At 33.8% G+C, this 267,273-nt stretch overlaps 23 protein-coding genes, 1 long non-coding RNA gene, 4 other non-coding genes and 1 pseudogene across 41 annotated transcripts; 13 read left to right on the top strand and 16 right to left on the bottom strand.

Annotated features, from left to right (window-relative positions):
* Positions 1–11,192: 11,192 nt before the first annotated feature.
* On the bottom strand, positions 11,193–22,334 carry LOC133679922 (uncharacterized). 3 transcript variants are annotated; one of them, XM_062102661.1, is made up of 22 exons: positions 22,114–22,334; positions 21,970–22,016; positions 21,821–21,884; positions 21,611–21,725; positions 21,452–21,519; positions 21,277–21,374; positions 20,836–21,007; positions 20,232–20,451; positions 19,713–19,839; positions 18,895–18,995; positions 18,712–18,804; positions 17,968–18,096; positions 17,670–17,803; positions 16,633–16,722; positions 16,436–16,509; positions 14,966–15,152; positions 14,784–14,855; positions 14,011–14,050; positions 13,335–13,612; positions 12,371–12,548; positions 12,051–12,268; positions 11,193–11,694 (listed from the first exon to the last, which is right to left on the bottom strand). In XM_062102661.1, the coding sequence occupies exons 1-22, from the start codon at positions 22,159–22,161 to the stop codon at positions 11,398–11,400; spliced, it is 2,850 nt and encodes a 949-aa protein (XP_061958645.1). In that variant the 5' UTR covers positions 22,162–22,334; the 3' UTR covers positions 11,193–11,397. The 3 variants fall into 3 exon arrangements, with proteins under 3 accessions (XP_061958645.1, XP_061958644.1, XP_061958643.1); XM_062102660.1 differs by having other exon boundaries at positions 18,895–19,001; positions 21,970–22,013; XM_062102659.1 differs by having other exon boundaries at positions 18,895–19,001; positions 22,114–22,333.
* An 8,316-nt stretch (positions 22,335–30,650) lies between these two features.
* On the top strand, positions 30,651–34,459 carry LOC133679383 (uncharacterized). The gene is made up of 3 exons (XM_062101965.1): positions 30,651–31,381; positions 31,778–32,855; positions 33,940–34,459. The coding sequence occupies exons 1-3, from the start codon at positions 30,924–30,926 to the stop codon at positions 34,228–34,230; spliced, it is 1,827 nt and encodes a 608-aa protein (XP_061957949.1). The 5' UTR covers positions 30,651–30,923; the 3' UTR covers positions 34,231–34,459.
* Positions 34,460–40,903: 6,444 nt separating this feature from the next.
* On the top strand, positions 40,904–47,384 carry LOC133680549 (ubiquitin-activating enzyme E1 1-like). 3 transcript variants are annotated; one of them, XM_062103559.1, is made up of 7 exons: positions 40,904–41,039; positions 41,228–41,595; positions 42,330–42,547; positions 43,669–44,463; positions 44,925–45,793; positions 45,881–46,313; positions 46,585–47,384. In XM_062103559.1, the coding sequence occupies exons 2-7, from the start codon at positions 41,253–41,255 to the stop codon at positions 47,179–47,181; spliced, it is 3,255 nt and encodes a 1,084-aa protein (XP_061959543.1). In that variant the 5' UTR covers positions 40,904–41,039; positions 41,228–41,252; the 3' UTR covers positions 47,182–47,384. The 3 variants fall into 3 exon arrangements, with proteins under 3 accessions (XP_061959543.1, XP_061959544.1, XP_061959545.1); XM_062103560.1 differs by having other exon boundaries at positions 40,950–41,120; XM_062103561.1 differs by lacking the exon at positions 40,904–41,039 and having other exon boundaries at positions 41,199–41,595.
* A 1,387-nt stretch (positions 47,385–48,771) lies between these two features.
* On the top strand, positions 48,772–55,454 carry LOC133680059 (ubiquitin-activating enzyme E1 1-like). The gene is made up of 7 exons (XM_062102861.1): positions 48,772–49,088; positions 49,268–49,641; positions 50,200–50,417; positions 51,764–52,558; positions 52,948–53,816; positions 53,895–54,327; positions 54,643–55,454. The coding sequence occupies exons 2-7, from the start codon at positions 49,281–49,283 to the stop codon at positions 55,237–55,239; spliced, it is 3,273 nt and encodes a 1,090-aa protein (XP_061958845.1). The 5' UTR covers positions 48,772–49,088; positions 49,268–49,280; the 3' UTR covers positions 55,240–55,454.
* Positions 55,455–64,804: 9,350 nt separating this feature from the next.
* LOC133679686 (uncharacterized protein At5g39865) lies at positions 64,805–66,118 on the bottom strand. Its single transcript, XM_062102359.1, has one exon. It carries the CDS (start codon positions 65,746–65,748, stop codon positions 65,005–65,007), a length of 744 nt encoding a protein of 247 aa, XP_061958343.1. The 5' UTR covers positions 65,749–66,118; the 3' UTR covers positions 64,805–65,004.
* A 3,904-nt stretch (positions 66,119–70,022) lies between these two features.
* On the top strand, positions 70,023–70,108 carry TRNAM-CAU (transfer RNA methionine (anticodon CAU)). Its single transcript is given in 2 exon segments — positions 70,023–70,060; positions 70,073–70,108. It is a non-coding gene; the product is annotated as a tRNA-Met (tRNA).
* Positions 70,109–71,798: 1,690 nt separating this feature from the next.
* On the top strand, positions 71,799–73,412 carry LOC133680157 (protein NODULATION SIGNALING PATHWAY 2-like). Its single transcript, XM_062102976.1, has one exon. It carries the CDS (start codon positions 71,799–71,801, stop codon positions 73,410–73,412), a length of 1,614 nt encoding a protein of 537 aa, XP_061958960.1.
* Positions 73,413–79,752: 6,340 nt separating this feature from the next.
* On the top strand, positions 79,753–85,089 carry LOC133680347 (probable inactive receptor-like protein kinase At3g56050). Its single transcript, XM_062103237.1, has 9 exons — positions 79,753–80,110; positions 80,232–80,370; positions 81,190–81,261; positions 81,339–81,482; positions 81,575–81,700; positions 82,560–83,140; positions 83,355–83,545; positions 83,625–83,757; positions 84,208–85,089. The coding sequence occupies exons 1-9, from the start codon at positions 79,996–79,998 to the stop codon at positions 84,804–84,806; spliced, it is 2,100 nt and encodes a 699-aa protein (XP_061959221.1). The 5' UTR covers positions 79,753–79,995; the 3' UTR covers positions 84,807–85,089.
* A 372-nt stretch (positions 85,090–85,461) lies between these two features.
* Positions 85,462–89,876, bottom strand: LOC133680346 (ethylene-overproduction protein 1-like). 2 transcript variants are annotated; one of them, XM_062103236.1, is made up of 5 exons: positions 89,553–89,876; positions 87,509–89,441; positions 86,732–87,023; positions 86,337–86,646; positions 85,462–86,160 (listed from the first exon to the last, which is right to left on the bottom strand). In XM_062103236.1, exons 2-5 carry the CDS (start codon positions 89,413–89,415, stop codon positions 85,931–85,933), a joined length of 2,739 nt encoding a protein of 912 aa, XP_061959220.1. In that variant the 5' UTR covers positions 89,416–89,441; positions 89,553–89,876; the 3' UTR covers positions 85,462–85,930. The 2 variants fall into 2 exon arrangements, with proteins under 2 accessions (XP_061959220.1, XP_061959219.1); XM_062103235.1 differs by having other exon boundaries at positions 87,509–89,876.
* Positions 89,877–93,605: 3,729 nt separating this feature from the next.
* Positions 93,606–97,780, bottom strand: LOC133680006 (pentatricopeptide repeat-containing protein At2g30100, chloroplastic). Of its 4 annotated transcripts, XR_009836262.1 has the most exons (5): positions 97,490–97,780; positions 96,470–97,274; positions 94,575–95,654; positions 94,378–94,443; positions 93,606–94,272 (listed from the first exon to the last, which is right to left on the bottom strand). XR_009836262.1 is itself a non-coding variant. In XM_062102781.1 (3 exons), exons 2-3 carry the CDS (start codon positions 97,196–97,198, stop codon positions 94,881–94,883), a joined length of 1,503 nt encoding a protein of 500 aa, XP_061958765.1. In that variant the 5' UTR covers positions 97,199–97,274; positions 97,490–97,780; the 3' UTR covers positions 94,561–94,880. The 4 variants fall into 4 exon arrangements, 2 of the variants coding, with proteins under 2 accessions (XP_061958765.1, XP_061958766.1); XR_009836261.1 differs by having other exon boundaries at positions 93,606–94,443; XM_062102781.1 differs by lacking the exons at positions 93,606–94,272; positions 94,378–94,443 and having other exon boundaries at positions 94,561–95,654.
* Positions 97,781–102,051: 4,271 nt separating this feature from the next.
* Positions 102,052–103,972, top strand: LOC133680588 (uncharacterized). The gene is made up of 5 exons (XM_062103606.1): positions 102,052–102,631; positions 102,760–102,836; positions 102,967–103,003; positions 103,126–103,234; positions 103,328–103,972. Exons 1-5 carry the CDS (start codon positions 102,388–102,390, stop codon positions 103,833–103,835), a joined length of 975 nt encoding a protein of 324 aa, XP_061959590.1. The 5' UTR covers positions 102,052–102,387; the 3' UTR covers positions 103,836–103,972.
* Positions 103,973–120,478: 16,506 nt separating this feature from the next.
* On the top strand, positions 120,479–123,371 carry LOC133679205 (farnesol kinase, chloroplastic-like). 2 transcript variants are annotated; one of them, XM_062101736.1, is made up of 7 exons: positions 120,965–121,104; positions 121,282–121,492; positions 121,783–121,850; positions 121,929–122,060; positions 122,458–122,573; positions 122,730–122,844; positions 122,949–123,371. In XM_062101736.1, the coding sequence occupies exons 2-7, from the start codon at positions 121,388–121,390 to the stop codon at positions 123,124–123,126; spliced, it is 714 nt and encodes a 237-aa protein (XP_061957720.1). In that variant the 5' UTR covers positions 120,965–121,104; positions 121,282–121,387; the 3' UTR covers positions 123,127–123,371. The 2 variants fall into 2 exon arrangements, with proteins under 2 accessions (XP_061957719.1, XP_061957720.1); XM_062101735.1 differs by lacking the exon at positions 121,282–121,492 and having other exon boundaries at positions 120,479–121,104.
* Positions 123,372–135,745: 12,374 nt separating this feature from the next.
* On the top strand, positions 135,746–137,788 carry LOC133679590 (SAGA-associated factor 11-like). The gene is made up of 4 exons (XM_062102233.1): positions 135,746–135,883; positions 136,119–136,189; positions 136,845–137,156; positions 137,404–137,788. The coding sequence occupies exons 2-4, from the start codon at positions 136,148–136,150 to the stop codon at positions 137,584–137,586; spliced, it is 537 nt and encodes a 178-aa protein (XP_061958217.1). The 5' UTR covers positions 135,746–135,883; positions 136,119–136,147; the 3' UTR covers positions 137,587–137,788.
* Positions 137,789–139,019: 1,231 nt separating this feature from the next.
* On the bottom strand, positions 139,020–141,592 carry LOC133679567 (BAG family molecular chaperone regulator 4-like). Of its 3 annotated transcripts, none has more exons than XM_062102204.1 (4): positions 141,259–141,591; positions 140,419–140,675; positions 140,183–140,242; positions 139,020–139,426 (listed from the first exon to the last, which is right to left on the bottom strand). In XM_062102204.1, exons 1-4 carry the CDS (start codon positions 141,452–141,454, stop codon positions 139,229–139,231), a joined length of 711 nt encoding a protein of 236 aa, XP_061958188.1. In that variant the 5' UTR covers positions 141,455–141,591; the 3' UTR covers positions 139,020–139,228. The 3 variants fall into 3 exon arrangements, with proteins under 3 accessions (XP_061958188.1, XP_061958187.1, XP_061958189.1); XM_062102203.1 differs by having other exon boundaries at positions 140,183–140,329; positions 141,259–141,586; XM_062102205.1 differs by lacking the exon at positions 140,183–140,242 and having other exon boundaries at positions 141,259–141,592.
* A 6,788-nt stretch (positions 141,593–148,380) lies between these two features.
* On the top strand, positions 148,381–150,795 carry LOC133679178 (probable N-acetyltransferase HLS1-like). Its single transcript, XM_062101693.1, has 2 exons — positions 148,381–148,750; positions 148,914–150,795. Exons 1-2 carry the CDS (start codon positions 148,577–148,579, stop codon positions 149,892–149,894), a joined length of 1,155 nt encoding a protein of 384 aa, XP_061957677.1. The 5' UTR covers positions 148,381–148,576; the 3' UTR covers positions 149,895–150,795.
* Positions 150,796–159,529: 8,734 nt separating this feature from the next.
* On the top strand, positions 159,530–161,911 carry LOC133679488 (zinc transporter 6, chloroplastic). Its single transcript, XM_062102093.1, has 2 exons — positions 159,530–160,531; positions 161,237–161,911. The coding sequence occupies exons 1-2, from the start codon at positions 159,839–159,841 to the stop codon at positions 161,549–161,551; spliced, it is 1,008 nt and encodes a 335-aa protein (XP_061958077.1). The 5' UTR covers positions 159,530–159,838; the 3' UTR covers positions 161,552–161,911.
* Positions 161,912–164,717: 2,806 nt separating this feature from the next.
* TRNAI-UAU (transfer RNA isoleucine (anticodon UAU)) lies at positions 164,718–164,791 on the top strand. Its single transcript has one exon. It is a non-coding gene; the product is annotated as a tRNA-Ile (tRNA).
* A 3,491-nt stretch (positions 164,792–168,282) lies between these two features.
* On the bottom strand, positions 168,283–169,584 carry LOC133679083 (RING-H2 finger protein ATL63-like). The gene has a single exon (XM_062101587.1). It carries the CDS (start codon positions 169,158–169,160, stop codon positions 168,387–168,389), a length of 774 nt encoding a protein of 257 aa, XP_061957571.1. The 5' UTR covers positions 169,161–169,584; the 3' UTR covers positions 168,283–168,386.
* Positions 169,585–170,475: 891 nt separating this feature from the next.
* On the bottom strand, positions 170,476–180,914 carry LOC133680060 (6-phosphofructo-2-kinase/fructose-2,6-bisphosphatase-like). 3 transcript variants are annotated; one of them, XM_062102862.1, is made up of 23 exons: positions 180,247–180,914; positions 180,091–180,154; positions 179,525–179,817; positions 178,379–178,576; positions 177,803–178,012; positions 177,597–177,692; positions 177,253–177,351; positions 177,147–177,176; positions 176,466–176,519; positions 175,683–175,736; positions 175,521–175,598; positions 174,835–174,932; positions 174,701–174,758; positions 174,526–174,600; positions 174,273–174,320; positions 173,782–173,879; positions 172,712–172,787; positions 171,796–171,858; positions 171,588–171,679; positions 171,320–171,388; positions 171,169–171,232; positions 171,009–171,074; positions 170,476–170,776 (listed from the first exon to the last, which is right to left on the bottom strand). In XM_062102862.1, exons 1-23 carry the CDS (start codon positions 180,433–180,435, stop codon positions 170,699–170,701), a joined length of 2,250 nt encoding a protein of 749 aa, XP_061958846.1. In that variant the 5' UTR covers positions 180,436–180,914; the 3' UTR covers positions 170,476–170,698. The 3 variants fall into 3 exon arrangements, with proteins under 3 accessions (XP_061958846.1, XP_061958847.1, XP_061958848.1); XM_062102863.1 differs by having other exon boundaries at positions 174,835–174,926; XM_062102864.1 differs by lacking the exon at positions 174,835–174,932 and having other exon boundaries at positions 175,477–175,598.
* Positions 180,915–183,627: 2,713 nt separating this feature from the next.
* On the top strand, positions 183,628–184,379 carry LOC133679827 (uncharacterized). Its single transcript, XR_009836216.1, has 2 exons — positions 183,628–183,966; positions 184,061–184,379. It is a non-coding gene; the product is annotated as an uncharacterized LOC133679827 (long non-coding RNA).
* A 1,938-nt stretch (positions 184,380–186,317) lies between these two features.
* On the bottom strand, positions 186,318–187,749 carry LOC133679367 (pyruvate decarboxylase 3-like; annotated as a pseudogene).
* A 2,856-nt stretch (positions 187,750–190,605) lies between these two features.
* On the bottom strand, positions 190,606–193,414 carry LOC133679684 (INCREASED PETAL GROWTH ANISOTROPY 1-like protein 1). The gene is made up of 5 exons (XM_062102356.1): positions 192,530–193,414; positions 192,132–192,448; positions 191,933–192,044; positions 191,174–191,305; positions 190,606–191,099 (listed from the first exon to the last, which is right to left on the bottom strand). Exons 1-5 carry the CDS (start codon positions 193,193–193,195, stop codon positions 191,019–191,021), a joined length of 1,308 nt encoding a protein of 435 aa, XP_061958340.1. The 5' UTR covers positions 193,196–193,414; the 3' UTR covers positions 190,606–191,018.
* Positions 193,415–198,566: 5,152 nt separating this feature from the next.
* On the bottom strand, positions 198,567–203,917 carry LOC133680608 (potassium transporter 1). The gene is made up of 9 exons (XM_062103635.1): positions 203,377–203,917; positions 202,406–202,649; positions 201,639–201,884; positions 201,080–201,130; positions 200,720–200,980; positions 200,571–200,623; positions 200,359–200,473; positions 200,025–200,279; positions 198,567–199,925 (listed from the first exon to the last, which is right to left on the bottom strand). The coding sequence occupies exons 1-9, from the start codon at positions 203,419–203,421 to the stop codon at positions 198,910–198,912; spliced, it is 2,286 nt and encodes a 761-aa protein (XP_061959619.1). The 5' UTR covers positions 203,422–203,917; the 3' UTR covers positions 198,567–198,909.
* Positions 203,918–209,154: 5,237 nt separating this feature from the next.
* Positions 209,155–212,066, bottom strand: LOC133680406 (ran-binding protein 1 homolog a-like). Its single transcript, XM_062103335.1, has 4 exons — positions 211,796–212,066; positions 211,548–211,699; positions 211,335–211,460; positions 209,155–209,804 (listed from the first exon to the last, which is right to left on the bottom strand). The coding sequence occupies exons 1-4, from the start codon at positions 211,948–211,950 to the stop codon at positions 209,581–209,583; spliced, it is 657 nt and encodes a 218-aa protein (XP_061959319.1). The 5' UTR covers positions 211,951–212,066; the 3' UTR covers positions 209,155–209,580.
* Positions 212,067–215,669: 3,603 nt separating this feature from the next.
* On the bottom strand, positions 215,670–226,987 carry LOC133680034 (clathrin heavy chain 1-like). The gene is made up of 30 exons (XM_062102821.1): positions 226,812–226,987; positions 226,495–226,699; positions 226,233–226,321; positions 226,063–226,141; positions 225,848–225,975; positions 224,655–224,753; positions 224,427–224,535; positions 224,149–224,228; positions 223,826–224,053; positions 223,667–223,732; positions 222,943–223,059; positions 222,629–222,826; positions 222,130–222,246; positions 221,921–221,980; positions 221,680–221,766; positions 221,483–221,566; positions 221,257–221,391; positions 221,096–221,158; positions 220,912–221,016; positions 220,727–220,839; positions 220,367–220,619; positions 220,116–220,252; positions 219,763–220,041; positions 218,671–219,673; positions 217,942–218,427; positions 217,651–217,821; positions 217,383–217,568; positions 216,811–216,933; positions 216,602–216,712; positions 215,670–216,242 (listed from the first exon to the last, which is right to left on the bottom strand). The coding sequence occupies exons 1-30, from the start codon at positions 226,854–226,856 to the stop codon at positions 216,090–216,092; spliced, it is 5,109 nt and encodes a 1,702-aa protein (XP_061958805.1). The 5' UTR covers positions 226,857–226,987; the 3' UTR covers positions 215,670–216,089.
* Positions 226,988–234,399: 7,412 nt separating this feature from the next.
* On the bottom strand, positions 234,400–236,060 carry LOC133679760 (mitogen-activated protein kinase kinase kinase 18-like). The gene has a single exon (XM_062102446.1). The coding sequence runs from the start codon at positions 235,954–235,956 to the stop codon at positions 234,466–234,468; it is 1,491 nt and encodes a 496-aa protein (XP_061958430.1). The 5' UTR covers positions 235,957–236,060; the 3' UTR covers positions 234,400–234,465.
* A 10,411-nt stretch (positions 236,061–246,471) lies between these two features.
* Positions 246,472–248,725, bottom strand: LOC133679623 (probable protein phosphatase 2C 25). The gene is made up of 4 exons (XM_062102278.1): positions 248,137–248,725; positions 247,368–247,706; positions 247,081–247,260; positions 246,472–246,996 (listed from the first exon to the last, which is right to left on the bottom strand). Exons 1-4 carry the CDS (start codon positions 248,602–248,604, stop codon positions 246,835–246,837), a joined length of 1,149 nt encoding a protein of 382 aa, XP_061958262.1. The 5' UTR covers positions 248,605–248,725; the 3' UTR covers positions 246,472–246,834.
* A 5,329-nt stretch (positions 248,726–254,054) lies between these two features.
* Positions 254,055–254,200, bottom strand: LOC133680695 (small nucleolar RNA snoR136). The gene has a single exon (XR_009836375.1). It is a non-coding gene; the product is annotated as a small nucleolar RNA snoR136 (small nucleolar RNA).
* Positions 254,201–254,291: 91 nt separating this feature from the next.
* Positions 254,292–254,377, bottom strand: LOC133680687 (small nucleolar RNA SNORD25). The gene has a single exon (XR_009836368.1). It is a non-coding gene; the product is annotated as a small nucleolar RNA SNORD25 (small nucleolar RNA).
* Between the last annotated feature and the right edge of the window lie 12,896 nt (positions 254,378–267,273).

Genomic DNA, 267,273 nt, shown 5'->3' with positions numbered 1-267,273 from the left:
TGACTTTTTATTTATCAAATATTCTTATCAAACGACCATTACAAAATATTTTAATAGAAAAATTAAAAAAAAACTATGATTTAAATAAAAAAACATAACATAATACAAATAGAATCCCAATAGTATTGAATATTCTAATTAATCTATCTCCTAATCAAATAGAACTAACATATCCTAAAAGATGCTAACAATTAAATAAAACAACAATGAAAATATAATATGTGTCTTATAGCCTCAAGGAAAATAATAATATAAATGGAAATATGTGTGTATGGTGTATGTATAAGTTATAACCCTTTGATGATGTTATACTAGTCTAATAGTCTTAATTTCTCTTACTTGTTCCCCGGATTTCTTCTTTGGCATCCTTATCTAAGGTCATGTTTATTTGCTAGAAAGTAAAGTAGTTTTTATAAAATGTGAATTCATTAAAAATAAATTATTTTTTGATATTTAATAGTATCATAAAAAATGAGTTGGAAAACACTTTTAAGTGTATGATAGAAATAGCAATCTAAACTCTAAAGTATATAGACCAAAACTATCAGATAATAAAAACTAAAAAAATCATAAATTATTTTAAATAAAATAAATAGCAATACAAAAATAAGAACCATATCTAATAGATAAAAAATTTCAACTTAGAAAATGATTAGATAATAATAAATAAAAATAAAAAAGAATAAAAATTAAAGTTGGTATAAAAATTAAATTAAATTAAATTTCAAGAAAAAAATTTAAAAAAATCAAAAAAAAAATATATATATATATAGCAATAAAAAAATTAACAATTAAATTTAATATAACTAATAAACAACAAGATTTTTTTTTAACTGCTCATTGAAAAGTGTTTTTCAAATAATGATCTTTATAATTTAAAAAATAACGTTTGCAATTTCAGCAACTCCTTTCTTTCCTTCTTTTCTTCCTTAATAATGCTTAAAAGCTCCATTATTCAATGATTGCAGTATCCTGTTCATGTAGATAGACAAATACCCTGCCCCACGAAATCGATTAAATGAAGGCATGGAATGGCCGGGAGGGCCTGGGCGTACCATATCTGTAATGCCTTGCTTTGTCTAATATAAATATATGCCGTGGTACTGATAGACATGACCTCTTGAAATGACCAAGTGTCTTCAGAAACCGAGGATTTATTATCTCCTAATAATCTCTGCCCCATCAACATATATAGAAACCCCACCGTGCTCTATTCCTTCTAGTTCTAGCTACAATGGTTTTCCTTGATAATTCTTTTTCTTCACATTTCTCGTTTGTGGACGTCACGGTGAAGATAGCTGCTATAGGGGAAGGGGGTGCCCATGTATTGGCGTGGGGTTCTTGCCATGCGTGCTTAGCACCTACTTTCTCTCCTCTCCTCTACTCTAGATGTTTTTGCTGAAAATATCCCAAGTTATTAGACCAGCAATCCGTTGTTTTCCTTCAAGTACTGTTTCTTTTTTTTTTTCCTCCTTTTTTCGTGGATTCGGACACTGATTGAGCAGGGTGGGGGTCCAAAAACATGAGAAGCAATAGCCTACGAAGCAATTACGCATAATTGGTCATAGATCTTCTGTGGACTATATGCTATGCAGCCGCTGGTCCTGACATCAGTTTTATAGCTTCATTGCTTTGCTAGGAAAATGAAAGTCAATTGCGTTACATAAACATTACACGTATCATGGTTCTTATATGCTTCCGCGTTATGTCAGAAAAATATTACAGTATGGGTCCACATGCAGTACGTAGTTTTTAACGAGACCCGCGCCTGATATTCAAGGTAGATAAACTCTAAAGTCTTAAACAGAATTATAGCCACTTCCATGCTTGAAACGAGATCTAGAGACCCAGCTAATAGATTATAAGAAGAAAAGGATTCTTGACCAGTATCTGAAACACGTGAGATTTAAAACATGATATCATCGGTTATTATGAGCCAATCTTGCGGGTCGTTTATTTGCAGAACGGTATAGGATTTCAGTAAGGACGACATCGTTCTTCAAGGAAATTTAATATGCTTAATCAGGCCTAAGCCCAGCAAAGTCCAAGTCTCAAAAGGGATCGAAAGGGCCTCGTAAAACCTCCTTTTTTTTTCTTCCCTGAACGAAGAACCTAATTAAACTCAAGATAAAGGGAAAATATCATTAAAAATAATGATGACATGGGAAGAATATATCAGCGTAGGCTCCTCGTAGTTATTTTACATAAAGGAGATAAGAATATAAATATATACAGGCAGATCCCAAAACCAAAAGGAAGAAATCTAGCATTTTCCGCATCCATTTATGTGGGCAAAAACCTTCCACAATGCCAGATCGATCACAGCATCTAACGCATATATATAGACGAAGTCATCTCACAATATTAGTAGGAGACAATTTGACTCATGACTGCTTAGGATCCTTAAACATGTTTCACAAGTTGAGATAATGGTCATTATAATATGATTCTGAGGTGTGATTCCATTTTCAATCAACTTGATTCAATACTTGTATAATAGGTGGGTCAGTGCATGATTCCCGTGATACGTTGCCCGGAATAAAATCGCTCATAATTTCATGCTCTCCGTGATTATATTCCAAATTTTGGTTTGATAGTGATATCTCTATGTTAGCCTTTTGTTTGTATTTTTATTTGGTTAGGATCTAGCTCAGCTCGAAGGCTGGGCTGGTCTCTGTAGCCAGGGGCATGATGGTGTCACATAGCTTTTTATTTTTTCTTTTGACATCATACAAACCTCCGTTAATAAAAGGATGGAAAATTCAAAAAAATAAATAAATTGTGAGCTAGCCTTCACAGCACCGTCAATGCTAAGGCACTATCTAGCCAAAAATTATTTTAATATTTAGGCGCTATTTAAAATGGTAGTGTTTTATAAAAATTATTATTTTTTATTTAATATTAATATTTATTTAGTTTTTGAATAATTTTAATGTGCTGATATTAAAAATAATTTTAAAAAAATAAAAAAAATATATATTATTTTAATGTATTTCCGCATAAAAAACACTATCTTCCCAAACAAACAGTAAAACTCCTAAATAAAATTCGTACCTAAGCTATAATAATAAAAATAAATTAAAGAGGCAAGAACATGGATCTAAAATCACTTACCGCAGAGGATGGCAAGTTAAAACTGAGAATCGGCTACACAAACCACAACATATCATTCAAAACTCCAAGGGGTTTAATTCAAGACTCCAAATCTATTTGCAATATGATGGCTGTAATGGAGCATGGCGCCTTGACCAATGCTCACATTCAAAATTAATAATCCAAGAAAATACATCATTAATGTTTATATATGGAAGATTAACTTAAAACTCTCAGAGTAGATCCAAATTACCATTTTTTTTTTCTCATCCTTTCAGACACTCCACGTCGAAGAGGGAGTCCGAAAAATCAAAGAGACATAATTGTACGACCTCTCTTACAATAAAAAATAAAATAAAATAAAAAACTACAAAATAATGCTGATCGAAGACTCCATATATCGTAATTAAAGAAAAGCATATTATTTTGTGGTTTATAATGAACCAGTGCGAGGTTGGACCGATTGAAACTGTACGTTACGTTCAAAGTTCGATATTTTTTTTTTTTTTTATTTACGTGGGGTGTCCGGGCCAGCTTGCGCGCACCACGACTATTCCCCACGGCCCACTGGACATCCTGCAAGCCCAGGGGCAGGTTAGGCACCGCGGGGGTGACAGGCGTGCACATAGAGGATCGAACCCGGGACGGGGGCGGAACAAGTCACACGGTTGACCACAGCAGCTAGGCCCTCAAGTGCGTTCAAAGTTCGATATTTAGTTTTAGCAGGGCTAGCATGGGATGAGTAATTTTATTTAAAAATAAATAAATTTTTTTGAGAAATAGTAAAATAATATAAATGTTAATCATTTTATTTTTCAAATGAAGAAAATATAATTAATATGGTATTTGATTGAAGAAATAGATACATTATTTTATAAATATCTATAGCTCAATATAACCCAACTTTCTTTCGTTTTATTTCATTTTGTTGTGTTAAAAGCTTCAAGCTCTTTTAATTTATTTATTTTTAATTTTTTTTATCCCATTAATTAAATTATATGTCAAATATGCGAGGCTTCTATCTCTATCTTCACTGCTCCAAATGTTAAAAAGTTCCCACATTCAACACTTTCAATATGACAGACAATTTGTTTGTTGTATAAACACCACCGTAAAAACGTTGCAAAGGCAAAGACAAATCGATAACTTTTGTTTTTTTGTAAAAAATTGTGAATTTTTTATTTTCAGAAGAAAGAAAAAAGAAAAGAAAGAAGAGGGTGACAGCTTAAACATTACATGGAAGAAACTGTTTATCTTTACGTTCCAGTCATGTTTTTTAAAAAAAGAATAGTTTTTTATTTTAAATTATTTTGATTTACTAATATTAAAAATGATTTTTTAAAGAATAAAAAATTTATATTATTTTAATATATTTTAAAATTAAAAAAAATAAACAGCACCTCAAAGTTACTGGCCGGGATGAGAGCAGCTCTTTTAACAGTGCAAATATTTACTGCAGAGGCTGTTAGAATCTTGGTACACCTTGCAAGAAGAGTGAGGTAAATATTGAATTTGTCATTTCTTTGGGGGAATCCCCTTTTCTTTATTGGCTGGTAGTGCTTTAAAAATGGTGGGGTTCCGTAGCGGTACTATATTATTATTGGCAGTGGGATTCCAAATGTCAGTGGAATTAAAGAAAAAAAGAGTTATATATATATATATATATTAGCGTGAGTGAGAGGGGAAGGGAAATGATGGGTTACTTGTGAATCTGATTTAAAGCCCTCACCAAAAAATTTCGAGCGACTCAACACAACATAACTACAAAAGGGAAAACGAGGACGGGTTCTTCTTTTCTTATCTTTTTTCCTGGTCTACTGCGTTACGTACGTGCCAGAGCCTTTCATGAGAGCTGTGCTGTACGTTGTACAATTATTAATTGGATCTTGCTTAAAAATTAAATTGACTTGCTCAAACATGGGATAAACTCAATAAAGTGAAGCCTATTTACCTCCATAAGTTGTCTTTAATTTTGTCGATTATTAGTTTGAGTACGAGACGCCCTGTTTCTGAGCTCGACTGACAAGAACCATCCGCGTGGTATGCCATGTTAGAGGCCTTGACGGGACAAGTGCAGATGTTTCAGAATATTGATGGATGGGGGCAGCAAAGCAGTCTACAGTAGATAATGCCGGTGCGAAAACGAGAGCACCGTTGTAAAAACGAGTTAAAGAAGTGATGTGCGGGGAAAGAAACGAAGGCAAAAGCTATGAAGTTTCAATCATTTGTATGAAAGTGCAGCAAACAGTGTGAGAAATAAGATGCTTGCCACCTAATTAAAGCACAAGTTGATAATCATTTTGCCACTCATTAAAGCAAGGAATCGAACTGCGTAAGGTTCAGGTCCTCCTTGAGCTGATCAGGATCTTGAAACCCTAATGGCCATAACACAAAATCAGTTGCAAATTAAAACCTAAGGAATTTCTTTAAAAGAAACGAGGTGTACTACCAGGAGTCTAACAGGGCTTTACTGCTCACCATTTTCAGGTATGATTTCGGTGCCATGTATGACCGTATCTAGAGACGTATTAGTTGGAGTAGATTTTTCTTTTTAATTAATCAAATCATTTCCGAATTATCCAAGTTTTTTTTTTTTTTTCCAAAACATATAGCTTCTCTGATGTGAATTAAGATATCGATGTACGTGGATGGTTGAACAAGAAGATGAGTTCTCTTGTTGAGAGCCGTGCGTGACAATGTACGTGACATATACAGAGAGTTGGAATCAGTGATGATCAAAATCATAGTACTTATTATACGCGCGTGTGTTAGCACGTGAGACTCATCATGGTCTTATTAGATGGTTGAAACATGTTAATTTCGTCAATCACGAGTAATTAATATTTTTCAATTTTAATATTGTTCATGACAAATCACCTTAGTTCACACTCCTAAAGCAATTAATTATTAACAGAAAGTAAGCATGGTGGGAAACCAATTTATCATTGTTTACTTTTTCATCCGCTCACAAATCATTCTCGATTGAATCATGGTGATTTTTTTAAATTTTTAGTTTAATTCTCCAACTTATTTTTTGCATAATTAAGTTCAAATTAACACCCAGTTGTTATTTTTAAGGAAATGGTTGGGCTGAAAAATAGGGATAAAAGTGAAAATAATACGTAAAATAAGTGTTAATAGATTTCATTTGATGAAAAGAATTTAATCTAGGTGTTTTTTCCTTCAACTTCCCGACGAGGCAGATCTAACAACGGGAAGAATTTAGGGTTCTTGGAGATTTCTAGTTCTTTGAGCTATTTTTTGAGTTTTTTAATACAATAATTAAGTTTATTAAGGTTTTCAGAATGTTTTTTAAATGTTTTAAGTCAAAAACATATTGAAAATAGTTTTTAATCAGAAAAAAATCAAATTCCTGATTTTTCAGTAATCCCTAATCATTGAATTCTGTATAAAGCAAGCAACACATCGCGGGCAATGACAAATCATCCACTCCTTTAAATAGGGGATCAAAATGAAAATAATGGTTAAAATAAGTGTTAATGAAATCCATTTGATAAAAAAAATACTTAGATGTTTTTTCATTCAACTTCTCAATGAAGCAGTTTTGACAGCGGGAAGAATTTAGGGTTCTTGAAGATTTCTAGTTCCAGTCATTTTTTGAGTTTTTTTAGTCATAAATTTTATTAAAGTTAGAAAAAAAAAAACCAAACCCTTTATTTTCGGTCATCCATGGTCATTGAATTTTGCATAAAACAAACAATACACCACCTGTTATTTAAAAAAAAATATATGGGATAAACAACGATAGGTCATCCATCCCTTTTTTAAAAAATAAAGACAGATCCTGGAGCGTTAACTAGACTGAAAAATAATAGCTTGTATATTATTTTCTTTACTTAAAAAAAAAAAAAAAAAAACCACCCAGCGATGATAGAACGCGGGTACAAAAATAGTTTGAAACTACCTGTCGTTGGTGGAAAAATTCCCAGATGGCAGCCCCTCCGTTTTTTTTTTATTATTATTATTACTCAACCCTCCTTTTCTCTCGTTCTCTCCTCCCATAATCGCCATTTTATTTTTTATTTTTGAATAATTTCACAACTCTTACTGGGTGCGCATACCTATTACTCCACCCGTAAATTAATCAATTTAAAAAGAGATAGAAACAGGAGAGAAAAAAAAACTTTATCCAAAAAAAGAAAAACTATTATTAGTGAAAGGGATGCTATGACCATCACCCTCTTTGGTTAATCAATATTTAACCTGGGGTTTACATCAGTGGTGAAAGCACTGCACAAGCTTGGATTGTCCAATTAAGATGCAGACAGATGTTAATCTATAATCAATGATTGAAGTAGGGGATAGATACAAGGTTTTTTTTTTTTTCCTTAGCCATTCTTGGATAGGCATCTCCTGTCTGGATCAATTGTCTGTCATCAATTCAAGTAAATACAGCTACAGCAAAGTGAAAGGTACCATCTTTTGACAGATATTGTAACCTGGAAGGACGCCATGCCTGCACCATTATCAACAGGGATCACACGATGGAAAAATAGAGACTGATTAACAACCAGTAGCTAGCCATCCAAACTTCCACAGGGATGATGGTGATATCATGGAGTCTTGCGCACTGCAATCTCGTCTCTTTACATTTTCTACAGTGTTTTTATTTAATTATCTTCTCTTGAGGGGGGGGGGGGGGCATCTAGCTAGTGCCTTCTTTTCATAATTTCTTATTGGAGCCGAATTCAAGACAAGAAGAGTCAATCCCCCAACCCCACAAGTTTATTTTTGTTGATTCTTTCACAGTGTTTTGACGAAAAATTGCGTTGCATACTAGGTGTTTTCATAGCTAGGCATGACCCACCACCATGGATTCTTTTTTAATCACTCATCACTACAGGGAGTCACAGCTAGAGCTAAGAAAATGAAACCTCTGTCGATGGAATATCCTTGGCCTTGACTCGAGTGCTAAATAAAACAATTATGAGACTAATGATAAGCGCATGTTAGCTGAGCTACTTGGCTTTTGTTAAAGGATCGTCCATTCGTAGTCTCTCGAATTTAAATGCGATTAAATTTCCATTCTTGTATTCTAGGAATCAAGCCAATTATTGACAATACACGTTTTATAGAGAACAGTGGAGTGAAGATGCTGCATATGGACTCAATTTCATCGTGCGATTAAAAAAAAAACAATAATTTGAAGTTTCTAATCTTGGGACTTGATATATATATATAAAAATTGAAAATTGAAAAAAAACACTATTTCTTGATTCATCATTGGAGGCAATACGATTTTGGTATTGTCTGGACTGTTGTTTTTTCTGTTACTTTTGAGTTTTGGTTTCATTCAAAATATTTGAAGGTTGATTTTCTTTAATGATCGTGTACGTTAACCAATCTTATACCCAGCATCCAATTGTCTGTCGAACAAAGCCATGAGACTGCTGAAGGCGAGAGATAATAGAGATCCAAAAGTATGCAGTAAGAAGAGAGAGATAAATGCAGATCTTAGCACTTCGCTAAAAGGGCCTCTTTCCTGATCCAGGCTTCCTTCTTCGGCTTCCTCTTCTGTCTCACTGTAGAAGGAATGATCCTCACTCACGTTATAATGCTCCCAATATCTCTCGCTCCTCGTTTTCTGCTTCATTTCAGCCCACCTGTATATCCTTACCCAGTTTTCAACTTCAGGTGCATTGTATTGGTTTTTGCTATATGACCTGCCAGTTTCTTCTTGAAACCTAAGTACTCGATCATACTTAGTCCTTGTCACTTCATTAGAGAGTATCTATTTAAGAAATGGTTTGTGAGAAGGTAAATATACAGTCTGGAAATGGAAATTAAAATAATACAATACCCATGAAACTAAAAAGAAAAGGAAAAAAGGAAAAGAATGTAACCACTACACTCGGTCAAGACCTTAAATCTCATCAACAGACACTCTTACTATTTCCAAGTGGACTTAGGGAAAATCGGTGATTAAAAGTCAGTTTTTCAATATTCTAATTTTTCCATACAACAAATCATCTCTAAGTTGCCTAGAATATTGCATGGATTTTGGGTGGGAGAGGTGGGATTTCGCTTGTTCTGTGTCTCCAATTTGCTAGCTGGGCATGTGGAAAGAGGAGCAGCAGCATGGTTGCTCTGGTAGTGGTAGCCATGTGGGTTGGTTCAAATCTTGCTAGGTTTGCTCCACTCCCGCAAGGTGCTCTTGTTACACTTCTGTACATGTCTATTAAGCTGCAAGCGGACCTAAATTGAAGCGTTCGCTGCTGGTTGACCATCAGCATTGCATCAATGATATTTGCTCCTCCGAAAATCCTTTTTATCCAGAAATGATTTGATATAACTTTTCATTTTTTATTAAAATGAAATTTTGACTTTGATGTGGTAATTAATATTTTCTTATTTAAATTAAAAACCATTTTTTAAGCAAATATATTAGATTCTTTTAATTAAAATCTAAAAACAACTTTAATCGATTTATACAAATTAAATCTAGATTTGTTAAGTGATTTAATCAATGTCTGATTAGAAACACCAATACTAGCTACACATTTATTAATTTTTTTTAATATATTATAGTTTATTGATTTTTTAATATATTTTTTATTAAGAATTATTTTTATAAAAATATTTGGCTGAACACATCCTGAACAAATAAATTCCCTTTTTATTTATTTTTAAACGGAATGAATGTCGTTACCAAATCATCAAAGTTGCGTCTTAATTTGAAGACTCCTTTTTATCCAAGACAAAAGCGTACGACGTTACCTGGTGCATGATAATATTTGTCGAAAGCGTTGCTGATACTTGTTATATGCGGGTTATCATGTCTGGAGCACACGCTTCTTCTTCTTCTTCTTCTTTTCCTTTTAATTATTATTATTATTATCTTAAATCAACCCTCCAACCATTCATGTGGATGTTTCTATCATGTCTTTTCTTTTTTTTCTCTTTTTATTTAACACACACACACACACACACACGATAGAATATCTAGTACTAATCCTTTAAGTTGCAATTCTATTTTTTAATTATTTTGACAAGAACATATTTTTTTTATAAGAAAATTTCTGCATGTTATTTTAATACATAATTATTCATAAAGTAATTGATAATATCATAAAATCTTCTTAAAAACAATAGCATAATTGGATAATTCCTCAAATATCATTTTAATAAATTAATTTTAAAAGAATTTTATTCTTATTTTTTTAAAATAAAAGAAAAACAAAATGTTCAAAGAAATTTAACAAAAAAGGCTAGGTCCATGTTTATGACTTTTTTTTTTCAAAGGTTAGGTGACGTGTTGTTCGTTTTTTTTTCATAAAAAAATAAAGTCTGCCTAGACTGACAGCATGTCTTTAACTAGTGTAATACTGATATTTAAATTCCAGAGGCTCCACACCTAATGTTGCAAAGAATTTGAATTTTGCAAGTTATTCAAGAAGACTCATGATGATCGCTACTTCGTTGTTACGAAAAAAATAATAGAGTGTGTCCGTTTAGGTGATTTAGTTACAGAAAAGAAATTAAATTTGATGGAAGCATGATAAATTGAAATTATGAAAGAAAAAACCGCAGAGGGTCTGTTAACTAGCTATGCTGACCAAAAAAGTCCTCAAACTTGGTACAAGGGTAATCTGGTTATTACATGGACAGAGACCAAGAGAGAGATCGACATCCAGATATTATTTCTAACGTTGTCTTAAAAAAATATTGCTCTGTAGAAATTAGAATGATGGATTGGACATCCAGTACAAGGCTTTGTTTTGTTTATTTCCGGATGGTACAGTTTTTCAAAGGATGGTTCTATTTTTCAAGTCCTTGATAGACTTCATAGGTATCTTGTCCAGCTATGGTATAATTTATCTTGAGTGCGTACACTTTAGCTTTTCCTCTCTCCTCTAAAATCCTCGAAATTTCTAGAGCGGAATTGAAGAAAAAGAAGCCAATTTGGTCCCGCCTTCCACTGTATGTGAAACCACCCTTGAAGTCATGAACCCAATCCTTTGATATCCGTGGATGCCATGCATCTCATAGGCCATGGCAGGCTCGGTGAAGGAAATTGTGAGGATATCCCGGCCTCCATTGCAAACTCCGACAAATACATATTTATGGAAATACAAGAATTCGAAACGGAAATCACACATGATACTCTGCTATTGCCACGGAAAGTCATTTCAAGGCAGCAATGCTTTGGTTGTCCTTGTGAATCCCTTCAAACATTAATTACAAACCCAGAAAGATCAGATATGGTCCACTGATAAAACTCAAAATAATGATGGATATTGAACCAATACAGGCAAGAATAATTATCATGTACAATATAATATGTCAATCACACGAGGTAACAGAGAGTGCTACACGAAGATCATTTGAGGTTCCGCATATATACATTCGATTTGTCTCTATTTCTCGTTGAAAACCTCTTGGATTGTGAGCTGCATAATGGTTGTTTCTCAAGCTATCACGCACTGAAAATATAATCTCCCTGACAATAGGTTCGTGACCATTTAGAAGATTACCCATGCTTAGCACTTTTCTCCATGACTGGTTAGCAGTGGGGGGGGTGAACATATTCGATACACACTGTCTCTCGCGTGTCATTACTTGATACTTGACGTCAAACTCCTAGGTGAAGACAACAGATCCATGTCATGTCAGTCCAAGTTAAAATAAAACTACTAGGTTCCCAAGGTTCTCGACCCCAATCAATAAATACAAGATAGTCACTAAAGACAATTTCAGTGGTGCCATTTAAAGTCTATCATGTGTAGTTATCCACTTCAAACCTATAAGACGGTCGGTATAGCTTGAGTCAATACAAAATCATTTTGAAGATGGCATTATCAATACTGCTGGATATTAAAATATCCTTTCATTTCAGTTTTAACTCATCACTTAATACAAATCCAGGGGCCAATACAGTCAGATTGATGTATTGCTATTAACAGGAAACAGCTTTCATGGCATGAAAGAAGTTTTACCTTTTCATCAACTTCTAGAGAACCCGGTGACCCTGTTCCCATTCTTGGAAGATAGAAGTTGTAGTAGTCGGTGAAAATTGTTTCAGAGAGGCGTGGAGCCTGCAAGAAAGTCCGATGAAGAGAAGATGCAAGAGTAAGCAACTTCTCAATGTGTTCAAAGATAACACAGAGGCGTCTTAGGTCTTCGATGGTCTCACTGTTGCCAGATACATGATTTGCTGCCATAAAAGACAAGATTTGCCAAGTTTATTGAACTCACTTGCGAAGAAGTTTAATAATAGCATGGCAAGATAAACAAGAAAAAGGAAGAAAGGATCTACTTTGCAAAGGCTTCAATGTGGAAGCCATAGTACGGTACAGTTGCTCCATTTTTGTTGTCATCTGCTTCAAGCCTCCAAAATTAGTCTGGTTTAGTGTGTCAGCTGACACTCTGAAGGTGGTACAAACCATCTGCTCAAGCAGTTGATGAGGCCGCAATGTCTCTAAGTAATGAAGGATCTATAGAATTCAAGTAATTGGTCAAAACAATAAAAGGAGCTAAGAGGGAAACTATAAAGACACGGGAATACATCCTGACCAAAATATATGATATCAATCAAAACATTTATCTTTAATTTTTTTCCCTAAAAGAACCACGAGAGGCCTATGAATTTGCAATCAGCTGTCTTATTTACTCTAAAAGGTAATGATCTTACATGTAAGTTGCCACTTTATTTACTAGCCAGTCAGGTTACTGTTTGCAATTAATGGAGCTAGTGGAGCGGATTATAGAGCTAATTAGACAAGAATTCAAAAAATCAAAGGTATGAATAGAAGACAGACCTGACCACAAATAGAATTTAGTCAAATTTCAAGTGAGTGGCTCTGAAGCTTCAGCCAAGAACGATGTGCACCGTTTTCATGTTACCCGTTGCATAGTCTCAAAAGGTTTGAACATAGGCATCACAACTTCTGATTTTGTTTAGCTAAATAACACAAGCTGGGGTTTCTAGAAGCTAAGAAATCAATAGAGATTTTGGGAGTAACAGTAACAAGTTCATAGCACAATCAGAATAGTAAGACATAAAGTTAAGGATGAATGCTTGTGGCGAACTGCACTCATCCTCCAAAAAACATCTACCAGTCCTTTAATTGCATAAAGTTTAATTTCCTTCATCTTTTCCGCACAAACATGATACCCACATACCAAACATAGCATAGCATAGCATGAAATAGAACTTAGACTTGTTGGTATTGGTTCAAGCTGCACTTAATGTGAAGATTGCAAATAAGAAATAACCTGACCTTCTCTCCTTCTCGAAAGGGGTCTATTAGGGGTTTCTGCTCGTACACTGGCAAAGCAGGAGTATCGTTCCAAATCTTTCGCCATAAATTCCCTTGCTCCGACATCCGTTGTGAAAGTCGGCCATGAGGTGGCCAATCATCCTTCAAGCCCTTTGTCACTGGACTTTTAGATGCTCCACTTTCCTTATTATCATCATTCTCCCAATCTCCCGGTGAATGCCACCGAATAAAATCTTCAAAAACAGAATCTGGATTTGCTGCTTTGAATGCTGACATGTCTAGTTCAAATTTTCAAAGATTGCAATATAAAATCTTAAGAAAGTGAAAGAAAACTGTGGTTGCATTTGAAAATGCACATTTGACGACAAATAAATACTTTTAAAGAAGAATACAGACTCAATCCACACAAGGGCATTTATCACATCATCGATGTGAGTGCAATATGCGATGAACAACATACGCTTATCTTCGATTATAATGTAAAGTATTGTTGCTTTCTATAATTTATTTATTTATTATAAAAAGCATTTAGTTTGTTATTGAAGCCCTCCCCTGATTAAAATTTTTTTGAAAGAATATTTTGGACATGATTACAAAAAGGCAACAATAATGAACTGGAAAACAAACTGACAATAACAAGGACTTGAAAAGGAAAAAATGGAAGCTTATTCCGTACCTGATGATAAGATATCTTTCTCCAACTGAGCAGAAAAGCTCTGGAATGAAATAGTATAAAGTTTACTCAGCTAATAAATTTATAAGTTTCTTTCACTAACACAAAATAAAATATTACACCCTCTTGATTAATACAGATAGAAAACTTTGAAAAAACTAATTTGCTTGTCAAATGTTAGATCCCAGAATCCACATTAGCATGATTTTTCAAGAGTAACAAGGGTACTCATTTTAAAATTCCATAGAGATTGTTTGAAATCATTTTAACTTGTTGATGCATATAACAACAAACTTACTCTTTTTTACTAAACAGAACTATGGTTTAGTATTTCATTTTTTTCTTTTATAATGCCGAACTAAGGGTAGTCCATACCCATGCTTTATTGAACAGATGAATTCCAACTAAGATCAGTTGTGTTTCCTGTTCTACCGTGATGAAGATGTTTAGTCCTATCAGGCACAAGACACACTATCAGACATTAAGACAAGCTTCTGTAAAGTTTTTGAGGCTTAGCAAATGAAAGTCAGCTGCCTGGTGCCAACGAAATCCTTCCAACTATAAAACTAGTTGAGAGCTTTTAAATTAGATCATCTCATTCACAAGTCACAGCTCCTCACAATTGATGTTGATAAACAGCATATGAATACAGCCATACTATGAAGTGGTGGGCCTACCCATCCCAACCAGGGGATAAACAACATATGAATACAGCCACGCTATAATCTAGTGACAAAGGAAAAAATGTTGCGGGTAAATAAATAATTTGAGCTTACAAAAGAACTCCCAAGTGCTTCAACAGCCTGCAGTCTTTCTTCATGCATGTCTTCTGTCATAAGTGGAGCATCCTATAACATTTAACAGACAAATATAAATAATTTTTATCCATTGAACTCTGTTGATAACAATCATGTGATAAGAATGTCAAATGGTCCAGATTCTAGGAGATAAAAAAAACCTGTGTGAAAGGGGCATGCATGCTCTTATAAGACTTCAGAAGCTTCATAGACCCCACAGCACCAGCTGAGCCCCTCCTGTTATGATCAGAAGATTTCAAATCAGTAGATAGACTGTCTCCGTGCTTCATGCTACGCCTTGCTGTCGTCGTCGTTCCACTCCCATGCAAACCATCCTCTGTCAAAGGGCTGCCACATGGATAGCAAAGTTATGTGCCAGGAATATGCATGGGATAAAATGAATTGTTATTGATGGTGAAAGGCCAAAGGTTGTAATGTTCGATACTGTATTTCTTCATATCAGAATGTAAATGCATTTCTAACAAAAAAAAGCTCTGCCCACTTCAAACTCCAAGTCCATCAGGAACCATTTCTATACTAACAACTTTGATCTCTAAAAATTTACTTCATGAACTTTTTAATAGCATGCAATATTTGCCAAAAACAAAAAACCCTAAACTTCAGAGGTTCTTTTAATGGAAAAGTAAGCATCCAAACTATTTTATGTACATAAACTAGCACATAACCACCAGCATAATGAGCCAACAACCATGTATTTATATATAATTTAAAAGAAGAAAAGGCAGAATACAAAGGACCAGATCATGGAAGGAAAAGAAATTGATGATGAAGAATGCCAAAATTCCAATACATAGTTATTTTTTATTATAACTGAAATATAATTACTGTATGTTCATCCATGAGATTCATAGGGGCTACTTTTCTCCTAACACACACACACACACACACCCAAAAAAAAAACACCAAAGACATGCAAACAACCTTGGCACAACAAGGAAGAAACTGAATTGAAATACACTGTCACATGAGTGTGATGCCCAAATTGGTTGTTAAAGGGAGGAAGCATAATTTTATATTTCACAAAAAAGCTAAGGCATAATCCTACCATTTCAAGCTTATGAGAGATTCATGTTTTAACTCCATGGGAAGAATGACAAAAATACACAACTAGATGAGCTTTAGCAAAACAATGTTGATTAAATGGGAAATTCCAAAAGTCAAGCACAAATTATTATTTTTTGGGCAACCTCAGAAAAGTCCCCTGCCTATAAACCAGCTCTAACTTAGGTTCCCGTGAATGTTTTTGCTCAATTGGTTCCCCAATGTATCAGAAATTATCAAGTAGGTCCCTCCATCCATATCCATTAATGTTTTATGTCAAAAATGCCTATTCATGAAGGAAAAAAAAAACATCATTTTTTAAGAGAACTTAGTGTTTTCTGTCAAGATTTACGATGTCTTTAGACAGGATTCGATTGAGGATTTTTTATTAAAAAAAAAATTGGATGGGGACTCTATTGAGAAACAGGTGATACGTTGGGGACTCATCAGAGTTTACCCCTTATTTTTTGAAAGGATAGAACTGATGAGTTGGGGAAAAACAATACAATACCCTCAAGCCCAGCCAATTTTACATAGAAAATAAAGGAGCTCTCACTTGCTTAGTTCACCTGTCTTGAATCCCATCAAATTCATCACCATGTTTTTGTTTATTGGTTGTCTTGTCCCCAACCGGACTATCTTCCTGCATAATCCATTGAAATAGCATTTAATGCCAAGAAGAAAAAACAAAACGCAATCACCTGAGTTCAACTCAGTAAGCAGCAGAAACACTAGAAAAGAACTTAACATAAAAACACCATGTCACCTCCATATGATCATAAGTATGCTCATTGCTGCCTACACAATCTTGGAAGTCTTCATTCATTTCACACTTCTTCTCAATGCATATAGCAAGCTGAGCAGCAAAAAGCAAAATGATATGACTGACTCTACATGTGCTATAAAATGAGCACATACAAAGTGCTTAGATGTTTTCAGATCCTTGTTGAATCTGAATAGTTTCATTTATAAATTGTATGTCATACCAGAATAGAGCGCTACAAATGACAATTGAAAAACATGGTTTATTTGATGATGAGTGTGTTGCTAGGCAGAGGCTGAAACCAGCATATGAATTGGGATTTAAAAAGATGAATTTTGGTGGCTTTTTGGCTGTGGGAAATGTTAAAATTAGGTTAAGGATTTCCAAGACAGCAAGCTAGTTTGGTGATTAGGAAGATCTTTGTGCTTTTTGGATTAGTGATTAGATTATGGCTTAAAATAAGTTGTTTGATAGTTTTTATGATGAAAATAAGGGGCTATTTGTGACAGTGACTGAGTTCCAGCAAGCAGTAGCAAATTTGAAAATCAGAAAATGGAGAAGAAAATGATTAAACAAAAAGGAAATAGAGAGATAAACCGAAGGCATCCATTCATAGGGATTGCTAAGCAATTTGGTATTCTTGACAAAAAGGAATGCAGGATTTTTTAATTATCAGATCTAAATCGAAGTAGAGTAGGCAAGGAATATCTCTTTATAAAAAGACCGACAAGTCCGAGAACTTCTCCTTCATTGAAAAAAAAAAAACAAGAACCCATCCCAATTCCTCCAAGACAGGTCAACATTTTCATGGTTTTTAATTACCAGATTTATTCATGATGCCAAGTAAGTTGCCTGAGTGCCAAATTAGTAAGTCATTTTACAAGGAAAATGATGGGTTTTGAGCAAGAAAACATCAACCTGGATATTTTAAAAAGAAAAGGAAAATACAGAGCACAGGTTTTTCAAAAGTTCCAACTCTCAAAAGCTAACACCAGGCAAACTCAGGCTGATAAGCTTTCTAATGTCAAACACATTATTACCATTTGCAGTTTCTGGTTAATCAAACAAGTGGATAGGTCAATAGAGCCATTGGCTTGTATTTTAGGTAGAGGTTGTGACTCTTCCCAACACCAACGAACTTCCCGAATAAACTCTATCCAAAGCACGGCAATAGCTGAAATACATAAAAGAATAAAAACCTAGTCATATAAGAGAAACAACAGGGATAAAAAAAAATTTTAAAAAAAAACCTCAATAAACTCATGTGTTGTGCAATTAGATAACTATATTCTTAATCTATATTACACAAAATACAGCATATGCCCTTTTTACACATACCGCGTATATTGCAGGTCCCCACCCATAGAGCATGTAAGCAAAACTGTGCAAAAAGGGATCCAAATGGTGCGCCTTTAATAGCTCGAGAAATCTTATGCTCACCTTTAGCAAATGCAGCGACTTGTGATCCTGATGGAGGAAAGATAACAGTTAGAAACCTTCAACAGAAATGGGTACTCAACAGTTTCCAATTGCATCTAAATCTTGTGTATTTTCCTTCAAATAGTGCCCCATTAATTTAACTTGTACCATTTCCAGCGATTCAATGACTTCTATTCTATGTTTTCTCATATTTCCTTCCATCTACAATACCAGGCTAATTTCAGCTACACTCAGCACTGGATAAACCGGGCCCATACTATCCAAAATGGGTCTAGACAGAGCAGCACTAACCATGCAGCTGTGACATGTTCATGAAAGAGTAGTGATATTTTGTAATCTTGTTAGCATTGGCACAATATTTTAAACACTAAAATGTGCCAGCAATTATGTCCAGTATGTTTTAAGCAAGTTAAAAGCTTCTTCCAGGCAGTTTGGCAATCTAGATAAACCAAGCACAAGAAATGAAGCTCAGACTTGTCTAGGCATGCTCTTATTGGATTCATGACTGATGCTAAACAACCAGTCAGCATATACAGTATTGAAGAAGTGAAATATCATTTAAATATAATAAAATTATGAATTAAAGAGAATAGAACCAGGCAGAACCACAACCCCCAGCAAAACCAAATACAAAATATGTACCCTCATGAAAAAGATCTTTGAACACACGATCAAGAACAGTTGGTGGCGGTACAATCATCGAGGACTTGAGATTATCAGACCCAGGGTTTTCAACTGCTTCAAACCAAAACCAAGAATAAGAGAAAAAGTTAACAAGCAACCAAGTTAAATTGACAGGACAGGACATTAGGAATCATTTCAAACCTGACACAAAATCCTCCATAAATTGGGCTTCAAATGACATATTTAGCGCATCAACCAAAAGGCGCAATTGGGAAGCAAAGCCAATTCTGTTTCCTTCTGAACTATCACTTCAAGGAATAAGAGTGTTTCAGATGTACAAAAATTTACCTAAGTTAAGATAACAATAAAAAGCAATGGAAGGCACCACGCGTAAAAAGACAATCTACCGGGATATGCAAAATATATTTTTAATATCAGAATTGGGTGAAAAGGAAAAACTAGTTTATTGATGGCAATATATTTTGGTTTCTTTGCTTTTATTTTGGCAACCCATACCACAAAGCACAGTGGAGAACAGTGAATGGGGGGAATCTTTATGTGGTAATTGGTAAAGCTCAGGATTAAGGTTGTGCAACTTATGAATTTGGAAATTTAGCACAAGGAATTTGGATTCTGATCTGAATTTATTTGACAAGGAAAAAGAAAAGAACCAAGAGTTTCAGGCAAGCAGGTTCAAGAAATCACTACTCACTCCTTGGTAGAAAGCCTCATTTTCTAAAGGGTAGAAAACAGAACAGCCATAAAATCTTATTAATTGCTTGAATTTAGAGTTAAAAAAGATATTAATAGAAGTTCATATCACCTTCATGATGACACCTCTAAGCAACTATGGCTATCAACTAAAGAAAAATCCCAGCAATGGACCCACGACATAGAAATAGTAAGAATAAGATTTTATGATTAATAGTATCACAAAATTAACAAAAATAATATTCTGAACATAATAATTTTCTAACCATAATCGCGTGTGAAGTGATTTATTGAAAGAAATTTCTCACAGATTTGGAGACAGAAATGGAAGAAACATCCACTTCTCAGCTTCATGAGGTGATGCATTTTCAAGTTCAGCCATTTCAAGAGAGCTTTCAACTGTCTTCTCAGACCAAGTGGCAGTCAATTCAAGTCCTGTGCCATTTAATGAAGCATCAAAAATAACAAAGCGAATCTTCAGAAAGAAAAGGTTTACAGTACAAACAAAGATGTGTTTTAATTAGCTCAAAAGAACTTCAGGTATGGTACCTGGATGCAAAGAAAAAAGAGAGATAAAGATGATAGACAAAATAGATAGTGTTGCATAGGTAGTTGAAATGAATTTCATTTTGGATATTTGAGCATGCATGGGACAAGCCAGGTAAAATGGTGAGCTTGTGCTTTGAAACTAGAAATATTTCTATCCAACATATTCCACTCTCTAAAAGTCCAATAGAATCAACCATGGAACAAGGACAGCAACCAGAACTATGAAATATTATTAATCGGCCATGGAACAAGGACAATAATCAGCCATAGAAGTTTACCTTGTACTGGGTCCTCAGCAGAATACCACTCACTCCATGGACAATCATCATCCCATTGAGATCTACTGCGGGTCTCACTACCATGATTGCCACCATATTCTTCTTTTTCAGTACCAAGACTTTGGAGATCATCATCATCATGGTGAATGGTTCTATACGTTGATGTCATTGTAAAATGAACTTTGTAAAGATGCATAGCAAAGTCCAGCGTAGAGTAGGCCTTCAACATCAGATAAAAACACAGTAACATTGAGAAGGACAAGAATCCACAAGTGAACATAAATGCCAAGCAAAAAGGGAGCTCAAGTGGGAACAAATTTAGGTGTGAATAAGTTTTTGAAGCAGATTCTGATCCAGAAATTACTTTCCTCTCTCGAGGCACTTGGCTGGAAATTACATCTTTTTCTTTAACAACTTAAAGAAGAGTAGTTTAACAACAAGAATGTGCGTAAAGAATACAGCAGGAAAATATATGAGCATGAATTATCTGACTATTCTGCAAAAAGGTAAAAAATGCAATAATTTCATAGGTTGGTGGAACAGTAAAGATAAGAGGATGTCCTATATAGATCATTATAAAGGATCAAATCTACAGGAGACTTACAAACTTTGAGACAAATAACTCGTATAACCCTTCCAAGTGCATGAGCCTTACAGGAACCTGGCTACCGATACGATCAGCCTCAAATCTTCTAGTAAAAACAGTTCCCATATTTTGAATTCCAATATAAGCCTTCCTAGAAGGATCATGAACTGGAACAAAAGCTGGCCACAAGCTGCATTTCCGAATACAAAACATTAGAAGCTGATTTGATGAGCTCACATTCTAAATTCTAAAGCAACAGAAATTAGTCATTAAGTTTCGGAAAGCCCTCGTGAAAACCTATTGAAATTTCAATTTTGTTTTAATAAGGAAACAAAACTGGTGCTACATCAACCCAAAAAACAAACAGGTTGTTATGCCTAATGAAATGTAGTGCTACTATGTAGGTCTATAAACCACCATGTTACACTAATATCTAGAATCTTTGGTTCAAAAACTCACCTGGAGCAATTTGTCAAAGCAATTGCAACTGCACTTAAGAGCTTAGAAGCCTCGGGTGAATCAAGAACCACACCACTGGCACTTTGAGGAGCAATAACCTGGTAATCCGGAAACACAATAGTCATGACTACAACAAAACTTCAAATAAACCCAAACAAAATGCATTTGCAAATACCAAAAAATCCTTCACTCCAAAGCATAACTGCAAATCATGCAATGTACTATCCCCGTCCGCAATTTTGCCTGCACCAACCAGAACTTAAATAAACACATAACACTCCTGCAATCTCTACAGCAATAATTAAACCTATGTAGAACAAAATTCTTCAAGTACCGCCGCTGCTGGTTTCAAAATAATACTCCATGTTATAGCTTTTCATCGCGTATTTCAACTCCATTTTAACCTTATATAACTTCTGCGAAAAATCCAACTTAACCGCACCCTTTTCCTACAGTCAAATAATCAACAAAACCCGTAATGGAGCCTATTTCCCATATCATTCATTCCCGGAAACTTATAACTGGTAAATTGATAAAAACTTACCAGTAAATTATTTGGACCATCGGCAAGCCACTGCCTACAAACTGCTTCTATTTCAGAAATAAACCTATAAATTAAAGAAACAATGGATAGATAAATAAAATGGATAAATAAGTTTGCTATTATAATAGCAAAAAATAAAAATAAAAAACCTTTCCCAGGAAGAGGCAAGCGTAAAATCATCAAATCTTTCGAGCTGCTGCATCCAGTGAGTGAAACACGATCAGTTCATATACCTTATAAATCTTGTGATAATTAATATATATGAATTTGAAAAATCGAAATGCTAATTAAACCTCATCGTCGTCTTCTCCAGATAAGTGCACTTTGCTCGTAGATGCCATTATAGATGAGTTAGGCAGAGATCGCTAAATGGAGAGATAGGTTGGTTGCAGTGGCAATGGAACTGATGGACTTGAGAATGGATTGTTAGTTAATCCAGATCTGGTTAGAAAAAGACGATCATGCAGGCTATTCTGCTTTACTTTACGTGTTCTCCTACCTTGGGAATTAGGACTTTTGTGTATTTTCAATTTTCTTTCACTTTCACCGCTCCCAAACACGCTCAATCTTATTATTATTATTATCTATAGAATCCATTTTACCATTTCATTTTCATCTGTCTTTGGATTATTAATTTTATGTAATTAATTATATAGACTTTTTTTGTAATTATTATTATCTATTAATTATAATTTTTTGATGCAGGTTAGGGGTGTTTTATACTTAATAATATTAGATCTAACATATATTTTTAATTATTATTATTATTATACTTTACTGTGAACTTTATAAATATCCTGTGAAATCTATTTCTCAAAAAAAAATCCTGGGCCAGGCGAAAAGAGCCCGAAATATCTGTTCGAGAGATTCTATTCATGGAATGAGGCCTGGGCTATTTGAAACCGGGAGCAAGGGGCCCGACCAGCAATGAATAACTTCGTTAGGCGGTATGTATAGAATAAAACATTCCGTACAAACTTTCCATTTCGTGTGCAACTATGAGCTATCATAACATCATAAACGATTCTCCGGTTTGTTTGGTAATAAAATATGATCACAACTGTGTTTTGTCATGATTGTAATTAAACAAAATGTTAAAAAATGTTTGGTTAAATATATATCATTATTTTCTATTAATTTTATTAAAAATTCTTTCTTGAAATCTTTATTATAAAAAAATATTATGGATATTTTTTCTTAAACTTATTTGTTTTAAATTATGACCCCTGTTTATTTTATAAAAAATAATATCTTAAAGATTACTTTCTAATTTTTTCCATGTTTATTTATTATTATAAAAATTAATTAATGAAAAATACTTTCTAATAAAAAAATATTTTTGTTTTGATAAAAGTAATTTTTTTAATTTTAAACGGAATATACTTTTTAAACTTTTAAAAAAATTCAAAATATTAAGTTATCTATTGTATCAATTTCTATTGTTATGTATTTTGATTTGAATTTTTTTTTTTTTATTTCTTCCCTTTAAATTTGATTTTCATATCAACTTTTATCCCTTTTCTTTTAATTATTTTTTTCTCTTGTTATTTTTTTAATTGAGATTTATATATATATATATATATATCATATTTAATCTTTATTTTTTTATTATTATTTATTTTATTTTATTTTAAATAATTTATAAAATTATTTTTTAATCTCATCATCTTAATTTTTTTGTAAGCTATATCTAGTCCTTATTTTTATAATTATTTATCTTATCCAACATAATTTATGAAATTGAAAAATATTTTCTTTAATTTTGTATTTTAAAATTTTATATCTATTATATTTGGTCTAAATTCTTGTAATAATTTTGAAAAGAAAAATAAAATATTTATAACTTATTTTTAAATTTATTTTTTATTGTATAGTCAAACACTTGAAGGTATTTTATAATTTATTTTTTATAAAGCTATTAAATATTTAAAAATAATTTAATTTTTAAAAATTTATTTTTTATAATATATATTCCTAAAAAAATATTTTAAAACAAAAACTATTACAATGACAAAGAAAAGCAAAGACTACGTGGGGCCTTCAAGAAATGCAAAGCAGCCACACCCATGTCATAAGTATCGTAGCTGGTGCTGTCCCCGACAGTTTTGCCAAGATAAATGGCCCCTGCATCACGTGATTTTTGCGTTGTGGGGTCACTTTTCCCGACCGCTAGATCAACGTTTGACCCCACTAATCTCGTCTAATCTAACACCCCTCTTGGTCCCACGTTTTCCACTCTTTATCGTTAAATGCTCAATCCTCACCGAGTTACAACGGTATGCTTGGGATTTAGTTGCTTGATAAAGGTATGTTTGGCTTATAGTTTTGGTTGTGGTTTAGTCCGAGGTGCCCATGGCTGTGGATGTGACTATATCGATGATTAAAGGAAGAATATTTGGTAAAAAGAGCAATTAAAAATATTTCAAAACTAGAAAGACTTCGGAGCTAGCTTTTCGGTTTCTAGTAATCAAACTAGTTTTTATTACTTGTGCTAAACAGCGAGCCATATTTTTTTTATAATCATAAAAAATATTAAAATAAATGAAGATAAATGATATATTTTTTAAAAGAATAAATATCAAGAAACTAAATTAATTTAGTTAAAATAAATTCTTTAAAAATAAGTTAAAACAAACAAAAGAACAAAATATAGAAAGACCTAAAAAAATTTTAAAATTAGTGAAAAATCATATATAAATAAAAAATAAAATGAAATTATGAAACTTAATATCCAATTAAATCTAATATCAAATTATGAAATTGAAAAATATAAGTCTTTTTAGAAAAAAAAATTAACTCGAGCAAATCTTTTAAGCCTGGGTAAACCCATCAAATTCACAACCCATTAAAATATAAATTTGAGTCAATTAAGAAGCTTGATTTAATGTTGAAAGATAAGGTAAATAAAAAATCAATTTAAAAAACTTTATGAGGTTAAAAATAGCATTAAGAAATAACGATGTTGAAATTTGAGATGTAAATACGATGAAAGATTATGAAATTATGAAAAGAAAAATGATTCTAAAAATCATCCAAAAAAAATAGCAACGAAAAAAATAATAATCGAATTTAAAATGAAAAAAAAATAATGGGAAATGAAATAATAAAAAAATTCAATTCTATAAACTAAATCAAGTAAAAAAAATGATGATTAAAATAACATGAATCAAATCTCAATGAGAAAAAAATGAAAAGTTGTTGTGAGATGTTGCAAGGATAAACATGAAAACCAAGAAAAAAAATAGAAAGAGAAGGAAAAACAAAAATTATTGTTGCCACATCGACAGGAATTGAGCCACACATAAAAGGTAACCTCCACTGTTATAATTTATAAATCAAAAAATGCTAAGAAAGTTGGTTTTTCTTTGTCATGAGCCACCACACGTGTCGTCTGAAAATAACAAGATAATTCATTATTGATGTATTTGTAGAACACGCAACTCTTTTTTTTTATTACTAGTTAATTAAATAAATGATCAAATCACCCCTGAAACCACATGATAATAGTAAAAAAATCAAAATGAAATGACTAATATAATCCTGGAGACAAGCCTATTATTTTTCTTATTCGGCAGTAAAGTAGCTACATTGCCGATGCCAAAGCAAATATCAAAAAACCTTTTCTTTTTAAAGGTAACCAGTAATTTAACTTTACCTAGAATTATAAAAAGACTAGGAAATCATCAAACAAATCTACAGCGACAGATGAATTTAGGTAAAATATTATTTTACCCTTAAAAATCAACTTTGTGTGATTTTCTATGAAGAGCAGGGATATCAATTCTCCGTCATAATCCACAATAATTAAAGGCACATCCACAGTGATTATTCCACAAGGCTTGGGTTCTGTTAATTTGCGTGAACCTTCAACTAACCTCTAGCTATCAAGCAGTTCGAGTAGCTTTTTAACTAGAAAAATCAACCCCCGCTAATGCCAAATAAATACTAAATAAGTTTACTGCTGGTATTAATAAAAAAAAAAACTAAAAAAAAGAGTAGTTTTTATTATTATACTTTCATGAAATGAATGATAAATTTTACAGTTTAATCTAATAAATTAAAAAAATAATTAATTTTATCATTTAATATTAAATTTATTAATAAAAATAAACAAGATACTCTTAAACAAATCTAAAAGACAAATAAATCAAAAAGAAATTCTATTTACTCTTGAAAAACAACATGGTGTGATTTTTTCTTGAATGGAAAATACATTAATTTACTGTTATACGTAGCTTTTTAACTTGAAAAATAGAGAAAAAAAAAGAAGGAAAAAAAGAGAGATGGGTTTTTTACTGTAATCCTTGTTCTAAAATACTATTCATTCATTCTAATTATACTGGTATTATGTTTTTTTCTTTTATTTATTAATTTTTTAAAATTCATTATTTAACGTAAGATTTATTTTATATCATGATATTCCATTCTCGTGACACAAATAGCAGATTTGACATGTTAACATAATTGACTTTTTTTTTTAAATTGATTAAAAATTATATCTCATTGTGTTGTTTTATTTGCTTTTTATTATGTTATTTAAGCTTCAGTACTTGAGAATAGTGTTTAACAAGTTGTTTGAGGTTATTTTTTATATTTTTTATATTTGTTTTTTTATAGTTTTATCATTCAACATTAAGTCAATTGAGAATTAAAATTGTTAATTTGTTTTAATCTACTTTATATGAAGATATACTGGTATCGTGATCAGGGTTATAGTCTTTGACTTCATTTTTTTAATTATATTATTAAGATGTTATTTTAGTCTCATAACCCAGGTCATGAATCCTTTAACTTAGAATTTGCTTTTTACCGAGTTATTCTCGTCTCATGACCTGTGTCACATGTTTAACAAGTTAACTCAGTCGACTCAATTTTTTTTTCTTTTTTTGATTTGATTGTTTTTTTTCTTCTTAATTTTATCACTTAACATTGTGCTTGATTGATAATCAAGTTTCGTGATTTATTATAACTTGTTTTTTATTAAATTATCTCGGTCTCATGGCTCGAAAATAATGTTTAATGGATTAACTTTGGGTGACTTTGTGCATTTTTTATCTTATTTTTTTAAATTATTTTTCTTACAAATCTCATCATTCAACATTGAATTATACGATTCAACATTGAATTATACGAGATTGACTACAAATCAAGCTTCATGTTTTTATTCTAACCAAAGTTGAATACCTAGCAAGCTAACTCGGGTCAAGTCAAGTTATTTTTTATTTTTTATATGAGGTTATGCTGGTCTCGTTATTTGGGTTATGGGTTTAACGAATTGATTAGTGTTATTTTTTTATATTTTTTTAGCAGCATCCCTCAACACTAGGTCTTATGATATTAGTTGTGGGTTTGACAGGTTAACTCAAGTTGTTTTTCCATGTCGTTTTTTTATTTTTATTTTTATTTTATCATTGAACATTTGGTTAACTAGGAATAAAGTTTCGTAATTTATTTTGAATTGTTTTATAAGAGGTTATTACAGTCTCATAACATGGATTGTGAATTTAACACGCTAACCCAGATTCACATGAGTCAATCAATTATATTGTTATATTAATATTAAAAAAAGTTACATTGAAATTTTTTTCAAGTTAAATTATATTTTTAAGAATTGTTTAAATTATTTTTATACCTGTAAAGTCAACTAAAACTACATCATATCCACTCCCCATGGTTTAGTTTTACATTTCCATTATAAAGAAAATATTAGCAACATCCTAACATTATTTTTACATTTTTTTTTTAAAATTAACATGACCTGCAGTGCCATGTTGGATAATGATCTTGTTATTATCTAAATTCCAATATAAATTAGATATTTTGATTTTTTGTTTTAACGAATATATCAATCATGGAGTATATTTAACGTTGACGCGTGAAAACTTAATTGTTAAAACAGAAAGAGTGCATTAAGTGCACTGTAGTAGATAAACGTGTGTCAATGCGTGTTTAGCATCTAGCATCTCTCATCCACAGTTACCAAACTCAAATGAGTGGCTAAAGTACAGCATGTCAGTATCTCGTATATGTTCACGGAGTTAATCTAGCATGTCGATATTCGATCCAATTAACTTGGTCATACCCAAGTAAATCTCATCAGATAAACTCTAGGAATTTTAAAAAAACTTTTTATTTAAAATAATATTATTTTATCTCCACCTTCTTAACTTTTTTATTTTAAAATGACATCTTTATGTTTAAAAAAACTTAGAAGACCATCGTTATGAAATAACCTTTAAATTGACTCGCTGTCTTACAGGTCAACTCAGCCAATCTCCAACTCAGGTCTGGATATAATAATTACGATCTCACCATCATAAATCACAGACGTATCAAATCAAAGGATCACGTCATGGTATTCATCATCCTCAATCATACCTGTTGTTTATCGCATTTTTGTGCTGCTTTTCTATTATTTAAAAGTAATATTTTTTTATTAGAAAATATATTAAAATAATATATATTTTTTATTTTTTAAAAATCATTTTTACATCAATACATTAAAAAAATTAATTTTAAATAAAAAATAATTTTTTTAAAAAATTATTTTTAACCACAAAAATAAATAAATAGGGCCGAAAACCGTGTGCTGCCTATCGTGGGTTCTTGATTTCTACTGCATCTGAAAGAGCATGGATAGAATAGTCTGTAGCCCATGGCGCCAAGTAGGCCCATGTTTGGCGCGGCGGGATTAGAACTCGTTTAGAAATGCAGTCCAACCCGTATTTTTTAAAAGTTATTTTTTTATTAAAAATTAATTAATTTTTATATGTTTTTTATTATCTTGATGTGCTGATTTAAAAAATATTTTTTTAAAAAAATAAAAAATATATTATTTTAATGTATTTCAGTACAAAAAATACTTTAAAAAATAACAACAACTACACTTCTAAACATGCTATAATAGTAATGTTTGGCCAAGTTGTAGATGTAGTTTTTAGTTGTCGCTATTGTAATTAGAAAAAAGTGTTCATTTCTTTGTACATGTTGAATAGCTTTCATGCTCAAGGAACCAAAAAACCTTTGTTATTTCAGGTTCTAACTTTCGGCTTTCAAACAATTCTGTTAATGACCTTTGGATTTTTTTTTCTATCCAAGCCCAGTTCAATTAAATTTTTTTTTCTTGGATATTAACCATCAAACACTAATACTTGAATTCGAAAGGTGAAAAAAAAAAAGATTTAATCGCCTTCTCTATCCTTTGGAATTAAAGTTACTGAAATGTCACCGGACACTTTCAGAGTTCAAAAAAGAAAATGGTCAGGTGCACCATTTTTTTCTCAAGTGGGCTCTTGAATAAAAGATAAAAACACGTTGTGATAAACTAGACTGTAGCTTCAATTCGATTATGTGTCCGTGGATTTCAATTTTGAGGCAGATAGACTCCAATTTCGCCTGGAAATATAAAAATAAAATACAGTCAATGAATAATGCAAAATTAAGGCATAATTTGTTTTTACTTACCAATAAAATTTAATTTCTTAGATTATTTTTTTTAAATTATTTTTATATATTAATATTAAAAATATTTGTAAATAAAAAATAATTTAAAAATAATCGTAATTACAATGCGAAAAGGAGCTCTGACACGGCACTCTCACGGTGATTGTTTTTTCCCCCTTCTTGATCCCTTGCATTTTTTCTTCACTGCAGTTTGGTCATTGCATTAAATTTCTTTTCATTCACGCCCTTTCAAATTATGTTTTCGTTCTTTTAGGTCTTGATGTCTATTTCTATTTTACGCTCCATTGCATTTTTCGCCTTGTCGTTATTAAATTAAGGATTTATCTTACAAAATACAATGCAAATTAGATGGCAAATTGACAGCCTTCAGATCCTCCCACGATACCCTGCTCACAATATTATCCACGCCTTTCTTTCCTTCTGGGTCCCTGATATTTTTTCTGCATTACAGTTTAGTCATCACGTTAAACTTCTTTTCAATTACACTTTTTTCAGAATTATATTTTACAGGCATAGGATAAGATTGGATCCAAATTTTGTTTACAACTGTTAATTTGCTGAATTCTGATGCAACACATGGGTGATTTTGGTGGTTTTTCTAGGGATTTTTTTTAACTACTGTAAAATGGAATTCTGAACTTCAAAAAGGAACCGAACAACACTTTATTGGATTCTTTCCCGAGAAGGTACAGGTGTTGAGGGTAGCCTGTTAAAATCCGATCAGAGGTTTTTTTTTTTATTTTAAAGAGATTTATCAGCACGTGCAATTTCACATACATGTGCTTGTCTGGAAGTGCATAATTTGTTATTACCGTTGTTGTTGTCTTGCTATAAAGAAGAGCCTTCAAGTGGAGAACTCTTGAATCATAGAAAAAACACTGATATCAACCAAACCACGGTTCATTCACAGGTGCATTATGTTATTGACATCTTTCTAAAAAAGAAAAGAAGTATTTTCAACCTTTTTCCTCGAGGATAGCTTCTCATGGGTCATGTACATTTATTTTATCATGGCAAAACTGTTGTATTTTAGTGTGTATTTTATTTTATATTGCGATGTTATGTATTTTTAATTTTTTTAATATATTTAAATAATTTTTTAAACCACATTCAAAACATAATTCCAGTTATAAATACTCTACTTGAAGCCTTGATTTTTTTTTAGTAAATTCATGATTTTTTTTTATAAAAAAAGAAATCACGTTAGTTTAAAACGACCACTTAATAATTTGTTAATTAAAACTATTGCAAGGATTTGATTGAGAATGGATTTGATATATACTGGGAACATAACTGATATTGCCTGTACAAGTCGAAGACTTTTTTCGAGGTCTGTCCGGAACTCGACTACAAAAAACACAACAAACTACAAAGTACAAACAGATCAAAGGCAATGCTAACAGACTGCGATCTGTCCTCATCATGCCCCCCCTCTCCCATTATTTATTACACTTCACCCTCCATGACAAACCACCCCCAACAGCTCAACTCCTCTTCATCCCTCCCTGCCAGTACTTTTAAACACGAAAAATAATAATACCGAGCTCGGAATCTGAACCAAAACATAGAACAACCCTTCGTTTTCTCCCTCAAACCTTAGCCACTCTGGTCTTGACCCAAGGCCCATCAACGAGAATCCATGGCAGGAGCACTAGAGTGCTGGTCAAGCAGAGCCAGCACAGACGAGGACATGGTTGAACAAGTCCTAATGAGAACACATGACAGATCAGAAGCCTCATCATCTTCAACAACGGAAGCAGCATCTCTACAACTATCTGATCAAAGCTCGAATCTTTCACCGAAAGACACTATTTCCTCATCTTCTGCAATGCAAAAAAAGCTTCAAAGATTGAGTCGAAATGTGTCCGAAGCCATTGCTTCACTTAAAAACTCATTGAATCTTGATTCACCACGTGACTCACAAGTGCAGCTAACGAGTTCTCAGCAGGGTAATTGTAGTGGTAATAAGAGTGAGAGATGTAGAAAGGTTGTGTGGGCCAGTGTTGTACGGAACCTTACCCAGTTGTATCCAGGGAGCCAGTTGCCTGAGAAGCTTGTGTCCAATATTAGAAAGCACTATGATTCTTTGCCACTCAGGTTTAATTTTTACTGGCGATCCAATCTTGCTTTACTTTATTGAATTTCTGCGACTGGGTTTTGTTTGATGGCCACGAAAATGGAGGAAAATTAGATAACGATGTAATTTTATTTTTTTTGGATTTACATTGCCTCCCTATTTAGCAAAAGATAGCGCACCATTTTATTTGCTTCTTTTTTTTTTTTTTTTTTTTTTGGGGGGGGTTGGGGGGGTCTACTAATAGAACGATAGCATCGATGTTAGAATTTGAGATTTACTCCACTATACCGAAAAAAGTTTTTAAAAAGCGTCTCGAAGAAAATTACCTTTTGTCTTCAAGGTTTCTGTTTACTTGTGTTATTTGCGTGATGTTGTCTTTTTCTTTCTTTCTGGTTAATTCTGGGTATTTTTGACAGTTATGCTCAGGCAGGGTTTGATATGAAAGAAGTGTTTATGCACATGAAGTTGATAGAGCAGGCACTAGTTGATGAGCAACCGGCAATAATGATACAAGAAGTGTCTGATGATGAGATACAGGGTGCTGTATACAAACTCACATTTGCTTGTAACTCTTCCATTTCGTGGCCCGTAATGTCTGGTGCTTTAGATAGTGCTTCCATTTGTTGCAAGAAGATACAGATCTTTGAAAAGAAGGGATTTACTCTTGGGGTTGTTCTTCTTTTAGTTCAAGCTGGACAAGCGAAATCATTTAAAGCTCGGATCGAGAATGCTTTAAAATCTTCTGTAAAGAAGTCCAAATCAACCGCAGTGAAGCTTCCATTTGGGCTTTGTGGGTGTCAAGAAGAGAATATTAGAGGAAACTTTGGTGAAATTGAAGAAGATCCCTGCGAACAAAATTTTAGGAATGGCATTGAGAATCCGAATTTGAAGATTCAGCTCGAGATGCCCTTACCCACTTCTTCGATAGTTGTAGCGGTTGATGAGTGGCAAACGATTAATTCTGGCGGGGATGAATTAGGGAAATGGCTTTTGAATTCTGATAATCTTGAATTTATTGATCAGATTGGACCAAGTTCCTTTAAGGGAGTTTATAAGGGCAAAAGGGTGGGAATTGAGAAGCTTAAAGGGTGTGATAAAGGGAATTCTTACGAGTTTGAGCTCCGAAAAGATCTGCTGGAATTAATGACTTGTGGTCACAAGAACATTCATCAATTTTATGGCATTTGTGTTGATGAAAATCATGGATTGTGTGTGGTGACCAAATTCATGGAAGGTGGATCTGTTAACGAGTTAATGCTAAAGAATAAAAAGCTTCAACCCAAGGAGATAATGAGAATTGCTACAGATGTAGCAGAAGGAATGAGGTTTATGAATGATCATGGTGTTTCATACAGAGACCTTAACACGCAACGAATTTTACTGGACCGGCACGGGAATGCTTGCCTAGGGGACATGGGCATAGTTACTGTTTGCAAGAGCATGGGTGAGGCAATGGAGTATGAAACAGACGGTTATCGTTGGCTAGCTCCAGAGGTTTGTTTTCTATCTTCCTTCGCTAGTTTCAAAATTCATGTCTCTGAAAGAAGTCAGTTCTGACCATAACTATCCATTCGATAAGCACTTGCCACGGCCACGAACCTAACCGTGATCAAAATTTATTGTGGTGACAGTGTTGCCAATTTGCCATAGTTCCAAGGTTCCATTATATGATTGCTTACGTGGACAATGAAACCAGTCTATCTTGTTCTTTAGTATGCATTTGAAAGGTTGTTTTGATTATCACAATTTTTAGCAAGTAATCACAATTCCATGTCGTCCACTAATCCCCCGTGGGATGTCCGCTTGTTGTCTTGCTCTGATGTTGGGATAGTTTAGTTTTTGAGGGATCATTGATGCATTTTGAGTTTGTTTGCATATTATAGATGCTGCATCCTTTATTGTGTAGCTGGGTTCCATCTCTTATTGCATACAGGTACTAACACATGAATACATTTTAATCTTTAATTTCCTAGCTATTACAAGGTACCGGAAATTTAACCAGGAGAATACTTGGTAGGAGTGTCTTTTCGTGAAAAACTATGTTATTACTGTAATCAAGGACATTGCTTAGACTCAATGTATGCGGGTGCTTTCTGGTTTCACTCAAATATGCTGAAAGAGACTTTAAATCACTCATCCCAGAATGATTGTTTGAGCATGCGCAACATGTCTTCATAATTGTTCTTGCTTTACATCCAAATACAACATTTGCCTTTGCATAACCACCCTTGTTTTCTCCATTAGGCAAATCATCTCAACCACTATAATATTTTTTTTTGGTCCACTTCTAGCAGAATGGTTTATTAGTGGAGCCCACTGATTTGATCTTTTAAACTTCAGGCATGATTGATGGTCCTTTTCAACCCCAAATTTGTAAGCCAATATGCGGGCACAAACTTTTTTCAAATCCATTTACCTATAGGAGCGATAGACATGTATTAAACTCGATGCAATTCTTGACATTAGCTTCAACCAGTCAAGTTCCTGCTGTTCAAATGCTATGGTCATTATGATACATAAACTTGCCTCCCTAAACAGGAAAGATGAACTGATCCCCTCCATTTCTGGTTGAAAACAGATCATTGCAGGTGATCCAGAGAATATCACCGAGACATGGATGAGCAATGCATATAGTTTCGGGATGGTGGTTTGGGAGATGGTGACTGGCGAGGCTGCTTATGCTGCATACTCACCTGTGCAGGCAGCAGTTGGTATAGCTGCTTGTGGCCTAAGACCAGAGATCCCCAAGGACTGCCTGCTAATCCTAAGATCTCTGATGACCAAGTGCTGGAACAATTCCCCATCAAAGCGCCCTCAGTTCTCTGAAATTCTATCAATTTTGCTCCTGCCTAGCAACCAATATCAATAGGTAAAAGTTCTTCCAGCCCCATGGAATGTGGTCGGATTATTACTGAATTGCGTGTAAAAAAGTTGTCCCTTGTCAAGTTATTATGTCCTATAATTGCATAATTGTAGATCTTGGAAGTTCACATAGCAGAAATGAAGGTATATTTCTTCTTGTAACTTATCGAATCAATCTCGCAAATCAAGGAAAAGAAGATGAAAAAGGTGCCTTGATTGGCCGATTGAGTTCTTTAGATTGTCTGCCATGGTGTTTATTTATTTCAAATCTCATCATGTTTGCAGCTTGAGTGATGGAAATATCAAAAATGTTTCTTTCTTTGCGTCTGTCGTCATGAATGACCAGGCATTCCACATTGGCTGCAAAAGGCGAGGATTATTAGATTAAAGAGAGAGGGTGGAAGAAAACAGAGGGAAACCAAGATTATATGCGGTCCTTTATGCCTACAAATTTTGAGTGATACAGGGAATTTGGGTATCCCAAGTTTTTTTTTTTACCGTGTTTAGCTTTTCAAGTGATGATTTGAAATATGTTAAAATAATATATTAAAAATTTTTAAATTTATTTTTAACATTAATATGATACATCAAAATAATTTAAAAACATTAAAAAAATTAATTTAAAAATATTCAAATTTTTAACTCCAATATCATTTTTGTGTCCAATAGAAAATGTGTTTTAGTTGAAAATAAATTAAAATAATGTTTTTTTAAGTTTATTTTTTATTTTAACATATTAAAATAATATATATAATACAGCTGTTGCGCAATTTCAAATATACCATCTCGGAATCATGGACTTGTGAGACTGAAAAGGGCATTTTAAGTCCTAACTTTTGACTCTAGACCTGTCTTGGTGAAGAATAAGATAATCGTTTTCAAGCTCTCTGGGTCCCAGCTTGAGGGGAACAGGTGGCTTGGACATAAACTAAGGACGTGCCGATCTGTCTGAAGTTGAAGGTCGCTGGGAGTTTGCGGTGATCCTCCTATAAAATCTCTAGTTCCATCATCAGGACCTGGTCATGTAATTTGAAGGAGGCACATGCATGGCATGTGCACCTGGCTACCCGGGTCAGAGAAATACTCCGAAGGACGGCGTTCTGTAGATCTAGCTTCGCATCAACTCTAGCTACCAGATTAATCAAATCATTAACTGGCAAGCATTTTTCTTTATTGGTAGTAAAAAAAAATCTTAATAAAATATACTATACAAATATTTTTTTAAAATACTAAAAAATATTAATTTAAAATAAATAAAAAAATAAAAAATGTTTTTTAAAAAATGCTTTTAAATACAAAAACTACCCTACCCTACAACACAGTAAACTTAGCAGTATTGTGTTTTTTTAGAGGAGTTGTTTGCTCATATAAAAAGTGTGTTAGTCCATTTTTTTTTACGGTTGAAAAATGTTTTTATATAAAAAAATCAATATTTTTTTGTTTTAAATTAATGTTTTTTTTTCTAAATTAATATTTTTGTATTTTTAAATTATTTTAATTTGTTGACATTAAATATTTTTAATTAATTAAAATAACCACGTAGCATAGCATCTAGGATCAAATCTCAGGGGACGCTGTGATGGGATGATCCTCGTTGAACCGAAAGAGAAGCCTATAAGCTGTCTGGCTGAAACAAGAGTCTAAACTTGCATTTTTAACCTTGTGAATGAATCATTGAGAGGAAGTCAAAGTATTTGGACTGCAGACCAGTTGTCAGATCTTGTCCGTCCACCATGCCTGGACCAGATCCAATGAAGGAATGCCAACATAAACTGAAGTAGCAAGTGAATTATGGTATTGGATAAGTGCCATGATATTATTTTCATGACATCATTGCATTAAAGGAATATGATTTGTCAGTGCGTATTGTATTAATAAAAAGAACATGAATATTTTTAGGCAAATGAACTTCGAATATGTTCTAGATGATTAAAGTTTTTCTCCTCTTGGCCACAGATGATTGGTGAGAAATTATGGGTCTCCAAAATCAAGGCTCCTTATCGTCCGGCGTGCCATCCACTTGTCTGTGCCTCCGGGAAGCAGGGGAGCTTACCGTACAATGTCATCATAATAATCTTCGTAAAGATACTGTGTGCATGACGCGCCAGCAGGTGCAATAATGGTACATTAACTTCCTCTCCCCTCCTGTCGCTAGTTCGCTAGTCACACTACTAGCCCGTGACAACTGACAAGCATGGATGCATTAGGCTGCTTCCTTGCTCTGTTGTTCATAGTATGCGGGGAAACATGCCCAGAAGTGGTTTCATGGCATCCCCCTCTTTGTTTGAGAGTTAAATTATAACTTGGTCCCTTTACTATACAAGAATTGATTAACTAGTCCTCGTAGCTTAAAAACTATATATTTAATCCCTGTATTATTAAATCCATTTGCTAATAACTGTTGTCCCTTTTATGTTCTTTTCCATTTTCTCTCGAGAAGAGAAAAAAACGAAAAGAGAACCTGGTAACATGGGAAAACTTGATGACAAGATAATGCATTTTTTTGATAAAAATAACTACTAGATTGAGGATGGCCCGTGTCAGTTAAGAGATTACTTGGTTATTTCTCATGCTGAAAATGTAATTTAATTGGTTTTGATAAAATTAAGTAATGATCAACTCTTTTGGCTAGTGAAAAATCTTAACTCGTCAAAATAAATAAAATAGAGATTTTGAGTTCCAAAGAAATGGCCGCTAGAGTGCAGAAGGACCCAATTAACAAGCCGTAGGCCGTTTCGTTAGCTTCTTAGTTTTTTGTGCTCAACAAGGCTTTAACATTCTTAACCCAGTTTATGTGCCTCGTCTCATATTTCAGGCCCATACGTTTAACACCGAAGCAAACCCATGGACCCGTGCAAAACCAGTTTTTTTTTTTAAAAAAAAAAACTGGACTCACCATGGGTAGTAGCAGGGACGATTCTTTTGAAGAGGATCAGTTTTTACTTATAAAAATAATTAAATTAAAATTTTAATAATTAAATTAAAATTTTGTAGGGTATAAAAAAACTAAAACCGGTTCAAATTAATCAGTTGCTGCTCGAGTTGTTATTTTATATTAAAAACCAAAATGACTAGTTTTAGTTCTGTTCAGTTCAGTTTTGATGCGATTTAGGTATTTTACATTAAAAATCTAAAAATATATTATTTTTAAAGGTTATTTTTGTTTACTTTCTAATGAGCTTGATTTTAATTTGATTTGATTGATTTATTTATTTTTGGTTTGGATTTTTAATTTTAAACTTATAAAATCAAAACCAAATTGAATTGAATATTTTTTAAAATATATTAACTGATTTAATCAGTTTTTTTAATTTTTTTTTAATTTTCTTAAGTTTCTCAAGTTTTTTATTTTTTTACTTACTAGCAGATGTTTGAAGCACGTCGTTTTCGATACTCACTGTAGATAGATGCCTTGGGCATGTTGGAGGCTTGGAGTAAAAGAAATGTTGGAGTCTTTTGAGATAGCTAGATAGTTTTTTTTTTTTTTTTTTTTTTTTGAGATAAAGGGTATCTTAGAATCAAATTACATCTTGATTGAGAATAAATAAAAACGCACTTTCACATTTACCTGGTGTATGTAAAAAAGATTAATAGATTCATTCAAATATGATTCTGAGTTTGAATCTATAAAATAAAACAGCATGTCTCATCAATCACTGCAACAACGATGTTTGGGAGCATTTCATGAAATAATAAATTATATTTTTTTAATTTTTTTATATATTTCTAAATTATTTTGATGTTTTGATATTAAAAATAAATATTAAAAAATAAAAAATATTACTTTAACGAAAAAAACTTTAAAAATAAATCACTATTTACATCAATTATTTAGAACCTGAATAGCCCGGTGAGCAGTAAGAAAAAGGGAATGGATGTTTAATCACTACTACGGATGCTGGGAATGCTTTGGAATCGAAGCTAATTTAAATAATTATAGAGGTGAAGATGGTGTGCTGCAACTTGTATGTGTATATATATATATATATATATATATATATATATATATGGAAGCACATCTCCACGATCACTTGCACTATAAAATAGACGTCCAAGGACCGATCACCAGATGATACATTGCTATAAAATGCGACGGTTTTTTTAGATCAAATGGTCTTGAATCAACATGCAGCATATAGCTGTTATTAAAACCCGTTTAGAGTTTAGAATTATAATTGTTTTTTAAAATATTTTTTATTTAAAAATATATTAAAATACTTTTTTTTATTTTTTAAAAATTATTTTTGATATTAGTACATTAAAATAATATGAAAATATCAAAAAAATATCAATTTAAAATAAAAAAATATTTTTTTTAAATTTTTTCAACAACACTTTTAAAACATAAAAATAAATAGAGTATAAAAAATCAAAAAATCGAAAAGTACAAACATGAAAAGGAAAGGGGATGTAGGGTGTGCGTGGAAGTAAGTTCTAAACCTATTAAAAAAAATATTTTGATATGTTAATATTAAAAAAATAAATTTTAAAAGATATTTTTAAAAGTTACTATTATTATATTTTTAAATACATTAAAAACAAAAAAAGAGGGGACGAGGATGAGCTCCTAGAAAAGATGGTTCCAGTACAGTGGTTCCGTTTAAAGGGAGAAGCTACCCTTTATTATTCCTTGCCCCTTTCTCTTGGTTTACTCTATTTAGTGTGGGTTGTTAATATTACAATGTATAGTGTATCTGTATTTAAGAATATATTTAAATATTGTTTTGTATTTTATAATTTTTTCATAACAAAAAATTAAAATGATAAAAAAAATTAAAATGTAACGAGATTTAAAAAACATTTCAAAAAAATCAATTGAAACATATTATCAAACAAGACCTTATTATTTTGTGTTGGATGCCTCTATCTAGTCCCAAGCCAAGGGCCCATTGTTGCAGAATAAAATAAAGATAAAAACAGAGAGACAAAAGATTCGGTTTGAAACGGAAGAGAAGATAAAATTCCATTTCCTATATTAAAATTCAACTCTGAACTCCTTAGTCCTTGCCAAAGAAGTAAACAATAAAAATAATCAACAGCTGCTAACCTGTGGCTTACCCAAAACTCCAAAGCCCTGATTGGGCTGTGTTTGCATTAAAGTTTGAGTCAATTTTGATTATTTTTTTAATTTTAAATTGTATTTTTTAATTTCAAAAATAATTTTTAAAAAATATTATATTAATAAATTTTTAATTAAAAAATATTTTGAAAAATAACATTAACCATACTCCCAAATAATTTTTAAAAATGTAATTTTTACTTCATGTCATTTTAATTGTAATATATTTTTTAATATTTGAGATATCATCTAATCATGAGTGTTAATTAAAATCAATCTTTATAAAATGATTTTAAAGCTGTATCTTCTATATTAATTTGGTGCCTTGATAAAAGTTTACTTTTTTTTTTTGTTATTATAAACTCCAAAATCTAAATTAAAAAAACCAAGAAAAAGTATAGACGCATTAAAGATAACCTTTTAAAATTACTGTGATTATTGACCCTCCTTGTCTACCTTCGAGATTGAAAGAAATTCGCGGACCTTGTCACCGACCGAAAGTCGTATGTGCCTTGCGTGGTGGCCGCGGTTGACACTATTTTGCATGGAACATTCTAGTAGCCACCAAGGTGGTTGAATTGTTGCATTCATTACAGGTAACTATTTTTTTTTTAAAAAAAAAAGCTGATATCATTTAAATCAATAAAATATACACGCAAGAAGCGTGTATTTTTTTCAGTTGACACAAAGTTTAATAGGCTTGGGTTATGTAATGAAAACATTTCTCTTTTTTTAAAAAAAATAAAATGAAAATAAAACCTTTTAATAAAAACTAAAATTTTAACCGGGTAACCCTCTAATACATGATCTAATAGTAAAATTTTAGGATTGAAGGATTTATTTTCCTTGTAGTTTCAAGTTCGAGTCGCGTGGTTGCTAATGAGATGATCACTAGAGGCTTATATAATAATTAATTTTAAGGGTATGAAATTAATTAATATGCGTGTAAACTTACTCAGAAACTAATATTAATAATCCGGGTAAACAAGATAGTTTTCTCGGCTGAGTTTAAAGAGAAAAACATGCTTCTTAGTTCTTGAAACTAGTTCTTGAAACTCTGAGATGTTACACAAGGCACAAGATTTCTATCCATTATTTGAATTAAAATTCACCAAAACGTGTCGAGGAGATTTTATAAATTTAATCACACTAGGTAATATTTTTTTTTATGAACATATGTCTGTGTTTATCAAGAATCCCAGCAATATAATTAAATCCAGCCATCTTAAAATTCGAATCAAACCAAATCTTTTCCTTTACTCACTACACGCTATTTTTATTATCAAATACATGCAAGTAAATTAAATATAATTAAATCAAACATGGTTATAAAATAAAATAAGAAAATCATGGATGTTAAACTCAATGTAGCACACCGGAATGACTTGGAAAATTCACAATTTAAAATCTCATTTAAATTAAATTTTAAATTAAAAAATATTATTTTAGTAAAATGCGGTTAATATATTTAGATTTACTGGTGATGTAATTAACAGAGATCAAATAATGTTTTTTCTAAAATGACATTAAATGTTTTCAGAAATATTGATGGGTGCCTTAGAACTGTTCTTCCAAAAAGATCCCTGGTCCCATCCCAGCCCAAAACTCTAAGCCCAAAATACCCCCCACCTCTCCTCCACTTCCATTTCTACAAAAACTTCTCCATTTTTCTCCACAAGCTACCAAAAACCAAACCCCAATCTTTTCTCCCTCCCTCCCCTCACACTCCATCCTTCCGTTGCTCACAGTGCTAAGCGGTACGTTTACTGCTCCTCTAATCAATCCCTTTCTCAACATTTTCGCATTCGAATCTTATCAGACCCTACCTAGGGTTTATGGTATTATTATTATTACTAGCACCGATCTTTATTTTTATCAAAAACAGTTTCTCTATTTTTTTTTTATTTTCCATTCTAACAATCTTGATTTTGATGGGTGTTCGTAGCTTGTTTGGTCGTTTGCTATACTTTATGCTTCCTAAAAAGCGACCTGTTGAAGCAGAAGAAGCACCAGATAACAGCATACCAGATTCATCTTCTTTCGAAAAGAAACGGGTCGATTGCGATTTGGAATCGACTGTGATTTGTAACAAAAAAAGCTGTGTTACTGGTAATTGCAGCAACACCGAAACCGAAACTAACAACCATTGTAAAGAGGAAAACTTGATCATGGCACCTGGTGATTCGAACCCGATGGAGATTGACGAGGATCTTCACAGTCGGCAGCTTGCTGTTTATGGAAGGGAGACAATGCGAAGGCTTTTCGGTTCAAATGTTCTCGTTTCCGGGATGCAGGGTCTTGGTGCTGAGATTGGTACAAATGATGAGATTTTTAACTCGTTTTTTTTTAATTGATACCACTTGGGTTTCCTGTTGTGAATTTTTGGATTTTACCGTGAATATATTGCAAAATCCGTCTCCTGTAAACAAAATAGGATTCTGCTTAATCTAACCACAGGCCTAAAAGGTAGCAAAATATGGCGCAGCAAATGAAATAGAGATGGTCAATAGAGATTCCTATGGATATGTGTAGTGGCTATAGCTGTATTTGATGTCCCCCTAGGATATAGATAGAGACTTTGCTCTCTAACTTAGTTTGGGTTCTTCACAAGTTCCAACATAAGAAATATAGGGTGCTTTAAATCATTCGAGACAACTAGGATTAACAAGATTTGATTTGTATATATCATGTGTTGAGTAACAAAGGAAACATAATGTGAAAATCGTGATCTGGAAAGGGAGCTTCCTCTGGCTATTTCTCTTCATAACTTTCCATTTTAGTCCTGTTTGGTGTTTTATCTCAATTTTACATAGAATCAATTGGAGTCATATCAGATGGATAGTCAATTTTTATTAACCTTGCTTTGGGCAGTTTGTATGATATTATTTTCACCGTGGGAGGGGTAATTATCTAAACCTATGGAAGCCATTACTTGAGTTGACATAGAGCTATTTAAGGAATGCTGTGGTCTTTAATATGGATTGTTCTTGTTCTTGTTGGAGTCAAGCCTTTTGACCCTTCTTTAATGTGTGGTTCTCTTCCTACAGCAAAAAACCTCATTCTCGCTGGTGTCAAGTCTGTGACATTGCACGATGAAGAAATAGTGGAGTTGTGGGATTTATCCAGCAACTTTGTCTTTTCAGAGAATGATGTTGGTAAGAACAGGGCCCTAGCATCTGTTCAGAAGTTGCAAGATCTCAACAATGCAGTCAGCATCTCAACCTTGACTACAGAATTGACAACAGAACAACTTTCTAAGTTCCAGGTACTTCCATGTCTCTCCACATTGATATAATTAGAAGAAAGCTTGTCCTCATATATGCGTTGTGACATCTTGACCAATTGGATAATCTTGATCAAAACCTGCCAGTTGCTTAGCAGGTAGCTATCAAGATTACTAGCAAATCTTTCTTTCACAAGGAAAAAATGTTATTACAAATGTATGTCTGAATATGCTACTAATTTTGAATGTTTGTGATTATATTAAATGAAATATCTGAGCAAATCCTTTGTGAATGACTGATTTGGTCAATGCTAGTTGATGTTTGCATTTTAATTAATGCTATTCTAGGTTTTGCCTGTAGTTCTTTTGTGCTACAAACATAACCCTATGAAAGTGAAAACATAGAAACAGTTTTTTTTTTGGTGTATGTGTGTGCGTTCGCATCATATTGTTGGGTGACCCACACAACAAGAAATGCCAATTCTTAATGATACCATTGTTTGGTTCAGTGAACTTCCAATATCTTCTGTCCACAAAGGCTCACAAGTGTAATTTTTGTTTACCTCAACCAATAAAATGAAACATAAAATTCATAACTGTTATATAAGATTGTCTCAACTCTCAAAAGCATTAAATGTCCAAAGAAACAATACTTTAAGGGGTGATCAAGAGGACACGAGTGAAGGTTTTGTACACTTTCTGGTACTAAGGATTGCATTCCCCCACCTTTCTGTTGCTTCAATAAAATTCTAAGATTATCTAAATGCTAAAGTGAAAGATTTAGATCTTCATGCAAATACGGGGAGAAAAACCATCTCAGGGCATTATATTCTCAGTGGGCCATCACTGTGTCCAGGGGCAGCAGTGGGCCCCTGGCCCCTCAAAATTTTCAAAATTCTTTATAGTCCCTGTGATTCAGTATATATTTCATACTGGTCCTATAATTTTCTAATTTGGCCCATTCAGAAAATATTGTTTTTTTATTCTTCAAAGTTTTATTGTGTCTAAGTTGCCCCCCTAACAATTCTAGTCATCCTCTGCCATTGACCGTGTCAATGATACTTCTTTCTCTGGTCTACTTGAATGCATTGCTTTTCTTGTTTTGCAAAATACATATGTATTTGCCTATGCTGTTTTATGCCACTTATTTTCTGGTGGTGCAGGCTGTTGTATTTACAGATCTCAATCTTGACAAAGCTATTGAGTTTAATGACTACTGCCATAATCACAAGCCTCCAATCTCTTTCATCAAGGCTGAAGTTAGAGGTCTCTTTGGTTCTGTGTTTTGTGACTTTGGACCTGAATTCACAGTGTTTGATGTTGATGGAGAGGATCCACACACTGGTATAATTGCATCTATCAGCAATGATAACCCTGCACTGGTGTCATTTGTTGATGATGAAAGGCTTGAGTTTCAAGATGGGGATCTTGTTGTTTTCTCTGAAGTGAAGGGAATGACAGAACTTAATGATGGAAAACCAAGAAAGATTAAAAATACCAGACCATATTCATTTACTCTCGAGGAGGACACCACAAACTTTGCTACCTATGAGAAAGGCGGGATTGTCACACAGGTGAAACAGCCCAAGGTGTTGAATTTTAAGCCATTGAGAGATGCAATCAAAGATCCTGGTGAATTTCTTTTGAGTGATTTCTCGAAGTTTGACCGTCCACCTCTCTTACACTTGGCATTCCAAGCACTGGACAAGTTTGTGTCCGAGATTGGTCGCTTCCCTGTTGCTGGTTCAGAAGAAGATGCTCAAAAGCTTATATCTCAGGCAAGTCACATCAATGAAAACTCAGGAGATGCGAGGGTGGAGGACATTAATCCAAAACTTCTGCGGCACTTTGCCTTTGGTGCCAGGGCTGTACTGAATCCTATGGCCGCTATGTTTGGTGGTCTGGTGGGACAAGAGGTTGTCAAAGCATGTTCTGGAAAGTTTCATCCTCTCTTTCAGGTTGGTATCAATTTAAAACTTTTTGAATCTTTTTAAGCCTGCTTCTCTCTCAAACCAACTTAGGCATACATTAAACTTCAGTTCTTGTTCCTCGAGCTTTTTTTATACTTTTAAAGAATTTCATCTATATACTTGGAGTATTTGGATATAAACAAATAGTGGGTACTTGTATATACACACTGTTAAAGGATTTTATCTATATACCCGATTGCTTTGACTGGGCCTTTAAATTCAGTTTGATCAGAAGAACTTTTGCGTACTGTCCAGGGTTTCATTACCATAACCTCCTAACTTGATAAACTTGCCATGTTTAATATATATATATATATATATATATATATATATATATATATAATTTTACTTGCCTTGAATGTGGTTGTTTCCAAAGTTGAGCATCTACTTATTGATTCAACTTTATTGCTTACTGTGGTGACCTGACCTTACCTTTTCTGCTGTAACAGTTCTTTTATTTTGACTCTCTGGAATCACTTCCTACCGCTAATTTGGATCCCAGTAATTTCAAGCCACTAAATAGCCGTTATGATGCACAAATCTCAGTTTTTGGGTCCAAGCTTCAGAAGAAGCTGGAGGATGCTAACTTGTTTGTTGTAGGATCTGGTGCACTTGGCTGTGAATTCTTGAAGAATTTAGCACTGATGGGTGTTTCATGTGGTGAACAAGGGAAGCTGACAATAACTGATGATGATGTGATAGAGAAGAGTAACTTGAGCAGGCAGTTTCTCTTCCGTGATTGGAACATTGGACAGGCTAAATCCACTGTTGCAGCTTCTGCTGCTGCATTAATAAATCCTCATCTCAAGATTGAAGCACTGCAGAATCGTGTTGGCTCTGAAACAGAGAATGTCTTTGATGATACCTTCTGGGAGAACTTAACTGCTGTTGTGAATGCTTTGGACAATGTCAATGCGAGACTTTATGTTGATCAGAGGTGCTTGTACTTTCAAAAGCCTCTTCTCGAGTCTGGAACCTTAGGTGCCAAATGCAACACTCAGATGGTCATTCCTCACCTGACTGAAAATTATGGCGCTTCAAGGGACCCGCCTGAGAAACAAGCACCTATGTGCACTGTGCATTCATTCCCACATAACATTGACCATTGCTTGACATGGGCTCGATCGGAGTTCGAGGGTTTGGTGGAGAAAACCCCAGCAGAAGTGAATGCCTATTTGTCAAATCCAGTTGAATATACTAATGCTATGAACAAAGCTGGTGATGCTCAGTCAAGGGACACTTTGGAACATGTTCTTGAGTGCCTCGAGAAGGAAAAATGCGAGACATTCCAGGATTGCATTACATGGGCTCGTTTAAGGTGCTCTCCTTGATTGGGTTTCCAATTCTCTGTATGATAGGACATACCTTGTTCTGTTTCTTGACTTTATGCTCACTTTGTCTTCAGGTTTGAAGATTATTTTGCTGATCGGGTGAAGCAGTTGATTTTCACTTTCCCTGAGGATGCATCAACTAGTACTGGTGCTCCATTCTGGTCTGCCCCCAAGCGATTCCCCCATCCACTTCAGTTCTCAGTTGTAGATCCAAGTCACCTCCATTTTGTCATGGCAGCATCAATATTGCGAGCAGAGACTTTTGGGATCTCAGTTCCTGAGTGGGCGAAGCATCCTAAGATGTTGGCTGAGGCTGTGGAGAAGGTGGTAGTGCCAGAATTTCAGCCAAGAGAAGACGCAAAAATTGAGACAGATGAGAAGGCTACCACCCTGTCTTCTGCATCTGTAGATGATGCAGCGGTAATCAATGAACTTATCAAAAAATTAGAGCAGTGCAGGCAGAAGCTGCCACTTGGGTTCAGGATGACGCCAATTCAATTTGAGAAGGTCATATCTCTTGTTCAATTTATTTAGCATGCATTTTTTGGGCCATCCTGCTGTTGAATCAAGATGTTATCCAACATTTTTTCTTATGAACTTAGCTGAAAATTTTGAAATATTTGCATTAATTGATCAAGGGTAGTGTTTGCTTCATGATGTAAATGGAAATACTTAAAAAAAGAAAATATGTGGCCAAAATATAAGGGGAGTCACTTTTATCAGCCATTCAATATTCCTGAGCCAACCGAAATTTAAGTTATCTTCCTTGATTGTGCAGGATGATGATACAAACTACCACATGGATCTGATAGCTGGTCTCGCCAACATGAGAGCAAGAAACTACAGCATTCCTGAGGTTGACAAGCTGAAAGCCAAGTTTATTGCTGGAAGGATCATCCCTGCTATAGCAACCTCCACAGCTATGGCTACTGGTCTTGTGTGCTTGGAGCTATATAAGGTTCTGGATGGTGGACACGAAGTGGAGGACTACCGCAATACATTTGCCAACCTTGCACTTCCTCTGTTCTCAATGGCCGAGCCTGTCCCACCCAAGGTTATCAAGCATCAGGATATGAGCTGGACAGTTTGGGACAGGTGGATCCTAAAAAACAATCCTACTTTGAGGGAACTTATGCAATGGCTCAAGGATAAGGGTCTTGATGCCTATAGCATTTCACATGGTAGTTGCCTGCTTTACAATAGCATGTTCCCTCGGCATAGAGACAGAATGGAGAGGAAGGTGGTTGATCTGGTGAGGGAAGTGGCTAAAGTAGAGTTGCCTGCATATCGTCGCCACTTTGATGTCGTTGTGGCATGCGAGGATGATGAAGGCAATGATGTTGACATTCCTCCAGTATCTATTTACTTCAGTTAGGTTATCTTTGTCCGTTTCCCCAATCAGTAAGTCAGTCTTGAGATTGCAGGACTTGAGATTGCAGGACGAGGGGTGGAGTCCCTTTAACAGTTAGATTTCATTTCAATGCTGCTGCATCTGTGAGCACACAATATGGATATTTTTCACACAACCTTTTGACATTTCAATAGTATAAACCAAATAGCAACTTCTATTTCAAGATATATGAATGCTGAATGCTGTGGACCTGAGGTATTTACATCGTGGATGCAACCGGGTTCTGCTGAGTTGATGATATTGTTCATTAGAGTTTGAAAGCAAGTTTAGTGAGAGAGACAGATCTTTGTCCTAGACGGACTTGAAGAAGCAATTTTCCTTATTTGTCGTGTTAACTTCCTTGTCCTAGACAGGACACACGGGCAAGTGCAAGGTGATTATTTTAGGTCTCGCCGCGGATACTGAAAGATATTAGAATTCAAATGCTTTCAAATTACGATGTTAGATATGTAACTTGTGTCCGAAGTTTTCTTTTCCTATAGAGAAGAGGTCCCAACCTGATTTTTTTTGTGTGGAGAGCGGGTATCGAGCTATAATTTATTGATATTATTCTCCTGAAAATCTAATATTAGTAACAAATAATGAGGTATACTTACGACTCAAAGTAATTTGCTTTTGCTATCTTATATAAATGAAAGGAATACTGTTAATTTTGTAGCTGGTCTAGTTTGTTAGCGTTTGGTGAGATGGGTAAAAATGCCTGTTCATTTTCTTAATATCATGAGTTAAAATATTGAGAATATCCTCACTTTCCAATTAAAAAAAAGCTGCTATTGTTATTCAAAGATTATGTCTGCGAGGGTGTCATTGTAAAGTCACCTTACCATTTATCTTCTTTATTGCAATGAAAGAAGTGGGTTTGGTGTGGGGATAAAAATTCACTTACTTGGAAGTTTCACGCAGAAATAGACCAGCGGGGCTTGTGGTGGGTTACAACGAGAATATAGCAAAATTTATTTTTATATATTGATATATTTAAATGATAAAAAAAATTAAATTTTAGCCAACTCTATTTATTACACAATACCAAAGCAGAGTCGAGAGAGGGTAACAAATACCGCTTTGATAGTCTCTAGAACTAGGATTTCTTTTACCGCCGTAAGAAGTAGGAAAAAGAAAGAGTACAAATACACTTTTCCTTTTTTTCTTTTTAAATAAACGAACCGTAAAAGCTTCAATTATATCACTATTGAAGAGAATAATTAAGCATTTTACTAATAATCTTTTATTTTATTTTCTTTTTAATTTCATGCTCGCGGCGCCGTCAATCCGGTTCATGCACATCAAAATTAAATAAATTCACCTATGAAATTATGTTAATTACTAGCTATTTATATCGAAATTCATTACATCTTAAATACATGCAATTCCTTTAATTCAAATAAAAAGTGTCCGTAAGCATAATTTCGCGGCCGAGAGTTTCTATCCCATACAAACGAAATGCAACGAAACAACCATGAAAACGACATCATCACCCCCAATAACCCCAATAAAACGGCAACGACTAAACCATCAACCCCAAATCACACGATTCAAATAATTTACCTCTCACCAGTCATTCCCCAACACGAACACACCAACCTTTCTCTCAACCTGACTTATCTTACTCCCCTCTCTCTTCACACCAAAACACACCTTTCCCCTCTCTCTTCAACATAGAGAGAGAAAATCATGACAGTACCACACGCACCCCGACCTTGCCAAAGCCGGACAGCCCTTGACCCCTCCTGCCCCTAAACCCTAAAACACACAAATCCACAAATACCCTTCTCTCAATATTCTTCCTCAATAAAGCAAATCACTCTCTCTCTCGATTCCTCTCCATTCTTCCTCACTTAGATTCCATTCTTTCCTTAATTAAGTCCTAACCGGTATGTTTCTTTCTCTATCTTCACGAATCCATTGATCCATTTCTTTATCTTACAATCATGTTGATGTTAGGTTTAGGATTAGGGTTTATGATTTCGGTACCGATCTTTTCTGCGACTGTAATCGCTAACAACAGCTTATCTTTGATTTCGATTGTGATGATTTGTGGCTTGTTTGGCAGTTTACTGTACTTTATGCTTCCTAAAAGGCTACCAGTTGAAGCTGTGTTGGTAGAAGGAGAAGGAAGTGAAAACAACATAGCAAAAGATTCGTCATCGGTCTTTAAGAAGCATCGGGTCGATTGTTATTTGGAATCGACCGCCGCCAATAGTAATAAGAAAACTAGTAGCGTTATTGGTAATTGTAGTGATATTAGTAGGGAGAGTGGTGGTGCTGAAGAGAAGGTGAGTATGGCGCTTGGTGATTCAAATCCATCGGAGATTGATGAGGATCTTCATAGCCGGCAGCTTGCTGTTTACGGTAGGGAGACGATGCGGAGGCTCTTTGCTTCTAATGTTCTCGTTTCTGGGATGCAAGGACTTGGTGTTGAGATTGGTATGGTTCTTTAATTATTTTTCATTTTCTTGTAATTTTTCTTAATCCTGTTATTTTTTTAATTTCTGGTTTAATTTTTTTCGGTGATTTTCTAGATCTTGTTGTGGATTATTGTTGGTCTAATTAGTGAGCTCTTTAAGATCATGAGTCAGGCAGCTTCTAGGCTAATTTGATATTTTTGTTGCTGTTTATGGATTTATTGTTTTGTTTTATGTTGAAGAAACGTTGGAAATGGAATGCTGAATTTGTGCTTATGAAAGAGAGGGCTATCCGCAAGCTATTTGTCTTCGTTTCTTCTTCTTTTTTGTTTCTTAAGTTCTCTCAATTTCTCCCTGTTCAATTCGAACTACATCAGTTGAATGGAAGCCTGCTTACTAATCTTGTTTTTGGCAGTTTGTTGTAGTTGGATTTCTTTTTGCTGCAGCTTTTTTTGAACATTCTTGCATGTGTTTAAATAATGTAATGTTTTAAATTTTCTTTAAATCTTGTTGCTGTTGGTGTCAAGTTTTTGTAAATGTTTCTTTTTCTAATGCGTGTGTTTTGTTTTACTTGCTGCAGCTAAAAACCTTGTTCTTGCTGGTGTCAAGTCCGTAACACTGCATGATGAAGGGGTGGTGGAGCTGTGGGATTTATCCAGCAACTTTGTTTTCTCAGAAAATGATGTTGGCACTAATAGAGCCCTTGCTTCTGTTCAGAAGTTGCAGGAACTCAACAATGCAGTGGTCATTTCTACTTTAACTACAAAATTGACAAAAGAGCATCTTTCCAAGTTCCAGGTACTTCCTTCTCGGAGGATTTCTCTTGATTAGTTTATTTGAAGGATTCATTTGCAACAAGTGAATTATAACATCTTGAGCTGGATATTCTTGATTACACTCCTATTTGTGTGGTAGGTACCTTATCATGATTACAAGCTTTTTCTATGAAAAGCAAAGCAAATGCAAAAGTTACTATAGAATCTCATATGGATACTTTGTGGAATACTCCTGTTTATATTTATATGCGCAACATTATGAACAAATCCATTGTGAGCAACTGGTTTTATTTAGTTACAAATATGGCTGTTAATGCTAATTCGGATTTACAGTCTTGAGGTACATGATTTTTTGGTAGAGCCTGTATTGATTTTATTTTACTGGCACATATGAATATTCTGGGGCAGATGTGGAGCTCGGGGAGCTGCGATTGATTTTAGAAATGCTGCTTTTGGAATATAAAGTAATATTTCTTATAACTAGGTTGTCCAGGATTCGTGGGAAAGAATCTGGTCTTTTGTAGGGTCATGTTAAACATCGGCTGAAACTGTGATATGCTACTGCATCCTAAGCTTCATTTCATTCTCCTTGTGAGCTGTATGGTGGGCTGACTTGTAAATTGTATTACTGCTGAAAATCTCATGTAAAGGTCCAATAAGAGTCTTAAAATGCTGAGCACTAGTGGCTGAAGAGAAAAGTGGAGAAAGTAAAGAGGCAATGGCGAGACAATTGATTCTTCAGTAACATTCTTTATCTAGATGAAACTCCAAAGCTGTTAAATTTAAGAAGAATACAAAGAGTGAATAGAAGGATACGGGAGTAGCCTTTTCTGTGTCCCCCCAATGTTATCTTGCGACATTGCTAGAAAGGCCATCTAATGAATACATTTTCAATTTAATGAAATTTCAACAGGTTTGTATCCTTAAATGTTTTGCTAAGTGTGGTGTGCTTTTCTTCCTTTACTTATGATTGAGAACCCACATTCTATCTTCTAAAATTGCATGAAATTTCTGGGAGAAAGTTACATGAAAGCATGAAGCAGAGGATGGGAGAAAGCTACACAATCAAGGAATCCCTGATGCTTGTTTTTGTTAGGATCATGTTGCTTCCAGCATTTTCTGCTGTGAACTCTAGTTTTATCTGAAAAACAGTTAAACAAGAGATTGTGATTTCATTGTTTTCATTATTGTTTTTTGCGAAATGAGTCTGAATTGCTGTATCATATGGAAGGAAATTATCATGGAAACAAATGCTAGCTTTTTAGTGTGTTGAGCATTTCATTGCTGTTTCTCTCACTTTTGTGTTCACGTTACCCTTATCATTATATATATTTTATTATATCCACCTTTTTTCCCCTGGTGATGCAGGCTGTTGTGTTTACTGATGTCACTTTTGAGAAAGCCATCGAGTTCAATGACTATTGCCATGATCATAAGCCTCCTATTTCTTTCATCAAGGCTGAAGTAAGAGGCCTTTTTGGTTCCATTTTTTGCGACTTTGGACCTGAATTCACCGTGTTTGATGTTGATGGAGAGGAACCACACACGGGCATAGTTGCATCCATCAGCAATGACAACCCTGCATTAGTGTCATGCGTTGATGATGAAAGGCTTGAGTTTCAAGATGGGGATCTTGTTGCTTTCTCCGAAGTTAAGGGAATGACAGAACTAAATGATGGAAAACCTAGAAAGATTAAAAACGCCAGAGCATATTCATTTTTTCTTGAGGAGGACACCTCTGACTTTGGTATCTATGAGAAAGGTGGCATTGTTACACAGGTAAAAGAGCCGAAGGTGTTGAACTTTAAGACTTTGAGGGAAGCGATTAAAGATCCTGGTGATTTTCTTTTGAGTGATTTCTCAAAGTTTGATCGCCCACCTCTCCTACACTTGGCATTTCAAGCTCTGGACAAGTTTGTGTCTGAGATGGGTCGCCTTCCTGTTGCTGGTTCAGAAGAGGATGCTCAGAAGCTTGTGTCTCTTGCCAGTCTCATCAATGAAAACTCTGGAGATGGTAGAGTTGAAGACATCAATCCAAAACTTCTGCGACATTTTGCCTTTGGTGCCAGGGCTGTACTGAATCCTATGGCTGCTATGTTTGGTGGTATTGTGGGACAAGAGGTTGTCAAAGCATGTTCTGGAAAGTTTCATCCCCTGTTTCAGGTGGGTACTAGTTCTAGATTTTGTTGAATATTGGTAGACCTCTAAAGCCTTTTGGAGCCTCTGTCTCCCTCTCACTTTCAAGAGCTTTTTTTAACCATAATTGTCTCGACATAAACACACAATGGGTTCTCATTTGTGCATAAGCATCCACTCATGCACTTAGATTGTTAGGCCTGAGATTTTAGCTGTTCATAAGAGCCTTTTACTGCTGAGTTTCATCTATTAATCAGAATAATCGATTAATAACACCTCCTGGTTCAATAAGGCAGCTCTGTTCCACTCATTTAATCTCGTGTGTAGCTCACAACTGGGTCCTTCAGTGTCTACTGTTATCAATGCAATTAGGTTTCTTGTTGTGTAAGCTAATCCTGCTTTTCCTGCTGTCACAGTTCTTTTATTTTGATTCTGTGGAATCACTTCCCACAGCTAATTTGGATCCCAGTGAATTCATGCCATTAAACAGCCGTTATGATGCTCAAATTTCTGTTTTTGGATCTAATCTTCAGAAGAAACTGGAGGGTGCCAATTTGTTTGTAGTAGGATCTGGTGCCCTAGGCTGTGAATTCTTGAAGAACTTAGCGCTGATGGGTGTTTCATGTGGTGAACAAGGAAAGCTGACAATAACTGATGATGATGTAATAGAGAAGAGTAATTTGAGCAGGCAGTTTCTCTTCCGTGACTGGAATATTGGACAGGCCAAATCCACAGTCGCTGCTTCAGCTGCTGCATTAATAAATCCTCATCTCAAGATTGAAGCGCTGCAAAATCGTGTTGGCTCTGAAACAGAAAATGTGTTTGATGATACCTTCTGGGAAAACTTAACTGTTGCTATTAATGCTTTAGACAATGTTAATGCAAGACTTTATGTTGATCAGAGGTGCTTGTACTTCCAAAAGCCTCTTCTCGAGTCTGGAACCTTAGGTGCCAAATGCAACACTCAGATGGTCATTCCTCACCTAACTGAAAACTATGGTGCTTCTAGGGACCCGCCTGAGAAACAAGCTCCAATGTGCACCGTGCACTCCTTCCCACACAACATTGACCATTGCTTGACATGGGCTCGATCGGAGTTTGAGGGTTTGGTGGAGAAAACTCCCGCAGAAGTGAATGCCTATCTATCAAATCCAGTTGAATATACTAATGCTATGATAAAAGCTGGTGATGCCCAGTCAAGGGATATCTTGGAACATGTTCTTGAGTGCCTCGAGAAGGAAAAATGCGAGACATTACAGGATTGCATTTCATGGGCTCGTTTAAAGTACTTCCTCTGATGAGATCTCTTATTATCTTGTAATGGGCTTGTCCTTTCCTGACTGTATACATATTTTGAATTCAGGTTTGAAGATTACTTCTCTGACCGTGTGAAGCAGTTGATTTACACATTTCCTGAAGATGCATCAACTAGTACCGGGGTTCCATTTTGGTCAGCCCCAAAGCGATTCCCTCATCCACTCCAGTTCTCAACTACGGATCTTAGCCACCTTCATTTTGTAATGGCAGCATCAGTACTACGAGCAGAAACTTTTGGGATCCCAGTTCCTGACTGGATCAGGAATCCTAAGATGGTAGCTGAAGCTGTTGACAAGGTGATTGTGCCGGACTTTCAGCCAAGGGAAGGTGTGAAGATTGAGACAGATGAGAAGGCTACTAATTTGTCTGATGCATCTGTGGATGATGCAGCAATAATCAATGAACTAATCAGGAAATTAGAGCTGTGCAGGGAGAACCTGCCTGCAGGGTTCAGGATGAAGCCAATTCAGTTTGAGAAGGTTCTCTTTTTTCAACTTTCTTTTATTAAAATATTTTTATCACGCATTTCTTTGGGCCACCCAATCGTGGGATTAGATCTAGATTGATAATGTATACTTGCTCTGTCATTATCGCTGAAGATCCTTGAAGCTTGTATATAAATCTGTCAGAGTCTTGTCAATTTTGTTCCTTATTTAGGTGGTGAGACTTGGAGTGTTAACTTGCATGTCGGCCAAATATGGGGCATTTATGCTGCTATCTATTTTATATCCTTGATGCCATCCATGTTTGAACCCATCTTACCTGTTTAGTAACTTGTATTTCTGTATGTGCAGGATGATGATACAAACTACCATATGGATTTGATAGCTGGGCTTGCCAACATGAGAGCTAGAAACTACAGTATTCCTGAGGTTGACAAGCTGAAAGCGAAGTTTATTGCTGGAAGGATCATCCCTGCTATCGCAACCTCCACAGCTATGGCCACTGGTCTTGTGTGCCTGGAGCTGTACAAGGTTCTGGATGGTGGACACAAAGTGGAGGACTACCGCAATACATTTGCCAACCTTGCACTTCCTCTGTTCTCCATGGCCGAGCCTGTCCCACCCAAGGTTATCAAGCATCAGGATATGAGCTGGACAGTCTGGGACAGGTGGACCCTGAAAAACAATCCTACCTTAAGGGAACTTCTGCAATGGTTTACAGACAAGGGGTTGAGTGCTTACAGCATTTCATTTGGTAGCTGCCTGCTCTACAATAGCATGTTCCCTCGGCACAGGGAGAGAATGGACAGGAAGGTGGTTGATCTGGTGAGGGAAGTGGCCAAAGTTGAATTGCCTGCTTATCGCCGCCACTTCGATGTTGTCGTGGCATGCGATGATGATGAGGGCAATGATGTTGACATCCCTACAGTGTCCATTTACTTCCGTTAGGTTTCCCTAAATGATGACAAGTGTGTACAAAGGTATCTCTCGTTCCAGTGTCATGTGCACACAAGATGAGCATTTAGAAAATAGTTTCAAAATCCCATATATGAAATGGGAAGTGTACTTTTAATGAGAATGTCCGTTATGTTGATTTATTGCTTTTCGGGGTTCCGATGAAACCAGACTGGGAATCAAGTATTCAGTGGATTTTTGAATTACCATTTCATGTTGGCATGTTTTTTTTTAGGTGTTTATGAGTGTTGGAGCCGCTGTTTATTGAAGTATTTTTTTGAAAATATATTAAAGTACTTTTTTTTTTATTTTTTAAAAAATTATATATAAAAAATAATTTTATACAAATTTATATTTAGAAATACTATCTGTTTGACTTGTCATTCAATTTTATGATGAGCAATAGAAATTGGAATAGTGGGCCACAAATTGGGGAGGGGTTGTCTTGGTACGTTGCACAGCAAACTGTGGTTTTTAGTTGTAGCTGTGATTTTTTTTTTATTATAGTTGTGAAAGTGGCTATAACTATTTTGAAAAGGTGTTTGGTAATATTTATGATAAGTGCTTTTTAATGGAAAATATTTTATAGTGTGTTAAAAATAATTGTGAAAAGGGTTTTTATTAACAAAATTACTAAGGAGGAGACATGAGAAGAAGATATATTTGTGGATTTTATATGTCAATATATATATATATATATATATATATATATATATATATATATATATATATATATATTTGTGATTGTCTAACAGTCCACATTTCTCATGAGTTTGGTAAATATCATCTTCATCTGGAAGCCTTTAAGAAGAGAGATTAAAAACATATGGAAATATATCAGCTGGTATGAAATCATAATGTTAATCAAACTTGGCGAACACAATGCCATATTTGCAGCTACAACCATCTTGACTTGGCTTTTTACATGGATAAAGGGCATGCATGTCAAAATCTTCCATCTCTTTTTCCACACACCAAATGTTTATTCAATCACACAACGCAGGAGTCAGTGCACACGATCAAACACCTTTTTTTTTTTGCAAACTTTGAAGAAGAAGATTTGTTTCTAATATTAAAATAATCTGTAAGTGAGATTTGAGAATCAAATAAATTTGCAAGGGATAATATTTATTAAATAAAAGCAAGGGACCGGCAGAGTTAAAAAGAATATTTAAAACAATTCATAAAAATAAATCACAATTGTATTAAAAGGTGAAATTCAAAAGCTACATATTGTTGCTTTTAAAAGTAGCTGTAAAACCATGCGTGATGTTTGACTCTTAATGACTACTGAACACTTCAAGATTTTGCTTTGGGATCAAAAGCTACGTAAGCTTAAAAAAAGTCAAAAGCCGTGATTCCCCAAACGAGCACTAACACTCTCTGGAGTTGTTCTTTATGTTCAGCTAACACAGCATGAGCTCCGTTCTTCTTGGATTTTTCTTGTTGGCTATCATTCATAGGTCACAAACTGGGACTCTGGCTTTGGTTTTAAATTTGTGAGAGAAGAAAAGAGAGGGAGTTGAAGAGAATGACTGATGTCGTATCTGTTTTAATAAGAACAAGCCACTGATATAATTCAAACATCAGAGGTTCGCCTATATGAATGCAGAAGCCAAGAACCTAATAAAATCTCCCCGCATATGTTTTATTTTGTTAATTGGTGCTATAATTTCTCATAATAGCTAGCCAAGTAAGCAGTAATAAATGTCTACATCACAAGAATGTATTCTAATCTTGTTCCTCTGGTGATGCCAATTGTATGAATATTTTATATTTCAATTTGGTCCTCATTATTCTTATGAGAATAATGTTATGTGTGATATTTACATAAAAGGTCCAGCTATGGACTTCCTCCTTGTTACAGTCAGCGGGAGACACCTAGCCACAAACTTGCATCAAATGATAAATGGGCCAGAATCATAACACAATTGACTGGATGCTCTCTGGTTATGGCTGACAGACAAAACTGTTAGTCCTTCCCAGCATGGTTGTTAAAAATGCATTTTAACTCATAAAATCATATGATTTTACGAGTTAAAACCCATAAAACGTGTAAAAACGGAGGTAAAACTCGAAAATCTTTAAAATCGCATAAAACAATGTCAAAATCGCTTAAAACCGTAACAACTCGCAAAAACGTTATAAAACGTTACATTTTCCCGACTTAACCAAAATGTCACCGAATGCAAAATTAGAAATGCAAAAAATTTTCACTTCGTCCCTGTCTCACAAAGTCACAATCTCTTTTCTTTCCCAATTCCCACCCAACCAGGCGACCACCCTCACCCCACCGGTGACTTCGTCCCTGTCTCACACTCTCCCTGACTCCAGACTTCGTCCAATCGTCCCCTCCCTGTCTCACACTCTCCCAGTCTCCCTTCCCCTTTTCCCTTTCCCTTTTCCCCAGCAAATTAAGAAATCACTTCCCCCTCGATCCGGAGCATTCTTGGCGAGACAACGGTAAGAATTCCAAGCTTTGTTTTTTTCTGTCTAATGGTGGTGATTAGAGACAAAAAATGATCTAGGTATGTTGTGAATCTATGTTTATCTTCTGGGTATTCTACAATTTGCTTCTGGGTATTTTTTTCAGAGGGAGAGACGGGGAGTGGTGTTGCACTGCTGCTAGTAATTTCTTCTGTGAATTGTGTGCAGCTTTGTTTCTTTTCTGTGAAGCTTTCTAACAATGGGTTACTGCTGTGTTGTTGCTTTGGTGTTGCAGATTCTGTAATTCTGCAATCTGCATAGGCAATGATTCAGCGAAGCAAGGAAGCAAGGAAGCATTCCAATTTCCAAGATTGCAGGTATTATGTAAATCCAAAAACTGCAATCTTTAGGGCAATTGATGCGCCTGTTTGGAATGCCTTTTGCATTTAATTTATCTGGGCTTTTTGTGTATTACTGGATAGGTAGTCTTGGAATGCCTTTTGCAGTAAAATGCTAATTGGTTTCTCTCATAATTTTGTTGTCTGATTGCTTTAAAATGAGCTCCTATTAGAATGTGAATGGTAGAAGAAAATTGGCAAACAAAATGAAAGCAATTTAATGCGGACTGTATTCTTGGTTTAGTGATATTTGGTTTGCACTGTATTCTTTCCAGCTTTGATTGAATTTATTAATTGGCGTCAAGACTTTGCTCGAATTTTCCCTATAAGAGTGGTGTGTGAATGCATACAGTTTACCACATGCGGACTGTATCCCTTGTTGATTTACAAATTACAATCTGTGCTGAATTGTTGGGTACTAGAATAGTTGCCTTTTTTATCTCACCAGAATAGTTTCCCATAAAAAATGTATTGAACTGTAGGATACAACATGCATATTTGTAATTCTTAAGATTGAACTGCAAGAAACAAATGATTCTTGAACTGTAGGATACATGGCATCTAAAAAAACTACAAGTGGGAATAGACTTAACGTGGGATGGCAATACGGTATAGATGTTGACAAGAATTCAAAAAGAGTGCAGTGCAAGTTTTGTCAGAAAATTATTAGTGGAGGTATTTACCGTTTCAAGCATCATTTGGCTTGCACTCGAAAGGATGTTGAGCCATGCCAGCGAGTACCAGAAGATGTAAAGAAGATAATTTTGAATGTTCTGGTGAAAAATCAAGAAGCATCTGAGAAGAAAAGAAAGACTTTCCAATATATTGGAAAAGATGAAGATAATGATGAAGGGAATGAAATTACCTCAGTGGACAAAGGAAAGAGAGTAGCGAGTGGGAGTGGAAGTACACAAACCACCATCAATCAGCTGCTAAAAAAGGATCTTAGAGAAGAAGCATGTTGACAAATTGCAAGATTTTTCTACACCAGTGCAATTCCATTTAACTATGTGAAAAACCCTGAATTTGTTAAGGCACTTGAATTGGTTGCAAAGTATGGGTCAAGTTTTAAGCCTCCATCCTACCATGATATTAGAGAGAAGTATTTGAAGCAAGAAGTAGATCACACGATCAACTTGCTTGAGGAGTACAAGTTAGAATGGAAAAAAACAGGTTGCTCAATAATGTCTGATGGATGGACTGATAAGAAAAAGGCGTTCTATTTGCAACTTTTTGGTTAATAGTCCTAAAGGGACGCTTTTTTTTAATCATCCGTAGATACCTCTAATATATCCAAGACTGCTGATAAAGTATTTGAGATGTTGGATGCTATTGTGGAGAGGATTGGAGAGGAAAATGTGGTGCAAGTAGTCACTGACAATGTTGCAAATTATAAGGCAGTATGACAATTATTGATGGGAAAAAGAAAATGATTGTTTTGGACACCATGTGCTGCCCATTGTATTGACTTGATATTGGAAGATTTTGAGAAGAAACTAGAGGTCCATAAAGTAACTATTACTAATGGGAGGAGAATCACCTCATACATATATTTAAAAACTATTCTCATTTCCATGCTCAGACACTTTACAAAAGGAAAGGATTTGATTAGGCCTGCTGCCACTAGATTTGCTACTGCATACTTAACTCTTGGATGTTTGAGTGATTGTAAGATACAGTTGATGACAATGTTTACTTCCATCCAATGAAGGTCATGTAGGTTTTCAAAAAACAGAAGAAGGGAAGCGAATTCAAAGTTGTGTTTTGGACAACAAGTTTTGGCATGATGTTACTACATGTAATAAGGTAGCATATCCTCGGATAAAAGTTCTTCGATCAGTTGATTCAGATGAGAAACCAGCTATGAGTTTTATATATGAAGCAATGGATCAAACAAAAGAGAAGATACAAGTGAATTTTGGTTCTGTGAAAAAAAGGTATTGATTATATATCTTGCTAATTATTTATTTACTACTATCAGTTGATTATAATGTTTACCAGTTAGGTCATGTAATGTTGATATTCTTATTTTTATTTTGTAGTTATATGCCTATATGGAATATCATTGATGCAAGATGGGAACTTCAACTTCACAGACCTTTACATGCAGCAACATATTATTTGAATCCTCATTATCATTATAATTCTAATTTTAAAGTTAATGCCAACATTAAAATTGGATTATATCAATGCTTAGAAAGAATGGTGCCCAACGCAAGTGAAAGGTGTAAAATTGACTTGCAACTTGATTCATTCAAGGATGCAAGTGGGTTGTTCGGTATTGAGGCTGCCAAGATAACAAGGGATAAAAAGACTCCAGCTAAATGATGGGATTCGTATGGGGATGAATGTCCAGAGCTATAAAAATTTGCAATTCGAGTTCTAAACTTGACTTGTAGTTCATCTGGATGCGAGCGAAACTGGAGTGCATTTAAGATGGTAAGTTTTTTCCTTTTTCCTTTTTCCTTTTTCCTTTTAATGTTTTTATATTTTATAAGAATCTTATATGGTATTAATTTGAATTGCTTACATAGGTTCATACAAAACGAAGAAATTGTTTGCACCAGAAAAAAATGAATAACTTGGTATTTGTAATGTGCAATCTGAAATTAAATGATAACCAAGTCAAAAAGCAAGCTAATGATTTTGGTGAAGTTTTTGATCATCTCTCATCTGATGATGATTGGATAACCGAGGGAGAGAAACATGATGGTTCATCCAACTTTGATTTGCTTGGTGTCATTGATAGTGCAACACGAAGAAAAAACGGTAAAGAAAATGAAAGTGATGATGAAAAAAATCTTAATGATGTTGGGATGAAGTGTTATGGAACTGAAGATGATTTAGAGATTCAGAATGATGTCAATCCAGATGATGTTAAATATTGTTGACAATATTGGTGTTGGTCCTAGTACTAGTAGTAGCACTAATGTTCCTAATATCGGTGCTGGTACTAGTAGTAGCAGTAATAATCCTTTAGATGGTAATGATTTTGATGATTGTTTTAGGAATAATGAGGGAGACAAAGGCAATGAGGGTGTGTTTAGTTTGCATGACACACCTACAGACTGTTTGTTTTAAGTGTGTTAACTTTTAGTTATTGAAATACTATGGACATGTATGAATTTTTATTTGAATTATGTATTTTAAGATGTTTGGATATTTGTATTGTTTATTTTACTTTTATTTGAATTATGTATTTTAAGATGTTTCGATATTTGTATTGTTTAAAATATTTTACTTACGATTTTACTATTTTAGTTAAAATATTTTACTTGCGATTTTACAATTTTTAGTTAAAATATTTTACTTTTGATTTTATAATTTTACGATTTGAGTTTACGAGTTGAGTTTATACTGTATGTTCCATGTCGTGTTAAAAAAATATTTTTTACAATCTTGCTTCACAGCTAATATATTCAACTGACATGCCATTTTCATTGAGCAAAGTCCAAACAAACAGTACAAGTCAAGGGAAAAGATTACTTTCACCTGCATGGAAATTAAACAGCAAACTTGGTCTGTTAATCTTGAATGAAGTTGCTGTTGTTGTTGATACCAAGGAGTATCATAGAAGGTCCACGGGCCCACACTTCATAAGGTTATTGCCTTTTAAATTCCAATAAACAAGAGCAATTGTCAGAGAAGGAACACTGAAATCAGCCGAGTCCAAGCATCTTTTGACTTTTAGTATTGCCATTTGCAACGAACCCAAAATTCAAAACCAACATAACATAATTGATTAGCACAGAGTCCAATCACATTCCAAGCATCTTTTAGGCATTTGAGGTCTTTGATTTTGGAGTCTAAAGAGAGAGAGAGATTGGTATTGATCTTCCACTGAACTTCGTTATGTTTATTGGTGTATCTTGACCTTCCTCTTCCATTTTCTTCTGTTTCTTTTCAGTTCTTGAGGATGATATTTGGGATTCTTTTTCTTCGTTTTGAAGAATTTAGAGAGAGAGGGGGGGGTTGCAGAGAAAACTGATGGTGTTCTTGTTCTTAGTGTACTTTTAAAGAGGTAAATTGAAATTACTTAAATAGCCCGAGTTTTATGAGTTGCAGTGGCGAGGCAGTGGAGGTGCCGCTGCATATCGTACCCCTTCGCCAGGAATTCCTGTTCATAAACGATCGTCGTTTCATTCATGAGAAGACAGTTCGCCCCTGCCCGATTTGTCATGCGAGCATCACTTTGTTTCTTTGTTTGTTGACTTCTTGGGAGTAAATAGCTAGGCTCAGAAGTAGGAGTCCTGATATTTTCAGAAGCTTGAATAGAGAAAATCAACGGAGCACGCACAACTTCCTCGAATTCGGAAAACCCGCGAGAAAATCAGCAAAAACATCACTAGCGCTGCTTGACGGGGCTGGACCTTACAGGCCCCCAATTTACACTCAACATTATGTGGACTATGGGTCTCAAATCCCAACTCGGACCATTCAAAATTACGAGCCAAGAGGCCCTGCCCTATAGGCTTGGGACCTTCTTACCCAGGCATCTCAAGCCATCTAACTTGAAAGGGATTTTGCCCCAATGCATGACTGTCTACTTCTGTAATATGCCTGCATATACTGACAGAAAGACCTGGAATAGCTGGATTAATGATGATGAACTTGATCCTGAGAGAGGGAGGAACCCCTTTTCACTTGAGCCCTTCCCTCCATAAAAAGGGGCGGCATGAAAGAAGGGGGTGGGGGTCACAAATGGATGAGAATTTTGAGGGGGGTGGGATTTTTCTGAAAAGAGAGAATCATAAAAAAAAAAGAGGAATATACCCTCGTTGATAAAAGTTATATAGTCTGACATTCTTTACAATTTCTAGGCTAACAAATATTTGGCTAATTTAAACATGGAAGAGTCATCCACCAGAGGCGGGGGACTTGCGTTGTCGGTGTGCCGAAGAATCCAAGCCTCCTAGGAGCCTTCATGAAGCCAGTCAACTTATTTATTGATGCGGCTCAACCCAGTTTCGGTGTTTTTAGACCAGACTCTTGTGTTAGTTGGGCTCACGTCTCAACTATACATGTCGTGGTACCGCAACTTCAAAGAAGACCTCGACATGCAACCTTATCAGAGCAGACAAATTAATGAATTTCTTGTGATTTCTCCATCAATAAAAGCTAATAGTCTTTCCAAGGCCTAGAATCATTCCAGACAAATTCTCACCTCTTCAACTAAACCGCCTCTCCTAACCCATAACCATTCTAGACCAGCTCACGCCACTAGATTTAGTAAGGAGAATCAAGAATGGTAAGAGTCACGCTTTAGATAAATTGAATAATTAATGAGATGTAAGTTCTTCAATGCGATAGGTCTCTATCGCATGTGGAGATGGAGGATTAGACACGCTTTAGGTCTCTATCGCATGCGATTTCATCTTATGGGTATGAAATCGGTTGGTGGATGGGGACATTGGTAAGAATAACTCTTGAAGGAAATTAGTTCAGTTTCCCGCCTAGTTGGCTACTTGTAATCTGTAATTTCCTTTGTTACTTATTTAGAGAAACAAGAAATTGCCAAGGAATTCCAGTTTTTGACAGCCTATATTGCTTCTGTCCAAGGCTATACCAAATGTTTCGAGTTAATTTGACGTGCTGGTATAAAATGAAGCGTGTCTTGAAAGCTTGAGTTACAAGTGAATTTGTTCTTCACTCTACACTCCTATTCAGAGTTTGCATCCTGAATTTTAAAAGGCTGTGAAAAAGAAATTTCCATAAACACACAAATTTGGATGTGAATGGCTTCAGGAAGATACTTCATCTCAGTGAAAAAGCCACCTCCCCGGTTACCCTGATCTTAAAAACCAAACATAAAATGAAGCAACATATGAACATGCTGAGCTACATTATCTAATAATAATGCAGGCATCCCAAATCAAAACGATGAAATATCACACCAAATTATTTCACATTGCAATAATATCATTCATGTTAGAGGTGTGTAGTATCCCTGGCACTGATCAACAGGATTCTATACATCTCTAACAGCTTATTGAACACATATTCAAAAGCTACAACAAATCATATCGAAATCGATTTCCATTCGATAAGAGAATAGGTTGCTCAAAGAAAGCTAAAAGTTTAGTTTCTGTCCAGCAAAGATCAGTTGACAGGTATCTTTACAAAGCACCTAACCAGACTTCTTGATGTAAGAAGCAAGCTTCGAGTGACAAGAAGACACCCTAGGCTAGAGAGGAGGGGCGTGTTAGTTATTTAGGAGATAAGATAGTGTCTCTATTTCTTTTTCAAACTCAAAACCTTATCTGTATAAATATTCACCGAACAGTCAATTAAAAGATGAATTTTGTTCATCCAGCTATACTTTTCTAACTCCCAATAATTTTCAAAAAGCAGAGGACCCATTGTTGTGAACCAAAACGAGGACAAAATACACGAGACAATTGATCAGATTCCAAAAGAAAGTGAAATTCCTAATCTCCAAGGATAAAGAAAAAAAGAAAAAAGAGTCAGCATCAAACATGGCTCAAACCCAAAAGAAACAGACAAGACATAACCACCCCCATCAGTCATCATATCCCCTTCCTAAAATCAACAAGTCTCCTTGACATTAACACATGATTGCAGTCACTGCACTTCCAGCAGTAAAACTCTCACCTCCAGGGCTCCAAAATGTGAAAAAAGACCTCCAAACTGTAAAATAGTTGATGACATACATATCTTTCCTATAACTAAAATTGCCATACACATTAATTAACCATAATTTCAAAACAAAGAAAGAAAGAAGTAGTCTTAATTTATAATTATAATATAACGTTAGCTTCCTAACTTTGATTTTAAGGTTATTACATTACAAGATAACAAAAAACTTATCTCATAATACCAAAAACCGAAAAAAAACCCTATAAACTAAGATTAGCCCAAGAAAAATAACGACAAACCTTCTAATTTGAAGAAAAAAAAGAAAAGAAAATAAAAATTAGACAGCACAAGAAGGGCACCTGATCAAACCATTCTCATTACAAGCCGTACAGGATTTAAACCCAGCTTTCTCTATATACAACTTATGACTCCCACTACATTGACCACATAAAATAAACCTATAACCACCACACACGTCACAAACACCAGAATCCACCACAGGCAATCCTTCTATAAATTTCTTGAGCTCACCTGATTCGTTTAACTGTCTGATTTCTTCGGCTCCACCCATGTATCTCCCTCCGATAAAGACACGTGGCAATGTCAGCTTCCGACCACAATTACCACCGCCGGAAAAGATCTGGTTTAACTCGTTTAAAAAACTTGAGTCCATTGAGAGATCTCGTTCGTCGATTAAAACGCGGAATCCACGTAGGATAGATTGCACGGTCTTGCAGTCTTCAAATGTTGAACGAACCACACGTAGGCTTGTGTAGTAGACGACAATTCGTTTGTCGGCACCCGGGATTGTGATAAGAGGTTGTTCTTGAAGCGATGGTGTTGTCGTTTTGTTATGAGCTGGAGTGGCATTGTGTTCTGGCTCGGATAAGGATAATGTGAGGGAGCGGAGGAAGGTGGTGGCGAGCCGGACCCGGTGGAAAATGGAGGAGGATTTTTTTATGGGACTGGAGGGATGATCCTCTATGCAAAGATTTTGGATGTCTTTGAAAGTGGAGAAAGAGAAAGGAGAAGACGGGGTGTCGCGAATCTTAACTGTCGATTTAGCACGCGGCCGCCACATCGAGCGGTGGAGATCTGAAATTTACTCTATTCTTTCTGGGTCCTGGTAGATTTGAGAAAAATAGAAACAAATAAAATGGGTTTACTTGTTTTTGTTTAGTTTCGGGGTTTTTTTTTTTTTGGTTTCTTAGGCTTTGGTTAAGGAGAAGGTGTTTTTTGGGACAGAAGGAAGAGCTGCAAAAGCGGGTGATGAGGGTTTAAGAGAGAGAGAGAGAGAGAGAGAGAGAGAGAGCGAGAGGAGGAAAGGAGGGGAGAGATAGAGTTAGGCGGTGGGTTAAGGTTGTTGAGAAGGGTAAATAAAATTTTTGTGCTGTATTTGGCTTTGGTCTTTTAATGGAGGGTTTAGGGGGGTGACTGATTAGAGGCGTAGGTTAGGAGATGGAATGATTTAGCCTAATTATTGGTGAAAGGTCCTCTTTTGTTGATAGAGACACCATACTTTTCCTCTTCTTCTTATTCTAGGGTACTACTGTAATAATCATTAATTAGAGATTGAGAGTCCTTTTCCCTTTCTGTTTCGTCTGGGCCTGGTTAGAAGTCGAGTCAATTGGCCTCTCTATGAGGAGGTTAGCTGGTAGGGAGCTGATTGGACATTTTGCTGCTTGCCTGTTGTCTTTGATATTTGCTGTAACTTGTAAGAAATGTTTGTACCAATTAATGACATCAATGTGACACTTATTTACTGTCTACATTTGCTATCAAGTGATAATAGTAAATTAGAGTGCCGGTAAAGGGGAATGGAAGAATAAAAATCAATTCATATTTTCATAGTGAGAGCAGCAGCCGCATTTTGTGTTCTATTTTCTCTCATGTTTTAAAAATATTTTAAAAAATATATTTTTTTCATTTTAAATTATTTTTTTATTTTTAAATTATTTTAATATGATGGTGTTAAAAATAATTTTTTTGAAAGAAAAATTTAATACATTTCTAAATAAAAAAAATATTTTTAAAAAATAATCACTAAGAAACAAAGTAAATCACAATTAAAATCCACTGTCACCTAGTCAAAAGTGCTAAAGCTAGTTTTTTTTCCAGCACGCCAGCTTCCTTGAATTATCTTAACTTCATTTTAAATGGCATGGATGATCATTGATCTTTTAATAGGATGTTTAAGAGCATGGTTCAATTGTGTTTTTTTTTTAAAATTTTTTTTATATTGTTGGACTGTTTAAATATATTAATAGTAAAAATAAATTTTAAAAAATAAAAAATAAATATTATTTTAATATATTTATAAACAAAAAAAACTTTTTTTTAAAAAACCGCTGCTGCTGTCCTAAACGCACCCATAACAGTTCCACAGATGATCCCTTTATTAGCATCCATGGTCTAAATTTGCATCATCTTTCATGACCTGTAAACACTTGCACTTGCCAGGACGACCATTTCCTTGGTGATAAGTCTGAGGGGCCATGGAAATTTACTGTTGTGGAGACGAGGCGTGATGGATAGGCTGGTTACCAAAAGCTAAAAGCGTAGTGTAGTGGGTGTGGGTGTGGGTGTGGGTGTGGGTGTGGGTGGATTCTGAAAAGTTTCACGTTGTGGCAGAGAAGAAAGCGAGTACCTAAAACTACTGTGCTTGACATAACATATAGAAATAACCTTGAGCAGTGTGGATTCTTCTTCTTCTTCTTCTCCGTCTATACATCCCAGTATCCAGGATGATTTCTGATTCCTTCTCCGTTATGTATGAGAAATGGTATTTATAGAAGAAATAAATTGATAATATGATTTTTAAAATAGCAAATTTATATTTTAATATATTTGATACAAAATTATTTTAATAATTTAATATGACCTGATTGATTAACCTGATAGATTTAAAGATAATCAGAATAAATTTTAATCAATTCAAAAATTAAAAAAAATATTAAACAAATAATATAAATTAACCGAATAATTTCAAAAGAAACAAATAAATAAAATATAAATTAAAAAATATTATCGTAATGAGTAATATTTTATAAAAAAATGTTATTTTAATATTTTGTTTATCTTTTAACGTGTAGAATAATCATTGAAAAATCATTTTTTTTTATTTTTTTGGTTTCCCATTTGGCGATGTGATGGTGCTGCATCGAAGCTGGCGAAAGGGTTGGTTCAGGATCCTAGATCTTGTTGACGTCCCCAAAACATAACAAGTACGGCGACGTATCTAGAATTTATCTGGACATATTCTCGCATTCAGCATGGTACTTGTTCTGACTGTTGGTGGAAGAGAGAATAATTAAATGGGAGGAGCGTGAATGTCCATGGATGATTAGATTTGAGCTCGATCCTTGACAGATATCCAGGGAGCGAAAACCAGCTCATCGGCATATGATCAGCACAGGGCCATGTTTCTTTGACTATATAAACATCTCATCACATGCTGGGAAATGGGCTCTGGTACTGACAAGAACAGGACTAGCGTGGCTTGCTCTGTTCCTTTATTGTCATGGGCATATGTTGACATTACAAGGGCATATCACCTCATCTCTATAAGAAATCTCAGAATATATATTTATTTGTTTCCTCGTCGAAAACGGCCTGTTTCATTTGCAAAATTGAAGTCCAATTTATAAATTATGCCACTCCATGAGACATGAAACACATCAATGTCTAGGCATTACACTTCAGGAGACCTGTCGTCTTATTGGTTGAATTTCGCTTGGGCCTATTGCCGATAAATTTATTTAGCTTTAGTTAAATTGAGTTCAAACGACCCATCCAATCTCGGTTAGCTATTGTTGTTGGAGATGACTGCATAAGCATGAACTGACAAACAAAACACTGTAAAGGCAGGCCTAGCCCACGCACGCTCAAACTTTGCGAAGAGAGTTGCAATTTCACCATAACATTTAAAAAACTGGATTGAGATTCTCTCATGTTTGAATGAAGATCTTACACATCATGTTGCCCAGATTAAAACTTTTAAATTAAACAAGAAAATGAATGCTCATTGTTGGGACTAAAATTTAGATTTTAAGTTAAAAAGAGTGCTATAATTTTGTAATTTGTATTGGAACTTTATATATATATATATATATAGATGCATTCTAATGAAGCTTAGGAAAACTTTGCTTGGACTTGGGCTCTCTTTGCACATGATATTGGGTTGTAAATATGAGTGTTACCTGCGAAATAGTACTCTAGTAACTAAGTTAGTGGAGTGTTTAAAGAGTGTTTTTTTTTAATTTTTTTTCTATATCATAAAAATTTAAAGAGAATAATTGCATATAAGTAGTTATGACTGATAAAATTCATCCGTTTTCTCATTTGTTTTACCTTGTTTATATAGTTTACCTTATGAAAAACATCATGAGTATCCATCATACGTATGCTTTATGTTGTAATAATTGAGTGATGCAAGTGAAACGTAGATAACAGTCTAGCATGTATAACATCATGTTCTTCTCGACATACAGGTAGTCGATGTAAATAATAATAAACTAGAGAGAGGAAAAAATAAGGAAGGAAAGAGAAGGAAAAGATTGAGTTGTTTGATTAAACTAAGTCCAGAAAAAATCTAACCAAGCCAAACATGGGTTTGGATGGGTTTTGTTTGTTTGACAGGATCAAACCGAACCCCGTGTTAAGCTAGGTATAACCATGGTCAAATTGAATTTAAAATGGGCTTAGCTGAGCCAGGTTTTATTGGGTTAAACCAAATCTGGGCTACATTTTAACCATGATGAAACTGAACTAAAAAAAAGTTAACCTAAGCCCACAACCTTCGTTCAAACTTCTGCTACATCTTTTCTTCCGTATCTTTTTGAACCCATGCAGTCACATGCAAAGTAATGCTAGAGATAAATTTTCGAGGATTTAAATTCATGCGGGTGAGAATTAGGTGAGAATTAATAGGCAAAATCAACAAATTTTATGATGTTTGGTAAATAATTTATAACATAATTATTTTATGGACTCGCATTGAATAAATAAAAAATACAAGGAAATTATAGAAATCTTAAATAGAAATATTTTTTTTTTATAAATCATAATATTTTTTGGTGTCTTTTTTCAAAGAAAAATAAAAAAATAACTAATAAAACATTATTAATTATTCTTCTATCACCATAATTGTTTTTTGAGAAAATCACTAGGCATTGCCCCAGCCGAAATTCCTATTCAGGCCTGTGCAGTGTCAATTGTGTGGTGGGAAGACAGGAAGCAACCCCATGTAATAAAGTAGCAGCACTTATCTTTATTTTTTTGTTGGAATATAATGAATTTAACAGGCTGACAGAAAGAAAATTTATTTTAAATTGTAAGAGACAAAAGTCACAAGATGGGGTGGTGGCGCAGTTGGCTAGCGCGTAGGTCTCATAGCTTAAAGAGTTATCCTGAGGTCGAGAGTTCGAGCCTCTCTCACCCCATGAAATGTTTTTTCTTTTTTAGAAAAAGAAGCAAATGCTTATATCTCGAATACTTTTCTGGAGAGTGGCACTGCAGACGTGACAGAATATCCGGCAGACAACAACAGACAACTACTCTTATTTATATCCGGTATTAAAACTCCATAATTCGGCTTTTCATCTATGAGCCCATGGATTTGAGATGCATTTGTCCATATTCATCTGAACAGGACAAAATATTTTATTCAGTGAGCTGGAATATGGAAAAGATTATTTTATTACGCAGGCCTTCTGTTATTACCAGCTCTCTTCCTAATTATTTACCCCCTATTTTGTAAGAAAGAATGTTCCTGTATTGAATTGACATGGATGTGGATGTGGATGTGGCCATTTTCGTTGAGTTATTTTTAGCATTCTACAGATGGAAATATTCTCTTCTCTGATAGACATCATATCCTCCAATTGGACCTCTAATTTGTATCATTGCGAGCAGGGTTTTCTTCACAGAAAAAGGCTTCGGATCCTTAGGGGTGTTTAAGCTCACAGCGGAAGTTTTTTTTTAAAAAAAAAGAAACTTAAAAATTTATTAAAATAATTTTTTTAGATTTTTTATTTTATTTTTAATATTAGTGCTTTAAAATCATCATAAAATATTTTAAAAATTCATTTAATATTTTTTCAAATCAAAAATATTTTTACAAGACACCTAAAAACAAAAGTATAGTACTTTAAGTTACTGTTTATTTTCCGTAGAATAGAACAAAAACCTACGTTAGCAGAGGCAATTAAAAGGCGAAAAAAATTAGAATCTCAAGTATGAAGTAGTGATGTAAGAATTTATTTGCAGTGTAAGATATTTTGGAGCTTAAGTCGACCCCTTCCCTCGTAAAAATCTTTAGATAGAGACCTGATCATCGATCTATAGCAAATTGCATAATATCATTACTGCTATTTTAACCTTTCTCCTTTTGCTTTAAACCTTAATTTCCATGACTTTAGGTGCGTTGACGAAGAGCCATGTGCCTCAGGCCAAAGTTTTTTTAATGTAAAAGGGCCAAAATTGTTAGTTTATGTATCTATCTAAAGTGACTTGCTGGATTAAAGTATACTATTAAGATGTAATTTTGCAGTTGGATCGTTCTAAAGTCATTTGCATCGAGGAGAATATTTTGATACAAACTTGAATTAATGATTATCATGATTGAAACAGGAACTATTATGAATTGGAAGAGGCTACGTGTGATAATGATGATGCCTGGAATTATCTCAAAAGAAAATTCTATCACCTTTTTAATCCTCGATAAATCATAAATTAGCTAGTATAATATTGAGAAATGAATTAATTAGCCCCCTGTTTCAAAAACTAATATTTAGTCATTTTTGTCTATTTTATGTTCTTTTCAATTTATTTTAATTACGTTTTAAATTGTAAGAAAGGAAAAAAAATAGATATCATGGAAAGATTGATGAGAGAAAAAACAAACATTTTTTAGATGAATTAATATTAAATTAAGCAAGGTTAATAATGGCCAAGGGACTAATAATTAAGTTTTGAAATAAAGAGGACTAATTGAATTATTTCTTGAAACTAGAGAGACTGATTGATAATTTACTCTCCATGATGTGCCATCTCGACATTTTCTAGGTTGGGCATTATCAAGCCTATAAATACTCTTAAGGCCTTTGATTTGAGTTAATAAGATAAAAAAATATGGTAGTTGACTACCTTCCTTGTTATTCATGGCAAAGTACGTACAATCCCATAGAAGAAGGAGGCCTATTGTTTCGAAACACAGATCAATTAGGCAGCTATCCCGAGGACTCTTCTTTATGCGTATCTTTTGAAGATTTCTCTGACATCCCCTCTCCTATCCCATTTTCTCCAGTTTCGCTAGGTTTTCCCACTCATGTTGATGATTTGCCTATCACCATGTCCCATCCAGAGGAACAGAAATATTCCCTAATTCCGGAGTCTAATATTACTTTTGAGGATCCATTGATGGTAAGAGAAATTGAGGATATAAATGATTGGTTGGCGAGTGAGAACAGGGGTGCTCTGCAAAACTTTCCTGGAGATGATGCAGGGAGCCTGCTTGTATCTCCACCATCGAGGGAGGCATCTATAGACACACTGACGAATCAAACATCCTTGGTTCTGCCCGGTATTGGCATGGAATTTGATAACCAATTGATGATTCTCCATCTGCTCAAGGCTTATGGAGAGGCTGCGGAGATGGAGATGAAAGAGTTAGCTGAAAAAATTATGAGTCGGTTAAAAGAGATGGCATGCCCTATTGGTTCAACCCTGGAGCGACTTGCTTATTATTTGATTCAAGCACGGGAAGGGGAAGAGGACTTTCTATGGCAAGAAGCAAGCAAGAATTATGAGGCTGCCTTTAAAGCATTCTATCAGATATTTCCCTACGGGAGGTTTGCTCATTTTACTGCCAATTCTGTAATACTAGAAGCCATCCCTGAAGAAGCTGACATAGTGCACATAGTTGACTTTGACATTGGTCAAGGTGTGCAATGGCCTCCAATGATCGAAACACTTGCGAGGCGAGGCAAAAGAATGGTGAGATTGACTGCAATAAATTGGGAGGAGGAAGAGGATTGCAGTGGTGTTGGTTCCTCGAGGAGTTTTGAGGAGACGAAAATGCGGTTATATGAACACGCACAAACATTTGGCTTGAGATTGAAAATGGAGGAGATGGACATGGAGGTTTTGGTTAGTGAGATGAAGAAGACAAAGAAAAGAGGTGGAAGAGGGGAATGGTTAGCCTTCAATTGCATGGTGGGTCTCCCTCACATGGGGAAAGGGAGGAGTGCCAGGAGTCTTGGGGAGTTTCTAAGGTTAGCTAAAGATTCAATCACACTCAATACTGATGGTGGTGGTGGTACTAGGGGAACTATAACTATTGGAGATGGGATTGGTTGGGGCATGGAAGTGAAGGAGCAGAAAGGATACGGCTCTGTTTTTGCAGGGCAGCTGGTTCAGTTCATGGCGTTGATAGAATCAATGGACTGTCATTTCCCTGACCATCTAAGAGAAGCAAGAATAGCCATGGAATGCGTGTTTTTGATACCTTATGTTTCTTCTTCTTTTGGCTTGCAAATGTGGGACGATATTGCTAAAGAAAGCAGGGCACTCTCAGAGGTAGGGTTGGTGGCCCGGGAAATGAGAAAAGATAATCTTCTAGAGGCCAGGGAATTGATCAGAGAAACAGAAAGCTTCTACTGTGTGAACATCGAAGGGGGGAAGGAGAACCAAATGGTACTGAGCTACATGGAAGTTCCTCTGGTGAAGGTTTCAAGCTGGACATAAATGGAGGACACAAAACGAAGTACATAGTTACCCAGAGGACACAGTGAAGGAATCAAATATTCATCATCTGCTTACAGAATTTTATAATTCTATTCACCATGTATAAAACAAAATTGACATGAATCGAATTCTTAATCGTTTGTTTCAATTGCTTAATCAGTGATGATGGCGTCGGTTATCTTTTTCTTAGCCAAACAAAAAAACAAAGTTCGTGGTATGAGGTTGTTTCAGCAAAATTTGTGGTGAAATTTCCTGGTGTTATTAATCGGTTGCAGCATTGCAATGACATCATACATGAGCTATTGTACACGACTTTATACGGGCCAGTTTGTGCAGCTTAAAAACACCACAGCATTTCCCCAAGTTTTTTTTTTTTTGATAAATTCTTCTTTTTTACACAGCTTTTGGACACTTTTCGTCATTCTAGTGTTATTTTGAGTTTTTTAAATTGATAATATAAAAGCTAGATAAATTGGAGTTAATATTTGATTTAAAATCAAATTAGCTACACAAATATTATCGTTAGACAAAGCTTTTAACATGTAAATAATACTTTTTATAATACAAATTGGTCACTAAAGATTATATCTAATTAGTGAATTTGAATGTTCATTTTCTTAATATATCAATATTTAATTCTTTATTCAAGTTATATATATATATGTATATATATAAACATGGCAACACGGGGGTCATGAATATAAGAGCCAATCAGGCTATAAATTAAATAGCCTAAATACACTAAACTAAAAGCAATTATATTCTATACGCGTACTTCTCAGGTACTGTTTACTTGTCATCGGCAAATACTGTTTCTCAAGTTTGTTCCTTTACCTCAGATAATGTTATCCAAAAATCTTTGAATTATTAAAAGAGAAAGGATCAACTGTGGAAATAATCATGCAACTGCGCTTCTGTTTTTGGCCTGATTATGAAGCTCATATTCTAACGGTTCTTGCGGGGAATTTCTTCGAAGATGAGCTCAACTTTACCTGATCACGACTGATTACAATGAGCGGAGGCATTCAGTTTAGAGAAGCTGCCATGCATAAGAAGAGGGCCCAAGCAAAAGTCAACATCTGTACTGTAAGCATGTCCCTTTCCCCGCCGTCATGGACTCTTGTGAATGTGATTATTCGTGATAAACCAATGAGTTGAATTTGATGCTTTAGGAACCTTATTATTATAGGCCACGGCTGCATCTGGGAGGAACGACAGGAATAGCCAGAACTTAGGCCAGGAACCTTACAGGCTGTTTGAAAATCAATATTCATTTCATTTTTATTCAAATCCCATGCATGTTTGGAAAGATATCTTATCAAAATAATTGAATTCGATTTTTTAAAAAATCTTCAACGGAAGTCACACCTTGAAATTGCAGCTGAAGAGCTGTGATTGACTCGGACTTGGCTTTTATTTTAACGTTACCATATATATTAATTACCTCATCTATCCTCAAAAGAACTTCAATGTTACTGTTGTTGTTACTGATCTGCCCTCTCTCTCATAAAAAAGGAAATGACGGTCTTTTTTTTTTCTAAGAGATATTTGAAATTTCAATAGTGGTTGTTTTTTAAATTAATTTTTGCTTAAAAATATAAAAATATATTAAAATAATATTTTTTATTTTAAAAAAATTAATTTTGATATCAGTGTTGCAGAATAATATAAATTATATCTTGGTACATTATCTAAAAGTTTAAGTTATTAGATTGAATTGATTTTTTAACATGACATCAGAGTTTTGATGACCAAACAGTCATGAATTCAAATCGCATTATCTTTATTTTTTTGATAAAGATTAAGTATAAAATAATGTTTACCTATACAAGTTTCAAACTAAAAAAGTTTTCACTTGAAAGGGTGTGTTAGATAATAATATAAATTATATATTGAAATTTTATTTATAAATTTATGTTATTGGATGGAATTGATTTTTTTAATAATTATTATATTAAAATGATTTGAAAACACACAAAAAAATTCTTAAACAAATAAAAAATTTTAAATTTTTTTTAAATATTTTTTAAATATAAAAACAGGAGTAATAATAATATTGACTTGTGCTGAACCCATTAACTAGTTTTGATCGCATGATTCGAGACAGTAGCTAGACACTGAAGCAAGGCAAGTTCAGAGATGGATCTCCATGCAAGAAACAAAAATTGATCCGTTTTCGGGAAATCTCAGAAAAATCCTACCTTTCAACTTTCCAGCTATACCATTGATTCTCATGTTGGAAAAAATGATGGCTTTTATACGTGTATGAATGGTAATATGGTAAAATGATAAAAAAAATAGTATCTATTAGTAATTTTCAAATTTCAGAATTTAATAAATTCCATCACTTTAAAATTTTATTCAAAACAAAAGAATTCTTTCAGTAAATCAAATCAATTCAAGAATCTGTTACTTAAAAATCAATTCTTAAAACAATTGGTTCCAAGAAAAAGCTGTTAGACGTCAGTCCAAAGTGAATACCCATTTTCTTGGGCTAGAATATCTTAGCCCATAATTCCTAGCAAGAGATGCCCAGTATTTCGGGCCCGTTTCTTTTTGCCCTGTCGAAAGCACAGATAGATTAGTCCTAATTTTGTTGATTGTTGAGAAATAATTATAAATATACCCAAGGTTTCAGTAGAGGTGTTTTGGATTATTGATATGATTGTTTTTTAAAAATAAATTTAAAGTAATATTTTTAATAAAATTCTAGCAAAGCTCTGTTCGGTCCACCCTCCAAGATGGTGGCGGCATATCCGGTCTTATTTTCCATTCTCAGAGTCAAATACTCAAATGTCGGTCTATATATCTGTTTTTGTTTTCTTTTTTTATTTTATATATACTACATCTAAATTAGTTTATTATCTGGGGCCTTGACAAGCTTCTCAACCCGTGAACCTTCGCAACGATGCACCTGGAAATGCTCATGTTAATTATAATCGGGAAAGCATCCACGATCCAATCCATCTTCCCTCTCTTTCGTGAACGCGTTATGTGCTATAAATAGCTTCTTCTCAACACGGCATGGGCTAGGGCTAGGCATTGCCAGATGTGGTGGTTCTGTATTACTTGACTCGCCGTAACTTTTTAATCTGGTTAATGTATTTGAAAATTTGAGTCCAATTAAGCCAGCATGAAGACCAGTTCTACATTGCTAGAGTGGCCTCTCAGAACCTTGCTACAGACCAAAGATTTACGTTTTCTTTATCAAAAATAGAAAATGCTGAAAAGTTCAAAAAAAATTAAAAAAATAAGATTCAATGTCACTGCTTGAATAGCTCGTACGGCGTTTTCTTATCGCTCCCAGAGGTTACCTTGTCATTTTAGACGAGGAAACAGGATTTTGTGCCCCCAATCCACGTCAGGAGCAGGATGACTCTACCCGTGAACAACACTCATAAAAACTCAGGAACAAGTAATCGTACGTACGTGGTCCAGCCCTGGCCAGACTTGTGTGGTTGTGCCCTTGCGGTGGTCCGATCCTGGGTCCAGCCTCTAAAACCCCCATGTGAAGTAGCTAACTAGTTAGAATACAAAACCACATGATGCACAATTTTATTGATTGCCACTGGTCATTATGATCCAAGCATATGTAGATAAACAAATTTAAGAGTCATTGCTCAGTAGTTGGACTATCAATTAATCTTGTCGTAAAAATAATAATAAAAATTTAATATTTTTAAAACACAAAAAAAAACATTTTTTTTTGCTAATCCCAACGAAAAAAATAATTTAAAATAATGTCTCATAATGAAGGAACAATATTAGTCATCTCTATCTCACACAAACAAAACGATAGAAAGATCCCACCTCCTAACACTGATCAAATACCTCGAGCATTTACAGGATGGTTAATTCGATCGTCTTAAGGCATCTCTATCTTCTTTAAACATTTTCTAATGGATTATACGTAGAAACCAGAAAACTAAGATTTTGCAATGCATCAGGAGGGTCGCTGTATCTTGCGAGAGCAGTTTTAAATAAATAATGTCAGGTCTCATAATTGATATTACAGAACCTGCAAGAAGAAGTTTTCCACCATACATTAATGGCCGCTATGCAACTCAAGATAAATCATGCTCAATGAAGATCATAAATCATTCTCAACCAGTTCGAAGAATCTTAATCATATCCCTCGATCCCCCAACTTCAGTGCTTATCTTCGAAGCCATGATTCCCCATGATATGCTACCTTTTGATATATATATATATATATATAGTCTCATCATCTAGATCATGCTTCATGCAGTATACAATATTATAGGTGAATGTATCTTGTAATTCACTCTCTCCTCGGCCTTTTCTTTTCTTTTCTTTTCTTTATGTCTGGATTCCTTGGTTGTTATACTGCTGCAAACATAAGTGATCAAACTGAAGCTGGTCCACTTGGCAAACATGTAAAAATACTATGAGACAATCATTTGTCATCACACAATTATATATCAACATCTCTACTCAACATAAATGGCTGAATGATTGAAGTGTGTGAAACTGTTCACAGACACACGCACACAGCTGGATATACGCACAAGTGCAGGCTACGTGGTTTTTTATGCACATTGCATTGTTTTTTTTTTCAAGTGAGCTGCCTTGTGCTTGCCGGAACTGAACTAATTCAGGATTTAAGAGGACCTCTTTAATTTACACAGCAGATAAATGTAACTATTGTTTTTTAAAGTTTTTTTAGTTGGAAATGTATATATATATATATATATATATATATATATATATATATATATATATATATATATATATAGACACACACACACACATATAATTTGAATAAAAGTTTTTTAAAAATTCTCAAAAATATTTTTTTAATCGCAAAAACACACACTCAAAATTGGATGTGCCACAAGATTTAGATTTGGCCACTCAATAAAGGGTGATGACATTTCATTAAGTTAATTTGAGATGAAGCTGGAATTACTGATTGAAGGTGATACATGATCTTTCTATGCTAGTTAATGTAATTTATAAAATCAGCTCATTTCTCATTAATTATCCAACTCTACTTAAATTATAAATAAAACAATTTACCCTTTTCTTTTTGAAAGAAATTGAGAGTACAAATAAACTAACCACGCACCCGCTTAATAAAATTATCGTGTTTATTTTTTATACTAGAAAAACATCTTCTACATTCCTATGCCATGACCAAAATTATATATATATATATATTTGGAGATGATGCTAAATATCAGATATAATTAAATAAGGCGAGATTGTTGTTTCAAAACCATATCATTGTTTTCTTTTGATTACAAATTAAGATGGACATTTAGGGTACGCGGATATAGAAATAGACTTACTATGTTATAAAATATTTATTTTGGGAAATAGCTTTTTTAACATTGTTTTGGGATTTAATGTGTGCTATCCATCCAAAATACTATAGAAATAGGTACATGGAATTATTTAGACAAATTAAAGGCAATACCTTTAATTAGTTCTTATTACAATCTATAGATATCAGCATTTCAGCCAAAAGTATTTATGGTAGATAATACCTCTAGGCTAAGACCTAAGTACCCACGTTAAATTAATTTCCAATAAATAAATAAATAACCAAAAATTTCTTTCTTTAAAAAATAATATTCAATTCTAGGCAAGACACCAACTCAATAATTTCCTGTCCTACGCTCTGGCAAAACTGAGCGTAGAAACAACGTATAACAAATAAAGAATGGTGCCCTACCATTGACAAATTCACATGATAAACAGATAATATATCCAGATTCTTGAAATTAATCAAATATAAACTTAGGAATGTGCTCAGCAATGTCCACGGACACATGCAACCGCAGCACTTGGAATCGATCAATCAATCAAATGGGGATGCTCTGACCAGTTTATTTATTTTGGGGAATCCTGTACTCATATATAGAATCGATCGTTCATCTGTCCAAAATTCGAATTTTCTTCTACTTATATTGTATTAAATAGAAAGGTAAATTATACGGGCAGATAAGAAATCACTGCTATACGTCACGTGACAAGCACATGGTTTTTTTTTTTTGGGAGGGGGGGGGGGTGGCGGTGTTTAGAGCTTAGAGGACGGCGCTGGTATCAATTTGTTTGGGGAGAAGAGAAGACGAAGTCCAAACTCGAATAGTCGAATGCAATCCTATCAGGAACAAGACAAACAAAATCCAGTGTTACTGAATCGCGCGCCGCAGACACATTTTTTATTCTCTCGTAGCCTGTTTAAAATAGTCAAAATGTTATTTTTTTATTTACAAATATATTAAAATAATATATATATTTTTTATGTTTTAAAGTTTATTTATAAAACGGGGCATAGCCCGCATTTCGTTCATTTATAAATGTTTCGGCCTTGATTGTCATCTTTAATTGAAAACACGTATGATCACCGATACGCACGCGCTTTCTTCTCTCCTCTTCTAAATTAGCTAGCTCCCACTTACCAAGCCAAGACTCCATCAAGCTCTCCTCTCTCTCTCTCTCTCTCTATACATCCGTCTGTCTGTCTGTCTATATATATTTGTCTTCTTTATCTCCCAAGTGGCTTTTTGACACATTTGTAACCAAGAATTATTTTTAGAAGCTGTTGACTGTCTTAATGACGGGTGGATGGTGGAGATTGAACCGGGTGAAGCTTCGCATGGAGGTTTTGATGCTGGTTCTGTTGTTATTTCATCAAATTTTTAGCTTTTGCTGGTCTCTAAACATAGAGGGTGAGTTATGCTATGTTTTTTCTTCATATGATTGGGAGATTTTGTTTTGCATGCCTTACAACTTAGTTAAAAGTTGGTGTTCCTTTATATAGTAACGTGAAAGTGTTTGAAAATGGTGCAGGTTTGGCTTTGTTGAGATTTAGAGAGAGAGTGGAGACAGACCCATTTGGAGTTTTATCGAATTGGATTGAGAAAGATGGAGATATTGATCCTTGTTCTTGGTTCGGCGTCGAATGCTCTGATGGCAAAGTTGTGATCTTGTAAGTAATTCATCCTCTTGTTTCTGTTGGATAAAAAAAATAAAAATAATAACAAGAGGTCGTCAAATAGTAAGTAATCAAACATTCTTCTTCTACAGGAGTTTATCTTTATCTTTTGTATCTGTCAGTTAATTAAATCTGTGATCTTGGATAGCCCATTTAGTTGAATCAAAGATCCAATGTGTTTAGAGATGGTAGATTATTACCAGTACAGATTTCTTTCTCTGTCTCTGTTGAATAGTAAGTTTGCAAAAGCTTTCTGTAAGCTAGAATATAATGTGAATATTACTGGAAATGTAAAATGCTCGTGAAGAACATTAAAGTTAACCAACTAACTCTGAAGTCACTTGTTGACTTTTATTAGATCAAGATCCAAACTTGAGCTTTCATATTCAATTTAAATGTTAGATGGACTTAAAGTGAAGGAATAAACAGTGTATTTTGTTGCCGGCCTTTGTACTTGTCGGTGCAGAATCTAAGCAGCCCTTAGAAGTGATCAGATGACAAACTATTTAATGCAGCATGTGTGATGTCCCTATAGTAGATAGTTCATAATAATGTGGGCCTCCATGGAGCAATCCCAGCATTTTTTCCTTCTTTTTGCTATTTTATCATGTCATCTTTATTTTTCCTTTTCACTTGTTCATATGTTATATGTTACCTGTTTTATCCGATGATTATTTGATGTAATCATGTAGTTTATCTATCATCTTCTAGCATGTATCAAACATTCCGTTATTTATCTTTTTAGTTGCAATAAAAGATTTGTTTTTATTTATTTTTTCTATTTTCTTAAAGTCATAAGTGTTCAACTTGTAGGCATCTGACAAATCTGTGTCTTGGAGGAACACTGACACCTCAACTTGGAAGGCTAGCTAGCTTAAAATCAATGTAAGCTTAAACCACAGCCTGGATTTGATTTTGGAAACCATTTTACGGAGTTTATCTAATTCACATTTTCCATACAGCAATCTACGCAACAATTCTTTCTACGGAAACATTCCTAGAGAGATTGGAGAATTGAAGGAGCTGGAGGCGTTGGACTTGGGATATAATAACTTTAGTGGACCATTTCCTTCAAACTTTGCAAATAATCTATCACTGACTACCCTGTACGTTAATTCATTGTAGCTGATTATATTCTCCAGTATTTTCCTCTTGAGCTTGAGTGGTTTGACTAAATCATCTCTGATTCTTATTGCAGCTTGCTTGACAATAACAAGTTTCTTGATAGCGTATCTCCTGAACTAAATGAGCTTATGGTGCTTTCTGAAGTTCAGGCAGATGAAAATCAGTTACGAGCTTCTTGTTGCTGCAGAGATTTTACTTGGTAAGCAAGTACTATTAATGTTATTGTAGCAAATTGTCAATATTTTTTTCTCAACAACCCTCAACCACCCTCTCCTTTCCAACCACCCTCTCCTTTTCAGCCATTATATTGATGCTTCCCCTTCTCATGTAGATTCAAGATAGAAGAGAAAAACAAGAAAGAAGAGAGAGTGCAGTGTGTGTGCAGAGGAAGAAGAGAGAGTGCAACTGTGTGAGAGAGAGAGAAATACTGAGAAAAGAGTGAAATACTGGGTTTGAGGGATTGTACTGGGTTGAGTTGAGTGTTTGTATCATTCCTCCATTAATATACAATCTGCTGCCTCCGTGGACGTACCCGGTTTTGGAGAACCACGTAAATTTGCTTGTTTGTGTTTTATTTGTGTTTGCTTTCGGTCCAGTATGCACAACAGTTATTCCTACAAATTGATCTTTGGTGCAGCCACTTTAGAGATGTCAAAGCAGAAGAAGTTGGAGAGTAGGGGGTGACTGGTGAGAGGGGAGGTGGTTATGGTTCACGACTTCGGAAATAATAACTTGAAGAAAAAGCTAAAAGCAACTCATAGGAGAATGCTAAGGCCACAAAATCCAGATCAAATAAACTCACAATCACAATTTAAAACTCAGCTTTTGATTTATTCTGCCATCCCCCAAATTTGCAAATGCAAACAGAGGACCTCCTGGTGTATGTGAGGCAAAACATGAAGCAACTTTTCGTGCCTTAAAATTTTGCCTGGTGTCAGCTATTTTTGTCAAGAAATCTACTCCTTGATTGGGTTATACTAACATGGTTAAGTACTTTCAGTTCTCAACTTATACTAATTTCCCACCAGCTTCCTGACAGCACCTCTTTTATTTGTTAGGAACATTGTTCATTCTGGAAATATAGCTCATCGGATGCTGCTGCAGGTGGCAGCTGCTCCAAATCCACCCATAGCAAACAATCGTCATAAAGCACATCAAAGTGGTTCTGAAGCATCGCCTTCACCGTCTTTTTTTCCTCAAGGATCTCAATTATCACCATCACTGGCACCCTCAGACTCACCATTTTTATCACCATCACCATCATTTTCCCCATCACCATCTCCTTCAGAGTCTCCGTCATTTTCTCCAGCAGAATACTCCTCCACTTTTCCTTTCCCCCCTTCCCCCTCACCCATGATCGCACCAACTCCAGCTTCACGTGCTCCAGAAAATCCACCTAGTGTCTTTATTGTACCACCACAGCGTGATTGGATGTCAATGGTCCCTGCTCCAAGTCCAAATCATTTGGGACAATCAAAGTCAAAACATCACACTGCTCTCATTGCTGGTGTTATTGCTGGCTCTATGTTCGCTTTGATTTCAGCCTTTGGCATTTTCTTCTTCAGAAGCAGCAAGGTAGTCACTGTCAGACCTTGGGCCACAGGCCTAAGTGGGCAGCTACAAAACGCATTTGTAACAGGTCAATCTTCCTTTTCATATGGATCACGCATGTGTGCCCGCACACCCGTGTGCACACACACAACAACCTGAAACCTCCAAGCATAGAGGCATAAAATTTCTGGATTAACATTGCTCCTTAAGAACTGCTCTATCATCTATTGCTTCCACTAATATACAAGCATAGATTTTGATTCGATGTTGCCTTTCCTCACTTTTGGTAATGTGTCTTTCAGGTGTGCCAAAACTCAAGAGATCAGAACTTGAAGCTGCTTGTGAAGATTTCAGTAACATAATTGGCTCCTTTTCAGATGGCACGGCATACAAGGGGACACTATCAAGTGGCGTTGAAATTGCTGTGATGTCTACTGCAGTAAGATCTCATGAAGACTGGTTGAAGAATTTAGAAGCACAATTCAGAAAGAAGGTACTTGAAATTGAAATTTGCTAAGCTTCATCCATTTAATCTGGGCGCCCCTAAATGCTACGTTTGCTAATTTTTTCAGATTGACACATTGTCAAAAATGAACCACAAGAATTTTGTGAACCTTATTGGATTTTGTGAAGAAAATGAGCCTTTCACAAGAATGATGGTTTTTGAATATGCTCCAAATGGAACTCTCTTTGAACATCTGCATAGTAAGTGTATATTATGTTTTTAATGCCCTTTCTGATACGTGCTCCATTCCCATATGAATTGGTCAAGTGATTGTAGTTACATTCTGCTGGATCATTAAATTAATATGGCATTTATAGGACTGCGCTCATCATATCTGTGAAGAAAAAATCAATACCGGCTCTTGTTCAATCTATGAACAATAGTGTTGATTTTTTTTTTCTTTCATACAGCTGAAATATGCATCTCAAAAGAAGAATTGGATTGTTCTTATCCATTTGGTACCCTCTCGGAACTGCAAATCATATTCGTAACCTTATATTTTTCTGCAGCTCTATACAGGCAGCTGATCTACTTCATTAAGTACACCGCATAATGCACCATACCATTTATAAGTCGTTGAAATTGCAGTGACTGAACCTATATAACTGTTTTATGGTATAGATGACTATTGAATTCTTGATTTCTTGTAGTAAAAGAAGCTGAACACTTGGACTGGGGAATGAGATTACGAATAGCAATGGGCATGGCATATTGCCTCGATTACATGCACCAACTAACTCCACCTATAGCCCATAAACACCTGCAGTCATCGACAATATATCTGACTGAAGACTATGCAGCTAAAATATCAGATTTCAGTTTTGGGAATGATGCAACAGCAGCAAAGATTGGATCAGCATCCATGGAGCTTTTAGAATCCCAAACATCAGATCCAGAGGGCAATATTTACAGTTTTGGGGTAATTTTGTTTGAAATGATAACTGGCAGGATCCCATATGCAGTGGACAATGGCTCTCTTGCCGACTGGGCATCAGACTATCTGAGAGGAGAGCGATCCTTAAAAGAAATAGTGGATCCAACTCTAAAATCTTTCCAAGAGAATGAGCTCGAGAAACTGTCCGAAGTAATAAGAAATTGCATCCATCCTGATCCAAAACAGAGACCAACGATGAAAGAGATTGCCTCTAAGTTAAAAGAGATCACAGCAATGGAACCTGATGGAGCAACACCAAAATTATCACCCCTTTGGTGGGCTGAACTTGAAGTTATGTCTACAGAAGGAAGTTGAGAAGTTAACTTAAGTCTGAAATATGGATTTAAGTGTTCTTTTCATGTTCCTTTAACTATTGTTTTCCCTGATTCTCTTGCTGATCTCTCAGAAGCAGTTGTTTATAGGGTAGGTAATGCTTGTATCCAATGTAACGTAGAGTATGATGTTTGTATATAACTGAGGAAGGGAGACCTCTGGTCTGTCCATTGCTTTGTTCTTTTGCCACTGCCAAAAGTTGGCTGTATAAAATTCAAGTATCTGAAGTATACTTGCAAGATAAATAAATGCTCAGTTTTTTTAATATTACCAGTTTCAAGTACTCCGGGATGAAAAGATTTGAGTCAAAGTCCACTGCTGTATTCTTCAAACACCTATCACCCTTTCTTTATGACACTATGCGTTTCTTGTTAGGGGGTGGTGGGGTGCTTAGAGCAATCTCAGCCCCCAGGATCTCTCAATGAAAACAGAACCCAATTCCTTTTAGTTACTACATACGATCTCACTCAGCCAAAATGCAAGGTAAGCATGGGAAAATACAAGAGAAGAGAAAAAATGAGGTGAAAACAAAAGCAGAGGCCAGAAAGTGGTCAGCTGGAAAAATGCAATGCAGGACTACAAGAGTAGTTAACGCGATACCATCACCTTTTCTATCTGTAATATAAAGAAACACATGTACAACAAAAGAGATTTAAATTCCTTCCTGACTTTTGTTCTTGTACATGACGAGCTCATGAGGGGGCCAAAAAATCCCGTTTCTAACGAGATACAAATTGTGAAACCTATACCATTCTAGAGAAACAATGGCAAGAAGTTGCAGCAAAACCCTTTCGGCCTCAATCCCATTCCGCTTACTGATCATGTGGCCATGGCTGTACATAACTATCTGCTAGTGACATTGTCCATGGGCCGTGGGCAACACGCTTTTCTAGATCCATCATCAATACCATAAAGATATATCATATATGTACAAATGAGCTCATTATTGCTCCTTGACGCGGTCTGTCCTTCTCATTGATGGGATGAATTTGTCCCTGGATGCCTGATAGACCATGATTTCCAATAATAAAAAAAAATGACCGGCATGGCTGTCCCCCTTGATTATTGTTGAAGTCCCCATTCTACATCAATGACATTGGTGTAACTTAAATGCTTCTTGTAGCTTGGTCCTGTGTTCTATTGTACAGATTAAGTGTGTCCGTGTGGTTTTGGTCCAGGCAGAGAGCTGCCTCACAATCTTGACGAGCAGAGGTTTTGTCTCCCATTGATTCATAAAATGCCGCTCGAAGATGGAGCATTTGCAACTCAGGCTTGAAAGCTATGGCCTTAGTAAGCTCTTCTAAAGCTTCAGTTTCCTTTTGGTCATCCATTAGCACTGGGAATAAGAGATTCTTCATGTCAGTAGAAGTATAGATTTTACAGGTAATAATTGTGTTCAAGCAAAGGGAAGAAAGATGAAGTCAATGGAATGACATTGGAATAACCGTGAGAACTTTTGAGGAGTTGCATAGAAAGGAGGCAGAATTTCCAAAACGGAGTGGTGATGATTACCTGCTGCCCTGTATCTGTATGGGTATGTTCTTAGAGGATCCAGTTGTGTTGCCATATTAAGGTCATCTTTTGCCTTCTCACGGTCACAGTATTCTGATCGTTTCTCATATGCTGATGCACTACCATGTGCCTTCTCTATTAACTTGGTCATCTCATCAAATGCAGCTTTTCGTTGATTTTTTAAATGATAGACACGCGCTAGACCTTGATGGGCTCTTGTATGTTTGATGTTGAGGGCATTCATGTAGCAGTCTGCAGCCTGATCCAGCTTACCACAATCCACATAAATACTTCCTAAATTATTCAATGCCTGCAAAATGCCAACACTCATATCAAACAAGGACATCGAGCACAGATGGCCATAAGAGAAACATACTGATATAGTCACTACTCACTTGTCCTTTCCTAAGACCATCTGAAGGGCATCTAAGAGCTTCCTCCAGAAGTTGGATGACAGTAGATGAAGATTCAGGATCCAGATTCGTATCAGCTAATGTATATGCCATAAGGAAGAAAGCTTCAAATGACCTTTGGATCGAAATGGATTTCTCAGCCCTAGAGAGAGCTTCTTCACGATGGCCAGAGTCGAATAAAAGCCATCCTTCATATATCAGCCTTTCGTGCACAGAACTGGTATGGTTTCTAGCCAACCGCAAACAGCGCATTGCAGCCTTCTGACAATTTAACCTGGTGCATTGAGGTATCCAGTATATTTCATGCTATTGAATATAAGCTATTGAATATAACAAGGCCAGACAGCTACAAGACAAGACCAAATTCATTATAATACATGGACAGGAAAAACACCTTCCTTGTTTCAGAAGTGCATAAGAAGTATGATCATGGAGAAAAAAATGATGAGCTGATTTAGTATATCATTATATCAGTTTAAGAAAAAACAAATATAGGATCACTTTATTTTTGACAACATACGTGGAGTGAATTGGATGAGTTTATAAGATAACATGTATGAAAGGATTGTGTTTTCGGCTTGGATACTAGTATATTATCTTGATGGAAAGATAAACAAGATTGCTGCACACAAACATCCAAGGGATGACAGGTTTCCGAAGATTGCAGACACTGATTTAGAAGTCGAACTTGATGATTATTCTGCATAAATAGTACAGCTGCACGAGCAAAATAAAAAACTGTTCCATCACAAAACTTACCGCAAAAGAAGCAAAGATTGCCGAAACCACAGTAGGCTCTTTGCAGGATCATTTGACAGCATCTGATGTAAGACAGCCAGAGAGCCAATGTCATCGACAGAAGACCATCGTTCATAAAGTTGCATCCAGCAGTCGGCCAGACTCCATAGCCGAATGCGATGGCTGAGAAGCTCAACCAAGTGATCTCCACTCACCCTCCCATGAAACATCATGTACTTTGGTTCCAAGGTTAGCAGTGCTCGAATATCTCTCAAAGCACTTTCAAAATCCTCAAGAGCAATGAAGAACCACGCTCTCAACTCAAGACAATCAGGTGAGAGCTTGAAGCCGATAATTTTATCAATCTCTGTGATAGCTGCTCTAATCTGCTTCTCTTCCACCTTCATAACAGCTCTGAATTTGTATGGAAATGAAAGGGTTGGATCCAGTTCAGTTGCAGTATTCATATCCATTATCTTCTCCTGTCCAACACCATACAGAGATCGCTCTTGGTACATCCACCCAACTGGTTTATGCTTGAAAATAAGAGAGTTCATCAACCTAAATGCCGAATATTGTTGCCCTTGTTTGTACTTGGTCCTTGCAACACCTGCTAATGAATAAACGTGACCTGCCTCGACAGCTGCCTCAAAATAGAATTGGGCACCCTTGTACTCTTTTCTCTCGAGCATTACGCAACCCAGTTGATGCAAAGTAAGTGCCTTCTGCCACTTTTCTGTTGCAAACTCTTCCAACCCCTCCAATAACATCACTGCTGCGTTTGATGCCATATTCTCCTCCATGGCAACCTGGCTCAGGAAATAATAGAGCAAGAAGGAAGCATGCCCCAGCATGGCCAATCTCTCCCTTGCCTCTGAATTACAAAAAACACTCATCACTTTGTGGTTATACAAAGAATTTGGGAGCTCTCTTAGAAACACCTGCAAACAAGAGGCTACGAGAAGATTTGCCCTTTCCTCCAAGCCATGATCGATAAGAATCAACGCATCCTCAGTCCCACAGACCAATGAAGCCAAATGAGCATCACAAGCACACTTCAACTCCTCGCAACAAAACCTGTTTGCAAAAGAAAGCAACTCCAAAACAATCTCAGGGCAAAATAAATCAACTCTCCCAGTCCTACTGTACACTTGCACAGCTCTCATCCCCTTGACAGATATCCCAATCTTCGAAAAATCAATCTTATCTCTTCTTGACTCGACAAAGCTACCATATAGCATTGCCTTAAATGGGCTCGAAAGAGAAGCAATTTTGAATCTAACACAATGAACCAACTCATCACCAATGCAAAATGAAACATCACTATCCTCCTCCAAACTGGAGCCTTCATTTCCTATCAATATTTGATTATCAACCGCCTCGAGATTATCTTGACCGCATTGGCAATGATCATAAATCGAATTGGGATCGTATCCAGAAACCAAAGCAGCCATAGGACATTCAAGGATGTACCCACTACAATCCTTTGATGACACACCAATGAACTCGTCTTCTCTCCTCTCAAACCTTAACCAGGCAGAAAGCACTACCTTTGAGTGCACATCAATAGCATATTGCCTTGCTGCGCAAAGGCACCTTCTAAGCAACTTAGGATCACCTAATCCTCGCAAAATCGAAAACTGCTCGATGCATAATAATGATTTATCGGTTTGCGAGCAGGTATTTAGGCGTCTATAAATTTCAGCTAAAGATTCCACATAGTCTATAGGTTTCAAGTAAGAGTCTATAGAAGGTTCAAGGAGCTCAGTTGTTGGGAGTCCACAAGGGAGCAAAGCTTGAGCTACTGAGCCAGTGTTTGTAAATTTACATTTCGAAAGTTTGCCTCTTGAACAGGGGTTACTATCTTGGGGGCTTAAAGCATGGACTTGGGTGCTCTTGAATCTATCAAGGAGCTTAAAACCATGCATTTTTTACTCTATATCTATCTATCCATCTGAAACATCATGAGATTCGCAAAGTTTTGATAAATAAAGATAAACAGTTAATGCACAAAGAAAGGACGAATTTAACGAGAAAATATTTGTAAACGTTATATAATTAATACCTCTAGACTGCAGAGTGGAAACAACTCCAAAGTAGAAAAACCAGAGAGGGGAGACAGAGACAGGTCGTTAGGCTAAAAATGGTGTTTGGTTCTTGAGAAAAAAGGAGGAGAGTTTTGGGATTCTAGACTTTGGACATGTTATCCTTTTCTTTTATGGAATAGATTCCTGTGAGAGTTGTGTGTGTCCTTTCTCTCTTTCTATCTCTCTCACCGGATATACAGTTGCAGTAGGCCCCTCCTCGACTGTTTTGGTGACCTGAAAGTTTTTGGTTGATTTGGTGGCTCCCTCCAGTGCCAATGAGTTTCTGTTCTGCACTCAACAACCACTCCATCTTTGCCACATCAATATCAATATCAACGGTCAACGCTAGCGGGAAAGGGTATTTTAGGTTAATCAAGCTGCTTTTTCTTCCATTTGTGATTGCGGATTTTATTAGCAGCCCCAAATTTGTCTGCTAAGCAAAGGCGTGGAGCTTTGGAGTAAATCTTATGAATCAATAATAATAACAATAATAATAAAGTAGGTTCTTGCGTCAAATCAATACCAAACAGATCCATATCTTTATCAGCTCTTTTTTTCCCCCCTTAGGGAAACATCAATTTCAAACTGGACTTTTAAACTTAATTTATCATCAATTAAGTCCCTAATAAAATTAATTTAACCCATTAAAATTATAATCAAGTCCTTGCACCTAATCAAATCTTTTAATTTAACCCATATTAATCCTATTTAACCCATTAAATAGGATTCATTTTGAAGATTCTCTCTCCTTGGTTTTGAGTGATCATCTAGCATTAACCTAATGCCCCATTAGAGGTTATTTTAGAGAATTGATGAAAAGAATAGTCAATGGAACTGGATCTGCTGATGGATTACAGTCACATGAACAAATCCCACTTGCGCTCCAAGAACATTGTTGTTGCAAGCGAACTTCACCGTTCATTAAAGATGATGTTATTCGATGACAGAAAACAGAATTTAAAATCATAATTGATAATTATGAGCTTCCAGCACCCTCCTTCCTTGATAAGTTTGTTTACACGTTCAAATAATTATTTAGAAGACAAGATGCATTGTTCCATCATCCATTGCTTCCAAATACGAGCTTGGTTGCCTGGTGAAATGTCTTTTTCTCACCTATTCTTTTAGTTCCACTCCAGCGTAAATCCCAATTTCAGATTTGCATATATTACATCATCTAGATATATTAAGCCGCAAGGTCGTCCAACCCGACACGTGCACATGTCAAGTGAGAGGACCAATCACTGCTCAGGAATTTGGAAAAGGAGAACACGTATAGACCAAAGTATTGGTGGTTAGGTACATTGGATCTAAGCCAATCCTTTATATATATATATATATATATATATATATATATATATATATATATATATGAAATTATACTAGGATGCTCTTTTCACTACGAGCCTCCAATGGATTGCCATGGGTGGAGTGGACACAACAAGCCTGGAAAAACCATGCAAGCTCAGACTAAAAAAAGAAGACAATGAGAAAGCAGAATATATGCGCAGCCTGAAACAGTCCTGGTCAGACAAGAAGTGTGTTCACGTGCTTTAAGACTTCTTCATGTGATAAATCTTAAAACAAGCCTCTTATCGCTTGTCGGTAAATCACACATTTACAGGGGGCATCTTAATAATAGAGAGAAGAAAGATTTTAAAAAATATTTCTTTTTAATGTATTAAAATAATATTTTTATTTTATTTTTAAAAATTTCTTTTTAACATAGTGTATAAAACGATCTAAATACAAATAAAAAAAATTAAAAACTTTTACAAGCGTTGCTGGACGGAACTTCCAAACACATACTAAGTAGAGCCCACTCTGGTCCTCCAGCTTTTAGATTTCCATAATTTTGAAGCGGGCTGCAGGTTTGGTTATGCCATCCCTCACATTTTCAATTTGATCGTATGTTTTACATCCGTCCACTTGTAAGTGTGCACGTGCCAACATATGGCAGATATTATATTATATTATAAAAAATTGAATTAACTTTTTACTGTGTCTTTTGCCGTGGCTGCTTACTTTAGCGGAGTCTATCCCTCTTTTTTGTCAAATCATTGAAAAAATTATTTAGCTACGAATACGATCATTATTTTGTTTTTCAATGTTGGCATTAATTTAATCTTTATAATTTATTACAGTTTGTGTACTATGAAAAATAATGTAAAGAAAAACACCTTAACATTAAATTAAAGCTTAAAATTATAATATATAATTTAATTTTATTAATTAAAAACAATTAAAACAACAAGACCAAAGCCACCACTATAAAATAGACATTTTGCCTATTTATTGTTCATGATACATGTAAAGCTATAGCTTGGCCTATGTTTTTTTTTTATCCCTATGTTTTGAAGTTTTTGTGTTTAAGTTCTAAATTTTATTTTATTTTACATTTTGATCCTTAAATTTAAAAGGAAATAGAAAAATCATAGAGAAAAAAATAAGAAAAGAAAAGGTGTGATTAATCATGTTCTGGCTTCCAAAAACTTGATGTCGGTGTCAATTGTTTCGTAATTAAAAGAGAAGTTAAGTGGAAGTTATGTTTTTCTTTAGACATGTCATAAAAAGTAGACAGAAGCTCGTAATTTTTTTTTATCCAATTGGTCTTTTTATAGTGAATTTTTTTTTGTTTTGACATGATTTTATTTAGGTTTTGTGATATTTTTAGGGTATTTTAAATAAATAAGGTTGAAAATTTTTAGGTTCTCAAAATCCAAATCTTAATTTTTTAATAAAAAAAATCAACTAAAAGATGATATGATATATTTGGTAGGCAACATGTGGTTTGCTATATAATTTTTAGAGATGAACAATGTGTTGTTTGCTTGTTGAAAATAAAAGCCTAAGGGCATAGGATTAGCCTTCCAGTGGTGTGCACCTAAATTTTTTATCTGAAGGCAAACACATTTCGCTTTTTACTTAAGTATCCCTTTATTTTTTTCCTTATTCTTTATTTTTATTTTTTGATAAAAAACTCTTCAAGTCAATTTATTAAAGTAATATTTAAGGAACCATCCAATCATGTCACTGTTTTTAAGAGAATTAGGGTTTTTTCTATGATGATGTTAGTTATTATTTTATAAATAGTCATGTATTAACCTCATATGAAAAAAAAATATGATAATATTCTCATTAATATTGAATGAAATTAAAAAAATATTCTCATTAATATTCAATGAGAATAAAATATTTATTTTTTATTTTAAATTTTTATATAATTTCTCAAATTTACTATTCCTGCATTTTTTCATATAGGTGCATAAAAATATTGATTCATGATTTTTTAATTGAAACTTTATTTTATAATCACAATAAAGTTTTACTTAAAAAACAACACTTTTTTCTTAAAAATCATGCTTTTATCAAAATAAAAAAACAAATATAGGAATAAAAAATTAGGGTTTAATTAAAATTATTTATTTATTTCAAATCATTATAATTTTTTTAGAATATTTTTTATATAGTTATTATATTTTATTCAATGAGATATGTTGCTAATTAAAAAAAAATGATGTAAAAAAATTACATAAATTAAAAAAGACAATTTTGATGAAATTTTTTTTTCTTCCTAATTTTATCTGTTGCATTTTTTATATATATTTTTTATTATCATAGTTAAATAAAAAAATTTTTTTAAAAAATTTACACTGCAAGCAATATCGTTAGTCTAATTCCGATGAACATGAGTTGTGTCATCGAGAGACCGCATGAGCATGTGATCACCACGAGCGGAACACGCCTAAAATTATGGTACAAGGGTTAAAATAACTGATGTCTAAATCTTTAGGGACATAATGTAATTAACCCCATGTCCTTACTTTTTTTAAAAAAATATTAAATGTTGTATATGCTATATACGAGAAGAATCCAATCCAATTCATTTGGATGAGATTTTCGCGAAAAATAATTTGAAAGATTTTGTAGCGATCTGTATCATACAAAACATAATGGTATTTAGGTTATAGGTTGGCTACACATTTCCGTGGAGCTAAGAATTTGCATGTGTACAAAAGAGCGACAGGAAAGAACGAAAGCAATGGTATGGGCGTTAATGGGGAAGAACAATTATTAATCATACAAAGTTTACCAAAAAAGACAGAACATAAACTACAACCTTATATGGCTCTGCTCTCCCGCTCTCATTATAGAAATTAATCCCAACTTCGCCACTCACCCACCTGGTTGTTCTGCCACCATATTGACAACCTTCGAACATGTAAAAGGGGCAGCAAAAGATGCGGCCACCGTATCTTGTGAAGGATTCACTACCAAGTGCATTTCACAAATCAAATGGCCCACAAGGGGGTTCTCAACACTGTATATAGCTTATCCAAACCCAACCTATACTGGATATAAATAAATTCCCTGCCGATATATAAGTTCACGGTCCCAAAGCTTTAACAATGCGAAGTTTTTGATTCTTGGTTAGGCTTTCAGAAGTTCTGTAAGATGATATCAAGGCCTAACTGGAATTAATAAAGAAGACCCTGATCCTAGAGAATATCTAACAGCAAACACGGAGAATGAAGTTCCTGTTCCTTGTCCACCATGTCCAGCAATAGTTTGGCAGAACCGGAAGCATGACAGTTTCTGTAAACATACTGGCTCCGAGTGACAGATTTTGAACATTGCAGATCATATCATTACATATGCGAGCCAATAACTAGTCCAGATGTTCAGTTAGGTATTCAGCTATGAAGTAAGAAAAGGCTAGTGTCAATGATCATAACTCATCACCGAGATCACATTTGATAATTTATAAAGATGCAACCAAACATAACTGAAGTAAAAGCATACTTCATCATTCCAAGTAGTCTTCACTGAATCCTATTTTTGCCATGATACAATATGCATGTACGGCTACTGCAATTCAAATCAAGGTTGACCAGTGTTACTTGGTACTTGTCAACAAGTGCAGCAAATACTAGATAGAGATCTTGGTTTGCAAAATAATGAAGAGTGTGATGGAGAGGGCTCCTATTATAAGAATATACCTGTAAGATTTATACGCAGCTTGGTTACATTGTGTTGAATGTTCTTTATTATGTTTACAGCATCTACCACATACACAAACAGCTACAGGACCTCGAGAACAAAATAGCGGAGACAAAACCTGCGTTGGCATCATAGACTCTACCCATATTCTTGCACCTCCGTGAAGCCATCCCAATCAATGTACACAATCTTCTCATTTGAAGGTATTTATAATAATGGTGGTGTTGTGAATGCTAGACTCTATAAACCTTGCTTTCATCACAATCACAAACCCAGGTTCAAATTCATTCCACTCGAGGGGTCACTCAAAGCAATTTCATGATCCAAAGCTTATATTTCTTTATATACAGATATACAAGAGAAGGTCCAATCAAATTCACATCAGAGAGGCGCTTGCAAAGCTTAAGATAAGATTCAACATTTCCCCATTGTTGGATCCTTTTTCTCAGACCCTGCATCACCGCTACTCTGTCTAAATAAGCTGGAGATAAACCCAAATCAAGCATCTTAATTAGTGTTTCTGCAGCCTCACCATAGTGTCCACCTTTAATGTAACCTCTCAACAACCATGACAATGATTTCTTCTTGCGCATAGAGCTTGCAACCTCTATTCTAGTGAGCAACCGTGCTATGGCGCTGGCCTCCTTTTGAGATGCACAGATAGCTAAAACAATGTCATAAAGGTCTCCATCAGCCTCCTTACCAACAAGCTTCATTTCCCATAACTGTCTTTCAGCATCAAGCCCACGGCCAGCACAAATATACATGGCAAGAAGTCGCTCATGAACCACACCATAAAGTGCAGGACTTCCCTCCTGAATGACCCAACTGGACAAGCATACTCCATCAGCTAGAAGATCTGACTGATATTTCTCAACAAGCTCTACATTCTCAGCACCAAGTTCAGTTATCATACCAGACCTTGAATAACCTTTCAACTTGCGTAGAGCTTTAGAAAATTCATTTAGCTCTTTGACAACAGCTGTCATTGCAATGAGGTAGGCATAGATCTCAGGCTTTAATCCAGATTCTCTAAGATGAATCACCAACTTGACTGCATTCCTGTAGTTTCCATCAACCTGAAATAGATTCCAAGTTGTCATTCACATAAAAATTTATGGGTTATTATAGCATACTGGAAAAAATAAACGAAAGATCAATAACTGGCTTAATTACCCACGATATATGACAGACAATCAGCCTGAACAACAAGTAAATGCGACATGGAGACATAAATAAAAGCAGGCAGGTGATTATAATCTCATAAGCTTGGCCTTCATTGTTGAGAAACAAAAGAAGACTTCTGTCCACAAGTTCAGCACTTCAACTTCTATATTGCTCAGCCTTCTTGGGAGTAAAGCAGTACAATATACATGACATTAATAAACAATTTAAATCTACACATTTGATGCTTAATAATTTAACTCTCAGCTTTATAGCATAACTTTTGTTTGCACAATAAAGCATCTAAAAGTAAATTTGAAGTACCCCAACAAAGAAAAAACTACTCACAAACACGGCCATGCCATTAAGATAAATTCACATTGCTATAGTAAGTTGCTACACAACATCAATAACATGACAAAGGAAAATTCAAGCATTCATAAATAGCAAATTGGACTAACAAGTTACAACCAAGCTTGAGTACATTCCACCATTGTATTCTAGAAAAGCAATCAATAAAGAGGTCAGTATATTCCACGGTTTATATACTGGCAATTCAATGTGATAAAGATAAGGACAACACTTCTTTCACTTAAAACCATCGTATATCTACATCTTTTATGTAGTCCAAAACATGAGCACAAAAGGGAAAGGCAAACAACAGCAGCTAGCCAATTCTATAAAGATAATCTGAACAAAGTGGTAAGAATTGATTATGACAGAAGCTTACCATCATCTTCCATGTAAGATACCCAGTTGGGCCTCCTTTCTGTCCTTCTCCATCATCGCCCGAATATGCAATCCCTCGTCTCAAAACCTCCTTCACAAATGAAACCGCTCCCTCCTTCTTCCCCATATCCCAATACAAAGATATCACCTTCTCAATCATACTAAAACTCGGCTTCAACCCCACACAATCCATATCCACAAGTAAGTCAACCACATCCCCAACATCTTGTTCCCCTTCAATTAACTTCTTAACCCAACTACACATTATCGAAACCATAAGCTCCAATGTTTCCTTGTCGACCCTATTCTCCTTTCTCAACCACTCAAACACCTCAAGCGCACACCAGGAATCTCTCCCCTCTTGAGAGAAATAAACAAGCACTAATTGCAACTCTCTCGCGGACAACCTATCATTCATTTCCTCAAGAATATCAGAAGGTTCTCTTGTCATTCTCTCAAGTTCCTCAATTGCCTCAAAAAATCCTTCACCCATTTCTTCTTCATCGTCACTCGTCACGTACTGGTCCAATTCCACTGACTTAAATAGCCTAAATTCTCTAACTTTAGTAGTCTTTGCAGCAACAAAATTGGGCCTTTTAGGCGTTTGGTAGTTGCAAATTATGGTAGAAACCATACAGCAAGGTTTCATACATGAATTCCAGTACCGTTTTTTAAGAGAAAATACAGGAGAAACTTTAGATAGTGAACTAAATGCATGAGCAGAGGCCATTTCTTCAGCTCTATCCACCAGAAAATGGACCCTAAAAAGCCCCAGATGGCCAATTCCCTGTTTGGCTGCAAAGAAACTGCAAATATATATATATATATATATATATATATATATATATATATATATATAAAAACCGAAAGAGAAATAAACTTTCAAGTCTTCGTTTACATATTTGCTTTAATAATACTGAATAAGAAAGTTAATTAAAACTGAAGTCAAGACGGAATACAAGATAGCAGTTTATCCTAAAAGTCTTATTTGAGCAAAGAATAAAAAAAATCTGATCCTTACTTTTAAGTTCCTCACTTTCTCTGCAGCCAACACAGGAAAACTTGGATTTCAAGTCGGAGAAAGCATAAGAAAAGCTTGAAACTTAGAATGTTGAAAGCATTAATCGAAGAGGATAAAATAGGTTGTTGGGTTCATAGGAGCTGTACAGTTGAGTAAAAATCTAATGGCGGTGGTTAGATACCACAGAAAGACAAAGGTGTCGGTCTATTGGATGTTTTTTTTTTTTTTTATGATGGTGAGGAGGCAGCGACAGACCGAAGATTAGCGGAGACGTGTTCAAATGATGACTACTGAGAGAATCTTGCCATCGCAGTACCGAACGCTTCTATTATGATTTACGCTATTGTCCTCGACGCTTGTCGTTGAGACTTTTCGGAACACTGTATACTTTTTTGGGATTTTAGATTCAATTTAATTATTTTGAGACAACTAGCAAGCTTAATTCTTTATTTGGACTTGGACATTAGAGACTTAGAGTCTTCGAGACAACTGGGATGAATAGTGCCATTTACTCAGCTTTCTTTCTTCTTCTTCTTCTTTTTGTTTTTCCCGTCCAAGGAGGCTTAGGTTTTTAAGTAGGTTTAGTTAATGTTTTTTTAAATATTTTTTATTTTAAAATATAATATTTTTTTTAACATTTATCTTTAATAACAGAATATTAAAATGATTTAAAATTATAAAAAAATAATGTGAGGAAAAAACAATTTCAAAAATATTTTTTTAATGCAAAAACAAACACACTTTAGAAAAGTGTTTAAAACTGTGATGCATGATACTTTTTAAAATAAATTTTAAAAAAATATATTAGAATATTTCTGTTATTTTTACATCAGTGCATTAAAATTATCAGAAAACACTAAAATAATTACTTTTAAAAAGCATCTAAAAAAAGTTGAAACCATTCCAAACATTCCCTAAATGGACATCAATTTAAAAGAAAATTTTTTTTTATTTTTTTTTAAGAATGGAGTTAAAAAAAGAGAAATTAAAACTTTATGATAAAATGTAATGTTTTTATATTTCATTATTTAAATCTGTATTAAGTTTAAAAAATATATCTAACTTTTTTTTATAGTTTTTATTTACAAGTTTTTCACTAATTTTTAAGCAAAGAAAAAAATTCATATAAAAAATAGATGAGTTTTTATTATACATACAAGCATTTTCTAACAATGTATAATATTAAAATTATTTCTTATATATTTTTATATTTAGTTAGTATCATAGAATTAATTTTAATATAAATATAATATAAATATTTTATTTTTTATTATTTAACACTATAACCTTTTCACAATTAATTTTTAATTTGAATAAAATAAAATAAAATTTTATAATTAGATATCATAACCATAAAATATTAAGATGATAATTATAAATTAATCATAATCATGATTTCTTATGAAAAATAGTTATAATTTTAATGTGCCTTTTATTTTATTTTTTTCAAAAAAATTCTCTTTATTCTCAACAGATGAACAGATCTTTCAATCTATACTGGAAATAAAAATAGAAACGAAAAAAGGAAAATATTTGTTTTTAACAAACAAACTCGAGTTTGCCTTGTACATGAAAACTGAGGAGATACTTAAGCCCAAAACGTAGTCCATTGATCACACCATCATGATGCATGTGACCCATGTTACAAAGTAGGCTTTTTAATTCCAAATACACGAGCCCATATATATATATATATGGAAGTATTTTATTTTTGTGTTTTCAAATTTTTTTGATGTATTGATATAAAAATTAAATTTAAAAAATATTAGTTTAATATATTTCTAAAAAAACACTTTAAAAAATAATATTCACCACATTTCTAAAGACCTCTTTATTTTATAAAAGACCGACTTGCGTAGTAATTTTCCTTAAACTAAGAAAATACATTTATTTGTTTTTTAAACGCGATTCATGTTGTCTATAATTTCTACAATTGTGCTCTTACATGAATACACATACATACATACGGAGTCAAAGATCTCATCATTTGATGGGTGCCAGGCTCCCATGGCAGCAAAGTGGCCCAAAATGTTGCCCAAGGGCTTCAACTTGATGATATGCAACTATGGGCTTTGCCGTACTCTGAAACCTCAGTGGCAAGGGCCCGGCCCAAAAGAACTTCATGTAGAGACATGGTTGACCTATTGACCGATAACTTAATGATCTGGATCCTCTTCCAGGTTGGACATTAGACCGGAGACAATTTTAGATCAACTAACCTTAATTTTCCAACCCTCCATCGTCTTTACTTATATATTTCGGAACGGTTGCAGTTTAATTAAGAGGGTATTTGAAAGTATGGTAGTAATTATTTTTTAAAATATTTTTTATTTTAAAATATATTAAAATAATAATTTTTTTATTCTTTAAAAATTAATTTTACATCAGCACATTAAAATGATTTAAAAATATAAAAAATTTATCAATTTAAAACAAAAAAATAATTAAATTTTTTTAAAAACACTTCCCAACTGTAGTTGCAAACACTGCCTAAAGCTCTCCATTACCTCTAGCTGAGCATGGCATGATGTGGAAATGCGTAATCCTCCCAGCATGATTACAAATAGCAATAATAAAGATTTTGCAGTACTATGATGGACATAAAAATTAATAGAGGGCTGGATGTCTGATGATGATAGAAAGAAGACAAACATGCTCATTCTGAAATAATGGTTTGATCCGCGTTCGTAGGGTTATGTGCTCTCATGCAATAAAATATTTATGCTCTTGGAGGCCTGCAACAAATAGAATAATGGGATAAATTGTTGGGAGTTGACCTCTGCACTGCAGTGATCTAATCTTCTCAAGTCTCAATGAACAGAAAACACAAGCAACACCAGTTTTATATCCACATGAAAGACTTAAGTCTGTAGACAACCTTTTGATAACCACAAAAGGCCCAGTTCTTCGAAGTATTTCTGCTAAGCACAGAGTTTATATATATAATTAACATGATTGTAAGTTTGTGATGATCATATGGTAGGTTTTATGAAAGACGCATCTTGGCATGATAGTAATTCAAAATCTTGATAAAAGAATTCTGAGAATCAAGTTCTAGTCGCTATCTATCCACGTTTGATTAGTTAATTAATCAGGTATGCTAATTCTATTAAGGAATATCACGAGAAAAAAACAATATATTAATTAACATACGTACAATGCTCATGAGAACCAAATAAATGATTATAAATATTTGCCAATAAGGCATATATTGATTCGATGATTAAAAATTTAAAATCGAGACCCTCAAAGTTAAATTCAAATCACATAGTATAAAAAAAAAACTGTGAAGAAGTAATCAGGTTTATGTGCGACAGGATTAATTAATTAATTAATATTTAGGCATTTAGCCGGTCCAGTGGTTATCATGAATCATGCAATTAGTACGGTACTGGGAGAGCAAATCCATGGACATTTGATGAATTAATCAATTGATGACAGTTTAGGGCTGAGTTCCTTAATTTAATGAAATCAATTTAGTCAGACGAATGCGAATTAAAATTTTCCTTTTTTGTTAGTTGCTCAAGCAGAAGCTCGAAGCGTGAGGCAGAGATGGAATTATAATTTATGTCAGTACCCTTGGATCGATCGCATGGTATACTTGCAAGTGATGAATACTGATTGCATGCCAGCTGGAACAAACAAATCGGATTCCAGGTTCATTTGCATGGGAAGATCCATGTGAATTGCAATTAGTGATGACAAACTAATTAGATTCTGACATGTAGTTAACCTTTGTCCGAGCATCGTCTAGCTCCAGTGGATGGCTATTACTTAAAATTTAGTTCCTCGGTTTCATCTTAAATTGGTCTTTACCAGTATCTGAACCATTTTACCGAAGATTTTTTTATTCTGCTCAATGCATTTAGATAAACCCCCCAACCCTTATAGAATGCCATGAACGTTTGTGCCAGAGATCGAGAATCATGAGTCTTACCTCGTTTGGATTAGAAAACAGCATTGAATCTGATGACATGTCAGGAGCAGAGTATTAAAACTTCAGACACATAGAGGTTGAGGAATCCTCGGAGAAGCCAAAAATACAAGCCTTGTTGTTATTCGGTATACGGTCATATTATAAATACAGGCAAAGACAAATCCGTGAACACCGACACCAAGAATCATGGGCTCGTCAGCCTTCCCCATGCCCGACTCTTTTCATTTGCATTTTAATTACACTTTTAGGGCTCCTGTGTTATTTTCTCAAAAAAAAAAAGCACTTTCTCGGTGCAGGGAGCCAAAACAAAAATGCACGAAGGACTTAATTAAGTAACATTTCCTCGGTGACTACATTCTATTACTTTTTACCATGCATACGATCAATGATGTCAGGATTCGAAAAGGTTAGACGTGCTTCCCCATGCGCGTGTGCACTGCTTGCCCAGGCATTCTGTTAGGATCGCTTTACACCGTGCAATTTTTCCCCTCTCATAAGGATTTTTTATTTCTCAGTTCTAACCTTTACCAAACCTATACGGTTAACATTACATGAATGATGCCCATTCCATACATAAATAGCGTCACATGTACGAGTACTCATTGTATATATAAGTGTGTGTGGGTGGTTGCATATAAAATTAGGGGGCCAGTGGTGTAGATATTAAAATGTCTATGTGCTGTGACTTTTGAGAGTTAATTAGGTTTCGGTATATATCAACATTTCAGATGGATATATCTTAGCCATGTCAGCTGAAATATTACTTTCTGTTGGAATATGTAAACTCTATTTGAAATATTAATGATGATTGAAGAGAAAAGTTGTAGTCGGGGAATTATCGGAACCCAGGAGTTCCTGCTGGGTAACTGTTTGTGATGATTTTTGGAGTCAATAACAACTTCTCTAATATATATAGTAGCTTCTTGTCCTCCTTACAGCTCCAAGTCAGCTATATTGAATTATGATGCCGGGAAGTGATCAGAACAGTGATGGTTTGAAGTTTGATCCTTCAGGCAAGAACAATGAGGAAGGAGATGATGAAAGTAAGACTAAAAATAGCCGAAGCTCGAGCATGGAGGAGTGCGAGAAAGCAAGCTCTAGTGGGGTAAGGCCATATGCAAGATCGAAGGTACCTAGGCTAAGATGGACTCCTGATCTTCATCTTTGCTTTGTTCAAGCTGTAGAGAGACTTGGTGGTCACGAGAGTAAGATCTTGGAATCTCTCCCACTTCTTGATCATGATGATGTTTTTCTGAATACTTGTGTTTTGGTTTCGAAGAAAATACTTTAATTATTTTTTAACTTTAATTTGTGATCTATTTGTTTGCTATAGGGGCAACCCCAAAACTAGTGTTGCAACTAATGAACTTCAAGGGGCTAAGTATTGCTCATGTCAAGAGCCATCTACAGGTAATAGCACTAATCCCATAATTATTTACTATAAAGTTAGAAAATTTTGACTGAATTCTCAGAGTTTAGATGATTGATCGTATCACTTAATTTCGTATTAATATCCTTTTTTTTTGGTGTTTGGAAGCAGATGTATCGGAGCAAGAAGATTGATGATCAAGGTCAAGGTACCAGTTTTGTGATTTTCTCCTTCGTATGTTTTGAATAAATTAGTTATTAGGGTTTGTTTCTTAATTGTCTCCTTATGCGTTCCTAATTCTCAGAACTATTGCCTTTCATAAATTGACAGTTATAAACGGTATGGGGGATCTAATTGGCAGTTCGGACAAATTCTCTCACGACTTTTGGCAACACTCTCTGCTTCCAAATATTGATCACAATCATAATTCTAACTTCAGGTACTAATCAAATAGATATATCTTAATTTTTTCTTGAAAATTGAACTTGTGGTTCCTTTTGGGCTTAAGCTTATGAGCTTCCAATTCACACAGATGTGGAAACGTTCCTTGGAGTGGACATGGAAACTGGATCACCGATCTTTCTGTACCGGATAGCATAAATGTTAGAAGAGGAGCTGGATTTTACAGCTCAATGGCTGAGAAGATAAGTGGAAAAAAGCTAATGCAAGAATCCCAGGATACTGAATATCACAAATCGATGTACAATAGCGAGTCAATCCGCAGCCAAACAAGTTCAACCATAAAACAACCCTACTTTGTAGCCCAACTTTCTAAAAGAAGAGGAGAAGCTAATGAATCAGTGAGCTTAGAGACAAAGTGGAGCTTCAACGTGGAAAAGTGTAACAAGGCTAAAAGGAAGGTTGATGATCTTGATTTAACTCTCTCACTTTGCACAAAATTGAAAGGAAAGGAAGTCAAGAGAAGTTTATCATGGGATGTGGAAGACGTGGGCAGCGATTTATATCTTTCTTTATCTCCTACCTCAACAAAAGAATGCAATTCTATAACTCTAAGCATGCCTTCAAAGTACCCGAAATAGACAAGTACCCTGGATCTGACTTTGTGAATTTGAGAATTCAAAGTGAGATCTTGTTGGTACTTGTACAAGAGCATTGGTACAAATGAATTAATGTTTACTGAGATATGAGGTAATGTCATGATTTCCCATTTATGCTATCCATTTCCAGATACTGATGCATTGTTCACATGGAAGTTTCTGGTTTTTTTTTTTTTTTTTTGTATATAGTTCCTTCAGTCTAAACTAGTGGCTAACCTTGAAATTGCAAACGATGAACTGTTTTTTTCTTGAAAATAAAAGGGGACAAATTCGAGATATACATTTGCTTTGCTTATCTAGGCATTCCCACACCACTAGAAATACTATGCATTAATTGAAGTGACAACTTGATAGCTAGTGTCGCGGGGTGCGCGACGTCGCGGCGATCGTCCACCCTCAGGGGTGTTGTGATGGGGGGATATATCTGGTAAATATGGAGAGACAAGGAGTTCTTTGTCTCTTAGCAATAAAAAATGGTGTGGGAGTCGCCACCTAGTATTTTGGTCACTAGGAACCCTAACTGGTCTCAGAGATCGGGCACGGGGACTGGTTGCGTAAAGGGAAGGTATTAGCACCCCAAATACGCCCTACCTAAGGTAAGCTGCTTTGTTTGTTCGTCTGATAAAATCAAGGTCTCGTTGTGTTTCCTAGTTGTTGGTCCGTCTATGGTTCAAGAAAAGTCCTCCTCAATAAGGAGGTCCTTATCTTATCGGGTAAAACCTAACCGTTCTAAAAAAACTATGTAAAAACCATATTTTTAATATCAGGAAAAACATTTTATATATAAATTCATAATCCCGAATACTAAAAGAAAACAAAAAGATTTTTTTAGAATTTTTGAAATATTGGCCTAGTTCTCATGGCTTGAATAAACTGGTTATAAAAGCCAAAATGCATGCTAATACATATATCGTTTTGAAATTTTCTTTGTGGTATGAAAAATATGATGTTGTAATATTTATATATATATATATTGGAGAGACTAGGCCGTATTTTAAAACAAAACATTTTTTAATTATGTATTTTTTTTTTATGTTTTGACGCAAATCGGGTATTTTAATACTGGGTTGGTATTCTTACGGTATAAAAATATAACTAAATATTAATCCACTTCGATAAAAAATGCAGAAAAATCAACAATATTTTTAAAAATATTTAGGAAATTTTTGAAAGCAAAAAAACATTTTTTATCTTGAAAATCTTTGACGTTTTGATGAAAACCCGGTATTTTAATACCGGATTTGTATCTTTACAGTATAAAAATACAAACCAATATTGATCAAAATACAGTAATAAAATTACAGAAAAATCACATATTCTTTGAAATAATTTTTGAAGAATTTTTATTTTTTATTATTTTTTTATTTTTTTGGGCCGGACCCAGCTCGGCCCATGTGGCTGGGCTGAACCCAGCAGGCCTTACCAGGTCACGAATTATATTTCACGTGAACAGTGAAATAGCATTTCACTGTTCACGTGAATTATATTGGGCATGAACAGTGAAATAGCATTTCACTGTTCAAGTGAATTATATTTCACTTGAACAGTAAAATGCGTGAAAACGGTCTGTGCACAGAGACGAGAAAGGGGACAAACCTGGTGGCGGAAACAATGTTGAAGACGACGGCGAACACTCCTAGTGATGCTGATGGCGGTGGTGAGGCAGCCGACGAGGTCTTCCGGTGGTTCTGACGGTGGTTCCAGGCGGCGGCTTCTCCTCCTTTCTCCTCTGTTTCTGCTTTTCCTCTGTCTGTTGCTTCTTCTGCTTCTTCTCACGGTACAGGGCTGTTATCAATGACAGGGAGGGAGGCAGCAGCTGGTAGTGGCTCTAGGGTGGCGCTGGTGGCGGTTGCTGACCGGAGGATGGTCGGGAGGGTGGTCGGTGGCTGGGGAGCCCGATGACAGCAGCTGTTCTTTCTTCTTCTTCCCTGTGCAGAGGTGCCCACCTCTGGTTTTTTTTCTCTCTGTCACTATCTTTGTTTCATCTCCCTTGTCCCAAAGTCTTCTCTCCTTCTGGTCCGTTTTACTCCAGTTTCTCTCTTCTTTCTTTTCTCCTCTGTTTTTTTGTTTCTCCTCCTCCCCCCCTCATTGTGTCTGTTCTCTTCTCTATTTATAGGAAAAAATGGAGCAGGTGCGCCTTCAATCACGCAACGGCTGGTCGGCCAGTGACCCGTTCGGTGGTCTAAAGGTGTGGGGCTTCGGTGGGGACGAGGAGAGAGAGGCGGGATGGTTTTTTTTGAAAAATGGTTTTTGTCTTCTGTTGTTGTTCGACGGGGGAAGGAGGAAGATGAACAGTGTCGTTCAAAACGACACCGTTCTGGCCTTTTTTTTTTTTTTTTTTTTGAACCTCCTTTGGCTATTTATTTTATTTCATTTATTTGGGGACCCAAAAATGGGTTACAACAGCTAGGATTAATTTTTTTTTTCTACAAGTGACCAGGGACAAAATTATCATTGCAGAAATATATACAGAAATATACAGAAGGATTTTTCACTGAAGAGAAATTCGGAAAGCCTCTCTGCTTACCACTTCTGGCAAAAAATTTAATAATCAGATGGTTCATCTTTCTCTATTTTTCTTTTTCCGGTTAAATCCTTTTTTTCTATGCTGTTTTTTAAGCAAGAAAATATTATAACTATAAAGCTCTCCTTGTTTGTGAAAATTGCGGACAGAAGAAAATCACAAAACCCAATAAGCCGTTGATGCAACAGTAGTGAAACGGAAAGGGTTTGATCAACATGCAATAAACTAGAGATTTTGATTTTGAGAAGTCTGAATCTTTTTTTTAACAAAGTTTATGAAGCCCTAATAATCTCATGACTTGGAGCGAATTAGAAAATTAAATTTAATATTCCTAATAAACCTAAATATATAGTTGTAGTATTGATAAAGAAAGTTTTAACTACTGGAAATCAGAGAAGTAATTAAGATCTTGGCGATATCTGTGGGTTAAAATTGGCCTAGAAAATCTGATGAAAAAAGAGAGGGTAGATTTTGACCTTAAAATTGCCCGTGCCTCAATCCCAGGGCTATATATAAAACACTGATGTTTTCTCTGCCAACTTACGGGCTCCAAATTAAACTCCTATATATTGAACCAAATGATGGCACTTCAAAACTAACTTCGATCTCCAAAACTCCAAGTTTTATGTTGTGTACTTAGGTTTAAAAGCTCTTTTGGCACTTGATATCATATGAATTTTATTTTTTTAATCGCAAAATTTGACAATTGTTTATAAAAACATAATATATATATAATACCATCTTAAAATTCAAGTGATGTTTACGAGACAGAATAATATAAAGCTGTAAAGGTCTTGAAACTAACATTATTCCAAGATACTAAAATGAATAGGACTCTAAAGACAAACCATGCGGAAAGGCAAATGAAACTTGAAACTGCAACCAAAAATTCCTATTAGAAGTTGCTGTTTTACTGCTGGGAAAAGACACCAATATTATTAAATTTATAATCCATAAATCTCAATTATTTTTATGTTTGTGCAATTAAAAATAGAATTGATCAATAAATTAAGCAAATAATCACAATAAATTAACACCAAAAATTTTATGTAAAAAAACCCCATCAATGTTGGAAAAGGTCATATATAAGACTATAATCTACTTAAAAACAATAATGTATATACAAGTATTTTTTATTAATTAAAACTAAAAATTACATAAAATAATTTATTTTCGAAATGCATCAGCATTAAAGAGAAAAAATTAAGAAAAATCTCATAAAATTAAAGTCATGCTTATGTGAATTAAGAACAGAACAACTCAGATAAATCTACCCTTTAATCCAACCATGAAAAATTAAGATTTATATGTCCTGTTAAAAATTCAACTACGTATCGAAGTTTGAACAAGATTATTAAAGCTGTCTCTTGTTTCTTTGTAGAAGTCGGTCACACACTTCGAAATAAATTTAAATTGGTTTTTTAATTATAGCTAGTTAATTACCTATACAAGCTAAAAAAAACTATAAAGTTTTATCCTTCTTTAAAAGAAAACATCAACACAGCGGCACACCCGTATTGTTGTCGTCGTCGCTGCTGTTGCTAATTTAGGCTTTAGCTACTCATCTTAATCTATTCTCCATGTCCAAAACCACCTGAACTATCGTTAGTCCAAACATTGATATCTATCCAAGCCAGCACGATCCTCTATCACAACAACACATCCCCAAAAATATTCCAGCAAAAAACAACCACTTATCTGCCTCCAAAGCAAACCACCATTAACTGATTAAATCCCCCAAACATATGCTTTCTAAATTCTTCCCAACGTCCACCAAAAGATACATAGGGCCGGATAAATAAGATTTTTCCTTAGATCCTGGGACTTTGAAATTTAGAACAACCGGCCCAACTATGAGCTCCACAGTTAAGAATCATTATAATTTAACTAGTCAAGTTTTATATTTATTTTTTAAAAATTATTAATTCGAGTTTTATAAATTTTAAAGCTATTGAAGACTTACATAGTTGTTAACTTCAGGACCTGTGAAATTAGTCGAGGTGAGCGCAAATTAATATAAACACCTATGTTAATAAAAAAATTTTAATTTATCTAACTAAATAAAAAAATTAAATAATTGAGCTGAAATAAAAATCCAATTCAAACTAAACGATTCAGTTTGGTTTATTTTTCTATTTAAAAATTTAAATTAGTTTATGGGTTTTTTAACTAGATTCTTTTTAGAGACTTTGATGTAATGGGCCTTAATTTTTTGGTTTTTTTATTTATTTTCTATTTAAGAAAATTCAGTTTGTTTTTCTGGTTATAAAAAAATAAATTAGTCCTTGGGTCTTTTAATGTTAGAGGTTGAAATTAAAGGGAAAAAACTAAATTTATAAGATTAGAATAACTTCACGGAAAGTAGAATATTTAATTTTTTTTTTTAAAGCTCAATTATCAAACAATTTAATATTGAAACATGAAATTAAAAATAAAAATTAAATAAAAAAATTAAGTTGTTAAAAAATAATATATATATATATATGTAAAATTAAAAAAATCTAAAAACATCAATCAAGTTAACCCGGGTTAATTTCTAAACCCGCAACTCAAATTTTGAGATATATTTTGATCTCATGTAGAGTAGTAGCACTAATTATATCTCTTTATGTGGTTTATGTCGTTTTAAGAAATGCTACCATTTTTAGGAGCATACATTGGCCGGTGAAGTTTTCTTTTAAGCTTCTTTAATAATTTTACTTTGGATTCATTAAAAAAAAAATTACTGAAAGAAAAGAAGAAATTAAAAACAAATATTCATTGATTAAAGTAAAAAGAATAAAAAGTTTATCCATAACTTCTAGACATACAAGCTATCAGTCACTAAGAGAGAATGGATAAATAGAGAGAAATTTTTTTTTTCATTTTACAGCAGAATTAAACAAAAAATAAAACATAAAAGGAATTTCAATTGAAAAAATAATTAAAAGGATGCACGAACCACAGAGCATCCGAAGGTTTTGCATAGTAAAATTCAAGGAGCAATTAGTTATACTTATCAAGATCATGGTTGGTGGGCATGGAGTTGAACGTCATCATCTGCTCAATGCCACCCAACTGTGGATTCATATTCAGTACTGTCGATGAGCCAAATTGAGGCAAACTTGGACTCGCCATTTCTTGCTCGCTGGGGTCCCAACCAAGCACGCACCTCCATCCATCTGCATGTCGTTTCACAGTAAGCTGATTCAGTTCATGCACTCCTTCAGTGCTTTCTCCTTTTTTTGCTACACATATAGCTTAAAAAAATCCAATTCAATAATATTAATCTTCAATGCCACACAAACAAAATAATAGGGTCTCGTCACCCTTCTATAAAAAACTTATTCATGAACAAATGGATTGGTCACATAGGTGGACTCAAAGATCATGGCACGTGTCTCTTAAAGGACAGATTATATGGCTATCTCCAGAGGGTTTCAGTTTGTAATCTTAATAAATGGTGATATTTTAAAAAAAAAGTAGAAGGACCAAAAATCAAGCTCAAATCTTAAGTTATTTACTTTGCCCCTTCAATTATATGTGCAATTTGACAAATCAACGAGGAAGACAATTTTCTTTCATCGTAATTAAAAATGTTATCACATTATTAATTTTTTATTTAATTTTAATATTATGATCAGAGTTGTTACTATTCCATTAAATTAGAGAATTTGCATTTCCTCTCCTTTTGATATATTTAGATTTACTTCTTTTTTTTATATAATCTGAGGTGTTTGGGCCAACTTACGCGTACTACAACTAATTTCCGGGCCCACTAAACATTCTGCAAGCCTAGTAAACATGTAAGGTACTATAGGAATGATATACATGCATAGAGAGGATCGAACCCAGATATAGAAGAAAGAAATAAATCCCTTCCCCCGTTATTATACCAAGTGATTATAAAAAAAAAAAAAAAACATCTGCATAGTATGTATCGGCTATGCTGGCCGCCTAGGCTTGCCCAATGGCTAAAAATCCTAGTCGAATGCGTATGCTCGAATGGCTAGAAGCTAGGTATTAATTTCAAATCTTAACTAATCTTTTTTTTTTTTTTGATTTACGTGGGGTGTCCGGGCCAGCTTGCGCGCACCACGACTATTCCCCACGGTCCACTGGACATCCTGCAAGCCCAGGGGCAGGTTAGGCACCGCGGGGGTGACAGGCGTGCACATAGAGGGTCGAACCCGGGACGGGAACGGAACAAGTCACACGGTTGACCACAGCAGCTAGGCCCTCAAGTGCAATCTTAACTAATCTTGATTTTACAAGTGCTGTAACCAACTAATATCCACGTCAATTTTACACATGAAACAATTACAACCATGACTCAACTTTCTATGAAAATATATTTTTTCTTATTGAGGTAAAGTTCAATGCCCGAGTACTGTAAACAAGTAAGAAAAAGAAAAACAAGCCAAGTATTGGAGTACTCCACACACACCTATTAAAGGCTGAGCCATGAAAACTCATATTTGACCATCAAACCACCCATGGCCCAACAACTCTTAGAACCATAAACAATTACATAATAAATTTTAAAATCACAAACAATTATTTTTTTCTCATTTATTGTGTATTATTTTTACCTTCTATAAATCACTAACTTAAATATTAAAGTATCCCATACACAAAAGAAACTAGTTTTTGCATAAAAGCTCTCACACCCTTAGAAAACTCAATTCCAATCTGAATTTTTTCTACGACTTGTTTTTCATTTACTGTATATTTATTTATTTATAATTAAGGAATAGTAATCAAAAGTTATAAGAATAGAATAAGGATGTGGTCTTTTATATATACCTTGGATTGAGGTAATAAAAGCCATCCGTTCCAAAGAAAGTTGAAACATGTTTGGATTCACGGCCATCTGCTGATCGAATCCATTTTCCCAGCCAGCCAACATAACTTCTTGTTGCGTCAAATGGAGTTGCCTCAGTCGACTCACTTCTGCTTTGTTGTCCTCTATTTCAGCTGCAAAAATAATTTACTACGTATTATATAGGCAAACAGAAATATTATTGGAAATTTGTTTAAAATTATAGTTAACATGCATATTTTAAGGTCAAATTAAAAATAGAGTTAACTCACTTAGATTAAATTTTATTAAAATTTAATTTTTGATATAAGCTCTTTAGCATTGAATATTAACATGATTTAAACAAATTATATATAAATAAAAAAATAATTTATAAAACCCTTGATGAACATATTTTGAAAAAACACATAACCCTTTTAGATCTCTATCCCACATAAAATTTGATAGAAAGAAAATTCAAAGTTTTTAAATTCACACATGCAACTTGACACAGGTTTTGAAATGGGCTAGCATCAGGATGTGAGTTTGCTGTAAAATAATTTTTTTAAATTATAAAATTTTTTTTATTAATTTTAACTTTGAGCTTGGATCTGATTCTTAGAGAATTATTCTCTCTATCTTATTGTCTTGTACTACCCATGAAATAAGTATGATTAGCTTATTTAGGTTTTTTAATGGACTTCTTTATAACCTAAACAGTTTTATGAACAATTTTTATAACTTTTTAAAACAAAAAATTCTTAGGTTTAATTCTGATTTTATAGACAGTGAATGAAATTCCATAAATTTTGATTCAAGAAACTCTCTATGAAAGGGGGTTTGAAAGAGTGTGTTTTTGGTTGGGTTTTTCTGCATAATTTTTTGAACTTTTTTTCACTTTAATTTCTAGTTTTACTCTATTTTAAGCTATGGTTCTCATTTTTATTTTCTTTATAATCTAGAGTTTACAATCAGTTCTTATAAAGAGATATTTGAGATTATATTTTTTTATGTTTATTAGATCTTATTTAAAAGTGCATATAAATAAAATGGTGATGGTGATGGAATTCAGTGACGCTTATTGAAGTTAGTCTTTTTACACCGAATGAAAAGCAATAAAATTTTAAGGATAAAGAATTGATTCTTAACAATGGAATTTGTTATAAGCTAAGTTTTTCAATAGGTATCTTTTATTGGTTTTGTTTAATTATATTTTCAATACATGCTAGAAGTTAGTTTTATTTTCTTATGCGTAATTCTATGTATGATTAGTATGTGAATTGTATTTCTATTTTTTATACAAGTTTATATATTTTTGTAGTACGATTGTAAATTTACCATAATATTATATATTGCATAATTATAAACTAGACTTATGTATATGTTCAATTGTATAAATTGTCTAGTAATTTTTGGACAACAAATAATACTGTAATATTACATGTAGGCGGGAAGGGTTAGCTGGTTACCATCTTTAAGCATTTTGTTGCTAGTTTGAGCAGATATCTCCAGGTTTAACATTTTCTGCTCCATTTTTAGTGCCTGATGATGGCTTCTATACAGTGCAACCCGGGGAGAGAGAACTGCTATTTCCTCCTATATATCAAATGGAAATGATATGATTGAGAACTTTGTAGATAATCGTGGAATGAATTTCTTAATTATGTTCGTTGACAACATAGGTAAGATATATAAAGGGAGATTACCTCTAAAGCCTTAACCTTTCTTTCTATATCAGCGAGATATTGAAGCCTCTTCAGTCTAGATTTCTGTGCGGAAACTCGATTCGATAGGACCCTACAAAGAAGAAATGATGTAATTGTTTGAATAATAATGGAGTGTTCACTATGAAATATCAAAGCTGAAATATGTAACCAACCTAAAGGAAAGGAAAATCAAAGTTGATATAGCGCAAAAAAATATCTATCTTGAAAAAGAAAACATTAACAACAATATTATATAGTTCACCGTTTAAGCTTTTTGGGGTCCATGTTGGGATCTATGGCTCGAGCTGCTCGGATCTGAACACCACTGATCATAGCCCGAGTTTTGACGGGTTTATCGCCAGAAGAAGGAATTGCAGGATCGGTGGCAAGATCCTTGGTGGTTGAATTCTTGTTATCGAATGGGAAAGATAGGTTCTGGGACTCTTTGTTATTAGTATCTGCTGATGACGATGTGATGGACATAGCATCAGAAGGATTGAAAGGGGATTTAGTAACACTACTGTCCATGGAGTAGGGTTTTTTCAACCCTTGAAATGAGCTACGAGCTAAAGGATGGATGGATTGAGGCATCGCACTGAAAGAAGTCAGTTCAAGAGCCCTTTTAGGCCAGGGTGGTAATCCCGGGCTGGAACTTCTTTTCATGGCCTCCATGATATTGTAATACTTCCAGTCCTGCAAAAGAGCAAATTTATCATCAAGAATAAGAACAACGAAATGCACTGTCAAAAAAATAAAGCAATTGAAAAGAAAACTTATAAAGGAAATGAAGTCTCCACTCACACTCTGCTCATACTAACCTTAAAAGAATGCAACATACAAAATTGTCTGAGATGATGCATGAGGCTTCCCTATCTCTACTTTTATACAACAAATACAGTACAAAATACCATATATGACCTTACTTTCCATGGCCAGTATTTGGTAAATTTGAAGGGGGAAGATATGTTCCCTTTGCCATTAATGGCATGGGCCTCGTCCAAAATACAAAAATATCCTCATATTATGGGGGAAAGCCTCCATTTTTTCCCTTTTTCGAGTGGTTTTTTGGTCCATTTCTTCGCTCTACTTCATTAGATAATCGCTGTCTTCTCTTAATCACTTTTTTTTTTAAAAAAAAAAAAAAGGTTTGTGCTTATCCGTCATCAGAACCAGCTTTCTCGGCAATTTAATCACACCATAATATAGGGGGGAAATGATAGCTGTCACTTATTTGCCAAAGCGAATGCATGAGAAAGAAACAAGACCACTGCAACCGAATTTAGTCCAAGTTTGGAACCTTAATCATTATAGTACAGGTAAGGATTTTGCTAAGCCGTTCCACGTGGACTAGTACTACAAAACACACGCTTCGAATTTTTTGGGGTTAATTTCAGTTTATCACCCGAAATTTGAGGCAAATTCGATTTTTCCTCCTCGATCGTGTTGATATCTCACATGAAGTTTCAATATCAAATCAACTAATAACTTTTTTCGAATTTATAAACTCTTAAAATTTTATTAAATAAAGCCTTTTGAAATAATTTAATGATATAAAATCATCTAATTTCAATTAAAAATACAAATGATGCCACATACATCATTTATATTTAAGAATATAAATATAAAGATAATAAAAAACAATAAAATATATATCAAACTAAAAATTATATGTAAAGAAAAATTTTAAACTAAGAAGTTCATAAAAAAATAATTAAGTATTTTTTTTCTTACAAGTCGAGCACTCATAATACCAAAGGGCCAAAATTAATTGGTTTTATTAGATATATTCCTAATTTGTCAGTTGATGATTATACTATGGCAGTGCAAGATATTTTTTATTTAGATATTAGGATTCTTAGTCTTAAGATTTAATCTTTTATGGTCTTTCTAATTTAATCTTATTTTTATTTTCAAACTATTTTTTTTTGTTTTCAACGTAAATCATATTAAGAAAATATAAAATTTTAAATACAAATACATACATGGTATCATTTAGTTAATTAATTGGAGTGGAAGATTTGATTTGATTTAATTATTTTAGGGGGTTCTATTTGATTTAAAAAATTAGGAACTGAAAAAACTTTTATCTCTTACCTTGGATAACTCGAAGGAGGGCATCGATACACGATTGAAAGACATAAAGGAGAGAAACTGCTACGCATTGAACCTAATGAAGGTAAATTAAAACTAACCTATTGTTTTTCCTATTCTGAAGAACATATCAACATATATATGGGCTCGGCAAGGAAAAATGGGCTCATGGTTTGAGTTTGGACTTGATGATATATTTCTACTAGCTTGGTATGGTGTTAATTAATGTGATGTTGTAGAACAATTTCATTTCTCGGTTTATGCTTGATTTGATAAAATAAAACTCGATTTTATTCATTTAAAATAATTTAAGTTCTAAGAGCCAAATCTAAAAATTAAACAAGTTTAGAGCTTTGTTTTGTCAAATTAGAAACTAGAATGAAAGAAATGAGAAAATTATTGGCGCGTGTCCCACACACGTTAATAAATGAGAAAGTCTACCATGATATAGCAGTGCATACAATAAATTGGGAGCTCAAAAAACAACATATTAATTTTGGTGCTGATAGAATTGTCTCAAGAGGTTTCACTTTGCTCGATGACATGTATCGGTGGAAGAGTTCCGGTTTGGCTTTGGCAAGTTATTCTTCTTTTCTTTTTTTTCCTTCCTTTTTTCATCACTCTTCTCGGCTTTCATGTTCATCTCTCTTCAAAATAGCAAAATGGGTTGTAAATCTTGTTTTATTAAATTTATTCATGATTTTTTTATTGCTATATAGTTTTAGAATTTTTTTTCAATTTTAACCTTCGATATTAGATTTGATAGGAACTGGACATCGTATTTTTTATTGGTTTGCTTTCCATCCAGCTATTCTGGTCTCATGACCCATGTTGCAGGTTTGGTGGATTCATCCAAGTTTGTTTAGGTATTTTTTTTAATTGATTTTTTTTCAATTTTATCATTCTTTATCGTTTGTTTGAAAATCGAGTTCATAATCTTTTTTAATTTGCTTTTTGTTAGGTTATTATTAGGTATTTTTTTTAATTGATTTTTTTTCAATTTTATCATTCTTTATCGTTTGTTTGAAAATCGAGTTCATAATCTTTTTTAATTTGCTTTTTGTTAGGTTATTATGGTCTTACGACCTAGTTTGTGGGTTTAGTAAGCTAACCTGGATTAGTTTGTGTTTGTTTTTTTTAATTAATTTTTTTTATTTTATCTTTCAATATTAAGTTGACTAGAAATTGAGTTTCATAATTTTTTTTTTGTTTTCTCTCTATGGGATATATCGTTCTCGTTACTCGGGTCACGTGTTTGACAGGTTAACTCATGTTTTTTTATGAAATTGAATATTTTTTTCCAAATTGATCCCCCAACATTTTATTAATTGGTTTATTTTTTATATTCCTGGATTAATTAAAAATATGTATTGAATATTATTTTATTAAGTTCCATTTAATTTTACTTTGTGAAGTGTATTCTATTTTATCTCTTGCTTTTGGAAGAATAGAGAATTTGAACATAAAACGTCTTTAATTAAGATTGTATGCCCATTGTCTGCTCAATGAACTTTCTCCTGAGAATTATCTATCCATTATTAATTTTGATTCAAATATTATATGCCAGTATAATGAATTTAGACAAATAAATTAAACTATCGAATAATTTTGTCAAATCAACTGATTTGAGCTCATCCAAATCACAAGCGAAGCCTTGTCCTATATATATGGTATGTTGAAATAACGCAAAGAGACAAAGTATTTTGTGTTTCTTCCTCTCAGAAACTGCTTTGAAACAATTCAAAAAAGGAATTAACATAGGAAGAAACTGAAATTCCACACAAGATTAAGGGAACAATCCAACACGCACACAACACAAGGAACAAATTAAAAAACATAAAGTTATTGCAGGTATATAAAACAGCTGAATCACATGAACTTTCAGGTAATTTATAGTTGAGAGGGTTCATGTTAGTAGTATCCTGTCATGCACTGTCAAATCGATTTGAGCTTTCATCCATCGTTGGTGGTGGCTTCGCAGCAGCAGCAGCAGCAGATTCCATATAGAGATCATATCCAGGTTGGTTCAGGTTCACATTCATAAATGGATAATTCGCAGGTGGCATTGTCTTGAAAAAACCTGGATATTGATATTGATTCACTATATAGGATTGTTTCATATGGTCTCTTTCCTTCTTCATTTCCTCGTATTGAGCTGCATGAATAACTAAACACCGTTAGTACTTGATATTTACTTCAAATTAGTTAAGAAAGAAAGAGAGATAGAGGGAATTAAGGGAGAGACCTTCTTTGAACATGAGTTCACTAGAACAAGAAGAAAGCTTATGCTTAATTGAACTGTTTTCCATTCGCAGTAATGAGTTTTGGCGATTAGAGTACTTGATCCTAGGACCGATGATTGCCACCTCCGCCTGATAGATACGTATAAGACTAGAGAAAATAAGTAATTAACAACTTGCAGCACAAATTTATTACATCGAGGGATCAGATTTGATTTTTGTTACTTGGAGCGATTTCACTTCTGTTTCAAGTTGCATAATATATTGCATCTGCCTCAGTCGGTATTTCTGAGAATACTGTCTGCTTGCCATAATCCTATGAAAAAAAAAAAACCGTGAGTTCCAGAATCATTAATAATTTAAGGTGGTAAAATTATTACTTTCAAATTAGATTTAACTGCATTATTCTTCATGATTTGATATCATATTTATTTATATACTAAGTTATTTGCCATAATTATATGAACACCATAAATAATAAATATTCTGACAATAAGGAAAAAAATAAACAAAAATCTAATACAATGCTGGCATGGTTAAATGAATGTGAAAAGATAAATCCACCTTCTGAGCCTCTTGGGGTCCAAGTTAGGGTCAACTGGACGACCCTGAGGAGCCTGCTGGTTGGTTTGATCAGTGCTTGGCTGATTAGTCTCGGCTGGGACTTGTTTGTCAAGGATGTTCTGGATTCCATTGGAAACCAATAGAGGTTGAGAGAGTGCAAGATCTGTTGCAGAACTCTCAGTGATGTTCTCCATCTTCTCAGCAAATTTTCTTAATAGCCTACAAAAAAGAGGAAAGATGACTTGAATGAGTGAACAAGAAGTGAGAAATGGTTCCTCTTTTTATAGGCAATTCTTTTCTGCAAAGCCACCATATCCTTGACTCTGGCTATTCAAGTTTACCCTGCCTTCATATATCCTATACATTTACGCCTGTTGCTCATCTGTTTATTCCATATATGCATACCTGCCAAAACTCCTAATGGGAGGCATGAGTTACAGTTTTGGGGCAGTTTGGTCATTATATTGAAAAATGATATTTAAACAAATTTTTTATATTAAATTTTATATAAACTGATTTGTTAACTTGTGAAGAGAGGATTAGAAATGACTGCAAGGAACTAAATTCATTTTCACTTTTGGGTTAAAGCAAGTAGTTACAGTTTTTTTTTTTTTTTGAAATTACGTTTAGATACATTTTTAAAACATTCAAATTGATATTTTTTAAAAGATTTATGATGGTTTTAATATGTAAAAAATAATGAAAAAAATATTTTAATATATTTGAAGTATTTTAAAAAACGTATTATACTATAATACTAAACATATGCTAATTGGGGGTGTTTGAGAGTGTGGTAACGATTGATTTTCAAAGTACTTCTCGTTCAGAAATACATCAAAATAATATTTTTTTTATTTTTTAAATTATTTTTGATATCATTACATCAAAACAATCGAAAAATATTCAAAACAATAATTTTAAGCAAAAATAAATTTTATTTTTTTAAAAAAATACTATTTGGAATGCAATTCCAAACGGCCCTTAAGTATGTTTATTTTTGTATTAAAATTTTTTTTTCTTCAAATTAGTGTTTTTTATTATTTTGAATCATTTTAATAACTTAATTTTAAAAATATTTTTTTAAAAAAATATTTTTTTAATATATTTTCAAACAAAACATAACCACAACTACAATATTAAACATCAACTAAATAAATAAGAAATTGCTTGGTATGGAAATTAAATATGCTGGCGTTGTTAAATATGAAAACTTCATAATGACAAATCTAGTATACTTCAGTATGCAATGGAAATATATCAAATTCGGAGGAGCCTTGGCCATAAAAAAGGAAAATGCGACGGAAGAATCTAGGCACGCATAACATTCATGGATTATAATTCAAATCATAGAATTTGTTCCGCACCACGATACACTAATAAAAAAATTAATGGTATTTTACGCGTGTGCTTGGTTAAGATGATTGTTAAAAAAAAAATTTCCATAAAAAAATCAAATCATCACATATTGTTTTAGGAAAGTTTACGAGAGACTATGATATTACATAAAAAAAACTATTTTAATTTAAAAACTTAATTATTAAATAAAAATTTAGAAATAATTTTATATTAATTCGTTAACAATAAAACTATTATATATTTTTTCAAATTACCTTAATAATCATTCATTAAATTTTTTTGATATTTTTTAATTGATAAAGAGTTCGTTAGCTTATTAACTACTAATTAGTTGAATCGATGTTTTTCGTTGACAGGTTACCGATATATTCGTGGTTAATTAATAATGTTCATCAATCTAAAATTAAATTTGATAAGGTAGAAATAATTGCTTAATTAAGTCTTGGATTATCAATGTATTAATTGAGTCATGTTTTTTTTTTAATTTTTTCATAAATAAATCACATCTACACATGTATTTTCATGTCAATGTAATCAATGAAGAATAGCTTACAACCTGACATTGATTGACTAAAAAATAGTCACTAAACTACTCAATTGGAATTTTGGAACATACACAGATGAAAAGGGAAGTTCTGATAAATGCTACTAATAATAAATTTAAAATTAATTAGTTAACACATATTCTTAACAAGTTTAGAAGAATTACTAATTCGTAAAACAAACCTTTTGAGATAAATAATTAAGCTTTAATTCACAAGAACAATCATTTAAGACAAAACATAGAATTCCATTTCAAATGCTTACAGAGCTGTGCGTGAACCGATTGATGCTCTGCAAGACTAAATTGATTTTCTTATTTTTAAAGCATGATTAATGAAAGAATTTGCTTGTCCATGAACTAATGGAGGTGCAGCCTAAATAACAAGTGAAATTGAGAACAGATAAAATAAATTACTCTGAAGGGGCTAAATGCATAAGTTGTAGATTTTTAAATACAAGGGCCCAAATAATAGGACTTGCCCATGGGCAAATGGGTGGGTACTGTGGGCGCATCCTTTTTCTATTTTTTGGGCCAAAGGCCCAAACCAAAGGAACAATACTCCAACACGTTCTTTTTTGCCTCACTCAGCGAGGTCAGCCCATGAGCACGTCCTTTTAAGTTTTAACTGGCCATATCTCGTAATTAAACCCACTGTGCAAAACAAAAATTTTTTTATTTAAAAATATATTAAAATAATATTTTTATTTTTAATATTAACATGTTAAAATAATTAAAAATATTAAAAAATTATTTTTAATTCAAAAAAGAAGAAAAAGCTACCACTATAATTACAAAATTGTAGTCTTCGGGTGGTAATCAAAATTATTGTAGAAAAACACACAAAGATCTCAAACAGAAGGGAAAAAAAAAAAAGAACAACAAAAAATTAGTTCGATGTCAATTGTGAGGTGAGAAGTGACTACAAAGATTTTCCGATCTCAAATGCATGAAATGCCACTTCCATTTACAGGTGTATACAGCGAAGGGCGTGTCTAACAATTTAAGGAATTAACAGTGCTGTTTGTTGTCTCTCCAAACGGCACAACGATTTTGGCCAAGCGCGCATGACTATTCGTTGAAATTATTTGCGCGAACAACCAAAACAAAATCAAAATGTGCTCGAGTAGATTGAACTGCTCCTTCCACGCCTCCCCTCCCTCTCTTCGATATGACCCTCACAGCAGACATCTCTCTAACTTGAAGCCCACTTTCATTCTCGCTCCTTGTCAAAGAATCAATAATGGTTGTACTGCTAGATTTGAGGTCGGATTTCAAACATCATTGAGGAGATCTAGAGGGGATCCAACAACAAAGATAGCAGCAGCAGCTATGCTTCATCAGAATCCCGTCGTCTCCGATTTAATAGCCACTGGTTTATCCGGTACTATCGCTCTCTCTATCCTTCGTTTCTTTGCAGAAACTACAAAACGACACGTCTTCGACCAGGTCACTCCCTCACTCCATCGTGCTGTCAATGCCGTACAACTGTATTTAAAACAACTATTATTCTTTGATTTTAAATTAATTGTTTTATATTTGTTTTTAGATTGTTTTGGTTTATTTTTATAAAAATAATTATTTTAATATATCTCTAATTAAAAACAATTTAAATAAAACGTTCAGGTTGGCAAGGCTACCCTTCCGGAAAACAAACAAAAATCATTTTTTTTGTTGTTAATTAGGCCTTGAAACGTTGACAAAGAAAAGCAAAATACTGTGGGCTGCTGTAATGTGGACTGGTAGTAACCCAGTTGTCTCCGATCTTTGCTCGGCCGTTGTTATTTTCGCGTTTCTGCAACTATGGAAAGAAACCGCAAAACATGGGCTTGACCAGGTTTTTTGCTTTAGTTTCAGGATAAACACCTGATTTTTTGCACTGTATTTTGATTAACAAGCTTGTATAACGACTACTGGGAATTTACATGCAATATCGATGTTAATTTCTGCTTTTTGATGGATTCCATGAGGTTTTATTCATTTATTATTTGCTTCATAGGAGATTTTGTCTATGAGTCTTACCTTGTTTCTTAAAATGAGACGTGAAATATCAATCTTCTCCTATGAAATCTCCTATCGTGTTCAGCTAATTAGGGGTTGATTGTCCTTTTTCTTTTCTTTGTTTAGAAACTGAATCGGAAGCTTGTGCATATAAGCATCGGGTTAGTTTTTATGCTGTGTTGGCCGATTTTCAGGTAATTTTATGACTAGAGAAGCTTGGCATAATATTGCTATAAATCTGTCCCATTAAACAGTATTACAAATTATTGTAGTTCTGGGCGTCAGGGAGCACTTTTAGCAGCTTTTACTCCTGGTGTTAACATAATACGAATGCTTATTGTTGGATCTGGAATGTGGAAAGATGAAGCTACGGTGAAATCAATGAGCAGATTTGGAGACCGCAGGTTATAACTTGCAGCTCTGGATGTAAAATTCATGAAGCCTCCCTGTGTTAAATGTCTTGAAGGCTCCCTTCTCATTCTTGATCCCTCCCTGAGAGATCCCTTTTGTTTTGAACTGATTCAGCTGCGCAATTTACTCCTAATTTGTTCCTCAAGATTTTATTTGATTTGGTGGATTAGACGGGATACTTACTGCACATATTTTTTAAGTGAGTTGTTTTGTTATGAGGATAACTTCTAGGTTGGCGCTTATTTTTCTTAGATAAAGGTTTCTGAACAAACACTTCTTGTTTTCTAAGCGATCCATTACTTTTTTGGAGTTGACACATCATGATATTCTTTGATTGTTTCTTTATGATACTTCTCAATTTGACCAACTCATCTTTCCTCCATTCATCAGGGAACTTCTTAAAGGACCGCTGTACTATGCCTTGACAATTACTGGGGCTTGTGCTATCTATTGGAGGACTTCCCCGGTTGCAATTGCAGCAATATGCAACCTGTGTGCTGGAGATGGTATTTTTTAATTGCGTAATATACATTCTTTACTTTAACGTATAACTTGACTGCTCACTGATTTAAGTTTCAGTACATGGAAGAACATATATGCTTGAGACTTTCTTTTTGTACTGTGCCTAATAACTGCCTTTTTTCTTCTTCTTTTTTAATCAGGGATGGCAGACATTGTGGGAAGGCGCTTTGGAAGGCAGAAAATCCCATACAACAAAAACAAGTCTATAGCTGGTAGTGTTGCAATGGCCCTGTCTGGTTTCGTGGCTTCTGTTGGGTAAGTCTTACTCTTACATAATCTCATGTCATAACTTTGTTGATGCTGTTTGAGCTGATGCGTAATGTAGAAGGTTGGTTAGTGATCAGTTAATATGGTGACAGGTTTATGTATTATTTCGCCTCGTTCGGATATGTTCAGAAAAGCTGGGAGATGTTATTAGGTTTCTTGGTTGTCTCTCTTGCCTCGGCTTTTGTGGAATCACTCCCCATAAGTACAGAGCTTGATGATAACCTGACAGTTACCCTAACTTCTATATTGTTGGGGAACCTTGTTTTCTGATCTCAAGAATTGCTGTTTGCTTGTGAGCTAGCATTCTTATCTTTGGTCAATTCATGCTTTAATGTATTACGTGTGAGAAGTGTCGATGGTCAAAAACTCGAATGTACTAATACATCTTATGAGCCCCCCGGCTAATCAAGTGAAAAGGGACAGCTTCCTGAATTGAATTCTCACCTAATCAGCGCTGAACTCAGTGCTTGTACGGGGTCCTGTTCGCTTATCCTATGGACTAGAGATTCCTGGTAGAGACCTGATTTCACTATTTTTTATTTTGTTTTTTTTTCTTAAAGGGAGCTCTCTGATAATTTGAACGTGAAGCCTTTAATTTGAAACTCAGTTTCAACTCATCTTGTGGACTTGGTATTATAGTAATTTTTATGGTTGTTATTTAAAAAAAGTTGTTTTATAAAAAGTATTTTTAGTTGAGGTTGGTTTGATATTTATATATGTTTGGTTAAAATTATAGTTGAAATTGAATTTAAATAAAAAGTAGTTTAATGTGTTTGGTTAAAAATATTTTTTAAATTGAGGTTATAAAATAATTAAAAAAGATATATATTAATATTGATGGTTTTTAATTTAAATATTGTAGATTTAACTATCACTATTATATCATTAAATAAATAATATTTTATATTGAATATTTTTTATTATTCCGTTAACTTATTTATAATTTCATCACGTATGAAATTCATCCGATAAGGACTATAGTTTTCATGGTATTTTGAACGCGCAACAAAATCAGGTAAAATATCATCAGAAACAAAATTGAATTGCGATCAAATTTTATAAATACTATGTCATCATGCGATATCCTTCTAATTTATGTAGTGTTATTGAATAATAATAAATATTAGTTTTTCAAGTAAAACACAATTTAAAAAAAAATTATCAGACACTGTTCATGTGTGCTAGATGAGATTTCCCTGGTACTATTTACGTAAACAGTATACATGTAAATTAATTCACATAGACGCGGTCGCGTGAGAAGCAGCTGAGAACTACTTTTGACGAACCGGTAGTTTCAATGACCTCCACATATACAGTAATTTGAATTTTAATATTACCAAATATATGATTTACACACTTTATTTTAAAAGCTATCGCAATCGTGTGAACAAATGGTATCTCTGTCTGTAAACTAACTATGACCTCAACTTAATGGTTCTATAAATGCTAATTTGGTGCTTTTAGGGGTTTGAGTGCTAGTGTTATGCTTCTATTGTTTGATGGGGCTTGTTGCTTTGTTTTTTTTTTTTCTTGTTAGAAAATGAATTAAAATGAAAATTTTTTTATTTTTATTATAGCATATTAAAATTATTATAATGTATTAACAAAATATTAATTACTAAATTAATATTTTATTTATTTATTTATTTATTTTTGCATAGCATGAAAAAAAAATCTTCGAGAATTATTGAATTAGTAAAATATACATATTATATAAAGACAAAACAACACAATACTAACAACTTTGTACTGTTTTGTCATCAATCAATCAAATAAGATATCTTTTACTTTATTTAAAATATAATTATTAAAATATTTTTTATTTAGAAATATATTAAAATAATTTTTTTAATTTTAAAAAATTATTTTTAATATTAACATATTAAAATGATTTGAAAATTTAAATAATATTTCAAATTAAAAAATTAAAATTTTTAGAAACATGTTTTACAGTACATTTCCAACCGGTTACTTATTCTTTTTTGTATTATTTTATGTTATCCATTTCATATCTGGATAGCAACAGGACACTGCCTCAGAGGAATGTAAGGCACGCTAAAGTTATCTACTGGTGTTCTAGGTTACCGGTTGTATGAGTTAATTTAATTTAATTTAAAATATTTTCATTTTAAGAGTTTTTTTTATAGAAGAATAAAACATTATTTTGAAATAAAAAATAAAAGTCAAAATAGGTTTTTAACCTATTAATTATATATTGTTAGTTGACTTATCAGCTCTTTTATTAATTTAAAACCTAGTATAGAATAGGTTATAAATAAAGGGACAGCAGTTGATCTATCAAACTAAATAAAGTTTAATGATCCGAGGCCCATAGTCTATCAATCGAGGAGAATAGCATCTTCTTGGGGGCGGTGATGGTAGGTCTCTTGAGCCATGGCTGGTGAGGTTGGTGGCATCTAGGTTTCGTCACGTGTGAAGGGGAACTCAGTCGCGACGTTTGGGTAAATGATTTACCCAAACCTTGTTGTAACCAAGAAAGTGACAAAACCTTGTTTTGTTGGATTCTCGGTGTGGTTGCTGTACATGGACGTGTTCAGTTGCTTTTTAAAGCATTGTATTAAAATATATATTTTTTAAAAAAATATTTTTAATATTAGCATATTAAAATAATTTAAAATTAATAAATAAAAAATTTTAAAAAATAAAATGTAATAAAAATAAGTTGAAATTCAATCTGAAATACTCTGCTTTCGTCACGTTCCGTATCCTGTATATTCGAGTTGTGTGGTTGTTTTGAGGGTGTCAATTGCCATCACTCTCGTGGCGGCTAGCACCATCTTTTTTTCTAGGCCCGGTGGCTTTGTAAGTTTTCGGCATTTTCCACTGCCAAGGCCCGTAATATCCTCTGATTTCTTTATCTTTTTTTCTCTGCTTTGGTGCTCATCTCCAAGCACAGGTGTGAAGTGTGATTGTGAATACCATTTCACAACGCCCTCCGTTTTCTATTGGTGTGAGAAGTTTCAGTGACGGTCATCTGGATTTCAGTTTGATCGTTAGTATAATTATAAAACGGATTTTAATTTTATAAATCCAAATTCATTTATTACTGATAAACTCAATATTCCAGCTCCCCACTCATCTGTAATATAATACTTGGTTAGTAAGGATTATTATTTTCGGTTTTCTTAATTAAAAAAAACTATACCAAAAAATATATATTTTTTCAAAAATCAAAATTGGTTCAAACTAACCGGTTTCGATTTGGTTCTGATTTTTATAACAAAAACCGGTTCAAACCGGTTTGACTAGGTTTTTCTGGTTTGGCTCGCTTTTTCTTGTTTTTTTTGTTTGGGTTCGGTTCAGTTTTTTCGATTTCAGGCTTATAAATCCGAAATCAAACCAATCAGTTTTTTTAAAATTCTAATTAATTTAATCTGTTTTTTTAATTTAATTTTACAAGGTTTAATAACATTTTCAGTCCATGAACTTTTATTTTTTTTCATTTGAGTATATTAACTTTTTTTATTCAAGAATGTGATTTTTTAAATATTTTCCAATCAATTGTTTTAATCATGTGAGAGGGCAAAATTTAAAATCTTCTAGTTTTAGGGCTAAAATTACAACTTGTAGACTAGAGGCTTGAAAAATAAAATTTCTTGCAAGGGGCCGGGCCCCTAAAAAATTATTGATAATTAAGTATTTCTACTTTTATTTTTTCCTACTTGATTGTTTATATTTTCTTTAAAAAATATTTTTTTAATAAAGAAAATATAATTTGATTGATACTTGAAATATTAAAAAATTATTATAATTTCCACGATACTAAAAAACAAAAAAGAAGAGGGAATGGAAGTAGATTCTGGTTAAATGAAAAAAAAAACAAAAACTCAATATTTACGACTCATAGCCATTACCATTTTAAATGATATCTCGTCGTGTCTATTTCCTATACTTTTAAATAGATTCTTTTAATGTTCACTTTACAGTTTTATATAGGTCATATATATATATATATATATATATATATATATATATATATATATATATATATATATATATATATATATATATTAATTTTATTTAAATTAGAAAAACATGAATACAACTAGCTAGCATATCTTAAAAAATAAATTTTAGATTCGTTCAATTTCCTTTACTTTTGGTATTAAAGAAAGTATTAAAGATGTCTCCTCAATTTTGTGTTCGTTTTGACAATGATATTTTAATTAAATACAAGTGATCACTATTTGAGGAGTTCAGTGGTTCATAAGAAATAATAAAAAGTATCTTCTTAATTAATTTTATTTTTTCTGACATGACATTTTAATTAATTAAACATCTGAAACAACATTCTGATTAAGATGAAATAACATAATTTTCATGAGAAGCATAATGGTTTAAGAAAAAAAATATTAAAAATGTCTCCTTGATTTTATTTTTGTGTGACATGAATTTTTAATTAAATATAATTTATTATTATGTGAAACAACACAAACTTCCAAAAGAGTGTAATGTTTCATGAAATGTTTTTGTAAAAGATGTCTCCTTAATTTTATTTTTATCTTGACATGGTGTTTTAATTAATTATATATAATTAATAACCATGTAAAACAGCACAGTTAACTAAAATGAAAGAATAAAACCTTTATATATGAGGAGTATGATATTTCAGAAAAAAATTAAATATTAAAAGTGTGTTTTAAATTTATTTATTTATTTTTTGACATGATATTTTAATTAAAATGAAACAACACAACATTTTCGGAGCAATATTTCAAAATGCGTGAGTGCGCAAAGTATAAAATCTCAAATATTAAACATAGCAGTTCAAGTTCAACTGTTCAACAACCACAACTGAGAAAAGTCTCATAGTTTAAATATTGTATAGATAGTTGTATAATAATTGTTTCAGTAATATTTAATTTAAAGGAAAATACCATGAGGAAATTATATATACGACCTGCCCCATGATTATCCAATACGAAAAATATGATACTGACCCGATCCGATACATCTGACAAACAGGCACAGAGCTATACCCACCCCGACCACTCTCCGCTGCCATCCCTAAAATGGAATTAAATGAAAAGTAATTGCTTCTGGAGATGTCTGTGGTGCGCTTGGCTTTCTGATCAATCCTGTCCCGTCTGTTTTCCCTATTTTCACTCGCAGTCTTGGCTCAATTTATGAGACAGATCGATCATAAGAAGCACAATTTATGCAGTTATATGGTTTTGCTGAAGAGTGGTTCTGAGATGGAGAAATTGGAGGCAGTACCATACCTAAAGTTATTACAGTTTTGCACGAAGTGGGTGCTCTCTGATTGTTTAATACAAAAACCAAAAAGCTTCAGCTAAAAAATATATATACTGATTCAATCAGGACATGCATGTATGCGAACAATGTAAATAAAATTAACTACAACTCACAGCCACAAGTTAGCGATATTCCTCAAGAATTTTTCTCGAGGAGTTCATTGTCCATCGATCCTTCATAATCTCATGATCACTTGCAGTGCAGTGAAACTCGATCTTGTGCGACACCATCATGTATCAATCCTCCTCCGTTTCCATAGCTATAAAAAGTTAAACCTTTTCCCTGCATGGTGGAGTCTTAATCATCCTCTGATTCGGGAGTCCTACCAGCTCGCTTGAGACAAGGAACGAGTACAAGTGATATAAGGAAGATAAAGAAGATGCCAACAACAACAAACATCAAGATTTCACCATGCAAGCCAAAATGCTTATCATGAAAATAAAGCGGCGTTCCTTGTTGTGGTGGTGTATACGTTGTAACCATGGCAGCAGGTGATGATGAGGTTTGTGGCTTTGGGGATATCCATGTAGTTTTCATATCTGCTAGCAGTAATGCTTTCTTCATTTTGCAGGGAATATATGAAATGGATGACTCTGGTGCAAGTCCAACTATGTAAGGAAACTTGATTTGTTTTCTACAATTTGACTAATGCCATAAAAAGAACTCTTCTGAACTGGTTTTGTTCTTTTCTACCACGGGAATTCCTTGAAGAGGGTGGTAAATATTGTAATTGACACGGTGTGAATTCTTTTTCTCACATCCTCTCACTGTCTTGGTGAGTTTCGGATAGGAAATTCGACTTGTGACTTGTCATTGTGTACGCCATGTTTTATGGTCCCAGATAAATCCACGCGATGCCCAGAGCTTTCAACAAGTTATGGACAGCAGTGACTGGTAAATTGGTCCAGAGTCTAGCTCAAGCCCCATACAGTTGCTGGTGCGGGTTCATGAAAATTTCTACATTTTCCCACAAGCTAAGATGGGAATTATATGGGGATTTTTTTAGCATTTTTTTCAACCCGAGAAAGAGATTTAAAAAATGCCCACCGAGATGTCTTGTGTCGCCTCTCCACTTAACTTTCATTTTTTCAATTGAAGAGAGAGAAACAAAACGTGTAATTTCAGGGTATGACAGTATGGGCATGTCACATGCAATCCAAATCTCTGAAGCTTGTTTATCTTATGCAAATTTCCTGTTTATATCTTGTGCATACGATACGAGTCTGCAGAACAGTGGGCACATGTTGAATGAACGTCATGAGAATATTTACCATTTTTTTTTAATTCAATGCCACCGACTGTGATCTCGAAGTGTTTAAGATAAGCATGGCCATTTGTATGATGCTTTGTCAAATGCTGTCTCCAACCATCACTAAAAATTAAGAAGAACAAACTGTTGTGTCCATAAATTCAACTATATATTGCTGAGTCACAAAACATAATCCACATTGTTACTGGAACATCACGGGACTTATGCCTTTCAGGTATTACTGGAACTTCGCAGAATGAACCATACTTTAGGATGGTGAAGTGAAATCAACATAGTATGTATTTGTCAGTGGAAAACCATGAAAAAAAAACAAAAAAAACAAAATCAAAAACAACTAATTAAACGTGGACAGGTGGGTTGTTCCTTAATGGAGAAAATCTTTATGAATATTATCACAGAATTTTCTCTAATTTCTTCGACATGTCATATGGATTGAAAGGTTTGGACTTAAACGATCCTTCTTTCTTCAAATTATCACTTATAATGGAGAAAATTGAAGAAAAAATCTGAATGAAGGCGACTTACCTTGTGTTCAAGGCTGTTCATGCAGCCTTGAACCCATATGGGTGTATACTGTATACATATAAATGGATGGTAGAGTGATTAGTGTGCTTATCATCTATAATTCTAGACTGCCTAGAGATATGAATCCAAAGTAACAAAGGATCATTGCAAAAACTATTTAAGATCTAGGTTTTATCATGGGTTATGTTTGTGCTATAATATGACAAATTTTTATGGGATCTGTGGCCAAAAAGCGTCCCCTTGTTCAATGTGTCATCACTAGATTTTGGCTCCAATTTTTTAATATATTCCCACAAATTAAAAAATACAAATTTCACAAAAAAAAAATGTATTTTCAACGTGATTTGCCTGATTTTCAGATATCTTGTAATTTTCAACCTTTTTGCCTATTATTCTTATGTTTACAAGTTTTAATAAAAAAATCAGAAATTAAAAAAAAAAAAAAAAACTATTTAGAGAAAGAGGGACTGCAAAAATGGGGAAGAGACAAGAGGAAAACACGCCCCCAAACATGGAAAAGAAAATTGGAAGAGGGTCAGTGCATATGGGGCACCGTATCCGGTGTAATAAATGCACTGACAATATTACAGTCCATTAAAATAATATTTAATTATTATTATGGGATAAAAAATAAAGAAGTAGTAAATATATAAATGTATTTAGTTAAATAAATAAAAATAATGATATAAAAATAAATCTATTTATGATATAATATTAAAATAATTTTTATATTTTTAAAATAGAAAGTACATAGAGAATTTATTTTAAAAAATAATATTTTTTATTTTTAAAATATCTATATAAAAAGTTATTAATTTTAAAATTATACATGTAATAATAAAAATAATTATTATAATTTTAAAACTTAACTCAGATTGATTCAAAATAAAACTTAGGTTATTGATTACGAGTCGGGTTAATCCAAATTAATATAATTATAAAAATAATAATTATTATAGTTTTAAAATTTAATTTGAATAATTAATTTATAGTAAAATTTAAGACGGGAGTAAGGTTGATCTTTACCTTGAATTAATATAAAAATAAAAATAAATTTAAAATCTTACTTAGATTATATATCAGAATGACTGATATAAAATAAAAATAAAATGATAATTTAGATATTTTATCTGGCAATGGTGAACGATACAAATAAAATATTAAAAAATTATTTTATTATTAATATTTATTATGATTAAATTTATATATTTAAAAATAATTATATTAGACCATCGTCTCTCCCAACGGCCAACAGCACCCTCTCGACCAGCAACAATGCTGCCAAGGCAGGAAACCCATCTCGACATCCTTCCTCACTCCCCAAAACAAGTAAAAAGTAGAACCCGTGACCTCTCTCTCCCATTTTTTTTCTTTAAAAAACTAAAAATTCCCAAACCCCCTGGTCTATACCTATTTCTCCCAAAAGACTAAGAAAATTCTCCGCATTTTTTTTCAATCATCGCCGGCCATAACCTCACACTTCACCATCACAGCCCATAAACCGCTGTCACGGTAGACCAGCCACCACACCAGCGTCAACCACGCCAAGACCATTCCCAAGGTTTCTCCTCCTCACCGCTCCCTCCTTCCATTTTCAACCAAAATGACAGCCCTCTCTCTCGGCTTCCACCACCCATATAGTCAACACCCTTCTTCTCCACGGACATGGCAACTGACAGCAGAAGCACCCGCCCGTAACAACTCCCTCTGGCAGCAGCTATCCTCCTCAACCGAGTGGCAACCGAAACCAACAACCCCATTCCTCTCTATTTTGGCCGAAACCCATCACACTCATCACCAAAACCGCCGGCCGCCACTAGTCTCCACCCTTTTCCCTCACCATCCGACGCCACCACCTCCACCGCGATTGCCCAACAAAACCGGACCAGCCCCTCCCAACAGAACCAACCCAGCACTCGACACCAGCCTCATCTCGTCAACCCGACACCCACCAACGGAACCAACCAAGCAGCTGACAGCACCACTGTGCACTTCCATCCAGCAGCTTCAACCAGACTCCAGCCACCTAAACAGATTGATTTTCAAAACCCAATTAATCTTTGAAAATTTTTTAGCAATTAATGAATTTTTGCGGCAGCATATGTTTGAATTAAAGTGTTTTTATTTAAAAATATATTAAAATAATATATTTTTTAGTTTTTAAAAATTAATTTTAATATTAATACATTAAAATAATCTAAAAACATTAAAAAAAAAAATTTCCCCCTCAAACCTAGGTCTATTTTTTCTCTCCATGTCCAATTTGACGATGAATATCCCTATTAGATCATCCAGGCTTATACCAAGGTTGAATTGTCTTGTCTACTCTAGATCCAGTGAAATAGTGAATTACATGACATGTCCAAACATGAAAGAATACAATCTACACTTGAGCTCTAGTTGGCCGGAGGAGCTCTATGTCACCTAGGACTTTAGGCTTGTATTTCTTATGAGTCTCACCTCGCCTTGAATTTCACCACGTGGATAGTGTGGACAGAGTATAACCCGAGCTTATTATATAGTCTTGAACCTGTATTTGTGTGTCCATGCAAACGAGAGAGTAGAGTAATTAATGTGCTTGTTATATATAATTCTGGCCTACTTGAAGACATAGATCTAAAGTAATAATGGGTCAATGTAAAAACTATTTGGGTTAATTCTAGCTTTTGTATACTATTGATGATGATAACAAAACCATTTTTCGAAGGATACATCACTGAAAAAACATGCCTTCATTTAACGTTTGCATGCTCTATCTTCATGGTTGGTTACAAGTATACCATTTTTTACCCCAAAATAATACACTTTGGGTTCAGCGGTAGGCTTCAAGATATGTGTGATTGGTTCAGTATTGAGTCTATAAGGGATTACAAAGAACCTTTCACCTAGGATTATTATTTTGTCGGGCTGGACAGCCCGGGTTCAGCGAATCACATGATATCATGTCTGGGCGTGAAAGAATACAATCTACACTTGAGTTCGCACATCACGTATCAAACGGAGTGCGGTCGATGTGAAAAATGGACCGCTGATTGAAAACTCGAGGGAATTTGTGAACCGCATTAGCAAGAGATGACGCAAACCCCATAAGTCATCATTTGTGAGCTAAAACGTTTTGATATTTTTTTTCAAAGGGATGATAATGTTGAGATGGACTGGACCGCTGGCTTTTAAGATGCGATTCTACTGGTTGTAATCTATACATATTAGTCACAGCGTTCGGTACCTGGATTTGGACATTTCGATTTAAAAGTTTCACTCTCTTTTTTTCGATTTTTGGGTATAGAAAATAAAATGAAAGAAACCAAACTATTGACCGAGCAACACCAGAAGCATATGCAAAGATAGCAAGAAGGAGACATGGCAAAATAATCAGCATAAACATTTGCTTCACGAGAAACATAGATTGATGGAATAAGACCAATCCTGACGTATAAGGTCTGAATATCAAGAATCAAAGAGAATTGTGAGATCCCATTGTTAGATGTGGACTTCCATTGTCCGCTGCGAAGAAATCACCAAAAGAAAGGGAGCGCATGGTCTTCCAAGGATAAGGTGCGAGATCCCATTGTTAGATGTGGACTTCCATGGCGAAGAATTCATCAAATGAAAGGGGAGGGTGTGGTCTTCCAAGGATAAGGCGTGGGATCCCGTTAATGTCAGGTGTGGACTTCCATTGCAAGTAATAAGCATGGACTGCCAAGCCTTAGTTGTGGATTCCCGTGAGAAGTAGCCGACTTCCACAATTTTTTTAACATAAAATGATCAACTTCACGGAGAACAAAATTATAAAAAAAAAAAAAAAAACTTCACTTGGAAAAAATAGGTCGATGACTTTGGAGGCCTTATAAAGGTATAATGACATTTAGATTTTGAAAAATTGGTTTAAAAACATGATTGATAAGTATATTTAAAGTCAAAATAAATATGTATAATTCTACTTATATTTGATGCTAACATTTTATTAAAAAATATTTTTTAACATGATTTTTCACTTAAAGCGTTAATATGTTTAGAACTTATATATATTATGAATTAATGAAAAATTAATCTTAAAAAATCACATACAATTTTAAAACCAAAAAGTTATTGTATTTTATATAGAAAGATTACAACTCTTTTAAGTGGCCTCATATTTAAATTAAGAAAATTGTTTGTTGACTGCTCATGAATAATTGCATGTCTAGCTTCACTGAATCTGTTAAATTCAATACTTATATGATTATTTTCTCAAGATTGAAGTTTTAAATATCTAGATTAATGTCTAAACCATTTCTAACACATGTTTAATATCTTAAACATTTTTTATTATTAAAAAATTATAGAATCAATTATATTAAATCAGAAGTAATTTTGACAGCCTTGGTTCCTTGTGTAAATATGAATGGGGACTGTTCAGAACAGAACAGGGGGAAATAGCAAGTCCTCTTTCTTTATTTTGATGTCCTTTTGCTCTCCTCAGCTCTCTCTCTCGAAGTGGTAACTACAAGGGGCAAAGTTCGAGATGACCGTCGAAGTCTATATATATTGCTAGCTTGCTTTAACTCTGAAACTGAATCTCTGTACGGAATAGACTCCAAGGTTGAAGGGTCGCTCATCTAAGCACGTATTGCTAATTATTATAAACAAAACTAAAAGATTTGGGGGAATCGTGGTGTTTTATATTGTTCACCATGAAATAAAATATTGTGAATTGTGCAGTTGAAACAATGCATTTTTTGCCTATGGAAGTACAATTTAATCCTTAGAGTTTTTGGTTTTTTCATATTTGATCCATACAATTTTATATTTTTATATTTTAGTCCTCAAGCTTTATTTTTATTAATTTTGTGGACTTTGAATTTTAAGAGATAAGAAAGAAAGTAACGGAGAGAATATAGGAAACAATCCGGCCGACAACTTTTCAGCCACAAAAAAGTCAGTTCATGTGTCAGGTAAAACTTTTTCGTCCTTAATTTAAATTATTGAAATTCTTGCAAATGTTTATTTTAATTATCTTAATTTTTTTATTAAAAAACTACATTGTTAATAAAAAAATATCCTTTATCAAGATTAAAAAAAAAGTGTAAATAAAAAATAAAAATCTAACCTAAAAAATACATTTTCTGTTTTAGAATTTAAATTCTTTAAACTTTTACTAACATTTATTTTAATTATCACCTAATTAAATAAAAATTAGCTTTGAAATTTGATTGGAGCATCCCATAAGACGTGAAATCTAAGCAAGACAAGTAAAATTCTGTGCAACCTCTGCTGCATTTGCTGCTCTAGGCACATAATAAAAACCTACAACAATTAACAGTTTCGAAGATGAGCTTGGTATCTGCAGCGATCACAACTACTTTCCAAGGAACCCGTGCTAGCTAGTCCGCCATTAATGGCCTCCACAGCCAATTCTACATCTGATTCTAACGGGCTCGAACGTCTGTATATGAACCTAAGGATTATGGACTTTCGCATCCTATACAGAGTTCAAAAAAAAAAAAAAAATTACAGATACATGACGGATTCAAGCCTCCATCTCACCCAAACTAAATTTGATCAAGTTTAGCATCTGATTCGATCGAAATTAAACCATACAAAAATAATTGGACTTTACGACAATCCGTTTAAGCTGCACGTGTGTAAGGTTGATCTTTCCCCGTACTTGATTGGTTCCGACTCTGAAACTGAACTGTACGGACGAGATGAGATTAGACTGTTATTGTAATTTCCAAAACTCTGAGGGACGATTATATATTTATGTCTAATGCCAGCGAACAGGGATATATCTGTAATTACGTCCAAAATCTTATTTCATAAACAGTGGCGAGCCGCTATTGGTTCTTTGTGGGTCGCGCGAAGTAGAAGATCTCCACTAACTTCTCTTTCCTTGCAAATCAAATCCAAAACTGACAAGAGAAGGCACTGGCAAAATACCTCCCTCTCTTCGTAAAGACTACGTCGTTTCAATCTGTAAGTGAGCCATTTCAATCCCATGTCATACATTGATTTGTCCATTGTAACTTTAATTTTTATTGTGGGTTTCCAGGTTTTTAGCTGATTAATCGAGTTACTTAATCCAATCTAAAATCTGGGAGTGATAAACTTTAATTTGGAGTGGACTATTGCGATTTTTTTTAAAAGTTTGATCCTTTAGATCTGTCGTGAAGAATCTAGGATTTGATGATTTTGTATTCTATTTTGCCAGGTAGTGCAGTTTTTGTGTCATAAAGGTCCATGTCAGTGCCCAACGAGGATAACATGTCTCCTCATACCCAGGTATTCATTTTCTTGAAAAATTTATACGATTTTGTTACCATTCTGTTATCAGTAGTTTTATAATGTCTAAGTAATCTACCATTGATAATATTTATGATTTCTTGTTAAATATAAAATATTGTTGTCAAAGGTAGCGTGTTATTATAGATGGGATTCGATCATTGCGTGTGTTTTTTTTTTTTTTTGAAGAGAAATTCTGCGCAGTCTCTGCTGATAGAGATGTGTTATTGTTAACACTTGCGATCAGGTGTCAATGTGAGACCGTAGAGGCATATGTAATATATTCACTATCATGATTGTAATTAAACTCTGCATAGCATTACTCTTTTTTGAAAAAAAATATGATTTCAAGTTAAAACCTATTTAAGGAAAGGAAGGAAGGAGGAAACTTATGGTGTAAGTTGAATCTCTGCCATTCTCCATGGAGAACTAGTTAGGTAAATAAAGAGCTGCAGATTTATTACCTAAAGTTGCTTCTGCTCTATTTCCTCTTTGCTTATGAGTCATGACTCATTTGTTCCCCTTCGGGATTGAACCCTCCATGACCTGTCACTCAAGCTCTTATTTTGCTCTTCTCATGTATGCTCTTTTGATGTGCTTGCTCATATACAATTCTAGTATGTGTTTTTCATGGTTGTAAATGTTTTGATTACAGCTTTCATCCCATTTTTTTGGGGAGCTCCTTGATTCCATAATTGTTGATGTTGCCTCTGAGTGTCATCGGATAGCGAGGTTGGGTCTTGATCGCAATTTGGAGGAAGAGGAAGAAGAATTGAGGCTGTCAGCACAAGCTCGTGTTACAGTAGCGGATCCTAGTAATAGTGGTGAAACCAATGGCAAGTATGTTGTAGACATATTTGGACAAACACATCCAAGTGTTGCAAATGAAGTGTTTGATTGCATGAATTGTGGGAGACCGATCGTGGCTGGGAGATTTGCTCCTCATTTGGAGAAGTGCATGGGAAAGGTGAACCTTTGACTGTTAATATGCGTGGCTGTGTTATCATTTTTTATGATGATAACTAGTGTTGTTTTTCCCAGTAAGAACCACGTCATGGTTCGGTATAAATTCTGGCGAGTATCAGTTGGTATTCTGCTTACCAGAATTCTCCAATTTTCATTTTATGAAAACGCCTTCTGTGCTTAAGAGGTTTGTATTAGATAACTTAGATTTCTGTTTTACATCATTGATATGCTTTTGGTCATCTATACAGGGTAGGAAGGCTCGTGTCAAGGCCACAAGAAGTAGCACAGCAGCACAGAACCGGTACTCACGAGGCAGTCCTGTTTCTGCATACTCCTCTTATTCAAATTCAACCGGCACAAACAGGTTATCAAATGGAACATACAATCACACAGTCGAAGAGTACTCAAATGGAACATGTGAAGAGCCATGAATCAAGCATGAGTGATGGCAGGCTGATTTCATGACATAAGAGCATCTACAACCAATGTGGGTTCTTTTGTTTTCTTAAAGGTAATACTAGAAGAGGATTTAAAGGCACAATCTTTCTGTAAATATTGCAAATGAATCCTTTGCTGTTTGAAACTTCGAGTCTGGAATGAGAACAAAACCACCTGCTGCTTTTGGATAGGAAATTATTGACAACTCACTTGCATATCTTTTCCCTGCTAATCCCTCAATTTAAAGGGCAGCTTCTATGCCAACGAGACGTGAAAGTTCAATCTTCATACACCTCATTAGTAGAAATTTGGGAAGGGGAATAGCTAAGGGGCTAAAGGTGTCAAAGAAGTGCTGAGCACACTAAACTCCTGCAGTTCCTGCCTTCGACGGATTCCATTCCCAATTTCATTTCTCAACCAAAAAAGGTCCAATAATGAAGATCATGTGAAATGGGAAAAGCTATCCCTCCGCTGGATAAAAATTTAATGAATTATAGCCAAAAAACTGGATTTAAGCTCACTGTTTTTTTTTTTGTGTAGCAATAATATTATCCGGCTCGTCCTTGAAAAGAAAAATTCGGCTATTCTGATCAGAAACAAAATCATAAGAAAACAAAGAGATAGGCATGGAAAGAGAAAGGAAAAGTGAAAAGGAAATTCTGTTGACATTATTATTATTAAATCATTTTAATGCCCTGGTATTCGCTCTCTAATTTCCAGCAGGTTAAATCAACCGAAAGCTCCGTGTAACGGTTGGAATAATATTATTGTGTAGCAATAATATTGGGGAATTGTTTCTCCTACTCAATTCTTTCAGGTGGGTAACGGTTGGAAGAAGCAGCTGCACTTAAATTGCATGTTTAATTGTGCCGTGTTAGGTTGAGATTTGAAGGCCTAGACTTATATAGGGTGGAAGGGTGGACATTAGTCTATAAGAAAGGAAGCATTTAGACCACTGATTATCTTCTGTCGCGAAGCTCAGATATTTTTTTAAAATAAAGCTATGGTTCTGCTGCAAGAATATGTTGTGAAAACGTGATCAACAAGGTGATTTTTCTTAAAAAAAGAAAAGAAAAGAAAAGTCTTTTGAAGTGTGCAGCGGCAATCTGGCATCATTTTTACCCAAGGAGCACCATAAGTACTGTAGATGAACGCAAGTGCAGTGTCCAGGAAGATGATTTCAAAACTCAACCAAAACGAAAGTGGTAAAGTGCAGCCGCAGTCTGGGTAGATATGGGATAGGGTGGGGGTTTTTCTAGCTCTACCCAAAAATATATAAATATATGAAGGCTGATCATGTTGGTTTTGTTTGAGACTTTTGGGTGTGCATTCGAAAATGGTTTTCATGTCTCAGACCAAAAACTTAAAGATGGTTCCCGCAATGCTTCCCAAGCATAATTCGTCAATGTATAAGAAGGCAAACGGATGAGACTAGACAAGTTGCTCATCTATTATAAGCAAAGCCATATGTACAGATATAGAAGCGGTTCGAATAAGCCCCTCCATTTCTCGGCAAAAACAGCACTCGGTGACCAAAAGAGCATAAGATGCTACACAATACGGGTTTCAAGCCCTATGGGAATACATAATCCATTGTGAATTTGTACAAAACCAGCCAGTGAACAGAACTCATGGTTAGTCAAACAGCTCCCAGTCTTGAGTTACTTTAGTGGCAGATTGTATTGGAACTGGGGCACTCAGGCTTCCAACTCCAGACGCAAATGTCTCCCATTTGGTAGTCACTGATACTGCACTGCTACTATTGCTGAAGGGGTTAGAGTTTCTTACTTTCAAATTGTCAAGAGTGTCCACAAAGCTCTGGATTCGACGAACCTGCACATGAAAATTCGAATTTATACAGCATCATTTTGACACAGAACTGCACTGAACAACATATTAGTCGTCATGTTTTGGACCGAATAGGAGCGATCCCGATAATGCAAGGACTTGAATAAAAAAAAAAGTGGACAGCAGGGTCATCACCTTGGCAGCCTATGGTATAGCAAGTAATGGTGAAGCGATGGCCACACGAGTCAAGTAGTGTTTATGGGAAATAATTAAAGGGCCATTAGGGGTGAAAAAATCTCTACTCTTTCGTACATAAATGCCAGAAGGATAATCACATCAGAGGACCTCTTGCTTATCCTTTCTTTTCAAGAACAGAGGCACAACAATTGATTCATCAGCAAGCACTATTCTCTTTACACTTTCCAACTCTCCTTCTTTGTCTTTTATATTTAGTGGGAGTGGGAAAGCATGATTAATCAATATCTGAAAATTTATAACCCAGTTGAAATAGCCCATTAATCAGGACAAACATAGGCTCCAACTTATCCTATGCTGTCTTTCAATCATTTAATTCCACTTTCCAGCATTGTTTTACGAATAGCATAGATCACTTCAAGCTTTTGTGCACATAAAGAGCAAGCATCTATCAAACCCACACCGAATACTCATTTCTGACTCGGGACATGGAACAAGTTATAGGTTCAAAACAGTCTCCCTCTTGCTTTTGAACGAACTAAGATAGACAATCACAGAACATCAGCGAAGGAAAAATTTAGCAAGCAGGGCAGCATTATTAATAACCTCAATCCTTCTCTGCACTTTTGCTTCTCCATTAGCCTCAATTGAATCCAATTTAAGCAACTGTATCATAAGCAATTCTGTCAAGACAACAAATTCTTTGTCTGCAATCGCAGTGCCACTGCAAAATGTTGTCTCCAATGCAACAACCTAAGAAATCATTAGCACATCGATAACCAACAAGTTACCTAATTTGCCATCAAGAAAGGCTTTAACTTTTATCTCAATGGAAAGCTAACCTTCTCGCAAAGTTTATCAACCTCTGCCCTCACTCTGGCAACAGCTTCATAGGCTTCAAACGTACCCTGATTTCTCTTCATCTCCTCGAGCTTCCTCTCTTTGCTAGCTGGATCCTCAAAAAGTATCACCTTTGACATGTCTTTTACACCTACCATGTGCAAATATTCATCATTCTCCCTTTCTTTGCCTCTAAACAATAATCTCTGCTCTTTAGGCTCCAAACCAGTCTCATTGGCAAGAACCTTTTTCAAATCCCCTTCAATTCAACAAAATACAGCAATTAAGGATCAACTTCAGAATGCAGAATAAGGGACAACATAATGTTGCAACCTATACCCAGTGGGCAGTCTAATATTAGACAATCAAGGTAAACTCAAACAACCTCAGAACCATCAAATTGCATGCAAGAATGAGAGGGACCATACAATGAACGAACGAACGCAAATGATCATGATCAATGTACATCTCCGTAAGGTTAACTTAAGCTAAATCAATTTTTAAGTACGAATTTTTGTTCCTTGGCAAATATGCATTGCATCTTGAAAAAGTAGAAATAAAAGCCAAAAGGCTTGTCCAATAAAGGGGGAAAAAAACATTACATAAAAATGCTACAAAATCTATCGCCGATCACGGCTAGATCATTCTCGTTAATTGCGAAACAACCATTAAAATAAAAACTAGGACCAACCACAGTTTTGTCTCTGATCCCACTTACAAGAAATGAACAGCAAAGTAAAACCCCAGAAGGAGAAAAATAAGATCCTGGCATTTTATGCAATGGGATCAAACCAAAACAAAACAAATCACACGCACAATTAATTTCAGTGACAGATGTTTACCAAAAGTGGATTGAGCAGGGACATCAGTATCATAGTGACATGAGCCATGAGAGACCTTGATCTTGATCATAGGCCCAGAAGAGCCAACCCCAACATCTCTCTTTTGAACAAGCATGCCACCAGGCCTAAGTTCCCAGTCTATCTCCCTGTAGTTAAACTCCCTTGTCTCTGTACCTTTTGAAGTTGAGCTTTTCATGGTCAAGAAACGGGGTCAAGAATCATAAAGAAGTATACAATTTGAAGAAAAGTGAAAAAGGTCGAAGTTTGGTTGAGAGAAAGGTCATTGTAGTAGCAAAACAGGATTATTGAGTAAGCAAACAAAAAAGAAGCTTTAAGACAAAGACTTGTCAGCAGACTTTAGAGCTTAGCGGTTGGTCGGTTTCTGTCCGTTTGAAGTCATAAAAGAAACTTGATATGGTACATGACACTCTATTTTCAGGGCGTTCAATTATCTTGAAGTGCTTTTGTCAAGATCAAATTATTAATGGCTGAGCGTTTAAAAATTTTCGAAATTTTATGCGATCCCATACCAAATATACACTTCCTGTTTTTTCCAAATACTTGATAAAAGATGATAATCAAAAGAGGCAATAAAAGCAGGGAACAACTATAGAGATTTAACAAATCTCAATCTAATAGAAATCAATAAATTAAAAATCTATTCTTTTGCTTTTTCGAAGGCCCCTTATTGAAATAAATTACCAAGAATTGAAGTGTAAAATCAAGAAAGGAAGAAGTATTCTTAACCACAGACCAGCCCTTTAAAATTATATATATATAAAAAAACAAAAGTAATTCTAAATATATTATTATCGTTTTAAATATTTTGATGTTAATGAATATTTTATTTATGACATCCTCACCCAATAAATCTTTGTTATTTATTTGCATTAATTTAAGTGACCCTATTACTATTTGCGTGATAAATTCCTACTTTTCTTTTCTAGGATTGCACTTATTCAAGAAAAACTTGATGATTAATAAAAATATATTTTAGCTTTAAAAAATTATTCAATATAATATCTTTTAATATTTAAATATTAAAATTATAATATATTAGATTTACTCATACTTTATAGTTTAATTAGTCAAACCATGACAATGATCATAAACTTATTCGAATTTAATAAATTTATTTTTTTATGTGATTTAATTGATCTGATAAGTATAAAGATTATCTAAATGATAGGTAAAAAAATAAATTGTATTTAAAAAAATATTTCAAGATAATATAATTTTTTTAATATTGAGGCAATCACATACTAAGTTGATCTGGATTTCACGACTTATCCTGCCACACTTGCGACCCTGATTATGGACTCCACTAAGTTTAAAAATTCTGTTTTAAAAAATATATTTTTTATTTAATTATATAGTAATAAAAATAATCACTCACAAAATTAGCATCGATCAAATATCATGATGTTTATTTGAGATTACGATAATCTTATAAAAATAAACTAAAATTAATTATGAAAATTAATTTAAAATTATGTAATTATTTAGAGATAAAAGTTTTAAAAAAATCAAAGAAAAAAAATAAAAAAAAGAATTTACTTTTATTGTTCACGTAAACATTACAAGCAGGTGATTTTCTTTCAGATATTTAAATGCTGTTAGTAATTAGTAATAGCAACAGTAATAATTAAGGAATAGTAATAGTAATGAAACCGTGGTTGTAAATGGAATATCAAACTCTTAAAGTCTGGAAAAAACATAAGGCATATTAGAAAAAAAAAAAAACTTTATTTTTTATTATTAATAATGGATAATATTAGTACAGGATAAACTCGAGCCCTGTTATGTGACATGAGGGGCCAACATTTGCAGATTTTCGCCAATTACGTTTGCACCCATGATGTGATTAAACGGGTCCACAAGCTTTTTCTTGTTTCTTTAATGATACAGAGGGTGACCAGTACTCCAGCCTGCAGGTTATATTTGTTGTTAAAATCTGGTATGCGTCTCGTCATGCGGCCTAGGCGGGGTTTATATATATATATATATATATATATATATATATATATATATATATATAATAAATGTAATTAAATTAAAATATATATATTAAATTTGATACTTTTTTCTCAGTTCACATGTATTTTGAAAAATGTTTTTAAATGCAATGCATTTATCTTACCAAACACAGCCAGATGAAAGTAACCCCGATTTATTGTTCCTGTTTATGACATTAGGCAGGTCACCAGAGAATATTTCGTACCCACAGGCCACAGGCAAATAATGCACCAGGAATCCCTCTTTGATTTCCCAGGCGAGAGTCCGTTTGGTAGTTTATTTGGGAAGTGTTTTTGAAAAAATTTGAAATTTTTTTTATTTTAAATTAATATATTTTTAATATTTTTAAATTATTTTAATATATTAATTTTAAAAATAATTTTTAAAAATTAAAAAAATATTATTTACATATTTTTCTAAGTAAAAAACACTTTAAAAAATAATCACAACCATGTTTTCAAATAAACTCTGTATAAACACAAGGATCTTATTTGGATTTTTTTTTAGATTTTGATGATATGCCATTGTGCTTACGTGTTTCTGTAATTTTATTTGTAGCCCATATGGCTGTGCATATAGCTGATTTGGTGCTTACGTGTTTCTATATCAGACCCCCTCTGAAACCAAATATTTGATGCTTTTCGTGCACCTCGTTGGAACAAAATTTGTCCCCCTTCAGTCGGTACCATGTTTGTTTTTCTCTACTGGAACTCGGCCCAGCATTGGCTGGTTCTATATTCTTAAAATTAAAAAAGAAATTGCCTGGTTCTTTTTATATTTTCACATGGCATCTATAATCGAAAAAATATGATTGCAGGTGCTCCGTTGCAAGGAACTGCGACGTCTAGCAAGGAAATGGTCCCCATGTTACTGGGTGCTAGTGAAGAAAAGTGTGCGAAAATATATCCCAAATTCTAATATTAACGAGAAAAAATAAAAATAACATAAATGTTGTTTTTTACTTTCAATTTTTTTATAAACAATGTGAAGATTCTGGCCCCAAGAAGAATCATATGGGCCAGTTTTGGACAAGACAGGCTGAAGTCCTCTGCAGATTCTGGGCCCAAACAAGTATACGGCGACCATGAAATGGGCCTACAAGTGACTTGGAATCCTCCCCATATTTTATGGACTCTTGCGAAATGGCTCTTTGAAACAGGAGGGGGTTAAATAGGGAAATGAGGGATTGATCCGCAGGATGTTATCCTACGCACCTCTCAAGGCACCATGATCACATGTAGGTTTTTTGGTTGAGGATAACTTTATGTCTTATGGCCACTTACATAAATGCTTATAGTTTCGGTCATATGATATAATAGTCCTTCAGACATGAGGGTATAAATATACTCTATACAGAGTTTGAGATAACTTCCTAAAAAAAACTTTTCATATCCCTAATTAAATATATAGTTTTATTTAACGGCTTGCAATTCTGAATTGACTTTCTATTAGGAAAGGTAATTGATTCTAATTGCGTCTTTTACAAAAGAGAAATTGAATATAAAAATCATTTGTTCTTCTCATGTTCTAAGGTAAAGGATATTTAGTCCTCGAATCTTCAAATTCGATGCAATCAAAGGTCAGGTGGAGTGTGCAATATATGAATTCCACTTTGCAAGAAGTTCTCTACATCAAATGAGTTTTTGATGGATAAGCATTTATTGTTTTTTTCTTTGGATTTGTTCTTTTAAAAGAATGATCATAGCGGGGAAAATAACTCATTATTTTTAAGCTCGGCTAAGCGCAGTTCTAAATATAATTATTTTTTCTCTTAAATAATACTTATTTAATCATCAGGTAGTCCTTAAATATATATATAAAAAATCTTTTACAGGAATATTTTAGCAAGAAAAAATTAATAGATGATATTGTCAGAATAAAAAAATTAATCAAATATTTCAATACCAGCTTGGCCTACAATTCCATGATATAAATTCGTATCTCATCAGATTTGAAGTTAATAGATTGAGGATTGCTTGATGTAATTTCATTTGCTCTGTATGGAAAAAGGAAATAAGAGCAGTGCACAGCTGATCGTACCAACAATTTTAGTTATTGTAAGGTATATAATTCTTGATTGCTTAAAGCTGCCATTGACAATCGTGAAGTATGTTGAATTTGCAATAGATAGAGTTTTAGTATCTATCGATACTGGTTTTCAGAAAAAGTCTTGTTCGTTAAGCTTAATTTTGCGGTGAAGTGAGCTCTCTCTCGATCTTGAGCCCCGGCCCTCTTCTATAGTGAAATCTTTCATTCATTGAAAGGAGAAGGAGAAGGAAAAAAAAGGCAAATTATTAGTGATCACTACTTGACATCTAGAGCACCAGCTTATAGTGTGTAGTTCAGATACATGTAGCGTAACCATTTTCTCTTCTTTTATGCTTTTCATTGCAAAATGACGTCTTTAGCTGGCATATAAGAAAATGGTATCGATCTTAATTGGTTGGTGTGTAATGTGCCCTTCCTTTTCTTCTTCGCTTCTCTCTCTTCCACTCTCTTTTAATGCAGATTCAGATGGTGGTATCTTGGGGTTATTCATCCATGATCTAGCTTCCATGATTTTCCTACACAAATCTGATTAAGAACTGGTCCCTTCTCTAGCTTTCATCCCACTTCCTATATTTCATGACAATTGGTACATACACATTGGTCCAATAACACATCACGTACGGTCGCATCTCCAAAGGTCTCTCCTCATAGGGCATATCGGCAGCACTTTGGTAGATAAGTTTGATGCAAATAGAAGCATAAAAGCAAGGAGTTATCATGCTCCCTCCCTCGAGAAAGCTTGAAGCACTTTTGGAGTGGTACCACACATTAAAAAATGGCCTTGGCCCTCAAAAGTGTCCATCTAATTAAAAAGGCATGTAGATGTAGCCAGACAACATAATGCATGCAAAGAAATATTAGGACACCAAGAAGACAAATAAATGTCGTACACTTAGCACTTTGTGGGAGAGTTAAAATCATCAAAAAACAGTACGAGTCCATTCGATCTTAAACAAAATAGATCATCATGAGTGAAGCAGGGACCCATATTTTCTTTAGCCAAGATGTAGTGGGAGGGACCTTTGTGTTTTTTTTTTGGGGTGATAATGGGGGGGGCTTCCTACACGTGTGCACTTTGCATTTGGTTAATGGCGCATAAATGGAGCACGTGTCTTTTTCTAAGCAATAATGGGTGCGGTGGATTGATTGTGATTTAGATTAAGAATAATGAATATTAAAGCGAGGCTGGTGGAACCATATGAGTAAGTTAAATAAAGGGCCCATAAAAAAACAGCGAGAGAAGAAGAACAAGAATGGTTAGGGTTTCGTAAAACATTTTATGTGTAATTAATTGTGAGATGTTTAGAGTCTAATTCTGCAATGTGATCATATATTTTAGGGTTTCTTGCTGTGTTCCTTATATATATCTCCTTATCCTTCTCTCTTTTTTATATGTTGATTCCAGCTGGTATAAGCTAATCGTTTGAAAACGTTTCTGTTCTTATTTTTCTGCCCATTGTTCCCAAAGATGAAGATTAATAATTCTAACACTAACTAAAGCATAGAGACATGGCAATAATTAACTTTGCAAGTATAAGACGGTACCGCATCTATTAATGAACTTTGTCTTTTCTTTTTTGTCTTAATGGTTCTTCATCTACCTTTTCGCACACTACAAAAACTAAATTCCTAATTAGGTCTTGGAAAACTTATGCTAAAAATTAGGAGGAGTCGTTCCTTTTTCTTTTGTTTTTCCTTGTTCGAGTGGAGAGAACTGATAAAACAAGTGGCGCTACGCCGAGGAACATTTATTAATGAACATCCAAAGCATCTTGCTGGGCTACAATAGAGCTCAAGTCCACCCCCATCTGATCGTGGGCTCCTTGCAAACCCAAACCAATCAACTTGACAGCTACTCACGACAGCCTCCTTCTCTCTCTCGTCTCCTGGGTCCTCTGGGCCACTGCGTCTTCCCACATACCACAGTTACGTATGCCAAATGAATAAGTAAGCCTCGAGACCGAGTGGCCCACATGCAACCCAACGCACAAACCGGATCCAATGTACATTGCCAGAAAATTAACAGCTGCTGCCTTGCGTCCCTCGGCATGATCTATAAGTTCAAGCCAATAGTACTGGCTTTGATATGGACCGACTATTGCAAGCTAAATTTGCTGGCGCACACATATACAGGGCACGTTAGAGCAGCATTATCATTAATTTATATATATGTAGCTTTTCTGTAAGCAGTAGAGAGCGAGTTAGGGTTTTATAGTGGGGTTACTTTCACTTTCGAATCTAAGCGTCTAAAAGGAAGCCAATATGGACCACCGTTACCGCACACAGCACACAAAGAAACAAATCAAGAATAAAATATATTACAAATGCAAGAACTTCAGTGTGAGAGGAAAGGGACTTCTCCTCTTGCATAAAGCTTAAGCTAATAAACCCCCCCTCCAATTAATTAATCCCTGCACTTAGTTAGTTAATTATATGTCGCCACCATGCATTATACATACACGGTGTACACCTGCCGACGACACAATCTAGACTCCTTTAATTAATTAGGCCAACCGCAACACACATAGCTAAAAGATTGATCTGATAATTCAATAAAATTAAAACAATGAACTTCTTGTCGAGAATCGTTAATCTACGATCAGATTTGAAGATATTTATGACCTGCCGACGGGACAGTATACCTATTTTTCAATTAGGTGGCAGAGGGCTTAATCGTACCTGTACATGTATGGTATCAACTGAGCGACTACAGGTTTTTTTTTTTTTTCGGTTGGAGGGCAGAGGGCTTAATCGTATTTGGACAATCGATTGACAAATGAGGGTTGGCCAACTATACATATTCTTAGGTGTGCACGGTGGCGTGAGCCTGAGGTGATCCTAACGTGGACAGGGCTTAATTAAGTTAAGAATGGGCAAAAGGCTGAGGACAAAAAGACACATCCTATTATTAACCACCTTTTGTCTATTATTATTACTGTTTAAGCCCAATGTTGATGTTGATTAGAGATAACATTCCACATTTCCCACCTTTGCATATAAATGATGATCAATATGAATTTTCAGGACAATTTCTTTTAGTTAGTGGTAGAACAAAGAACCTATTATTTCCTTCCTAGCTATATTACTAGCTAATATACAATATGCTTGCTAGCTGCAATATTTCATCTTATGTGTATGGGCTCTCTTTCGATCTCTTATAAATAAAAAGGCTATATTTGCTCGTATCTCCACTCTCTCATGCCGGTCGCTAATTCATTGCTATTTATGGTGCAAGTTTGATGAAGTGAGAAAAATGGTGTACGGAGAACTTAAAATACGAAGCTACGATGTTCAAATTCATAGAGCTAGAGTGGAAGATCTTGAGAGAAGATGTGAGGTAGGCCCGACTAAACGAGTAGTTCTCTTCACAGATACTATGGGTGACCCCATCTGTAGAATCAAAAACAGTCCGATGTACAAGATGCTGGTACGTGCTCACGATACTGATCATCGTCATTCTCCTTTATTTTTCCTTTGTTTTTCATTATATCCATTATCGGATATATCTTATGTGTTGTTACATCCATTGCCCTTACAATGATGTCTTATTGACGAAAAAATATTGCAACCTTGTTTCTTTTACATGTTAGATAGCCGAGCTGGGCAGCGAACTGGTTGGTGTCATTCAAGGCTCTATAAAGCTTGCAACAGTCCATAAACCTCCAAAGAATCTAGCCAAGTTGGGTTATGTGTTAGGCTTAAGAATTGCACCGCTTCATCGAAGAAAAGGGATTGGATTGAGGCTAGTGCTTGAATTGGAAAAATGGTTCGTTGCAAACGATGTTGACTACGCGTACATGGCTACAGAGAAAGATAATGAGGCATCAGTTAATCTCTTCATAAAAAAGCTTGGATATGCCAAATTCAGGACACCGGCGATTCTTGTTAATCCAGTTGATCGTCGAGCCTTGCGTTTGTCATCAAAAACTGAGGTCGCGAAACTCAGGATTGAAGAAGCTGAGTTTCTATACCGCAAGCTAATGACTTCAACCGAGTTTTTCCCTGATGATATAGGCAATATACTAAGAAACAGGCTAAGCTTGGGGACTTGGGTGGCCTATCAAAGAGGTGAGTCATGGGATGGTTTTGGTTCAGATGGGAAATTTCCAAGTAGTTGGGCCATGCTTAGTGTATGGAACAGTGGGGAGCTCTTCAAGCTAAGATTAGGGAAAGCGCCCTTATCTTGCTTAATATACACAAAGATTTCAAGATTGATTGATAAAATCTTTCCATGTTTTAAATTGTCTGCAATACCAGATTTTTTCAGTCCATTTGGATTCTACTTCATGTATGGATTGCACCTTGAAGGACCATTATCAGGAAAACTGGTTGGAGACTTGTGCCAATTTGTGCACAACATGGCGACAAAGACCAAAGATTGTAAGGTTACAGTAACAGAAGTAGGCGGTAAGGAAATGCTAAGGCCTCACATCCCCTACTGGAAATCGCTCTCCTGTCCAGAAGATTTGTGGTGCATAAAGGCCATGAAAAATGAAGAGAGCACAATCCTTCAATTGCCAAAAACGCCACCGACAACAACATCTCTTTTCGTAGACCCAAGAGAGGTTTAAGCAATATATAAGAAAATATCCCCTTGGATTTATTATGCTTTGCTTGAGGCCAAACCCCACCTCGTGTATTGTTAGATGAGTCCATCCATCTCTCCTTTGTGGGGGCTTTTCTCTTGTTCCTTTCACATTGGTGACACAAAATCTCAAAAGATTTCCGTAATTAGGTGCCACCCTATTTGTCCCTGTTATCAGCTCAATTTTCGCTACCCTTGCGATCCTGACTAATCATGAAGCCAGTGGTCCATGTTTTGTACCTTTTTCACGGGTAAAATTTTTTCGATTGGATTATCCTATCTCATTCGTCGCCTCTCATATAGCTAAAGCATTCCTTAACATGCCAATGCAAGAAGTTCATATTTCTTTTGAGATGGAAGGTATACATACCTATTGAATGCAAAAAACCGCCCAGTGAAGTCTCCAAAGTGAATTAATAAGGTCATTAGATATTTCTAGCAAAATATTTTGTGATTTCGGCGGGTTTCAACTCATGCATAATTAAGGCACAGCATAGATGGGAAGATGTCAACTTCACTGCCCAGATGCAGGATCCTGCATCTTCCAGAACCCTAGCCAGTCCTGCGGATAAAACAACTTTGGCTAGGGTTTCAAGTCAATAGTCACAGTCGACACCGTGTTTAGCTAGGTAAAGCAGCCATGAGTTAGGCATCTATTCTCTCCTGTCAAAGAAGGAAGTTTCTTCATTTATAGTCACCATTGAATTTGCTTTTCAAAGGTATTTCCTGTCATTTTAATACGTGTACCGCAGCTAGCCTGATCATGATTATTGGGATGATGATTGCATAATGACGATATAGATAATGATTTTATTGGTTAGATGAAAAATAGAAAGTTAGCAATCGAATGGCAATCATAATGGAGCAATAGACTTTGATTCTTGAAAGAGGCTTTTGTCTTTTGATAGAAATATTTGGAGTGAGTGGAGCACGAGAGCACGAACAAGTGCTTTAAATGACTTAAGAGGTTTCTAATCATGATAATGCCAATATATACTTGCATGTCCATTACACATGTAGAGAGCTAATCAAAGCTGATATATTGGTCATTGCTGCAATAAGCACGAGCACTAATTCCTCATGATCCCTTTGTCACATTAATTTCTAACCCTAGTTGTAGTTTTTCCCCCAACTTTAATTAACTCCAGCTTTGAAACCTATCATCTCATTACTTTTGTAAGAGCACCAGCATATATACTAGCCATCGACATCGATAACTTCATAATCTTTCATCCAATATTTCTCAGAATTTTAACTATATTAATATATGGTACTTCGTTATATTTTTGTTTAATTGTGACCGTACGTACATCCCGGACAATTCAGGTTTTGTATCAGAAAGAGGATTTGTGAAGAGTTAGCCGTAGAGAATTGATGATTTTAAGTAAGAATAAAGACTAAGGATTTGATGTGCGTGGGATTGGGCTATATTACAGATATGTCTTAGATGGAATCGGATTGTGATTGTTAGTACGTAGTAATATGTTGAATGGGGTAAATACTTTTTGGATAATTATTTTAGTTAATTAATAGATAGTAGATAGAGTATGAATATTATTAAATTCGATTTGAAATTTATTTGAATCTAATATGAAGATAACCGCATGAATATCAGAAACTTCATGAATATTAATTTATAAATATTTAAATTTTTTATCTAATTAATAATGGGTGAGTATGGATATCAAGAAATTCTATTGGGAATACCATTGACATCCCTGTAGAAAACGCATATAAAATCCTTCAATCATATAGAATGCGTGCTTCTTTTACAGGCACCAAAACTCCCCTGTACGTAGTTCTATACTTCTAAATAGTATCATTGTGTTATTTAAACCGATTTGTGTGATTTAAATGCGTGGTGCATCTCCCTTTTTCTAGTTTTCTTTGAGGTATGACACGTACGCCAACTTAAGCCCTCGAAGTGTTTTTGCATGTGTGTTAACTAAGTAAATATAGGAAGAACATTTGCTTATTAATGTCGAAAGAATTTATATAAAACTATTTCAAGATCTCATTTAACTATTTCAATTTATGGTGAGATGGTTTTTTCACAGCTAAAATTAAAATCGCTATTTTTTCTTTTGATTTTTAATGAATTATCAGGCTACTGAAATGAAGTCCATTTATCCCCAGCTAGCTCTGTCTTAAGCATGCATTCACAAGATTATTTTTTTTTTCCTTGTAGCATGCATAAATTAAAGTCCAACTAGACTGGGACTTGAAAAGATAGATTAACATCAATCGTTGCGTAGCCTTATCATGCACGCCAAAATAAAAATAAAAATAAAAATAAAAAAGCAAAGAAAGAAAAGTTCTATAATGACTCTGCACATGACACTACTCGACTACAAGTTAATTCCATGGAGGCTACTAGCGAACAGCTCAGCACATCTTTGTATGAAAGAGAAAGAGAGAGATACAAAAATCACCACGGAATAAAGAGAATATATCCAAACACTCGCATAAGTCCGTCCGTCTGATTTCAATAGTTTCCCACCCCTAGAAAACATGCAGGCTCCAGTACTAAAAGCAGACCAAAAATGGTGCTGGCCACTTAGAGAGAAGGATATTCAATTATTACATGCAGGTAAACATTCATTGCTAAGTGATGTCTTGACAAATCTGCCTTGAAATGGAGACCTTTGTGATCATATAGGTTTGTTCGATCTATGGTTGGATTTTTCTTAGTATTCGAGAACTTGGAAATTAATTAAAAACCTACGATGGACCACAATTCGTAGAATATAACTAGCTAGCACATATACGCATCCAGACTCGATTCTTTTGAGCACGCGATGATCAAGACATGGCAAGGTCAATTATATCGTTGATTTTTAGCTTCCTACATTTATTGCAGCCCTTTAATTCTAGCAGTTGCAGACGTCTTTCATTCTAGTCTAAATTGGCTGCACGTATTTTACATCATGTGTACGAGAAGAAGAAGAAGAAAAATTGTAACTCGCGAATTTTGATGCTGGACAGCTAGATTGAGGATCAATCCATGCAGACGATGGCCGTGTTATTCTTGGTGGCCCTTGAGAGATTCGGGTAGAATTTTCTTTGTGTTAGTTAGCACGTAGTGGTTTGCATATTAATGAAGATTGAAAATTCCTGTTGACAATTATGATCAACTTTATGGATATACTGGACTCAGAAGTTTTTATCACAATATATTTAGGAATAGGATTTGATAGCACGACTCCTTCTCTTGACGATCAAAGATAGCTTGAATTAATGCGATACTTTCAAGTTTTAAATTTTAATTTACCATAATAAACTGGTTTTATTAATAATATCTTAATTATTATATATAAAAAAAGTTTCAATATGAGCAGCCTGGAGTAAAAAATTTCATTGGAAGTCCAAATAGTTAGAAGGATGAGAGTCTATTGGAGGACTAATTTATCTAATTGCTTGTCATGTCTCTAGCCTAGCCTAGCTACTTGAACATAACAATAATTATTTCGTTATATTGTTTTTATTTTGCATATGATGTGTGTTAAAAAACCATGTTAAAAAACTATTTCAACCTAATAGTTTAATCTGTTAGGTGAGGTTTCAATATATAATTTATATTATTCTCTAACACATCCCTTCAAGTGAAAATCTTTTGTGTTTGAAACTTGTACATGTCTACATTACCTTATGTTTGATTTTTATTAAATAAATAGGGATTGTGAGATTCGAATTCATGATCGTTTGATGATAAAGCTCTAATATCATGTCAAAAAATCATCTTAATCTAATGATTTAAACTATTAGATGAAATCTCAAGATATAATTTATATTATTCTTTAACAATATAAAAATAGTTTCGTTGATGAACATATACTATGGTATTTATTAATGAAAGCTACTTTCATTCTATGTGTATATATATATATATATATATAAAAACAAGTTGATGATAAGGAAAAAAATTCTATTTGGATGATAGGTACAGATTATAGAATCTTTGTAGTAGCACTAAACTCCGTCGCGAGTAGCTGTCAACCCTTTACTATTTAGAATTTTCCAAAACTATATATTCTCCCATTATCAAAACATCAAAATATTAATTACTTGGTTTTCTTATTATATATACATTTAATTATAACTCTTTTTTTGTTTAATTCAACTTAATTATACCTCTTATTCATATTCTAATGGAGGGTAAGAGTAAAAAATAATCCGAAAACAGATGACATGACTTAGACTCCCTTCTTCCTAAAGATATTGCCCACCTCTTTTTCTTAAAGTATATCCCAAAATTAACCGCTATTCATTATTAAATTAAACTGTTAGTTATTTGATTTTCCTATTATACCTCTAATTACTTGTCCCTTTAATATTTTAATCCAACCAATCTTTCCTTCATTTATAATATTAGATACTCTAAAGTTTATTCAAATAAAAAATAAAAGATAAAAAGCACAGGATTCCAGGTAACTATGTCATATTATTATATTTAGACCTTGTCAAATTTATTTTAGAGAACAAGAAAACACATAAAGAACCTTATTTACATCAAATTTTTCATTTTCTTTTAGAATTAGTCATGTTAAATTTAATAACCCATTACAAGCAATTCTACCATTAATCATTTCATTTTCTCATTTTCAGTTTAATTAGGAAAGAACGATTTTTTTAATCTCAAGATTATGGTAATTAAAAGAACATTATATTAACAAAATAATTCATAAAACTTGTTTTGACTTGTTAGTAATTGTTACATTAATCAGAAATCCATTAATTTCACCTATAAACTATTTGTTATAAGTAATCAAGGAAATATTTTTAAGATTTTATTTTGATACTTTATAAAAATAAAATTAATTATGCTGTATAAATCCGGATATTGTTTACTATACTATGTTAAAAAAAAAAGATGTATGCATCAAGATTTGAAATTTGTTAGCAGTGAATAAACTCCTAGGCTAATTTTGCTAGTTTGATGTATGCTTCATTAAACAAGGGTACCATTGAAAATAACTTGAAAGCATATGACATGGCATGGAATTACATTGATTACCCTTTATTAATGTGTGAAAAGTCAAATAAGACTATTATTATAGAATATCACTTGCACACTCGCTGTTCCTAACTTTTTGCGGTATATATCCAATCTGTTGCCCTATTGGCCCTTCTATCCAAACCTGCACCCATCGGTCTCTGTCTCTTTAGCTGCCCCATCACTTAGCCATAGTCAAAAAATAAAGACCCATCCCATCATATTAACTTAACATTAAAAAAAAAAATTAGATGACTAGACAAAGGAATAGGATAATCCTGACTTTTGTGGGCGAGTGATGGCTAATCTGACTTAGTTTCATGTTTTGCTGCCAATGCCTAACAATTTAGTTCCATTGAACATGTTAGGACCGAGGAGCTGGTGAAACTTTCTTCAAGCAGAATTCATGGCGGATGGCACCATGAAGCAGGCGGCAATCGACAAACTCCCACCATTTAGGCCCAAATCTTACTTGTTTTGGTTCATACCCAAGCCTTCTAATTTATCTTACTCGCCTTCCATTCAAAAGATGCTGGGCCTTCGTGAATCTGGACCGACCGTGAGCCTCTGTTAGCTTGATCCTAAGTGGGCTCGAGACAGCATAGGCTTCTTTTAGCGAGCAGGTTTAGATTTTTAAGATTACGCTACCACTTGGGCCTGGGAGACTGTCTGAAATCCATTTTGGTGCATAAGCAGACCCTTTTAAGTTTTTAACAAGGGAAAACATCGAAGGAAACAAGAAAAGCTCTTCATCCTCAATTGGACGTTGTGTCAAGTTTCTGACATGCAGCTTCACAAGAGAAGGAACATGAAACTAAAATACGAAGAGCACAGTCAGGATTCAAAGTGTAAATTCAGTAACTACGTATCACTTTCTCCTTTCCAAAAATTATAGTTGTCTTGATGATTTAGTAGCTAGCATTGTCAACTCGTTATTCATGGATTGGCTCTTTAGTTCGTAATGTCAAGCTGAAATTAATGAATTTGTAATGTAGAGTTTACATGCTGTTTGTAGGGTTAAATGCATTTTTTAATTTGAAAACTTCTTGAGAGTATTGAATATTTGAATTCTAAATAGAATTTAATTGCTAAAAAAATAACCAAAAATAAATAAGGGGAAGACCCTCTAATTTGCTATAGTAATTCCCTTGAATTGACATTAAAAACAATATTCAAAGAATATTCTTAACATCACAAACTCTTTTTTTTTTTTTTAAATAAAAGATAAAAAAACCACTATTTCTTTCTTCCCTTTTTCTAATCTTCGTGCCTGCTACTTGAAGAGGGGGATGTAAACTGCAGTAAAAGTGGCTGCTAAATTTTTCCTATATAGCTCCTCTTTTATAACTACAAAAGAGCTGCAGAGGGTAAGCATAATGAACAATTTGCAGATTATTTTACGTCTTTTCCAATTAATTTTCTTTTACGCATCTTAACTAACTCCAGTAATGGATAATGAGGATGAAGACTAACAAGTCCATTTCTTTTTTAAATTATGCCTTCCTCAATTCTCAACAAGTCAGCAGACATCAAAATCCGTCTCTTTCAAGGCTTTAACTCTCTCAAACACCTAAAACATGTCCACGCACCCCTTCTCCGCCTCGGCCTCGACGAAGACACTTACCTCCTTAACTAGGTCTTACGATGGCAATTCTTCTCGACCACAGCTTTTACAAGTATGAATCTAAATCGATTCGGTCCTTTTTGAGTTTATTCTGGGACTTGAGTTGTATAAAGTATATCTTCAAATCAGATTTTGTGGAAGTCCAACATGATATAAAGGAGGAAGTGTAAGTATGAATCTAAATCGATGAAAGGGGAAGTCCAACATCATATATAGTCAAAATTCAAGAAAAAACAGTTTTTAAATTATATTAAATTTAATCACATATTGTAAGAAAAACTGATTCTAGAGCAAAATAGTCAAAATTCAATTCATTTTCATAGATATTTCAAATAATATAATTAAATTTAATATGTGATTTAATATTTCATTATAAATATAATATTATAATAAATTATTAAATAAATTCAAATTATATTTAAGACTGAATTAAATTTAACATGTAATTTAATTCGCTGTTAAGTTTCTTTTGATCTTCGTTTTGATAGGAAGCGTGGACTTTCCATTGGGCTTTTAAAATAGATAGTTCTTACTCTGTTCAATTCAGGCCTGCTCTCCTATTAATGACTTCCAACGTTTGACTTTTCTTTCCACCATATTTTAAAAGTAAACTCCGAAATAATAAGGCATCCTTAACCTTATCATAAAGGGTCCCGTCAGAAACCAGAAAATTTAGTTAGGGAGCTAAATTATAAAATCTTTTTAGAGAAAGGTAAAGTTTTAATTTCACTAGTTTATGGGTTAAAATTATAAATTATTAAGCAAAAGGTTGAAAAAAACAAATTATGCCTATCAGCCCCCTATCCCCGTCACTGGGTCCCGTACCGCATGACAATATTAATTCGCATGTGCCCGTCCATACTGTTTTTTTTTTTTTCCTTTAACGCTATTCTTTCCCTGGTGTTATTATTAGATTTTTTTTACTAGTCCCAATGTCCCATGCTGTTGGAGCATGGGTGAGCTAACTTTTTTTTCGTATATAAAAAAAATTAAATGATAATATCTAAGTAAATCTAGATTAACTTAATAAATTCGTTATCTGAAATAACAACAGGGAGGGATGGAAAGAAAAAAAAATTAAAAAGTTTAAGGTCCAATAAAACTAATTTCAAAGAATAAATTTTTTTTTTAAAAGAAGAAAAAAAATCTAAATATGCCCGAGTTCACTCCACTAACACACCACCTTCAACATGAAATTGAGACAAGATAATTATTTTTTTGAAAGAAAATCAAATCTAAATAAATATACAAAAAACCTAAGTTATATTGGGTTAACCTAACGAACCTGTGACTCGGGATAACTTTATGGAAAGGAAAAGCATAAAAATAAAAAAATATCAAGATTTAATAGCCCAATCTCAAATGATGAAACTAAAAAAAAAGCATTAAGAAAAAATCAAAAACAACTCATGTTAACTTGATTAATCTGTGACCTAGGATAACCTAAAAGAAATAAAAGAAATGGATAAAAAATAGAAAGCTTAAGATAATAACCTAATGTCAAATGATAAAATTATTAAAAAAAATCAAGTTAAATCGAGATAATCTTCGAAACTAGCAACTCTAGTCATGAGATCGAGATAATTATAAAAGATAAAAAAATCATAAATAAAATTCCTAGCCATTAAAAAATTAAAAAGAAAACAAATAGTAATCGAAACAATAAGATAATATAAAAACTAATGAAAGAAAATAACGAGGGACTTAATCCAAAAATAAAATAAAATAAAAGATAAGATAAGAAAAAAAAATTAAAAGAACTTGGACTGGAATTGGATTAAAAAAATAGATAAAATAAAATGTTGAAGAAAAAATTAAAAGAAAAAACAAATTAAAAGAATAAGGACCAAAACTATATAAAAAAAACAAATGGAATAAAATATTGAGAGACTAATTGAAAGAAAAAAAATAAATTAAGAAAATGATTAAAAAAAATCAATTAAATGAATGACGACCCAATCTGGAAAAAAATAATATAAAATGTTGAGTAATAAAATTAAAAGAAAAAACTAAGAAAATGATAAAAAAAACATTTAAGAGAATGAGTATTATATTTGATATAAAAATAAAACAAAATCAAAATCAAAATCAAATGAATGAAATTGAAAAAAAAATTTAAAATAAAGAAAGATTAATAAAAAAAAAATCATAATTACAAAATAAAATAAAGGGGAGGAAAACGTTGATTTTTTACCGACCTACCACAATTTCAATGAGTAAAAAAAAAAAAAAAGAGGAGAAAAAAAAAGCCAGCCTCCATTATTTGAGAAACATGCAATGCCTTGTAAGTTTCGCCTCCATAAAATGACATGATAATAGAAAAATCTTGGTTACTGTATGGCACCATAGGTGTCACTAACCTTTTATTTTATTTTTATTTATGAAAAGATTAATTTTTTTAATCTAAATATAGCATAATAAAAAAATAAATAACCCAAAAAAATATTAAAATAACCCTTTACCCATCCTTTAATTTTATTGATTTTAAATTATTCCTAATCAATTTACAAATAATCTTTGTATCCCAATGAAAATACTGTTATAGCCCTATAAACAAAATAAAGACTCTGCAGAAAAAGGCAAAATAATAATTATACTTTGCAATTCCACAGTAAATTACCTCGTATTCTACCGTAAAAAACCATCAGTTTTAGAGTTTTTTACAATACGCAACCAAATTAAATACTAATAATTTAGCCTTACTTTGTCACGTCAGTGGGTCGTTACATATTTATGTCACGAGCACCAACTTTTTATTTTTTCTTTTTCCATGACATTATACTATACGCGAATACATTTGTTCATTTGTTTTCCCCTGAACCTGTCCATATGTTCGACCCAGTTATCCAAGCAAGTTAGACATTTTTTCTCGCATTTCTATCACCACAAGATTAATTAAATTTCTGTTTTCTCATGGCATAAAGGGTGAAAAACCACACGTCTCAGTCTTGTTAGTTTAGATGTATCCACCAATAATTCATATTTTAAGTTCCTTGATAATCTTTCCTCCCCTAAAAATAAAGAAAAAGAAAATCAAAGATTGGAAATCACACACAAATAGCACTAACAGAAAAAGGCTCAAAGCCACTACTGTATAACTACTGTAGTAGTAGCATAATAGCATTCACCATTTATTCAATAGCGGACCCCTCAAACCCTACTCTCTTTAATGAACCAGTCCCGGAGGCAACTATGGCTCCTTGATAGTCTCTCTCTCTCGCGTGACACTCCAGTCCACGCGCCGTAGCCCTGTAAACTTCCTCTCCCTCCCTATCAAACTTGAGATCAGCCATTCAAAACCCCTTCATTTCCCATGGCAGCTGCTTGTTTGATCGACGCAACCCGCTCCACAACCTGCAGAGACACACAAGCAGCAACCCACCTAAAACTAATCTCCATCTTAATAATCTTCTTTACAAGCATAATTGGCATCTCTTTTCCAGTTCTCTTAGCTCGCTATTTCCAAGGCAAACCCGTCTACGACAGGGCAACTCTAATCATCAAGTGTTTCGCGGCAGGAGTAATCCTCTCCACTTCACTAGTCCACGTACTCCCCGACGCTTTCGGTGCACTCTCTGATTGCCACGTAGCATCAAAACATCCCTGGAAAGATTTTCCTTTTGCTGGTTTAATTACTTTAATTGGGGTTTTATTAGCCCTGTTAGTTGATTTAACAGCAAGTGCACACGTGGAGCAACACGGTCACGGGCATGGTGACGGTGACGGTGACGGGGAGTACACGGTTGTTGGGACACAGGAGGAAATGGTGGGAAAGAAAGGGAGTGACATGTCGGTTAAGGTGGAGATCATGGGAGAGGTGGATTTGGTTAAGGTAAAGCAGAGGTTGGTGTCGCAGGTTTTGGAAATTGGGATTATTTTTCACTCGGTGATAATTGGGGTTACTATGGGTATGTCACAAAATAAGTGTACTATTAGACCTCTTGTTGCTGCCCTTGCTTTTCATCAGATTTTTGAAGGGATGGGTCTTGGCGGCTGCATTGCTCAGGTAAATTCCTCTTAATTATTTTGTTAATCTAACCTCTGATATGGTATTTAATTGTTAATTAATCTCTGCTTATTGATGATGTGGTTTAATTAGTTTATTAGCTTCCTAGTTAAAGAGAAAAACAAGTACTACTCTGCATGTGGGCTTGGAATGGGATGATTTGTAAATTTGGGCACTTGCCAGTTTAGAATGAACGACATGTCTTTCTTTCCAGCAGCCGAGTGTCGTTCATTCCTTCAACGACCTTTACCTTCTAAGAAGGAGACGACCTGCTTGATTGTATTATATCAAAATCTGTAAGCTAATAATTTCCCCATTCATTCAATATAAGAGTGGTGATTATAGGATATGTAGTTAGTACATCATGAGCTGCTGGATCATGTAGGAGTTCAAATCTTTTGCAGGAGTATTAATGGCATTTACTTGCTTCCTTGTTGGATGCGTAAAATGTATATTTAGTATTTAGAATTTTACATGGCAATCTTGCGAGAATGAGTCATTCCTCATGAACGATTGACAATAACGAGGATATCAACCAGCTTTTCAGTTTGTTCAACTTTTCTTTCTGTCAAAGAAAGTTGTCGTCGGAACATGTCAACATAAATCGGGCACACTTCTTTATGGGAGAGGATAGAAATACTGTGACAGCTAACATTTCATTCTTGCTATGAATCTGATTGTGCACGTAATGGTGGCAAATTGCAGGCAGGGTTTAGCTTCGGAACAGTGGCCTACATGTGTTTTATGTTTGCAGTGACTACGCCGATGGGGATAGTCTTAGGGATGATCATATTTTCAATAACCGGTTACGACGACAGTAACCCCAATGCCTTGATCATGGAAGGATTACTGGGGTCATTATCTTCAGGTGTACTTGTATACATGGGTCTTGTTGATCTCATAGCTGTTGATTTCTTCCATAACAAGCTGATGAGTTCTGCTCCATGGTTGAAGAAGGCATCATTCATCGCACTAGCTCTTGGCTCTACTTCAATGTCTATCCTTGCTCTTTGGGCTTGAAATTCTTTTTGTGCTCTTGTTTCTGAAGGCAAGACATTAAAGTAATGATACGGGAGCTTGTATACGTCGTTCAAAAACATCAAAACAGCCTTTTATATATATATATATATATATAAGGACGCTTGCATGTAGCTAGCTATCAAGGTGTATAATTTAGAAAACGTGGTGGCATACGGCCACTTGGCATCAAGAATTCGAGCTAGGCTAGTTACTAGCAAATTTCTTTTTAGTTACATCCAGAGAATGTTGTAGCATAAACCTTTCTAAAACGTAGTGCTCTTCTATGCCAAGCAAGTGGAGTGCTGCTAATTTATCTTTCACCTTGATACATATATATAATTAACCTTGGCACTTTTGCTATATGTCTTAGTATAAATATAACTCATTAGTTAGTTAATTATTTGGTTAGTTTACATGTTTTATTAACTTATAATTACTTTTTAACTTATATTGAAGTTTTTAATTTTAATATGAATATGTTACAGCATTTATCTTCATTGTCTAATCTAAAGTAAATTTATGGGGTGGAGTTAGACTCATTCATTTGTGTAGAATTGAAGTTGAGTCAGCAGATGGATGGTGGGTTATTGTATCCTAAAAAGAATGAGTTGTTGAGAAGGTTTTTTGTATTGATTATTATTATAAATACTAAAAATCTTAAATCTATGTTAAAAAGGTGATGTACTCTTGCCTTGGCTAACTATATCATATAATAAAATTACATTAACAAAAACTCTACAAGTTTTAATAGATAATTTATTCTGGATTGCTGTAGTGAAATTAGTTTTTTACTCTTGAGTGGAAAAATAATAAGGCGTGAGACTGGAGGTTTTTTGGTTTTTTTTATTGGTATATTAGTCATTTGTTTGAGGGAATATGAGTCTTTTTTATTTTTTAACACAATAAAAATAATGTTTTACCTCCAAAGTCAAAAATTTTAGAACTATTGACCAAAGAATCTTTCGACTTTTCACAATTCTTTTAACATTAAAATATTTTTTTGCCCCTAAGATCAAAAACTGGATAGGAGTTTTTTTTTAATGGTTTTTCCATTATCTATACATAGTAAAAGTGTGCCTTTAACTTTAAAAAATACAAAAAATAAGTTTTGCCTCTGGGGTTTTTTTTTGTACTTTTTCATGAGTATTTTATGTAATTATCAGGGTCATAAGGAGTATTTTAGTATTTTCACGTTTACCTTTGAATTTTTAAATTATAAAAGCTGATGAACACATACCAGCGAATGAGTGATGTTCGTGTCATTGAAGCGTCGTGTGAGACACTACCCAATAGCCAAATCAAGTTTTTTTGTCATCTCCCTAAATATACAATGGTGTCCTCTTTCACACGGAGTAGCGCGTGGCGGATTATGATGGTTGAATTGTCACCGATGATCGTTTTTTTTTTCTCTTTTTTTCTTTCTCCTAAAAGAAAAGGTACATTACTATCTTCTTTGTTTTTTGGTTTTTAATTTTAGTCTTAATTTTTTTAATTTCTTATTTCATTCTTATTTTTTATATATATTTTTTTTCAATCTAGTCCTTCAATTACAATTTATCATACGTTTTGTTTTTCATTTCGGTCCTCATTTTGTTTTTCTTCCTTAGCCTTTTTGTTAAGGTTTTTATGGTTTTCAATTTCATTCTTCAATCAAAGTTTTTTATTTTCTAGTTTAACCTTCATTTTTTTGATTTGTTTTTTATTTTGTTAAAGCTATTTTCAATTCAATTTAACTCTCTGATTGAAAATCTTAATTTGCCCTCTAATTAGTGCTTTTTTTTTTCCACTTATTTTTTTAGATTCTTTTATCTAATTGATTTTGTTTATGGTTTTATCTTTTAATATTTGATTTGTTAGGGGTTTGGTTTTGTGCAATCTAATTGTTCTGCATTTTTTTTAATATTGATTTTGAAATTATCTTCAATTTTTTTTCCTATAGATTTATCACAATCTCATAATCTAAGTCATGAGTTTTGCATGTCATTTTTAATATAATTTAGTTAGAATTGTTTTGTTTGTGTTTTATTTTTTAAAATATTATTCTAATTCATTTGTATTTTTTTTTGGTTTTATAAAATGAACTTTATTTTTTAAAATAAAAAATATTTATTTTTAAATAATATTATTGATGTGCTGGGCCTTGCGTGATATTTTTTTTAGGGCGTGAGTTTATACTTCAATCAGTTTCATTTATATTTATCTTTTAGGTTAGATTTATATTTATATTTTTATATATTTTTTAATTTCATTATTCAATAGTCATCGGATTTTTTTTTTCTCATGGTTAACATTAAAATTTTCTCTTATTTCCTTATTATATAATTATTGTTGAAAACAATAGTCATCGGAACGCGAACTTTATTTTAAAGAAAGAAGCTATCACAAACAAAACTGTTCCGCTGAACTTGGTCAATGTCTCTTTTTGGAGCGTCGCATCAAAGAACCTTTCTTTTTTCTGTGGAGTTTTCTGCCACTCCTTCGGCCTCTACTTGTTCTGTACCGATTTCATATATATACATGTGCATGATAAAGCAGAAAAGAAGTGTTAATGTTCATTAATGGTGATGGTATCTGGTCATTGCCTTGTAATGAGCTTAACAACGTTCTTGGTTGACGTGTTTCAGTTCGTTCCTACGATGAGCTATGGCCTCACGACTGGAACAAAATTTGCTCGAAGTGCAGACATAGTGAATACAACGTCAGAAACCCACTATCGAAACACCCCCGATTATTTCCTCATGGAATGGTGTGTGGTTTGTCAAAAACAAACCTTAGTGGTGGTCGTGACTACTGGAAGCTGACGAGTGACTCCATCTTCCACTATCTATATCAAGTCTTTGTGCTGACAGATGATTCGCAGCTTGCAGGACATGCTATTGAAGAAAAGAGGCCTATGGGCATGTTATCATTCTTTTATGAAGTATGGATTTGCTTTGTTGAAGATTCACCGGTTTTTTTTATTTTTATAATATTAGTGGGTTTACGGCTCACCAAGCATGTGATTGGTCAGTATCAATCTTCGATCGGCGGGCCATGAATTCATGTAATGTAACGGAGAAATACGAGAACAGAACTCGAGATGATGAAAACTGGATAGAGAACTGAATAAACAGTCTAGACAAAAACTAGTATTCAATTAAATTGTATTATCCCCCTTCAGAACACAGGTCCCGTAGCTCAGTTGGTTAGAGCGTTGGTCTTATGAGCCGAAGGTCGCGGGTTCGAGCCCCGCCGGGACCATTCTGTTTAATTATTTTACCTCTCTTCGAAGAAGGTGCCTTAAAGCTTAATGTAGCGTTTTTTAATTTGTACTCGTTGGTTGGAAGAGTGATAAACATCCGTCACACAGCCAGTTTATTTTTGCTATTTTAAAAAATTAATTTTTTTTTACTTTAAATTATTTTGATATACTAATATTAAATTTTTTACTTCAAATTAATTTTTTCTTATATTTTCAAATTATTTTAATATACTAATATTAATTTTTTTTATTTTAATAAATTTTAACAAAAAAAAAAACACTTTAAAAACAAAACTACTATCATACTATATATAATATCAAACGAGCTTAAACCAACTTTCATAAACAATTAACAAGTACTTCTTCATTTCCATCACCTACCCGGTTACCTAACTACCTCTTTTAAAGACAAGACTTCAATCCTATACATATTATATTTATATTTATGGCCCATGAGAAACTAACCCTAGTTTTTTTAAAATAAAAAAAAAACAAGAAAGAAAAGAAAATCAGCGCTACCCTTCACTGTTCTACTCTCAGCATCATTCATCAATTCGGTACCAGGACAGCACTTGCCGAACAAAAACAAACGATGCTGCATGGAACATAGTCAAACTTTGTGGTTGACTAAAACCAAGCCCAACGTCTTTGAGCCCAATCAAATTAAGATCTGTTCCAAACTGTAGGTTACTTTAACATTCTTGGATTACTCTCATAGCTTTCATTCAGTGAAGGTAAACAAAAGAACAAAAAATTATAAAAAAGAATGGACTTGGAGAAAGTGGAAGGAGAAATGATAGATGACTCGTCATCCATCTAGTTGCTTGATTAATATCACAGAATTTTTAGTATATCCTGTACATGACAGAATTTGTGTATACAAGAACATCCAAGCACTGGTCCAAAATACATAAAGCAATATCACACAGAGCACTTAAATTAAAATAAATACTAACAGCTCAACCTAGCAAGATATTACATAAATATATGAAACGTTAAAATACTTTGTATAAACAGGTTCAACAATGGCGATCGTCCCTCTCATTAATTCCATGCTCATCATGACCTTGACAGCCTGGTATATATGATGAACTCCTCAATCCTTAGACTCTATATTAGATGCGATAATCCTATAGACTAATTATATATAAAATCATTCTAACTTCATCAGTTAAAACCATTCTTTGAGATTAAAACCGAGGCAGTCATTTTAGAAAGTCACCAAGCCTTAGGTTAATAAATTAAAAGAAAAGAAAGAAAGAAAGAAAGAAGAAGCCAGATTTCATCACAAAGCTAAAGCATGGTTGCATGTATCAAAACATTACTTAGAGACAACGTACGTAAATGTCAAGACTCGAGCTACAAGGATATAAGAATCGAGATAGTGGGACCGATGTTTAACAGTACCTATGTTCTCCAAAATGAACAAACGGTATCAATTAGGACAATCCCCGAGTCTGACCTTACTGTCTGAAAGGAATTAGCAAAATAATGTTGACAACTACCTAACCTGTTGCCAAATCCACACGATGAGAAACTTGGCATGGGCAGCTGGTCATAGCCATTCGCTTAACCTACAACCATCCTAGCACCACTATTTAAACCAACCAGCAAGAAATCCCCTATACATGAGTTATGGCCTCTCAACAATCCCCACTCTCCCACTGGCACTTTAGTTTTGAGCTAAACACAACAGGCTTCCATATAGACAACCGCGCGAGGCCTCTTTCTCATACTTTTCTTTTGCTCCAGTTTAGTTCTCATCATCACTGCCTTTTTCTTGTGTGCACAATGGATTTGTCGTCGCTATCGCGTTCTTTCAGATACCACCAGTACCCCGGCAACAATGGCACCAATATTACAACAGTCTACTTCACTAGGGCTCCACCCGGCAATCATAAACGTCATGCCAATTATAATATTTATGACTGCAAACTTTGTTAATGATGTTATCGTAGAAACTGAGTGTTCTATATGCCTAAGTCTTTTCGAGGACGAAGAGAGAGTTAAGGTCTAATTGCCCGTGCATGTGTAATCATGCTTATCATTCTGAGTACTGTATAGATAAGTGGCTAAGTACTCAGTCAAGTTGCCCCGTCTGCAGAGCCTCTCTTCGACCCAAGTCTAATGAGGAAGACACCCAAGAACAAGAAAGCTGTGACCAATTTGTTTTTGAAGAGAATATATATATATATATATATATATATATATATCACTTTTAACATTTTTCTGTTACCATGCCCTTTTCTATCATGGTATGACCGATAATATTTTCTCATACCTTGGAAATTAATTTTTATCTTGGTCAGGTGATTTTGACTGATAATTTAATCTCCATCTTAGTTGCTTTTTTTTTATATAATTTAAAAAAAATTATTTGTTAGTTCTAGATAAATATAAACAAAGCAGTATAAGTTTAACCAAGGAGCATACTCACTCGAATTCGTCACTTTTTAAACAATCAATATTCATTTATAAGTCCTCATTTGGAAAAATACTCGAAGGGTCTTGGCAATTTTCCTTTGTGTGTTTCATTGATTGATTCTGCTTTTGCTTAATTCTTTCATAACCTGGATTTCCTTGGTATATATTCAATAGTAAGCTGCTTCTAATTCATTCAAACGCTGCCCAAAAGTCTGAAATGGAAGGGAAATTAATTACTAATGTGATGAAATTGTCTACACGAGATTGAAAAAAATGATAGTAATTCTCTCCTTTTCTCTCTTACTCTTTTCTTTTCTTTTGTTTTCCTTTTCCTGGGAATATTGCTACAAATTATGACGGTGCACACGAATGAGGCAATCAGAGGCTGTAATCAATGAAAAGCATACACATATCCGGTTTCATTGACCCCTTGGACTGTGAGTTAAATACAAACCAACGAGGAGAACCAAACAAACACATCTCTCACGCGTAGCAAGTTGTTTGATGCAAGACCAAAACACTTTGCGGAAATAATGTGGAAGACTTTACAAGAGAATTTGTCCTCTCTAACCTCTCCAGGGTTCACAGTTCAGGTTTTTAAGAATGGAGTTAAAATGTTTTAAAATAATATTTTTTATATTTTAAAAATTATTTATAATATCATCATATAAAAATATTTTAAATACTAAAAAAATATTATTTTAAAATAAATAATAAAAATAATTTAAATTTTTTAAAAAACACTTTGCAAAAACAAAATATAAACACGTCCCGCGTTTTCTTCGACTCATCAAACATATACGGATTTAGCCCAAGCATCAATTATATTTCAGGAATACAGCCACACACAGCTCGAAGACTTGTTGCTACTGCTCAGTCAAGATTCTTTCCCTTGCGATGCCTTGTGTTAATTATGCATATAACTTTTGGATCATAGACTGATACTGTGCACACCAGCTCTATGAGCAAAATACTGTTTTCTTCAGCTAACAAGCGTGACCCATTGTTGAACTGATTCAAGAAATGTTTAAGGAATTAAGAGATAATCAAACAGCTCAAGATTGCATGGCCTAATGAGTAATGAGAATTCAGATACAAAAATGATCTATCAACTTACAAAAGATCATCTATACAACTATACAAGCTCTCTGTATAAACATAGACAATCTCTCATGCATCCAATTCAATCACATTAATTGATGGGAAAACCTTGCTTTCTGATCTATTCCTACTCAGCATTCTCTTCAAAGAAGAACCCAAAGACGAAGAAGTAGATGGTGATTCTGATAAACAATCACAGTTTACCGCAAGATTCCCATTCTCAGAATTTGAAATAACAATTTCCAATCTAGAGTCCCCAACATCACTCAAGCCCCTATCGTCTGTTGACTCTCTAGTACTCGCCTCCATGGACTTTCCATCACTTGGAATGCCATTGTCATCACCCACAGCAGGAGCTCTACAAACTGGACAATTAGAGTGAGAATTCAACCACATATCAATACACTCAACATGAAAACCATGACCACACCTTGTCAAGCTCCTACCAGCCTCATTTTCCTCAAAAGGACTCAAGCAAATGACACACTCTAAACCTTGTTTACACTCTTCTGCTTTGTAAACAAACAACGGAATTGAAGAAATGACTGATGTATCAAGACCCTTTGAAGTAGCAGTAGAGAAAGTAGTGTCAATAGTGAAGTTATGCAGATGGTGGAATCTTGAAGGAAGTAGAACGTGAGACGCAGTCACAGAACTTGATCTTCTTCTATTTCGAGCTTGTGCCAAGAACCACTTGGCATAGAGGTGAAGAAGCAACACAAAGAGGATCACTACAAGAAGGGATATAACTGCAGCAAGCATTATGTTGCTGTCATATGAAGATATGCTGTTGATGAGATGACTCATTGGATTGTGCATTGGTGATTCAATAGTAGTTGACATTGCAGTGCTTTTAGGGGTTTAAAGAGAGTGATGTTTGTAGAAGAGAAAAGTTGAGGATATATATTTACTTACATAAGTACAGAACAATATTGAACGATCCTTTATGTAGACAATAAGGTACCACTGTAATCTTCCTTTTCTTCTATTACTTGCTACTTCAATGTGCGTTTGTGTGAATAAAAGAAGACTTTAACATGAAAATGAAGTCGTTGATTGAGGATTAGATTACGGGTAATCTGTCCTCAAACATTTGCATGTATTAGCAAGCAATAACTCAAGACTATCTGTCTATACGGTCTTCTTTGAAGTAGAAAAGAATCCCTTTTTCCAAGGAGCTAATGAGACTCATGCATAGGAAAGAAGAGAAGAAAAGCCGAAATGGAGGACTCGTGAAGGCAACGGCATAAGAGGGTGGGGTTATTGGCTTCATGTGGCTATTTTAATTGCTTAAGAGGGAGTTAGGGATCCCAAGATTGAAAAGAGATATATTTGTTGTAGTTTTTATTTTTAAATGTTTTTTATTTAAAAATATATTAAAATAATTATTTTTTTATTTTTAACATCAACTTATTATAATTATTATAAAACATTAAAAATTCAAAGAAAATTTTAACTTCAATGAACATCCAGACATGGTATCTCTGTTAAGCCATTCTTTTCGTGTCTTTTTGGTTGAGTCAATTGGGGCCCTAATTGGTCTTGGGTGTCAAATTTTTGTTCAGGGGTCCCATGTGAATCTAACCAGACAAGATCTTTTGACTCTTACTACGACCACTAGTCCACCGCTGCATCACCGCTACCTGTTGGGGCCTCTTTTTTTTTTTTGCCTGTTTTCTGGCGAGGGATCCATTTTAGCGTTGGGTATAGGCTCGTGACCTCTGACCTGTCTCTGGGGCAATGTCGTATTACCTGTGACATGCTAAGGTCCTACTCTTAGGTAGACTATTGACATCAGATCTAAAAATCAGCAGCTATGTATACTGGTACGGCACTCAATCAATAGCCAGAAGTCCAGCAATGAATTGGGACCAAAACGGCGTCGGCAGAGACGCGGAGAAGCCAGCCAATTGCTGACCATAGGGAGTGCATGATACATCCTCTCCAGAGGATTGCCATATATGATTGGAGGACAGTAGTTTCACAATAATCTTGGACAGTCTAGGGTGTAAGAAATTTAAAAGGAATCGGATTATTCTTCATCCATTCGATAATACGCTTAATTGAGACATGGTGATATTTAAAACGTGGATAACTTGAATGCGCTCGAGTTTTGCACCTAAAACAGTTAAGAGATCCAGAATAACATATACAGTGCTGTTCAAAACTTTTTTGGATGCATTGAAAGGAAGCTACCTTCAAGTTACAACACCATCATTGTTCGCGTAAGAAGAATTTTATCGTCGGAACGATGAAAATTATTCCAGATACAGTTGGTGCGTTTACGCTTGTGTTATGTCTCGTTAACGAATGGAGATTTAATGAATGTGAAGTTGCATTGGAATTCGTGTAAAGAGTCGCAAAAATCTTCTGTGAGCATTTCAGTCCATGAGCTTGTATCTTTTCTCCTGGACTCCAGTAACTCCCATTTGTATCTCTATTATTGTATGAAGTGGCACCTGAAATTTGAATATAACTACTCTGTTAGAATGTGTCCGCAATACAGCTAGAACCCGCACATCATGTTTACAAGCATCAGACCAGCCTCTCCTAAAAACTGTGCACCACTCAATTATGATGTGCCAGGAGGATTAATTAGTCCCTTGCTGCATATTAACCATTTTCGTCCAAAGCTAATTATCATTAGTATCATCACAAAAACAAAGCCAGTTCAGAATTACACTGAATTACCTCGATATGTGGAATTTCTTTTAGAGGCCTATCAGCAAAATAAGCATATAACGCTCTCAACACAGCCTGCACAAATAAAGCCATGAAAGCTCTTATAAGCTTTGTCGAACCCAACTCAACTTATCAGGATATTGAAGAATGCGGATGTTTAATGTATAACCTGGTGAGAGATGACTACAACAGGAGCCCGTTGTCTTTCTAGTTCAATAATTACAGGCTCTAGCCTGCATTGATGTGAAAATTAGTTTTTTAATTTAACAAGCAGGAATATGAAACATTGAAGGTTCTAACTAAAGCCGCTAAATGCAAACCTTTGGATGACATCGAGATAAGATTCTCCACGAGGGTATCGATACCTCAGCTTGTCCTTCCTGCGTGCCCTGCTCAAAAGGACATGCATCAGGCCTCAGGGAAGCAACTAATAATGTCCAAGCACAGGAAAAATACAAACATGTGTGCACTTTCAAGTAAAGAGAACCCCAACTGATTGTCATAGGAGTTTACTACAAGAAAAGAAGTTATTCAGGTAAAAGGTAAAGCAAATGGGAGGGAGAGCGAAGATGAGGAGAAGACACATACTCATATTCCTCAGGCATGGTCTTCTTAATCTCTTCATATGTCATTCCATCACATACTCCAGCATTTATCTCATCAAGGGCACGCCATTGAATCTATCAAAATGGCCAAAATTGTGAATTTTTCTATGAATTTCCAATGTCCATCAGTCAGCCAAAGTAAATCAAGATTCTGAAAGGCCAACTAAGGTTCTGCGGGGATTCAAACTGACCTTGGGAAATCCAATGATAGGACTTGCTGTTATAATTGTCCTTTGAAGTGTGCTGGTCCAAATCTAGACCACGGAAAAATGAGAAAAATGGTTGTAAGAATTCATATAGCTCATTCTAAACACACCCAGCTTGACAGAACGTCCAAGAAACAAGATAATAATTATAAGTGAAATCACTGTTCCTATTTCCCAAAGAAAAAAATACAAGAAAAAAGCAGCTAAAATATGAAGAAACTGTAATGATTTGCAGATAGTCACAACTAGAATGATAAAAACAGTATTAAAAAAAGAAAAATCCAATCTTAAACGTAGTAAAAGCTATTTAAAAACCACTTCTTTTCTTATGATCTGGAAAAACTTCTTGAGCTGAACTTCCAGGGAACAACATAAATAATTATCAGTGAAATCATTGTTCCTACTTCCCAATGAAACCAAAAAAAGGAAAAAAAAGAAAAAGAAGAGCTAGAATGTGAGGAAACCATTATGAGTTGCAGACAGTCACAACTAGCACAATAAAACAGCAGGCAATTCTGTTAAACTGAACATGGAAATGAGAACTAGAAGTAGCATGGTGTTCTCATTGACACAAAACATCAAAGCATTACGAAAAAAAAGGCCAATCTTAAATGTAAAATCTATTAAAAAACCACTTCTATATCTTTATGATTTGGAAAAACTTATTGAGCTTAGGAGTAAAGTGGCGTCACTACAAAAGCTTAAAAACTCTAATTGTGTTACATCTGAGTTCTTAAATTTTATAATTATTCAAGGACAAATCAACACATAACTTCACTACTTAAAGTGAACGAAAATAGGACAAGGTTGCAGAGGCACCTAACATCAAAAAGATTGGTTTTTAAGGATACAAGATTTGGACGATAGAAAAGGTTAATCATGAGGATTGATGAAGGCTTACAGATGCTGCCTTTTCCGATTTCAGTCGTTTCTCGACAAAGTTAGCAAGTTTCTTGGCATAAATTTCTCCAGCATCACTGCAGAAACAAATTATAGTAAATTCCAGTCACCAGAAGGGTAGATCAAATCTCAAAGACGAACCAAAGTTTGCAGAAAATTAGAATGTGATGAAAAGAAAGATTAGAAACTGAAGCAATCATGTCAGCATGGAGCGTTAAACCTAAATAAAAAAAATACCAGAATTGACAGTAGACGTGAAGGGAAAATTGACTAGAGACAGAGAGACTTAATAATTTGGCAATATAATTGACATACATCAAGATATCTCATTGCTCTTGGACATTGGTGGGACTAGTTCTAGGTTATGACAAATCTCATCCTTGGATTGACTTTGAAAAACAGCAGTGATTATTAAAGGGAATAAAAATATCAGCATTGGAATCAAGTTTTAAGGACATTCATAAAAAAAAAATTAAGAAAAAGTCTTAAGAATACAACATGCATTTTTAATAGATATTATATGTGGATATATATAGATATCGAGTGATTTGTGTTTGAGCCTCTCAGTTGTTAATCAATTATAATGTTGCTAACAAGAGTACTATGTAGGCCATTCAGCTTCCATGCTCAACAGTTTCACTCCTCTTTTATTCATAAAAGATTCACATTCAGACACTTTTGGGTAAAAGCAAGATGTTGATCTTCACTGCAATATTGTAAGTAGCAAGAAGCCCGTAGGGATTCCATGAAGGATATTACAAACTTCTCAAAAGGAATATGTTCAAGTCTGCAGAATATCCCTTATAGGAGAGCTAGTTTCACACAACAAAATGGAAAAGGTGCCAACACACAATCAGTAAAAATGAGCCCAAGCATACTTTACAAAAAATAGTACTTTGTTTGGCATCTGTGCTGATATAGCGGAACACAATATCAGTGCAATGAGACATGAAAATACTGTCATACAGAACATTTTAGGTCATCCAAGATTAAAGATAACCAGACAAAATATAACATTTACAACTTCAAATTCAGATTATACCAGATAATTAATAAATTGTGAACCAATACCTCAATACAGTATCACCACCAATTCTACCTCTAACATTATCTCGACTCTCTCCGTGCCTGGTAAGTAATATTGGGCGTGGTGTAAGGTGTGTATTCACCTGCATCAGATTAAAATTTTTAGGTTTGAGTGAAAAGAACGAACATCAAATGAACAAGATTGTCACAAAAATGGTCAATCATGTTTCATCACTTTCAGGCATCTTGGTTTCTTTATGTTTATTAAAGTCACTGTTTGCAACTCAAATAAACACTATCTTCTTCCTCTGCATAGAAGTGTATATAAAACCTCTCAAACAAACATCCCTCGAGTGCAATTTATTTTCAACAAACATGGTAGCTAAGATTTGACAGAAATTTGAATACAACTAGTGCCAGCTGTAATGAAAAGAGAGTTTCAGAAATTAGAAATTAGAAAGGAGAAGTGGCCAACTAGAACATTTCTATAATATGCTAAGAAATAATTGTACCGAATTGATGGCAGGACAACTTACTAAGAAAAAAACAATTCTCCCAGGAAGGTAGCCACTGATATTGTTAACCTGAATGTACAAACCCGAGTTGTATTATAGAATAATCACATGAACATAGGGAGTTCAAAGACAACATCCTTCAATATATAAGGATTCATGAAAAAATTTCAGTTAGCCAAGGTGCCATATAGACCAATGGTACTATTAACTTATCCTGTGCTGCATATAAATGAATTCACAAATCAGTTTGGGGTGGGGGGGGGGGGGCACTTACTTGTATCTGTCCACCATGTCCACTGACCATATCAATCATCTTGATATAAGATCCTTCTTCTACTGGTTCATAAACCTAGTAAATAGAAGTAAAAATTTTAAACCTAAAGTTGAAATTGCTCATTGGTAATGACCAAATCTCAAAAGGAGAAGTTATTGGAAGCACATGAAACCACCTTTTCATAATTAGCTAGCCGACTTTTGAAGTCTTGCAATCCAGCTTCGAAATCTGGCCTGCAAAATGACACCAAGTACTAAGTACCCACGTCTGTTCAGTTAAGAAGCCAGTGACTTCAGATAGTAATCATACTGTTCTGCATAGTCAGGGCTTTGTTGAATTTTAAGACGTATATTTCTTTCAATTATGTGTTCATCATTGCATAGTGTCTCCAAAAAAATAATCTGCAGCTAAAACAGATAACACGTGTCAGAACAGTTCAGGACTCTTCATCATTTCTCTATTGTATCCCACTTTCCAGTCAGATTTTGTCCTCTGGTTACAAGAGTTTTTAAGGGGGACTTTTAGCGGTTTGAAAATCCAAGAAATAAAAGAGAGCAAAAGATAAGAATAAGAAAGTTTTCATTTAAGATAGCAACTGTGCAGCCAAAAGGTGAAGAAAAAATAAAGACACGCTATTTTTATTTAATTTATTTAGATTAACACCTGATGCAAGAAGATTATGAGGTAGAATATCAATTTATGAACCTAAGCACTGTAAAGCTTCCAAATTTAGTATCTTACTCTTAAGCTTAGAGAATAATCTCAGTAGCCAAATAACTAACACACTTGGCAATAATATGTGAAATTCAGTTTCTTAAAACACTTTGAGTTTGAAAAAGCAATAAAAATGGCATAGGTAGCCAAAGTGCTTATTGCTTCAAGGCAAAACACATTAAACGCACACGGTCCAAAAGGATACTCTTCACCTAAAAAATCACGTTAGTATCTTACTGGTAAATTTTAGGACCTTTTATGCTATGGTATGGTCTTTGTACCTTGCACTTCCCTTCAGCCATTTTCATCAGCATGTTCCTTCTTTTCCTGGTACTGTTTGTGGCATCAAATATTCCTACCTACAAAGAAATTGAAACAAAAAAATCTAAAGGATTAGGAAAGATACACAGAAATGTCATCATATCTAACATATGGTAATGTACCTGGCCACCTTCTTGCATCCAGGCAATCATATCATCCATTGCCAATGCTGCTACCTAGTAGCACGTGATACATTAAAACTATTTGCAAAGGAGAAAGTTAATGTGTTACCATTTCCAATCGTGTAAGAAATAATAGTTTAGAAGTAACAGCATACTTTGAGGGACACAGTAGTATTTCTGGGAGGCTTTACTACTAATTGCTATTTGGGTTACTATATTCATCCAGGATTGTATTTGGGCATGGGACAAATTACTGAACCAGCAAAAGATCAGTTCCTGCAACATGCTTAGTTCCGCTCTTTATTCTCACTGTTCAGTAATTGCTTTCCTTTAATTAACTACTTTCTTTCCACTTTATTAGTGACCATTACCCAACAAAATTTCAAGAGTCAAAAATCTAAATGAAATAGATCTTGAGATCTCAATGACTCAAGGGTACTTCAAATAAGGAATAATACCTGTAATAAAGCAATTTGATTCATATATCCGATAACAATTGCAAGGAACTTGTACAATTTTAAGAAATTAATGTCTTACAATTTACAACCTTTAGAAATCAATAAATCTTCCATCACTATATCCTAAGGAGAAAGTGAGCAGCAACACATATTAAACCAAAGATTGAACTAGTCCAACCAAATAATTGATTCGCTCACTCATAGAGAGAGTATCATAATAAGTTCAATCAGTCCAGCATAATGCAATAAACACAAAACCATCGTAGGATGAGAGAAACAATGTTTTTTGTGGTCTATGAAAGACCACTTATTTAATGGATATTACCTCATTTCGTGCTTCCATTCCTTCAGGGTTGTCAGCTCGGAAAAAATCAGCAGACTGCATCCACACAAATCATCAAGAAATGTCCAAAAAAGAAGAAAATGACTGCAGTATTTCGATTCCAGAGCATAACATGAGTGCAATACATAGTACAATTATAGAATTAAAACCACATCTGGATCCATCTCTATTCCAAATGCATATCTCAAATGACAAATGAATTTTGCAGTCCATAACTCCTTCATTTTATACCATGATAAGAGAAATCGTATAATAAAGCGGATTTGAATGCCAAGCGCATTGTGAAACTGCATTAAAGTTTTAGTTTTTACTAGCATTAATTATTAAAAAGTTGGAATTCAATCATTAATAATTATTGGAATTCAGTTGCTTAATTGACATGGGACAAAATATTACAAAACTGTAGCAAATATAGCTGTAGGAGGTACCGCAATGATATTCCATGGACAAGACTTGAGATAATTTTTCAATTAACAAAAGGGAGAGAAATGCAAAGAAGATAACCATATATGTCTATGAACTGTACAGCACTAATCATCATTCCACGGGAACAAACAATGCAGAACAAATTTCTTCATCAATAAAAAAAATAGTCATTAAACCACTAATATAACTAATGAAAGTTCTAAGAACATAATCAACTGTAAAAGGCTTTAAGCATACCTGATTAGCTCCATGCTTAAGGCGCCGATACTGTTACAGCCAAAGGTAGGAAAATATTACACTTCAACTTTTCACATGTAATAGGCCTCAAGAATGCATGACTGACCTTTCCAACATTGAAGTGCTTGGTATCATGACCCAACCAACGAAGATATCTAGTAAGTTTAGCTGCAGTAAAAGTTTTGCCTCGGGCAGGTAAACCAACCTACAGTGCAAGTACTTGTTAGAATTTTTAATTATCAACAGAACTCGTGCTTTTATTATTGAACTATGAAAATGGAACATATACAATACAAACACTCAGTTAAATCCAGCATGCAACTCTCAAGTTATCTGTAGAAGTTGATACCAAATCTAATCTCAAAAACTTTTCAATTAAATTGAGAGTGAAATTAGAAGGATAATAAATATTATCACCAGTTCTGATCAATAAATTATGCAGGAAAATACCAGAACAATTGCCAAATGCCTATCCTCCTTTGGTCCAAGCATCTGATCAGCCACAGCTCCAGCAGCAACAGCTCCAGCAGCTGCTGGCATTGAATTCTGACAATGCAGGGAACACAGAATAAAACCATGACAAAAAACCACCACTACATACCAAAAATAATTAAGCTCGCACGATTTTCCTACTGTGAGAAATATTTGTTACAAACCTTGGTTTCAGTGTCCAGTTTGAGATCAAAAGATAAGGCACTCGAACTAGATGACTTAACTACTCTAGGAGATCCAACACCTCTATCCACAAAGAGCCCCCTGTGACCATCTTGCTTTTGCAAAGAGGAAAATGTCCCCACTGATTTTGATTCAACCATGCCGGAACCAGAATATACCTTGGATGGATCTGGGATAACAACCTCCATCTCCTATTTGAACATTTGCAAAATGCATTAGAACTAGAATACTATATTAACAGGGAGAAAACAAGGTATACGGCAGCCACCCATGCATATGAAAATGTCTCATCTTAAAAATTAGCATCAAACTTCTCCTTGACCAACTGGAATTAACCTAACTATTTAGCAATTGCACCCATTAAAATTTGAAGTCCAGGCCCAACAAAGCTGATATGATCCAATTGCCCTCTATATTGGAGGGACTTCACAATTTATGTGCAGGCAAACATTAGAAGGTTGCAAAAGAATATCTGTGTATTGAAGTAGACTTAGATATTTCTAGGCCTATGATGGAAATTAATCTGTATATCTGCAAAATAGGTTACCAAGATGCACCTTAATAGTTGTAGGTTGATCAGCAGAAACACCACTATCCTTGAAGGAATATGAAGCATTGCCTGGGCAATCAACATTGGAAAACCTTGGATTCTCTGTATTGTTAGCTGCGTACACGAAAGCAGAGTTTGCAGAAGTTGAAGGAGCTGGGACAACATAATGTTCAAGATCAAGCTCCAAACTAGATGGAGAGCCATTCTGTAAAAAAAAATTGAAGGACAGTTTCTTTAGTGTGCACGAGTTAATAGATTAAACAGTATAATGAAACTAACAATACACCCAGTGAAAAATGATGGAAATCAACTGCAGCACAGAAGGCCACAATTGCAAATGAGTTTAAAAAAGGTCTCAATCTGACTTGGAAGAGTTTTTTGTTTTTGTTATGCTTTTGCTTTGCTTATAACAGCATCATGGAAGGGTGGAAAAGAAAACAAAAGAAACAATAATGCACCTAGTTAGAGATATTTGAACTGGAGGACAACAATAACAAATTACCACAGCAAGCTCCAATACCAAGCTAAGCATCCAACTTGAAAGTTTAAGATAGTTGGTGGGGCAGCCCATATAGTAAATAAGGACATAGCAAAGTTAATACTTAAAATCAATATGTGGTTAATCAATGGCCACCCTCTCACATGTAAGTAAACGAATAAGAAAACGTAATTGATGAAAACGATAACAAATGGACTGAGCCCAAAAACTGGGCATATCCCATAGGCAGCCAATACTAGCAATCAAACAACAGCAATACCCAATTCTAATCAACTGTGGTTTCACGAGAACAATAGTGAATAGGCTACCATCCAAAAACAGCATAGTTGAGGAAACAACAACAAATGATGGTATACATTAGAGCATCACATCTAAAACTTTAGCTCACAGGTCGAGGAGCCAATTAAGTATATAGTTTACCGGTCTTTAATTAAGCTATAAATTCATGATAACTCAAATGTTTGCAGCTCAGGAATCATGAGGCAGCTATAGATAATAGAGTATAAAGAATCGTAGAACTAACTAAAACCACCTCTTCTCACTCTTGGTCCCTGTAGAAATAAAATCTCATAGAAATGGAAACATGTCGTTATGCAACATATAACAACAGCAAAAAGAAAATGAAAAAAAAACATCTGTGAGCTGAAAATGCACCTCAATTCCTGCCATTGGTACAGAATTGATGCTGACATCAGGAATTCCACGAACAGTTGAAGGCTGGAGATTCTCCTGATAAACTCTCCAACTGGCCGCAAGATCAAAAGGTGAAACTCTATCAGCTTTAATAAACACCCTAAACTCCACAGTCACATCGCCATTCTTGAATACTGCCAGCCTCGATTCCCCTTGCAATGTTCCCCTGGTAAGAAGCCGGTTTGGACCCTCCTCCACCACACAAGGGCTATTACTGTACTTTGGCTTCAACAGGAACTTGAAATCCAAAGTTTCTAATATCCAACAAGCAATAAAACATTTTATTTTATTTTTAAAAAAAGGCAATCAAGAGAAAATTTTAGAAAATCATTACTAAAATAAATAACCATGCCTTAAGTTTACTGTTTGATTGGAATTTGAAAATAAATTTCCGAGTTCAGGAAAAATGGAGGCAAATTATGCATTAAAAATGAATAAAGTAATCCTAAAAACTTTTCTTTTCTCTAAATTTCTCTGCAACGAAACAAAAGAGTCGCAGAAACGTACAAATAAACTGAATTTGTTACCGTGATTAGGTGGAACGACAAAGCTTAATTCCCACATTGAAGCCGATTCAGGTTCCATGGAAAGCTAAATTAGAAACACAAATACAAGCAAATGAGAGGCCTGGAAACTAATTGCAACTGGATTTTTTCTTTTTAATAGTTAATTAGTATAATTACAGCTTTAGAAGAATCCCAGGAGCCAACAAGAGGCACGGAACCGTAGACATGAGGGATGAGTTCGGCTTTAAGTCTATAATTCTCCATTTTAAGAGAAACATAAAGTTGACCTCCTGCGTGGTCTGGATTTTCTTCTCCTTCATTTCCGTGCGAGCTGCCGTCTGCGTCCTTTGACAAACCAGTGCCCATAGCTAGCTACTCTCGAGACTGTTGATTTTTGAGTGAGAGAGAGAAAGAGATGCTATTTATATGCCAAGCAAGTTGTCGTTGTTATTTGGTGTGTTAGTGGATTTTCTTCGGATAAGAGAGAATAAAGAAAAGAAAGAGAGAGGGGGGTCTAGAGATTTGGCTGGGTTTTGAGCCGTTGGATTTGTTTTTCGACTGTAACGGAAAGGGATGAGAGCGAGAGAGAGTCGGTGCTCTGTTTGTTCGATTAATTATGTGGCTGGCCGATGGTGAGACTGGATGATGCTTTGGGCCAGCAACTTGCAGTTCACAGGCGAGCAGTGTTTATTTCCTCTTTTTTCTCACTCCCAGAATCTTAGGGGCTGTTCGGCTTAAGGCCAGTTGCAGGTGCTACCGGTTCTCAGACGGGGAGACTGCCTGTTAGGTGAAGTTAGGTTTTTTTTTTTTTTTTAGCTGCGAAGTCAAATCCAAACATGCTTGGACAGCCCAGACGGGGAGCGCCTGTATTCATATATTTTTAAGAAAATATATGAATACATTTAATTGTATAATATTTTTTACTTGAAAAATACAAAAATATTATTTATATTTAATGAAATAAATTTAAAAAATATGGATTGAAACAATGAAAAAGTTATTAATGCTAATTAAATACCTATAAAAATATAATATTTTTTCTAAAAAAAATATAGTTGAGTATACAAATATTTAATCCTAATTTTTTTTTAATTTATGTGTTTTTGTTTTTTATCTTGTAGGTTATTTTTTCTTATCAATAATTTAAATAAATCATGAAAATAAATTTTATTTATATCATATATAAAAGACAAAAATTAAAAGTAAATTATAACAATCTATTTGAAACATTAAAAAAAATACTAGATAATTAAAAGAATAAATAATATTTGAAAAAACAAACTAAAAAGTTAAAGAAAAAAAACTGAGAGGCTATTAATTTAATTTTTTTAAAAAAATTGATAAACCAATAAACTTAGAGAGGATTGTTAATGTTCTTTAAAAGCTAAAATAATAAACTTAGATAGGATTGTTAATGTTCTTTAAAAGCTAAAATAAAAGGCAAGTATTTCTTCTAAAAGCAAAAAAAACATATGACCACGCAAATATTTAAGCATGACTTGTTTTTATTTTTATTTTTAATCTATGCATTTTTAATTTTTTGTCTTAGACATTATTATTTCTTATTAAGAACAATTGATAGAATTCAAGCCTTTTTTTGTTTTTTTAAGAGAGTTGGACTTGGAACAATCAAACATGACCTGCAATTTTTACACTGGATCCGTTTCCCAAACCCGATTCCTTTTACCCAAACCATATAGAGTTTAGGTCTGTGTATAAGAACACTGAGAAGTGCCAAGCCCCTTAAGCCGCGTTTGGGTTGAAACCACGTTTTTTTAATTTAAGTTTTTTTTTTAATTAAAATTTATTTTTTTATATTTTTAAATGATTTTAATATATTGATTTTAAAAAATAAAAAAAAGTATCATTTTAATATATTTTAAAATAAAAAACACTTTAAATCAAAACCATTATATTCACAATTTACACTTTTTGTGGGCATTGAAGAATCAAAGGTATCTCACCTGCTCCATTTATTACGATAAGAGACCAGGTAATCTAATCTCACATCTGTTGCAAAACTAAATCATAAAAAGTCTTCCTGTTTAGTTTAGACTTAAAAGTCTTTTTTCCAGACAAAAAGTCAAACCTATGTTTGGTAGTAAAAAAAATATAACGTAGGATTGAGAGTCTCGTACCAAAGAACCCAGAAGAAGCTGTTTTATTTTGACCGTTTATTTGTTGGAAAGTAATTTTTTTTTAAATAAATTCTAAAAAAAATAAATTTTAGAAAAATATTTTCTAATGTTTAGTAGTGTAATGGAAAATAAGTTGGAAAACACTTTCCAGTATTTGGTTATGTTATGAAAAATAAGCTGGAAAATAATTTATTAATGTTTTATTTTTTCAAGTTTATTAAAATAATGAGGAACAAATCTTACAAATTTAAAAGTTGAATGGGAATGAAATTAAAAAAAATATAATTTCATAAATTATCTCAGATAAAATAAATAATAATCAAAATAATAGAGATCAAATAAAAAATAAAAAAAATGAAAGATCAAGAAATTAAAATAATAATTAACATTTCATAAATTATTTCAAATAAAATAAGTAACAATCAAAAGAATGAGGACCAAATCTGATAGATAAAAAATTTCAATAAAAAAATGATAAGGAAAAATCAAATAACAATTATAAAAATAAGAACCAAAGTTAATATAAAAATTAAATTTTAAGAGATGAAATTAAAAAATAAATATTCAAAACATAATATATATAGCAATCAAAAGTTTGAGGATCAAATTTGATATAATAAGCAAATAATAATATTTCTAATTTTTTCTCAACTTCCAGAAAGTGTTTTCCGCCTAAATTTTTCAGGAAAACACTTTCTTGAAAACCAAGCTAAATTTTTCTTTGACTGGAAAGTGTTTTCCGTTGATCAACTTTTCTAATGACAAACAAACACATGAAAGTTTGGAAAGTGTTTTCCCGGAAACCACTTTCCAGAAAACAAACATAGCTAAAAAGAAAATACTTTTCTGAAAACTAAGTCAAATTTTTTTTTGACTGGAAAGTGTTTTCCGTTGACAGAAAGTGTTTTTCTTTGACTGGAAAGTATTTTCTGTTGACAGAAAAGTATTTTCTATTGATCATATTTTCTAATGGCAAACAAATATAGAAAAATTTTAAAAGTAATTTCCTGAAAATTACTTTTCAAAAAACAAACATGGCTAAATATTTTTTTTTTAGTCAACCATGACATCTACAGTCATATTCCAGTTTCTAAAGATGATAGTGTTTTGTGTGTGTGTGTGTGTTATATTGATTTTATTAAAATGACATGTCTGTATATATTATCATCCCATTTAAACTTTTTTTTTTTTTTAGTGCTTTGAACCTAAGATTACTCTCCTAAAAATGTGCACACACGACATACTAGTTTAATAAATTATAAATCATTTGATATAAATAAGATATATTTTAATAAATACTTTTAGTGTACTATAATTCTTATTAATCGTTCATTTTATATCTCAAAAACAAAATAATATAATTCAACCAAACACTGTTATCTTGTTGCTAACCCTTTTATCAAATAATACTTTTATCTTATGATTCAACATTGAAAGCAATAAATACAACATAATAACCACAGCACAACATAACAACAACAAGCAGACACGTGTTACCCCAATTTGAGGGGAGCCAAAAATCCCTATCTTGCTTTGAGAATTAGAACAGCCAAACAATGCCGGACATTTTTTTTACACTGGATCCGTTTTTCAGACCCGGTTACTTTGACCCAAACAAAATAGAGTTAGGGTTTGTGCATAAAAACTCTGAGAAGTGGCAATCCCCTTCGCGTATTTACAATTTGCAGTTGTCTATTCTAGACCTTGAAGAAGCAAAAAGGGTTTTTCATTCGCGCCATCTGGTACAATGAGAGCCAAGGTAATCTAATCTCTCCTTTCTAGCAAACCAAATCATAAAAAGCTGTTTAATTAGAAGAGTTGAGAGTCGTTAATTGGTATATCTGTTTTTGCAGTGGAAGAAGAAGCGAATGAGGAGGTTGAAGAGAAAACGCCGAAAAATGAGGCAAAGATCCAAGTAGTTGCAGTTTTAGCTCAACCTTACAAACCCTTAATTAATCTTCGCTGTTATTTCCTTTCTGAACCATGGAGTATATGTTTTTAATCACTTGATGTGCGGAAGTTAGCGGTTTTTTTTTTAATTATTACGGGAATGCTACTTTTTTTTAAAAAAAAAAATATGTGGCGTGAATGCAATTGTTATGCAATCCCTGATAAGTCTCTTGTCCTGCTTTGATTCTAAAATTCTATTCCTAAGTCGCCAATTGTTGCAAAGTTCTGTTGTTTGTTCCTTAAGTTACTGAGTTTTAAATTTTACTGCAATCCGAGATGTTTAGTTGATAGGTGATTTTCAGTTACGTTGTGTCCAGCACAGCAGAACTGCAATGTTTCTTTTGTTATGGTGATAAACATTGTCAATACTCAAAGCATTTTGCGCTTTGAATGGGGTTTAGAATGGACTCGTGTGTTGGTGCTAGGACCACAATGAATAAGATAAATAGAATGCAAGAACATTATGTTGTTTTGCAATTTCAATCTTTTATTTATTGGTGACTGTGGGAGTAAGTTGTGTGATATAGCCTAGTTATGTTAGGACTTAGGAATTTAGAAGCATGTTCGACAGATAAATTAACGGGAAGTCAAATTGCCTTTCAGGTCTCTATAAGATCGAGTGTCTGTCACTAGTAATTCCTTCCCCTTTTGATTTTATAGAAATTGGGATTTGTTAGGTTAGCCTTTTTTTCAATTTGCAGTGTAGGTGAGGCGACTTCTTTGGTTTGCTGACATGCTTTATAAGTTCTCCCTAGGAAGTTATGTTAGGTGCCACTTTAAATTTTCAGGTCAAGTTTAACTCTTTCCTCTTTTATTTTACTAACAATCATTGATTGTCCATGAACCTCATTTACCCTTGAATTCGTGGTAGAATCCCATTTTCTTGCTGTAGTGTACATTGTCAGGTCTCATCGACATCTACCTGAGTTATAACATCACTTCTAACTGCCCATGTGTGGAACTTCCTTTTTCATTCTCCATTTTACATGTGCAAGCCCCAGGGTAGGATGTTGGAACTATTAGGCAAAAGATTTGCTTCAGGTTATATTCTTAAAGTAGTTTAGTGGGCCTCTGTTGTCATCATGATACTGTATGTCTAGGTGATCAATTTTATATGCTTTGATTATTCTAGTAATATATGGAGTTAAACGTGACGAATAACTCAGATGGTGAAGTTATGTCCAGTGGTAGTTGAGGAGAGTGTTGGAATATCATTATTATGGTGGAGACCGCATAACATATACCAGGTCTGGGAGGATACTTGAAATCTTTGAGAAAATGGATTCTTGAGTATCGGAAAGGAACCCTTCAACTAAAGATGCGGTCACTAGGATGTAGAGAACTTGAAATTTGTACAATTCTCACTTCTGTCTCGACATTAAAAGAAAAGGTAACCTGACTAGGAGATTCAGCAGGGAAACATAACTCGTGTTATTGCTTTGCTTTTCTTTGAGTTAGCTTTACTTTTTTAAAGGCCGAGGGCCATCTTCAGTTCCGAAATCCAATTCCCTACAGCCAAGGGAACTTTGTGTCTTTTTTTACTTCATCACAGGAGCTTGATAGGCTTTTCATTTGTGAGCAATATCAATGCTCGAATACCAAATTAGGAGGTTTTGTGCTCAGTATTAATCTATTCATCTGTTGTGCTGGTACTTCGAGTTATTGTTCAAAAAGGTTTCCACGACGATTAGCAGTTTTAGGTCAGACGTTGCCTTGCAAGCAGTAGTTTCATAGTTTTTATAATCGCAGGCCAATTAGATGGTAAATTATTGTCTTCCAAGTCAGCGGGTGGCTAGGCAAGACAAACGAGAAACATTCACTAGTTTACTTCATAATTGAATAAAAAAACCCACTTCATACGACCAAATATGAATCGAAGATTTTAACTATTGATCGCGCAGAACAATCATGAAACATAGGCAGGATGTATTGACATTGCTTTATCATAAAACAGAGGTTTGATCTTATTTCTCCGGTCTTTTTATTTCACTCATATCACGCGTCCTGAACTATTGATATGAAACATAAATCTCATATAAACTCAGGAACTGAATCCCATTTAATTTTATTTCTTGATATAAATGAGGCAGCCTTGCTAATTGAAACGTTTAAGATTCTGCAACGGGATTTTTATTCTAGTTTGAAGTTTGTAGAGGCCGTTTACTGAGGATTTGGTGGGCGGCCATTGGCTGCTAAGACACTTACACCCCATTCTAGGAGCGCTTTGCTGGTATCAATCACCTCAATGAAGCAAAGACAATTTCTCGTCTCTCCTGTTACTGTTTCAATAAGCTCCTCCTCACAATTGAACTAACACTGACTTACAATTCTCAATTTCACTGAAGTAGCCCATTCTGCAATTAGGAGTCCAAACCCTGACCTTTTTTGTCCAGCAATTGCCATCCCCATTGTGGATTGCATCAACTAAACCCGAGTAGTTCCAGTTCTTGATACGGTTGTACGGCCCATCATGGATTTCAACTTCTATGGTGTATCCACCATTGTTTATAACGAAGATGGTGCTCTTTTGTCCACACCGCAGCATAGTCGACACAGCTTGTGCTGTCATCTGCAAATCGGATCGCTATCAGCTGTACGGCCAGTAACCTTATAAAGTAATTCTTCAAAGGGATTACATTTATAGATAGGACAATATACATTTGCATGCCAGTTACTGATGGATTGAATGACAACAGTATTAAGTGCTCACCTGAAAGCTCCCATCAACAATGCAAGCAATCACCCGCTTATATGGCAGGGACTGTACATAGCCAGGTGTTGCACCTACAGACCACCCTATTGAACCATATTGAATCTGAAATTCATACCCACAACACCAAGTTTTATACCTTTTTTATGTCTCAAGTAAGTCGAAATTAAGATAAATGACATTAGGCCTTCTGATCCTATACAGTACACACGTCCTTCTGGTAACTTGAGTTTCTGGCAATGAAACCACGAGTCTCCTGTCTCAGCAACCACAGCTGTGCTCCCTGAGACATTTTCTGTATGTGTTGAGAGAGTATATAATTTGGCTTACGTTTGAGAGGATGCCCCTCCTGTAGTTTTTATATGCAGTTGTATTCCTGTGAAGCCTATTGGCAAGTGCAGGAAAAGAAAGTCCTCCATTGGTACAGACCCGAAAGCAGGTCCATGAGCATCTACAACACTATCAGGCTGCACAACGATTGGCTTCTATGTCTCGAGGAGGAGTGAGTATCCAACGGAGCTTAGTCATTGAAGATAGGGACGACAAATATGTATGCACCTGCGGATTCCACAATTTCAGAACAAAACGCTGTGCTCACATGCAGCTCCTTGCAACAACACAAGCACATACACCTCGTGGCCTTCCATGTCCATCAGCTGCATACGCTGCATTGAGCTCATTGCAACAACTCATGTTGGTAAGCCCTGGCTCGGCAACAAGATGATCAAGAAGTGCAAGGTTAAAGTCGCGGAGCACGGAGAAAACATCGGTAATGCCTATTATACAAGCCTGCTTGCAAGGTGACGACCAGGGTACTGGCTTTGGGAAGGGCAAGAGCATGAGAAGGAGAGTGTGTTGTTGTTTGAGTTGCTACCGAAGTTTGAACGTCTTTGAGCAGTTGGATCGATCTGTCACCATTCTAAGTTGCCGTTTGTTTCTGTAGTGTAAAAATACTTTTACAGAAATTTGAATTTTTTTAAAATTAATTTTTTAAGATATTTTAATATATTAATATTAAAAATAAATTTTAAAAAATAAAAAATATTATTTCAATATACTTTCAAATAAAAAATACTTTTAAAAAACAATAATATATAGGTTTGTAAAATAATATTGTGGCATTTTCAGCCAGGATTAGTTTAATAATATACACGCTTAGCGTAAATCAAAACAAAATTTTATTTAATATAATTATATAATAGGTGGTCTAGTGATAAGAACTTAAGACTAAAAAATTTATTTATGGTCGTTAACTTCAGGACTCATAGAATTAGTTGAGGTGCACGCAAGCTGGTCCGGACACCCATATTAATCTAAAAACAAAATCTAATTTAATATTTATTGATATTTATCTTAGAAAAAATCAATCATCAATTTTTTTTTAAAAAATCAAATCATCACATTGTTTATTTGCTAATAAATTAAGTAATAGTATTAGTGTGTGTTTGTCATTGCATTTGTAAATGTGTTTAACTTGAAAAAATATTAAATTAATTTTTTTTAGTATTTTCATATAATTTTGATATATTAATATAAAAAATTAAAAAAAATAATTTTAATATATTTTAAAATAATGTTTTTTAAAAAATAATACTATGTATTACAATATTAAACAAACATGTAGTATTGGCTGCCAGTTCACATCTAGGGGTATGATTGCAAATATCCTAGGATTTATGGAAGATTTATTCGGTCATTAGTTAATTATGCTCTATGTTTCTGTATTATCGGGTTTTAATAAGTTCAGTTTCTCAACTACTAATACTCTAATATAATTAATAAATCCCTTTACTTTATATTATTTTAATATTCAAGTCACTTAACCTGAGAGAACGGTTACGTGGACAATGCATCACTGATTAAAAGTTCAAAAGAAATATTAAAAAATCAAATAAAAAGTCTTTTTTTTGCCATATTTTTTATTTATTACTAGAAATATTTTTTTTCCATTTTTTAATTTTTTTAATTAATTAAAAAATACAAAGAAATAAAGAGAAAAGATTTTTTTTGTTGTTAATTTTTTAATAATTTATTTATTTTTATTTTATTTTTCTAGATTTTATTTTAATTTTAAAAGCCAAATAAGACTGTCAGGAAAAAGTATTTTATATAAAATCATAAATCTCAAACACATAAAAAATAAATTGAAAAATCACGCTTATGAAAAAAAAAACACGAATTGAATCAAGGACGTTTCATCAATAAATCAATCATTTTATCCTCATTGATAAAGTAAAAAAACAAACATTTTTTTTTTAAATAAAGTAAAACATTTTTTTTAAAAAAAAACCACTTTCAATATGATAAATAAATAAATGAGTAGATAAAATCATTAACAATTATAAAAAAAATAATAAATCCAGAATTTATTAATAAAAAAACAAACTACATCGTTTATTTAAAAAAAAATAAAAAATTAAGAAAAAAAATGAATTTTGATACATCAAACTGTTATTCCTAGTCACACTAGATGTGTGTCACGCTTTCAATGTGACACATCATTAGCTTAACTGGTCTGTTAGATTAAAGAGATCAGACATTAATATAATATATAGTAGAGGGATTCCGTTAATTATGATAGTAATAAAAGAATCCAACTAATCAAGATCCTAATAATATAGAAGAATGTTGGGTGCTTGTCAAGACCAAATTGACAAAAATTAGGTGCCTCCATTTTGGTTTGTTCTTGTGCTTGGAGTTCGGGTTTTTCTAAACAACTATAAATTATACGGATAATTAAGGTAATTAACTCTAAACTAAAATAAAATATAAGATTTCAAGCACTATATATACCAACAGGATGGTACAAACTACAAATAAAAAAGAAACTGATGTTTTCTTTAATACTATAGATTGGAAATCCATCCTTTTTTAATTTGTGGTGCAAATGCTATGCAAATATGCAGTGACTCCTGCTAAGTTCACTTGTCGTGCATTAATTTTAAAACGTGCGCGAAGTTGGCTATTGCTGTCAGTAGAGTTATTCTGATGATTGTATTTTAAATATATTTTATTTTAAAATATATTAAAATAATATATTTTTTATTTTTAAAAAATTAAATTGAAGAAAAGAAAAGAAAATTAAATTATTTTAATTATTTTAAAAATATTTTTAAAACTTAAAAATAATAAGGTTATTAATGGCAAAAAGATTTCGGCTGTTGTGATGGTCCTTTATATTCCAAGGTTGTCCAATTAGGGGTTTTCTGACTTTTGGATAAATAATTTTTTTTATTAACGTGAATGTCCGAGTTAGTTTGTGTGTATTTTAATTAATCTCACGGATTTCAAAGTTCATGATTATATAAGCTTCCAGTGACTCTGAAAACTCAAACTCACCATCAAAAAATAAACTAAAAACCTAATCCGTTGAACTAACTCTTGTGATTATATAAATATTTTTTTATTAATATGAATGTTTGAATTAACTTACCCAGATCTTAACTAATTTTACGGTCGATGTCTTTATACTATTCTTCTTTTTTCTTTTTCTTTTTTGTTCTTAATTGCTCCTGCTGTGTCTAGCATAGCAAAACTGCACTGTATCTCTCTGTTTTTTATTTTTTTTTTATAAACACTGTTGAGTGATTGACATGGTGTGAACGTGATACGATGTTTCTATCCTTCAAAAGGTTTTGGAATGAATTCATGTGCTATTTGCTGCTAGGATCTAAATGAATAAGATATATAGAACATAAAATTAACCCACGGATTTAGGATGTCAGGAAGGCACTGCTATTGGGGGAAATCCGACAGATTTACTGAATGTTTTCCCATGCATTCAGTGAACTATCATTACCGAACTGCAGAATACAGAATATGTTTTCAGAAATTCAGTGAAAAAACTTCCCAAAAACAGACTGTAATGCCTTCTTCCCCTTCAGGCAATCAAGAATTTGCCCAAGTTACTTAGACAGATAAATTCGTAAGATTTAGTCCGAATTTATATTATACATTCATTGCCATCCGGTGCTCCTTACCCTTTTGTTTTGATTGGTGCTTGTTGAAAGCCTGAGATGATCAAGGTGCTTGGTATCATTGTTCTCAAAACCAGTGATTAGTATGTCTTTACCCATAAGAGAGGATCTTAGAACTTGAATTCATAATTTATGAAACTCTCCCATTCTATAGAATTGAATATACTTAACTCTCTATTGTTCGAGACTACCCATGCCAATCTTCTTTAGCTCTTGAAATGCATGTGTGGTCTCAGCATCAAAACCACCTGCGAACTGAATGTTTTGACATAAAGGTTAGTAAGACAGGTAAAATCTCAAAAATGAGCTTGAGGGAATTCAATGTTTACCTGGTGTACACGATAGGCAAATCTAGCTCCTTGAAGCAGAAGATTCTCTTCTCCTGAGCATTCATTAAGCTGCAGCTCTTTAGTTATCCTTTTCAAGTAATCCTTGGCCAGCCTCAAAGAACTTAATTTCATCTGTTAACAATATCGAGACTGTTAGTTGGAGCTGTGTCTCTGATTTCTTAATGGGAGTCCATTTTAAAGTTGTTTTCTTGGTAATATTTGTGTAAAAATGTTGGCAGATATAGGAAACCCTTCTTTGGAGTTCTTCAAGATGAATCCATTACGAGATGCAATATGCAAAATCTAGAAAATGCAGTGGGGGGCATCAAATTATCTGCATAAAATTTTTCGAGTGGCCGCCAGACTTTTCTATCACTTGAAATTTCACCTAGGAGAAGCCATTTTTCTATTCCGCTACTTCGATTCTAGAGAATTCAGGAGGCTAGACCATCATGTTTATCCTGCTTTTTTGCTGAGAATCTTTTCTGGTGTTATTCATATTACCAAATGACGCACTTCAATCCCTTTAAATGGGAAGAAGCAGAAGCAGTTTCCTTTATAAAACACGTGAACTTCAGTTTATTTCTGTAAATGTCAAAAGTTTTGGCCTGTCAAGTTGTTGTTCTAATTTTCTATTAATTGATGATAATTTTGTTGGCAAGGTATTGTCATGAGTTGAAATATCATGCTTCGAGGTGAAAACCAGCTACATGTTACCTGATCAGGCTTCAAGGTAAAAATAAGCTACATGCTACCTACCTGACCGATCAACCCTGTGTTCAGCAACCATTCCCATGGGATCTGAAGATCCCTGTATCTCTTGATCATGCTCTCTCTAGTCCTTTCTGTATTGTTTACACTTCGCTCCAACCTGTAAATTTGATGTTTGATCATGTCATTAATTCATGGTATTGAGTAAAAACAGGGAGTTACTGCAATTTAGTTTGTACATGCTCGCCTGTCTTGCAATGCTTGCATTCTTCCCAGGGCTTGGATCAAAGGCTCTTTTTTTTTGTCCTGGAATGATGAAACTTCAGACTCGAGGTTTATTAGGTCTCGATAGTTGAAAGCAGCTTCTCGCAAAGCATCTGCTTTTCGTTCTGGCCATTGTGGGAAATGCTTCAATACTGCCCTTTCGTCAACCAAAGATGATAATTCATCATCCAGCCATTTCACAAATGCCTTAACATCAGATATTTCTTTGAAGGCTGCAGACTCCACTTCTTTGATTAGGAAATTGATAAATTCCTTCTGTTTTTCCACATCCGATTTTATCTAGCCAATGAGCATGCATTTTGTCATCAGTGAGTAACAATTTGTTAAAACAATGAGAAGAGAAGTTTGCAACTAACTTACAGCAGAAAGATAAGTGGAACGATTCTCAATTTCTCCAATCATGCTAGGAGTAAATGCAACTACTGGAATAGCCGCTGAATTGATTCTGTTCTCCATGTGGACATCTCTCCTTGTAACCAAACGATAGAACTCGGCGACTTCTGGCACGCGGCGCACTGTTTTTGACCCAACAGACATCTTCGGTGGCGGAGGTGGAGGTGGTGGTGCTGGTGACAATTTATTGCTGTTCACTTCCTTGGGTGATGAAGGGGCTACAGAAGTAGGCCTTGGTGGTGGATTTGGTACTTTTGCCAGTTTCTCTTTTCTTGATGGTAATTCCTGTATGCTCGGTCTTGGACTTGAATGTTCCTCACTCACTTTGACAAAGTCTGATTGTTTCTGTAGAAATACATCAGTTTTGCTGCTGTCAATGGGGTTCTGTAACTTCTTCCAAAGCATGGATTTTCTCTCATTGTCGTGTGCTTTGAGTGAACTTATCTGTGCTTTTAGACGAACTACTTCCTGTTGTAATTCCTGATTTTCTTTCTCCAGAGAATCAGTCCTTAGCAGAGCAGCTTCGACTTCTTTCTTGAGGTAGATGATCAGTGATTCATCCTCTTCTTTCCGCATTTTACTCTCTCGTTCTGCTTTCATCAAAATAATAACAGAAGAAGATTGGAGTCGCATTCAATAGCTAGATCCTTCCCCTTTTATTTAATGATCTTACTTTTGAAGCAAGGTATTCTCACCTAAGCCTGAAGAGTGATGCTCAATAGAATACCCCTTAGTATGCTTAGAATGGCACTCCAGGCATGCCGAACATGGTATCCTGGGCAGGGTATTTCTGACTTTTTGTGAACCAGAAATTGTGATTTGTTATACTTCCCTCTTTTGCAATTTGCAGTGTAGGTGAGGAGTTTTCTTTGATTTGCTGGCATGCTTTATAGTTGTCCCTAGGAAGTTATGTTAGGTGCAACATTAAATTCTCAGGTCAAATTTAACTCTTTCCTCTATTTTATTTCGCATTATTGATTGTATATGAAGTTCATTTACCCTTGACATCCTGATAGAATTCCATTTTCTTGCTGTGGCATAAGCTGTTAGGCTTCATCAATCCAAGTTATAACATCACTTGCATATCTTGCACGTTGTGCTGTGAGGCATAGCACGAAGCAGCAATTGAGATATGACTGATTGCAAACTCCCAACTGCCCATGTGTGTACTTCCTTTTCTACTCTCCATTGTACATGTGTAAGCCCCAGAGTGGGATGGTGGAACTATCAGGTCAAACCAGGTTTCAATTCTGAATTCTTCTCGTGTTGATCTCCATGAACTTTTCTAGAGGTCTTGATCGCACTGCGTTGCGTTTGTTATTCTTTGCTTGTTAAGCAACGTGGAAAGTAAAAAAGAGCTGGGAAATGAAGCACAGTAAAGATGCCGACAGTAGTTCATTAAAGAAAAAAAAAGGCAATGATAAATACAGCCTACCAGAATAAGTTTTTCGTCTTTTACTTTGTTTTTTTCCCCTTACTTTTAAAGGAAAATGGATGGCAGCTATGCTTCAGGTTTTGTTCTTGAAGTAGCCTGCCCTTTCGTAGGCCTTGGTTCTATGTCATGATACAGTATGTCTACAGGTTTTATTCCTGAAGTAGCTTGCCCTCTCAGAGGCGTTGATTGTAAAATGTTACAAAGGTTAAATTAGCGATTATACGAGTTAAAAGTAAAGAATATCTCTGATGGTGAAGTTTTATCTCCTGTGGTAGTTGAAGAGATAGAGAATGTTAGATATCACCATTTTGGTAGAGACCGGAGAAGATGTACCGGGTTTATGAGGGATCCTGATAAAAATCTTTGTAAGACAATTCTACAGTAATAGAAAGGAACATCTAAGCGCAATCACTATAATGTACTTCTGCCTCAACGTTAAGAGAGAAAGTAGTCCGACCAGGAGCTGCAGGAGCATGGTGTTGCTTTGATTTTCTTCAAGTCAGCTTTTTTTTTTTTTTAGGAGGCCCCATAGCCATCATTAGTTCGTAACCCTGTCACTTGCTGATGACTTGAGAAGCGTTGGAAGGATGGTGTGGGCAAAATGTGTCCTGTTTATAATAACATGATTTGAGCCACAAGATCTTGATGGGCAATTCATTTGTGAACAATATTGATGCCCGAAGACCGAAGGAAGTTCCGTGTCTTGTATTTATCTACTGTATTATTGGTGCTTTCAGTCATTGTTCTCCTAAAAAAGTCTCCTCCATTAATGGCTGGCTTAAGTAAGCATGATTGCCTTGCAAATAGTAGTTTGTATAGTTTTTTACTTCACGTGTGAGAAGGTAAAATATCACCTTCCAAATCGGTGGGTGGCTAGGCAAAAACAAAAAAGAAACGTTCACAAGTCTCTCTCAATTTTTTTTCCCTTAAAAAACTACTTGCGCTAATTTTATTTGTTTTTTTCCCTTAAAAACCATACAGGTAATCCTTGAAGAAGAAGAAGAAGAAGAAGAAGAAGAAAGTTAATGAATCTACTGTTCTCAATTTCACTAATCAATCCCACAGTTAGGAATTGAACACTCTGACCTTTTTGTCCAGCAATTTCCATGTTCATTATGGAGAGCATCAACTAAACCTGACAGTTCTTGATTACATTGTAAGGCCTATCATGGATTTCAACTTCTATGGTGTATCCACCATTGTATATTTGGGACATGATGCTCTTTTGTCCGATTGCATCATCGCAGAAACATCTTGTGCTGTCATCTGAAAACACGAATTCTATTAGCTGTACGCATGTAACATTACACAACGCATTTTCATTTTTATTTTTATTTTTTTTCATTTTCATGTATACTAGTTGTGTGTATATTTTTTTATAAAAAAAAATTGTATATGTAGATTTTTTCAATATATTTTTATAATTTAAAAAATATAAGTTCAAATAAAAAAATTAAGCATATATATAATTAAATAAATCTAAAACTATACGTGCGAATGAATAAATAAAAAGTTATTAATAATATCTAAAAATAAAATTTAAAAAATAAAGAAACACAAATAATTTATTTATTAAAATAATTTTTTTATTTAAACAAACACAAATTAAATTGATCGAATAAAATAAAAGGGGGAAAATAGCATCATGCAAGGTTGCGTATATTATAAATATTATCTGAAAAATAAATTTTTTATTTTCAAAAATAAATTTCATCCATACAAAAGAAAAAAAATATAGATAAATCAGAAAAAACTCTTTAAATTTAAATTCATAATTAAAAAAAATAGCATCATTAAGAGGCTCTCCAAATAAAATGAAATAGAGAAGAGATACTAATTTAAATATAAATTAAAAAAAACCATAAAAAAAATTAGAAAAAAAAAAGTAAAGGTCAAGCGTTGTTGGGCTAGGCCTGGCAAGCTCGCACAATTAGACCCTTAATTTTTTGTTTGCAACTGGGGAAAACGAGTTCACCCAAAACTTTTTTGAAAAAAAAAAAACAAACGACACGCTATCTGATTTACTCAAATTCAGGCCACTGTGGTAACTGGAAAATCAAGATTTAAGTTTTTTTTACCCAAAAACTCGTTTTCAACCTATTTTTGATTCAAAATACATATAAAACATTGTAGGAGCTATGAAAACATATCTATGACCTCAAAAAACTGAAAAACTGCTCCAAAAACAAAAATAAACTCGAATCTAAAAATCAACTTGAGCTCATATTTGTTTTTTCACTAACTTTAAAAGTAAAAAAAAAAAACACATAATATGAACTCTCCTTATCAAATATAACCATTTGACACAAATATCATTTATTTTAGTGGCCTAAATCAGTGTTAATGACACTTTCTCTCTTTATCATCAGAATATAGCAACCCTTCTCTCTTCTCTCTTAATCAGGGACTGAAAAATAACAAAAATAAATTTTGTAATCAAAATCGAATTGGAAAAATATTGATGTATTAAAATTGTATAATTTACGTGATTTTTAAAGTTCAAAGAACAAAGTGCATCTTTTGTAAAAATTATGACATGTCATCTATATTTGATGCATTTCATTTCTGTCCTTATTTTTTCAATACTACTTTCCCATAAAAAATTAAAATCAATTGACCTTCAATTAAGACTAAATTACTGGAAAAAAATTAAGGATCAAATTGAAAAAACATGAAATTTTACACAACTCATTCACAATAATGGATGAGATGATGAACAATTGAGCCTTGTACAGTAAAAAAACTCACATCTTTTAAAGTAATATTTAATAATAAGACCATTATATGGCTAGTAACTTTATAAAGTAATTCTATTTTTATAGAGGGATCATATATGTATCCTCGATGAAAACTTCAATGGATTTCTAGGGTTTTTCTTATTGGTTATAGATTGGACTTGTATTTTTGTGGTTGAGGTTATTTGCAAAACAAAAAATTTGATACTTAAGCCAGTTTGGGTTTTTTATTAAGTTGTTAAGCAAGTTAGAAAAATGAAAAAGGTGAATAGTTTTTTTTTTTTCCTGTATGGGTCTTAGGATATGGTAAGTTTTTATATATAAAAAAACTTGTTATATAGATTACCTTTATCTTTTTTAAGAAGAGAGACTAAATGTAGGACGTAGCCCTTCATGTTGACATATTCTTATGAAAAAATAATAAATGATTTTTATTGGTTTATAGAATGGTACCTGATTAGATGTGTAGGTTGTTTAATAAAAATGTTTGCGTTAAGACAAGTAATAAAATTAATGAGATTGTGTGGGGAAAAAAAAGAATTTATGAGATTGTGTATAGAAAAATATAAAAAAATATCCATACAACAAAAGAAAGACTATGAGAAAATATAAATAAAAATATTCAAAACAAAATAAAATCTGCACAAAAAGGATCTGCGTTTATCCCGCAGCCGGGCTGCACCTGAGGACATGCCCAAGTGATTGGGCTGTCCCAGGCAAGCAGCCCAGCTCTAATGTATCAACTAAAAAAGTATATTGTTACTCTAATGTATCGATATATTTTATATATGCGATACAGAACCAGTGATAGGTAGGGACGCTATAGTAGCTTATTACATGTTGATTTTGTTCTTTTTTCAGCCAACCTGTGCTGACAAAACAGATGTACAGTTACATCAACATCCAATGATATAAAGCCACATATATGTATTTATTTATTTATTTTATATGTATGTTTTATAAAAAGAAATTGCACGTAATATTTTTGTTGTAACATTTTTATTTAGATGAAGGTGCAAACCAAGAAGGTAAAAACAGCATGAAGGAATCCAATACCAAGTCAACCCGTCTTAAGGTCCGTAAACCGTTGAAGTCTTTGTGATTAACAGAGCAATTCTTCTAGCAATATCATCAATCATTAACGGTCCCCGTTTGTTTTAACGGACTCTTTATATTTCAATTATTTTTCTCAATTTTCACTCCCTCAAAGAGTCGATATATTCATCTTACCCCTTCAAGCTCTCATGTTGGTTTTCTGGAACTGAGTGGTTCTTTAATTTATAGAAACTCAAATCAATAATAATTGATATTAAATAATTTAGCAAATTATGTCAGACAGTTTATGCACTTTTGCATTTTCAAGTTTGTGAGCTTCATTGGTTTTCTTAGTCCCTTATATTGCTCGAATATCCAGATTTAGTCCCTAAACAATAAAATCTTAGTGATCTGACCCAATATCTCATGGCCAATATGGGAAATATTTCAATTCATCTTTTACCCCCCTTTATTTACTTTTACTCACAATTCTTTTTTATGTTATTATTTTCAATTTTTCTCCCACCTGACGAGCTAGAACCATACAATAAAACTTTAGGAGATTGTTACCTCCAGCATTCCTTAAATTACTGAAGGTTTATAATTTTCAATATGCATGCATGTGTTCTGTACTCAAATGTTATGGAGAGCTAGGCAAAGAAATTGCTGTTTGCATTATCCTTTCTGCTATCCGTACCACATTGTCATGCTTTCTGCATCAACAGACAACAGGCGATACGACAAAGAAAATCCTCCATACTCGAAGAGTTGCAATAATTCATCAAGTCCAGTTGCAACATTTATCAGCAAATGTTTCAGAATGGCATTAACTTTCATGTGCATGTGTTATGTTAGAACAGCCAACAATTTCAAGAAATAAGACTATACATTTTCTAGTAATTGTTGGTGATGGTGTTATATGGTGTTTAGTCATCAAACATAAATCCCATATGAACAAGCAAGGTGTGCCATGCAAACCTGTAAAGCCTGGATTCAAAAAGGACTAGAAAGCTCACCATTCTCTAGGCTACTATCCGGACTGTACTCGATATCTGTCACCGTAATGAACAGTGGTCTTCTTTCTTTCTTTTTTCCCCTCTAGGTGTAGAATCTCCTAATTGCTAGTGTCCCTCCTGTAGAACTTAGACATAATAAATCATGCCAACCTCCAGCAAGGAGGTGTGAGGCACATTAAGAATAACATCAGGTTCTCTAGAATTCTTGCTCAGAAAAGTGTATACCACATTGATTGCAATTTTCTTGATGATAGAGGATGATTTCTTTGCCTTCGCGTGGGAATGCCCAAGAATGTAAGCAACACCAGACTCCTTAGCTTTCAGTATTTGCAACGATTCGTGATTAAGTTGAGTATTTTCTAGACGTTCACTGCCAGTTTTAGCCACTTCTGCTTGAATATCACATGAAGATGGCACCATTTTCTCCTTGTGACATGAGTTTGTATAGGGGTGCTCTGAAGCAACAAAGCCTTTGAAAGCTGTATTTTCAAATTCCCCAAATGATTCGCTTGTCAGTTTAGATGCACTTTCTTCCTCTGTTTCTACAAACTGAACTATTCCGGATACCAGTCTGTTCTCAAAATCATAGTTTTCCTGTTGCAGATCTTTGTAACCATACCTTACAATGCACCGAAACATGCCATACTCCTTTGGGCCGACCCTACTGATAAGCAGCCGTTCATTTTCACTGACATGAGGAACTTGAACAGATTTGACACAGACAAAAACTAGCACCTGATGGAAGGCAGGCAGGTTTGTTACGAAGTGTCCAAAAACAGCAGGGACTCCAATAGCCAGGTTGGAGTAAACCAAACCTATTCCAGGAACACGGACCATGCCCAGGCTAGGTCCAAGAGACACTATCCTATTCATCGAAACCTTGTTCTCCACATCAAATTGATGTTTCTTCATTGTTCCGTAGTTCCATATGTACATTAGAACCATAAAGATCAAAGACAGCACAAGTGGAATCCACCCACCTTCTGGCACCTTGTAAACAGATGCTGAAATGTAAAGCACTTCAATCGATCCAAAAAACAATAAGAAAGCAACTGCAATAATTATTTTTTTCTTCCACACAATTATCATCACCAGTGCCATCAAGCAAGTTGTCACGAACATAACAGTAGTGACAGCCAGACCTAAAAACCAAGGAAAATGATCAAATTTTATTTAACATAGATGAATGCATAAAGATAAATGATAATTGTCAATTATTTTTATGGCTGATATATTTATACCATATGCATGGCCCATCATGTTAGTGTCTCTCAATCCAATTGTCACAGCCAAACAAAGGCACATTAACATCCAATTGACCTCTGGAATGTATATCTGCCCATATATTTTGCTTGAAGTATGAACAATTTTCACACGTGGGAAGCAATTCAGGGCACAGCACTGACTTATCATGGAAAATGTAGCTGATATTACAGCCTGACTTCCTACCACAGCTGCAAAAGTTGCCACTATGAACACTGGCCAAAACACAGATTCTGCAGAAAGCATAGTTACATTAACACAAGAGAAGAACCAATAGCAATCTTCAACTTTGGACCTTAGTTTAGCTCTTGCCTGGTATAGCTTTGTAGAAGCTTCTCTGGATATCTTCATGGTGCTTGGAAAGGAATGCCGCCTCACCCATATATGCAAGAATTAAGCAGGGATATACTACACAAGTGAAGGCAACCTAGAAAAAAAATTTCAGGTGTTCAGATTAGGATAGAGACAAGGTTGAATGATATAAGAAAATTTAGTTTTGAATGCTTGGTACATAACCAAGTTACCTTTATTGATGATGAAGAAAAATGGCCCAAGTCTGCAAACATCGTCTCCACTCCTGAAACGCATTCCATAGGAAACTAGTTTTAGTACCTATATGTAGCCTAATCGTCAAGTAAAGCACTATAACCATAAGGAAGTGTTAAAGAGGTACCTGTAATTGAAAGGACCACTCCTCCTAGTGACACCCATCCCTCAGTGCCAGTATTTTTAAGAAACTTCAGCATGTAAATGGGAGAAATCGCACAAAATACATGTCGATTCCACCGGAATATGTTGTATATTCCAATGCTACTAATACACAGAAGCCATGCCGTGACAATAGGAGCAAACAAGAAAGCAACTCTGTTTGTTCCATGATGCTGAAGAGAAAAAAGCCCCACCAGTATGACACACGAGATTATAACTATGTAATCTGAAGGTACACAGAAACATCAAATCTAAGTTTATCTCACAAAGATGGCCTTTAAGCAGTAATATATTTCTAGACAGTGATGAAAAAATTTGGACTTACTCTCATGGAGTCCAGTGATTTTAACTTTGACCCCTGAAACTGCTGAAAGGACTGAAAGGCAGAGGTATGCAAATCTCAGTACGAATAGGATCTATTCTATAAATCAGACAAAGATTCAGAGTTTCAAAGGGAGGGAAAAATATCCAGAGAGAAAAGGAGCATATCCTAATGTCATTGCGTTTCAGATTTGACATCCAAGTTATACATGGACATAAAACTATTATTAAGTCACACTGCCATCAACATTCTTAATTCTATACAAAAAAGAAAGGCACCTTTTCTATACCTACTTCATCTTGTTCTGGCAAGAAAAATATCAACTGCCATCAAGATTCACCATCCCTAAGCATTCCAATTTAATATGTACTGCATTTTTGCCACAATAAGAAAAATGTTGTAGATTATATGTTCCATGACATTGGAAGAAAATTTTTCCCCTTTCAGTGGACATCATAAGAAAATTTAGCATAATTTGACTGTCAACAGCCAATCAGTATGAGTGTTCCTTGGGTACTTATGCTCCTAAGCAAAAAGGAGAGGTTACATTGAATCCCGCTACCTGATATTGTAGGGGTGAGTACGCCATCACCAATTGCCATACACGTCCCCAAAAGAACAAAGATCAAAAGCATTTTGTGAAATCTTGGATGCTTCTCAAACAATGACTTCAGTGCAGAACTCTGCCATGTGTCTGCAGATGCTTCTGTTGCATAGGTAGACAACTTTTCATCTGTGGCTTGTTGATTTGGTAAAATGCTGAGTTTCGCATGTCGGCAAAGAAGAGAGTACAATGCAAAGGTACCACCTGCACAATAGGTGCAAAGCTGGCATCAATAAGCTGTCTTTCTCCCTTGTCCAAATCTGCAGCCATTGAGCTTCAAATTAATAAGTTCTATGGGAACTAGCACATGGTTTTTCCATAGATGGATGTGTCTGGTATTCAGAATGAAAACTCTAACTGAGTTGTGCACAACTGCTGCAGTTTCAGCATTTAGAATGCTGCTGTGTGCTAAAGGGTGGTGCTTAGCCTAGTCCAAGCATCCCATTTTCAGAAGAAAAGGGGAGAGGGATAAGAATGCAGGGGAAATTTCTTTGGGCAGGTTTTTCACAGAGTGACAAGTCTGCTTCTCGGTAATTGCAGTGGAATAAAATTGGGGCTAAGCCCGGGCAATGATTTATGCATATATATTTCTCTGAGTTCTCATCATATTCAGAATAGGATACAAATCGTTTGTTCTTATCCTGCATAATTCTTTTGTCACAATTTTGATAAGGTTGTGTACGACAAATTATTAGTAAGCAGTTGAGGAAATGAGAAAGCACTACCTTCACCGTTGTCATCAGCTGACATGACAAAGAATATGTATTTGACAAGAGCGATGAGAGTAAATGTCCAAAAGATAAAGGAGAGCACTCCATAAATTTCCTCGTCATCCTCATGAAGGCTCAACTTCCCAGAGAAAGTGGTCTTGTAAACGTAGAGAGGGGATGTGCTAAGGTCACCGTAAACCACTCCAAGACTTTGATAAGCCAATGTGATCACGCTCATGCAGGATGCCTTCTTTACATTCTGATTCATAATAGAGTATACTAATAAATTCATGATGCATATGAAAGAAAAATTTAGGACAAACAACATCATAAGGTAAAATTATTTTTATATGCAGAAAATGCAAAGAGCTGATGACCCTATTTTGAGCCAGAAATGAGAAGCACTATTCAAGCCTGTTTGCAGTCTTTTGAGGTTCAACGCTCTATTCCTATCCTCAATAGACAAAATATGCCACAGCCATCACAAATATGCCTGAAGAATAACAGTGGTAAAAGCTCTATATTATGCCATATATTTTTTTTCAACTTTCAAATGAACCTATCTGACCCAAGTAGACATCAAAGCAAAATTTCAAAAAAAATCATGGGTGCAATCTTCTTAAATCCATCCAACATTTAAGAATTAAATACACAGGGGCTGGTTAGAGAAGCAGAATCTACCAATGAATTGCATGAGTCACCATCACTGTGAAACTTGCTCATGAAATTCACTATCATCAGCAAATACTAAAAAGATACAAAATCTACTGCAAAGGAAAAAGAAATAGAAAACCCCGCCAATTCATCATTATACATCAGAAGTTTTTTAAAAAAGAAACCATCTTTAGTCTTACAAACAAACATCGAACTAAGATTTCTTGAAAGCTTCCGTCAGTGACAGCATTCACAACCCCATTCAACACATACTCCACAGCATATGAAACTGAAAAACTGCAATAAAAAAATCATGGTCAATTGCAGAGTACCTGTGGAGATATCCCTTGCTCCACAAATTCTGCTGGTGGGTTCATGGCTTTTTGTCTCCGAGTGAGCAAGAGAGATGGCCAAAAAGGTTGGAACTTGGAGGGTGAAAAGCTGTAAAGGAGAATATAAAGAGAGAGAAGAGAGAATGTAGGAAGAGAGGCAGCAGCAAGTAGTGAAGAGGCAAGTGATGCGTGTGCACCTAAGAGGTTGCAAAATGCATTCAATGCTCTTTGTCCCTCTCTAGTCTCTAAAATTTTGTTTTCTAAATTTTTTTTATCTAAATAAAGCCTTGAAACTCGTAGAATTATACAAGTAAACAATCAAACAAAGTTTAACAAGAGATATATGATAAATATAATGGCAGTTGCAGTCTTGCAGGGGAATTGTATTCTCTGGAATTCTTTTGCTCTGGCCCAATGGCTACTGTCATTGTGTGGGGGTTACCTTACTGTGAATGTCAAGAAAATAAAAGGTTACACATTGGGGTGGGGGTTGAGGAAGGAACGGAAAATATCTTATTCAATTAAAGAACTGACCGTTTGGAAAGTGAACTTTAAGAACATTTTCCGTTTTTTCAAAAAAAATTGGTGAGGAGAGAATTGAGAACATAATCCCTTTCGTTTTCAATTCCGCTGATGAGATTAAGGTTTTGCGGGAACGTCCTATTTTTAATAAATGAGATCACTTTTTTATTTTTAACAAAGATTAGTTTTTTTTTTATTCTTAATAAGTGAGGTGATTTTTTTAATTTTACATGAATTTTTTTTTTCGTATCATCTGTTTGGCTTTCCGATCTCCTCCTGTTTTTTTAGATTAATTTAAATTAAATATTTTATATTTTTTTATCATTTTAATATATTAATATTAAAAATAAAATTTTATAAATAATATAAAAATCATTATTCTGATATGTTTGCAGGCAAAATAATATTTTAAAAAATAATATTTACCTCATTTTCAACATGTCCTCAAGTGAAAGAAGATTAAAAAAGTGTTTGAAAGTGTGGTAGAAATTATATTTTTAAAATATTTTTTTTTAATTCATTAAAATAATATTTTTTTATTTTTTAAAATTATTTTTAATATTAGCATATCAAAATAATTTGAAAATATAAAAAATAATTAATTAAAAATAAAAAAAATAAAAATATTTTTTTTTCACAAATACTTTGAAATGCAAGAAAAAAAAACTCTTAAGTTTCTTAAAAATACCAAATTTTGCATCCCATTGCAAAATGAGGTAAAAACCAAGGTGGTAGGACGAAAAAAGGGTCACGATCTCCGTCACACTGTGGTGATCTGTTTGGCATAATTTAAGTTTGGACCGAAGCTTGACTAACCCAGCTGGAAAGGAAGTAATTAGGTAAACGGTTTTCGTACTAATCCACTTGTCAATTGGCATGCAGACCTCATGTATTTGAATAATCAGTCCAAGCCAAACTAGCCTCTAGCCCTAAACATGCGCACCAGTACCTGATTAAACAGACTAGGTTAGGTTGTGGGTTGTTAAATACGCGACTAGCTTTTGTGATTGTATGTTTGGTCTGTTGTGGTAAATTTTTTTAAAATATATAATTATTTTAAAATATAAATTATAATGTTAAATTAATGTGTTTTTTTATAATATTAAAAATAAAACAATAAAAAAAACATAATAATTAAAAATATTTTCAAACAGTATCATTTTTTTTTTGGATTTGATGAAATCCCACTTCCCGAAAAGCGCACTTTGTGGGCCTAGATAAGTGAGTAAAACCCCGGTTTTTCCAGGTTCTTATAAAATGTGCACGCTCTGACTCGAACTCGAGATCTACTATGCAGATCTCAAGTACTTTGTTACCACGTTCCATGAGAACTTCAAACAATATCATGCATTATATTAAAATGATATTTAAAAGTTGAATAATAATTGCGGTTTAAAGTATTTTTTACTCTAAATATATTAAAATAATATATTTTTTTTATTTTTTAAAATTTATTTTTAACATCAATATATTAAAATAATTTAAAAATATATAAAAAATAATTTTTAAAAAACATTTAATTTTATTTTTAGAAATACAGTTTTGATTCAAACACTGATTAAGAAACACGTACGCACTACGCAGACCAGTGGAAAAGTAAAGTTACCCACTTCGGCACGAGTATTAATAGAACCTGGGGTGATAGGGTCCCACAGTATGGCAGTACCATACTTGCCACCTGTTATATATTATTTGTACATTTTGGTCCTTAAATCTAATTTCTTGTATAATTTTAAGTTTTAATATAATTCGTGATCAATATCTTCAACTTTTTTCAAATGCACAGTCTAAAGAGTTTGAATTATATACATGTTTATCTAATTCAGTTAGCTAAAATAATTTTTCTTAGAATATATTTTTTATTCGTGTTAAATAAATATATTTTCTAGGAATAAAGCTGGTATATATCTCCCATTGATTTTCCTCTCCCTTTTTCTCTTTTACCTCTTTTTTTATAATATATCAAGCATATCTTACAATTTTCCTCTCACTAAACTTCTATATTTAGATAAGTTAAATGCTTATTTTATATGATTTTTGAAAATAACTAGCTTTTACTATTAAATTTGTCTTTCTTTTTTTATATATAGCCCTCTTTGATAAGATTTAATTTATTTTCATGGGTGCATAAAGGTTTCAGGCTGAAACTTGCAGCTACTCTATCTAGATACAGTGAACTAATTGCGTGCAGAAAAACAGCCATTCAAGTGAAGGCCTGTCCCCTCTTCAGTGATAAAAACAGCCATTCCCGTGACGGAAAAGAATCATAAGTATATATTGTCTCTGATGCGTGTGCACCAAAGACATGTCTCTGATTAGCTGCCAATCAGTGGTGCTTTAGTGATATCTACTTCAATCCTAGCCCGTCTGTCTTCTACGAAAGGTGTATACATGTGTTTGGTTTGAAATTAATGGATATATATAATTCTTTCAAGATTGTAAATACAGAAAATGGTTTTATTTATAGGAACAAAGTTATAGGATTTTTTAACACGCACTAAGGATCTATAAGATAGGTTAGGTTACACCCTGAATACTTGAGGGGTTCTAAGCTTACATGCATGATCATAGGGATCTTCAATCTCCAAACGGCACTTAGCTAATGGCTTTGGCATGAAATTTAGGGTTTCGTTTAGACTTTAGTGGTTGTTTCGCAGTGCAGATCAGTGTTTTTTTCTTTCTTTCTTCTTTACAAACAAGAAAATCACCGTCACATCCAGGGATCGAAAATATTGGTATATCCTAGAAGTACCTTTTTTTGTTGGTTTTCTTTTTCTTCGCTGAAAGTTTCTGGGATATTTATAATCAGCTGTCCTCGTGGCCTTGGCTTCTTGTTCGTGGCTGAAAAAAGGGTGATCATTGATCCAACGGTAGGACCATAAGACCTTCGCTGTTTCCAGAGGTGTCCTTGTTTCTTTCCCATATTTTGGGTCCACTCAACTACTGTAAGCCTTTAAAGGAATTGATGTACAAAGAGAAGGCTGTAAAGAAAACCGCCTTTTCTTTACGTGCTATCTTTATTCCTGGAATTCACCTGTATTTGTCCAAATCCTTGTGCCAAGGCTAAAAGAGTACTGTTCGCCAAATAAAAATAAAAAAAGTTGATATTTCCCTCCACATATTCTCATTCCTAGCAAAACACTAAATAGTAGCATCAAACAACATGACAAAAAATAAAAAATAAAAATAAAAGAAAAGAAAAGTTATCTTAAAGTTGAGATTTGTCGCTATGAGTTCAGCAAGAAACAATAAAGATGGTATTCATGCTTTATTAATAGCCTCCCAAGTTTGATTCTTTCACTTATTGAAGCAACTTACAGTATGCAAGTTGTGATTGATGTAGATTTCTTGCTACAACCATATGAGATGCTGAGATATGATGTTAACTCATCTTAAGCTTTCTCTCTCCCTCCCTCCCTCCCTCCCTCCGGTGTCGTCATCCTTTATTGACAATAACCTTTTGGGAAGCTTTTCATGTGTTCTGAGTCTCGCGAGAGCTTGCATGTATGGCAAAATCATTGTTTTTTATTTCGACTACAAGGTGATATATATTATTGACAACTATTGACATGTGTGTCATAACAACCAAATCCTACCTTGTTTGTTTCTCTCGAAATCATTGGTCCCAACCACACAATTATATATCATCTCATTATGGCCAAAATAATTGTTTATGAGTTCGGCTAACAAGTTGCATAATAGGAAGGCTGAGACATCAACTTATCGAGAACCTTAACAACCAAATCCCTTTGATTTTTTTTGTTCTCCAGCATTATTGGGGTTCCCAACCGTACCATGTGTATTATTGCTAGTACATTGTATAGAGGGATGGAGGGCACAGATTGAAACGAAAGGAGGAGCCTAGGAGAGGGAGGAGAAAAGAACCAAATAGAATTAGTTAGGTGAGCTTTCTACATCGAACATTTATTTCTCTTTCGTCTGTCCCAATTGATTCAATGTTAGGCCATTCAAACTTGGTTGCTCGGTCCAGTTCTATCTCTTTCTCTTTTAAACTTTCATTTAAAGTGTTCAATAAAATACACCTTATCCTCTGGTTGCTTTCATGACCAGAAAAAATCAAGTTAAAAATGCATTATTGCTCCCGCTTAAATAAATAAATAAATAATGTGCTTCAGTGGATGGCCAGGCACCTCAGTCCTCAGCAAATGGCTTCTATGTTGACAGGTTAATTTGCAGGCTTGTCTAAATGATAAAGTGACCAGACCGGGGTCTGCCCGATGCATAACGACTAAGAGCGGCATAAATTTTTGAGGGGCCAGATCCCCATGACGAGAAGCCCAGCACAATCAAGGCAATTAACTTGAAAGGGGGTTTGATTGGAAAAAAGGCTCGGTGCAATCAAGGCCGCCGTAGCTAAGAATGAACACCAGTGCCGAGCGCCGACTTTTGGACCGCTGTGCTAAATATTTGTCATTTTTTACACCCAAGTTTAAAGAGTGCATTTGAAATGATCGGTCGAGTCACAACATTTTATTTAGCAGAGTAATGGTAGAGCTGTACACGACAATTGCAAAGTATCTTGAGAAAAATATATTTTTACTAACACCTAGTGCTTAGCTTGTTCAAAAAAAAAAAAAAACTTGAAATAGATTTTGTTTGGAATTTTTTTCATACAGATAAATAATATTGCAAGAAGTGTTAAATAGATGATAAAGAGTACATAAAAAAAATACCTTTTAATGTGCTTATTGTAACGCTTCATTAGTCCACCTATAAAATCAGTAAATGTCTATCATCTCCATCCTTGGGAGTGGGATCATAGCCACCCGAGCAAGCTCGACAATTTGATTAGGTATTTTTTATAGTTTATAGTTTTGTGGCTCCAGCACAACCACCAAAAGAAAAAACAAATCCCAAGAAATTTAGTGGTTTGAAGCTCGGAGCAATTGAACATAACATAAACCTCCAAGACGCCCGGGTCCACCTTCCTTTCTGAGGATTAAAAATATGAAATCAGATTGCCAAGCTCTAGGTTTTGTTCAGTTGCTCGCATGGCTGCTGTTACCTAGGGTTGTACAAAGCATGGCAAATATGCCACTGAATTGCGTGATATTCTTTCTGGGCGCAGATGCATCAGTAGCATGTCTAAGCAGAAAATGAAATCAAAAGATTCACGCCCATACCACAAGCCTCCCACTCATTTCTATATGAAAACCACCAGTCCTCCAATTCTGGAGTAAGCTAACATAAATAATTCCTTCAACTGACTTTTAATGGAATCTTAGCCAAAGGAAATTAGATAAATGAATCTTTCAACAAAAAGATTAATAGTTGCACACAAAACATCCTCATAATACAGGATAATAATTCAGACCCTAAGCAGCTCAAGGAATTATATCCCAGTAAAACTGTCCGTAACAGGTTTTGTTCCTTTTTGTCCTCTTCGAACTGCACCCCCGAGCCCCACAGCCGCCTTACACCATGTAAACAAAAACCTACCTGAAAACTTTCACAATACCCAGACTGCAAAATCACAACCGATCCAAAGCTTGACCAAATGCTAACAGACTCATACCACATAATGCAGAGACCCCAAACCATACTTTGCCCAAGTCCAACAAATTTCTAGAGCATGAGAAAACCACAAAATGGACAAGAAATATGGTTGACAACTGAACTCATCATACTGCCAAGGGAATGGCAAAACAAACAAATCAACCCTCAAGTTGAGGGAGCAGGCTTCTCCCCTTTCTTATCTGCATCAGTCTTAGTTTCCTCATTCTTGGTTGCAGCAGGTGCCTCTTCGCCAGCATTCTCCTCAGTTTTCTTCCCTTCAACACTCAACTTCTCCAATGCATCAGCAGCAACAGTTGCATCCTCATTTTCCTCTTTGCTCTCTTGGGATTCAGCAACTTCTTGAAACATTTCCATAAAGGTTTTGCAATCTGAGGAAAAACCAAATATCAGTAATCAATGAGGAAGAAGATAAGTATAATGCATGTGTTTCACAGTCACATGTAAAGAATAAAGAGACAGCAAGACATATTATGTCTACCCAAAAAATACACACATCCATCATGCTTATGTAAAAGTTACCACAATCCGATGGAGACCCGCCATTACGTGAACTACAGGTCCTTACAATTTGAATACACACAAGCCCTCTTCCCACCCACACTTGCTTCTGGAAATAAGAGTTAAATTTTCCTAGCTCATGGCATTAACATCTTGACTCAAACTCAAGTTCCACTGAGTGACACGGACACTTCCGTAGCAACATTACCAAAAATTCTATTTTGGGTTCTCACAACTTGCATGTGGTTTTTCTAAAAGGACAGGGTGATTTTTGTGGGAAAAAACAGTTTAAAAAAATCAAGGTTAATCGACAAAGTTGCAATTGAAGTTGAGATTCTTACTCTCCCCGTCTCACTTAACCAGCAAATGAATTTTTTGCTAATAGAGTAGAGACAACTCATTCCATCACAAGATATTGAAACTAATATAGAACAGCATATTTCATAGTGAATGAAATAAGACGTGTTCACGTGTTCTGACTGTACAAATTCCACACCTCACTCGTTTATTTAGAGCTAGTTGATATAGACAGCAACCATCTCCAATATTTCTCTTACTTCACCGGATTACAGCATTTAACAACATACTCAAAACATAGTCATAGACTCTTTTACATCATAACCATCTTAGGCATTATGTGTTAGTACACACAAAACTTTGCCTAAGTTGAAAGCAAGTAAGCAAAAAGCATACACTGAAAACCAAGTTACATAAGAAACATGTCAAGTCCTAACCATTTCTAGCAGCAGTTCAGCGTGCATGAATACACATAGAACCTACCCTAACTAGAAACCAAAAAAGTAAAGCATAAAATTAATACCAGGTTATGTTCAGAGGAGAGTTGCACATCTCTAGCAGCAGTGCAGCATACATGAGCACACAGAACCTACCCCAACTAGAAACCAAAAAAAGCAAAAGCATAGAATTAATACCAGGTTTTGTTTAGAGCAGAGTTGCACAATGATGCAACGCAATTATGACCCCAAAGCCTTTAGTTTATATCAACCAACTACAAGGATAGTTGTTAATACTACTACTCAATCACACCTATAATGAATATACTGAAAACCAAATACGGTATAACAAACAAACGAGCACACCTGCTCACTAAGAAAATCAAAATTCCTCTAGTGCATCCACAGTTTCAAGACCCCACTGCAATCAATACTTGCAAGCCTCACCTCCAAAAAAAACATTTCAAAGACAAATACATAGCAACACCGAAATATCATGCTAGCAGACATGAATTGCAACATATGCAATCAACCATGCAACATTTGCAACGCAGAATCAATTCAAACAGAACCACGATCCAAGACCAGTAAAAATGAAATAAAAGCACTTCCAATCAGAAAAATTGCTAGCTAAGAGGTTCTCAACATATACTAATAATAGCTCACTTTCAACAGATGCGAAACGAATGCAGAACAACTCATCCTTCAATTCACCATCAGCGAAATCCGTAGCGTGCCACACACACGACTTATCATTCCCTGCGTGCTCCTGCACGGACATAGTCGGCAGCACTACAAAAACACACACACAGCATGTTTAAAACCATAGCAAAATCACATCAAAAAAAACAAAGAGTCGGAAAAAGAACGAGAACAAACCGAGATGATTAGCGCAGATCTTGAGAGTCTTAGATTGTCTCATAACAAGACGAACTTTTCCAGACTCTTTATGCTTCAATAACTTGACAGTGCCAGCACCTCTCTCTTTCCACTGATTCCCGTCCTTATCAAATCTATAAAGCTTCGATTTCCTTGAAGTTTTTTTTTTTAAAAAAAAATCGCATTTAATCACCAAAAAAACTAACTAAAACACTAAAAAGGTGAAAGTGATAGATTTATTTTCTTACAGATCGAGGATCGCATCTTCATCTTCTTCACCGGTAGAGACAGCAACTTCTTCGAGTTTGACGATCGGAGCAACCTGAGCACCGGTGTCTTCGTCTTCGCCAGCCGGAGCTTCCTCATCTTCTCTGTGCTCGTGTTCGGGTTCTGTGCTTGCCATTAGATTTGATGTTCTTGCTTGGAGAGGAGAAAAGTAGGGGTCTGGTGTTTTAGTTCAGTGTTGGAGCCTTGGAGGGATTGGGGGTTTGGGGGCTATGCTAGTTAAGTGAAGGAAGTTTATATGTAGTGGGGGGTGCTGAATTATTAGATTTTGAATGAAAAGAGGCGTGAGCTTTACGCACGATACAATTGTTACAGACAATTGATTAATTAATTTATTTTTTCCTCCAGCAAGATTGTGTTTGGTATTGTAATAATTCTTGTGGTTGTTATTTGAAAAAATTTATTTTATAAAAAGTATTTTTAATTAAAGTTGGTTTGAAAAATTAGGTGTTTAGTTAAAAATGTGATTGAAATTGAGATGGAAGAAAAAATAATTTAATGTATTTGGTTAATAATATTTTTAAAATTGAGGTTATAAAATAATTTTAAAAAATATATATTAATATTGATGATTTTTAATTTAAATATTGTGGATTTAACTATTGCTATTACATCATGAAATAAATCATATTTTATATATAATATTTTTTATTCTTCCATGAAATCATCTACAATTCCATTATGTACGAAATACTTCCGACAAGAACTACAGTTTTCATAATTTTTTTAGCGTGTAATAAAATTAGATAAAATATTATCAGATATAAAATTCACTCTAAACTAGGTTTTTTAAAAAAAATATTAAAAAAATTAACACACTAAAAAAAATTCACGCAGTGCAAGTGAACAATGTATCACTACACTATTCATGTTAATTACATTGTTCATTGAACAATGCAATTAACATAAACAGTGCAAGAAAAGCAAGAAATCATTACTTTCTTTTAACTATGTTACCAACACAAAAAATAAATGGAACTCATAAATAGTATATCACTTTTTTCTTTAACCAAACAACAAACAACTGAAACTGCATTTTAATTAAAACACAGCTATAGCCAAGTAACCAAACATATTCTAAAAATTTGAGGATGGATTTTTTATCAACTCAAGAGTCGAGGACTCTTTCTATTCTCTGGGGTTGTTAAAATTTACCTGATCTGTCTTGTTATAGTATTCTGACCTAGAGGTATTTGTAAGTATGTTACAGTTTTTTTAGTTATGTTTTTTATTTATAAATATATTAAAATAATACTTTTATTTTTTAAAACATTAAAATAATTAAAAAGTTAAATTTTGACCGAACACAATATCAAACGGCGCAACTAGTATCAGCTAGGAGCCCGTTTGGAAACGTGGGTAACTTATATTTTTAAAAAATTTAAATTTTTTTTATTAAAAATTAAATTTTTTATATGTTTTAGATTGTTTTGATGCGCTGATCTCAAAAATAATTTTTTAAAAATAAAAAAATTTCATTTTGATGTATTTCAGCGTGAAAAGCACCTTGAAAAACAACTGCAACCACACTCTCAACCAGGCTCTAGATATGTGATCCCTGCCTCGCTGCGGGTCAAATAATCAATATTTTTTAAAAAAAACTCCTAAAGAAAATCAAAAGGAGGATGTTTTGTCTATTTTTTTAGTTTTTGGTTTTTTAACCTGTTAGGAGAGGAAAAAAAACACATTTAAAAAAAATATATTCATTCTAGATTTTTGCTTGATCACCCGAGTTATGGGTTGACCCGGCGAGTCTCCTAGTTTACTTCGAGTCAATTGCAAGGTCAGATTTTGAATGTAACAGACCCACCCAACACTACTGAGCCTAACCTCCTAGCAGGACCCAAAGCGTTAGGTTCTATTGTTGGGTCTTAGATGAAAAGGGCTCAAAGATGTTGGGTCATGGTGGAGGTAGGGTCCAATTGGATGTTGAGCCCCTTCAAAACTACTGAAGATTTATATGATCGTTAATTTTAGGGTCCACGGAATTAGTTAAGGTGCGAGCAAGCTAATCCGGATACCTATGTTAATATATATATATATATATTCACGCGCGCAGTTTTTTATTGATTGAGAGATGAAAGACATTTAGAGTGTTTTTCTCGACGAAAATCAGTTTATTAATTTTTTTTCTTAGGAAATGTCTCTTCCATTTCAATTTCAAGAGCATGCTTAACATAAAAAATATTATTAGGCTGCATTTCTCATGTAGAGTCGTAAATTTGTTAATCCAAATGCTGTACATGTTCATCTGTACATCGCTGTTATCATAAAGCAACACACGGCCTCAATTATTATTATTATTATTATTATTATTACTACTCGTTGTTAATTATTAATCACTGGCAAAAACGATAAGGGCGATGCTTTTAACGTGCAACACTTTAAATTTTTATTTATTTATTATGATAATTTTTCAAATTATTTTTTTAATCTATATTTTTTTTAATTATTTTATTATTTAATATTTAATTTATTAGAGATTAAATTTCAATTTATTTCAATTTGTTTTTTTATATAATTATTTCAATTTCATAACCTATGCCATATATTTGATAGATTAATCTGGTTGACTTAAAAAAATTATTTTTTTTATTTTTTATTTTTTAATTTATCATTTAATATTTGATTGATTAGGAATTAAGCTTTATGTTTTGTCTCGATTTTAGTTCTATAAGGTTATCTCAATCTCATAACTCGAGTCATAAATTTTACTTGTTAACTTGGATCGACCTAGGTTGTCCTGTTCTGTCATTTTTATAAATTGAATTTTTTATTTTTATCACTCAACAATGAGTTTATTGAGAATTAAACTTCATCGTTTGTTTTGATTTTTTTCTATAGTGTTATCCCGGTCTAATGACTCGAATCGTAAGTTTGATATGTTAACCCGAATTGATTTAAATAATTTTTTCAGTTTACTTTTTATGAGGTTATCTTAAACTCATGACTCAAGTAATGATTTTTTAATTGATTAATCCAGATTGTCTTGGGTCTTTTTTAATTGATTTTTTTTTAATTTTATCCTTTAATATTGAGTTTATTGAGAATTATGTTTCTTAATTTATTTTAATTTACTTTCTACGAGGTTATCTGGTCTCATAACCCTGGTCGTAGATTTGACAAGTTAACTCGAGTTTTTTTTTAATTGATTTTTTTCAACTTTATCCTTCAATATTGGATTGATGATTAGAAATCGGACTTCATAATTTGTTTTGATTTACTTTATATAGAGTTATTATGATTTCATGATCAAGTTCATGGATTTAATAAGTTAATACGATTCAATCTAATATGTTATCATCTTAATTTTTTTTATTCAAACCATATTTTTACTAATTATTTAAATTATCTTTAAACTTATCAAATTAACCAAGTGATACATGATTCTTATATGTTTTTCAACTGAAAACACATGAGCAACACCTTCATATATCTTTTCGTATAACACCATCAAATAATCTAGCAACACCCTATAACCCTATAGGTTCGATGACTACTGGATCCAAATTTGAAACCTCATCAAGCGTAATAAAAATTAAATTTTAAAATATTTTTTATTTAAAAATTAATTTTTTTAATTTATTTTATATCAAAACATCAAAACAATCTAAAAATATTAAAAAAAAATCAATTTAAAACTAAAAAAATTAAATATTTTTAAAAATACAGTTGTAATGCCAAATAAATCCTTCATACAATAGGCTAAAGTTACGACCTGGAGTGGCAGCCATTTCCAAGAATTTGAAACCACCAATTCAAGAAAATTACCCAGCAGTACTGCCACATAGCAAGAGCATAAAAATTACTTTGCAAGAAAGATACAAGTCCAGCAGCAATGGAAAACATCATTTTTCAAGTATAAACTTAACTGTTGTACATGGAAGAAACATGGTGATTACAAAATTTCAAATCACTGACGTGAATCCAATTACCGTGCCTTTGACAATTAGCAAAAACAAAATGTTATTACAGCTATAAAAACTAAAGCACCTATTCAAGTGCCACAATCACAACAAATTTCATAGCCCGATCTGTCGAAAACATATTATTCACTTGGCTCAGCCTTCACTTGAGAAAAAACTTGCTCAGCTATTACCGACAGAATTCTGAGAGAATAAACATTACAGCAAATGCAATGGCGGGGTACCAGTTCAGAGTATCAGTCAATTTCCTCCCGGAAGCAAAGGACTGAATTCACCTTCAGTAGCAGACAATGAATTCTGGAGAATATAATTTCAGAGGTTGGCGTCCAGATTAGTAGGGGCCCATGGGTGGCATGCCATAAGGTGGCATTCCCATTCCACCCATTGGAGGAGGTGGTGCAAAACCTCCACTCATCCCTGGACCACCCATTCCAGGCATTGGTGGTGCAGGCAAAGCAAGGGGCAGCAACTGTGCATACATATTCTGCACAAAAAAGAGCGGGAAAAAGTGGAATGAGTTTAACCTGAATACCAATAACACTGCAACGTGATAATTTGGAGAAAACATTAACAAGGTCTTTTCATTTATTTATCTTTAAAAAACTGTGTACTATTTATTAAACCTTTATTGATCAACTTCTTCATATTTAACAATCTGCATATAATTAGCTCAGTGGAAGAAAAAAGCTTTTAAGGCACTTTATTTTCATTCCATATTATTCATTGAAAGCTTGGGAACAAGTTCATCAAAGTTTTGTGAGAAAGACAACAAAAATATAAAGGAAAGGAATTTTTATACTGATACATTAAGGGCTAATGTTAAAAGCATTAAGGTGCCCTTACCTGCTGAGCAACCATGTCCTTCTCCTCGTTCTCTTTAGCCTTCGCCTCATTAAGAGCCTCAAGTTTGCTCTTGATGAGCTCATCTACTTTGCTTGTGTACTCACGGATAAACTTAAAAACAGAAAAGAAAAACAAAATCAGAGGTTGAAGAAAATATTAAAAGTGTTAACAATTAAGAATTTGGGGGGGGGGGGGGGCATAAAGACTACCTGCAAGAGATATGGGAAAGCAAAATCAATCATATTGTTCATCCAAGCCAGCTCCATAGCAACATCTGGTCGGATCAAATCATAACAAACAAAGAGGGCAGCTGCAAAGCACTCTTTCTTTCCCTGCACCAGCATTAAACAAGATCGTCAATGCAGATCTCCCAATTTGACCAAACAACCCAGCAAAACAAAATTCTCACGTGTGTTTCAGGGGTTTCTTTTTTCTTTTTCAAAAGAGGACTGCATGATAGAATCTTAAAAAATACTGCAGTCTGAAATTTATATCATCCAATGGCTTAATACTTGAAAAGACATTAGAAGAAAGACTAAAAGCAATCTTGTTTTAACAGACATCAGAATCGATTAGACAAAAATAAGAAAAGATCCAGTGGAAAATAAGAGATTGTAAGGAGCAAAGGGATAGTCGATAGTCCACAGGGACTTCAAGATAGGAAGCTTTTGCAAGGCACTAAGATGCAAAGTGTGGGGAATTGCTATACACACACAAACAGAGAGAGATGGGGGGGGAGGGGGGGGAAGAGATAGGGAGAGAAGAACTAGAGAAAACAAACCTGCTCGATGAAATAGACAAGCAACTCCTCTGAAAGTTCACGATCACCAGACTGTGAACAAGTTTCCATACAATCTTTGTAAAGATTGTCTTTCTTCGACAAAGCAATTGACTGCTTCCACCTTCCTGCTTTCTTGTATATATGAGAAGCAACACGTCTCATCTCAAGAAGCTCATGTTTCTCAATCTGCTCAAACACATTATTAACACTTGTAAATAAAAAATCAACCTTTAGGACTTACAGTCATTCTTTTGAAATTTAAACTGACCTTCTGTGCAAGGCCTATCTGGTCAAAGTTATCATGCAACTCAATAGATTCATGAAGTCTGTCATAGTCCTCCTCCTCAATATAAATTTCATTCAATGCTTCATTCACAGCAGAGACATTGTTGCTCTGAACAGCAACCATGTATGGCTTAATGAGACGGAGATGACCAGCCTGAAACTCATACAATTGCAGATGTGAATAAGATATTACAGACAAAACTCTCCCTAGCCACTAACTCTCCAAGAAAAGTGGAAGCAACAGAAACATAACACGATAAATGACAAAGTGTACCTTTCGCATTATGTCCACTACTCGTGTATGGTCAACACGAAGTGCAATCACATTAAGAAGATCATTGATTAGGTCTGGATGCTCTTGCAAGTAAAAGTGCACAGCCTTGTAGTAGAGCTCAACATTTGCAACTTTCACTACAACATCTTTGAATTGCATGTGGTCCCATGCTTCTGGAGAGTGGTTCATTATAGTGGTTGCAGCATTGTCAAATTCATCATATTGGATGTATAAATATGTCAGTTCCTTCCAATGCTGTTGTTCATCACAAGCACGTATTAGCTTGGGGATGTTGAGACGAGTTGAGAACAACTTGATGTGCTCCATAAGCTTCTCAGGGCGGTATCTCGCATATAAAACTCCCAACTCAGTGAAGATGCCCATATGTGCACGCTCCAAACCAAGCCCACTTTCCATTAAAGAGATGAGCTCGCTAAAGCATCCCCTGTTCTGGTAATACTCACTGACCTCTTCCAAATCATCAACCTTTAATGACAGAAAAAACAGGAATCAGAATTTATGAGCACTCGAATACTTACATCTAAGAACAGAAATTCATCGTCTACCTGTGTCACTCTCATTAACAGCAAAAGATGAAGATTTAAGGAAAAAATAATCAGGAGCCAAAAAGTTCAAGGTCCGTATAAGGAACCATCATCATAACAAATTACGCTCAAGACATTGATATCAGACAGAATGAAACTGGAGAAAGGATTAAAAAATAACCACCTGTATGATAATGTTGAGACCGCATATCTGAGCCAAGCGGAATTCCTCAGAATCAACACAAGCAAAGCAGACTTCTTTCCATGTTTTCGAGCTGTTTGCTTTTCGAGCTGCGTCAACAGCACTTTGAAACTCTTTTAGCTTAACATGTGTGACAGCTAGCTTAGCCCAGTTACTAATAAATCTAAATATAATCTTTGCTGCCTCATACAGAGCTTCGTCATATAAACGATCTCCAACATTTTGGAGATTAGCAACATTAGGCATGAGAATAAATTCTTCAATTTCACCCAGTTGATCAATTTTACCATATGCATATATGAGCTCACTGTCAACCTTGGGCTCCTTTGACTTTTGCCTCACCATTAGAAGGTACTTCACCAAGTCATGATATACATTTGCATCCTCAGCTGCCTTTATGACTTCCAAGAATTGAGTAGCATCATCTGCACGGATAAAGGACTCAATTGCTTCACTTACTAGCCCCTCTCGCAGTTGGGCCTTGGCCACTTGGCTCCAGACAGCTTCTTCTTCCACCCGGAATGCAAACTCCACAGCTCGATCAATGCTATGAATGTTATCCAGCAGGACATTGACGGCCTGAACATTAAGATTGAACTTCTTGAAAATGGCAAATGCTTCTTCATACAACTGAGCTTCCACAGCCACCTCCCCAATTGCAGGTCCATCAAAATTGTCTAGCCTATTAACATAATCCATAACTCTTGATGGATCAGCCTTGATGGCAGTCAAGATGAGCAGGTTTTGCAGATTGAAATTCCCACTGAAAGCAGAATTTTGAAGAACTATCTTTTCAAGAAGTTCGATCAGTTCATGTGGAAGATCGGCTGTCATGAAAGCTTTAACAGCTGCTGAAACTTGATCAGGACTCTTGCTTTCAGGCAAAGCAGTCGATACAACCTGATCAATCAACTGCCTTCTATACTCATTATCAGGACTAAGGGCTTTATCCCAGAGATCACCATCCATCCGTTCTACAACATATCTGAATGAAACCATTGGGCAATCAGCAGAAGGAAACAAATCTTTGCACATAATGAGCCATGACCACTTACTGATGAACAATATGCATACCTGGCCTGCAGTTTGAACAATGAATTCTTGTTTGTGACATTGATTAATTCATCATCACACTGTCCTCTTCGGTAGGCAACAACAGCAAGGGTGGGATCGCGCTTCTCACAATATTTACCAACAACACGTGAATCGTAATATGGGTTGGTAGTAAGAAAATGCTCTGGATTGTCACCACTTTCAATAATGATTTTACCAAGAGCATTGTGAACATGCACATCTTGACTTCCCTCACTGACTAGATGCTCCAAGAACTGAGTGAGCAAGCGGAGACGATTCCTGTGAAGAAAATACTAAGTGAAGTGGCAATAACAATGGATGATTTAACATCACATTCTGAAAAAACAACAAACCTCTTCTCACACTCCTCCACCAAGGGCTCAACTGGCAGAAGAGAACGAACAGACAGAATAAGGCCTTTAATGAAATCTTCAGCACATTCATCATCAAGCAGTTGCCCTACAACTAGAGGAGCATTTCCTGGATTGACCTATTAAACAAAAGAACAAGGGGAAAATGTAAACTGGGACTATATTACCACTTAAGAATGATTTTGGCAATACAAAGACACGAAACATTAAAATAAAACTAAGAAAAAAATTACCTTTTGAACATAACCCTCAATATAGCGAAGCATATTGTTTACAAACAGATAGTGGGTAAGGTCTGGGACAAAACCAAAACGATCACAGACATTGATCAGTGGACGTGCATCAGGAAGCTTGGCTTCCATTAAAAAGTTCTTCGTCTTTTCAGCATCATAGAAGTTCGATTCACGTGTCACACGTTCTACCTCCTTAATCTGCCCAGTTTTAGCAGCTGCTTCAATGTACTTGAAGTGGATTTCAGGATCCTCACTACGCAGAAAGCAAAGAAGTAAAAATAAGAAGTTGCAGCATATAATTTAACAACCAAAATCATTCTCTTTTGGATAAGAGAATCCAAGTTATCAAAAAAGGTGTACCTAGAGCTCAAATATGAGCCCAAAAAGAAATACAGTCCTTCATATGACTTAAACTGCTCAAAGAGCTTTATGCATGCATCCACACCCAATTGCTCACAGTATTCTTTGGCAGTCTGCATAGAGAGATGCCTATTAGCCCCAAAAGAAAAGGTAGTATTAGTGATTGCTTCTAAACGGTACCCTACCTGCACAATAATCTGAAGGTTGCCCCTCAGGTTGACAAGAAGTAGATCTTTCATACAGTCAAGAGCCCACTCTCGAGAAAGAGTACCAAAGAACTCGACAAGAGCCTGAAAAGAAGTAACATTAACATTTAGGAATAATGTTACATTCACTTGGGACAAACTTGTTTATGAATCATGCACAAACCTGAGGCTCAATGGCATGTGTGTTCACAATAACACGTTTAATATCAGGCAACTCAGTATAGTGCTGCATTATATGAAAAATATTGTTAGCACAGGAAATAGTGAAATAGTTTAATATCAGGCAACAAAAGGTTTTACTTAAGAATTGAGAAGGCATTTTACCTGAAGTGCTCGAATATACAACCCAGCTTTTTCACAGAGTTGGCCAATACGTGGGCGATCATAGTGACTAAACATACCATTAGCTAATATAGCATCTGCAACATTTGGAAATGTCACAAGATTGATCTCCAAAACCTGAGTAGATATGAACATGCAAACTGTTAAGCCATCAATAGTTATTTCAAGTATACAAAATAATTTAAGGGAGCAAAAAAGGGGTGTTGACCTTAGTTTGAAGGTATCCATGCTCAGGCAAATTTGGCTTCAGAACATCCAACAAAAAAGCTGTTGCCTCGCGGATCAAATTCCTCTGAAAAACAACAACAATAATATTAGGAAAAATAAAATGGCCAGTAGGTATAAAGGAACTTTTTTGCACATATTTGAATTATTTTGCGCTTAAAAATAATAAAACAGTAAAACCTGAAGGAATAGATCAGTTATTGTGTTGTAATCAACTGGGCAACCTCCCTCCATTTGAGACATCATTAGAGCAAAATTAACGGCAGCCTGCAATCCAGAAAGTTGAAACGAAGGTGAATGCTAACAAAACTTAAACAAAATAAGAGAACCATCAGCCATTGCATTCTTGGTTGAAACATGTGTATACGAACACCTGATTGTGTGAGTGCAACTAAAAATAATGAACTGAGAGTTTATGAACCTGAGGGTCTGTCCGCAATATTGTTTGGAGGAGGAACAAATAATCAGGGTTGTAGCCAACCTATACCAGTGAAATAAAAATATAAATCATCAGCACCCGAAAAATAACTAGTAGCTAACTCAAAATATTGAATTCTCAACATTACTTAATTTGGAACTTGGCAGCATATGAACAACAGAATTTAATGAACGAGCATGTGAGTGCTTTACCTGCTTTGAGTATATAAGAATCTTGTCAAACTCCCTCCTCTCAGCAAATGCTGCAACAACTTTTGGAGTTGCCCTGGCTTTGATATATATCTTCAATGCAAGGTCATTATCAACGGTCTGCAATGAAAATATGTTTATGATATCAGAAAGATGAAAAATACATGCATTAACAACATAGACAAATCAGAAAATTATATCCATGTCAAGTTAAACATATCCAAGTTGTTTACATCAAGTACATCCTACCCCAACAGCGACCCAGATGGCCCTACAAGGTTTGCATGCCCAGCCTAAAAACCATATTTACCAGTATTGATATCAGGAAGAATTGTTGGACCCGGGGGAGGTCTCTCAATGTCATCTCAGTTTTATCAAGTCATTTAGTAGCGTGTTGGACAAATATTAGATAAAAGTTGAAAGAATAAATGAATGAATAGTCAATTTTTTTGCTATTAAAAGAAGAAACTGATCATCACCAGCAATGATAAGTATAACTGACCTTCACAAGATCTCCAAGCTCTTCAGTGCATTCAAGCTTGTCCTCAGCCAACCAGTTCTCCAGAAGATTTTTCTTATTCTGATTTACAACAAGACGTGATAATTCCAATGATTCAAAAGCATTAAGCTTTCCTCTAGTCAACAGAGTTCCAAAGTACTGCAACAATGGTGGTGTTTGCCCAGCTTGAACTGGAACGCTCTGTAGCACATGAAAAAAACTAGAAATTCAGGACCTTGAAATCACTGTATCTTCATAGATAAAGAAACAAAGAAATAAAAAAAGTAAAAACAACGAAAACTTGGCACTAAAAAAACCTGGAATTTAGCAACAGTATCAGGAGTTCGGAGGATTCCTTGTGGAGATTCTGCAGCAAGTTCTGCGGCCTCCTTATACTTTGATTGAGAAAATAATTCTTGAAACCGCTGGACAACCTGAAAGAGACACCAATGATGTTTCATGGAAGAAACTGGACACACACATACCATGTGCACAGGCATAAACCAATTAAAGCATGCATGGTAAATTTTCAAGTCAGCCCGTGGTATTTTTCAAGGTAAACTGAAATAAAATAAAATAAAATAAAATAATGTCAACTTTAAGAAACCATCATAAATTACCTTCCATGGAAATTTCAAAATAGAAGTGGGATGCTTTTCTACCATATTCAAGTTTAAAATGTTCTGTTGTTAGACCCAACAATCCATAGGATAGAATCTAATGTTGCACAGAGTTTTATTTCTTGAAGGTAGAATAATGTTTTTTAACTCTTAAATAGAATACACCATGTTTCTTGTGATTTATATTAGGAAATGTTTCAGTCTTTAGTTTTTCTCCAGTGCAGGGAGAACTTTCAACCTGTGCTGAGTTAGAAATAATTATCTATTCAATGTTAAGCAAAAAATGATGAATAGACGTTATATCAAATGATCACAAGAACATAAAAACAAAGGCAAGGGTAGGATTGACTCCAAAGATCGGCAGAGTTAACAAATGAACACACACACGCACACGCACACACAAGTGTGTCTGCACTCTTACCAGATTCTCAGCTCCAGGAAGATTTCCTCTTTTGGCAAGATTAACAGCAAGTTCAAGATTGTTTAACTGCCAAACCACCAAACAATGATTTAAGATACCTGGTCCTCTTCGCTATAATAGCAAAACATAACAGAAATGGTAAAAATCCAGGAAGCAAACCTGGCCACTAACAAAAGGCACAATAGTTGCTTCATTTACAGTGGCAAGCAAAACCTGTCCTCTCCTATTGACAGCATAGAAGCCACCTACTGAAGAAGCATCAGTAGTCAAAAATATAGGATCTGGACTGATTCGATTTCTATAAATTGCGCTGGCAGTCTCTAAGTCATAAACAAATAGAAGTCCTTGCTTTGTGATCGCATATATTAAGCCATACTTTTGGGATATCTGTCACAAAATAAAAATAAAAATAAACAAATTTTAGCTTTCGGTGAACCTATCAGGAGCACTACTAATCCTGATAAAAAAAAGAAATGCTTTACCTGCATTGACACAGGAAAATCATCAGCGAAGTCTGGTGGAAAGAATAGGTCTGCTTGCTTCTTGGTAAATGAAGGTTTGCCTGATAGACAATAGCACAATCAGTATCCAACAGATTTCACCGAAAGCCAGTATGAAAAGTCATAGCAACATGCTTCTAGTATCACCAAGCACAAAAACTTCCTTTGAGACGGCATAAAAGCAAACAAATGAAACCAAGACACAATTACACTGCATATGATGTGCATATGGCTAGAGAAGCCAAAGAAAAGTAAATGACCTGGCACAGCACCAAGTTCAATAACATGCAACTTTGATGTTAGTTGCCCAGCATTAAACGACCTTGATGCAAAAGAGATAAGGGTTGAAGGGCTTTCATTTCCTGCAACCTGGAAAAGAAGCAAACAAGTGTAATTAAATAACAATACTAGGAGCAACTAAATCAGAAAATTACTATTTAAAAAATAGAATCCACAAAATGAAACAAAATTCAGGATTAACATCACACTTTAAAAGTGGCAAATGACGCAGCATGTGCTTCAAGAGCCTGACTACGCTGCTGATCCACAGAGAAAAGCTGCATATTCCCTTTGACCAATTGTGGCCTCTGCAACAAATATTAGATATTATTAACGCTGTTGAAATCTTTAGAAGAATTTTAAAACTTTGCAATCATCAAGGTAGGTGCAATATCGATCATAAAGGAACGTTTCACAATCTAAAAAATAAATATGTAAGCTTTAAAACAAAGGAGAAGACAAAATATGCCATCTTACATAGTAATTGCCATACCTAATACACCAAAAAATACTGGGAAAAGAACAAGCAAAACACAAATGGTTACTGTAAATTAACAGATTAAAGACTGGGCAATCATACTTTTAATAACATTCTTGCCTGTCTACAGTAAGAGAAAGAAGAAGGAGAAGCGCTATAAATAACCACAATGTCTTGACACTATAGGAGCAACTTAAAGTTAAAAGCAGGGCCAACAAATTTAGTACTAATAAAAACCATGGTCCAAATGAGTTTCTACCTATTATGGACAACATTCAAACACAACAAACTGTTGTCTGATGGGAAATATGCAAGCTCTCATGTCATACACTGGAGGAAAACTGTGTTCAAAGTCATAAACGAGGAAACATTTAACCAAGGCAGTTCTCATAAGCAAGATAAGTTAGGCATAAAACAGTGCATCATTCTGGGAAGTATCAAATTATCAAAAAGTGAAGCTTCTAGCCACTTCGGTCTAGGGAAATGTGCAAGCAACCAAATCTTTTACACGTAGAAACGTTTTAACAACAAACATAGTATATCATCGCTAAATAGTTCCCAATGCAATGAGAGAATGCCAAGTTTTCCATACAGTTTATAAGAAGTGAGCAGGGCAAACAACAAAAAAGGAGACAAATAAGTTGAGAGCCCAAAATATTATTTGCCCAAGTCCAAGAAAAAATTTCGCATCAGAAGCATCCAATTTTAGCATAAAAAAAGGGCATGAGTGCAGTAAGTTTGCAAATCAAAATTTACCAAGAAAGCATGTGAAGCACCTAACAGCCATTTTGCTAACTAAAATCCAACTTATAAATTCTTATAACATGGCAAAACTCAATGGAGCCACTAACATGAATGATGCTATCATGAATACATTAATTAATAAATTACTAAATGCAAATAGGAGAAGCCTGCACGACACACCTCTGGTGGACCTTGAGCAATTCCAATGAGGACCAGCCACTTTTCTGAAGGATCACATCGATAGTTGATTATCTGATTACCTTGTAGATTAGCTGTTCTATCAAACATCTTCACAGGCTCCGAATCACCTGCAAGCATGATAAAATCATAAACAAGAGGAATAAAAACAAGAAAGTCGCAAAATCTTGAGAACTTGAAAGATACAAAATGCTTGCCTTCAATTGACCAGTGATAAACTGAAGTCTGAGTTACCAGGGCCAGCATCTTAGGGCTAATCCACTTCCAAAACACAACCTATAGCACATACACACCATGAATACCACAATTTAGACTGGCATTCTAAAAGTTAAGTAGGAAATCAAATCAATATTTCAAACATAGATACCTGCTCAGGCATTTGATGAGATTTCACTTTCGCTTTCAGTTCTATATTAAATATCTGCAAATGATCCTGAGTAGTTCCCGGCAGTTGAGCTTCGAATCAAAACACCGAGATTCATTAACCATTAGATAAGGATTAAGGCCACAATTATTTCTATTATTGCAATTATTAACAAATAACAAATACAGTTCTCTTTTATTCACTGGAAAATAAGCAGATCAATTTAGATAGGAAAAAATGATTGCATTATGTGTTATAAAAATACCTTTGAGAGCGAGAATTCGAGAATTAGGATTCATCAAGGCGGAATCGGCAGTGATAGGCCTTCTTAGAGGCTGCATAGGCATGTTCATGTCGACAATAACCACGCTGTTCTGTGGCGACGTTTCTCTGATGCATATGTACTTCTCTGATTCCATTGTCACATGCGTGAAGTTTATGAACTGTGGGTTGATACCGAGGCTCGGCAACTAACAATTCAACAACAAATCAAACAAAATAAAAATCAGCACGAAGACTTGTATTTCAAAAAAAAATGTAGTGGAATCACGAGATCTAGAGAGAGAATGTTGAGGATATTACCGTTAGAGCCTCTTTCATGGTGATTGGGGCATTGGCAGCAGCCATGGTGCCCTAGATCGGAGGTTTCAAGATCAGAAACCACAGAGAGGGGGGGAGAGAGAGTGTTCTTTTGTGGATCGGTGAAAAACGGGTCTGTGTTTCTTCCGCCTTGATTCGACGAGCTAAAATGCGATTCAGTTGGGTTGTACGTTGACGTAGATCTCCATTGTACCAAATAGATATTGGTCTTGGGCTTTTAAAGCCTTGGGCCGTATTTAGTTCCGAAAACTAGGTCTGTTCACGGGAAGTTGATGGCCCGGTGGGTCTAGGTTAGACTTTAGAGGGGGGGTTGACTTTAAACGGAGCAATGACGATGATTCAAAGGCGAGGTTTCTCTCTCACTGTTTGCTTCTCTTGAATCAACAACCAATCACTGTTTTGCTTCGGTACATAAATCAAAGCTAGTCTCCCTCTTATGCAAGTGAATAAGTGCTGTACCAAAGCTTTAATAGTAAACGAAGAAGAGATCAGTAGTGTATAGATGAAGAGGAGGAGGTAATTGGATTGTTTAGATTCTGAAACAAGGTCGTGTAAAATGAGGGTGAATTGACTTACATAGTAGTTGACTTTTAAAAAAAATAATAAACAGAAACAATTAGGATAAAAACACGTTTGTTTATGAAAATGGAGACAAGAAATAGTTTTAATGTATTTTCTATCCATGAGAAACAGAGAAGGCAGACATAAATAGGATAAAGTTAAGTTTTTTCATAAATATCCATTTAAATATTTCGTAATTTCATCCTTCATTTTTACATTTAGATCTAAACTGTTAATTTGAACTAACTTCATTTTCATCATCAAATCTAAACTGTTAATTATTTATATTATTATAAAATATATTTAAAGAAATAATGTAGCCACCGGGTGAGTTATAATTTAATTATATTATTTTCTCAACAATGAATTATCTTTTTTTATGATGATTGTACATTTTTCTTAAAAATAATTTTAATGAGCGGATAAATTATTATTTTAAGTTAATTAAAAACATTAATATTCATTAATTAATGTAGACATAATAATTTATATTTATTATTTTAGACACCCCAAGTTTGATAGTATTCTTAATATACTTTAAACAGTTAGATTTATAAGTGTAGTAAATTGATATTCTTTTTCACAGATTAATTGTTTCGGTTTTATTTCCAAATTGTAAAATGTGAGTATTTAACGAATATATATATATATATATATATATATATATATATATATATATATATATATTCACTGAAACAATAGATTATATTTCAATTCTTGAAAGCTTTTTGGTCTGCTGGCACGTATACTGCCACTCACTTCTGCAGCTGTTCGCGTCGCGTACCTAAATTTTGATAGCTACACCACTAACTTCCATACTGTTCTCCTCAAGAGGCACAACACAACCTCTCTCTCTCTCTCTCTCTCTCCATTCTGCTCGAGGACTTTCTAGGAAAGTACCCATCTCTGTTCGTGGCGTCAATGCGAGACAACACTGAAAACAAAAGGTTGAATTTTGTGATGATATGTTTGGATCGAGAAGTCTGATAAAAGGTGATGCGCATTTTATTTCGAGTAACTGGACGCATGTCGATATTTCCTGATAGAGAGCGGATTCGCACATCAACTATCTCTGTAACTGTCGGGTGCTGTTTGCCTGGCCAAGAATCTCTCGCCTGAAAATGCTGATCGATGTGATGATCTTACCCTCAAACGGTGCTTCTTTCGTACTCAAGGTGGAAATGATTGTATCCTTAAAAAAGAATGCATTGTTAAATATCTTCGTTTCCACACACAATTATATTAATCATAAATTAAATCTTTTACATCTCCGAGGAATCTATACTAAGTAATACTCGTGGAAAAATTAATGTAGCTTTCCTCACGCCCTTTACTTTTATATATTATAATTATACTTATAATATAATAATAATAATAATAATAACATATACTAAAATACTATGTTATTAATTTTTTTTCTTTTTTCTTTTTAATTTTTTTTCTTTTTTTCTTTTTGCTATTTTTATTTAATTTTTTTTCTTTTTTTCTTTGTGTTTTTTTCTTTTAATAATTTTTTTTATTTAGTTTGTTAATGTTATTTTTTTATTTAGTTATCAAACTTTCATGATACTGATCTCGAGGAATTTTTTTTATTTATTTTTAATTAATTTTTTTATTTAGTTTAGTTTGTTAATGTTAAATTTCTTTCTATTTAATTATCTGACTTTCATGACACGTATCCCGGGCTTAACGGTTTAACCTAGTTAACCCGTCAATTTTTTTTTATATTTAGTTATCAAATTTTCATGATGTAAATCCCAGGTTTGACGGGTTAACCTGGATTGCAGGGTTAACCCGATTAATTTAGATTTTTTTTTCTTTTTCTTCATTAGTTTTTTGTCTTTCTATTGATTTTTTTCTTTTTTATTAATCTATTTAATTATTATACTTTTATGACACGACCTTACAGATAGACCTACATCCAAGGCTATTAGGTCTGGTGTTGTAGCCAAACTCATTATTAATATTATTATAAATATTATTTTTAGATCAGGTGTTGTAATTAAATCCAAAACTCTTGAATATAGCTTTACAGATAGACATGATATTTTTAAATTTTAATTTTTTTATTTTATTTATATAAAAAAAATAACTCACAGTTTCACGTGGTCATGTAACTAGAATAATACTTGCAGCATGTGCTGGGAAAGTCAAGTTTGATCATCTAAGCCGTTGCTTTACTACTCTCGGGAAAAAATCAATATGAAAGTCAAGATTTTCAAAGATTGAGAAATGAAGAATTAGAACTCCAACAATTTGTTTTTCAAAATCTTAAGAATAAATTTTATTTCATATTGGAAAAATTCAAATAACAAAAAATAAAATAGGGAAAATTCTTATACATTGCTATTTTTGAAAAATAATAAATATAAAATAATTTCTTAAGCATTTTGGAAATTTTTTATTTCTTGACTGACTTTGGGTTTAAGAAATCTTAATCTTGTCTTAATATCTAATCAAAATAGTTAATTTTTCTTATGAAAAAACGAAAGGAAAGAGAAAATTTAAAATTTAATTCAGTCATTATTTTAAAAAATTAATACGTAGAGAGGTTAATTTATTTTAGAAAAACAAAATCTCTGAAATGCTTAAGAGATGAAAATAAATTTTGGAAATTCTTAGAAACATATTTCTAAAACAATTATCCATTAAGATTTGTGAAAATATTTTCAAAAGAAAAAAAGATTTTCAAAATTTAAGGAATAAAAAGTTTGAATTGTTCAATAATAAACTTTAAAAAATGTTCAAGAAAAAAATATTTCATATTGAAAAATGCAAATGTTAATAAAAAATAAAAATTTCTCATCATTTGGTTTATTGTTTTTTAAGAGTGGAATTTTTTTATTTCTTGAAAATTTTCAAAAATTCAATGGTGAGAAATTCTGGAATTTTTCTTGGAAAAAATTAGATTTTATTTATTTATTGAACATTTTAAACAGTTTAAGCCTTTTTCAAAAATAATTAATCTTTAAATTTCTTGAGAGCTATTGAAAAATATTGAATTTTTACGATTTTATTCATAATTCTTAAGATTTCACACTTTAAGAAAAAATAATTTTTAGATTTTAAAGTCTAGATTTAATATGTTGACAAAATTTCTACTTTGTTAAGATATTTTGTCCTTGGGATAAGGCTTTGATGTCTCCATGGCAGGTTGTGGCGGGTGTTTTTTACTGGCTGAAAGAAATTGCTGCTTTTTGACAATTTTAAATAATTGATATTTTTCATAAATTTGACGGTGTGACACTGCGACTCGTTTCCTGTTAATTTATAGTATGCTGGTGTTGAGCTCAATTGTGTGCGTGATGTGTAGAAAAACTTTCAGTGAGCTTTTGATAATATTCATAAAGATATTATTTGTTATCGGAAAGATCATTATTCATTATTATTATTATATTATTATAAAAAGGTTTAGCTTGATTTTTTCAATATAACGAGATGCACTTTTCTTTCTAATTTTTTGTTTTTTTTTCCAAAGAAATCCATATATTGAAGGGGCTAGCTAGAAAATAGCCAAAAACAAATAATTAAAAAATTAAAAACCAACAAATACAAATTAAAAAAAAAAGAGCATCATAAGGAGATTTTAATAAATAATGCGTTAGAGGAGATTTTTTTTGTATCATTGTATCACAAAGATACATAATAATGCATTTGTTTGATTTATACCATTAAAAAACAATGCGGAAGAGGCGATATTTATAGGCATTTCATCATAATTTGTTTGCAAGCATGGCATTTTCCTTCTCGTTAAAGGTTTTTAGCTCCTTTTTATACACAAGTGACGGTAAATATTTCTTGACGCATTAAACACTAGTTTTAGCATAGCAGTGATGAACATATAAAATGAGTTGAATGAATTTTATATTCTGTTAAAGAATTATCTTATCTCAACTCAATATTTTAAGTTATTATATGAAGTTTTAGGATATGATTTATATTATTTTCTAATATATCATTTTAAGTGAAAACTCTTTGGGTTTGAAACTTACACATACTCTCATTATCTTGTGTTTATTTTTTTTTCAAATAAAATAGGGATTGTAAGATTCAAATTCGTGACCGTTTAGTTATCAAGATTCTGATACCATGTCAAAAAACTAGCTCAACCTAATAACTTAAATTTTTAGATGAAGTTTTAGGATATGATTTATATTATTTTCTAACATATACATGACATACAAATATATCAAATTGAATAAGTATGAAGAATTACTTGCAGAATTTTGGATAAAAATAAGAAATGAAGAATGTTATTGTAAAGGATCAAACCACTTGTTTTGGTGTAAACGGTATCAGCTTCAAATAATATGAACGAAAAAGGAGTTCCGAGAAAAGCAGAATGGAGTGGAAGACTTGCTTAGCTTGTTGTGTCTTTTAACCAATCCCCTCGTCCTTTCACAGAATTCAGGTCTCGCTTTTCCAAAAGCTTTATGCTCTCCGAATCTAATTTTTCAATAAGAAATTAAAGTTCTCTGGATTTTTACTTTTCATGGCATCATTATATGAACTATGTAAAAAACTTGTAATTTCTCAATAAGAGATTAAAATTCTATGGATTAGAAGTTTTTGTTAATCAAATATTATTTGAAGTAAATTTCTCATTTATTATAAATAATCTTAGATATATTAATGTTTTACTATGCAGTATTTAAGCTAAAATAAATATATGATTGAACTTCAATTTTTTATATTAAATAAATATAATAACCAATTAAAAACCAGTTTTCAAACTAAATACACTAATAACCATGAAAATAGTATTTGAGAGTAGTTATGATTGTTTTTTAAAATATTTTTTTACTCTAAAATAAATTAAAATAATATTTTTTTATTTTTTAAAAATTATTTTTGACATCATCACATCAAAATGATCTGAAAATATAAAAAATATTAATTTAAAATTAAAAAAATTTAACCTTTTTTTTAAAATATAAAAATAACAGGGCAGGTCGGTGGCTAGTATTTTGTGCTATTGCCTATCAAAATCACTGGCCAACAGTGGATGATTTTTCATTTGTTTTACCCCCTTCTCAAGTATAAATAACATCATTGTCTCCTTCCCGCAACTTTTTCCTTCTGACGTGGAAGCATGTTGTCATTCCATGGGATCTCTGGCCCGGAGTGCGAGACAAACCAGGTTAATGGATTAATCAAGATCAGGCCTTTGGGGTACGAAAAAGATCGGCCTTGAACACAGTTCCCTGGGATGGGAACAGACAAAAGGAAGAGAAATCACAATAGATATGTAATGAAATTTCCTGGCAACATAGTTCGGATTAGATTTCTTTATGAACAATTGGAATCTTGGCAATATTATAATGCGTGCATAGTGTATGAAAGGAAGAGCACTAGGGAGAAGCTTCATCATGTACGCCAAAACTTAACAATCAATAGAATCTCAAGTCATTGGAGATCATCAAGAAGAAAATTGCTGGCAAACATGATTAAATCTTAATGTCGTTTGTTAACAGAGCACGCTGCAGAACGGATCTTATGTCCATGAAAATGCTGGGAGCACGCAGGAGGCATAGATGACAGGGATACCACTGAAGTCGTTTGGACATCCAATCTTTTGTACGAGTTACAAGTGCTTGACAAATAACAGGTGCCAAACACAAAAGTTTCACACATAAATTTTGATCAAGCTTTTGCTATGTTCATGACTAGAACGGGTTGGGTTCCTTTACAACGCTATAGCACCACGGAATGTAACTATTTCACCACGAGACCAACTGGGCTCGGATCCTTCGAATTTTATTTTTTTATCACTTATATCTCGAAAATCGAATTTAAGAACTGGATAACTCCGACATCAAGTTGCTCTTAGGACTCATCTTAATTTATGCCATGACGCCAAAGAGACGTCAAAGAGACACTGGTCATGTGGCATGCCAAGATAAAGGACAGGCAAGAAGGAGCTGATTTAGGTATTCATTGATCCCACATCATCTTCAACGTCATTATATTTTATCGCTTTAGAAATATCACATTGATAATGATAGAGGCCATCCTGCTTCATTGGACTCCAATAGCTCGAGTGCCTGCTATGTCTTGAATTTTACTCGGCATCCTATAATTCGTCAAAGTCCAGTCACATATTTTTATTGTTTATACATTCAATTCGCGTATCAAATTCATAGAATGTGATTGAAACGCCGTGTAGGAAATGTGGGAATCAAATAGGACGTCATGTCACCGATTAATTGGAAAGTGTACACTAATTAATTGATTCGTCCAAGTGAAGCTCCCTTTTGTGATGTTTGTAGATTCAGAATTGAGAAATGTTACGCAATCAACCCCCTTGAAACCACATGATTTAAGAAAAATTAGCTATTAACAGTCCGTGCTTGATCAGAAAGGGAAAAATTATGATCCGGTTGGATAACTTCGATTAGATTTGAATCTTCTCTTTGATAGCTGGTAAAGACACTCTGTCTCTTCGAAATTGAATGGTTTCTTGTTGCGGACACAATCACCGACATGCACATGATAATGAGAGACCATTCCTCCAGCAAGTTGCATGTTGACCCGCATGCCTTGTTTGCCAAAATAGTCTCCATGGCAAACTTATGGTCACTTGCCTTCAGGAAACAAAATCAAGCAAAACTACAAACCGGCGGCAATCTGCCGTATCTTCAATCTTGAATTGACCAATCACTCTTTCCAATTCTTCTCCATATTGTCACCGGTGTCCCTGTGGCTAATTGCCATGTTCACAAGTTGTTAGTTATCTATGCTCTAGACTTTGACTGATCCTCTGTTTTAATTCGTAGGGGAATCAGAAGATACATGCTGTTGTGTGAGGACAAGATCATATGCTTTCAGATTGAGTCTTTCATAGGAGATGAAGTCCAATATTATGTTATCACAAGAAGCATTCACTTGTTCAGTCTCTTTCAAGATGCTCGGTGAAAACAATTACTCTCCAGTTTTATCAAAGTAACCATTTTAGAAGCTATTTTAGACTGTGACGTGATCGCATGAATGGTAAAGTAGATCCCGCAAGGAAATTAATTCTGTTTGTACCTATAAATACATGGCAGCACAAATAGGACACCAAACTATAAAGTGACTAACTATATGTCAGAATAGTAGTTCTACACCCTGTAAAGAGCAGAACAACTCCATAACTGGACTGAAAACACAGCTGGATATACACACATTCACATGCATGAACTAAACCCAGTAATAAAAGTTTAGAATAAAGGATAAAATTATGTCTTATTGTTCTCATAAATTGCAGTAAATACAATAACAATTTACACAACAATATGCGGTGAATCCCTGCCAACACCAGCAACTCACACCCCTCCACCGATAGCTCCACCTTTTGTGACCCATAATGACAACATAAACCACCACCCCCTTTCCTGCCCGAGCACACCGCACCACACCAGCAAATTCCACAAGAGATCGACCTGTTAGACCCGTCAACGTGTAATTCACCGCCAATGGAATTACAAACTTCCCATTTTATACACCCTTCCTCACTTATCCACGCCGAATCAGAAGAATATACCGAACTTGTCCCCAATTCTTCCTCCTCTCCTCTTCCACGATGCCCGCAACAGCTCCTCACCTCCACCCAGCCATCTTTTGTTTCCCAATTTACCCCCCCACTTGCCACCAATTTACCAATCCTATTTCTAGCCGCAAACTCAATATTCTCAAAACTCGAACTCATCCCACGTTCCTTTACGTCAATATCTTCCTCGAAATCTGAATTAAACCAATCAAGTACGCAACGTGGAGACAATTCGTTGCCCAACAAATTAGGACTCACGGAAGCTAAGAATGGATGCGCCAGTAGCTGATCACAGCTCCACCGCTTACTTGGTTCCCTCTCCAAACACTTCTTCAAAAAATCCTGACCGAGTACAGACAACTGACTCGGCAACTCGGGCACCTCGTTTGAAAACCCGATTCGACTTAGTGAGTCAACCCCGTGATCCTCCCAGGCCGGTTTTCCAGTGACCATCTCGATAATTGTGCAGCCCAAAGACCAAACGTCACTTTCCGGTCCCTGGTATTCTCGTTTAATCACCTCCGGAGCCATCCACAACGGACTTCCACGGGGCAAGAGAGGCTCGCCGCTTGTGGCGTCAATCGCGGACCCGAAATCTGCTAGTTTAACGGAATCGAAACTGTGACCCAATAGAATATTCCGTCCTTTAACATCACAGTGAACAATACCTCTTGAGTGTATGTACTTCAAAGCAGAGACTATACAGTAAGTAAATGACCGAACAGTCTCCTCGTTCACATCAGCGAAATGTTGAGTTGATGAAGCCAGGTCAGCAACGGTGCCGCCGGGCAAGTACTCCATGTGAAGATTCCGACAAGCTCTCGAGTTCTCAAACGAGACGTCGTCGCCGAGGAATTTAACTATAAAAGGAGAAGATAGCGAGCTTAGAATCTTGATTTCGTTGTCTAACGCTTGAACTTGATTTGCTTCACTGGCAGTCTTCACGGCGAAAACGGCACCAGTTTGTTTGTTGAAAGCCAAGTTGACGGAGCCAAACGAGCCTTTGCCGACGCACTTTCCTCTAACCCAAGAAACCATGTTGTGTGTTTTTCAGAGAGAACTCTAAAAAAAATTATGTGGAGTTTGCTTGAGAATTCTGAGGGCCCAAGAGTGTATATATATGCGAGAGAGTACGTAGCTGGTGTTGGGAAATATGGACCTTTTAGTTATTTTATTTTATTTAATATATATATATATATATATATATATATATATATATATATATATATATATATATTTGGGAGGGGGCGACGTGGAAATTACAACTTGTAATTTACAAGTGGATAATTTGGAAACGGTTTGCTGACACAATAAGGGGGGAGTTTTGGCCTCTTGGGGTGCTGAATTGAGTAGACGCAAAAGGGGAAGAGGATGGGGGTGATGATGCTGAGTTTTATCCTTATCCATGATAAAGTGTTGGATTTAATCTGAGCCTTTGAAATTTAGTTAGATCTCGGGTGTTCTTAACTTGTGAGGTTTGTCTTTGTCAAAGGATTGGTTGATTGGTAGAATAATTAACATGTGGTTGGCATGGTAATATAAGATTGGGGTTCGTGGAAGGCAATTTTTGCGGGAGTTCGGCTTTGGTGGTTGTGGACGAGGAATATTCTATACGAGGGTCCATGGAATGGAAGGATTCTTGTGAACTGCGACTTAAAAATTCATATCCCTTGTATTTGTTGATGTAATTTTTTTATAATTATATTTTAAAAAATATTAAATTGATATTTTTTAGTATTTTTTATAATTTTAATATGTTAATATTAAAAATAAAAATATATTTTTAATATATTTTCAAATAAAAAATACTTTTAAAAAAATATATTACATGATAATCATTTAATTTATACCCGTGAATTCTATAATTAAGCATTAATTAGCTGTTATTAGTGGGATGTACAACCTGATTTAATCTTGGATATTTTGTCAGGACATGCCTGTTAAGTTTAACTATTAAAAGACCGCGAAGGGACAAGGTTCATTAATTAACAGTTAGAGTTTAAAGGTCTACCCTTTTCTATAAAAAAAAAACCATCCAAGTTTTGCCGGTGGGACATTCAAATTTTGAGAGAGTCTATAATTAGGTTCTTTTTAGATTCTAACAGTGATGGAAATTTAAAATATTTTTTATTTAGTAATATTTTATAATAAAAAATTTTATTTTTTAAAAATTATTTTTAACATCAACATATCAAAATGATATAAAATATTTTTTTATTTAAAAAAAAAATAAAAAATTTTAGAAATATGACTTACACTGCATTTCCAAACACACCCTAAAAAATATTTAGAATAGCATTTTAATTTGTTGGTTTAAAATAACTTAAATATTTTTTTATTTTAAATTAATTTATTTTGATATTTTTTATTTTTTTGATGTGTTGATTATAAAAATAAATTTTAAAATATAAAAAAATATTATTATTATTATATATTTTCAAATAAAATATATTTCAAAAAAACATCCACCATCACTATTTTCAACACCCCCAAGTACCTCTCAAGACACCCAAATAAAGTAGCACAGTCACATCCGTGTAAAATGCACTGATGAGTTAGAGAGCTTTCTTTTAAACTGTGTAGTTAATTGTTAGAATTTTGAAAGTAATATTTAGAAGCAGATTTTTTTAAAACCTTTTTAATATTATCTTAGAGAATTAGATCATTGTTAAAACCATTTAATATCACCTTAAAAATACTATATATTCTGAGCAACTCAGTTACTGGTCAAACAAAAGATCAAAACAAGTAATTAATAAATTAGGGGTTGAATTCATGGCATGCTCGTTTGAGGAACTCAGTTACCAGGACAACATGAGATGAAAACAAGTAATAAATTAATTATGGGTTAAACACATGGTCATGCGTGATTAATATATATATATATATATATATATATATATATATATATATATATAAAGGCGTCCCTCCCGATCACAGGAATAAAAGAATAAAAAAGAGAGGAGGAGGAGGTCAATTTGCCAGATAAGTGGCCAAAAGGCAGCAACATAAATTGAAGCCCCACCAGTTCAAGGGGGCAGCGACAGGCAAAGTTCGGTTGAGAGTGATGTCCACAACTATAACTTCTTGTGCTTACATGGCAATAAACGGTAGGTCCACGCCTCACAATAGTGAACTTGAGGCTGGCGGTGGAGAGAGAAAGATGCCTAGATGTCTGGATATCTCGCGATTCTTGTGCCTGGCATTTGCAGTGAAGAGTTTCGAGTAGAAGTCTGTTGACGTGCACCACCAGCCTCCATTGCTTATTAAATTCTTACTTGTAAGATTATCTACACGATAATATTATAGAATATAAACGAGGGTCCATTTTTTTTATTTTTAATTGAAATGAAATCTGGTTGCATGAGAATTACAGGTCCACAGCAACACCAATGCGTATCTTTTAAAGGATCACGATTCAGAAGGGCACCTTTACATGAACTTATAGGTACCATTTGGACAGTTCATATTTCCTAACTATTTTATTTTTTTTCATATTTCCTAACTTTCTATTACCGGATTGGTTCTGTGGGAAAAAAGCCACAATTAGATAGAAGTTTGGAGCAAGGATCATGCACCTGTTTCGTACGTATTTACCTCCGGATGTTCCTTGCCAAATTATTGGGGAATAAGGAGAGAATTCCACGGGTCTACCCTTTCCTTTAATTTCCTCCCGATGACTTTTCCATCTATCCTCGGATGAATTCTAAAGTAATTTCATTCTTGCCATGAATTTGAAATAATTGCAATTTAAAAAACAGTTTCTAAGAGAAAAAGAATTACATGTTATATAGGAAAGCAAACTCATTTGTTTTTTAATTAACACTTCAAAATCCCATAAAAAATGACACTCGCAAAAAAAATATATATATGAAAAAAATCCTGATCATGTATACATTAATGCAAGTCATGATAAGTATCTAATATACAAAGGCATGAAGGTAGATCTCAACATAAGCTTTCAGAAGTTGTGACAGCTAGGCAATAAAGCTTGCCCCAAGATAAAAGCCAGAATATAAGTGGTATATTCCTGGTTATGTGATGCAAAATATTTCTTTTAAATGATTTTTGTTTAAAAATATATTAAAATATTTTTAATATAATGTATTAAAATCATGAAAAAACATTAAAAAAATAATTTAATATTTTGTATATTAAATACAATTTTAAAATACATCTACAAACAAAGTTACCACGTTCAGAAACACAACACGGGTTTCTGAACTGTTAAATTAATAGCTGAACGAAACTTCTCCCTTCTGTACTCATCTATATCCCATCTTCTAACTTCTCAATACGGAGTACCCTGTTGGCTGAGGATAGAAAGTCCTTATATTTCCATCGCTTCTGACAACATGACAAACATGTGCCACGCGTCAAGTGAACAAGCGACCCACGTTGCAATTGTTTTGCAAGATTTATGAACACCCAGACAGTCATCAGGTAGTGTTTTCATGATCTTTCCCATGATCTGTCATAGTCAGTCGGTATATAACGTACTAAAAAACTGCCATGTGTCTATGTTCTTAGGCTTAATTAATTGATTAAGAAGCAATTGTCTCTCCCTAATCATGCCGAGTTGGTATACATTGCAAGTTGGCAACAGAGCGCTTCAATAATTGGTCCCCTGAGGGAACGATCCAGAGACATACTTAATTGTTTTCTTACGAATAAAAGAAGTCATTTTGGTTTTTGATGAGATGTAAGTATAGATTCCAAATTAATGCTTATACATCTTAATTTAATTTCTCTCGAAGGCAAAAAACTATATATTTAATTTCGCTTCTCTTTTCCCATGGACATATAATTCGCCATCATTTTCTTCATAGTAATGCATAATTGCATATATATTTCCAATTAATCTTCATTACCCAATTAATTAGCTTCCCTCATTTGATATGGGTGAAATAAGTAACTGTAGTGAAAAAAAATTGTAATTTCAAGTAATTATCCCTCATTTGATATGGGTTTATTTTTCTTACCTCAAATTTGCTCTATACCCGATCAACCAGTTTGGACAGCTCCAATTAATCGGAATTTTTTGCTCCATTAATTTTTGTTTAATTAAAATACTAAAGAATTACAATTAACTAGATAAAGTTAATTCCAGTACTGAAAGTTTTAATAATTAGCCAAAATCTGATTAAAAAAAATTATAACCCCATTAGTTTTTATTTTTTAAATCATTTAAAAAATATAATTTAGATAAATGGGATTTCCAATTTTTTTAAAAAAAAACATATAGTGCTTGAAATGATTTGGATAATTTAAATACTTAATTTTTTAAAGTATAGTGTTTGGTGTTGTAGAAGTTTTTTAAAGTACTTTTAATTTATAAATATATTTAAATATTATTATTTATTTATTTAAAAAAAAAAATTTAATACTAGTATTACAAAAAAAAGATTAAAAAAAAACATCTCAGATTTTAACAAAAACACGGCAAAGCCACTAGCTAAGAAAACCGATGCTTCCAAACCACTCTTCTGGGGTGGTGGGCAATCTTCATCTCTCGAGTCAATTTAATGGTGATCATATATTATATAAAGAAAAATCAACCTATTGCAAAGGGACAAAAGTTGGAGGGATCCCTCATGTAAAAACAGGATTTTGTATCTCACACGAATACAACACCATAGGTTTTCCTAGTTTTAGGGATTGGATCGCAAACACGGTTCGTCTCGGAAGGAAAGCAGGAATTTAGGCCAGGCTCTGGTGGTGCGGGGAATTGTCGTGGGTGAGCAAGACAAAATAATGGCAGCACCGATTAAAGGGCCGACAATCCAACGTGCAAGAAAAACAACGTTCCATTTTTCGGGGACTGACATGCAAACATCACACTCTGTTACACTGCTCTTTTGATCTTGAAGATAATGAACAAACAAGACAGCCAGTTGTTAAGAATCAATGCATTCACAATTGTGATGATCATTGATTCGTAACCACCTCCAGCCCATTCTTAATTTGAAAAAATCTCTGAAAAATTGAAGTCATCGGTCAAAAAGATTAAAGAATTTGTAATTGGATCATATTTCGCAACTTGCTCCTTTCAAATTGATAATACAAAGCATTTTATTTGCAATAAATGCTAATGGAACTACACATACATTGAATAAATTAGGAAGTAAAACTACATATATATGTGGGCAGTAAGGAACGCTGGTTAAAAATTTAAAGAGGTAGGAACATGGCTAGGTAAAGAGTATTATAGCTTGTCTACCACTCATTCTATCCATTTTAGATTGTCAAAAAAATTATTTGATTTCGTCAAAATTCAAAAAAACAAAAAGCAAGTCAAACTTCAGTTATATATATATATATATATATATATATATATATATAACAAATCAATGGCCTAATATAGTGATTGTAGAAATTTAACTTTTAAATTTTATGCATGAAAAAAGAAACACTTTTTTCGGTAGCTCTCTTTTTTAGAATTTGTATTTTATTGCTTAAAACTAATAATTATATTATACACACACGAAAGGAATTTTAGCTTTGAAAAGGAGGATAAGTTGATCTGATTGCAAATAATTCTTGAGATGTAGTAGCATGATTGAATACTTTAGAAATTCTAAGGACTAAAATATTTATACTATTGAAATAAAAGAAAAATCATAGACGAAGGCGCTGGATTGGTGACTCGCGTTATGCTATAGGCTAGATATTAAAAAAAAACATATGTCCAGGTGTTGCTAACATGTTTTTAAAAAGTAGGGAAAAAATTGTTGCTGAAGACATAAACCTGACTAAATTCAATGAGCAAATTTTATTTAATTATATAATTAAAAAAACAAAAGCAACCATGATAAATCAAATGAATTAAAAATAAAAATAACAATAACATGCTTGAAACGAATGCTTGGAAATATTTTAAAAAGATTCCTTGTCAATATTCTCAAAAACATTCTACAATCTTATTTGTTAACAATGCAGAAATTAAAAAGAATTAATAAAATAATATTTAAAATATATTTTTCAATTCATATAAAAATAAAATATGTCAACCAACAAAACGTTGAACAACAAGGACTAAAGAAAATATTCAATTTTAAAAAGGATCCATAAAAAAATTTAAGTAAACTAAAGTTAATATGTCAAACTCACAACACATATTACAAGAATAAGATAACTTTATATAAAAAAATTAAAGAAAATATTCAATTTTAAAAATGGATCCATAAAAAATTTGAGTAAACTCGGGTTGATATGTCAAACTCATAACACATGTTATGAGAACAAGATAACTTCATATAAAACAAATATAAAACAAAAAAGCTTTGAAGCCCAATTCCAAACCAAACAAATACTAGAGGATGAAAGTAAAAAAAAAATTAATGAAGGATAAGAAAAAGGCTTGAATCAATCGATCTGGCCTGGCAAACATAAATCTTAGATCGTGAGACCAATATAACCTCATAGAAAAAAATAAAAGAAAAGTCACAAAACTCATTTCTTAAACAACTCCAATGCATGGGGGTTATAACATTAAAAAATAGTTAACAATAAGGGACAACAACGAAAAACATTCTATATTGTGTTTCCATATTGTCAAAAGAATGTGCATATTGAGCAAGAATTTTGATCTGGATTGTGCATGTTTTGTTTCTTTTAGACTTGTGTGTCACTATTTTTTCAAATTGTTTAAATTAGTTCAGAGCTGGTTTGGACCATACCATATTTGGATTAGATAGTAGTAGTTTAGGTAGTTTGATGCGGGTTAGTTTTGGGTCGATTTGGGCCATTAAATGTAAATGGTGGTTCTAATAACAGCTTTGAGTTGAATATGGGTTTTGTATCATATTTATGGGTTTAAATCCTTATCTTACAAGGATCAAGAAGTCCAAATATATAAAGAATTCAAATCTAGTTATTCATATATTTTATTTATGGTTTAAATTAATTGATTTGGGCCTTTAGTTTACAACCTAAATGGTCCATTGTAGTTACTTTATGAGACTATTTAAGTTAAAGTTGAGCTCAAAATTTTGGCATCCAAGTAGTCAATAAATCATTGTATTTTTGCAAGCAAAACTCTTAATTTTGGATTTTCAATTTAGTTTATTGAACTTATAAAAGAATTTTGACTTTATGATGCTCTTCCTCTACTTTTAGTTCTTGATTCTTATAATCAGAGACTTAAAGTTTCATCAAATACCTTTTGTTCTCTAATTCATGTAATAAATTGATCAGAGTTATTATAAGTAATATGATTTTAGTTTTTTAGGAATTGTTATTAATTTCACTGTGGGTTAAAAGGTTTTTACTTTTTGGGTTCACATTAATAATCTCATAAAAAATAAATAAAAAAACATCATAAAGCTTAATTATCAACCAATTCTAATATAGAAGGATGATGCAGGGAAATAGATTAATTAACAAAAAAAGAAAAGATAAATAACCACGGTAAAACCAGGCAAGCCAACCAAACCTTACGACTCAGGTCATGGGAATAGATGGCAAACTGGAAAAAATCACAAAGCAAATTTCTCATACCAACCAGGTATTGAAGGGTAAAACTAAAGAAGAAATTAAATTAAAAAACATATATTTGACATAACCCGGGTCGACCTACTACCCACGACTTAAGTCATAAGACTAGGTCATAGGATAACTCCATAACAAGGAAAATCCAATTCTCAACCAACACCTACTTGAAGGATGAAATAAAACAAATCAGTTTAAAAAAAGAAAAGAAAAAACTCAATGTCAATCTAGGTTAACCTTCTTACCTTGTGACCTATACCACGAGATCAAGTTTACCTCGTAAAAGGCAAGCTAAAAAAACCCTGTAAAGCTCAATTTTTAACCAATCAAATATTAAAAGATAAAATTTTAAAAACAAATTAATTAAAAAAAATGACTCAAAACATAACCTTGCTATTTTGACATAAAAACAAAATATCTAACCACCTTGCTGTTTTGGAAGATCTAGTGTAAGAATTAATAAAAAGAGAAAGAAGTAAAAAAAAGAAGGAAACATAGGTCAACTTGTTGATTAAACACAACTATTCACCACTCTATAAGGAAGATCTTATCGAGGTGCTTTCAATGCCATCGTCGAAGACTGGATTCGATGGCGGTGTAAAGTCACAAACATCTCCCCAACACAATGACTTTACTCACACGTGTGTTGCACCCGCCAACCAAGTCCTACATGTTTGCTCACTTCAACCCCTCACATTATTTTAGATTTCATTTTGGTTTCTTAAATCTTAATTGTTTTAGATCAACAAAATTTCAGTTTATTTTGTTAAACCGAGAATTAAATAATGGGTGTCAAAATATTTTCTCGGTATTATGATACCATTATATCCAAGCAACCAAAATAAATCATTAAGTTCAATCTCAAATAAAAGCCAATACTAAAGAATCAAATTAAACAAAAAAAAAGTTAAGTGACCTTAAAACAAAAAAGTTAAAGTATTATTTGCTCGCGCAAATTAGTGCATGGTGGTAGAAAAACAAAAGAGGTTGAATACTTCTTAAATATTCAAATTTGGTTCCCAAATCTCAAATTATCTTAAATCAATAAAATTATATTTTATCTTGTTAAATCAAGTATTATCATAGTGACAAAATCAACATCACAAAATCTCCCTATGCATACATAGGGAAAATAAACATTATAGATTATTGTTGTATATAATTGATTATTGTTGTAATTTACTATGATTACTAAGAAGAGTTATAATAATTTCATAGGTAATTTTAATTTTGTATTTATTTTAATATATTTGTTGCGTTTACAGTAATAAACATTAATTTCTCTTTTTATTTTAATAGCCATTCCCTGTAAATTTCTACTAGAAACAAATCAATTAACATCTAGACTCAAAGTTTCAAAGATAATAACACTGATATGATGAGTCCTAGGATGATTAAAAAAAAAAGGTGCTCAATTATGATCCATTCACTGGTTTGGACGTGGTTAAAAAGTGTAACTCCAATTCTTGATTTTTGGATTTCAAATTTTGGCATCAGTATCTAAGAAAAAAAATATTATTTAATATATATATATATATATATATATATATATATATATATATATATATATATCACTTAAGAAACAATTTAGTTATGATTTAATTTTACGCCAAACTAATATGAAAAATACCATTATTATCGAACACAAAAACCTTCACACAAAAAAAAAAAAAAAAGTCAGGAAGCAAAACGGTTATTAGTTCTCCAGCTTTCATCGGGAACAACATGCATGCGTATGACATTCTTTAAGCAGCAAATTGCATCCTTCATGATCGGTTAATTACGTGCCTGTAAATTTGCCAAACATCGGGACTCGATAATTAAGTGTGCTTAGTGTGGTCATGGATTATGCTTTTTAAAAGTGAAAATATATTAAAATATTAATTTTTTTATATTAATATATCAAAACCATTTAAAAATATCTAGAAAAACATTTAGACCCGCTAGTGGATCTTTACAAAATATCTTGATGCCCAGCTAAAAAATGACGACAGCTTAAGGACCCAGAAAGTTCCTTGGAGCCCAGGCCATGTTTAATTAGTTACTTCAGACTTGAGTACTTTGTAATCTTAAAAGGTAATTACACAAGGAGTGCATGCATGTGTGCATCTTGCAAGTATAGTTGCGATCATTTTATGTTCGGCTCGGGGTCCATATAATTGGAACCACCAAAACAAGTAACACTCGCCACCTCCGAGAAGCCTAGAACCCAACTTGCCCCTAGGATGAAAGGCCATGGCCTTATCAGGAACATGTGGTGTGGAGAGACCCTGGTGCACTTTCTTGGGTCGTTGTTTTGAACAATTCCTTAGAGACAACGAGCCATGCTATTCATATTTTTGTCGATGTTTTGAATTCAAGAGCTGAAGAAAAATATTAACCAGACGGAATAGATGTTAGTGGGTCGCCAGTGGTCGGCAGGAATGGAGGAATATTTCTCTGGAATAGGATCTTATTGGTCCCTCAAAGAAAGATTTGGTCAGTGGGTAGAGGTTCTTTTCTTCCACATTTTTTCTGGCTTCACACGATGGTATTTAATATAGGTTGATAAAAATAAAATAAAATTAAGGTTAATTATTTCTTGAATGGGTTTAGTAAATTAATTTAAGTTGTTTTACTTTTTATTAAAAAAATTATAAGCATGTTTCATCAGAAATAACTCTTGACTTTAAATCAAAAGTTTGATAAAAAAAATCAAGTCAAATTTAGTATAAGTCGCAATTCAAAAATTAAATATGTTATAACGAATATGGCAGCCACTTGAACCGGAGCTAGCAAGTAATTTGATCCAGCACAGAGGCAACAAGGCACCGAGAAATGACAGCCCGGATCAGAAGAAGCTAACAGCGCGCGCATGTGTGTGATTATACCTTCTTAAGAGCACTTGGAAGTCGAAGTAGATTCCAGATTCTGATGCGTTACAATGCTTTCGATTTACCATATGCATCAAAATAATTAGTGCCTCTGTTGGGAAAGGTTGAAAATAATGCAATCATCATTCATTTGATGCTCCCATTGAAGTAGAAAATCCCCATCCCAAAAGTTACATGCCAAGCCACAAAGTAAATCAGAATACCAGTTGCAAGTGTATTGCCGTAACTTTATTGCGAAGACTAAAATACAAATCAAGGTCTCTGGATACCGGGTAATGAATTTCTACTAAAGAATACCTATAAGTGAATGAATGAATCATTCAAAAGAATATCAGCAGAAGAATCCTACTATGTCCAGTCTTCAGCCAGGGGTGAAATGATCCCCAGGATTGTAAAAAACTATTTTTAGATCAGGCTCCTCTAGAATTTAAATATCACTCCCACCATATTTATTGCTAGCCTTCAGCTTCCCGATTACAAGGTTCTTTCAGAAAATAAATATCTATCAGCGTGTGTCAGCTAAGTTCCCGTCTTTAAACTAAGAATGCTCTAATCATACATAGCGTCCCAATTGGATCAGCATCACACTAATATCATCACAGGAGCCTCGCAAAACAGAGAGATCAGCAAGCTTTTTACAGGCAGATAATGGTTCTCCCTTTTCAACCCCTATGCACAATCGGCGAGCAATATCAACAGCCTCTTGATTACCAACCTGAAACCATGTAAAGGACTTCATTTAGATTATTTGAGCTACTGAAATTCCTTTAGAGGGAAAAGATTGCTAGCGAGAACATACCCTATCCCATAAGCCATCAGAAGCTAAGATTAAGAACTCATGATCTGGCTTAATTCTAACAACGTTTGTGTCAGGCTCAGCTATTACCCACTGTTTCAGATGACTATCTCCAATTCCCCTGGACACAGCCAAGGATCCCTGAATTCTCCAAGTTCCATGGATTAAATCAACATAGCCACCCTGCAAAACAAATTCCATAAAATTCATTAGTTCCCATTCAAACAAAGCTTTTCTCAGACCTGTATTTCTATGCAAGAGCGTCCATAATATGGTGACAAGCTACTTACCATGGACTCAATCCTGTCCTTCTCGTCTTCCCTGGAAGGCCGGTGATCGGCTGTGAGGGCCTCAGCAACACCTCCTCTACTCATAACAGCACGACAATCACCGGCATTAGATACAACAAGGTTCCCCTTCCTGATTAAAGCTGTCACGCAGCAGGAGCCACCTCTAATATCTTCTTTTAAAAACTGAACATCGGTTTTCAAATAACCATACTTAACCGCATCCTTAATGTCTTCTTCGTCCCTCCTGGCAACTTCATCTAAAATATTCTTATCTAAATTCCCTGCTGCAAATTCAGCAGCTTTAGCACCCCCATGTCCATCAAAAATAGCAAAGAAAGCCTGCAAACACAATGCATATATAGATTATAAGACACAAATTCTAAATCAAACTTTAGTTTAGCCTTGAAAATTACCATAACCAAAAAAATGTGTCTAGATGATCAAAAGACTTCATTTACAGCAATTATTTTCATATTCTTTGATATATTCCAGAATTCCTTAAACTGAAGCTCGTTATTATCTAATTCCATGTTTAATCATTCGCAATTATTCATTGGATTGCATCCATTTATAATCTCTTGCAGAAAAGCTCCATTACCCCCCCCCCCCCCACACACACACACACATGCGCGCACAAAATCAATAAATCCAGATAGGTTATTCACCAAAACAATTTTATTTCACGTACCAGTCCAATGAATAGCCATACCTAGACAGAGGAAGAAAACGAAAACAGAAAAAAATTCACAGCAGAAAACTATGAAATTACCTGCTTGGCATCTCCTTCAAGGTCAACGACAGCAGAAAAGCGATCCTCCATAGCCTCTCTCCTTCCTCTCTTACAATAAACAGAATAGCCATACCCTTCTCTCTCCACCTCCGCTTCCTCCACCTCCCTGGGCGTCGCCAGCCCTCCTCCAAACCCCATAACAACCGGTATATCCAGCCTTGTCGGCCTCTTCCTCTTCAAGAGCGTCGCGGCCGCCCCCGAACCCGAAGCCAAAGAAGAAGAAGAATTGAACCCAGTTAATGGTTTTTGAAGGCGATATCGAAACGGAGAGGGAGAAGAACAAGTAGTTGAAGAAGATGGAGATTGTGTTGTTGGTTTTGAATGGGTTAGTGTTAGTGCTATTGTTTCTGCTGGTGGTGATGGGATTGATACCACTGTTTTGCTGCGGAAGAGAGTTGTTGATGGAGAGAATACAGGAGAATTCGACACCGCAACAGAGCACGACATTTTTTTTTTCTCGTGTGATGTTTGTTTTGAGTTTTACTACGTTCGCTTTTTGTGACTACTTTTGTTCTCTGGTTTGTTTGTCTATGAATCTGTTGCCTGAAAGAAGAGGATTGTTATTGTGGAAATGTCAGGAGGTTATTTGTAGTGGTTTTCTTCCTGGTGATCTGTGGCCACTGCTCTGTTCCATAATGTCGATGTTGCCCTTGGATTATTATTATTTTTTTTGTTTTAGCTTCCTGGGAAAGGGTCAGAAGATTTTCGTGGTCAATGGATTTTCCTAGGAAGGTGGCCTGACTTGAATCTTTGATGCGTGTTTTTACCTGTATTTCTTACCATTTCCTAGTAGTGTCCACGTAAACAGTAGGGCTCCTAGTTTTTTCGGTTTTTCTAGGACAATGCCGTGGGATAATTTTTAAAATGAATTTTGTTTTATTGTAAAGATTATATAAAAATATATTTTTTATTTCATGAATTTTTATTTTTTTTATTAATGTATTTTTTATTAATTTTTTTCACAAGCATATAACTTTTTTATAATGAACTTGTCTTTTGAATAAAGAAATAAATATTATTAAGATAAATATTCATAAGAAAACTTAATCATTTGAATTAAGGTGGGAAAATATATTATTTTAATCAAAACTCTCTTTTCTTATTTATTTATTTCTTTTTGGTTTTGATGTTTGTTTTTATTTATGAGAATCATTGTTTTTAAACTAAAAACTTATCATGAAAAGTAAGGTTGAATAAATATATATATATATATATATATATATATATATATATATATATATATATAACGAATTCATCACAATCTCCATGAAATTTATAATCAGTATACAGAACAATGAAAAATTCTATGGTCAAACTCAAATAAAAATTTGTTTTTACAAATATTTCTTTCAAGGCGAGAGATATTTTTTTATAAGAATGTTTGACAGTGTGGTAATTGTTATTTTTTATAATGTTTTTTATTAGAAAATATATCAAAATAATATTTTTTTATTTAAAACAAATTATTATTTATATCAGCATATTAAAATGATCTGAAAATATTAAAAAATATTAATTTAAAACATAAAAGTATATATAAAAAATCATTTTTTCTTAAAAATACTTTTAAAACACAGAAACAAATAAGCTTTAGAGGGTGTTTGGGAGTGTGATAGCGGTTATTTTTTAAAGTGTTTTTCAATCAAAAATATATTAAAATAAAAAAATTTAAAATAAAAAAATACAAAAAATAAATTATTTTTAAAATACAAAAACAATCCTTTTCTAATATAAACACTCCGACATGGTTGACCACAACTAATCACCCTGGAGTTTTCGTACCATCCAGCTATTTTCAAGCCAATTTTGTGTGTGTTTTCCAACACGGTGCAAGGTAGTTCCCGAAAATGCTTTTCTAGTTTGGTTTGGCTGAGTGAATCCGCGGATTCCATTTCAATACCATCATAAGTTTTCAACTAGGTACGAAGGTGGGTAAAGGAAATAATATTTTAATATAAATATATGAAAATAATATATTTATTTTTAATATAACATCAAAATAATCTATGCTCGTAAATAAATTAATTTAAAAAAATCAAAAATAATTAAAAAATAATATTTGAACACAAAAATAAATACCTTCAAAATAGAACTACGATGTTTTTTTTTCCTTCTACATTCATGAGTGGGAGCGCCTTTCCAGGCAACGTCAAGGGCGCCTTTCTTGGGACATAATAGTAGCAAGGGGGAGGGAGTGTGTGTGTGATTGTGTGTGGAACCATGATTTCTTTTTTATTTTTTTTTTCCGATATTCTAGTCAAACACGTTAAGGATGTGATTGAGAATACGGGAGTGGCAGTGTGAATGGGAGTGGCAGTGTGAAGGGAGTGTTCTTGACTCTCGCTCTTATTTTATTATTATTATTATTATATTATTCTAGCCTGGAAGATGTCGCTGTGAGCAGAACCGTGGGTCCCATCCTGACCTGCTCGAGCGCAACTTCTCTGAAGTAACCGTTGTTGACAGCGTGTTTCTGTTTGGTTACCGTTATCGCCGTCTGTTAAATATCAATGTCACCAGCGCTCTATAACCAAATTAAAACGGTAAGCTTCATTTTCATTTTCAGGGACTGTTTACAAGTTTTTTTTTTTAATTTAAAAATATTTTTAAATAATATTTTTATTTTTTTATTTTTTATATTTAATATCAGCATGTCAAAATAATCTAAAAATATAAAAATTAATTAATTTTAAATAAAAAATACTTAAATTCTAGACAAACAACATTTTGATGGCATTGCCTCTAATAAATTTAATAATTTTCCATATCTGGCATATGCATCAAAACTTGCCAATATTATTCTATTATTTTTATTTTTACAAGACACAATAATAATTAGACCCTGTTTGTTTTTTTTAGAGTGAATTCCGAGAAAGTGAAATATTTTTCAATGTTTGGTATTATAATGGAAAATAAATTGAAAAATACTTTCCAGTGTTTGGTTATGTTATGGAAAATAAATTGAAAAATACTTTCCAGTGTTTGGTTATGTTATGGAAAATGAATTGAAAAATACCTTATTAATATTTTTCTTTTCAAGTTTATTAAAACAATGAGAAACAAATCTTACAAAGTAAAAGGTTGAATGAAAGTTAAATTGAAAAAAAATAATTTCATAAATTATCTCAAATAAAATAAATAATAATCAAAACAATAGAGATTAAATCTAAAAAATAAAAAAATTGAAAGATGAATAAATTAAAATAATAATAATTAACATTTCATAAATTATTTAAAATAAAATAAGTAACAATCAAAAGAATAAGGATCAAATTTGACAGATAAAAAATTTCAATTAAAAAATAATAAAGGAAAATCAAATAACAATTATAAAAATGAGGACCAAAATTAATATAAAAATTAAATTATAAGAGATGAAATTAAAAAATAAATATTCAAAACAAAATATATATAGTAATCAAAAGTTTGAGGACTAAATTTGATATAATCAGCAAATAATATGATATTTTTAAATTTTTCACAACTTCCGAAAAGTGTTTTCCGCTCAAAATAAAAGAAAAACACTTTCCTGAAAACTAAACCAAATTTTTCTTTGACTAAAAAGTGTTTTCCATTGACCGAAAAGTATTTTTCATTGACCAACTTTTCTAATAGCAAACAAAAATAGAAAAATTTAAAAAATAATTTTTTTAAAAATCTTTTTATATAAAACAAACAGTTAATAATAAAATTCACATGAAGTGGAGATTCTAAACAATTATATAGTTAACCTTAAAAACCAGATAACTTGACCATCATTTTAATTTATATAACTAAAAAAAAAACTCACGAATAAAATATGAGGTGTTTGTTTGATAATACACCATGTATATTTGTGCATAAACATGTTTTCAAACGCTTTTTGATATTTTTAATATTCACATATTAATATCATCTAAGAAATTTTTTAAAAGATTATCAAATTAAGCTGATATTATTTTATTTAAATATATTTTAAAATGAAGTTTCAAACACAATACAGAAGCATTACCATTACCAGAGATGAGCTAGGTCTATCAACGGGAACAAGCGACCAAGTCAACACAAGTATATTAAACCGTAAATCTTAGATAACATAACCTGGTCGGAAAAGTTGTTGCAATTGTTGCCAATCAATTTCCGTTGGTGGATATTCTTTGTCGTTGACTTTTAGATGTAAAATATCTTGTTTTTATCAAACGATCACTCTGCTAATCTAAATCGCCAATCCCAATCTTTCTTCCACATAACTTGCAGTCTCATCAACAACAAGCTTAAATCCCTAGTTTTTATCAAACAATCACACAGATCATTAATGGCGAAAGTATTTACACAAATAAAATTATCTTATATTAGAGCAGTAGTATTTTCCGTTGTCTTTTATGACGGAGCTCGAACACCTTTTTTTAGTGTCTTGATCTTTCATGAACGGACAATGTTGTTTGTCGTTGGCAGGCCGTCCATGGGAGTGTTTGCGTGGACTTTTAATGGACCGTTGATGTCAAATTCAGGCTCCATCTGAACTCAGAAGCAATGGGCCTACCGTAACTAGCAACTGCAACCTCAAATATCGAACATGTCCTATTTTCGTCCACCAAATAAATGAAGCCAGAAACTCCACTCAACCACTGATTAGGTAACTGAGGCACGAGATATAGTTATTAAACCTTCATCAAGGAGTTGGGTCGAAGGTTGACTTGGTCAAGTGTTATAATAGGTGACTGACTTGGACTGAATTTGAAAACATTAAATTAATTATTTTAAGTTTTTATATTTTACATTAAAAAAATCAAGAAATAATTTATATATGTTATAAATAATAAAAATTTAAAAAATTCTTTTAAAATATTTTTTTTATCTCACATTATAAATATATTATCTTTTCATTTTAAATCAAGTATTTAAATCAATAAAAAATTTCAATTCTACAATGAAAAAATAATTATTTTTTATTATTTATATAATGAACTTTAATAAAGTTACCAATGTAAAGCTAGGCCGAGTAAGGGAAAATGCTTTAATTCGTATACATTCTATATCTTTCTTAAGCTGTGATTCTCCGTAAATTCGTTGGAAAAAGAAACATAAAACCTTAGAAAAAGAAAAACCATAAAATACAAAAATTAAGACATCATCGCAAGTACCACAACCTCCGGAGAATCACGGCTTAAGAAAGTTGTAGTCGTCATTTTATTACTGAATTTACGGCAGCATTTTTAATTTATTACATCAACTGATACCCCAGATTTATATCCTCAGCAAGCTTTCAATTGCAGCAACTCCAGAAGTAACAGTTTCATTCTACATGCGTGCTGGTTGATGAGCCATAAGGTTGCAAATCAGCTTCAAATGAAATTTGCAATCAGCTTCCAAGCAAAAGATTAATTATAGAAAACAATACAAGATCGATTATATTCCACAGGAAGCTATCTGAAAAACAGTGGCGTGGCAGGAAGATTTATTGTCGAATTCCGATTTCTACTATTTTGAGCAATATGGAGATTGTGAACTTCGCAAAAAACATTCAAGCTCCTAAAATTATATCACATCAACTGGTTTCCGTTCAGTTTCAATCCAACTTCCGTAGTTAACAATGTGCATATCGAGCAAGAATTTCTTGGATATCCAATTTGGATCAAGTTTGATAGCGACCCATAGGATTCCAACTTATTTATAGGGTTTTTGGTTCGATCTGGAATATCCAATCATTATATTTATTTTTAAAATTGAACGAACAATTCACGGCCAAAGTTCTCGCATATCAATAACGATTAAAAATGGTTGCATCAATCTTACAATTTCTTCACCGCGCTATTTCAATTCATCACCCCGTCATTTTTCAACAGAAAATAGTGCTATCAACTGACTGCAAATAAGCTAACAAGGAGAAAAATTTACATTCAATATTGGAAAAATCACAATGTAGTTCCCCGACGTCCAAATGCAAATACAAAAGGCAGCTCTGGATAGCGAGGGGAACAAACTTTTTTAGGCTTCACTGACACAAGCATAAAATTATCAAATCTTAGTTTTAGCTTTTTATAAAACAAAGATATGAAGCCTCAGAAATACGATAATACCAAAATTAATATCAGAGGAAATAATTTTAATCTGTAAGACATCAGCAATAAAGAAAATGAAAAAGAAGTATTAAAAAGAACTCAGTCCCTTAGATGTTCATAAAGTGTTGCGATCATCACCGCAAGTCATTACAGGTCTGTATTGACTCATCACTGTTCTTTTAATACTAAAACTCCTAATTTTCTGTAAAAAAACATTGAAAATTCAAATGGGTAAATGATGAAATTCGAATGTAGTTGCCCAAATGGACTCCCAAAGCAACCAGAAGTAAAAGGGCTGAGGGAGAGATGTTAAAAGAGCAACACAACCACTTTCGCTTCTAGGGAACGAGTCATATGGGAATTAAAAATCCACACTGACCAGATAAAGAAGCCTTCTATTTGTGGAAAAGCGAAGGGAAAAAACCCGATTCGGTGTTCGAAATGTTAATTAGATTTCTTTTAAAAAAACTAACTTCGGCAGTCCAGAAAGACGGAGAAGAGCACGAACACTAATGAGATGTCGCTGAAGAGATGCTTTGAAGAGAGACTGGTAGAGGAGCGACCTTCTTTTATAGAGAGAGACGGGGAAACGAGGCGGCGGATAGGCGGGTTCTTTAAAGAAGCGGGACGTGTGTTTACCCTAATATTTAACTTGAAAATACTTATTTGTCCTCCATAGATGGACTTTTAAGATGCTTATTTGTACTCAACAAATGGGCCTTTTTAATACCCCAGGAACATGTGGGCTTTTTCAATTTCAGCCTTGAACGATGTGTACACTCTGTGGGTTTTGTTCCTCGTTCGCTCTTCGGTTTGGGCCAGGCTTTAGATGAGACTTTTTTATTTTTCTAAACTCATTTGTTGCATTTTTGTGGATCTTCGAGAGCGGCCCGTAGTTCAAGATATTGGTTTCGGAGAAATTAATGGATGTTTCTAGAATAATATTTTTTATTCTTTCTTGTATACAAGTGGAATAGTATCGTTCTGAACCTCTAAGGTAGCTAGTAATCCTAATGGATTTTATGTAATTTTTTTATTTATTTATTTTTTTTTTATTATCGTGGGTGTCCGGGCCAGCTTGCGCGCACCTCGACTAATCCCACGGGCCCTGAAGTTAACGACCATGTAAACCTCCAGTGGCCATCATATGAGCAACCATAGGATTTTATGTAATTTTCATAGATCAATGTGGCGTTATGCTTGAGAACACTTGAATCTTCATGCTCTAGACCACCACCTTGATCAAAACTCAAAAACTTAGGAGGCTAATAGACAGAGTTCGTGTTTTTCTTCGTGATGTTTAAAAGCGATGTTGATTTAATTTTTTGTTATATTAAATACTAGATATTTAACTCGTGTTTCACCATAAATTAAATATTTATTTTTTAAAAAATTATATATAATTTTTTTCAACATGCTTTTGAATTTTAAAAAAATCTAAGTGAGAATAAAAAAACTTTATATACACATATAATTAAATAAATTAAGAATTGTGTGTTTTAATAAGTGGAAAAAAAATGTATAAACAATGACTAAAAATAAAAATTAAAAAAATCAAGAGAAAAGCGTATATCAAGATATTTAATTTCATAATGCGTGATTTTTATATAATTCTGTTTGTTAAATTTGTTAATTAAAATAATTTTTTTATTCAATCAAATGATAATAAAAATAGATATGTATATTAAATTGCTTAAATAAAATAAAATAAAAAACAAATATACAAGGCTGCATATATTTAAAATATTATTTGAAGATAAATCTTTTGTTATTTTAAAAAATAAAATTTATCTATACAAAAGATATATATATATATATATATATATCAGAAAAACCTCCTCAAAAATTAGATATATAATTACAAATTAATTATTATTTTAAATAGGCTTTATAAATAACATCAAAGATAGAAGATAAACAGTGCAATTACACAATGTTCACCTTACATGTTTTCTCTTTAAATTTATAGCAAAATATTTTTTTAAAAACAACTAGTGTTTTTTCACAATAAAACATGAGGGGATGGACAATACATCTACACAGTGTTCACCTCATACGTTTTAGTTTATTTAGAGTAAATCTAAACCATGAACTCAACCAGGTTTAATATTGTTTTCCTCCATAAATTTATAGTAAATCTAAAATAAATAAACAATGTCATCTATGGTAAAATATGATAGGATAAACAGTGCAGCTGTACAATTTTTACCTCATATATTTTTCCCTTGAATTTATAGAGAAAAAAAGGTGATAAGTATGTTTATAGTAAAATGTAAGCAGATAAATAATATAGCTGCATAATGATCATCCACCCATTTTAGATGATGATGATAATAATAATAGCATGAATAATAATATAAGGATAAATTAGGAAAAACACTGGATTTACAGAGTGATTTTTCCACGAAGTTTAAATTATAAATAATTTTTGTTTTGGAAAATATTGAAATTGACATGTTCTAGATATACTTGGTCAAACCATGTTAAATAATAAAAACATTTGAGGGGGCAACCAATGAACCAATAGACCAAAGAGATGAGCCCCGGGCGTCAAGCTTAACAGAGAGAAGGCATAACACACAAGGGCTCCTGAGGCTATGGTCGTTTTACTTTTTGTCATGGGTTTTTTGTCTTTTTATTTAAAAAATAATAAATAAAAACAATGTGTCACTTTCTAGATAATAAAACAAATGACGTGTCACTTTCTTGTCTGGATTTTGACAATGGAAGAGATGCTGAAAAATCAAGCCAAGGTCTTTTGAAACAAAAACAAAAAAACCAATCTTTAACCTCTATTTACTTGAAAACACATGATGCATACCATTATAATTTCAACAATTTATCAACTCAATACATATCTATATCAATTAAAAATATAAAATTAAACAAACATCTAATAGTAATCTAGTAACAAAAATTAAAAATTAAAAAATTTATTCTCCTTGTAGTCTCAGATTCAAATCTTGTGATTGCTAATATGATAACTATTAGAGATTTACATAGTCGTTAACTTCAAGGTCCGTAAGATTAGTTGAGATGTGAACAAGTTGGTTCAGACACCCATATATATATATATATATATATATATAAAATTACTATCAATCCCGATAAATTCTTTGTAAGCTAAACATCTTGATATCAAATTTAATTGTTTTTATTGATGGAATCTCTCCAGCGGCTCATTTTCCATCTCTTCCACCTCTTTACAGCAATTGTAACTCTCATCTTTTAAAATTATTGGATTCAAATGTTAACAAAATAAAATTTTTAACTAGAATATAAAAGTTTTAAATTAAATAGATTAAAAAGGAAAATAAAAAAAAATATAGAGAACAAGTTATCTGAAAGGGCTCCCGATGAACACATTAAAAAAGCCTGTATATTTTCTTTGCTTTCAATTTTAGTCCCTGTAGTTTTAATTTTGTTAAGCAATGAAATTATGTTTATTTTTATTTGCAAAATCAAGTATAACCTAATGTCAACATATTTTTTTTACATTATTTTAATTATATAAAAAAACTAAAATAAATTATTAAACTAATTTACCTGTCAGCAAAACGTGGAAGGGAGATTTTTTTATTTTAAAAAAGAGCTAGGTGGCTGGAGTAGAAAAAACTTGAAAAATAAAAAATAAAAAAAACTCTATTTAATCGACAACGTTTCTTCTCACGGGCTACATTGAATTCTTCAGGGCAATTAGTTTCTTTTTTAAAAAAAAAAATTCCCTCTCAATATAATTCTACAATAAGACAATTATATTCTTCAATATATTAGAATCTTGAGGCCAAGGGCCCCCGTCAAGCCCTTTCCAGAAAAAAAAACGAGTGGCTTTTTGCCTGGTGGCCCTGGTCTAATCTACAGTGTCCTTTACTGGTTGTCATACACGCAACCTCTTCGAGTCGCCGCACGACAAAGCCGGGACCACCACGTACTGGAGCTAGCCTACCAAACAGGACTTCATCAAAACTTGTAACTAATCAATCTTTGTAGTTTCATTTTCATTCTCTTTCCCATATAGTAGCAGTACATCTATTTTTTTTTAATTAGCACATTAATCTAAAAAAATTGACAAAATAATATTATTTGAAAAGGATTATCGTATTTGAAAAACACAACATTTACTAAATCACAAGCTATTCTCGACAAGTTAGTTGTCGTGATTACTTAAAAAAAAACAATAAAACATTTTGAAAATCAGAATCTCTCTGCCGGCCAACAGCCGCGCAGAGTAGGGCTCAATCCCAAGCTTGCTTGCTTCCATCAAACAGTCTCCACAGTAGACCTACTCTCAAAATTTCATAAGCCCAGAACCGCGAACAAACAGGACAGAACAAAAGGAGCGAAGGTGGCAGTGGCTTTCAGATACCACAGCCACTTCATGAGAGCAGAAATGACATTTGAGAAAAAACCACCGACAATCTCTGCAAAACTAGAGAAATCTAGCTGGAATTCTCGAGACAACAAGCAAAAAACAGATGAAACAAAAGCAGCTCACTCACCTGCTGGTGAAGTAGCAGTAGGAACCGAAGTGACACCTCCTAAAAACAAGGGCATAATAAAACACCACACCAGCACATTCTTCCCCGTTTCACTCTTTACTTGAAGATTCAAGCTTTAAGCATTGGAAGAGACCCTCGTTCATATCTGGGTTATTGCTAAGCAGGAGGTGGGTTTTTTTTTTAAACGTTTCTATACATGAGAAAATAAAACGAGAAAGTAGCTCCGGAGAAGGGAGGATAGGAAAGGTAAAAAGAGATTAAGAGTTTCTTTCTGAAAAACGTTATTCAAAGTAATTTTTATTTTAAAATATATAAAAATAATATCTTTTTTACTTTTAAAAAATTATTCAAAATAATCTAAAAATATATATAAAAATATTAATTTAAAATATAAAAAAATTAATTTTTTTTAAAACACTTTTGAAATGTAATACGAAACAAATCTTTTAAAAAATAATTAGTTATCATTTTCCTCAACAACAAGTGCACTTCCATCGCGGATTATCTCAGTTCCCCTTCATAACTCACATCATCTTCCTCAATAACTCGGTTTCCCTTCATAACTTGCACTGGAATATAATTAACATCACAATTCAGAAAAAAATATAAATTACATGTCGTTTTTTCCAACCATGAGAATAAAAACTATCATTTCATCAAGACTTTTTTATTGATGTGTTAGTTCCTCATTTCCTTTTACTTTCTGTTCTAATTTTCTAATTGCTCAATTTGCGTATATATAGACTAGTCAATTTCAATAACGGGGTCCTTGCACCGCACTCTTCTTACCTTCCTTTTCTTTGCATTGTTTCTACTAGCGTGGTTGGTATTGTTATCCACTTTGACACATGATTGTGCGTTGGCGATGAGACATTATCTTGAAAAACATTAATCGTTGATGCAACGCTTTATGCGGACAAATCCCTTGTACAAAGGTGAGGACGAGCTTGCTCGCGTGAAAGCGCGTACCATGTATAAAGTCAATAACAGTGACCTCGATTATGTCACGTTGTCTCATTGCTGCAATAATAATTAAAGAAAATCCCAGGCTTTTGAACAGAAAGGGAAAAAAAATATATGGTGTTTAAAGAATTATTCGTGTCATTTTATTAATTAATTACTTTCATGAACTTACTTTGAAAATGAAAATGGGCACATGAAAAAAAGAAAAAATCAAATACATAGCTCATCAAAGATAAAAATAAAAAGTCTTTACTTTACTTTTTCTCTTAACCATGCACGAGGCCAGTTCTTATTCTTGACACGAACAGTTTCCTTCCATCTCCAGTTCTGTTTGATTCATGTATCTTCTTCTTTCCTTCCGGTTCATTGGGTTTTGGGTGTGTCCTGTGTTAGCAGGAGAAGCCCAGTAGGCAGCAGTCCAATTGGCTCTGGGGTAAATCTCATGGCATGGTAAAAATATCACTTGAAAAAATTAACATGCATGGTTTTTTTTGGAATCTGATCATTTATGTTTTTTAGTTTAATGTGGATGTTCGGGTCAATTTGCGCACACCTCGACTAATTCTACGGGCTCTAGAGTTAACGACCATGTAAGTCTTCAGTGACCATCATATAAATAACCACAGAACTCAAACCTAAAACCACAAAAAAAACAAACTTATTGATCTCAAGAGCTCTGGACACCGTTAAAAATCTGATCATTTACTTTTATTAGTCGTGGTAAAAAAATGGCGGGGAGACCTTAAATAACACAAGGAAAGGGAGGGAGGGAGGGACGGAGGGTAAAAAACTGCTTGCGTCCGTGATTCCAATTCCCTAATCGTTTCTCAGTCCTTACGTAACTACGTTAGTGCTTCTAGTTTGGTGACATAGCTAACAAATAAAGTTGAAGTTTAGACCATTGACCTAAAAAGGAAGGTGCGGCAAGAAGTGGCCGGTCAGTGCCTATATATATATATAGAATGGGCCTACATCTAAATTTTGATCCTGATTTATGACGCCAAGGGATTCGCGCAATATTTTAGTAACTTGCATTTTCAGACGGATTTTCATGAATTCCGTTTTTGTCAATTTTGATATATTTTAGAGGGAATGCCGAAATATATCATTTAATTTCAAAAAATTAAAATACTAAAAACATCCCATTTCATCTCTGCCGTCAAAATTAATATTATAAAACTCATCTAACTTGATGAGAAACTTACTTAAATCAAGTTTTTTTTTAATTATTTTTTAATTAAAATGATATATTTTTAAAAAAGTTTTATAGATTTTCTTAACTGTTGCCAATCCACGAGTTAACCTAATTAATTTATAATTTTGATCTTAAACTAAATTGAATCCAAACTATATCTTATAATTTCAATAAATAAAAAATAACTTATAGATTGTTTTCAACATCTCAAATGTGTTCTGTTATGTTTTTAAATAATAAAAATAAAGAGTAATTTTAATTTTTGTGTTGTTTTTACTAATTCCAAATGATAGAAGAAAATTAATGATTCCTTTCCCGCATACATTAACTGATGTGCTCTTTTTCTTCCTACAACCACTTAAATGAATATAATAAAATTTATTTCTCTCCGTACTAAAATTTAATTTTCTTGGTAACAGTAATGGTATACATGCATTTGATTGGATAGTTTTTTAAAATAAAATTATTAATATAGTTTTAAATAAACATGCATCTGATTTGATTGGCTGATGTTGTAAATTTTTTCTAAGAAAAATCTTTAAATTTAACTATTTGTTGGTATCTATTACTCAATTTTTATTTTATGTTTTTGATCTGGTAAAAAATATTTTTGTGCTCTTTGAATGAACAAGTTTTTATAATTAATATATTTTTACTAAAAAATATAGAATAAAAAAAGATTTATGAATATAAATTTTGGAGAAAACATGCACGTTCCAATAAAGCGCGCTGGGCTTGGCAATAAGCCAAGTCTTGGGCTGCTGGGCGTGAGACGGTACCAAGTCTTGGATACACTGGATCTAGCGCTAGCCAGACTCAAATGTAATTGGGCTTGATAATATGCCAACTCACAAAAATAACCACATCCTTTCCTAGCACGCATGAAGAAATAATCATCCTTCCTTGCCCTACCCAAGGGAATGAAGTAATGTGGATCTGATGAATATTTTAGATTTAATACATGTGAACTTGACATTTAACCAAGTTCAAGGTAATGTAAGATTAACAAATATATCAAATCTAGGATATTTAAACTTGACCGAGTCTATTGTACTTAGACTTAGCTATTCACCAAATTAAAGGTAATATAAATTTAACAAACATGACAGATCTAAGATATTTAAACTCGACAATTACATAATTTCAAGGTAATATTCATTCTCTCTCTAGACATACTCTAAAAAATAAAATAATATATATTTAACAAAGATGTCAGATTAAATTTACCCAAAGTTATAACTATCCTGCACTTTAAAGTCAATAATTAAATATGATGACATAGGCAGCCACTATGATCTCATTATTGCCAATACTTCAAGGAATTATATCCATTCGCTTCTTTGTTTTCTCTATCATACTCTCATCAACAAACACGCAAAAAATCCACGATGCCTTGACAAATCAACAGAGACGACGGGGTTGATAATTGCTCGAGAAAACTAAGGCAAATCCTCCTGCATCGCGGATGCGAAACAGCCCAGAGTTGGTTGATGAAGAGCTATTTAATCGTTTTAATTGATTTTTGTTTTACGAAAGAAATTAAGAGTTGATTTTGACAATTGAAAGTATTAGGAGTTATAATGCATGTCTGAGGACTTTTTTTTTCCCTTTTTTTTTCTTTAATAGTTGATATAGACGAGTCACGACGTTATCACGTTGTGATGTTTGGTTAGAGAGTTTCTATCTCTGATCCCATCAATGTCATGTCATCATATTTCATTATGAAAGTTAATCATAATGGGCAACATCGTTAATTGGGTAAATTCAGACAAAACATGTGTTTTAAATTTAAGAATTTTGTAAGATTCTAAAGATATATACATGTGGTCGATACAAGAGAGATAATTTATAATGAATGGCATGATTAGCATATTCACCCACCCTCCTCCCCCGAGGGCAATTATTGGCCTCATTTACACATGGTCTTTAAACCAGACACGAGGAGAAAGAGGCCATGCATGTTTTATGGCTACCCGTGTATCTCAATCCTTATCTTCTTCACTTGTCAATAAAGCTAGGATATGTGCATCTTCTCCCCTAGGATGTCCTGTTCAAGCCGTGCTGCCGAGTGAGGTGCAGCAAGCTGATTGGTTTCGAGAATGACTTTCTTATATTAAAATGCAATTTTATATATGAAAAAAACAATCTGTCACCATGTTCGAATGGGATCCTGTCGTCGCGTCATTTTGCTTGGACTGACTTTATGAACTTTTTGATTGAGAAACTGGAACCCTATCTATCTATCCATGATCAACAGTTCGTGTTGATCAAGATAAACACTGAGCCAGAGGCCTTGGGATTTTGCCTACTTGGAATATCACCAAGTACATCACAGAAACCAGACACTAGACACCCGCACCTTTCCACTGTGCAGTCAAGAGGGGAAAAAACAAAAGTCTATTTATTTATTTATTTATTTTGTTTTACTATCGACTCTGTATTTAATATTTTTGTCATTTTTCCAGACTTCTCTTGTCAGCTAGAGTCGTTGCTGTAAGAATCAAGGTTGTCAATTTCGTTTCGATAAGTGTTTTATTTTTTTAATTAGAATAGAATGTTTCAGTTTCAGAGTGTTTCGGCGTGCCGTTTTGAGGTTATACTGTTTATATATATGTATATATATTCAACAAACATAATTCAAATTCAAGATAAATTAATTATAAATTATACAATACAAACATAATGCCAAACAAATATAATTTTAAAATTTAAAATATTTCTAAATAGTCAAAATTAAATAGATCTTTAACTTAAAGTAATTCAACTTAAACAAAATATCAAAATATTATGAAAGTAAAATGTTTTAACACAAATATTTTAAATATAAAGTTAGGTTAATGTTATCAAGGCTAATGGAATCTAAAGCATTCTTTGTTTTGCTCAAATTCCTACAAAGTATAAACATGAAAAAAACAACATGAATATAAACCATATATATTAGTGATAAATCTAATTTTAAAAAATTAATATCATTGTTAATGAAAATAATAATAATAATTTTCAATATTATTATTAATATAATTGTTGTTGAAAATTGTAATGAAAAAGAACTTTTTATAATTGGGTGGTTTAATTAATTAAATTTGATTCAATGGCTTTCAAGAGCGGAACGGAACATGTGGAATGAAATAGAAACGTTCCGGGTGGAATTTAGCCGAAAAATCTGGAACGGACCGAGATTTCAAATGAAATGAAATTTGTTCCGTTTTGTTCCGTTTTTTGAATTGGTATGGAACGTTTCGGCCATTCCGGATGAAACGGAACGGAATTGACAACCTTGGTAAGAACCGAAACACGTCACACGCTCACAACGCAGATCTTCAGTTGATGTACTTTTGATCCTTATAATTTTATTTTGATCCATTTATTATATTTTTTTTACAAGTCCTTAATTTAAAGTTTTTGGTCATCATATTTTGCAGTCATATACAATTTTGTTGCTGGATGTTTTTTTTTTTAAATAAATACCCATATATCAAATAGACGCTTAGTAAAAACTAGTTAAATAAGTTAAATGGGTTGATAGGCAAGGTTAGAGTTAAGTGAATTTAATTAAATAGATATACTGTTTTAAAAAATATTTTTTTTCCTATGATATCATAGCCATAATTTTATTATTTTCTTTCATTTTCTTTTTTTAAACCTAAATACAGAATTCTATTAGATTCTTATAATAGATACATGACATGATAATTTACTCATAACGTAAATGAGTATATCTATTTAAATATATTTAACTCTTACCTTATCCATTAATCAATTTTAATTATTCACTAATCTTGAATAAAACTACGATTTAACACGAAAGGATTTAAATTTTTTTTTAAAAATAATTTATAGACTAGATTGTATATTAATATGAAATATATTGACCAAGACACTTTAATTGAGAACTTTTCTGTAAAAAGGTATATATTAGTGAAAAATTTATGTTATGAGCACGTCACACGTCAATTTTTAACGATGTTAGCGACCCTAAGAGACAAAAGGATGTAAAAATGATGAAAATATAAAATACAAGATTAATATTAAAAAAATAATAATAAAGGGGTTTCTTTTTATATACAAAACGAAGGGTATGATTATTGAGGATGTGGATGCAGGGAAGCAGGGGTCCAAAAATAATAATAATAGCAATATGCCTTTTCCCAGTACGTTTCTCTGCTGTCATGCTTAGCCAGAAGCAGGAACTAAGGCATTCTACGCAGGGAGGGCCACCTAATGCCTTAATGCCACCTGTCATTTCATTTTGTTCTTATGCTGGAACAGGATAAGATCAATACCCATTTTCGACGGAGATGCGGTGGCCTGCCTTTTATCTTGTTTTATTTATTTTTTTGACAAAAAGGATGAGAAAACAAAAAACAAAAAAAAAAACAGGGAAGGAAGCAAGATTAGTGGGGGAAAGGGGAAAATACTACTCGCCATAGACTTGGATTCTGCAAACCTCAGTTGGCAATCAAGGGAAGATATCCAATAAGCATCTTTCATTTGTTGTTAGTGGTTTGATTAACAAATTGCCTGAAATTGAATTGCTTTCCTTGACCGTAATTAGCAATGGAGATTCCAGGCTGGCTGGCTAGCATCATCAAGGCGTACCAAGCCCATTATAAAATGCAGCTACCTAGGTAATAATTGTGTTTTTTGTTTTTGTTTTAATCAACTTAATTATTGTGATTTTAGCATATGAAACACGTGAAGTACTGTTTGAGAGAGTAATTGCTTTTTAAAATATGTTTTTATTATTATTATTATTTTATAAAAAATATTTTTTAAATCATTACATCAAAATAATTTAAAAATATAAAATTAATTTTTTAAAAAATATAATTTCAAATATAAGAGAGAATAACATGGTTGGTCCATTTTTAATCATGTAACAAAAAGTTATGCTATCTACCCCATGTCCAGCCAGCATGTCAGCCAAACTATGTACCTAAAGGAGACACACCTATGCTCTTCAGAGAGATATACACACACATGTTGATCGAAAGTCGGACAAGCCGACTGGGTGAACACATGTTCTGTCGTCGCTATTTAAAAAGTCACGGTTAAAACTCCTGCTTATGAGCGTAATATTGCGAATTTTAATATATTTCAAATAAATGGAGTATTATTTTTGGCCTAACAAACTTTAACTCTTTTTTTAAGAGTATTATTTTAAAACCCTTCAAATACCTAAAGGATAAACACATGTTTTTTTAAAAAAATATTTCAAATAATTACCTTCTGCCTTGAAAATTGATTTATTCTTCTTCTTAAAAGGGGGGAAAAACGTGATGATTCATCTGTTTTACGTCTCTCGACAATTAAACCATTCCCAACATGTTTTATTCATTTATCCCACCATGTTTTGTCACATCAGATTGAAGATTTCTCAGCGAAACTTTCAATCTTAGACACTCTCGTCTCTCGTTTATTTACCCATGTTAATTTAATGGTTATCTTTCAGAAACTATCTTTTAACCTTATCTTCTGAGTCAATGAAGAAAAAGCTCATGGATTGATTTTTTACCTATGAAATCAAGACTGGGGGAGGAAATTTAGCAAGCGGAGATCCGCAGGTTTTGGCTCTCATGGAGGTTGAGAGAGAGAATTGATAAGAGAGACTGAAAAAATTGAAGGGAGCAATCAGTAGCCAGTTACAGGTTTTTTTTTTTTTGTAGACGTGGCTTGATATGCGAGAGAGTTTTGAAATTTGAAGAGAGTGTCCTTGGCATTCCTGGAAAACTAAAATTCGGAAGTTATAAAGTTTAGCTCACCTTGACTCACAAACGAGTCCTAGCATCTCGGAAGCACGGGCAAGACATAGAATAATGTCGAGGGTAAAAATCACGTGCACTTAGATTAGGATACGGTTCGCTACGATAGTGAAAGAACATTTTTGTCAAAAATCAACTACTGCACAATAATGCTGAAAGGTAAAATGGTATTTTTTATATTAAAGACAATAAAATTATCTAATTGCTCCTGGGATAAAAAAAAATATAAAATTGATGAAAAGAAATATAAATATCTTTTCATTTGATCATGTATCGTAAATTGACAGGTATGCTTGCTCCTGCGATAAAAAGATTAAGTTGGAGGTTGCGGGCCTTTTGTATTTTCATTTAGTTTTTTTCTAGGAAAAAATAACATTTTTTTTTGTTTGCTATCACTATCAATTTTTTTTTATTGTCTGATTAAATAAAATCAACCTATTAAACTTAATCCAAATTATAACTGAATTGTTTTTTAAAGAAAACGACACCCGAACATTTGTTTTTATGCAAAGTACACAAAGAAAAATGTGGAGCCACGGGGCCGTGTCTAGTAAAAGCCTAAAGCTACAAGACTGGGCCGAAGACTTTTCCGAAGAAAGGAACCAGTAACCTGCTAAGACACTAACCCACCAATCAAGATGCTCCATCCACACTCT

This window comes from Populus nigra, chromosome 19 (assembly GCF_951802175.1).
Source record: "Populus nigra chromosome 19, ddPopNigr1.1, whole genome shotgun sequence".
NCBI lineage: Eukaryota > Viridiplantae > Streptophyta > Magnoliopsida > Malpighiales > Salicaceae > Populus > Populus nigra.
This window is presented reverse-complemented; position numbering and strand designations above follow the sequence as displayed.

Coding starts and splice junctions, on each gene's coding strand:
- LOC133679922 (XM_062102659.1), bottom strand. CDS start 22,161: ATGGCATCTACGAGCAAAGTGCACTTATCTGGAGAAGACGACGATGAG. Junction 19,840..20,231: donor TGCTGAGGACCCAGTACAAG/GTAAACTTCTAT, acceptor TAAATGGCACAG/GACTTGAATTGACTGCCACT. Junction 14,051..14,783: donor AAGCACTTGGGAGTTCTTTT/GTAAGCTCAAAT, acceptor ATTTCATTCCAG/AGCTTTTCTGCTCAGTTGGA.
- LOC133679383 (XM_062101965.1), top strand. CDS start 30,924: ATGGCAGGAGCACTAGAGTGCTGGTCAAGCAGAGCCAGCACAGACGAG. Junction 31,382..31,777: donor TATGATTCTTTGCCACTCAG/GTTTAATTTTTA, acceptor TATTTTTGACAG/TTATGCTCAGGCAGGGTTTG. Junction 32,856..33,939: donor ATCGTTGGCTAGCTCCAGAG/GTTTGTTTTCTA, acceptor GGTTGAAAACAG/ATCATTGCAGGTGATCCAGA.
- LOC133680549 (XM_062103561.1), top strand. CDS start 41,214: ATGGGTGTTCGTAGCTTGTTTGGTCGTTTGCTATACTTTATGCTTCCT. Junction 42,548..43,668: donor AACAACTTTCTAAGTTCCAG/GTACTTCCATGT, acceptor CTGGTGGTGCAG/GCTGTTGTATTTACAGATCT. Junction 46,314..46,584: donor CGCCAATTCAATTTGAGAAG/GTCATATCTCTT, acceptor TTGATTGTGCAG/GATGATGATACAAACTACCA.
- LOC133680059 (XM_062102861.1), top strand. CDS start 49,281: ATGCTTCCTAAAAGGCTACCAGTTGAAGCTGTGTTGGTAGAAGGAGAA. Junction 50,418..51,763: donor AGCATCTTTCCAAGTTCCAG/GTACTTCCTTCT, acceptor CTGGTGATGCAG/GCTGTTGTGTTTACTGATGT. Junction 52,559..52,947: donor AGTTTCATCCCCTGTTTCAG/GTGGGTACTAGT, acceptor CTGCTGTCACAG/TTCTTTTATTTTGATTCTGT.
- LOC133679686 (XM_062102359.1), bottom strand. CDS start 65,748: ATGTGGCGGCCGCGTGCTAAATCGACAGTTAAGATTCGCGACACCCCG.
- LOC133680157 (XM_062102976.1), top strand. CDS start 71,799: ATGGTAGTTGACTACCTTCCTTGTTATTCATGGCAAAGTACGTACAAT.
- LOC133680347 (XM_062103237.1), top strand. CDS start 79,996: ATGACGGGTGGATGGTGGAGATTGAACCGGGTGAAGCTTCGCATGGAG. Junction 80,111..80,231: donor CTGGTCTCTAAACATAGAGG/GTGAGTTATGCT, acceptor AAAATGGTGCAG/GTTTGGCTTTGTTGAGATTT. Junction 81,483..81,574: donor AATCTATCACTGACTACCCT/GTACGTTAATTC, acceptor TTCTTATTGCAG/CTTGCTTGACAATAACAAGT.
- LOC133680346 (XM_062103235.1), bottom strand. CDS start 89,415: ATGCATGGTTTTAAGCTCCTTGATAGATTCAAGAGCACCCAAGTCCAT. Junction 87,024..87,508: donor CAATCTTTGCTTCTTTTGCG/GTAAGTTTTGTG, acceptor TCAATGCACCAG/GTTAAATTGTCAGAAGGCTG. Junction 86,161..86,336: donor ATACAGATACAGGGCAGCAG/GTAATCATCACC, acceptor TCTTATTCCCAG/TGCTAATGGATGACCAAAAG.
- LOC133680006 (XM_062102781.1), bottom strand. CDS start 97,198: ATGGCCTCTGCTCATGCATTTAGTTCACTATCTAAAGTTTCTCCTGTA. Junction 95,655..96,469: donor ATCTTACATGGAAGATGATG/GTAAGCTTCTGT, acceptor AATCTATTTCAG/GTTGATGGAAACTACAGGAA.
- LOC133680588 (XM_062103606.1), top strand. CDS start 102,388: ATGATGCCGGGAAGTGATCAGAACAGTGATGGTTTGAAGTTTGATCCT. Junction 102,837..102,966: donor ATGTCAAGAGCCATCTACAG/GTAATAGCACTA, acceptor GTTTGGAAGCAG/ATGTATCGGAGCAAGAAGAT. Junction 103,235..103,327: donor AATCATAATTCTAACTTCAG/GTACTAATCAAA, acceptor CAATTCACACAG/ATGTGGAAACGTTCCTTGGA.
- LOC133679205 (XM_062101735.1), top strand. CDS start 120,772: ATGTGCTCGAGTAGATTGAACTGCTCCTTCCACGCCTCCCCTCCCTCT. Junction 121,105..121,782: donor AACGACACGTCTTCGACCAG/GTCACTCCCTCA, acceptor TTCTTTGTTTAG/AAACTGAATCGGAAGCTTGT. Junction 122,061..122,457: donor AGCAGATTTGGAGACCGCAG/GTTATAACTTGC, acceptor TCCATTCATCAG/GGAACTTCTTAAAGGACCGC.
- LOC133679590 (XM_062102233.1), top strand. CDS start 136,148: ATGTCAGTGCCCAACGAGGATAACATGTCTCCTCATACCCAG. Junction 136,190..136,844: donor ACATGTCTCCTCATACCCAG/GTATTCATTTTC, acceptor TTTTGATTACAG/CTTTCATCCCATTTTTTTGG. Junction 137,157..137,403: donor TGGAGAAGTGCATGGGAAAG/GTGAACCTTTGA, acceptor TCATCTATACAG/GGTAGGAAGGCTCGTGTCAA.
- LOC133679567 (XM_062102203.1), bottom strand. CDS start 141,454: ATGAAAAGCTCAACTTCAAAAGGTACAGAGACAAGGGAGTTTAACTAC. Junction 140,676..141,258: donor CCCTGCTCAATCCACTTTTG/GTAAACATCTGT, acceptor GTTGAATTGAAG/GGGATTTGAAAAAGGTTCTT. Junction 140,330..140,418: donor TTGATAAACTTTGCGAGAAG/GTTAGCTTTCCA, acceptor ATGATTTCTTAG/GTTGTTGCATTGGAGACAAC.
- LOC133679178 (XM_062101693.1), top strand. CDS start 148,577: ATGGTGTACGGAGAACTTAAAATACGAAGCTACGATGTTCAAATTCAT. Junction 148,751..148,913: donor GTCCGATGTACAAGATGCTG/GTACGTGCTCAC, acceptor TTTACATGTTAG/ATAGCCGAGCTGGGCAGCGA.
- LOC133679488 (XM_062102093.1), top strand. CDS start 159,839: ATGGCAGCTGCTTGTTTGATCGACGCAACCCGCTCCACAACCTGCAGA. Junction 160,532..161,236: donor TTGGCGGCTGCATTGCTCAG/GTAAATTCCTCT, acceptor GGCAAATTGCAG/GCAGGGTTTAGCTTCGGAAC.
- LOC133679083 (XM_062101587.1), bottom strand. CDS start 169,160: ATGTCAACTACTATTGAATCACCAATGCACAATCCAATGAGTCATCTC.
- LOC133680060 (XM_062102862.1), bottom strand. CDS start 180,435: ATGGGCACTGGTTTGTCAAAGGACGCAGACGGCAGCTCGCACGGAAAT. Junction 178,577..179,524: donor TACCAATGGCAGGAATTGAG/GTGCATTTTCAG, acceptor TTTTTTTTACAG/AATGGCTCTCCATCTAGTTT. Junction 174,321..174,525: donor GACATGGTGGACAGATACAA/GTAAGTGCCCCC, acceptor TTGTACATTCAG/GTTAACAATATCAGTGGCTA.
- LOC133679684 (XM_062102356.1), bottom strand. CDS start 193,195: ATGCGACTCCAATCTTCTTCTGTTATTATTTTGATGAAAGCAGAACGA. Junction 192,045..192,131: donor ATGCAAGCATTGCAAGACAG/GCGAGCATGTAC, acceptor TCAAATTTACAG/GTTGGAGCGAAGTGTAAACA. Junction 191,306..191,932: donor ACACAGGGTTGATCGGTCAG/GTAGGTAGCATG, acceptor TATTGTTAACAG/ATGAAATTAAGTTCTTTGAG.
- LOC133680608 (XM_062103635.1), bottom strand. CDS start 203,421: ATGAACCCACCAGCAGAATTTGTGGAGCAAGGGATATCTCCACAG. Junction 201,131..201,638: donor ACTCACCCCTACAATATCAG/GTAGCGGGATTC, acceptor TCTGCCTTTCAG/TCCTTTCAGCAGTTTCAGGG. Junction 200,624..200,719: donor AGTGGTCCTTTCAATTACAG/GTACCTCTTTAA, acceptor AATGCGTTTCAG/GAGTGGAGACGATGTTTGCA.
- LOC133680406 (XM_062103335.1), bottom strand. CDS start 211,950: ATGGCAAGCACAGAACCCGAACACGAGCACAGAGAAGATGAGGAAGCT. Junction 211,700..211,795: donor GAAGATGCGATCCTCGATCT/GTAAGAAAATAA, acceptor AAAAACTTCAAG/GAAATCGAAGCTTTATAGAT. Junction 211,461..211,547: donor GATCTGCGCTAATCATCTCG/GTTTGTTCTCGT, acceptor GTGTTTTTGTAG/TGCTGCCGACTATGTCCGTG.
- LOC133680034 (XM_062102821.1), bottom strand. CDS start 226,856: ATGGCTGCTGCCAATGCCCCAATCACCATGAAAGAGGCTCTAACG. Junction 224,754..225,847: donor TTGCTCAAGGTCCACCAGAG/GTGTGTCGTGCA, acceptor TATTTGTTGCAG/AGGCCACAATTGGTCAAAGG. Junction 224,229..224,426: donor TGAACTTGGTGCTGTGCCAG/GTCATTTACTTT, acceptor ATTGTCTATCAG/GCAAACCTTCATTTACCAAG.
- LOC133679760 (XM_062102446.1), bottom strand. CDS start 235,956: ATGGTTTCTTGGGTTAGAGGAAAGTGCGTCGGCAAAGGCTCGTTTGGC.
- LOC133679623 (XM_062102278.1), bottom strand. CDS start 248,604: ATGTCGTGCTCTGTTGCGGTGTCGAATTCTCCTGTATTCTCTCCATCA. Junction 247,707..248,136: donor TTGAAGGAGATGCCAAGCAG/GTAATTTCATAG, acceptor TTGTGTTTGCAG/GCTTTCTTTGCTATTTTTGA. Junction 246,997..247,080: donor CTGATGGCTTATGGGATAGG/GTATGTTCTCGC, acceptor ACATGGTTTCAG/GTTGGTAATCAAGAGGCTGT.